Source organism: Equus asinus, chromosome 6, assembly GCF_041296235.1.
Source record: "Equus asinus isolate D_3611 breed Donkey chromosome 6, EquAss-T2T_v2, whole genome shotgun sequence".
In the NCBI taxonomy this organism is placed as follows: Eukaryota; Metazoa; Chordata; class Mammalia; order Perissodactyla; family Equidae; genus Equus; species Equus asinus.
This window is the reverse complement of record NC_091795.1, coordinates 20,778,264-21,065,365: the sequence shown is the minus strand read 5'-3', so window position 1 is coordinate 21,065,365 and position 287,102 is coordinate 20,778,264. Positions and strand designations below refer to the sequence as shown.

The 287,102-nt window shown below is 42.4% G+C and overlaps 7 protein-coding genes across 7 annotated transcripts; 5 read left to right on the top strand and 2 right to left on the bottom strand.

The window, feature by feature from the left end:
* Positions 1 to 40,237: 40,237 nt before the first annotated feature.
* Positions 40,238 to 44,769, top strand: LOC123286234 (interleukin-1 beta-like). Its single transcript, XM_044771803.2, has 6 exons — positions 40,238 to 40,254; positions 41,177 to 41,228; positions 41,488 to 41,692; positions 42,244 to 42,405; positions 43,680 to 43,810; positions 44,563 to 44,769. Exons 1-6 carry the CDS (start codon positions 40,238 to 40,240, stop codon positions 44,767 to 44,769), a joined length of 774 nt encoding a protein of 257 aa, XP_044627738.2.
* Positions 44,770 to 47,731: 2,962 nt separating this feature from the next.
* On the top strand, positions 47,732 to 52,990 carry LOC123286693 (interleukin-1 beta). Its single transcript, XM_044772838.2, has 7 exons — positions 47,732 to 47,839; positions 48,269 to 48,327; positions 48,858 to 48,909; positions 49,167 to 49,371; positions 49,923 to 50,084; positions 51,355 to 51,485; positions 52,182 to 52,990. Exons 2-7 carry the CDS (start codon positions 48,284 to 48,286, stop codon positions 52,392 to 52,394), a joined length of 807 nt encoding a protein of 268 aa, XP_044628773.2. The 5' UTR covers positions 47,732 to 47,839; positions 48,269 to 48,283; the 3' UTR covers positions 52,395 to 52,990.
* Positions 52,991 to 68,531: 15,541 nt separating this feature from the next.
* Positions 68,532 to 73,802, top strand: LOC106838557 (interleukin-1 beta). The gene is made up of 7 exons (XM_014852743.3): positions 68,532 to 68,651; positions 69,081 to 69,139; positions 69,670 to 69,721; positions 69,979 to 70,183; positions 70,735 to 70,896; positions 72,167 to 72,297; positions 72,994 to 73,802. Exons 2-7 carry the CDS (start codon positions 69,096 to 69,098, stop codon positions 73,204 to 73,206), a joined length of 807 nt encoding a protein of 268 aa, XP_014708229.1. The 5' UTR covers positions 68,532 to 68,651; positions 69,081 to 69,095; the 3' UTR covers positions 73,207 to 73,802.
* Positions 73,803 to 128,293: 54,491 nt separating this feature from the next.
* IL1A (interleukin 1 alpha) lies at positions 128,294 to 136,791 on the top strand. The gene is made up of 7 exons (XM_014852741.3): positions 128,294 to 128,361; positions 129,004 to 129,058; positions 130,058 to 130,106; positions 131,018 to 131,240; positions 132,818 to 132,991; positions 134,007 to 134,128; positions 136,385 to 136,791. The coding sequence occupies exons 2-7, from the start codon at positions 129,012 to 129,014 to the stop codon at positions 136,580 to 136,582; spliced, it is 813 nt and encodes a 270-aa protein (XP_014708227.2). The 5' UTR covers positions 128,294 to 128,361; positions 129,004 to 129,011; the 3' UTR covers positions 136,583 to 136,791.
* Positions 136,792 to 149,559: 12,768 nt separating this feature from the next.
* Positions 149,560 to 186,920, top strand: CKAP2L (cytoskeleton associated protein 2 like). Its single transcript, XM_014852740.3, has 9 exons — positions 149,560 to 149,679; positions 151,381 to 151,447; positions 152,797 to 152,848; positions 167,185 to 168,434; positions 171,659 to 171,866; positions 176,442 to 176,597; positions 182,295 to 182,358; positions 183,779 to 183,968; positions 185,736 to 186,920. The coding sequence occupies exons 1-9, from the start codon at positions 149,649 to 149,651 to the stop codon at positions 185,959 to 185,961; spliced, it is 2,244 nt and encodes a 747-aa protein (XP_014708226.1). The 5' UTR covers positions 149,560 to 149,648; the 3' UTR covers positions 185,962 to 186,920.
* A 4,714-nt stretch (positions 186,921 to 191,634) lies between these two features.
* NT5DC4 (5'-nucleotidase domain containing 4) lies at positions 191,635 to 251,330 on the bottom strand. The gene is made up of 21 exons (XM_070512788.1): positions 246,326 to 251,330; positions 216,221 to 216,331; positions 201,585 to 201,729; positions 200,867 to 201,258; positions 200,246 to 200,319; positions 200,041 to 200,158; positions 199,866 to 199,961; positions 199,561 to 199,652; positions 199,393 to 199,450; positions 198,960 to 199,053; positions 198,713 to 198,766; positions 198,378 to 198,461; positions 198,018 to 198,050; positions 197,197 to 197,304; positions 196,911 to 196,977; positions 196,616 to 196,786; positions 195,879 to 195,930; positions 195,430 to 195,490; positions 194,101 to 194,277; positions 192,678 to 192,755; positions 191,635 to 191,688 (listed from the first exon to the last, which is right to left on the bottom strand). The coding sequence occupies exons 4-21, from the start codon at positions 200,923 to 200,925 to the stop codon at positions 191,635 to 191,637; spliced, it is 1,530 nt and encodes a 509-aa protein (XP_070368889.1). The 5' UTR covers positions 200,926 to 201,258; positions 201,585 to 201,729; positions 216,221 to 216,331; positions 246,326 to 251,330.
* Positions 251,331 to 251,469: 139 nt separating this feature from the next.
* On the bottom strand, positions 251,470 to 266,584 carry SLC20A1 (solute carrier family 20 member 1). The gene is made up of 11 exons (XM_044772847.2): positions 266,306 to 266,584; positions 265,234 to 265,850; positions 264,931 to 265,071; positions 264,663 to 264,748; positions 259,769 to 259,865; positions 257,183 to 257,302; positions 255,414 to 255,683; positions 254,736 to 255,294; positions 253,909 to 254,094; positions 253,266 to 253,350; positions 251,470 to 252,429 (listed from the first exon to the last, which is right to left on the bottom strand). Exons 2-11 carry the CDS (start codon positions 265,577 to 265,579, stop codon positions 252,268 to 252,270), a joined length of 2,052 nt encoding a protein of 683 aa, XP_044628782.1. The 5' UTR covers positions 265,580 to 265,850; positions 266,306 to 266,584; the 3' UTR covers positions 251,470 to 252,267.
* Positions 266,585 to 287,102: the final 20,518 nt, after the last annotated feature.

The following is a 287,102-nucleotide window of genomic DNA, read 5'->3' as shown; positions in this document are numbered from 1 at the left end:
GAGGCATGGTGGATATGCCATAGGTGGAGTTCTGATGAGGATGATGGTGATGGTGATCATGATGATCATGATGATGAAGACGATAGTGATGATGACGATGATGATGATAATTATGATGATGGTGATGGTGATGACGATGATGAAGGTGATGGTAATGATGATGACGGTAACAATGATGACTTCCCATCCACAGGGATTCTGGCTCAACTGACTTGGAATGGTGTTCAGACATAGTACTAATTTAAAGCTCCCCAGATGACTCTAATGTACAGCCAGGATTGACAGCCACTGCCCTAGACCAGCAGTCCTCAAACTCTTTGATTTCAGAACCCTTTTATACTCTTAAAAATTATTGAGGATCTCAAAGAAGTTTGTTTTAAAACAAATTTTTAAAACACAAAAACATAGACATACAACATAACCATACACAAAAACATACACATCTTCCATTAGCCATCACAGTGATGACATCATCACATGTCACGTAGTTTCTGGAAAACTTCACTGCACACTCATTAAAAAATTAGAGGGAAAAAGGCAAATAATGCCGTATAACGTTATGAAAATGGTTTTGACTTCATGGACCTCCTGATGCTGCCTTAGACTAAGTTTTCCAAGCCATGGTACTGTCCTCTGCACCCAGCTTCCCCCAACATTGCATGCACACACACACACACCCTGTCATCCTCCCTCTCTGGCATCTCAACAACATCTAGAGGTGGAATCACACCCCTTGGCTCTCAGTCAATACAAGACAATGAAATTCCACATAGCCTGATAGACTAAACAATCACTAGAAAGAGGCCAGGCTGAGGCTTGCCTCAGCTCTGGCTATTTAAAACAAAACATGAAAGATTTGCAAAGTAAATGAGTACTGTAAACATGATGCAAGATCTGTCTGGGCAAATAAACAGTTTTTACACACCCTCAGGCTCTTTGGAAGCAGTCTAGACACTGAGCACGTAATTGCTTGACCAATCACACGTTCCCCTCACGACTGGCAATGACAAGGTACTCTCGGCTGACCCAGTTGAGTAGCAAAGGTTGCAAACTGGCCACCCTTGGGAAAGATTCATGCCACAGACAAGTGCATGTGGCCTACACAGTGTTACTTTAAAATGCTAATTGGCTCCCAACATTGAAAGCCAGGAGATTTCACATAAAAATCTGGATCTCTGGCTTAAAAAAAAAAAAAAAAAGAAATCTGGCAACACGGGGATTGTGTTTCCACAATGGCTGGAGCAGAGTGGTAAGTGATCCCTTCAGATGGGGCTTGGGTTTCCTTTCTTACTCCAGCCCACTTCTCTCAATTGTATTACCTGCCTTTCTGGCTAGGTACTGTATTTGGTGTTACATGTTTTTTGGAGTTAACACTATTGCCTTTGTTTAGAAAGTTCGTGGGTCTGAAGGCTCTTCTTTTCTTTAAGCCATATTAGTAATGTTAGACTCACTCCCTTTACACAGAGGTCAGCCATACTACAACCTCTACTATCTAGAAGCTCCTCTGAGATCTGATGGTCATGAAGAAGGCCTCCAAGAGGCAAAGAAAGGGGGTATAAAGTCCACGTAACTTCCTCTGAGTACAGGCAACATACTAGGCTAATATACTTCTATTTTACACACAATTCTAAAGAGGTTTTTTTTAATCAGACTTCCTGTCCAAAGAGTAAAATAATTAGAAGCAGGAAAAGTTTCAGCTTATGAACATAAGGAGGAATCCCTCCCCCGCACTTCCCCACCCCCCCAAAAAAAAACACAATCCAAAGAATTTTAAAATCAAGGTTAATGATGGAGATAGGAGTAAACACTCTTCTCAATGCTAAAGCTTACTATATGCTAAAATAATCAAGACAATGTGGTATTGGTGGAGGAATAAACACGTAGACAAATGGAACAAAATAGAGAACCCAGAAACAGACCCACACAAACATGACCAACTAATTTTTTACAAAGGAGCAAAAGCAATTCAACGGAGGAAAGACCCTTTTCAATAAGCGGTGCTGAACAATTAGATACACATAGGCAAAAAATTAACCTCAATCTAAACCTCAAACCATATCCAAAAATTAACTGAGAACAGATCATAGACTTAAACGTAAAACATAAAACTATAATACTTGTGGGAAAAAAAAATTGGAGAAAATCTTTGGTACCTAGGACTGCACAAAGAGTTTTTTTAGACTTGACCCCAAAAGTGTGATTCATAAAAGGAAAAATGGATAATTCAGACCTCATCAAAATAAAACATTTGCTCTGTAAAAGACCCTGTTAAAAGGATGAAGAAAAAAAAATCACAGACTGGGAGAAAATATGTGCAAATCACATATCTGACAAAAAACTTGTATTTGTAACATAAAGAACTGTCAAGTTCAACATCTGAAAAACAAAAAATGCAATTAGAAAATGGGCGAAACACACACACAGAGATTTCACCAAATTTGATACACTGATGATATGTGAACACATAAAAAGATATTTAACATCATTAGCCATCAGAAAAATGCAAATTCAAACCACCATGAGATATCACTACATGCCTATCAGAATAGCTAAAATGAAAAAACAGTGATAACATCAAATGCTAGTGAAGATGTGGAGAAACTGGATTACTCCAACATTGTGGTGGAAATATAAAATAGTACAGCCACTCCGGAAAATAGTTTGGCAGTTCCTTTTAAAACTAAAAATAAACCTACCATATGACTCAGCAATTACACACTTGGGCATATATGCCAGAGAAATGAAGATTTAAGTTCACACAAAAATCTCGAGGCCAGCCCAGTGGCACAGCAGTTAAGTGCACACATTCCAATTCGGTGGCCTGGGGTTCACTGGTTCAGATCCTGGGTGCGGACATGGCACTGCTTGTCAAGCCATGCTGTGGTAGGCGTCCCACTATACAAGAGAGTTTTGTGGTCACTTTATTCAAAATAACCCAAAACTGGAAGCTAGCCAAATGTACCCTTGAGTGGGTAAATGATTAAACAAACTGTGGTACACCCATATCATGGAATACTACTCAGCAGTAAAAATGAATTAACTTTTTATACACCCAACAACTTGGATGAACCACAAGGAAGTTATGCTGAGTGAAGAAAAGCCAATCTCAAAAGAATACCTACTTCATGAGTCTATTTACATAACATTCACTAAATAACGTAGTTATAGAGATGGAGAACAGATTAGTGTCTGCCAGGGGTTAGGGATAAGGAAAATAAAGTAGGTGTGTCTATAAACGGGTAGCAAGAGGAAGTTGTGTGGGGATGGTATAGTTAAGTATCTTGATGATAGTGGTTACATGAAGCTACACATGTAATAAAATTGCACAGAGTTATATACATGCACACAAATAAGCACATGTGTAACTGATGATATCTGAATAAGCTCTGTGGCTTGTACCAATGTCAATGCCCTGGTTTTGATATTGCACTACAATCACGCAAGATGTTAACATTGCGAGAGGCTAGGTGAAGGGTGCTCAGGACCTCCCTGTACATTCCTTTGCACCTTCCTGTGAATCTGTAATTATTTCAAAATAAAAATTTTTTAAAAGGCTGTATCATTTAATTTTAAAAGGCCCCTTTCACTGCTGGGACTCTCATTTCTCTATAATGATCAAGATATAGCACTAACGGTTCCTGGCCTCCTAGAATTCACAGTTCCTACTGATTTGTTTTGTAACCCTGGCCAAGTCACTTCTCTTCTCTGGCCCTCAACTTCCCCTGTTCAAAATGAAGATTGAATGACTATTAAAAACTCTTGCAATTCTTGAGATGCCCTAATTCTTGAGGTGCATCAAATGGACTGGGGAGGATGCTGTCTACTATAAACGTGGGTTTTTTATTCAGCCAATCACACGTTATAGAGGGCAAACACCAATATGTAAATGAAGACCATTAGACATCTCCTCTAAGCCCTGCAGCCTGACTGGTGTGGCCAGCTGTGGGAGTAGGAAGAAAATGGGGGCTTCTAGAAAACATGTGAGTGGAGCTAAGGAGGGAGGAATGAGGAAGATATCGGGGCAGCGCACCTGACCCAGCCACACCCACGTGTGGGTATGAAGACTCTCAGTGTGCCAGCTAAACTCCACCCTGCCCTCTCCAATCCCCACCAGCCAGCAGGATTTGGTCATGGTCTGACTGCCCTAAGCTGATACCCACGTACCAGCATACTTCCGGCATCTCATCCAGTCCCATGGTTTCAAATACCATCTATTAGCCAATGACTTCCATATTTACATCTTTAGCCCTCACTTCCCCCATGGAATGGAGACTTGCTTATCTAAATATTAACCTGACATTGACACTTGGCTTCCCAAATTGCAAATGGCCAAAACCAAACTCTTGCCTCCCTATCGCCCAAACCTGCTTCCTCCCCAATTTCCCCCTCAGGAATTGGCACCCCTGATCTGCCATCCCTTCACAGCCTATTAAGGAGTATTGGTGACTCCACCTCCAAGATATATTCCAAATCTGTCCATTTCTCTCAGTCCCCACTGCCAACACCCAACCCCAAAGCATCTTTTCTCCTCTGGACCTATGTCCCTGCCTCACCTCTGCCCCCAATAAGATGATCCTTCCACAGTGTAAATTAGATCCTGTCACTCCCCAACTTAAAACCCTCCAGTGGCTTCCCCTCTCACTTAAGACAAAATCCAAATTCTTCACCCTAGCTTGTAAGACCCTAGCCTATAATACCCCTCTGACTTCATCCACTCCCCCCACCTCTTGCTCACTCATTATACTGCACAGGGCTTCCTTGGGTTCCTCAGACACCACAGGGCCTTTACACTTGCTGTTACCCCTGTCTGAAGAACAGGCACTTCCCCAGATCTTCTCATGCCTGGCTCCTTCTCATAGGTACCCCTCAGAGACCTTCCCTGACCAACCTCTCTCAGGTTACACACTTGCCGCCCTCCCCCACATCACCTGTTTCATTTTCTTAATAGAGTATGTCACTATCTGAACATTTTCTTAATTTATGATTCATAACTGGTCCCTTGCCTGTCGCCACCATGGGAACATAAGCTTTACGTGAACAGGTGCCTTGTTTACCTTGTCACTCTGATGTCAATAACGTAACCTGGCACACAGTAGATGCTCAATAATATTTGTTAGATGAATGAATCACTAGCGGCCCCTTGTGCTTCCCTCGCTGTGTAAATATGTTTGTCCTGACTTCCTGAGGTCTAACAGTTCTCCCACTGTGACTGCAGCCCTGCCTTGATTTATTAGGCTAGACCCCTAACCTCCAAGTATACTCTTAGTCTCCTCCTCTTGGAGGCTGAATCCTAATCCCCAAACCTCCAGCAAATGGCTAAGACCTAGTTTCCAACCAGATGACCTACACTGAGACCTCAGCACCACCCTGCTATGGTTTGGAGGCCCCGCTGAGGAGCTCCCAGCCCTCCTTAGCTCATCTTTCAGGTCTCAGCTTAAATGTCAGTTCTTCAAAGAAGGCTGTCCTCATTCTTCCCCTACAAGCCCTCTGCCCAAAGACAGGATGCACCTCAGCACCCATCACATCCACATCTCCTGAACCCCTGCGAGGAGGAGAAGTTGGTAATCTGATGCGCTGACATGCACTGGGGTGCCTTGGACCAGGGAATAGGCTAATAGCCCATAGTTGTATCCATGTCCACTCTTGCTCCCTGCACCCAGGTGGAATGGGCTCCCTTGCCTTTGTGGCAGCACTCTGAGGGAGGGCATGGTTCCTAAGACAGATTCTGGCCATGCTCTCCCTTGTGAGAGAAGACCCAGCCATCCTCTTTTCTTCTCTCTGCTTCCTGCTCTCAGATAGTAAATGCACCTGGTCAGAGCCCTCTGGGAGGAGTCCCAGCCATCCGTCACATTCTCCACAACAACTCTCATCCATGTGGCTAGCTGTGTACTATTTCACACACCTAATCATGTAGATTCAGAGAGGAGGAAGCTTGAGTGAGGCCCTTCTCCAGCCTTGAGCCGATCCATGGGCCCCTCAACACAGATACCAGGGGAGCCCTATAGCAGGGTGCCATTGGATGCTTGCCAGATATTTACAAAGTTAGTTCTTTGTTCCTTATTGGGCTAGATTCCTTTATAGGGAACCCAAGACGGAATGAGAGATACGTAGTAGGATTCAGACACCAAATCCTATCCTGAAAACTTCACATTAAATAAAGTGTGTAGCATGTGGTAGATACTCAATACATATTCACTGACTGAGTTCAAGTAGAGGACAACACAACCTAAGATCCTAGAGGTGGGAAGGTCCAAGGCTTGTTTAGGGAGACCAGAACTGGGTTGTGTGGCTGAGAAAGTCCCACTCAGCACTTTGGTGACAAGAGTAGAAAGGCACCCTGAGAAATCTGAAGGTTTCTAGGTTTCTAGAGGTTACTCTTGCATCCTACTACTCTGTCGGCCAGCCGCTCCTCCTCTACCTACTGTCATAAAAAGCTTTCTCTCCTCGCCCTGGCCAGTACGTGAGAACGGCTTGCTGCAATCAGTACTCAAAGCGCTTTACTCTCTGACCTCCACCCAGGAGGCCAGGTGTGTGATTGGTTTGAGAACACTTGAAGGCTGCTTGTCTGCTAACTCATCCTTTGGCTTCGCTTGGGAAACCTAACCCCATCTCTGGCCTTTTTCCAAACATCAGCCTCCTTGTTTCATTAATCCCTTATGAGTTATATCACCTTTACTCAGTAGCTTGCCACATGGCCCAAATCCAGTGTTAATAAATGATTCCTTTGTAATTTTTCAATCTTATTTTTAAATTATTATTTTACAATTCTCTTTGCTAAGAGCACCTAAATGAAGATTATTTTCATCTAAGAAATGCTAAAACTCAAAGACATGACCATGGCTGGAAATTCCTGTTTAAATGTCTAGAAGGATGAAGTAATTTAATGGGCTAAAAATATGTTAACAGTGGTTGCTTTTGAAAAGCAGATTTAATAATAATTTTATTCCATTTTTTCCCAAATACTTTCTAATTCTCTTCAAAGGCCTTATATTACTTTCATAAGCAAGCCCTCCGATAAGCAGCCCCTGCCAAGTACAGACCAGCCATTTACTCTGGAAGTCAGTTTAATGAGCAGAGAAAGGAATCAGGACCAGGTCCAGGCTCTGGCTGGCAGGAACCAGGAAAGACACAGGCCTGCCAACTGCCTGTGGCCCAGGCTGGCTTCCCTGGGTGTGGGAGGAATAGAAAGAAGAGAGAAACTCCAGGAACTGAGAGATCCAGCCAGCCAGAAAGCTGAATGAAGACAGTCAGCACTACTGCACTGAGGTTCTATGGCCTCTGGGTCTCCTGGCAACTGGACAAAGACCCGCAGAAAACCCTTTCCAGACCCCACCCACTGGAGGGGAGAGTGCTTATGATCATTTACAGCCTGGGCCACCTGGGTTTCAAGTAGGCAGTTACATTCATTCATCCAAAGCATCTTTATTTAGTATGTGCCAGGTGCTAAGCTTGGTGCTAGAGACACACGGGGAATCGGTCAGCCATGGCCCCCGCTCACACAGCCTAGGGAGCGCCAGGCAAGGGGAGTGGGAGAGGAGGGCATTTCAGTAGAGAAAGTGGCAAAGGCAAGGCCCAGGGGCAAGGGAGAAGCTGGGCACAGCCCATCCTTCTGTCTGGCTGGGTCTCAGTGCTGGGTCTGGCTGGAGGTGAGGCTGAGGAGCCTGCACAGAACATTCTGGGCATAGATGTCACATGTACTCCCTCAGGGTCCTTCAGGCAGGAGAGCTTCGCTTCAAGTTTTTCCTTTTATGACGCTCTCTTTTATGGCAGCGTGAAAGCTGGATCTAGGCAGAGAAGAGCTGAGTCAGGAGACAAATCAGGAGGCCGAACAGTGAGCCAAGGAAAATGACGGACACCTGAACCCTTGGGCAGGCGCAGGGCTGGGAGAGAAGGAGGCACCTTCCTGAGGTTTTGAGGAGGTAGAAGCAAGGTAGCTGACACAGATCTTTCCTTACTTCTGGAATGGAACAAGCTACCACCCCAAGACAAACCAGTAGGGGAAAAACAAAACAAGACAGAGATGGGCTTGGGGCCAACCGTGGAGGAATATGGAATTAGGAGCAGATAGCGTGACACTGATATAACCACAAAAAGTCTAAATCCAACGTTTAATTAGCATTTACTAGGAGTGCTCACCTAAGTAAGAGAAATAATTAGCTGGCATCTTAAGTTCACTAGATTCTAGTTTTTTAATCATATTGTTAAGGTGCAAAAGAAAAACCAAATAAAGAGATTAACAGAAGGGCAGGTATAAGCCCCCAAAATATCCCACCATGTGGACACCCTGAGGTCTGCTGGGCCAATCCCCTACCTTGTTTTAGGTGTGTGAAATGTCTTCAATGATTCTCTATTGGAAATACAAGGACAGCTCTGTAGAGGTTAATATATCCCAAAGGCTTTGGGGACCCTCCCTCTGCAGTCTTCTCTTTGAGAATTTACAGACCAAATCCAAAAAGTTAAAAGACCAACACTCACAAACAGCCAAATCAGGGTAGAAAAGAAACTTTTAAAAGGCCAAGAAATTATACTTTATGGAAGAAAACAATGGGAATCGGAGTGTGATGGAAAATTTTTCCCTCTATGCTATGTCTCCAAATTTTCTCAATGAGCTTTAAGTTGCTTTTAAGATAAGGGAACATGGTATTTATGAGAAATCAGGTTCATGAGGAAGGAGAGGAGGTCTTCAAGGTATTTGCCAGATATTTCGCTTACATGAATTCATGTTAACAGAAGATGCAGTAATAAGACCAGCGAAACACATGGTTGTTGCAAAATCAGGAAAAGCCACTTCACGCCACCCTTTGGCTTCCCAGGTCAGTTTCACAAGGGAAAACACAAGTTGTGGTGGATTGCGTGTCAGAAATTAGAATGACGTGGCATGAAAAAACAAACAAAAAACCCTCTGATTAACTAATGGCAGCCAACATAGACGGACTGGGTGGCTCTGTAGTGCTGGTCTACAAAAGACAGGAAGAAGTAGATAGCTTCTGTGACCACAACAGAAAGGACCTTACGCCCTCAGTGAATAATATGTAAATTATGATCCTCCATTTGCAAAGCATTTTCCTGCTCGTTATCTTATATGACCAGTCCCATGAGGAGGCAAGACAGATATTGTTATATCTGACAAAGGACTTATATATAAAATAGATAAAGAATAAAAAATAAACATGGAGCTCTTCTGTAATGATTCTAAGACCCAATACAATGGAGGAGGGGGGATTCACACACATGTCCACCAAGCAATCTCTGCAACACCAGCTGGGGGTCCGACAATCCAGCCCAGTTCTAACACTATCTCCCCAGAGATAGCATCAGATTCCACAGGTTAAGAGCTCCATCCCACAAGACCATTCCCCCCTATTTCAGATGCCAGTCACAAGTAGTAGGTCTCCAGGTTACCCACAACTTCTGTCTGACTTGGCTACAAATCGGGGGTTCACACGATCCCTTCCTTGAGTTTGATTAATTTGCGAGAGGAGCTCACAGAACTCAGGGAAACACTTCCTTACGTTTACCAGTTTATTAAAGGATATGATAAAAGATACAGATGAATAGCCAGATGAAGAGATACATGGGTGAGGTCTGGGAAGGTCCTGAGCACAGGAACTTCTGTTCCTGTAAGGTTGGGGTGCCTCACCCTCCTAGGACGTGGATGTGTTCACCTGCCTGGAAGCTCTCTGAACCCTGCACTATTGGGATTTTATCATAGGCATGATCAATTGTTAACTCCGTTTCCAGCCCCTCTCCCCTCTCTGGAGGATGGGAGGTAGGGCTAAAAATTCCAAGCTTCTACTCATGGCTTGGTCTTTCTGGTGACCAGCCGCCATCCAGGAGCCCACCAGAGTCACCTCAATAGAGCAAAAACTGCTCCTAGTGCTCTTATCACTTAGGAATTTACAAGGGTTTTAGGAGCTCTGTGTCAGGAACAAGGGAGCAAAGACAAATATATATATTTCCTATTATCTCACATCTTCCAACACAATAATAAGATAAACCACCAAATTTTTTAAATGGGCAAAAGATTTGAACAGAAATTTTACAAAAGAAGATATGTGAATGGTCAATAAGCACACAAAACATGCTCAACATCATTAGCCATCTGGGAAAAGAAAATTAGAACCATAATGAGATGCTTGTATATACCCACTTAGATATCTAACATTAAATAAAACAAAAAGTATTGGCAGACATGGAGCAACTGGAACTCTCATACATTTCTGGAGGGAATACAAAATGACATAATCATTGCAAAGAACTCTTTGGCACTTTCTTACAAAGTTCAGCATATACTTACCATGTGATCCAGCAATTCTGGTCCTAGCTACTTAACCAAGAGAAATGAAAACATGAGTCCACACAAAGACCTGTACATGAATGTTCATAATAGCTCTGTTCATAATTGTCAAAAACCGGAAACAAATCAAATGTCCATCAGCAGTTGAATGGATATACAAGTTATGGTACATCTATACAATAGAAAACTACTCAGCAAGAGAATGGAATTAACTATTGACAAACACAAAAACACGGACAGATCTCAGAAACATTATGCTGAGCAAAAGAAGCAAGACACAAAAGACTATGCCATATGTGGTTCCATTTATACGAGATTATAAAAGTGGCCAATTGAAGTTGCAGTGACAGAAAGTAGGTCAGTGATTGCCTGGGGATGGGGTGGGAGATTGGCTGCAAAGGGGCATAAGGGAACTTTAGGGGATAATGGAAATATTCTATGACTTGGTTGGAGTATTAGTTTTGCAAGTTATTCATTTGTCAAAATGCATCAAGCTCTACGTTTAAAATGGATGTTTCATTGTACTTACATTATACCTCAATAAAGTTGATTTTAAAAGAAAACGATATGGTTGCAAGCTCATTTAGGGGAAAAAATATACATTTAGTGTATATATAAGCAAGAACACATGCAAAGGAAAGGGTTTAACCTAGAAGGATGCCAACCAACTAATAGCATGGTTATCTTGGGATCAGAGAGTATACTTGGGAGTGACAGGAGGTGTAAAAGGGGTCTTAGACTTTTTCTTCTACAAATTCTGTGTTGTTTGACTTTGTGAAAAAACAACTTAGAAGGAGGAGGAGGAGATGAAACTTAAGCGATTTGCCCAGGGAACACCAGAGCAGACACACTTCATGTCCGAGCTTTCTAATTCCATATATGGGTGTGACCCGGGTCCCACGAGGGAGCTTGAAAGGAAGATGTTCATCATCTGTTGCTCATTTTGATGGCGTGCAAAACCATGTCCCAATGCCACTTAGAAAACTCCCAACTGTGGATAACATTGCCAAATTTCTGTGGGAACAGTTAATGCTGTGGTTTCCGATCTCAATTGTTAAATAAATATTTATGTCATTTTTAACTTCTTCTCAGAATAGAAAGAGCTGTTTTTCCGCTTCCTCATCTCCAGCTGTCACTTTGGTACACACCACACTCACAGACTCATACGTCTTAATGCTGTCCACTAAATCCACCTGAGCCAGGGTGACAGCTCAGCTCTTCCAAATCCCACAGGGACTAGTTCTTTGAGCATTCTAGAATGCTTCAACCGAAACCTCAAAAAACCCTGCATCTTACCCCAAAATATGAATCATAGCAAATTTCATATCAACTATGTCTTAATGCCCACAGACTGAGCACATCTAAAAATGTATTTTCAGTTTTAGAACAGTACCCAGCACATACAAGCACTGTTTATGGAAGCAATGAACCAACCTGGAGCTGAAACACCAAAAATTGCTAAGTTTCTCTTACAAAACTTTTTTCCTACTTCTGTACTGAGTTTAACTTTGTTTTGCTAACATCCGTAACAGACTCTGGGCTGGTGAACACACCACCGAGGCGCTCCTCTGAAATGTGGGCACACGGCCACTAGGTGGCAGGAGAAGGTCTCTTGCGCAGACAGTGAACAAGCGGCTCTGCCCACGAGCAAGGTGGTGGCTCTGGGTTTTTTGAACCACGATTTTCAAGTAAACATAGGATCTGATTGTTAAAGCCTCTAGAACATGTCTACCTAATTATTAAAAGGCTATACTTCAGAAGAAGTATAACTTCATGGCAAACTCATTTTCAGAGATATTTGCAGCAAGGTTCTGAAGGCCGACACTTTCCAGCAAAGCAGTCATTCATCAGCTCCAGGGAGCCTTGCTTTACTTTGCTTGCAAACTCGCTGTTCTTAAATCAGACTAGAGTCAAGACAACATCTAGCTCACCTTTTAACCATTGTGTCCATATGAAGGATTTGTCTCTCATTGCTTCCGGTTGGCTTATCTCTCTATGGGGAGAGTAGCTGATGTAACAGCAATCAGCAGCCCAAATCTTGAAACAGGGAGCAGGGAAGCCTTGATGGCACAGTAAAATTTGAGAATTTAACCAAAGATTGTCTCCTACACACACCCAATTATTTTCTTTTGCCCTTTCTCAACTGCTGTCTATAACTCCCTCCACCTCCAGCCTCCAAAACTGCCCCAAGAAAAACTGGTTCGTGGATTAGAAGAGAGCGAGGTGACAGAGTCAGTGTGACAGACATCTAAGGGATTTCCAAGGGTAACTTTGATTCCATGTGAAATTTGCCTTACTCCACCCCACACCCCTTAAAGCTGCAACTCTACGTACAAGAGTCAGACCGCTCTTCTCAGTAGACTAGAATGGGCTCCCTGGTGTGGAGAGAAGAGGCTCTGGGAGGAAGGAGAGGACCCAGGGAGAGCCTGTCCTATACCCGCTCCTTCTCCAGGCTGAGCCCTGCAACGGGTGGATAACAAAAACCCAGATCCACTTAAATATCTAAGGACGGGCCTAGTACCTCACTTTCAGCAGGAGCCCAGGGAAGCTCCAAGCCAACAGAAACTAAAAATGACCAAAACAGTATCAAGAAAGGTCTGAACAGAAGCACCCTATGTGAACACAGACACATAGAGTTTCCTGTGGCCCCAGGAGAATTCAGAAGAACATCCAGAACCTGCCTTTATCCCATATCTCAGCAGTGAGATATGGCCTGAAAGTTGGTAGTTGGGACAAGGATACAAAGTATCCTGCAGTGGGAACCATGGGGACCAAAGCCAATGAACAGAGACCAGACAGCACCAGACACAGCTGAGCAGTTCCCAAGAACCACCACAGACCCGTTACTCTCTCCCCACCAAGGGCTCTATGCTCTGAAGGCCCTTCCACATTCTGGGTGACCCCATGGGAGAAAGAGGAGAAGAGATGGAACCTTGACCTAGCTGAATTTAAATTTAAAATGACTGTAAAATTATTGAATTGGCTGAAAGAAACTAAAAATGAGGGCTTTAATCAGAGATTAAGGGGAGTTACAGAAAAATGAGGAAAGTTCTGTTCAGGCTCCCCTGAGTATGTGGCCTGTGAAATGTGTTCACTACCTGGGAAATAGCCAAAATCTGAGTTCTTGCCAATGGGACACAGGGTCACTTCTGTTCCTGGACCTTACACAAAGGACAGGGAAATCGCTGTTTCAGGGCACAGGCTGCAAAGTTTAAAAAGAAAGAAGAGCTCAGCGATCACCACAACATTTTCTAAGTTGACGTTCTGTGAGGCAGACAGTGTGATCCCCATTTTGAAAATGAGGAAACTGAGGCTGAAAGCAGTTAAATGACTTCTCCAAAGTTGCTTGGCTGGTGGGGAATAGAGTTCGAACATGAATCCAGCAGCTCTATACCTCGAACCTCCTCTCTGTTCATTACATCTCACTCCTACTTCAGTGTGTGAAATATTTAACTTTCTTAAATCAAAAAATAATAATAATTTTGGCATAGCAACCACTATTTCATCTTACTTCTTGCTGATATTTTCCCATACCAGGGTAAATTTCAACTCCTTAAGAGTTAGCCATGGCTTTGACATCCAACAACCACCCTTCCAGACGTACTTTTCCTTTTATTTGTAGACCTGTACTGTGCAATACAGCAGCCACTCACTACATGTGGCTACTGGGCACTTGAAATGTAAATTATGAAACACGCCAAATTTCAAAGATGTGGCATGAAATAAAGAATGCAAAATATCTCATTGATAATTTTTATATTGATTATGTGTTCAAATGATAATATTTTGGATATATTGGGTTAAAATATCTTAAAATAATTTTACCTGTTTCTTTTTACTTTTTTAATGTGGATACTGCCAAATTTTAAATTACATATATGACTCACATTTTTAGCTTACAATTAAATTTCTATCAGACAGCACTGCTCTCCAAAATTAATTTGATATCTATTTTTATGTGTTCCTTCTTTGATTATTTTCCAAGGTGAATGACTCAACAGAAGACAAAAGGCTCCTAACACCAAGGTTTTGTTTTGGTTTGTTTTGCTTGTGGTGTCTTTTCCTTCTGCTTTCATGTTGATGTGTTCCAGGGGCTGTTAGGAATACCAAAAGCGAGAGGTCAAGAAGACGGTGTGGTGGCGCAGAAGTTTTGAAGACATGAGATCCTGGTTCAAATCCCGGCTCTACTAGTTCCTCTTTTGGGGAAGCAAAGCAAGTTACTTAACTTCTCTCAGCCTGGTTTATACCCCTACAGAGGGAAGGACAATAACAGCTGATGCTTAACGATGTTGTAAGGATAAAATTAAATAATAAACAAGAAGTGGCTGGTAGCCACTTTTTTTTAATTATAAAGCCCCACTGGACTCCATGACAGCCCTCATCTTACTCTGTGTTCACTCCTTAAACTATTTAAAATTCACTTTGCAAAGGCAATCGATGTATGTGGAGAAATTTGAAAAGTAATAAAGCCATAAAAAAGTACAAATTGTGGTTAGAGAAGGAACTTCTACCTGGTTTGGGAAAGCACGGTGATTTGTTTTGGGTGCCACAGTTTCCCCGTCTGTGAAATAGAGAGAAGTTTAGATGGCAGTAACATTTGGAGGCCCAAAGGATGGCATGGACTGTGGGCATGGAGGAGTTCTCCAGGATTTTCCTGCCTGATCCACTGTGGACCCAGCAGAGGTGGGTGGGAGTGGACATGGCAAAGGGACAACCCTCGACTCTCATGGGGACTGGGTACATGATGTGGTGGTCACTTTCACTTGGGTTCCTCCCATTGATTTCCCTTCCTTTTCAACTTTCTGCAGGAACAGCCTCGAGCCTTTGGGTCCCCAGGGTGCACCCTGCCAGCACCACCACTTGTCACACAGAAGATTTTCAATCCATGGGAGCTGCTATGGTCTGGTTCACTTTAGAAGTAACCATTCTGGCAGACCATCACTGTGCATGGTGCAGCATATTAGCAAGAGTCGTATGTTAGATACAGGCAAAGCAAAAGGCAGGCTCATCTAAATAGAATGGAATGTTTGTAATGTTTTAAGGAGGATTTAATGATAAGTTATAGATAGCTATAAAATGTGTGGATCAAATGAGACAAGGCATGTGAAAGACTCTGAGCAGGAAAGCATTGTGCAGAGTGAGGCGTTAAGCTGTTGGTGGTGGCGAGTCTGGACCTCAGCATCCTTCTGCCCCTGGCTGAGGAGTTCAAGGCAAGTCACTCTGCCTTTCTCAGACGCCCTTCTTCATCTATAGTGACTGGACACCTAAGCCCCTTCTGATACTAAAATCCTTGCTTTCTGCTGCTTTAGAAATACCTACTTATTTTGTAATTAAAATAAGCAAACAATTCTTCTGTTTCCTCATGTTCAAAACTAGCTACAAAACTAGCCCCAGAAATATCTAAATAAATCGAATCAATAAAATATTTATTGTGTGTGTTTCAACTGTTGAAACTCCTGTCTTAGCAACACAAAAGAGTACCAAACCATGGGCCTTTGTTTTTCTGTGGATAAACAAGCCTTCCTGCGTGGCGATTTAAATCAAGGTTTAAACAATTTCCAACTTGTCAGCTGCAGACGTTCAGGTGGGCCACTCCTGCACTGCAGTCACCCTCTGATTTATGATTTCCTCTAAGTCCGGCATGCTCCCACTGCAGCTCAAATGAGGAAGCAAGACCCAAACAGCCTCTGACCCCAAGAAACCTTTGGAGGCAAAGGCTTCAGCCCTGACAACCTCAGAGTCAGGCAGCGGGAGAGCCTCCCCCACCCCTGGACTTTTTCTCCAGTAACAAAACAAGAGACTGGAGTGGTGGCTTTGTTTTACATAGAGTGGTGGTTTTCCTCAAATCTTCCTTTAGTCATGGGCTGCAGTGAGGTGGAGGCTGCAGGACGAAGTGCACTGGCCCCTGGAAATCACTCTCTGCCCAGAGACTGGGGGCTTTGCCCTCAGCTGTGGGAATAAGCCCCAGCCCTGCTGTCTGGCCTACATTTCTAGAGCAAACAAGATGAAAAATAGAGTGGAGCATCTCCCTCAGGCCTCTCTGCGGGATCAAGTCCCAGCACCAGTGTTGGCCTCAGTTCCTCCTCCCAGACCATCAGCACGAACTCCTCGCCTCTCTTATCCAATTTGCATAAACTGAAAGTAACTAGCCCCGGGCTCCTTCTGTCATAGGAAAGGGGTTTTTATGAGATTAAACGGAGATGAGTCAACACAACAAGGATGTAACACACAGCCTGTGAGTCAAGGCCGGTGTTTCTCTGGTGAGGCTGGGTGTTTGGGCCCCCTTGGCAGGGCTCCATGAATCTGCCATTCAGCCTCCCTTCCTCCATGTGTTCAGCTTTGGGAACATGGTCAGCAAATGGGGATGGGTCAGATGACATGAAGATTTCTCCCCTGTCCCAAGAGAAATGCCATTTAGATAACTTTATTTTAGTTTACTTTTCCCAACAGTCACTGCTCCTTGCCACGGCCTGGGGCCTCCACTTGCTAGAGGCCGAGAGAGGGTGGGGAGAGCGTGGAGTGCTTCATTAGCTGGAAGGTGTCACAGGTGGGCCAAGCCCTGGAAGAGTAAGCATCTGTCGACAGCTATGGACCAGGCACCCTCATCTCAGGATGGACATGGTGCCCCGAGCTCTTTATCTCCATGTACAACCCATTTTCCCAAATGACAGAGCCAAGTCAGCCTGGACATGGTCCCAGTAGCAAAAGGGGAGGTGACAGTATGCTTGCCTAGGCAAGCTTGCTTGCTTGCATTCCTGTGAGAATGTGTGGTTGGCTCTGCAACAGGCCTCTCTGACCAGCTTATCATGAGCTGGGCTCAGATCCAGCGACAAAGAAAATCCAAGCACTGGATGGGACTCTGCCTACGACTCTTAGCATCTGTGGTGGCCTGACTCACAGGCAGCCTCAATTCCTTTCTCATTTGATTAGTCATCGAGGGCTCCCTGGCTGGGAGTCCACGAAAAAATGAATCTGATTAAATAGCCCTCTGCATGTCTGCCCTTCAGTCAATCTGTCTGCTGCTGCTGCTGTCCGGTTTCTTCCTCCAGACAGGACTCAGACTTGCCTTGTCTCGCTGAAGATGGCAAGCACAATGTTCTCATACCTGCCCTGGAGATGGCTGAGAGTCATCTGCTGCTAGAGAGCCCAAAATGAGTTGAGAAAGCAGAGAAGTACAGTCAGGTCACCAGCAGCCCATGGGTTTGTAGTCCTGCATTTGCCCCCACCTCTGCCCCCACCACTGCTACCAGAACCACCACTCCCAGTTTTGCTGCCCAGCCCCTCTGATGGGATTTCCTACAGCCCCATCAGCTTCCCGGCCTCTGGTTCCTGCCTTGCTGTCTTCCTCAGAAGCCAGCCCAGCAGCTCATGGGCCCATCCTGTCCAACCTAGCAAAGGGACACATGGGCCAAAGCCAAACCTAAACTATCTAAACTATCTTGGGGTTATCTAGTCCCTAAACTCTGGGACTAGATAATCCCAAATGGCCAAGAGTCTTTCCTTCCTAAGAGCCTCCAGGGCCTGGTTTCCTTGGTTAGACCTAGGATAACGTTAAATCGGCTCCTGATAACTCTGTGCCAGCATTCTTCCCACAGCTGACCTCAACTTTGTATTCTGAGCCCAATTCGGGCACAGAAGCAAAGGGACAAGCAGCTAATAAGCCCCATGGGGAATATGTGAGACAGCCATGCCTCCTATCTATAACAATGGTTTTCTGAGACCCACACTAGCATCAAGCCTCCTAAGCTATATATCCCCTAGAACTATCAAAATGGAAAAAAAAAAAAAAGACTGCCATTAATGGCAGTAATATCTGGGTTGCAATCTCTGTCTCTGAGCAGAAACAGGGCATTTTACTTTCACAATGAACTCTTTTGCACTGTTTGATTCCTTACCCTAAGCTTGTAAATTTTTTTAAAACTAACAAAAAGTTCTAGGAATTCCAGTACTACATATCCAACTCATATATCCTGGAATTCCAGTAGCAGTACAAAAATCCTTTATCAACTATGCTGTTTTATATATATGTAAAATATATATATATAAAATTATAAAATACAGCCAAGATGCAATAGCCAATATTAATCCAAGGGCATTTTCTCACTTGTCCACCACACACTCAGCTCTATGCTGTGGGGATCTTGAAGCAATACAGGGCCCAGGCCCTGTCTTAAAGTTCACCAAGTATAGAGGGATACAAAACACACACATTCCCTGCCACTACCCACCCACTAGCAGGCCATTCCACCTCAGTGTTACATGGACACTTCCTTTTCTATCCACACCCCTCAGGGTCTCTCCTCTTCCTGCTCACTGCACACTCCACACCCAGCTATTCCTGTGGTTCCAAACACCCAGTGTTACATCTCTAGTTCTCATTTCTTTCCACACCCTTTATTTGTCCCACTTCCTAAAGGCCATCATCAGCCCCTCCATGATGGAGATGAAGTAGGAGGGTTTGTTTTCATGAGGCTAGTTGAGAGAACGTGGCCATGTCCTAATTCTGACAGAGGGCCAAGACAAAAAAAGGGAGAAAGTGGAGCACCCAATAAGGGCATATTTACTACCACTATGAAAGGACCCTGGTCCAGGACACCCCTGACATTCTAATTAGATGGAGCAGCCCTGTCCATCAACAGTGCCTATCTTTTGTACTTGAGTTTAATTGTATCAGAACACTTTGAAACAATAAATTCTTAGGTTTAGAACCAACTGCCTTTCCTACTCATGGCCCCACCCCACCCCCATGACGCACACCACCACCCCATTACCACCAAACACTTGGAGGTTTACTGGCCAGAGTTCTTTAATATCACACAGGACTGATGTGGGAATTAAAGGAGACGGGGGGTACAGGAATTCTTGGACTTCCATGGACATGACTACTCTACTAGTCCAAGGTTTCCTGGAAGGCTCAAGGCTTAAGAATTGGGTATTTTCTCTGAGAATGTTCCCAGCTTGTCTCAGAGAAAAACTACATAAGCTCACTTTTTTCACCTTTCCACTCCCACCTCCAACTGGAGATCATTCGACTTGCTCAAAGTTCTTCCAGCATGGCTGTTCAAGGAAAGAAAAACTCTAAGAAGCTTCTTAAAAACTACACCCCTTCCTCCATATCCTCAGGGTAGGCATTGAGTGGGTGCCGGGGGCATCTTCTATCACTCTCTCTATCCTGTCATCCCCAAACTGGTCCTCAGAATGTGACCCAACAAGCTGAAGCCATTTCACAAGGACCTAAGTGAGAAGCCACAGGCCCTCCTCCAGCATGCTCAGGGCTTCTGATCTGCGTGGATTAGGCAGAATTGGAAACCCAGACCCAGTGTGAGTCACCCCCAAATCACCACTAATGTCATCCCTTTGTATGAATCTGGAATTGTGGAAATGCCATTTTTTTCCCCCAGAATTTCTTGCTAGGCTGGGAGAGTTTTAAATGTTTCCTAAGCATGCTGTCACCAAAGCTTTGTTTGTACCCTCATACTTCAGTCCCCCTTGTCATTTAGAAATTTTGGAAACTTCTACCATTGGAATAAGTCAGTGGGTTATTCTGAACCTCAAAGGCTACCAAAAGAGACAAAGCCCTGGAAAGACAAATATAAGAGAGCACAGGTCAGGAGATTGGAGAAGCTGCTGTAATCTTGGGCAGCAGCTACAAAGGAGCATTCTCTTCCTCAAATCAGGCTTGGGAAGGTCATGATACCTTACCAAGCAACATGACTTTTAATACAATCTCTTAAGACTTCTTCCTTACACTGCTCCAGGACCTGAGAGCTATGACTATGTGAGGATGACACTGGCAGTGGTGGCTCAGAGTAGGGTTCCCTGCAAGGTCCCCTACAAGGGAAGGAGGGCAAGCTGTGCTGATGCAGGGGTTCATAAAACAGGTTCACAGAGCTCCCTAAGATGGCCTCCCTCAACTGTCTCCACTCTGCTTTCCTTAAATAATCCTGCCCTTGCTGAAATTCCTAGAATCACCCTAATTCTCACTTCTAAAAAATTACAGTCTAGGTCTTAATGGATCCTTATGACCCCCTCTTTGATCCTGCCTGGCCCTGTCCCCAGCCATGCTGGTCTCCCTAGCCTCCAGGGCCCTTAGCCATCTCTCTGCAGTCTCCCTTCAGATCTGCCCTCGGGGGTTCTACTTGTCAATGATTCTTAGAAGGGACAGGGTTTGTTGCTTTGTGGCAAATGCCCCCAGTGGCATCTTACTTAGGAAACAGATTACAGTAATATTTATCAAGCATTTATCAAGCGCTTACTACATGCTAAGTATACAACATATTCTACAAGGCTGAAGTGCTCCTTACCCTCATTTTACAGAGAAAGACTTGCTCCAGTTGTGGGTGCCAAGTTCCAGGTATATCTATTCAATCAAGCTTGTTTTTTCCTTACTGATGAGGGTCTGTGTTGTCTATCAATTACCAAGAGATGTACATTAAAATTTCCCACTGTAACGGTGGTTTTGTCAATGGGTCTGTCATTTTTTGCTTTATATATTTTTGTGTATTAATAGTGTGTACATGTTTAAAATGTTATAACTTTGTGGGGTTTTTAAAATTAATATGAGTGACCCTATTTATCTTTAGTAATGCTATTTGTTTTAATGCTTATTTCTTCCATTATTAATCAACAGCTTTATTTTGTTTAGAATTTGCCTAATATATATTCTTTTCACCACTTTGTTCTCAGCCTTTTTGTATCCTTTTGTTAGCTGTGTCTATGGGGGAATGCAGCTGTTTTCTTTAATCCAGTCTGACAATATTTGCCTTTTAACTAACAAGTTTAGCTCATTTACTTTGATGGTGATTTTAGAGATATTTAGATTCACTTCTACTATCTTATTTTGTGCAATTTGTCACTTTTTCTATTTCTTGTTTTTCTCTTTTCTTAGATGGTTTGAGTTGCTTCATTTTGTTTTCATTATTCCGTTAATGTTTTGTTTACTAGTTTGGAAATCATATATTTCATTGCTATTATTTTGCTGCTTACCTCCAAGAACTTTTAGTATCATATCTAATCGAACAAAATCTAAAATTTGTCAAGATTTTCCCCCTCCTCTTGAATAAAAAGAACCTCAGAATGCTTTAGTCTGTCTCCTCTCCAAACCTACTGTTGCCCAGAGTTATAGTTTCCTCACAAATTAGACATATTAGACATTTTAAACAGCTAATATTTATGTGTTTAGCTTTATTCAAACCTTGACCAATTTCTTAGCCCACCATCCCTTCTTACATCCCAGGCCTTCTTAGTGGGGTCATTTTCCCCTCCCTGTAGTAAAGCCTTTAAAAGTTGCTTTAATTGGGGCCGGCCTGGTGGCACAGTGGTTAAGTTCACATGTTCTGCTTCTCGGGGCCTGGGGTTCGCCAGTTCGGATCCCAGGTGCGGACATGGCACCGCTTGGCAAAAGCCATGCTGTGGTAGGCGTCTCACGTATAAAGTAGAGGAAGATGGCCATGGATGTCAGCTCAGGGCCAGTCTTCCTCAGCACAAAGAGGAGGATTGGCAGTAATTAGCTCAGGGCTAATCTTTCTCCAAAAAAAAAAAAGTTGCTTTAATTAAGGTCTCTTGGTATGAACTCTCTTACCACTACCATCTTTGCATCGGTTCTTATTATCAAAAGATAGTTTTACTGTGCACACAACTCTAAGTTGACAGCCTTTGCTGACAATGCTATGAAAATATTATTGCACTGTTTTCTGGCTTTCACTATCCCTGTTGAAGATTCTGCCATCATTCTAATATGTTGTTGCTCTGTAATAAACCAACTTCTCTTTGCCAACTCCAGCGCTTACCATCAGCTGTGGAATAATTTTGCCATTGCCTCTGGCCTCAAATTGTTTCTCTTATTAGCTTAGTCATGCTTTTAAAAATATTTCATTGAAAACTAATTTATCCAGATTTTTCAGATGTCTTTCACTGGGAGAAATTTCTCTATACAACTAGTCATTCATATTGAAAAAAATTAAAATCCTTTTTAGTTTAAGCCACTGCTTCTGGCTGACTCCTGTTCCCACCACTCCATTGAAATTACTTTTGTGAAGGTCTCCTAACTGCCAAATCCAATGGACTCCAACTATATTTTGCCTGACTTCTGCAGCACTGGGCACCACTGGCCACTTCTACTTCCTTTTCCCTTTGGCCTCTGAGTCACCTGGTTTTAATTCTAGCCTCTGGCTCCTCAGTCTGCTTTACTGACAATTCTTGAACCACCCACCCTTGCATGGTGGTCGTACTGGATATATTCCTTTTGAACTCCCAGATCATCTCTCTACCCTTCTGCATCCTGCTCTGGTCCCTAGGAGGCCGACCCACATGGACTGCATCCACTGGGCTCCCTTGCTGTCTGGCTTTCAGTTGGGTTTAGCCAGCAGGAAGAACTGAGAGGAAATCAGAAGGCAGAAGGAGTAAGAGGTGAGAGCACTTATTCCCCTAGCTCCTCACAAGAGGACCCTCTACGTTCAGCTACTCTAAGTTCTGGGAAATACAATGACCACTGCTAACTGTGCTTAACCAGCCAAATTGTCCTTTTTATTTCCCTATCCTAGACAGACATATTACCTGCTGTGTGGAGAGATTTCCTTGTAAATCCCAAAGTCATACCAAATTTACATATCCAAACTTTAATATGATAACTCCTCTTATATAACTCCCCTCAAAGCAAATAAACAAACTAAACTGATCATCCATCCCCCTGGTTCCCTGGTGCCACTTCAGTGGGTCAACCTAGAAGTCTCAGAGTTATCCTCAACTTTGCTTCCTCAACCCCCACATCCAGTTGGTCACCAAGTTGGAAATATCTCAACTCTATCCTTTCCATTCTCTTCCCAACACCACTGCCTTATTTCAGGGCCTCATTGCTTCACCCTAGACTATCTGTCTGCTTGATTCAAGCTTGACCCAACTCTACTACAGTGCAAAAAATGAACTTGTTCAAATGCAAATCTGAGTATGTCCCTCAGATCTCCTTTCCTAGTACACAAGGTCCTTCCTAAGCTGGTTTCTGCCTACTTTCCCAGTCTCATCTCTCATCATTTCCCTATATGGGAGGGATCACTTCCCTTCAGAAAGGACCTGAAGTCCTTTTGCCTGACACTCCCCATGCCTCTTGTGTATTACTCCTCCTTTAAGACTCAGTGCAAGTAGCAGCTGCTCATGAATATGTTCCCAGTGCTCCCAGACTCAATTACCTGGCCCTCCTTTTGGTCTCTTGCACATACCTCCATCAGAGCATTTGTAACACTCTACTATAATTATTAAATATTTTCACCTGCCTTCCCAAAAGAACTGTGAGCCACTTGAGATCAGAGACCAAGCCTTATACGCAGCTTCATATTTCCATTGTTTATCATAGTGCCCTTCACATAGCAGGATCAATAAATACACACCCCTCTTCCTTAAGGCTCATTGGCCCAATCTTTCCTACATTATAGATCAACCAGGTCATGCATAACCTGGCACCTACTTTTGAATCCTTGCTTCTCTTTTCCCCTCCTTTCCATATATGAGCTGCCAGTTAGGCCAGAGGTAGATGTCAATAGTGTCCATCTCTACCCTAGTTCAAATTATTTCTCAGGCCTATCCCTTTCAGGGAAATGGCTCAGTACTTCTCAGCAATATACAAACCAATTTTTCTTTTGAAGAAACTTCGTATAGTTTTGAAATAAGTCAAACCACTAAGGTCAACAGCCTACTAGCCCCCAAATTATAAATCTATCAGTTTATCCAACCAACAGTCCATCTAAAACATGGTAACATTTCTTTAAAAATGTAAATTAATGTTAACTCTTGCTTCAGTCAGTCCACAGGAGTCAGGGTCAGCTGGAACAGTCTCCTGATGGATAGATGAGTTCCAACAGAGAAAACAAAACAGAGATTATTTTGCCCCACCAATTTTCCTAGTAAACTACACTTTTCTCACCTGATCTCATTTTGGGGACAAGTTAGGTCCATATCCTACTATACAGGACAGAAGGATAAGCATTTTTCTATACAGAGATGATATGATTTTCTATCAGAATCTAGAAGAGGCCTTAAGAAGCAAATGTACATGCTGTTTAAGTATTGCCAGAAATAACAGCTTCAAAATAACTCTTATAAAACCAAAGCCATCATTTATGAGGCTATCCCAAACATTCCATCAGCCTACAACTAAGTTAAACCACCAAGTTACACAAATTTTAAAGGAATGCAAAACAGAATTCTTCACAAACTACATGTTAGAAATTCTCTGAATATTGGCTTCACTATCAAGAGTCTGCATCAACAAAATTCCTGTCCTCAGTTCCTTACATGGAAGATAAATCCATATCTGGGTAAACAATGCAGTCATAAGACACCAGTGATAACTTCACGATAAAATACCACCTGAGAGTGACAAGTGCCACATTTTACATTTTTCTGAAAGTGAAAGGGTTTGTTCTTGCATCTTCCCATGCTCTTTTTCAGCAGCTGGAGAGAAAGTTTTATGCATTTCCACATGGCACAGCCCCGCCTTTGATATAGTTCCCCATCCCCTGGTTATGCTAGAAATCTTCCTCTGCAATGGTACCAGAGTCAATTAGATGCAGAACAGACTCATTTAAATAAAGTTCAATTTAAGTCAATAACTATTTATTAACCACTCACTGTGCTGTGGGGAATAAGTAAATAACAAGGAAATGATCCAAACCTCCAGAAGCTCTCGGGATCTAGAAAAGAGGAAAGGCAGACACGAAGTGAAAAACTGTGGCACAGGACAGACATGATAAATAATATAACTGAGGTGAAAAAAAGATAATGTAGGAATATGGGGGAGAAAGAGAGAGTAACCCCCATTGGGCATTGTCTTGGAGTAGATGGGGTATAAACGTAGGAATTCAATAGGAAAATATGTACAAAGCAGTTATTCCAGGCAGAGAGAATGATTTGAGCTGAGAGAGCATGGAATTTGTATCAAGGATAGTGAATAGTAGAGTGTGTGCACTGAGGTGTGGTGGAAGATAAAGCTGGACAGGTAGAGGCAGGCTGTGGAGGGCTTTGAAATCCTGGCTCAGGAGCTTGTTTCATTCTGCATGACAGCGATTCTCTATGGTCTAGGTGCCTGGTCCATTTCTGTAAATGTTCCACATGAACTTCAGACTAGTATGTATTCTCTAACTCTTGGGAACAGTATTCTACGTATGTTCATCAAATCAAACTTCATAATCACATTGTTTAAATTTTACCAATGTTTTTAGTCTGTTTGACATTTACATATTTGAAAGAGATAAATTGAAATCTCCCGCTGTGGTGATGGATTTTAAATTTTTCACTTTTGTCTTACTAGATTTGTCTTATTTATTTTTAAGCTACTTTATTAGGTACATACAAGTTTAGAATTACTGTGTCTTTCTGTGACTTAAACCTTTCATCATTAAGTAGTGACCTCACAACAATGTTTCTTATCTTAGAGCTCATTCTGGTTATCTAGCCCACTACTAGAGTCACTCCAGAATTTGCTGTTGTTAGTGTTTTTCTCTCTCTTTTCATGGTAAGTTTAGTGTACCGTCATGTGTCACTTAACAACAGGAATATGTTCTGAGAAATGTGTCGTTAGGTGATTTTGCCATTGTGTGAACATCACAGAGTGTACTTACACAAAGCCGGATGGTATATAGCCTACTACATATCTAGGTTATATGGTACTAATTTTATGGAACCACTGTCGTATATGTGGTTCATCATTGACCAAAACGTCATTATTCGGTACAGGACTGTATCATTAGTACACTTGAATTTTTCTACCTTTTTCTTTCCCCGTTTTTGTCATGCTTTTTTTCTATGATTAGATTTTTCTCTCTTTAAACCTTTTCTTTTTTTGATTGATTGAGGTGTTTATTGGTTAGTTTTCTTATTCTATATTTTTCTCTGTTTCATAAATTATACTCTCTATTATTTTAGTCGTTATCCTTAAAGTTTTGCACTGTATAATTCACAGAGTCAAAAATTAGTATCTTTACTCCCCTAGGGAAGAATAGAAGGATCTTTGAACTTTAACTTCCAAGTAACTTCTGAATATTTTACATGCTTTAGTTGTCTAATATTTTACTTCTGTCCTTTACTTTAATCCCACAAACTAACAGTTAAAAGTATTATTGTCATAGTAGTAGTAGTATTTATGTAGGCAATTTTTTTTAATTTACCTGAAATTTTAAGAATTTTTTTTTTAGTTCACTATTTTTTTTATCTCAGACCTTCTTTATGGGATTAGTTTCCTTCCTTCTGAAAAGTTCCTCTAGAAGTCCCTTCAGTGATGCTTGTTGGGGGTAACCTCTTAGTTTTTGTTTACATCAAAAAATTTTATGTACCCTCAGTCCCCTTTGTTGTTGTTATTTTCTGTAAGGCAGAATGTGTCCCCCAGCAAAGCACCCTTTTCACTCTTATTCTTCAAAGATAGATTGACTCTGTCAGCATTTCGAAGATATTATTCCATTGAACTCGGCTTCTGTTGTTGCTGTTGAGAAGTCTGCCATTCCAACTGTCATTTCTTTGAAAGAGGTCTGCCTTTTTCTTTTTCTCTGATTGATTTTAAAATCTTCTCTTTGTCTTTGTCCAGAAATTTCACTACAATTTATTTGTGGTGTGTTTATTTACTCTCCCCAGTGTACATTATGCTTTCTTTACCTGAGGAGTCATAGCCTACATTAGTTCTGGAAAATTCTCAGCCATCTCTTTAAATATTGCCTTTTCTGTTTTCTCTATTCTCTTCTTCCAAAACTCCAATTAGACAAATATTGGCTCTCATTCTACCCTCCCTATCATTTAACCTTTCTTTTATAATTCCCGTTTATTTTTCTGAAAAACTTCTTCAGACCTATCTTCCAGGTCATTAATTCTTTCTTTCTTCAGCTGTTTAACCTATCCACTAAGACATGTATTTTAACTATTATAATTTTTTTATTTATAGGAGATTATTTGGATCTTTTTCAAATCTGCCTGGTTTTATTTTTAAATTCCATCTTTTATGTTTTTAAACATTTTCTATGTTATATCAGCACCTCCCCTGACTAATTATGTGACCTTAAGCAGGTGACTTAATTTCTCTGCTCCTCAGTTCTCATCTGTAAAATGTAATTATTGCACCTTCCTCATAGAGCTGTAAAGATTAAATAAGTTACTATATGTGTACCTGACAATGTCCCATCAGAAACAGAAATCAGTCTAGCTATTTCAATCAGAGAGGGATTTAGATGCAGGGACGTCGGTTTCAAAATTATTGGAAAAGCAAAAGAGGGGAAGATGGTATGACCCAGAAACTATAGAAAGCTGCTACTGCCCCTGCAGGAGCCAAAGCTCCTCTTAGCTCACGCTACTCTGCTTCCACAGAGCCATGCAGCCACTCCAGAAGCCCCTGCTCATCTGCTGGCTGCTGTCCATTTAGGGACCTTACTCATCTAAGTCCATGCCATTAGCCCCACACTGCCAGGAGGCCACTGCAAGAGCTGGCACTTTCCTGTGACTGCCACTGCTACTGTCCATTTTGCTGTTGCTGCAGAGACACCACCAAGAGTAGCAGAGTTGCCACCTTCTTCCCACTTTTTAATCCAGTGTAGAAGAGTGAAGAAGGGTGAGTGTAGAGCTGAGTCAGTATCTGGCACAATGTGTAGAGTGCTTATAACAGGGCCTGCCACGTGGCAAGCGCTAGACAAATGTTTGCTAATGTGGCAATTGTATTTTGTATTCAGTAATTCCAACAGCTGAAGTCTTGGAAGGTCTCAACTCTTATGTGTTGCTTCTGCTGACTCTCATTCATGTCACTCACGGTTTGTGGCTCTGTGCGTTTAGTGACCTTTGATTGTGAGCTCAAACACAGTTGATATTAGCCTGTGGGGAATGTAATCCATAGGCAAATTGGGATACTTGTCTCCAGAGAGGATTTGTGTTTGCTTCTGCTGGAAGGCCAGGGACTGAGAACAACCTGGAAACCACTTTATTTAGCATGTTTTGAAGGTCCCAGAATGAGGCAGGTCCCTTGGGGTCAGCCTCCTACCTTGCAATTGACCCTGAACTACAGTTTAGGGGCCCTTCAATTGTAATGCTAATGTAAGTGCTTCCCTCTGAGAGGAAGCCTGCCTTTAATGTGTGCTTACCCGCTGCTCACTGACCATATGGTTTAAACTCACTTTGAGAGGTGAGGGAAGCACAAAAGGAGGAATTTAGAGATTTCATTTCCTTACTAGGAGTCCAAAAATATGTTTAAAAGTCTGTTTTATTTAGGACTTATTTGTTTGAAGGCAGGAAGACTACACTCAGCCATATTGCTAAAAGCAGAAATCTTTGTTTTATTCTATAGGAAATGGGGAACCATTAATGTTCCCCATTAATGAGGCCAGGGAGCAATGGGAACCAATCCAGGTTTCAGAAAAAAAAAACTGGCAATAAAGCAATCTGATTCTCACTTCAGTTTCCTATGTCTTTTAACATCAGGAGCATGACAATCATAGCCCCCAGAAAGGCCTGTCAACAGCAATCACAAATTTAGATTTCCTAGGAAAATCCAAATCTCAAATATTTAATCTGATAGTTCTCACATATGTTATGTACTGTCAGAATTCCAATCCTAATTTGACCTTGGCTATACACAATCACTGTAAATATGGCCTTCACCATAAAAGTAATACACTGGCATTCTAGTTTATTTATCAATCCCTTATGAACCTGATCATTGTTAATTGCCCCCAGAGTCAAATCCATGAAGGTTCAATAGAAACAAGAAATACCTGGGCAGGAGATGCTGTGGCCAAGCATTTGAACCTTGGCAACCCCAGTAAAGGACAGACACTCCCAAGGCAGCCATCAAAGCTCTTTAACAGCAGCCTAGAGGCATATTGAGATCCCTCTAAGAATCTGATTCCATGAGTCATGTTTTATGGGTATACTCCAAATTTATTTTTGTTTTAGGAAACTCAATTACCCCTTCCCAAAAATAACCGCCATATATGATAGTGAGAACAAAGTTAGTATTCAAAAATAATCAACATAGTACTGGTGCTATCAGCAGATTTCGTAAACTAATAAAGTCTGTTAGTTGACAAGTGAAGGAAGATGGAATGTTTTCAGACATAAATATAAAACGTTTAAGGAAGAATAATATGTAAGTATAACTCCACCCAGTTGTATGAGTTACATTTAAAATCTTCTGTTTGCATTTATGTACATGCATGCCTTGACAGGCAGTGCAATGAAGATAGTAGGAGAGTACTTGGAAGGAGGAGGGTGGAGCTCACATGAGGGGTGGTTGGAGTGAACTGGCAACACAAAGGTAGGATCTATGTCAGAGGCAGAGCCCACAGAAGCTCTGATGGATAGGGTGGGATCCATGACAGAATAGGAATAGGGACAAAGTACTAAGTACAAGTACTAAGTACCTGTACTAAAGTACAGGACAAGTACTAAGACTTTTACTCGAGCAATTGGGTAGTTGGAGTTCCATTTAGTGGGAACTGGGAGACTAAGGGAGAGACAGGTTGGGCAGGAATATCAAGGTTCTATTTAGGACATGTTAAACTGAAGATGCCTATGGGACAGCCAGGTGACCATGTCAGGTATGCAGCCAAAGATAGGAACCTGGAGTTCATCCTAGGCCATAAGAACGTGCAGGCTACTCACTTGAGTTTTCCCAAATAGTTAACAATTGTTACTATATTAATAACCTATGAACTCGAAAGCCAGATTAAAATCCCCACTATGTGGCTTTTAAAGACCATCTAAAAGACTTGGCACTTCAGGAAGCTGACTAAAGCTGCCTGGTCCTACCGTCGCAGTCCAGGCCATTTTTCACAGAAATACTTCCCACCTGCCCTAAGCTAGTGTCCTGCACCACTCCCAAACCCCTCCTCAGCCCCAGTATTCCTCCTGTCGAGACCCAAACCCTCATCCTCTGCCAGCATGGAAGGGCCTCCATTCTTGCACTCTGCCTAACTCAACTCTCCTAAACACCAGTCACTGCTCTGTTCCTGAAATGAGGGAGAGAGAGAATCCAGAACCCTTGCTCACTTATGACTCATTTAGGACATTTGGGAGGACAGCAGTGTCCATGGGAACCCCTGAGAAGCCACACTGTTTGCACCTGGTCGGCCACCTGGCTCCCCTGGCAAATTCCCCACTACTCTCTTCCTTGTGCTCTCTACCAGTGCTAACTCACCTGCTCACTCTCCCCAGGATGTCTTCCTGCCCCCACCCTCTTTAATCATTACATTCCCTCCACCTGAACCGCCCTTCTCTCACGATCACCACATGTTTACTGTTACCCAGCCATCAAAGTCTGGCTCAAATGCCACTTCCTCCTTGAAAAAGAACAACTGCAGAGTATTAAGAAGATACTTCATTCCAGGATGCATTTATCTCCTCTAACTCTCACAACCACCATGGCAGGAAGATGTTTCTACACCCATTTTGTAGGAGAGGAGAAAGGCTCAAAGGGTCCAAGAGGACACAGCTAATCAGCAACAAGGCTGAAATTCAAGCCCAAGTCTGTTGACCCCAATATCTGTTCCCTTGACCACTGCATTATTTTACCTCCATATCCAGTGGCTTTCAGCACTAATCCCACATTGGGATCACCTGATGCCCAAACTGTGCCTCAGACCAAGCACAGAGAATCTCTTAGAGTGGAGCCCTCCACAGTGCATTTTAATGCTCCCCAGGGGATTCCAGGGTGAACCCAGGATTGAGAACCACTACCCTCCTTTATCTCTTCCTTCATCTTTGCAGAGGTATCCCTTGAACTCCCATACTACTTTGTTTCTACTTTCAATCATTCATTTAGTCTATCACTGATCCCTTATTGGGTGCCAGTTACCACGCAGGGCTCTGGGGATCAACATGAAACAGATATGACGCCTCCTGACCTTGGTACCTTACTCTCCAGCAGAAAAGGCAGTCAATTAAATATAGAAAAGGCACAAATGTGAAAAGCAAAGCTTTAAAATTTTCATAACAAAATGTTGGAGAATATCTTTGTGACTTTGAGCAGGGAGAGATTTCTTAAACAAGACATGAAAAGCATAAACCATAAATGGAAAACTGGTCAATTTCACCTCATTTTAAACACTAAGCTTTTTCCACTAAAAAGTAAAAAGACAAGCCACAAACTGGGATGTAATATTTGCAATATATATATCTCACAGAGGATTGGTATTCCAGATAGATAAAGAACTCCTACAAATAAATAAGGGGAAAAAAATCCAGGAGGAAAAAGTAAATGCATTTTATAGAAGAGTAAATACAAATAGCTAGTAAACAGTTGAAAAGATGCTCAACCTCATTAAAAATTAGAAAAAGGGGGGCCAGCCTTGTTACATAGTGGTTAAGTTCGCATGCTTTGCTCCAGTAGCCTAAGGTTCACAGCTTGGATCCCGGGGACAGACCTACACACCAGTCATCAAGCCATGCTGTGGCAGTGTCCCACACACAAAATAGAGGAAGATTGCCACAGATATTAGCTCAGGGACAATCTTCTTCAGGTAAAAAGAGGAAGACTGGCAACAGATGTTAGCTAAAGGCCAATCTTCCTCACCAAAAAAAAAGCAGAGAAACGGAAATTAAGCCACAATAAGATATCATTTTACACCAAATAGATTGCCAAAACTTTAAAAGCTGGCTACATCAAGTGTTGCCAAGAATGCGGAGTAATCAGAATAGTGAGATACTGCTAGTGGGTGTGTTAAATTGGTACTGCAAACAATTACAATAAAATGTGATAGGTATATAATAGGTGGAGCAGGAAGTGACTAAAACATATAGCAAGGTGGGGCAGGAATAGGTCTACGAAAGCTGAGATGCAAGGGATGAATAACAGTTACCCAGCAGAAGGAAGGTAAGGGTGTTCCAGATAGAGAAAGGGTGTGTATGATACATTCAAGGCCAAAGAGAGGAGTGTACAAGGGCCAGGTCAGGAGGGCTAGAAACTGTGTCCAGGAGCTTGGATTCCAAGAGCCATGGGAAACTATTGAAGGGTTTAAACAAGGACATAACATTCATTCATTCAACAGAAAGTCACGAACACCTGCCATGGGCCAGGCCCCATGAAGGCTCTAGCTCTACAACAGATGCCTGCTTCTGTTTCAGAAATATCACCCTGGTAATAGGGTGAAGAACAGGTTGGAGGGTCTCATGACTAGAAGCAGGAAGACTGCTGAGGAGGTGGGCTGGGGGTGTTGTCTGGACAAGGTCCCTACAAAGGCAGAGGGCGTAAATGCAGAGAGACATGAGGTATTTGGGAGGTAGAAGGAACCAAATGAGGTGATTGATTAGATGTGGGACTAGAGAAGTGAGAAGAAGGACTCAAGGTGACACATCCAAGATGGTGAGACTTTCATGGGTGAGGAATCAAAGCAGAGGATGGGGAGTGCACAATAGGTGCAGTTTGGAATAGTTAAGAGATGGACAGAAGGCAACTATAAAGGAGATGAGGAAAGAAATGGCCATAGGAAACCCAGTGTGGTATTGCAGAAACTGGGGCAGAAGCAGGTTGTAGTCTCAAAAGAAAAGAAAATGGTCAATAGTGTGAAATACTGCTGAGAAGTCAAGGTAAAAGAAAAAAAAGGCTGAAAACGATCCATCCATTGCAGGAACAAGAACGACCTTCATGAGAGACGTTTCCTTCAAGTGGTGGGAGGAAGCAAAACTGTTGAGGGCTGAGGAACAGAAGGAGAAACAAGTGAAGGCTTTCTTTCAAGAGAAACAAAGCAGCATGTAGGGAAAAGATGGTGTCTTCATTGTTTTGTTTTACATAAGCAAGACATGAGTGGATCTTGTGAGAAGGAGCCAGTAGAAAGTGAAATGTTGAAGATGAGAGAGAGAAAGAGAGAGCGAGAGATCAAAACAGCAAGGTCCTTGGGAAGACGGGTATTCCATTTCCACCCCAAGTGGGTAGACTTAACTCAACTTTAGCAACAATCACCTAGAGTTAGTGGAGACCCCACAAGTTAAAGGGCATGGTCCCCAGCAAGACTGTCCTTACTTCAGATTCCAGTCACATTTCAGGGGTCCTCAAGCCACCCACACTTCCAACTGACTGGCTATAAATTCAGAAATTTCCATGACCCCCTCAGGTTTCATAATTCATTAAAAAGATTCACAGAACTCAGGAAAGTGCTATTGTTATCATAATTTTATTATAAAGGATACAAATCAGGAGGAACAGCCAAGGCAAGACACATAGGAAGAGGTCTGGAAAGGAACACAGAACTTCTATGCCTCTCCCTGTGGAGTCAGGATGCACATCCCTCCCAGCATATCATTCTGTTCACCAACCAGGAAGCTCCTCCGAGCTCCAGTGTCCAGAGCTTTTTGGGGATTTCATTACCTAAGTATGATTGATTAAATCATTGGCCATGTGATTGAACTCATTCTCCAGTCCCCCTCCCCTCTCAGCAGGCAGGAAGAAAGGATGATATCATGTGACTCGATCTAATCACATGGTTGGTCTTCCTGGTGATTAGCCCCCACCCTGAAGCTACCTGGGGTCCCTGCCTCCAGTCAGATTATTATCTGTCACTGAAGAAATTCCAAGGGTTTCAGAGGCTCCTTGCCAAGAATCTGAGACAAAGACCAGACAAATTCTTTATTATACAAAATGGGTCAGGAGGTTCAGGGCCTGGGTGAAAAGAACAGCCCAGGTAGGATGAGGAGCCTCTACCACTCCAGCAATAAGAGAACAGATGGACAGGGTGGGTGGAATGCAATTGGAAGTGTGATGGGAAATGCTGAGGGAGCTCTCATATGATGGTGTCTATTTTCATGGGCTGAGTGTGAGGGAGAGTGGGGGGTCAGGATTTGAGGTCAATGGTGAGTATTTGAAATCATTGCTGTGGACAGTAGACTAGGAAAGTTTTGTAGGACTGCTGGGCAGTGTGAGATCCCAGTGAGGGGTGGTGCCCATGCATCCAGGTAGCAGCCATCTGTGAGGCTAGATGGTTTTCTCCAGCAGCCCCCATGGAGATGCAGAGGAAGCAGACCATCGATAGAATCAGGCCTGGGCTTTTGTTTAGTGAGTGCTAGGGGAAAAAAAAGGAAAAAGCTGCTAAGAAGACCAGCAAGAAAATGGTTAAAGAGATGGAGTATAGAAATTAATTGGATGGATAAGGAAGTAAAAGCAGAAGGGAAGATAGAAAGGGAGGATGTCTGTGGGCTAGAGGTCCTGATAAGGGTAAATAATTGGTGCTTTGAGAGAATGGGAGTGAGAAAGCAGGAAGGCTGTGGTCAGAGAGGAGGATGTCTGTGTGCATAATTGCTCAGATAGAGCCTTTCCAAGACACGCCCATTCTTCGGGATGGCAAAAAGGATTGCCTCTTCTCAGGACCTAATATTAATTCCTTGTATTCAAGATAAGTTACCTTAAGAGAGGAACCCATGTTTAATCCATCTTTGTATTCCCAGCCATAGTGGAAGTACTATATGGAAGGTAATTATACCTTTTGGCAATGGATGATGCTAAATTGTTAAGGATGCTGGAAAATTCAGGAAGCCCCTGTGTGATGAGCCCACTGGGGGGCTCTATTTGGACAAGGCCTCAGGGAACCACCATGAAACAAAGGAACAGTGATACACACTGGGGAACAGGATCCCCCATTCCCACCACAGCCCTAGGCCAAGTGAGCTGTTTATGAGTGTATCTTGCTAGTTAACTTTGTGGTCTTAACACACGCATACTCACACATAAACAACCATCAGAGATTCCTCAGCAGCAGTGGAAATAGGCCACTCTCCTTAGAAGACAAGAAAGGAGGAGGGAGGGAGGCAAACAAATATTTTCTGTGTGTCAACCATGATGCATCTCTGTGTTAGATGTTTTCACATACAGACCTTGTTTATCATTATAACAACCCTGAGAGATAAGTCTTGTCCTCATTTTAAACATAAGGATATTGCACCAGGAAAATGAGTGGCTTCCGGGGACAGGGCTAGGAGAGCAGAGCTTCATCTGATTCCCTCTTAGGTCTTTCAGACTCATCCACTGAGTGCCTCCTGGAATCCTTCACTCAGGGATAATTTGGCCCATTCGTTGAGTGCTTACGGGAAGCAAGGTATCACGGGAGAGGGAGAGGTGGACGATTTTGTGACGGCCCTCTAGGAGCTATCAAACTGGTGGGGAGGGTCAAATATGTTCCCAAGCAGCCATACTCAAAGCAACTCCCTATCAACCAACAAGGAGGGTTGTTACCTGCGGAGACGAAGTCGAAAGGTTCTGTTTCAGTGTTGAGGTGATGAGTGTGTTTGCTTGTTTGTAGAATTGCTTTCTTCCTGACTAGAACTTAAAGGAAACAGAAGCAGGGGTTGACCCTGTGACATAGTGGTTAATTTTGGCTCACTATGCTTCAGTGGCCTGGGTTTGCAGGTTCGGATCCTGGGCATAGACCTACACCACTCATCAGCCGTGATGTAGAGGAAACCCACATATAAAGTGGAGGAAGACTGGCACAGATGTTAGCTCAGGGCTAATCTTCCTCAGCAAAAAAAAAAGGAGCAAATTTCCCTGTCCTGTAACAAAATGAGCCTGAGGTGAATCCTGTTGTGTCCTTGACACTTTAAAATAGCATCTCCTAAGAAATCAACCTCTGGAAAGAGGGAGTCAAGGAACTTGCTGGAGTTCACAAAGGCTGACTGTCTACAGAATAATGTATGAGAGCTAACTGGTCTGCCAATCAGACAAAAAGCACTGAGGGCTTGCTCTCTTCCCCCATCTTCACTCACAGGGTGTAGTACCCCCTGTCAATGAAGCCATTTGTTAAAAGACAATCAGGCAGGGGCCCAACTCTCCAGGTCAGGACTGGTTGAGTAAGCTCCTCAAAGAATGTGGCCCTTGGCTGACGCTGAGATGTCAGCATCCTGGGGCTCCCCAGAAGCACAGTGTAGCCCCCTGCCTTCTCTCATCTGGACACTCAGTGGGAAGAACTCAAGCTGGAAGCTGGGTGCCTGTATGGGAGTCTGCGACTTGCCCAATCTGCTGCTCGTCCCTGAGCAAATCTCTCATCCCTAGGCTATACACTGACCTCAGGAGCTCAAACGAGAGATCTGAGCAGGTCTCGGTTGCCTTAAGCCCCTGTGGAGTAGGACCTTGTTGGCTAAGGTCATTCTCTGGACTGAACAAGCAATTTCCAAAGGAAGTCCCATGTGGAAGTAAGAGAGGAGAGGGAAACTTACCCAGTCAGCCAGAACAGCACTACATACTGGGCAGTACCCAGGGACATGAGCCACCCACCTAAAGACACTGAACTCTAACTTTCCAGGGCCCACATTCTTTGCAGAACAAGGAATAAAACTTAAGATAGGAGCCAGCAAGAGTCAGCAAGCAGGGACTTGCAAGGGATGGGATTTGATCAGTCTCCAGTCAACAATTGTTAATCACCCACCCTGGCCTGGGGACACAATATGATTAAGAAAACTAGGGGCTGATAGATTGAGCCCATAGGCTAGTGGAGAGACCTGTCAGTAAACAGCAGTTAAGAGATCATTTCAGATAGTGAGAAGAAAATATACAAGAGTCATGTGCTAAAGAGTGGCTAGAACTAGAGGGAGGGGGTGAGAATTGGGGGGTTGGGGCAAACCTTAATGAGAAAAGGACAAATCAATCTGCCCTCCTTTAGAGGCAAGAGTGACATTCAAGAATCAGACAGGAGGCCTGTGTGCTGAGTGTGGTGAGCAAGAGGAAGAGGGCTGAGAGATGAGAGCCTAGGGATGGGAGGTGCCAGCTGGTACAAGCCCTCAGAACAGACTTCAACTAAACTAACCTGTCACATTGCAGTGGGGCATGCAGAGGTCATGGACTTCTACCATAAACCCAGAGAAACAGGGGCGCTTTCCCCTGAAGAGGGGCATCAAGAGTCCATCACAAGCACAGCTGTGAAGCCTGGGCAACCCAGTACACAAGCATCCTGCAACCACAGACGTGGACAGACCCCTCGCTATAGGCAAACAATATCAGCCACCTGGACTAACCAATGGTGAGCCACCCAGGCACTCAGGGCCCTCCCATTATTCCCAGATGCACCGACAGAGTCACTCCCCCTCGTATCATGTCTTGATGCAGGGGCCCAACACCCGTTCCTTTATACCTCCCTCTGCACAGTACAAATCCTTCCAGATGCCCCGCTAAGGCAGTCTTCCGGGGAGAGGAAACTTAAAGTTGGCTTCCTGGACAGGGGACATTGCCTTCTCCTAAATCTCTGAGACCACCTTCCCACCTTCAGTGAGGCTTTTCTGAAGGCTTGAGGATCAGGGAAGGGAAGTAAAACTGCCAGGGGCAGTGTGGCTACTCCCAGGCCCATAGGCCAGGCCCTCCCTCCCTGCCTCACTTCTGGAGTCTCAGTGTGGCAGGAACCAGCGCACTGCCGATTCCCTGCACCCCACCTCCAGGGTGGGCCGCAGGCAGGTGCGAGGCTTAGAGTTCTGGCCCTAGTAGCCCTGAGGCCTAACACAGAAAGGAAGTTTCCCTACCCCACCACAGCCTTGCCCCTGCCCCAGGGTGCCCTCCCCCCAAGAAGTCTCACAGTACGTATCTGTTCCTTTCAGGGTCTCAAGCCAGTGATAATGGCCACATGGGGACGCCAGCCCTCCAACCCCACCACAACCCCACCCCGGGTTGCCAAGATCAGCCCAGTTCTTTGTCACGGTCCCATGTCCAGAGTGAGGAGACACTCACCCCCACACCTATCCTGATGCTCTCAGGCCCTCAGCCCTGCTCTGCAGGGAACAAACACTCCAACAAGAGCCTACAATTTCCCAAAAGCAGCCCAGCATACAGCCTAGAGCATTCTCAGTTCACAGAGATGGACCACTTTTCTCTGCCTCCTCTGGCCTGGCTCTGTCCCTCAGTGTGTGTGGAGGAAAGGACAGATAACCCCTCCGCAACAGGTGCTTTATACAACTGCCCCAGTACTTGCCAGATTCTGTCTTGAGTTGTGGGCAGTTGCAAAAACTCCTTGAGGACAGCTACTACTTCCTGTGCAGTTTGTTCCCCTTCCTCTGTGTACACAAACACACACACACACAGGCACACACACCCCTCTAATGGTGCCTGGTGTGATGAATGAACAAATGGATGAATGAATGATGAAAGTCATTCTGAAAGATGCTTACCCTCACATGCCATCACCTCTGACTTTATCTTTTTAGAACTCCTACATTCTCAGAGGAATTTGGAAAGCCCTCAAGAAACACTTCAAAATTGCCATATGGATGAAACGACAATGGCCCTCCAGAAATTTACCTCCCAGGTATTTCTGGTGAAAACAAGACAGGAGAACAACACCTCTCACTGATTAGAGTCAGCTCCCTTCACCTCCCTGTCCCAGAAAACTTCATAAAAGGCTCAGAATCCCCCAGACAAGCAGCTGTCTGTTCCCCACACACTCTTCGCACCCAAGCCAGACCTGCAAGGTGCCCACTGTGCCTTCGTGGCAAGAACTGCACCCTCCAAGAGGACAACACCCCAACCAGGCCCAAACCACCACCCCACTCTAGAAGTCCTTGGGGCCTGCCTGCTGCCTCCCTCTCAACAAGGCTGTTGACTGAGGAGTTCGTTCTGAGCTGGACATTGTGCTTCTGGTGAGTCTCTGCTTTTAATCCAAAGATACTCTTTCCTAAGGAAACATTTTCCTGTCAGAGGAAGCTAGCTCAAGATGGAAGCCTGAGAGTGGTGGCATGATCGCTCCTGGCCTTCACTCATTTCGTCAGCCAACACTCATGGAGCACTGTCATGTGTCAGGCAGGGAGATGAGAGCTATAATCCCAGCCCTGCAACAGGTACATTAACAGTAAGGGAGACAAGCAAACCAAGCACAATGAGGGAGTTTGCAGAGGGTTAGAGGCACACCACACAGAGGAGGGGCACCGACAACCCAGCTTGGGAAAGGGCTCGTCATGGAGGCGGTGAAGCCTGAGCTGAGTCCCGAGGACTAGGAGTTGGCCAAACTACAAAGAGGAGATGGTGGTCCAGGCAGAAAGAACAGGTTGTGCAAAAGCACAGAGGCTGGAATGGATCTCACATTCAAGGGACTGCACATAGGTTAGAGGGCTGAAGTGTGGGAGAGGAGAGGAGGGCAGAGGATTCCATGGTGGGCCTTGCTTGCCTTGCTTTGTGGGGTTTAGACTCATCCACAAAGGGCATGGGGAGCCAATGATGGGATTTGAGCAAGGGCTTGATGTCACCAGATTTGCTCTGTGGAGAGATATCTGGCACTGACGAGTGGGGAATGGATGCACAGAGTTTCCATAGCAGCAACGAACCACTAGGAAATGATTTAAATGACCTAGGTGACAGAAGGAAGAAGGGCTTGTACTACAATGAAGTGTGGGGATGGAGAGAAATCTACAGATACCAGGTATTCAGGAAGTGCTCAAAAGAAGCCTGTTCAGAGAACTGATAGTGGGTGATGAATAGATGGATGGGTGAGTCCTTGGGTGGCAGTGACTAGGATATATTCTGGTCGAATGGCTTATCCCGTGAGAGAGGCAGTGGGGCAGGGGGAGTGGAGGGCTTGCCGTCTTGCTTTAACTACTTTTGTATTATTTGAAACTTTGAAAGTTAGCGTGTATATTAACAAAAAGCACGAGAAGGATAGTTTTTAAATCACTACTACTTCTAACATGTAACTTTCCTACTTGCACACATCGTCTGTTAACTTTGATAGATCATTTCCGGAACTATCACATCAAAAATCACTCTGGTGAAAACATATATTGAAAAATGGTGTTGTGAGGCAGCCTCATAGCTTCATATTTAGATGTTGGATGATTTTCCAAACCTTTCATGTTAGGGAGAAAAAGGAATCTCTAGTCAGTAGTTGTTGAATTCTGAACTATCTATCCATTTTATTGACGTTTCGGCAGAATTTTTATAAAACTTTTACACAATCAGATTTCCTCATCCCACATTGCTCACTAATTAGGGAAGATCAACCACCTAGAGTCTGCGCACTAGGCATGGCCAACATACTCGGGTATGCCTGCTATGTACTAGGTGCTGAGGGAAACTTACATATGAAGGAAGCCCTCATGGGGACTAGAATGGCAAGTGGTCACTCTTTTTTAAGGACTTTATTTTTTTCCTTTTTCTCCCCAAAGCCCCCCGGTACATAGTTGTATATTCTTAGTTGTGGGTCCTTCTAGTTGTTTCATGTGGGACACCGCCTCAGCGTGGTTTGATGAGCGGTGCCATGTCTGCGCCCAGGATTCGAACTGACGAAACACTGGGCCGCCTCCAGCAGAGCGCGCGAACTTAACCACTTGGCCACGGGGCCAACCCCAAGGTCATTCATTTTCATCTATTTATACAGGTTTCTGAAGCAGCCATGGCAGCAGTACCCAAACTCACTAGTGAAAACACAATTTGCAGGTCAGTGTGTAGATTGAGACCAATGATGTGAGCAGGGACCCCTTCAACAGTGGAGTCTTACCTGTGCTTAGAGACCAGATTTGCCCCAAACCTCTTCTTTCAGTGGCGAGGAGGGTTCCAAGTTGACCTGGGGTGAAGACTGATTTCTCACTGCAAATCCAGCCTTGAAACCCATAGGCATCCAGAGGTTGTTTCTGCAGGGCCTTCCTGCAGATGGCAAACAGGAAGAAAAGATTCCAAGTGGCCACTACAGGGCACCTCTTGGCAAAGTGTGGCTTGACTGCAAGGGAAAGCTCAGATTTCAACTGGGCTGGAAGTTAGGTCTCAGGATCCAAAAGGAGCACCCGGGGTACCTGCCCTGCCTCCTATCCTGTTCCATGTATATCACCATGGAATTTGCCAACTTCAGCAGCTTTAGGGGGCATGCTGTTTGCAGATTCCTATTAACAGTGAAAACTCTTTGCAGGGAAAGAAAAATAAACTTGTCTAGGAGACATAACTGAGTAATCTCTCTGTTTTTAACACAGTGGCAATAAGAATGACCTGTTCTTTGAGGCGGCTGGTCCCAAACAGATGAAGGTGAGATGGTGGGCTTAGCTCACAACTCTCAGAGGGGCTGTAACACGGGCATCAGAAAACCCACATTCTGGTTTTGGGTCTGCTCCTAACTTGACACATGCCTCAGGTAAGCCACTTAACCTCTCTGGGCTTCAGAGAAAGTTGCATTTATCATTAGCAATTAGTTACCAAAAACGCCATTTCCATCTCTCTGATATCAAGACGGGGAGTTCTCTGGCTTGACCACCTTGACACGCTCAGTCCCTTGGTCTCCCCACAGGCTAGCTTCCAAGATCTGGACCTCGGCTCCGTTGGAAATGGGGCCATCACGTTGCACATCTCCCAGCAGCTCTACAACAAGACTTTCAAGCATGCCGCATCAATCATTGTGGCTGTAGAGAAGCTGAAGAAGATACCCGTTCCCTGCTCACAGGCCTTCCAGGATGATGACTTGAGGAGCCTCTTCTCCTTCATCTTTGAAGAAGGTACTTAATGAGAGCTGAGGGCAGACAGGAGATCTTCAGGCATTTCCTTCTCACTGTCCAAAACTCAATAGTCAACGAAACTCCCCCAAAGCTGAAGCCCTTTAAAAGTAGAAGGCCCAGTGATGAGAGGAAAGCAGAGAAGCCTAGAAGCCAAACTAATCATCCCTTGAGTTGAAACTATTCTTAAAGTAAGACCTTGATAACTACTCACATTTGCAAATCTCTCCATCATTCTCAGAGTGCTTTCACTTACATTATTTCCTGCAAGTCTCACTGTGTCCCTGTTGGGCCAGTGTTATTGCCATTGCCATTCTACATAAGGAGCTCTATTGACGGTCCACAGCAAGCAATCGAGCTGAAGCTTGAATCCACATCTTAAGGTGCCAGGTCCAGTGTTCTTACCCACCTCAACTTCCTCCCCACCAATGTTATAATCGAACCTTGGCTGCCATGCTCAGATGTCTTCCAAGCAACCAACTTCTGCTGCCTCATATCATCAGGCGTGTCCTTCTGATTTTCTCTCTAAACAATATATGTATTCCACATTTCAGAACCCATCATCTGTGACAAGCAGAATGATACTTATGAGAGTTATTCTCCTGTGGAATCGCTGGACATCAAACTTGAGGACATAGAGGAAAAAGCCCTGGTACTGTCTGGCTCATGTATGCTGAAGGCTGTCCACCTCCACAGAACCCAGGAGAACCAGGAAGGTAGCTGGGGACATCGTGATTCCTTTCTTGTTCTTCTGTCATTGAGTTAATTCTCTACATTTTTCAGCAAAGTAGAACATTAAAGCACATTATCAACATAAGTGAAAAAAACATACAATAAAGAACACACAAACTTTTTGCTTTGGTCCTAGCAACGACACCAGATTTATTCCTTTAGCGCATTCATTTTTCAGCAAGAGATGTGACTCTGAGTCATTAGATTGCTCAAGCATACCCAGGACCATTGTCCAGCCAAGTCACTTAATGAGACTACAATGTCACTGCTTCCATTGGAAAGGGGTCATTTGATGGACATGACCTAACTGCCAGTGGGTTCTTTTTTCCTGTTGTTGAAATTGAGACTAGCATGGCGAAGAGATAATATGTCCATCCTCATTCCCAATCCTGCCCCCTTACACCCTCACATCCTTCCTGCCTAATACCAGATGGTTTCTTGTAGGGAAATTTTACTGACAAGAAGGAACTTATATCTCTCTACTGTAATTGGCTATTGTTTCAAAACTGGGGAGCCCATGAGTTGAGGGTATCTGCCTGGTATCTTGTCACAGTGGCTGAACTCTGCATGCAAAACTGTGCCCAAGGGAACAGCAGAAAGGAGCAGCCTGTTCTCTTCCAAGGCTGCTGACCTTGGAGACAGGCATCACTGAGAGAAAGCTTCCTGCTCTCTGCCATGCTTGGACAATCCTGTTTCTCTAGAACTGGGTTGTGGGCATGACCTTGGGGCCTCCAAGTGAGACTACTGTGACTAAGGAAGGTTGAAATGAGCGTCTCTCTTTGGAACCTCTCTTCCCAGCTAAGACTCTCATTTCCCAAGATCTGCCCACTTGCAGCTCTATGTTCCTGAAATAGATTTGTGCCTGATTTCTTTCAGGAGCCCAGCTTGATCTCTTTTCTTGCCTTTCACATTGATCAAAGCATTCTGCTCATGTGGGTGGGCACTTCACTGGCCATTGACAAGAAGGCTTCCTGCTTTCCTTCAGTTTTTAAAAATTAGACCTCTAATTCTTCATTGCCACTGTGATGAAGCTCTGAGAAACCCCTAGACATTTTGGGATGGAAACTTGAATCAACCAACTGGCCGTGGTATTGTCTGTGAGAAGCCAAGTTATCCTATCTGTTAGGCCATAGGAACCCGAGTGTGGGTTTCCACAGAGGATGCTAAATTGTAGGAGTCCTGGAGTTGGGGTCCAATGGTTGGGCCAACCCTGCACTGCTGTGTGTCCCTGACCACAAGGCTCCTCTCCTTTCTCCAGTGGTGTTCTGCATGAGCTTTGTGCAAGGAGAAGAAGAGACTGACAAGATACCTGTGGCCTTGGGCCTCAAGGGAAAGAATCTGTACCTGTCTTGTGGGACGAAAGATGGGAAGCCCATCCTGCAGCTGGAGGTGAGTACCAGGAGCTGCTGGCCCTTCTCGGCTCCTCTGAAGCACCCCTAGCCATCGCTTACTTCCAAGACAATCACCTTCTCCCTTCAGAAAACCTGGGAGTAGATATATTTGACAATTGTGCATAAATGTAAATAAATTTAATGCAAGTGTTAAATGCATGCAACGTTCGCTCCCACCAAGGAAAATTAAATCATCCTGCTGATGTTAGTATGTCCTACTATTGTTACCACCCCACTGATTACACAATGCTAGGGTTGGAAGGATTATACATTATTAGGATTGCTCAATTTGATAGATGACACTTCGGGAAATTAATCAATTCAAGCGACCTGTCACCTGTCACCATCTCCACTCCACTCCCATAAGCAGCCTCCCCCTGACCCCCATCAGCGTTCCCAGCAAAACCTTTATTTCCAAGTTTGAAGTCATTCCAGCCAGAGCCATAAGGAAAAATACAACAAAAGTCCCTGGAAATTAGATACTCCTAGAAGCTCTAACCTAATTTTGACTTTTTAAAAATATTCCCACCTATATTATGCTCCCTAGCGTTTGATACTAAGTTTCAGAAAAGGATAAGCGCTTCTTTAGTCACCTCACCAAAAGTTATGGTCACAAAGATAACTTAGGAGTCTAGCTCCTGGTCCTGTGACCCGCTCATCAGCTTCCTTTCTAGCTGACACAGAGAACATCTTTACCAGAGTGTCTTTGTCCCTTTCATCACAAAACTTCTTATTTCCATTTTTCTGCAGTCAGTAGAACCCAATGCTTATCCAAGGAGGAAAATGGAAAAGCGATTTGTCTTCTACAAGCTACAAATCAAGGGCAACGTGGAATTTGAGTCTGCAATGTACCCCAACTGGTACATCAGCACCTCTCAAGCAGAAAATCAGCCCGTCTTCCTAGGAAATACCAGAGGTGATGAGCATATAACTGACTTCATCATGCAACTCCCATAAATAGAGTTGTACCGAGCGACTCCACATGTGGTGAATAACACTAAGGATGGCAGAGGGAAATAGAAAGGTTTGAACGTGGCTACAGCCTGCACTTCACTGTTGTCTAATCAATGCCCAGCTGCCTTCTCTATATAAGTGCTAAGTAGATCTCATGCCCACCAGCCGGGTGGAGCAGCCCCATCTCCCAGGGCCAATCCTCAGACCCCCTCTGCTAAGAAGGGCCTCTCTCACCTCTGCTACTCACTCAAAGACGGCCAGGTAGAAATCTCTGCACTTCGGGTTCAAAGAAACCCTTGGTCCTTTGCACCCAGCTTCTGATGAGCACTGCTTAATTATTTATTTATTTATCGGCGGGTTAGTCTATTTAATTTAATTTAAGGGGGCCAAGAAGCAGCAGTGTCTGTGAAAGAGCCCAATTTTCAATATCTATGGAACCAGATTAATTTGGACTAGTGTACCATCCTTATATCAAGTCCTTTCACCAAGCCTGAAAATATGTCCACACAGATTATAAAATAGGAATATTTATGAGGAAAGAAGCATGATCACACTGTTTCAATGATTCTGAAATAAATTTTGCTGAAAATAAATTACTGTCCACGTGGTAATTGACTTTCTGGGACCTGACAAAGAAAAGAGAATTGGGACCATCAGAGTTCTCCTTGAGGTGCTAGTAGCCAATTCCTCATGACTGAGCACTACAAAGTAACAAGAAACATCACTGGCCAGAAAAGACAAGCCTCCCTACCCTTCCCCTTCAGTTCTGTTTTTCAACAAAAGGACATTTGATGCACAGTGGTCATAAAACAGGACCAGGTGACACATTACAAGGAGTAAGGGTGGGTGGTAACAGCTTCAATGATTTCTCTATTCAGTTATTCAACAAACATTTACTGTACAAGTGCTATGTCCTAGAGGCTGGAAGTACAGAAACAAGAAAGGCAGGTAGGAGAGGCAGATGCATACAAGCAAAAATAAGGCAACATGACAAGTAGAGGTGAGATCAAGGATGAAAGGAACAGTCAGAAAGAATGACAAGATTTGCTGTGAGGGACGAGGGTCAAGAGGGCAACATATGAGTCAGGCCTCAAAGGATGAGCAGGAGTTTCCCACATAGAAAGAAAGGAAAGGACATTCTCAGTGGAGGGCCCAGTACGAACAAAGGAATGGAGGTACGAGAAGGAAGCATGCAAGCAGTACACTTCCAGGATGGCAGAAGTCACCAGAAGTAAAGTCAAAACACAAAAACAACCCAGGGAAAAAGTATTTGTAACTCCTATCTCAGACAATGGGGTAATTGGCTTAATATATAAAGAGTTCCCTCAAAACATTAGAAAAATAAGAACAAAAATCCAACAGAACAATATATAAACAGGCCATCGACAGAAAAGGAAATGCGGTTAGGTCTTGGCGAGAGTAAAAGATGCTCAATATGACTTATAATAAGAAAGTTGCATTAACAGCTCTTTGAGATACCAATGTTCGCCTATCACATTAGCAAAAATCAAGTTTAACGACACATCCTGTCAGGAAGACTGTGGGGAAATCTTCACTCTGACACGTTACAGGAGGGAGTATAAATCGGTACAACTCTTGTAAAGTAAAAATGGATAATAATTATGAAAATTATAAATGCACATCCCCTTTGGGCCAGGAAATTCACTTCCGGGGATTTGTCTACAGATGGACACGCACTGCTGTGACATAGCACATGATCAAAATTATTCATTGCACACTACTTATAATAGCAAAAGATTGGAGATAACTCATGTCTATCAACAGGAGACTGCATAAACAAATTATAGGACATCATACAATGGAATGCTATGCAGCTATAAAAAAGAGTGAGAATGTATTCCAAACCAATATGGAATGAGCTCCAAGACCTGATGAAAACAAAAACGAACAAGAGGCAGAGAGTGTTTGTAGTACATTTATGGGAAAAGGAGCAGAAAAAAAATAAGGCAATAATTCCAAGTGTGTTTGTATTTGATTTCATAAATTTTGGAAGATACATAAGAAGTTTGAAAAGCAGCTATGACAAGGCTGGAAGCAAGACATTTCTCTAGATACTTTCTATATGGTTTGATTTTTGAATCATGTGAATACATTACCTACTCAGAAATAAAGATGATAACAATTTTTTAAAGGACTTTTGTCCAGAAAATAATCAGTATATGACTTATTTGGGAAAAGAACTGTTGAAATGTGCCAGTCCTCAGCAGCTCACTCCTAACACCCTCTCCTCCTCCTTCCTCACAGCTCTCCAAGCTAGACCACAGGATACAGACCGAGGCCCGACAACCTGCCAGAGCCCTCTCTCCCACCTCTGTCTGCTTCGTAACTGCAGTGCAAAGGATGGGACGGCTGTTAGGAGAAGGCAGCCAAGTGGCGCCCATTCCGCAATATGTAAGCAGGTGGGAGGACGCAGGCAGCTGGTCTGCAGCAGAAATCAGAGGTGTCCCTGGGAGCCCCAGCAATGATACTGTGCCCTTTCCTTGCTTGAGTGATACAATTCCACCCACCTGTCTCAGGTCCAAAAAGGAGGACACGCCAGAAAGAATGACAAACTGTGAAGGCATCTCACCTTGTGCGGAAGCCAGATTCCAAATCACCTATGTGAGGGTAGGTTGGTACAGCCATTTTGGAAGGAAAATTGGCAGTGACTAATTTATGTTTAACATGCTTATGACTCAGCAATTCCACTATTTCATATCTCCCCCAAAGAAACAAGTTCAAGGATGTTTACTATAGAATTGTTTATAAGAAGTTTAACAATAAACGGGAAACAGTTGTGATCAGTAAAATGCTTTTAAGCATAAATACATATTACATTAGTATAAAATTTCATGGGGGAAATGAATGGAAATCAGTTCTAGTAGAAACAGGACTGTTGTAAATTTTCTGAGAGTTGTGAAATCAGTTAACCAAAGGGGAAATTTCTCAGCTCTGCACTTCTGCTTTTGAAGACCATAAAACAGTGAGGGAGAAATTGGTAGTCAGACACTTCTTCGAGGCACGACAGGCCACTCCAGGATTCTGTTCTCTCCAGCCAGTCTTCAGTGCTCAGGTACAACTTTAACTCTTCCTTATGACTAGGTTCTAGGGGAGTCTCTCTGTCTTTCCCCCTCCGTCTCTTTCTCTCCTTCCCTCCCTTCCTCTATATCTCTTCCAAAAATGCCCGGTATACCATTATGCTATGACTTGTGACATAGCCTGGGAATGAACACTGCCTATCTAGCAGCTGACACCTGAGAGATTGGTGTCAAAGTCTCTGCCCCAGATCTCCTAACAAATACACTCCTGATTTGGGTTTAGTTTGGCAAATGTTTTCCTCTGGACCCAAAGGAAGGCTCTTTCATGCATTCACTCATTCATTCAAACATTATTTCTTTGTATGCCTACTATGTTCTACTTGCTGAGGGAAACTCACATATGAAGGAAGCCCTCATGGGGACTGGCATGGCAAGTGGTCACTCAATTTCTCCTCTTTACACAGGTTTCTGAGGCAGCCATGGCAGCAGTACCCGACACCAGTGACATGATGACTTACTGCAGGTAAGTGGGGAGACTGAGACTAGTAATGTGAGCTGGGTTCACCTTTTAACAGTGGGCTGTAATCTGTGCTTGGAGACCAGATTTGTCCCCCAACCTCTCCTTATAGTGGCGACGAGGGTTCCAAGTTGACCTGGGGTGAAGACTGATTTCTCGCTGCAAATCCAGCCTTGAAACCCATAGGCCATCCAGAGGTTGTTTCTGCAGGGCCTTCCTGCAGATGGCAAACAGGAAGAAAAGATTCCAAGTGGCCACTACAGGGGACCTCTTGGCAAAGTGTGGCTTGACTGCAAGGGAAAGCTCAGATTTCAACTGGGCTGGAAGTTAGGTCTCAGGATCCAAAAGGAGCACCCGGGGTACCTGCCCTGCCTCCTACCCTGTTCCGTGTATATCACTATGGAATTTGCCAACTTCAGCAGCTTTAAGGGGCATGCTGTTTGCAGACTCCTATCAACAGTGAACACTCTTTGCAGGGAAGGAAAAATAAACTTGTCTAGGAGATGTAACTGAGCAATCTCTCTTTTTTGATACAGCGGCAATGAGAATGACCTGTTCTTTGAGGAGGATGGCCCAAAACAGATGAAGGTGAGACCATGGGCTTAGCTCCCAACTCTCAGAGGGGCTGTGACACGGGCATCAGAAAGCCCACGTTCTGGTTTTGGGTCTGCCTCTAACTTGCGACATGCTTGGGGTAAGCCTCTTAACTTCTCTGGGCTTCAGAGAGGAGCATTTGTTGTTAGCACCTCGGTTACCTCAAATGCCACTTCCACCTCTCTAATGTCAAAACAGGAGTTCTCGGGCCTGACCAGCTTGACACACTCACTCCCTTGGTCTCTCCACAGGGCAGCTTCCAAGACCTGGACCTCAGCTCCACAGGAGATGGGGGCATCCAGCTTCAATTCTCCCACCAACTTTACAATAAGACTTTCAAGCATGTCGTGTCAATCATTGTGGCTATGGAGAAGCTGAAGAAGATACCCGTTCCCTGCTCACAGGCCTTCCAGGATGATGACTTGAGGAGCCTCTTTTCTGTCATCTTTGAAGAAGGTACTTAATGAGAGCTGAGGGCAGACAGGAGATCTTCAGGCATTTCCTTCTTACTCTCCAAAACTCAATAGTCAACTAAATTCCCCCAAAGCTGAAGCCCTTTAAAAGTAGAAGGCCAAGTGATGAGAGGAAAGCAGAGAAGCCTAGAAGCCAAATTAATCATCCCTTGAGTTGAAACTATTCTTAAAGTAAGACCTTGATAACTACTCACATTTGCAAATCTCTCCATCATTCTCAGAGTGCTTTCACTTACATTATTTCCTGCAAGTCTCACTGTGTCCCTGTTGGGCCAGTGTTATTGCCATCGCCATTCTACATAAGGAGCTCTATTGATGGTAGACAGCAAGCAATCGAGCTGAAGCTTGAATCCACATCTTAAGGTGCCAGGTCCAGTGTTCTTACCCACCTCAACTTCCTTCCCACCAATGTTATAATCGAACCTTGGCTGCCATGCTCAGATGTCGTCCAAGCAACCAAATTCTGCTGCCTCATATCATCAGGCCTGTCCTTCTGATTTTCACTCTAAACAATATATGTATTCCACATTTCAGAACCCATCATCTGTGACAACTGGGATGATGATTATGTGTGTGATGCAGCTGTGCATTCAGTGAACTGCAGACTCCGGGACATATACCATAAATCCCTGGTGCTGTCCGGTGCATGTGAGCTGCAGGCTGTCCACCTCAATGGAGAGAATACAAACCAACAAGGTAACTGGGGACATCTTGATTCCTTACTTGTTCGCCTGGCAGCTTGCTAATTCTCGAGATTTTTCAACAAAGTAGAACGTTAAGACAAATTATCAACACAAGTGAGAAAACATACAATAAAGAACATGTAAACTTGTGGGTTTGGTCCTAGCAATAACACCAGATTGATTGCCTTAGCACATTCATTTTTCAGCAAGAGATGTGACTCTGAGACATTAGACTGCTCAAGTATACCCAGGATCATTGTCCAGCCAAGTCATTTAATGATAGTCCAATGTCACTGCTTTGACTGGAAAGGGGTCATTTGATGGAAATGACTTAACTGCCAGTGGGTTCTTTTTTTCCTGTTGTTGAAGTGGAAACCAGCATGGTGTAGAGATATTAGTCCATCCTCATTCTCAACTCTGCCCCCTTATACCCTGACATCCTCCCTGCCTAAAACCAGATGGTTCCTTAAAGAGAAATTTTACTGACAAGGAACTTATATCTCTCTACTGTAATTGGCTATTGTTTCAAAACTGGGGAGCCCATGAGTTGAGGGTATCTGCCTGGTATCTTGTCACTGTAGCTGAACTCTGCATGCAAGACTGTGCCCAAGGGAACAGTGAAAAGGAGCAGCCTGTTCTCTTCCAAGGCTGCTGACTTTAGAGACAGGTATCGCTGGGGGTAAACTTTCTGCTCTCAGCCAGACCAGGACAATCCTTTTTCTCTAGAACCGAGTTGTAGGCATGACCTTGGGGCCTCCAAGTGAGACCGCAGTGACTAAGGAAGGTTGAAATGAGCGTCTCTCTTTGGAGCCTCTCTTCCCAGCTAAGACTCTCATTTCCCAAGATCTGCCCACTTGCAGCTCTATGTTCCTAAAATAGATTTGTGCCTGATTTCTTTCAGGAGCCCAGCTTGATCTCTTTTCTTGCCTTTCACATTGATCAAAGCATTCTGCTCATGTGGGTGGGCACTTCACTGGCCATTGACAAGAAGGCTTCCTGTTTTACTTCAGTTGTTAAAAATTAGACCTCTAATTCTTCATTGCCACTGTGATGAAGCTCTGAGAAACCCCTAGACATTTTGGGATGGAAACTTGAATCAACCAACTGGCCGTGATATTGTCTGTGAGAAGCCAAGTTATCCTATCTGTTAGGCCATAGGAACCCGAGTGTGGGTTTCCACAGAGGATGCTAAATTGTAGGAGTCCTGGGTTTGGAGTCCAATTGTTTCGCCAACCCTGCACTCTTATGTGTCCCTGACCACAAGGCTCCTCTCCTTTCTCCAGTGGTGTTCTGCATGAGCTTTGTGCAAGGAGAAGAAGAGACTGACAAGATACCTGTGGCCTTGGGCCTCAAGGAAAAGAACCTGTACCTGTCTTGTGGGATGAAAGATGGGAAGCCCACCCTACAGCTGGAGGTGAGTGAATACCAGGGGCTGTAGGCCCTTCTCAGGCTTCTCTGAAGCACCCCTAGCCATCCCTTACTTCCAAGACAACCACCTTCTCCCCTCAACATATCTGGGAGCAGACGTATTTGACAATTTTGCATAAATGTAAATAAATTTAACGTAAGTGTTAAATGCATGCAAATTTCACTCCTACTACAGAAAATTAATTCATTTTATTGATGTTATTGTGTCCTACGATTGTTACCATCCAAATGATTATACAATATTACGGTTGGAAGGATTATATATTGTCAGTGTTGCTCCATTTGATAGATAACACTTTGGGAAAATAATAAATTCAAGGGACCTCAGCCCCCAGCATTCTCAGCAAAACCTTCAATTGCAAGTTCAAAGTCACTCTGGCCAGGGCCATAAGGAAAAGTCCCTGGAAAGTAGATAATCCTAGAAGCTTTAACATAATTTACACTTTTTAAAAAAAATCTCTGCTAAGTTATGCTCCTTAGCATTTGATACTAACTTTCAGGAAGTATAAGAGATCCTTTAGTCATCACACAGAAAGTTATGGTCAGAAAGATAACTCAGGAGTCTAGCTCCTGTTCCTGCATGCTGCTCATCACTTTCCTTTCTAGCTGACTCAGAGAACACCTTTACCAGAGTGTCTTTGCCCCTTCCCTCATAAAACTTCTTATTTATGTTTTTCTGCAGACAGTAGACCCCAATACTTACCCAAAGAGGAAAATGGAAAAGCGATTTGTCTTCAACAAGATGGAAATCAAGGGCAACGTGGAATTTGAGTCTGCAATGTACCCCAACTGGTACATCAGCACCTCTCAAGCAGAAAAAAAACCCGTCTTCCTAGGAAATACCAGAGGCGGCCGGGACATAACTGACTTCATCATGGAAATCACCTCTGCCTAAGAATACTACATCCAGAGAGTCCACATGTGATGAATAAAGCTTAAGGGTGGCAGAGGGGAATAGAAGGGTTTGAACATGCTGCAGGCTGCACTTCACTGTTGTCTAATCAATGCCCAGCTGCCTTCCCTATATTAGTGCTAAGGAGAGCTCCTGCCCAGCAGGCGGGTGGAGCAGCCCCGTCTCCCAGAGCCAATCCTCAGACCCCCTCTGCTGAGCAGGGCCTCTCTCACCTCTGCTACTCACTCAAAGTCAGCCTGGTGGAAACTTCTGCACTTCAGTTCAAAGAAACCCTCTGTCGTTTGCACCCAGCTTCTGATGAGCAACTGCTTAATTATTTATTTATTTATTTATTGGTGGGTTAGTCTATTTAATTTAATTCAAGGTGGCCAGGAAGCAGCACTGTCTGTGAATGAGCCCAATCTTCAACATCTATGGAACCAGTTTAATTTGGACTAGTGTACCATGTTTATACCAAGTCCTTTTACCAAGCCTGAAAATATGTCAGCTCAGATTATTTAAATAGGAATATTTATGAGGAAAGAAGCATGATCACACTGTTTCAATGATTCTGAAATAAATTTTGCGGAAAAAAAAAATTGCTCTCCATGTGGTAATTGACTTTTCTGGGACCTGACAAAGAAACGAAAAGAGAATTGGGACCATGAGAGCTCTCCTTGGGGAGCTGGAAGCCCACTCCTCATGACTGAGCACTACAAAGTACCAAGGAAAATCACTGGCCAGAAAAGACAAGCCTCCCTACCCCTCCCCTTCAGTTCTGTTTTTCAACAAAAGGACATTTGATGCACAATGGTCATAAAACAGGACCAGGTGACACATTACAAGGAGTAAGGGTGGGTGGTAACAGCTTCAATGATTTCTCTATTCAGTTATTCAACAAACACTTACTATACAAATGCTAGGTCCTAGAGGCTGGAAGTACAGAAACAAGAAAGGCAGGTAGGAGAGGCAGATGCATACAAGCAAAAATAAGGCAACATGACAAGTAGAGGTGAGATCAAGGATGAAAGGAACAGTCAGAAAGAATGACAAGATTTGCTGTGAGGGACGAGGGTCAAGAGGGCAACATATGAGTCAGGCCTCAAAGGATGAGCAGGAGTTTCCCACATAGAAAGAAAGGAAAGGACATTCTCAGTGGAGGGCCCAGTACGAACAAAGGAATGGAGGTACGAGAAGGAAGGATGCAAGCAGTACACTTCCAGGATGGCAGAAGTCAACAGAAGTAAAGTCAAAACACAAAAACAACCCAGGGAAAAAGTATTTGTAACTCCTATCTCAGACAATGGGATAATTGGCTTAATATATAAAGAGTTCCCTCAAAACATTAGAAAAATAAGAACAAAAATCCAACAAAGCAACAAGCAAAAATCCAACAAAACAATATTTACACAGGCCAAGAAAGAAAAGGAAATGCGGTTAGGTCTTGGACAGAGTAAAAGATGCTCAATATGACTTATAATAAGAAAGTTGCATTAACAGCTCTTTGAGATACCAATGTTCGCCTATCACATTAGCAAAAATCAAGTTTAACGACACATCCTGTCAGGAAGACTGTGGGGAAATCTTCACTCTGACACGTTACAGGAGGGAGTATAAATCGGTACAACTCTTGTAAAGGAAAAATGGATAATAACTATGAAAATTACAAACGCACATCCCCTTTGGGCCAGGAAATTCACTTCTGGGGATTTGTCTACAGATGGACACACGCTGCTGTGACATGGCACGTGAAATTATTCATTGCACATTACTTGTTGTAGCAAATGATTGGAAATAATTCATGTCTATCAACGGGAGATTGGCTAAACGAATTGTAGGACATCATACAATGGAATGCTATGCAGCTATAAATAAGAATGAGAAAGTATTCCACACCAATATGGAATGTGCTCCAAGACCGCCTAAAACTAAAAATGAACAAGAGGCAGAAAGTGTTTATAGTAGCTAACTTTTATGTAACAAGGGGCAGAAAAAAATAGGGCAACACTATCCAACGTGCTCATATTTGATATCACAAATTTTGGAAGCTACATAAGAAGTTTGAAAAGCAGCTATGACAAGGCTGGAAGCAAGACATTTCTCTAGATACTTTCTATATGGTTTGATTTTTGAATCATGTGAATACATTACCTACTCAGAAATAAAGATGATAACAATTTTTTAAAGGACTTTTGTCCAGAAAATAATCAGTATATGACTTATTTGGGAAAAGAACTGTTGAAATGTGCCAGTCCTCAGCAGCTCACTCCTAACACCCTCTCCTCCTCCTTCCTCACAGCTCTCCAAGCTAGACCACAGGATACAGACCGAGGCCCGACAACCTGCCAGAGCCCTCTCTCCCACCTCTGTCTGCTTCGTAACTGCAGTGCAAAGGATGGGACGGCTGTTAGGAGCAGGCAGCCAAGTGGCGCCCATTCCGCAATATGTAAGCAGGTGGGAGGACGCAGGCAGCTGGTCTGCAGCAGAAATCAGAGGTGCCCCTGGGAGCCCCAGCAATGATACTGTGTCCTTTCCTCAGTTGAGTGATACAATTCCACCCACTCGTCCCAGGTCCAAAAGAGACGATATGCCAGAAGGAATGACAAATTGTGAAGGCACCTCACCTTGCGAGGAAGCCAGATTCCAAATCACCTATGTGAGGGTAGGTTGGTACAGCCATTTTGGAAGGAAAATTGGCAGTGACTAATTTATGTTTAACATGCTTATGACTCAGCAATTCCACTATTTCATATCTCCCCTAAAGAAACAAGTTCAAGGATGTTTACTTTAGAATTGTTTATAAAACATTTAACAAAATAAACTAGGAACAACCTAAATTTTCATCAGTAGGGAAAAGCTTAAATATCTCCTGGTAAGTCAAAAGTAAAAAAGTTACTGCTGAAATGAAAAGATATCCAGGCAAATCATCGACAGAAAAGCCAAGTTGCAGAACAGTTAAGAACTCAATCATGCCGTTTACATAAAAGAAGAAACACTGCACATCCAACATGCATAACCACGTGCTTCTAAGAGTATGTGAGGCAGGGAGCCTTGGAAGGGGATTGACCAGCCTGAAAATAGTGGTTACTTGGGGTGAGGTGGGGTGGGGCAGGGGAGGAGGTCACCAAGAGAAACTTTAGCTTTGTTATAATGTTTGATTTTTTTATAAGAAGAACGTCTTCATGAATTACTTACGTAATTTTAAAACAATCTTCTGCATCAAAGTGTTCAAAAGGCCTGGGTTTCAATTCCTGGATCTGAGCCAAAGACTAAAATTGGCCCTCCAAGGGCTACCCTGTTCCTGGTCTGGGGCCAAGTTCTCTCCCTGATACCGGCTCTCCTTGTTTTGGAACCAGGTGTCCTTATCCTGGAAGAGAGAAGTGGCCGCTTCTAAACGGGAAGGGTCACATGATTTGAGTGGGGAGAGCCAGATCTCTCCCCTCGCTGCACCAAGCACACGAAATACAACCAGAAGTAGGAAGTCCTTCCAATGAGCTAGGAAGTCAATTTGTCTGCACCTCCAGCAGGTAACACACCACATCACCACAACTCCTACCAGCTTTCAAGGAGATCCCGTGTACCTGGAGAGCAGAAGGTAAGTGCTTGTGAATTTCACTTGATGTCTCAGATTCTGTGACAGGCAGTCCGTGGGGTTAGGGTCTGGCTTATCCTACAAGCTTGGGCTGGAGTAAGCAAGTGTCTGGTGGGGGGAAGGTAAATGATGCAATGGTGTGTGGGAGCATATCTGGTCTGAAAGACAGGGTAGGGGGTGAGTGGCTGCTACGACGTCCTGGTCAGAGGTAGAAAGGGAAGTCAGTGTGTTTTCTGCCCAGACCTTCTCCCCACCCCAATCCTCATCCCCCAGTACAGCTTGGCTGAACTACCCACAAACATTGGGTTCAACTGGAAGCCAGGGTGAGGATGCTCTAGAAAACCAGTGTGATGCCTGCCCAGGGGTGTGGGACCACAGTCACAGCCTCCTCCCAGTACCTATCACATCTCACCCACATCCTGACTCCTAAATTGGCAGCTTGCAAGCAAGCTGAGTGATCAGATTTTCTCCCTTGGAAGGCCAGAAGCATTGCTTTTCTTATTTGTATAAGCATATTGTTTGCTTACACAAATAATCACGAAAATTCAAACCCCTCTCTGAAAGCAGGTCATGAAACCATGGAAATACAGCATGTGGACCCAGAAAGGCAGACGTGGGAGGGACAAGGAGGATGCCAGGGGCCTGGGCTGCTCTCTTAATTCAGGAGCCTCGCTGTCTCTGAGAACATTTCACCTTCTGGCAAACGGGGCAGCTGGAGATAGAGGGTCCAGGTGAGGCCTGTGCCTGAGCAAGTGGGGCCTCTGGGGACCAAGGTATGAGTGGTAACTGGTATCCAGCCATTCTCTTCCAGGTCCTGAGCTTCCCCACAGCCTCTTTGAAAGAGCCAATGCTTCTCTTTCTTTCCAACCCTCACCTCCAGCCCCTGCACTACAATCCCAACAGCCCTCAGAAACAAAAAATTTATGAAATCCTTCATCTGCCAGGGATCAGGAAGTGTGGACCAAGGGAGCCCCAGCCACCGCTTGAGCATCCTGACTTCCTGATGCTGCTAGTCAACATGAAGAAGCACCTGGCCAGAAGGGGACATGTATGGGGCCCGCCCGGTGGCACAGCGGTCAAGTGCGCACGTTCCGTTCCGGCGGCCCAGGGTTTGCCAGTTCGGATCCCAGGGGCGGACATGGCAACGCTTGGCAAAGCCATGCTGTGGTAGGCATCCCACATATAAAGTAGAGGAAGATGGGCACGGATGTTGGCTCAGGACCAGTCTTCCTCAGCGAAAAGAAGAGGATTGGCAGCAGTTAGCTCAGGGCTAATTGTCCTCAAAAAAAAGAAGGGGCTATGTAGTTTGCATTTGAAGGTTGGGTTTGGATGAGTCCTTGGAGCAGAGAGATTTGTGGAATCCAGAGACATACAGGAGCATCTACACACACTACGGTCTGGCCTTAAAACAAAATGTATCAGAAACATTTAGAAGAGGCATCAAGCACGGCAGCTGAGCCTCTGTGCCCTCCCAGCCTGGAGGGTGAGACCCTTGTCTCCAGTAGGGAACGTCCTCCTGATGCAACGTCAACCGTAAGCTTCACTGCCACAGCAGCAGGTCCAACTCCCTCCCCCAAAGGCCCTGCCAGGGCCCTAATCCTTGTAGGATGTTGGTTTTCCAACATTTTAACTTACAAACCATCTGCAAGAATTTTGACAATCTGTGACCTCACCCCTCCACCAACCTACATGTTCTATGTTAAAATCTAAAATTTTTCACTATTATTTTAAATAGTTAATTGCAAATGTTGTTAGCTCTGCAATCTTGTAAATTTGACATTTTACAATAAACCTGTTACATCACTTTTGTAGATGTATCCAATGAAATCTCAATACCATAGTGACTATTTCCTTGTCAACCACGTAAAGTTACCAACAATCTAAACAAATCTAAAAGTTATGAACAAATTCTTCAACAGTCAGAAAATTTACAACATTCCTTTTTCTCCTAGAACTGACATTTCCATTCATTTCCCCCATGAAATTCTATGCTAATGTAATATACATTATGCTTAAAAGCATTTTGCTGATCGTCCATCTTCACAGCAATGAAAATACATGTCGAATCAAAACAACTTATAACATTTTTGTGTAACTGTAGGATGCTGAATTTTTAAAATTCTTCTAGACTAAGTCATCATTACATTTATTGTACACAATTGTTAGTAGACAATTGATCAAAATAACAAATATATAAACATAATATGTTACAAATGTCGATTTTTATTGGCAAGGTATCTTGATGAGATAAACCTTTTTTAAATTACCTCATATATTTGTACGTTACCATAATTAGAATGAGGGCTCAATATCGGTCTATACTTATTTTGGTTTTTTAAGTGTAAGTGCTGGGAAAACTTGTACATATGAATAAGCAATAGATGGGAATGAAAGGAATTTTATTATAGCAATGTCACTCAACTCTTTGAAATCCTTCTAAGTTACCCAAATCACAAGCTCATCTATCATCAAAAATTATGTTTATGATTTATTAAGCAACAACTTATTTGGTCCTCTTTCCGCTTTGTTGGAAGTAAAGAAATGGAAACCGCCAGAGCAGCAAGAGTCCTTAAAGTCCTTCCCTGGACACTGAGATATTCCCTTTGGTGTCCTGGGGGCTCTGATATCCCAGGGCAATGTAACGTCCTAGATTAGGAATGTGTGGGAAGCCTGCTGTTCTCCTCTTTTGTGGAGAATGGGAGAAAGGCATATGTACAGTGGGACGTGAAGGGCTGTCCAGCCTCCTTCCCAGTACTTGTGTGGCTGCCAGTCCTGGAGCTGTGTGCACTAGACTGGGGGAATGCCCAGAGTGACCACAGCTGGTGTCAGGGTGTCAGGTGACTGCAGTGACAACACCTAATGGAGCTATGCTGCATGGTGAGGGGGGAGCCCTTTCCCTGAAGAGCAAGGTAGACCCACAGTCCATCACAAGCACGGCTGTGAAGCCTGGGCTCCCCAGTACACAAGCATCCTGCAACCACAGACGTGGACAGACCCCTTGCTGCAGGCAGACAATATCAGCCACCTGGACTAACCAATGGTGAGCCACCCAGGCACTAAGGGCCCTCCCATTATTCCCAGATGCACCCACAGAGTCACTCCCCCTCGTATCATGTCTTGATGCAGGGGCCCAACACCCGTTCCTTTATACCTCCCTCTGCACGGTACAAATCCTTCCAGATGGCCCGCTAAGGCAGTCTTCCGGGGAGAGGGAACTTAAAGTTGGCTTCCTGGACAGGGGGACAGCCAGTGGGGAGGATTCTGTAGGGGCAGAAAACTTTTCCCTTCTTCCCTTCTGAATTCTTTGTCTGGTCTGATAATTAAATTGATATAAGACAGATTAACAGGAGAAAAACAAATTTACTATCGTGCATAAATTAAAACTATGAGACTCAAAGGCAGTCAGGCAACTGAGGCTTATATGCCATCCTGAGTTAAGGAATGGGAAAGGGCAGGAGGGCAATTCCCAGGAAGATAAGAAGAGCAGACGTTTGGTAGTAAGATGTTTGCCCTGCCATGCAGATGGTCCTTCAGATTAAAAAAGCCATCTCTGGCAATAGCTCTCTTTCTGGCACAGGCCCCTATCTAAATTCTTTTACGAAGTGAATGGGGAGGTAAAAGCTTTTCCTGAGTCAGCTGGGTCTTGATTGCCTTCAACTCAAAATAATCTATGTGCCAAAGCAGCACATTCTGGGATGGCATATTCTGCTCCCCTTCAACCCATTAACCACATACAGCAGGCCCAGGTTACAGTAGAGGTCACATTTGCCTCATGCCTAATTCCGAGGACACAAATGTACCCCCCTCAATGTGACCCCAGTGACTCCTGAGAGTCCCCAAGACACTGCCTCAGCATCCTCCCTCTGGCCTCCACCTCAGGACTTCCACAGCTGTGTCTGCCACAGGTGACCTTCATTCATTCACTCATTCCTTCACTCAAGTCAGTGGAACCATGCTGAGGACCAGCTACCTGCCAGGCACTGCTCTAGCATCTGGGGACACTCTGGTGAGTAAAGGCACCCAGGACCCTGCTCTCAGGGACCCTTCATGAGGTGGCTGCCATGCTGGCCATATAATGGTCCCTAACTGCTCCTGCCACATCAGTCCTGGACAGGGGATGTTGCCTTCTCCTAAATCTCTGAGACCACCTTCCCACCTTCAGTGAGGCTTTTCTGAAGGCTTGAGGATCAGGGAAGGGAAGTAAAACTGCCAGGGGCAGTGTGGCTACTCCCAGGCCCATAGGCCAGGCCCTCCCTCCCTGCCTCACTTCTGGAGTCTCAGTGTGGCAGGAACCAGCGCACTGCCGATTCCCTGCACCCCACCTCCAGGGTGGGCCGCAGGCAGGTGCGAGGCTTAGAGTTCTGGCCCTAGTAGCTCTGAGGCCTAACACAGAAAGGAAGTTTCCCTACCCCACCACAGCCTTGCCCCTGCCCCAGGGTGCCCTCCCCCCAGGATGTCTGACACTACGTATCTGTTCCTTTCAGGGTCTCAAGCCAGTGACAATGGCCACATGGGGACGCCAGCCCCCAACCCCACGTCACCCCCACCCCAGGTTGCCAAGATCAGCCCAGTTCTTTGTCACGGTCCCTTGTCCAGAGTGAGGAGGCATTCACCCCCACACCTATCCTGATGCTCTCAGGCCCTCAGCCCTGCTCTGCAGTGAACAAACCCTCCAGCAAGAGCCTACAATTTCCCAAAAGCAGCCCAGCATACAGCCTAGAGCATTCTCAGTTCACAGAGATGGACCACTTTTCTCTGCCTCCTCTGGCCTGGCTCTGTCCCTCAGTGTGTGTGGAGGAAAGGACAGATAACCCCTCCGCGACAGGTGCTTTATACAACTGCCCCAGTACTTGCCAGATTCTGTCTTGAGTTGTGGGCAGTTGCAAAAACTCCTTGAGGACAGCTACTACTTCCTGTGCAGTTTGTTCCCCTTCCTCTGTATACACAAACACACACACACACAGGCACACACACCCCTCTAATGGTGCCTGGTGTGATGAATGAACAAATGGATGAATGAATGATGAAAGTCATTCTGAAAGATGCTTACCCTCACATGCCATCACCTCTGACTTTATCTTTTTGGAACTCCTACATTCTCAGAGGAATTTGGAAAGCCCTCAAGAAACACTTCAAAATTGCCATATGGATGAAACGACAATGGCCCTCCAGAAATTTACCTCCCAGGTATTTCTGGTGAAAACAAGACAGGAGAACAACACCTCTCACTGATTAGAGTCAGCTCCCTTCACCTCCCTGTCCCAGAAAACTTCATAAAAGGCTCAGAATCCCCCAGACAAGCAGCTGTCTGTTCCCCACACACTCTTCGCACCCAAGCCAGACCTGCAAGGTGCCCACTGTGCCTTCGTGGCAAGAACTGCACCCTCCAAGAGGACAACACCCCAACCAGGCCCAAACCACCACCCCACTCTAGAAGTCCTTGGGGCCTGCCTGCTGCCTCCCTCTCAACAAGGCTGTTGACTGAGGAGTTCGTTCTGAGCTGGACATTGTGCTTCTGGTGAGTCTCTGCTTTTAATCCAAAGATACTCTTTCCTAAGGAAACATTTTCCTGTCAGAGGAAGCTAGCTCAAGATGGAAGCCTGAGAGTGGTGGCATGATCGCTCCTGGCCTTCACTCATTTCGTCAGCCAACACTCATGGAGCACTGTCATGTGTCAGGCAGGGAGATGAGAGCTATAATCCCAGCCCTGCAACAGGTACATTAACAGTAAGGGAGACAAGCAAACCAAGCACAATGAGGGAGTTTGCAGAGGGTTAGAGGCACACCACACAGAGGAGGGGCACCGACAACCCAGCTTGGGAAAGGGCTCGTCATGGAGGCGGTGAAGCCTGAGCTGAGTCCCGAGGACTAGGAGTTGGCCAAACTACAAAGAGGAGATGGTGGTCCAGGCAGAAAGAACAGGTTGTGCAAAAGCACAGAGGCTGGAATGGATCTCACATTCAAGGGACTGCACATAGGTTAGAGGGCTGAAGTGTGGGAGAGGAGAGGAGGGCAGAGGATTCCATGGTGGGCCTTGCTTGCCTTGCTTTGTGGGGTTTAGACTCATCCACAAAGGGCATGGGGAGCCAATGATGGGATTTGAGCAAGGGCTTGATGTCACCAGATTTGCTCTGTGGAGAGATATCTGGCACTGACGAGTGGGGAATGGATGCACAGAGTTTCCATAGCAGCAACGAACCACTAGGAAATGATTTAAATGACCTAGGTGACAGAAGGAAGAAGGGCTTGTACTACAATGAAGTGTGGGGATGGAGAGAAATCTACAGATACCAGGTATTCAGGAAGTGCTCAAAAGAAGCCTGTTCAGAGAACTGATAGTGGGTGATGAATAGATGGATGGGTGAGTCCTTGGGTGGCAGTGACTAGGATATATTCTGGTCGAATGGCTTATCCCGTGAGAGAGGCAGTGGGGCAGGGGGAGTGGAGGGCTTGCCGTCTTGCTTTAACTACTTTTGTATTATTTGAAACTTTGAAAGTTAGCGTGTATATTAACAAAAAGCACGAGAAGGATAGTTTTTAAATCACTACTACTTCTAACATGTAACTTTCCTACTTGCACACATCGTCTGTTAACTTTGATAGATCATTTCCGGAACTATCACATCAAAAATCACTCTGGTGAAAACATATATTGAAAAATGGTGTTGTGAGGCAGCCTCATAGCTTCATATTTAGATGTTGGATGATTTTCCAAATCTTTCATGTTAGGGAGAAAAAAGGAATCTCTAGTCAGTAGTTGTTGAATTCTGAACTATCTATCCATTTTATTGACGTTTCGGCAGAATTTTTATAAAACTTTTACACAATCAGACTTCTTCATTCCACATTGCTCAGTATTTAGGGAAGATCTACCACCTAGATCTGGGTCCTATACTTGACCCATGTAGCCAACAAATCCTGAGTGGCCCTACTGAGAACTTCCTCTCCCAGAAGATAGAAAACTCAGTTCCAGCCAACAAGGAGGAAGTGATTGAAGAAGTGAAATTAACCAAGTCCTGGGAGGAAATGACCCAATCTCTTCAATTATGTAATAACCAATGGGTAGGAGACAGAAACAAGAGACAGTTTAGGAGAGAAGTATTTTATGATAGATTTTAGGAGAGAATTATTTTTTAGCATCATAAAAAAGCATATGATTCCATGGATAGAAATCTAAGTGGATTTTTTTTGACAGTGCTATAACAAAGTCTTAAGGAAAAAAGGAAAGGACATAGGAAATCAAGCGACAGAGCTGCCAGTAGCAGGTGAGAAAGTGAAGAAGAATAAGGAAGAAATTCAGAAAAGGGAGAAAGAGAACTAAAAACCCGGTTTGGAAAGTCCCAATGCTACCTTGAGAGAAAGAGAAAGAAGCGAATTCCTACAACATGTCCCAACCAATTGGGAAAAGGAGAGAGGACAAGGGAACAGAGTTTATCCTAATCCTAAAAGGACAATGTGGAAACACTTCAGGGCAGAGTACCAGAGATATGTGAATCTCCCAAGCCAATGTCTTTCAGAATATATTCAGATCATTGAGAAAGGGATCAGCAGATAGGCACTGTGGACAGTACGAGATGGGGACAATAAATGTTTGCAACAATTAAAAGTGACAAAAAAAGGATCTGGTTTGGGTTCCACTAACCCATCTTTGAGTCATAGTTCCAGCATTTACTAGTTGTCTGGTCTTAGATAGATTACTTCTGTCAGCCCTAGTTTCCTCATAGGTGAAATGGGTCAATAGTATTCACCTTAAAGTTTACGTTTATTGTGAAGACTGAATAAGACAATGAGGAAAAGGTGCCTAGCCCTTAGGAGGTGCTCAATAAAGGACAACTTTTTTTTAAGTATTGTTTCTAAATTTGTATCCAAGAAAAATGGCGTAATACAATGGTATAAGACATCAGCCTGCATCCCACACCCTGCAGAACAAATCCAGTTAAACCCATCCATTTATGTATTATCTGTGGCTGCTTTCTCACAACTATGGCAGAGTTCAATAGTTGCAACAGAGACCATATGGCCCACAAAGCCTAAAACATTTACAGTCTGGCACTTTATAGATAATGTTTCCAGACCCCTGGTGTAAGAGGTCCCTGGGCTCTGTGTTTGCAGCTGACTCTCTTATACCCATTGTGTGTGAGAAAAAGATCTAGAATAGGAAGGCCCTGGCATCAACCGCACCCACCCAGGAGCTTCTGCTATTGTATTCAAAGAAAGGAAAAGTTTTCATCGGTCTCTCAGAGGTGAAATAGTGACTCAGTCGACAGGCAGAAGCCATTGGAGACCATGTACCTGACTAGACCCAGCCACCTGCTCATATATCTAAGCCCTCTTTGTTCTAGACCAAGGGCAGAATGGAACGGAACATCCCTAGAGTCTGCCTGTCTCCTCTCTGAGTACCTGGGTCCAAGAAGGGGGGCAGCCCCATTGGAGATGCTGCTGCAAGAGGAAGAGCTGAGGTCTCAAAATTAAATGTCGGACTGCCCAATCCCAAATAATCCCCAAAGCAGAAAGAAAAGGAGGGGGCATCAATGGAGACAGGTGTGGCTACACAGGACATTGTTTATACTTTCATATACCAGAAAGACCCATGGGAATGATGGAAGGAAAACAACAGACTCTTAAGAACAATGTTAGGAAGTCAATGCCCAGGATCAGATGGAACTTGGAGAAAATGGTGGGAACGGTCATGGCTTAGTTCTGTGCAAAAGAGTGAAAAAGGAAGGAACAGCCCATGGCAGAGAGCAGACATTACTACATTTAAACATGATAATACAAGAACTGACTCGTGATTATTTTGCTTGTCTTCTTGTTCAAAATTATTGAAGACCATTTGGGTGAGGCCAACCTTGATAAGAGAGGCTAGAAGTCCAAGATCAAACATAAGATGGTACCAAGGTACTTGGTACTCTGAATAAATGCCAGTCTCCTGTCTTGGAGGAATGACTTGCCAGGGTAGAGGGCAACTTGCAGCTGAGTAGGGCTTGAGTGACTCAAGAACTGAAGAATTCCCCAAAAGCTGGAGCTCCCCACGACATCCTGGCATTGCCAACTCCCCACTTCTGCTTGTTTCATTTCCCTTGGTCTGCATCGCCATCTACATCATCGTCACTCTTCCAGGCCCTCCCATAGTGCAACTATTTCTGTAGTGAGATGTTTTCTGCTCACTGAGGACCGGAAGGAAGTGCTGTGGCTTGAGTGGTCTCCTTGAAAAGACAGGGTTTGATACATGCATTGTGCAACCTGCCTGCTTGACACAATAAGAGGTTTCACTTCCTGAGATGGACAGGGTGCTGCCAGGTTTTGGGTCCCGGCTACAGTGCTGGGATGAGACATGGCAGAACTGTAGAGACTACTACGTCAAGGGGCATTGCCCCATGGCTCCAAAATTTCCCTTGAGCAGAAAGAATGGAAGCTCATGCACCCTGGATACTAGAAGATGGAGAAGTAGATTCAAGATTCCTGACCTCTATCTCAAATCCCAGAAACAGAATGGATTAACTAAGAAATGACACTCAGGTCCCTTGCATACCACCCTTTCTGTCCTTGGCTTTTACCCTCCTTCATTCAGCTTCTAATCACATCCACAGACTGAAGTCATCTCTGTGTTTTCTGTCAGGAGAGCCCACAGAGCTACCAGACCAGGTCTTGCTGACCCTAGCATAAAAACTCTGAGGAAGGTAGTTGTTCCTTCAATGAGGTTTGGGGATCAGTGGTTAATTTGCAGAGTGGATCCTGTGGAGTCAAAACAGTGGAGTCCGCCAGCTTCCCTAGACAGGTCCTCTGGGGTTTCTGCAGAACAAGATATCCAATTTTATGAGGGCTCAGAGTTGAGAACTGACTATTGCTTACCAAACTCATAAGAAACTGATTCATTGAACAGGATGGAACTTTTAGATTCCCTGTGGAACATATAACTTACCAAAGATGGAGTTCTTGTGTTTGCCTTCCTGATTCAAGGTACTGGGAGCCAAATTAAGAAGCAGGAGGCTGCTTGGTGAGCAAGCCCACTGGGCTATCCTTGCCCCACAGTAGAGTCTATTTCCCTCCTGCCTGTAAAAGGCAGGGACTCTCTCCCATGGACAATGCAGAGCAAGCACAGTACCTGCCACGTAGTAGGCATATGCTTAATTGTCAAAATCCTACAAATAATTTTGCTGCCTGAATTCACACGCTAGGCACTGTGCTAGACCCAGCTCTACAAGAGTTCACGGCCTGCTAAGGGAACCAGATAAGTGAGCAAGGTTTCAATTTGGTGCCATAAGTGCTATAATATAGATATGCCAAAGAGGGAAAACTGGATATTCACGAGCAAAATGAGGAAATTGGACCCCTATCTTGCACCACTCACAAAAATTAACTCAAAATAGATTAAAGACTTAAATGTAAAACCTGCAAGTGTAAAGCTCCCAGAAGAAAACATGGGGGAAAGCTCCTTGACAGTGGTCGTGGCAATGATTTTTTGGATATGACACCAATAGTGCAAGCAAAAAAGGCAAAAATAAAACAAGCGGGATTAAATCACACTAAATAGCTTTTGCACAGCAAAAGAAACCATCAACAAAATGAAAAGGCAACTTTTCAAATGGGAGAAAATATTTGCAAACCATATTTCAGATAAGGGATTAATATCCAAAATATATAAGGAATTCATACAACTCAACAGCAAAATAACAAGTATTTGGATTAAAAATGGGTAAAGGTCTTAAATAGATATTTCTCCAGAGAAAACATGCAAATGGCCAACGGATATATGAATACCCAACATCACTAATCATCAGAGAAATACAAATCAAAACCACAAAGAGATAATACCTCACACCTGTCAGAATGTCTATTACCAAAAAGACAAGAGATCACAAGTGTTGGCAAGGATGTGGAGAAAAGGGTGCATTTTGTGCATTGTTGGTGGGATATCTAAATTGAGGTAGCTACAATGCAAAACAGCATGGAGGTTACTCAAAAAGTTAAAGATAGAACTACCATATGCTCCAACATTTCCACTTTTAGGTACATATCCAAAGGAAATGAAACCACTATCTCAAAGAGATATCTACTCTCCCACATTCATTGCAGCATTATTCACAATAGCCAAGACATGGAAACTACCTAAGTGTCCATCAGTGAATGAATGGATAAAGAAAATGTGATATATATATATATATATATATAGGAACATTATTCAGCCATAAGAAAAGGAAATCTTACCATTTGTGACAACATGGATGGACCTCAGGGGCATTACGCTAAGTGAAATGTCAGACAAAGAAAGACAAATGCTGTATGATCTCACCTATGTGTGGAATCTTAAAATAATAAAAATAAAAAGCCAAACTCATAGAAACAGAGAAAAGAATAATGATTTCCAAGGGCTGGTAAAGGGGGAGGACAGGATGATGTTGGTCAAAGGGTACAAATTTCCAGTTATAAGATGAAGTTCTGGGAATCTAGAGTACCTGGTGTACATGAGTGTACTCCATGTGCACATTGTTAGCTATACTGTATCATATACTTGAAAATTGCTAAGAGGGTAGATCTTAAATCTTCTTGCCACAAAAAAATATATATATAATTATGTGAGGTGACGCATGTGTTAACTAACAGTATTGTGGCAATCTTTTTGCGATATATATGTATATCAAATAACCATGTTGTACACCGTAAACTTACACAATGTTATCTGTGAATTATATCTCAATAAAGCTGGGGGAAAAAACAATATCTAACAACTCTTGGAGTTATCAAGGGATATAATCTCAGCTGGATAGTCTTATAAAAACAATATTTCACTTTTCAGACTTAACAAAAAATTCTTTCAGGCAGAAAACATCTCTGCATTTTAAAACAGGATTGTGATGATGAAAGCTTGACTTATTCACAATGTTTTCAAATATGTTCTCAATCCAGACTTGTTTCACTGTTCATCAAACATTGGTATGAATTCCATGTATGATTGGCTAGGGTACCAGCACCTGGGCTGAAAGGGTTGCATGAGCTTATCTCAAACATTCCCCAAGCCCCGTCAGGACCCTGCACAACCATCTTTTCTCTGTCCCATCCTAGGGAGGTCAAGTGTCTCCCCAGAGGCTGCTGTGATTGACCAAGAGCTGTCAAGGTAGAGAACAGTGCTACCAACCCAGACTGGGAGGGTTACTTTGCTTCATTATGCCCATTAATCCATCTCAAAGTGGGAAGGCTCCTAAACTTAATTAAGTACAAGGAGTGAGGGAGAGAGTGTGTTTGTGTGTGTGTATCTGTGTGTCCTCCACGTTGTCCCAAAGATCCTAAATGAAAACATTCTTCTAACGTAGGAAAATCTCATATTTTAAAATTGACATTATCTGCATAATCGTTGTCAGAAAAACAATGTTTATTTGCATGATGACACATTTGCAAAAATGTGTCATAGTTTGCTACCACTTGCCCTTCCATGAACTGGAGACTTATTTCAGTTTACCCTCTACCAGAAGTTACCATCAATCCTCTTTTTTTTTTTTTTTTTAACATGGTTGTGAAATCAGTTAACCAAAGGGGAAATTTCTCAGCTCTGCACTTCTGCTTTTGAAGACCATAAAACAGTGAGGGAGAAATTGGTAGTCAGACACTTCTTCGAGGCACGACAGGCCACTCCAGGATTCTGTTCTCTCCAGCCAGTCTTCAGTGCTCAGGTACAACTTTAACTCTTCCTTATGACTAGGTTCTAGGGGAGTCTCTCTGTCTTTCCCCCTCCGTCTCTTTCTCTCCTTCCCTCCCTTCCTCTATATCTCTTCCAAAAATGCCCGGTATACCATTATGCTATGACTTGTGACATAGCCTGGGAATGAACACTGCCTATCTAGCAGCTGACACCTGAGAGATTGGTGTCAAAGTCTCTGCCCCAGATCTCCTAACAAATACACTCCTGATTTGGGTTTAGTTTGGCAAATGTTTTCCTCTGGACCCAAAGGAAGGCTCTTTCATGCATTCACTCATTCATTCAAACATTATTTCTTTGTATGCCTACTATGTTCTACTTGCTGAGGGAAACTCACATATGAAGGAAGCCCTCATGGGGACTGGCATGGCAAGTGGTCACTCAATTTCTCCTCTTTACACAGGTTTCTGAGGCAGCCATGGCAGCAGTACCCGACACCAGTGACATGATGACTTACTGCAGGTAAGTGGGGAGACTGAGACTAGTAATGTGAGCTGGGTTCACCTTTTAACAGTGGGCTGTAATCTGTGCTTGGAGACCAGATTTGTCCCCCAACCTCTCCTTATAGTGACGACGAGGGTTCCAAGTTGACCTGGGGTGAAGACTGATTTCTCGCTGCAAATCCAGCCTTGAAACCCATAGGCCATCCAGAGGTTGTTTCTGCAGGGCCTTCCTGCAGATGGCAAACAGGAAGAAAAGATTCCAAGTGGCCACTACAGGGGACCTCTTGGCAAAGTGTGGCTTGACTGCAAGGGAAAGCTCAGATTTCAACTGGGCTGGAAGTTAGGTCTCAGGATCCAAAAGGAGCACCCGGGGTACCTGCCCTCCCTCCTACCCTGTTCCGTGTATATCACTATGGAATTTGCCAACTTCAGCAGCTTTAAGGGGCATGCTGTTTGCAGACTCCTATCAACAGTGAACACTCTTTGCAGGGAAGGAAAAATAAACTTGTCTAGGAGATGTAACTGAGCAATCTCTCTTTTTTGATACAGCGGCAATGAGAATGACCTGTTCTTTGAGGAGGATGGCCCAAAACAGATGAAGGTGAGACCATGGGCTTAGCTCCCAACTCTCAGAGGGGCTGTGACACGGGCATCAGAAAGCCCACGTTCTGGTTTTGGGTCTGCCTCTAACTTGCGACATGCTTGGGGTAAGCCTCTTAACTTCTCTGGGCTTCAGAGAGGAGCATTTGTTGTTAGCACCTCGGTTACCTCAAATGCCACTTCCACCTCTCTAATGTCAAAACAGGAGTTCTCGGGCCTGACCAGCTTGACACACTCACTCCCTTGGTCTCTCCACAGGGCAGCTTCCAAGACCTGGACCTCAGCTCCACAGGAGATGGGGGCATCCAGCTTCAATTCTCCCACCAACTTTACAATAAGACTTTCAAGCATGTCGTGTCAATCATTGTGGCTATGGAGAAGCTGAAGAAGATACCCGTTCCCTGCTCACAGGCCTTCCAGGATGATGACTTGAGGAGCCTCTTTTCTGTCATCTTTGAAGAAGGTACTTAATGAGAGCTGAGGGCAGACAGGAGATCTTCAGGCATTTCCTTCTTACTCTCCAAAACTCAATAGTCAACTAAATTCCCCCAAAGCTGAAGCCCTTTAAAAGTAGAAGGCCAAGTGATGAGAGGAAAGCAGAGAAGCCTAGAAGCCAAATTAATCATCCCTTGAGTTGAAACTATTCTTAAAGTAAGACCTTGATAACTACTCACATTTGCAAATCTCTCCATCATTCTCAGAGTGCTTTCACTTACATTATTTCCTGCAAGTCTCACTGTGTCCCTGTTGGGCCAGTGTTATTGCCATCGCCATTCTACATAAGGAGCTCTATTGATGGTAGACAGCAAGCAATCGAGCTGAAGCTTGAATCCACATCTTAAGGTGCCAGGTCCAGTGTTCTTACCCACCTCAACTTCCTTCCCACCAATGTTATAATCGAACCTTGGCTGCCATGCTCAGATGTCGTCCAAGCAACCAAATTCTGCTGCCTCATATCATCAGGCCTGTCCTTCTGATTTTCACTCTAAACAATATATGTATTCCACATTTCAGAACCCATCATCTGTGACAACTGGGATGATGATTATGTGTGTGATGCAGCTGTGCATTCAGTGAACTGCAGACTCCGGGACATATACCATAAATCCCTGGTGCTGTCCGGTGCATGTGAGCTGCAGGCTGTCCACCTCAATGGAGAGAATACAAACCAACAAGGTAACTGGGGACATCTTGATTCCTTACTTGTTCGCCTGGCAGCTTGCTAATTCTCGAGATTTTTCAACAAAGTAGAACGTTAAGACAAATTATCAACACAAGTGAGAAAACATACAATAAAGAACATGTAAACTTGTGGGTTTGGTCCTAGCAATAACACCAGATTGATTGCCTTAGCACATTCATTTTTCAGCAAGAGATGTGACTCTGAGACATTAGACTGCTCAAGTATACCCAGGATCATTGTCCAGCCAAGTCATTTAATGATAGTCCAATGTCACTGCTTTGACTGGAAAGGGGTCATTTGATGGAAATGACTTAACTGCCAGTGGGTTCTTTTTTTCCTGTTGTTGAAGTGGAAACCAGCATGGTGTAGAGATATTAGTCCATCCTCATTCTCAACTCTGCCCCCTTATACCCTGACATCCTCCCTGCCTAAAACCAGATGGTTCCTTAAAGAGAAATTTTACTGACAAGGAACTTATATCTCTCTACTGTAATTGGCTATTGTTTCAAAACTGGGGAGCCCATGAGTTGAGGGTATCTGCCTGGTATCTTGTCACTGTAGCTGAACTCTGCATGCAAGACTGTGCCCAAGGGAACAGTGAAAAGGAGCAGCCTGTTCTCTTCCAAGGCTGCTGACTTTAGAGACAGGTATCGCTGGGGGTAAACTTTCTGCTCTCAGCCAGACCAGGACAATCCTTTTTCTCTAGAACCGAGTTGTAGGCATGACCTTGGGGCCTCCAAGTGAGACCGCAGTGACTAAGGAAGGTTGAAATGAGCGTCTCTCTTTGGAGCCTCTCTTCCCAGCTAAGACTCTCATTTCCCAAGATCTGCCCACTTGCAGCTCTATGTTCCTAAAATAGATTTGTGCCTGATTTCTTTCAGGAGCCCAGCTTGATCTCTTTTCTTGCCTTTCACATTGATCAAAGCATTCTGCTCATGTGGGTGGGCACTTCACTGGCCATTGACAAGAAGGCTTCCTGTTTTACTTCAGTTGTTAAAAATTAGACCTCTAATTCTTCATTGCCACTGTGATGAAGCTCTGAGAAACCCCTAGACATTTTGGGATGGAAACTTGAATCAACCAACTGGCCGTGATATTGTCTGTGAGAAGCCAAGTTATCCTATCTGTTAGGCCATAGGAACCCGAGTGTGGGTTTCCACAGAGGATGCTAAATTGTAGGAGTCCTGGGTTTGGAGTCCAATTGTTTGGCCAACCCTGCACTCTTATGTGTCCCTGACCACAAGGCTCCTCTCCTTTCTCCAGTGGTGTTCTGCATGAGCTTTGTGCAAGGAGAAGAAGAGACTGACAAGATACCTGTGGCCTTGGGCCTCAAGGAAAAGAACCTGTACCTGTCTTGTGGGATGAAAGATGGGAAGCCCACCCTACAGCTGGAGGTGAGTGAATACCAGGGGCTGTAGGCCCTTCTCAGGCTTCTCTGAAGCACCCCTAGCCATCCCTTACTTCCAAGACAACCACCTTCTCCCCTCAACATATCTGGGAGCAGACGTATTTGACAATTTTGCATAAATGTAAATAAATTTAACGTAAGTGTTAAATGCATGCAAATTTCACTCCTACTACAGAAAATTAATTCATTTTATTGATGTTATTGTGTCCTACGATTGTTACCATCCAAATGATTATACAATATTACGGTTGGAAGGATTATATATTGTCAGTGTTGCTCCATTTGATAGATAACACTTTGGGAAAATAATAAATTCAAGGGACCTCAGCCCCCAGCATTCTCAGCAAAACCTTCAATTGCAAGTTCAAAGTCACTCTGGCCAGGGCCATAAGGAAAAGTCCCTGGAAAGTAGATAATCCTAGAAGCTTTAACATAATTTACACTTTTTAAAAAAAATCTCTGCTAAGTTATGCTCCTTAGCATTTGATACTAACTTTCAGGAAGTATAAGAGATCCTTTAGTCATCACACAGAAAGTTATGGTCAGAAAGATAACTCAGGAGTCTAGCTCCTGTTCCTGCATGCTGCTCATCACTTTCCTTTCTAGCTGACTCAGAGAACACCTTTACCAGAGTGTCTTTGCCCCTTCCCTCATAAAACTTCTTATTTATGTTTTTCTGCAGACAGTAGACCCCAATACTTACCCAAAGAGGAAAATGGAAAAGCGATTTGTCTTCAACAAGATGGAAATCAAGGGCAACGTGGAATTTGAGTCTGCAATGTACCCCAACTGGTACATCAGCACCTCTCAAGCAGAAAAAAAACCCGTCTTCCTAGGAAATACCAGAGGCGGCCGGGACATAACTGACTTCATCATGGAAATCACCTCTGCCTAAGAATACTACATCCAGAGAGTCCACATGTGATGAATAAAGCTTAAGGGTGGCAGAGGGGAATAGAAGGGTTTGAACATGCTGCAGGCTGCACTTCACTGTTGTCTAATCAATGCCCAGCTGCCTTCCCTATATTAGTGCTAAGGAGAGCTCCTGCCCAGCAGGCGGGTGGAGCAGCCCCGTCTCCCAGAGCCAATCCTCAGACCCCCTCTGCTGAGCAGGGCCTCTCTCACCTCTGCTACTCACTCAAAGTCAGCCTGGTGGAAACTTCTGCACTTCAGTTCAAAGAAACCCTCTGTCGTTTGCACCCAGCTTCTGATGAGCAACTGCTTAATTATTTATTTATTTATTTATTGGTGGGTTAGTCTATTTAATTTAATTCAAGGTGGCCAGGAAGCAGCACTGTCTGTGAATGAGCCCAATCTTCAACATCTATGGAACCAGTTTAATTTGGACTAGTGTACCATGTTTATACCAAGTCCTTTTACCAAGCCTGAAAATATGTCAGCTCAGATTATTTAAATAGGAATATTTATGAGGAAAGAAGCATGATCACACTGTTTCAATGATTCTGAAATAAATTTTGCGGAAAAAAAAAATTGCTCTCCATGTGGTAATTGACTTTTCTGGGACCTGACAAAGAAACGAAAAGAGAATTGGGACCATGAGAGCTCTCCTTGGGGAGCTGGAAGCCCACTCCTCATGACTGAGCACTACAAAGTACCAAGGAAAATCACTGGCCAGAAAAGACAAGCCTCCCTACCCCTCCCCTTCAGTTCTGTTTTTCAACAAAAGGACATTTGATGCACAATGGTCATAAAACAGGACCAGGTGACACATTACAAGGAGTAAGGGTGGGTGGTAACAGCTTCAATGATTTCTCTATTCAGTTATTCAACAAACACTTACTATACAAATGCTAGGTCCTAGAGGCTGGAAGTACAGAAACAAGAAAGGCAGGTAGGAGAGGCAGATGCATACAAGCAAAAATAAGGCAACATGACAAGTAGAGGTGAGATCAAGGATGAAAGGAACAGTCAGAAAGAATGACAAGATTTGCTGTGAGGGACGAGGGTCAAGAGGGCAACATATGAGTCAGGCCTCAAAGGATGAGCAGGAGTTTCCCACATAGAAAGAAAGGAAAGGACATTCTCAGTGGAGGGCCCAGTACGAACAAAGGAATGGAGGTACGAGAAGGAAGGATGCAAGCAGTACACTTCCAGGATGGCAGAAGTCAACAGAAGTAAAGTCAAAACACAAAAACAACCCAGGGAAAAAGTATTTGTAACTCCTATCTCAGACAATGGGATAATTGGCTTAATATATAAAGAGTTCCCTCAAAACATTAGAAAAATAAGAACAAAAATCCAACAAAGCAACAAGCAAAAATCCAACAAAACAATATTTACACAGGCCAAGAAAGAAAAGGAAATGCGGTTAGGTCTTGGACAGAGTAAAAGATGCTCAATATGACTTATAATAAGAAAGTTGCATTAACAGCTCTTTGAGATACCAATGTTCGCCTATCACATTAGCAAAAATCAAGTTTAACGACACATCCTGTCAGGAAGACTGTGGGGAAATCTTCACTCTGACACGTTACAGGAGGGAGTATAAATCGGTACAACTCTTGTAAAGGAAAAATGGATAATAACTATGAAAATTACAAACGCACATCCCCTTTGGGCCAGGAAATTCACTTCTGGGGATTTGTCTACAGATGGACACACGCTGCTGTGACATGGCACGTGAAATTATTCATTGCACATTACTTGTTGTAGCAAATGATTGGAAATAATTCATGTCTATCAACGGGAGATTGGCTAAACGAATTGTAGGACATCATACAATGGAATGCTATGCAGCTATAAATAAGAATGAGAAAGTATTCCACACCAATATGGAATGTGCTCCAAGACCGCCTAAAACTAAAAATGAACAAGAGGCAGAAAGTGTTTATAGTAGCTAACTTTTATGTAACAAGGGGCAGAAAAAAATAGGGCAACACTATCCAACGTGCTCATATTTGATATCACAAATTTTGGAAGCTACATAAGAAGTTTGAAAAGCAGCTATGACAAGGCTGGAAGCAAGACATTTCTCTAGATACTTTCTATATGGTTTGATTTTTGAATCATGTGAATACATTACCTACTCAGAAATAAAGATGATAACAATTTTTTAAAGGACTTTTGTCCAGAAAATAATCAGTATATGACTTATTTGGGAAAAGAACTGTTGAAATGTGCCAGTCCTCAGCAGCTCACTCCTAACACCCTCTCCTCCTCCTTCCTCACAGCTCTCCAAGCTAGACCACAGGATACAGACCGAGGCCCGACAACCTGCCAGAGCCCTCTCTCCCACCTCTGTCTGCTTCGTAACTGCAGTGCAAAGGATGGGACGGCTGTTAGGAGCAGGCAGCCAAGTGGCGCCCATTCCGCAATATGTAAGCAGGTGGGAGGACGCAGGCAGCTGGTCTGCAGCAGAAATCAGAGGTGCCCCTGGGAGCCCCAGCAATGATACTGTGTCCTTTCCTCAGTTGAGTGATACAATTCCACCCACTCGTCCCAGGTCCAAAAGAGACGATATGCCAGAAGGAATGACAAATTGTGAAGGCACCTCACCTTGCGAGGAAGCCAGATTCCAAATCACCTATGTGAGGGTAGGTTGGTACAGCCATTTTGGAAGGAAAATTGGCAGTGACTAATTTATGTTTAACATGCTTATGACTCAGCAATTCCACTATTTCATATCTCCCCTAAAGAAACAAGTTCAAGGATGTTTACTTTAGAATTGTTTATAAAACATTTAACAAAATAAACTAGGAACAACCTAAATTTTCATCAGTAGGGAAAAGCTTAAATATCTCCTGGTAAGTCAAAAGTAAAAAAGTTACTGCTGAAATGAAAAGATATCCAGGCAAATCATCGACAGAAAAGCCAAGTTGCAGAACAGTTAAGAACTCAATCATGCCGTTTACATAAAAGAAGAAACACTGCACATCCAACATGCATAACCACGTGCTTCTAAGAGTATGTGAGGCAGGGAGCCTTGGAAGGGGATTGACCAGCCTGAAAATAGTGGTTACTTGGGGTGAGGTGGGGTGGGGCAGGGGAGGAGGTCACCAAGAGAAACTTTAGCTTTGTTATAATGTTTGATTTTTTTATAAGAAGAACGTCTTCATGAATTACTTACGTAATTTTAAAACAATCTTCTGCATCAAAGTGTTCAAAAGGCCTGGGTTTCAATTCCTGGATCTGAGCCAAAGACTAAAATTGGCCCTCCAAGGGCTACCCTGTTCCTGGTCTGGGGCCAAGTTCTCTCCCTGATACCGGCTCTCCTTGTTTTGGAACCAGGTGTCCTTATCCTGGAAGAGAGAAGTGGCCGCTTCTAAACGGGAAGGGTCACATGATTTGAGTGGGGAGAGCCAGATCTCTCCCCTCGCTGCACCAAGCACACGAAATACAACCAGAAGTAGGAAGTCCTTCCAATGAGCTAGGAAGTCAATTTGTCTGCACCTCCAGCAGGTAACACACCACATCACCACAACTCCTACCAGCTTTCAAGGAGATCCCGTGTACCTGGAGAGCAGAAGGTAAGTGCTTGTGAATTTCACTTGATGTCTCAGATTCTGTGACAGGCAGTCCGTGGGGTTAGGGTCTGGCTTATCCTACAAGCTTGGGCTGGAGTAAGCAAGTGTCTGGTGGGGGGAAGGTAAATGATGCAATGGTGTGTGGGAGCATATCTGGTCTGAAAGACAGGGTAGGGGGTGAGTGGCTGCTACGACGTCCTGGTCAGAGGTAGAAAGGGAAGTCAGTGTGTTTTCTGCCCAGACCTTCTCCCCACCCCAATCCTCATCCCCCAGTACAGCTTGGCTGAACTACCCACAAACATTGGGTTCAACTGGAAGCCAGGGTGAGGATGCTCTAGAAAACCAGTGTGATGCCTGCCCAGGGGTGTGGGACCACAGTCACAGCCTCCTCCCAGTACCTATCACATCTCACCCACATCCTGACTCCTAAATTGGCAGCTTGCAAGCAAGCTGAGTGATCAGATTTTCTCCCTTGGAAGGCCAGAAGCATTGCTTTTCTTATTTGTATAAGCATATTGTTTGCTTACACAAATAATCACGAAAATTCAAACCCCTCTCTGAAAGCAGGTCATGAAACCATGGAAATACAGCATGTGGACCCAGAAAGGCAGACGTGGGAGGGACAAGGAGGATGCCAGGGGCCTGGGCTGCTCTCTTAATTCAGGAGCCTCGCTGTCTCTGAGAACATTTCACCTTCTGGCAAACGGGGCAGCTGGAGATAGAGGGTCCAGGTGAGGCCTGTGCCTGAGCAAGTGGGGCCTCTGGGGACCAAGGTATGAGTGGTAACTGGTATCCAGCCATTCTCTTCCAGGTCCTGAGCTTCCCCACAGCCTCTTTGAAAGAGCCAATGCTTCTCTTTCTTTCCAACCCTCACCTCCAGCCCCTGCACTACAATCCCAACAGCCCTCAGAAACAAAAAATTTATGAAATCCTTCATCTGCCAGGGATCAGGAAGTGTGGACCAAGGGAGCCCCAGCCACCGCTTGAGCATCCTGACTTCCTGATGCTGCTAGTCAACATGAAGAAGCACCTGGCCAGAAGGGGACATGTATGGGGCCCGCCCGGTGGCACAGCGGTCAAGTGCGCACGTTCCGTTCCGGCGGCCCAGGGTTTGCCAGTTCGGATCCCAGGGGCGGACATGGCAACGCTTGGCAAAGCCATGCTGTGGTAGGCATCCCACATATAAAGTAGAGGAAGATGGGCACGGATGTTGGCTCAGGACCAGTCTTCCTCAGCGAAAAGAAGAGGATTGGCAGCAGTTAGCTCAGGGCTAATTGTCCTCAAAAAAAAGAAGGGGCTATGTAGTTTGCATTTGAAGGTTGGGTTTGGATGAGTCCTTGGAGCAGAGAGATTTGTGGAATCCAGAGACATACAGGAGCATCTACACACACTACGGTCTGGCCTTAAAATAAAATGTATCAGAAACATCTAGAAGAGGCATCAAGCACGGCAGCTGAGCCTCCGTGCCCTCCCAGCCTGGAGGGTGAGACCCTTGTCTCCAGTAGGGAACGTCCTCCTGATGCAACGTCAACCGTAAGCTTCACTGCCACAGCAGCAGGTCCAACTCCCTCCCCCAAAGGCCCTGCCAGGGCCCTAATCCTTGTAGGATGTTGGTTTTCCAACATTTTAACTTACAAACCATCTGCAAGAATTTTGACAATCTGTGACCTCACCCCTCCACCAACCTACATGTTCTATGTTAAAATCTAAAATTTTTCACTATTATTTTAAATAGTTAATTGCAAATGTTGTTAGCTCTGCAATCTTGTAAATTTGACATTTTAAAATAAAACTGTTACATCACTTTTGTAGATGTATCCAATGAAATCTCAATACCATAGTGACTTTTTCCTTGTCAACCATTGAAAAATTACAATCTAAACAAATCTAAAAATTATGAACAAATTCTTCAACAGTCAGAAAATTTACAACATTCCTTTTTCTCCTAGAACTGACATTTCCATTCATTTCCCCCATGAAATTCTATGCTAATGTAATATACATTATGCTTAAAAGCATTTTGCTGATCATCCATCTTCACAGCAATGAAAATACATGTCGAATCAAAACAACTTATAACATTTTTGTGTAACTGTAGGATGCTGAATTTTTAAAATTCTTCTAGACTAAGTCATCATTACATTTATTGTACACAATTGTTAGTAGACAATTGATCAAAATAAATATATAAACACAATATGTTACAAATGTTGATTTTTATTGGTAAGATATCTTGATGAGATAGACATTTTTTAAATTATCTCATATATTTCTATGTTACCATAATTAGAATGAGGGCTCAATATCGGTCTATACTTATTTTGGTTTTTTAAGTGTAAGTGCTGGGAAAACTTGTACATATGAATAAGCAGTAGATGGGAATGAAAGGAATTTTATTATAGCAATGTCACTCAACTCTTTGAAATCCTTCTAAGTTACCCAAATCACAAGCTCATCTATCATCAAAAATTATGTTTATGATTTATTAAGCAACAACTTATTTGGTCCTCTTTCCGCTTTGTTGGAAGTAAAGAAATGGAAACCGCCAGAGCAGCAAGAGTCCTTAAAGTCCTTCCCTGGACACTGAGATATTCCCTTTGGTGTCCTGGGGGCTCTGATATCCCAGGGCAATGTAACGTCCTAGATTAGGAATGTGTGGGAAGCCTGCTGTTCTCCTCTTTTGTGGAGAATGGGAGAAAGGCATATGTACAGTGGGATGTGAAGGGCAGTCCCGCCTCCTTCCCACTACTTGTGTGGCTGCCGGTCCTGGAGCTGTGTGCACTAGACTGGGGGAATGCCCAGAGTGACCACAGCTGGTGTCAGGGTGTCAGGTGACTGCAGTGACAACACCTAATCGAACTCTGCTGCACAGTGAGGAGGAGAAGGTTAGAGTGGAGGCCTGGCCCACTCTTACCTCTGACCTCTTTTCTTCTCCATAATAATGTGTGGTGGGGGTGAGGTCAGATAATCAGCTCTCGCATGTTTGGTTCAGTTTGCTATCACTGATAGGAAAATAACTAAGTAAGGCAATAGGATAGAGTGGTGGGTGCAATGAGAGGTACTATTTTAGGTGAGGTGGTCAGTGAAGGCCCCTCTGACAATGTGGCTTCAGCAGAGACCTGAATGTAGGGAAGGTGCCAATCTTGCAGCAATCTAGGGGAACAGCATGCCAAGAGGAAGGAACCTCAAGTTAGAAAGGCCCCAAGGTCAGAAGTGGGCTTGGCATGAATGAGGCACAGTAAGAAGGCCAATGTGGCTGAAGCAGAGTGAGGAAAAGGAGGCAGACAAGGGCCAGCTCTCCTTGTAAGAAGTTTGGACTTAGTGTGTCAAGCAAGGCCCTTGGAGGTTCTTAAACACGGAAGGGATGATCTCTGTTTTATCACTCTTGCTGCTGTGTGAAGAATGGACCCTGGAGGCAGGATGAGAGTGTGACAAGAGTGGAAGCAGAGACCAGTTAGGAGGCTATGGCAACAGACTACACAGGAGATAATGGTGTCTTGGACTAGGGTGATAGGAGAGAAGGTGGTGAGGGATATATTGTGGGCATAGAGACAACAGATCTGGCTGATAGATTAAACGTGGGAGATGAGAGAAAGAGAGAAATCAAGGGGGACTCACATGTTTGAGAGCTGAGTAATTGGGTAAATGGGGATATTTAATGGGAATGGGGAAGCCTCAGGAAAGAACAGGTATCATGTTGGGGATAGAGGGGACCAAAATTTCCGTTTGGGCCAAGTTATATTTGAGATATCTATTGGACATACATGAGAATATAAAATCTGAATCTCCTTGAGATTCAGATTCCAGAATAACTGGCATGTAGAAGGCATATAACGCCAGGGGTCACGTGAGACTACCTAATGAGAGTATGCAGCTAGAAAAAAGAGAATGGCCAAAGACTGAGCCCTAGGCACAACAATACTGAGAAGTTGAAAAGAAGAAAAGGAGCCATCAAAGGAGACTGAAGAGGAGTAACCAATGAGGTAAGAGGAAAATCAGGAGAGGGGAGAGGACAAGAGGAGAAAGTGGGTAAAGGAGAAGGAGGTCTACCAGATCCAGTGATGCTGAGAGGTTCAGTACGTGAGGACTTGGAGGGCATCAGACTCCACAAGAAAGATGTGGGGGGTGGCCATAACAAAAGTGAGGACAGAGCCGAAGGACAAAAGCCTGACTGGAATGGGTTCAGGAGAGAATGAAAGGCAAGAAAGCAGAGCCAGTGAGTAGACAAGACTCCTTTGAGTAGTTTTTCTGTGAAATAAAAGTGGGAGCAGGGGGTACAGAGAACTACCGTGGTAGCTAGAGGGGGCTGTGGGTTCAAAAGAGGATTTTTATGTTTAAGATGGGAGTTGTTATAGCACATTGGTAGATTCATATGAATCAATCAGTAGGAGGGAAAGAGAAACAATGCAGGAGAGAAAAAGGAGGATTACAGGAGCTAAAGCCTTGAGTAGCCCATAGAGGTGGTGATGAAGGGAGGTGATATACATGGGTACAGATGCAAGCAGGTCAGTAATTCCTGAGGTAGAAAAACAAGGCAGCTTTTTCCTGACTGCTCCTGTCTTATGAATGAGCTAGCACATAGAGTGTGCTCAGTAATGCTAGCTATTCAGATCCTTGTGGTGGTTATTCCTGCTGTGAATGCGTTCTCCTCTCCTGGCTCCCTAAGCAGCACCGTTTTCACTGCTTAGCTCTTAATCTCAAACCAAACAGGCTGACCTGCCCTGACTACTGGCACATTCTCTCGGAGTCATCCTCTGGCAAACTCCAAACGTTGTTGTGCTTTACCTTCAACCCCTTAAGGTCCCTACTGGCTTCTAGAAGAGTCTGAGATGCATCTCCCTCTTACTCATTATTACATGGCAAGTGTGAACAGTGGCTATCACAGGCAATAAATGCATAAGAATGCCAAGATTTTAAAGCACCTATTAATCAATATAATGAGTATAGAATAGTAGTCATCAGCAAACATTGAAAAAAAATCAGGTACTGGAGAAATTAGTTGAATCTGACAAAGCAGTGAAATTTATTAACAACAATCCAGATAAGAGGCAAGATTTTATCTATCTACATCAGGTGGAAAAAGTTGAAAGCAGTTAAGATAAAAATTGTGTAAGGGTGCCATTTGAAAGATGTCCATGCGGCTTGTTGTGAAACAAACTCACAGCTAAAAAGCCTGGTCTTAAGGCCTCCTGCTAACTTAGCAGCCTGACCTCAACTCTAAGAATTGATGGAGGGTGTTACCCTGTGGCTTGCATCAAGTCATTCAAGAAGAGACCAATGACCCTGTCTCAGATTCTCAAGCCAGTAACCCAAATCAAAGTCCTGAATCTTTGACCCAGGAAAATCAGGATCAGAATCTTTGACCTAAGAACCATCTGAGAGGGTTGATTTGTGATCTGTGCCTGTGTGTTAAGTGGCCGTACAACACCAGGAAAGTATTTAAAGGAAAAAAAAAGAAAAAGAAAAAGCACAGAGCTAATACTGTAAATGAAACCCATAGCTTTAACATTTCGTGTTACGTTTAGAAATAAGTTTTAGGATTCTTACGGTAATCTGTCTTTGTTACTTAATGTGTTTGAAACATTAAAGAATCTCAAATACTAACCTGTAATTTCAATTTAAAATGTATAATTGGGGGCTGGCCCAGTGGCCGAGTGGTTGAGTTCGTGCGCTCTGCTTCAGCGGCCCAGGGTTTTGGCAGTTCGAATCCTGGGCACAGATAAGGCACTGCTCATCAAGCCATGCTCAGGTGGCGTCCCACATGCCACAACTAGAAGGACCCACAACTAAAAAATACACAACTATATACCAGGAAGCTTTGGGAGAAAAAGGAAAATAAATAAATAAATAAAATCTTTAAAAAAATTAAAATTAAAAAAATAAAATGTATAATTGATATTAGACTTCTGATTTTATTTTTTTTATTATTCTTTTTTTTTCTATTTTGTATGTGGGATACCACCACAGCATGGCTTGATGAGCAGTGTGTAGATCTACACCCAGGATCCAAACCCATAAACACCAGGCCGTTGAAGCAGAGTGCACGAATTTAACCACTATGCCACCAGGTTGACCCCAAGACTTCTGATTTTAATTTGAAGGGTAGAAAACAATCTGAATATGTTTGTAAAGAGTGAATTTTTAGAACCTGATTTACTACATTTTTTTTTTCATTTGTTTTTTTTGGAGTTACAAGAATTACTTAGGTGCTCAGAAAGATTTTGCTCGTTAGATTTTTATGTCTGCCCTGGCAGGCATTTGAAGTCTTTGAAAGAGTCATATAGTAAGTTTGCAGATTTAATAAACTCGTAGTTTAAAATATTTAAGGGAATGCAATAAACTATGCTAGAAAAGGGAGTTAAATATTTAGCAAGATTTACTATATTAAGCAATATAATAACTGAGCATTAATATAAAAAGCGAAAGCAGTTTTTCTCGTTGTTACACCAAAAAAATGGCCTTATAAATAGAATAGCAAGATTTGTTGAGTTGACTTAAAATGTTAAGGAAATTTTGGTTCTTAAATTTATAATTGTAATAAAGTTAATTACACAAATTTAGGCTCAAGTAACTGTTTGCACACAAGCAACTCTTGAACCTTAAAAAAAAACAAAAAGTTAACTGACATCACAGGAAGTCAATGTGCCTTTGCAGCCCTCCAAGTCAGAAGACCACAGAGAGAGGCCTCTCCCAAAGTGGTTTTCATGAAGCTGTGTCTGCCTTTGCCCTTTCCAACATGGTGACAGTCACTGAGCCCTTCATCCTCATTGGTCCCTTTGAATCCCTGAGGTTGGGCATCTATGCTGCCCAGTCTCAGCACTGAGTCCCAATAGGGAAAACATCCACCCACCACATACCCGTGCATGCGCACGTGCGCGCGCACACACACACAACAAAAAAGTAATTTCTAAATAATTCAGATTCTTTGCTTATTTCCATGAAGCCCGTGGAAAGTGTACATAGCCCAAGTGACATTTCTTAGAACTCCCTCTTTCTCTCATATCCATTTCCCACACAGCTGTCTCCACCCTTTCTCTTCCCAACTCGCTGTCCAAATTCCTACACCATGTTCCAGACCCCTTGCTCTTTACAGATTTGGCATCACTAAAGTCCAAAAACTGTCTGGCTGAGGCAGAACTGCCCCTTTGAGGACAGGGATAAGAGAAAAAAGGCTAAAACACAGTGCTAAGAAAAATTATCCAAAACAAAGGGAATAGGCAAAAAGACTATTCATGCCTCTTTAGTGTCTAACTAGCCCACCTAAAAGACATCAGATGCTATAGGGCAGGGGTCCACAAAATGTTTCCTTTAAGAGGCCAGATAATTAATCTTTTAGGCCTGAGGGTCATAAGGTCTCTGTCACAACTACTCAACACTGCTATTATAGCGTGAAAGCAGCCATTGGCAACCTGTAACAAATGGACAGGATGTGCTCCGGTACCTTTCTATTACGAAAACCGGCAGGAGGCTGGTTAAGCCCACAGGAAGTTTGCTTTACTCTAGAGGAGAGTACCTTTGTTTAACTATTTACCACTGAGCAAGGCCCAGATGCTGTAGTCAGATGTTAACTTGCAGAAGATTGATGAGTGATGAGTAATTTTTGTCCAGTAGAATAATAAATTATTTCTGTCTGAGAGAAGCAGTAAACCCAAATGTTATATTATTGCCCTGGTTTTTATCTAACTTTGCTGTCTTATTCTAGCAGTCTTTATTCCACTGATTTTATGTATTTATTTATATGTACAGCTGTATCTACATCTATCTTTCTATGCGTGTGTATATATATGTATATATATGTATATGTATATATATATGTATGTATATATGTATATATATGTGTATACATATGTATATGTGTATATATATGTATATGTGTATATATGTGTATATATATGTATATGTATATATATGTGTATATATATGTATATGTATATATATGTGTATATATATGTATATGTGTATATATGTGTATATATATGTATATGTATATATATATGTATGTATATATGTATATATATGTGTATACATATGTATATGTGTATATATATGTATATGTGTATATATGTGTATATATATGTATATGTATATATATGTGTATATATATGTATATGTATATATATGTGTATATATATGTATATGTGTATATATGTGTATATATATGTATATGTATATATATATGTATGTATATATGTGTATATATGTGTATACATATGTATATGTGTATATGTGTATATATATGTATATGTGTATATATGTGTATATATATGTATATGTATATATATGTATGTATATATGTGTATATATGTGTATACATATGTATATGTGTATATGTGTATATATATATGTATATGTGTATATATGTGTATATATATGTATATGTGTATATATGTGTATATATATGTATATGTATATATATATGTATGTATATATGTGTATATATGTGTATACATATGTATATGTGTATATGTGTATATATATGTATATGTGTATATATGTGTATATATATGTATATGTATATATATATGTATGTATATATGTGTATATATGTGTATACATATGTATATGTGTATATATGTGTATACATATGTATATGTGTATATGTGTATATATATGTATATGTGTATATATATGTATATGTGTATATGTGTGTATATATATGTATATGTATATATATATGTATGTACATATGTGTATATATGTGTATATATATGTATATGTGTATATATGTGTATATATATGTATATGTATATATATGTATGTATATATGTGTATATATGTGTATACATATGTATATGTGTATATGTGTATATATATATGTATATGTGTATATATGTGTATATATATGTATATGTATATATATGTATGTATATATGTGTATATATGTGTATACATATGTATATGTGTATATGTGTATATATATATGTATATGTGTATATATGTGTATATATATGTATATGTATATATATATGTATGTATATATGTGTATATATGTGTATACATATGTATATGTGTATATGTGTATATATATATGTATATGTGTATATATGTGTATATATATGTATATGTATATATATGTATGTATATATGTGTATATATGTGTATACATATGTATATGTGTATATGTGTATATATATATGTATATGTGTATATATGTGTATATATATGTATATGTATATATATGTATGTATATATGTGTATATATGTGTATACATATGTATATGTGTATATGTGTATATATATATGTATATGTGTATATATGTGTATATATATGTATATGTATATATATGTATGTATATATGTGTATATATGTGTATACATATGTATGTGTATATGTGTATATATATATGTATATGTGTATATATGTGTATATATATGTATATGTATATATATATGTATGTATATATGTGTATATATGTGTATACATATGTATATGTGTATATGTGTATATATATATGTATATGTGTATATATGTGTATATATATGTATATGTATATATATGTATGTATATATGTGTATATATGTGTATACATATGTATATGTGTATATGTGTATATATATATGTATATGTGTATATATGTGTATATATATGTATATGTGTATATATGTGTATATATATGTATATGTATATATATATGTATGTATATATGTGTATATATGTGTATACATATGTATATGTGTATATGTGTATATATATATGTATATGTGTATATATGTGTATATATATGTATATGTATATATATATGTATGTATATATGTGTATATATGTGTATATATATGTATATGTGTATATATGTGTATATATATGTATATGTATATATATGTATGTATATATGTGTATATATGTGTATACATATGTATATGTGTATATGTGTATATATATATGTATATGTGTATATATGTGTATATATATGTATATGTATATATATGTATGTATATATGTGTATATATGTGTATACATATGTATATGTGTATATGTGTATATATATATGTATATGTGTATATATGTGTATATATATGTATATGTATATATATATGTATGTATATATGTGTATATATGTGTATACATATGTATATGTGTATATGTGTATATATATATGTATATGTGTATATATGTGTATATATATGTATATGTATATATATGTATGTATATATGTGTATATATGTGTATACATATGTATATGTGTATATGTGTATATATATATGTATATGTGTATATATGTGTATATATATGTATATGTGTATATATGTGTATATATATGTATATGTATATATATATGTATGTATATATGTGTATATATGTGTATACATATGTATATGTGTATATGTGTATATATATATGTATATGTGTATATATGTGTATATATATGTATATGTATATATATATGTATGTATATATGTGTATATATGTGTATATATATGTATATGTGTATATATGTGTATATATATGTATATGTATATATATGTGTATATATATGTATATGTATATATATGTATGTATATATGTGTATATATGTGTATATATATGTATATGTGTATATATGTGTATATATATGTATATGTATATATATATGTATGTATATATGTGTATATATGTGTATACATATGTATATGTGTATATGTGTATATATATATGTATATGTGTATATATGTGTATATATATGTATATGTGTATATATGTGTATATATATGTATATGTATATATATGTATGTATATATGTGTATATATGTGTATACATATGTATATGTGTATATGTGTATATATATATGTATATGTGTATATATGTGTATATATATGTATATGTATATATATATGTATGTATATATGTGTATATATGTGTATATATATGTATATGTGTATATATGTGTATATATATGTATATGTATATATATATGTATGTATATATGTGTATATATGTGTATATATATGTATATGTGTATATATGTGTATATATATGTATATGTATATATATGTGTATATATATGTATATGTATATATATGTATGTATATATGTGTATATATGTGTATATATATGTATATGTGTATATATGTGTATATATATGTATATGTATATATATATGTATGTATATATGTGTATATATGTGTATACATATGTATATGTGTATATGTGTATATATATATGTATATGTGTATATATGTGTATATATATGTATATGTGTATATATGTGTATATATATGTATATGTATATATATATGTATGTATATATGTGTATATATGTGTATACATATGTATATGTGTATATGTGTATATATATATGTATATGTGTATATATGTGTATATATATGTATATGTATATATATATGTATGTATATATGTGTATATATGTGTATATATATGTATATGTGTATATATGTGTATATATATGTATATGTATATATATATGTATGTATATATGTGTATATATGTGTATATATATGTATATGTGTATATATGTGTATATATATGTATATGTGTATATATGTGTATATATATGTATATGTATATATATGTATGTATATATGTGTATATATGTGTATATATATGTATATGTGTATATATGTGTATATATATGTATATGTATATATATGTATGTATATATGTGTATATATGTGTATATATATGTATATGTGTATATATGTGTATATATATGTATATGTATATATATATGTATGTATATATGTGTATATATGTGTATATATATGTATATGTGTATATATGTGTATATATATGTATATGTGTATATATGTGTATATATATGTATATGTATATATATGTATGTATATATGTGTATATATGTGTATATATATGTATATGTGTATATATGTGTATATATATGTATATGTATATATATGTATGTATATATGTGTATATATGTGTATATATATGTATATGTGTATATATGTGTATATATATGTATATGTATATATATATGTATGTATATATGTGTATATATGTGTATATATATGTATATGTGTATATATGTGTATATATATGTATATGTGTATATATGTGTATATATATGTATATGTATATATATGTATGTATATATGTGTATATATGTGTATATATATGTATATGTGTATATATGTGTATATATATGTATATGTGTATATATGTGTATATATATGTATATGTATATATATGTATGTATATATGTGTATATATGTGTATATATATGTATATGTGTATATATGTGTATATATATGTATATGTATATATATATGTATGTATATATGTGTATATATGTGTATATATATGTATATGTGTATATATGTGTATATATATGTATATGTGTATATATGTGTATATATATGTATATGTATATATATGTATGTATATATGTGTATATATGTGTATATATATGTATATGTGTATATATGTGTATATATATGTATATGTATATATATGTATGTATATATGTGTATATATGTGTATATATATGTATATGTGTATATATGTGTATATATATGTATATGTATATATATGTATGTATATATGTGTATATATGTGTATATATATGTATATGTGTATATATGTGTATATATATGTATATGTATATATATATGTATGTATATATGTGTATATATGTGTATATATATGTATATGTGTATATATGTGTATATATATGTATATGTGTATATATGTGTATATATATGTATATGTATATATATGTATGTATATATGTGTATATATGTGTATATATATGTATATGTGTATATATGTGTATATATATGTATATGTGTATATATGTGTATATATATGTATATGTATATATATGTATGTATATATGTGTATATATGTGTATATATATGTATATGTGTATATATGTGTATATATATGTATATGTATATATATATGTATGTATATATGTGTATATATGTGTATATATATGTATATGTGTATATATGTGTATATATATGTATATGTGTATATATGTGTATATATATGTATATGTATATATATGTATGTATATATGTGTATATATGTGTATACATATGTATATGTGTATATGTGTATATATATGTATATGTGTATATATGTGTATATATATGTATATGTATATATATGTATGTATATATGTGTATATATGTGTATATATATGTATATGTGTATATATGTGTATATATATGTATATGTATATATATATGTATGTATATATGTGTATATATGTGTATATATATGTATATGTGTATATATGTGTATATATATGTATATGTGTATATATGTGTATATATATGTATATGTATATATATGTATGTATATATGTGTATATATGTGTATATATATGTATATGTGTATATATGTGTATATATATGTATATGTATATATATATATGTATGTATATATGTATATATATGTGTATACATATGTATATGTGTATATATGTGTATATATGTATATGGTTGCCCCAATACTGAGTTAAATAAAATTTTGACACATTTGCTATGTATTTATAAGAGAATTATATTTTTAACATCTTACAAGTTATACTTTGACATCTTCTATGCCCATAGTTTTTGTCCTGTCCCTTTGGAACCAAAATCACTTGAGTTAACCAGGACCAGATTGCCCCACCATTCCCCAGGCATTGGAGGCTTTGCAGTCCCTCCTCCAGCACTGACCCATCCTCAAAGCTGGGGCTCCTAGAGTTAAAAAGAGGCTTGGACAGTGAGACAGGGCTAAGTGGATTAAGAGGAACTGCAGGAAGCAGGACCTACAGGGCAAGTTCCACCTGTCCTGACTCTCTGACCTCACCCAGGGAGTTCTGTGGGGATAAAGAGGGAAGCTGTCTCCAGTTCTTCCTCTACTCCCCAAACACTGAGTCATGCTTCAGCATGAACATGCAGTAAACCTTGAATTGCAAGGGCAATAGGTATCTGAAGTCCTCAAAATGTCTGTCCTTTGCCCAAGAAATTCTACTAATAAGAAAAAAATCAAGGATGTGCAACAAATTTTACATATTTTATAGATGTTTACTAGAGCATTGTTAAAATAGTTTTTAAAAAATTATAAATAACCTGATTATCCAACCATTGGGGACTGGTTAAATAATTTTTTGTATCTCTACATGATAAAATATTAAGCAGCCATTAAAAACCACATTTGAGTAGACTGTCTTATGGCATGGATAAATGTTCATTTTATAGTGTTAGACGAAAATAAAAGTAAATTACAAAATAAACTATATGATTTCAAATTTGATGAATATATACAATGTATATATAATTATATGTTATATCTACATATAATATGTATTATGTATACACATATATGTCTACACATATGTAAATATATAATCTATAGTATAGTGTATATGCTATATCTAATATATATTATATAATACTATATATTTAATATCTGCTCTAGAAAGCAGAAAGATTAGACAATTATGATGGTGAAGATAGCATACATCTATACTCCTGCTCAGCCTGGGGGACTGATTTTTGAGCCCTCAAGGAGGGAAAGGTTAGGACCAGAGAGCAAGACAGCTATTTGTTGAGAGTCTTTGTGTTTCCCACTGTGTTGGGTGAAGACAAAGAACAGCACAGCTATTGAAGGCCCCACCTCACCCATCCTACAGACTGTGGAGCAGTTTGGCGACCCTCCAGAGCTTAAGGAAGCCATCTGCAGAGGAGAGGAAGCAAAATCATGTGTGGACTTGCCGCTGACTTCATGAGCTGCGCCATGACCGTGGGAAATTCCTGAAGCAATGGGAGAGACTTGGAGAGAAGGCAGAGGCCCTGCATCAGCAACTCTAGGCAGGAGCCCACATACCATAGATGTTTATCTCTCTGGCTGGAGAAGTCTAAGGACATTTGGTCCCAACGTTAAGTACCATGAGAGATTTACAAACCCACTCCCTTGGCCACAAAAGGAAATAAACACTAACCAGCTTGCAGTGAGGTAGGGGAAGGATGGGTGGGAACAGGGTGAGCTTCAAGAAAGTTTTCACAGAAGAAGTGAAATTTAAGCTAGGCCCTGAAAAATGAGAAGAATTTCTATTAACAGACTTGGGGTAGGTGAAATAGAAGCAAAGATAAAGAGAGGAGAAAGTGCAGGGGGCAACTTAGATGTGACTAGAGCAAGGCTGGGCATAGCTAGTGCAGAAAGAGATAAGACTGGTGTTTGGAAGAAACAGAATGCCACAGTACAGTTTGGATTTAATTCTGTGGGCGATATGGCCAATTGGTCACCCCTCAACCCTTGTGACATGACTCCAAGACAACATTTGTTCAATGTTTACTTTCACTCCACCATTTCCTCCTACTTAAGAAGAAAAAGAAGGTTGAGGCACAGAGAAGAAGGCTTTTGCACAGAAAACCAGTACCAAACTTCACACCCAAGTATACTCACTTGGCTCCTTTCTTTGCTTCATTGTTTCAGCCACTGGGAACTATCTTGAGGGTGATGTTCTTCACCAATATCAAAACTTCAGCTTCCAAAAGAAATGCCCAATGCTAACCATGAGGCACAATGGTAAGAGCACTGAGCTGGGATTCCCAGCTTTTAAACAAACTTGCTGATTGACCCATGACCACTCACTCAACTTCTCCACTCTATTTTTCCCACTTGTAAAATGGACTCATTTGAATGAGATGATATCTAAGGTCCTTTCCAGTTATAAAAACAAATGGCACTAGCACCCTGTTTTGTGTCTACCTTTGCTGTTTCATAAAGTAAATTCATCTTTGCCAATTCCCTTCTTATCTCTGCTTCCTCCAGCCCCAGCAGAAACCAATACTGATCTTCTTCACTCCTCTCTTAAGAAAGAGCTTTATCTCCTTGTTTATTTAGGTGATGAGAACTATCCAGATAACAGACCTGGAATGGCCTGGAGGCAACAAAAAAGCAAGTGAAGTAGACCAATTTGATAATAATAATAAAAACCCACACTGTCAATTCCTTTTTATTACACCAGAAAAATATTCTTACTGAAGAAAAGGTAAAGAAAATAAAAACCCCCATAATGCCCACACAGTCATTGAATAGCTGCATTTGTATAGCACTTTCCTGTTATTTTTTCAACTTCACTTTTTAGTCTTCAGAACGATTCATGCAAGTGAGTTTAATCTTCAGTCCAGCATCTGGCACAGTGCCCAGGACAAAAGTTTAATAAATATTGAATGAAAAAAATCTCTTTTTTTATGTGTGCTTTTCCCGGCTTTATTGAGATATAATTGACATATAATATTGTGTAAGTTTAAGGCATACAATGTGATGATTTGATACATGTATACATTGTGAAATGTTTACCACAATAAAGTTAGTTAACATACCCTTAACTTCACATAATTAGAATTTGGTGGTGGTGGTCGTGGTTGTTTTGATGAGAACATTGGAGCTCTACTCTCATAGCAACTTTTAAGTATACAATACAGTATTGTTAACTACAGTCACCATGCTGTACATTACATCCCTGGGACTTATTCACCCTATAACTGAGTGTTTGTACCCTTTGACCAACATCTCCCATTTCCCCCACCCCCAGTCCCTGGCAACCACCATTCTAGTCTCTGTTTCTATGAGTTCAATGTTTTTAGATTCCACATATGAAATCATACAGTATTTGTCTTTCTCTGTCTGACCTATTCACTTAGCATAAGGTCTTCAAAGTCCATCCATGTTGTTACAAATTGCAGGACTTCCTTCTTTTTGAGGCTGAAAAATATTCCATTGTATGTATATATACCACATTTTCTTTATTCATTCATCCACTGACGGACACTTAAGTTGTTTCCTCTTCTTGGCTATTGTGAATAAAGCTGCAACATATACAGGAGTGCAGATATCTCTTTGAAATAGTGATTTCATTTCCTTTGGACATATACCTAGAAGTAGAATTGCTGGATCATATGGTAGTTCTATTTTTACTTTTTTTCAGGAACCTCAATACTGTTTTCCATAGTAGCTGTACCAATTTATATTCCTACAACAGTGTACAGGGTTCCCTTTTCTCCACATCCTTGCAAGAATTTTATCTCTTGTCTTTTTGATAATAGCCATTCTAATAGATGTGCGGTGATATCTCATTGTGGTTTTCATTTGTATTTCCCTGACAATTAGTGATGCTGGGCACCATTTCATGTACTTGTTGACCATTTGTATGTCTTCTTTGGAGAAATATATATTCAAGTTCTCTGTCCATTTTTTAATTGCATCATTTGGTTTTTTACTATTGAGTTGTAGGAGTTCCTTACATATTTTGGATATTAACCCTTTATCACACAGATGGTTTGCAAATATTTTCTCCCATTCTATAGGTTATCTTTTCATTTTGTTGACTGTTTCTTCTGCTATGCAGAAGCATTTTAGTTTGATGTGATCTCACTTATTTATTTTGCTTTTGTTGCTTGTGCTTTTGGTGTCCTATGCAAAACAATTATTGCCGAGACCAATGTAAAGAGCTTTCTCCCCATGTTTTCGCCAAGGAGTTTCACGGTTTCAGGTCTTACGTTTAAGTTCTTAATCAACGTCAAGTTAATATTTGTGAGTGGTGCAAGAGAGGGTTCTAATTTTATTCTTTTGCATGTGAATAACCAGTTTACCCAACACCATTTATTGAAGAGACTATCCTTTCCCCATTGAGTATTCTTGGCTTCCTTGTCAAATGTTAATTGACCATATATGCATGGGTTTATTTCTGGGCTCTTGATTCTGTTCCATTGGTCTATGTGTCTGTTTTTATGCCAGTACCATACTGTTTTGATTACAACAGTTTTGTAATACAGTTTAAAATCAGGAAGTGTGATGCCTCCAGCTTTGTTCATTCTCAAGATAGCTTTGGCTATTCAAGCTGTTTTGTGGTTCTATACAAATTTTAGGATTGTTTTTTCTATTTCTGGTAAACGCCACTGGAATTTTGATAGATTGCATTGAATCTGTAGATTGCTTTGAGTAGCATGAACATTTTAACAATATTAATTCTTCTGACCCATGAACACAGAATATCTTTCCATTTATTTGTGTCTTCAGTTTCTTTCAGCAACATCTTGCAGTTTTGTTGGTATATAGATCTTTCATTTCCTTGATTAAATTTATTCCAAGTATTTTATTGTTTTTGAAGCTATTGTAAATGGAACTGTTTTATTTTTTTTTCAGATATTTCATTGTTGGGGCACAAAAATGCAACTGATTTTTGAATGTTTATTTTATATCCTGAAACTTTACTGAATTCATCTATTAGTTCTAATAGTTTTTTGGTGGAGTCTTTAGGATTTTCTATATGCAAGATCATGTCATCAGCAAACAGAGACAATTTTACTTCTTCCTTCTTGATTTGGATGCCTTTTTTTTCTTTTTCTTGACTAATTGCTCTGGCTAAGACTTCCAACACTACGTTGAATAGGAGTGGTGACAGTAGGCACCCTTGTCTTATTCCTGATCATAAAGGGAAAGCTTTCAATCTTTCACTGTTGAGTATGCTTTTAGCTGTGGGCTTGTTACATATGGCCTTTATCATGATGAGGTACGTTCCTTCTAAACCTAATTTGTTGAGAGTTTTCTCGTGAAAGAATGTTGATTTTTGTCAAATGCTTTTTCTGCATCTATTAAGATGATCCTATGATTTCTTTCATTCTACTGATATGGCATTTCACATTTATTGATTTACATATGTGGAAACAGCCTTATATCTCAGGGATAAATCCCACTTGGTCGTAGTGTATGATCCTTTTAAGGTGCTGTTGAATTCAGTTTGCTAATATTTTGTTGAGAATTTTTACGTCTATGTGCATCAGGGATATTGGCCTGTAGTTTTCTTTTATTGTAGTATTCTTACATGGCTGTAGTGTCACAGTAATGCTAGCCTCATAAAATGAGTTTGGAAGTGTTCCCTCCTCTTCTATCTTTCGGAAGAGTTTGAGAAGAATTGGTATTAATTCTTCTTTAAATGTTTGGTAGAATTCACCAGTGAAGCCATCTGATGCTGGGCTTTTCTTTGTTGGGAGATTTTTGATTACTGATTCAATCTCCTTACTTGTTATTGTTCTGTTCAGATTTTCTATTTCTTCACTATTGAGACTTGGTAGATTGTATGTGTCTAGGAATTTATCCATTTTTCTAACTGTCCAATTTGTTGGCATATAACTGTTAATAGTAGTCTCACATGATCTTTGTATTTCTTTGATATTGGTTGTAATGTCTTCTCTTTCATTTATAATTTTATTTATTGAGTCCTCTCTCTTTTTTCTTAGTAAGTCTAGCTAAAGGTTTATCTTTCAAAAAACCAACTCTTGGTTTTGTGAATCTTTTCTATTGTTTTTCTATTCTCTCTTTCATTTATTTCTGCTCTGATCTTTTCTTATCTCCTCCCTTCTGCTAACTTGAGACTTAGTTTGTTCTTCTATATCTACTTCCTTGAGGTATAAGTTTAGGTTGTTTATTTGAGAGCTTTCTTTTCTTTTAATGCAGGCATTTATCATGATAAACTTTCATCTTAGCATTGTTTTTGCTGCATCTCATAAGTTTTGGTATGTTGTGTTTCCATTTTCATTTGTTTCAAGAATTTTTTTTTTTTTTTTTGGCTGAGGAAGACTTGCCCTGAGCTAACATCTGTGTCAATCTTCCTCTATTTTATATGTGGGTCACTGCCACAGCATGGCTGATGAGTGATATATGTCCACACCCAGGATCTGAACCCGCAAACTGGGGCCACCAAAGCAGAGCATGCCAAACTTAATCACTAGGCCACAGAGCCAGCCCCTCAAGATATTTTTTATTTCTTTTTTGATTTCATCTTTGACCCACCGGCTATTCAGGAGTGTCTTGCTTAATTTCCACATATTTGTGAATTTTCCAGTTTTCCTCCTGTTATTGATTTCTAGTTTCATACCACTGTGGTCTGAAATGATACTTGGTATGATTTCAGTCTTTTTAACTTTGCCAAGAGTTGTTTTGCGACCTAGCATGTGATTTATTCTGGAGAATGTTCCATGTGCGCTTGAGAATAATGCTTATTCTGCTGCTGTTGGATAGAATGATCTGTATATGTCTGTTAGGTCCATTTGGTCTAAAGTATAGTTCAAGTCCAATATTTCCTTATGAATCTTCTGTCTGGATAATCTATCCATTGTCAAAAGTGGGGTATTTAAGTCTCCAACCATTACTGTATTGTTGTCTATTACTCCCTTCAGATCTGTTAGTATTTGCTCAATATATTTAAGTGCTCCAATGTTGAGTGCATATATATTTATGACTGCTATATCCTCTTGATGAACTGACCCCTTTATTATTATATAATGACCTTCTTTGTGTCTTGTTACAGTTTTTGACTTAAAGTCCATTTTGTCTGATATAAGTATAGCTACCCCTGCTCTCTTTGGTTTCCATTCACATGGAATATCTTTTTCCATCTCTTCACTTTGAGCTTATATATGTCCTTGAAGCTGAAGTGAATCTCTTGTGGGCAGCATATAGCTCAGTCTTGTTTTTTATCTATTCAGCCACTCTATGCCTCTAAAAGAAATGTTTTTATTGAAGTATACTTGACATACAATAATGTATTTTTTTCAGAAGTAAAACATAGTGATTCAATATTTATATACATTATGAAATGATCACCCTGATAAGACTGGTAACCATTTGTCACCATGCAAAGTTATTACAATATCATTGACTACATTCCCTATACTATACATTACATTCCCATGATTTATTTTATGACTAAAAGTTTGTACCTCTTAACCTCCTTCATATATTTTGCCCTTCCCCCATCCCTCTCCATTCTGGCAACCACCAATTTGTTCTCTGTGTGTATGAATCTGTTTCTGTTTTATTTTCTTTGTTCATTTGTTTTGAGTTTTTAGATTCCACATATAAGTGAAATCATTTGGTATTCTTCTTTCTCTGTCTGATTTATTTCACTTAGCATTATACCCTCTAGATCCATCCATGTTGTTGCAAATAGCAGGATTTCACTCGTTTTTATGGCTGAGTAATGTTCCAGTGTGTGTGTACCACATATTCTTTATCTACGCATCCATCAGTGGACACTTAGGTTGCTTTCATATCTTGGCTGTTGTAAATAATGCTGCAATGAACATAGATGTGTGTATATCTTTTTGAATTAGCGTATTCATTTGTTTTGCATGAATACCCAGAAGTGGAATTGCTGGATCATACGGTAGTTCTATTTTTAACTTTTTGAGGGAGCTCCATACTGTTTTCCAAAGTGGTTGCACTAATTTATCTTCCCACCAACAGTGCATGAGTGTCCCCTTTTTACCACATTCTTGCCAACACTTGTTATTTTGGTCTTTTTCATAATAGCCATTCTGACAGGTGTGAGATAATATCTCATTGTGGTTTTGATTTGCATTTGCCTGATGATTAGTGATGAGAATCTTTTCATGTGTCTTTTGGCTATCTGTAAGTCTTCTTTGGAAAAATGTCTATTTAGGTCCTCTGACCATTTTTCAATTGGATTGTTTATTTTGATATTGAGTTGGATGGGTTCTTTATATATTTTGGATATTAACCTTTTATCAGATATATCATTTGCAAATATATTTTCCCATTCAGTAGGTTGTTTTTTTGTTTTGTTGATGGTTTACCTCACTGTGCAAAGGCTTTTTAGTTTGATGTAGTCCCATTCATTTATTTTTCTTTTTGTTGCCTTTGCCTGAGGAGACATATCCAAAAAAACATTGCTAAAGATCGATGTCAAAGAGTTTACTACCTATATTTTCTTCTAGGAGTTTTATGGTTTCATGTCTTACATTTAGGTTTGAGTTGATTTTTTTATATTGTATAAGAAAGTGGTCTAGTTTTATACTTTTGCTTGTATCTATCCAGTTTTCCCACCACCATTTATGGAAGAGGCTATCTTTTCCCCATTGTATATTCTTGCCTCTTTTGCTGTAGACTAATTGACCATATAGGCATAAGTTTATTTCTGGACTCTCTGTTCTATTCCATTGGTCCATGTATCTGTTTTTATGCCAGTACCAGACTGTTTTGATTACTATAGATTTGTAGGATAGTTTGAAATAAGGGAACATAATATCTCCAGCTTTTTTCTTCTCAAGAATTCTTCCTTCTCAAGATTGCTTTGGCTGTTTGGGGTCTTTTGTGGTTCCATACAAATTTTAGGATTATTTTTTCTAGTTCTGTGAAAGATGCCATTGGTATTTTAGTAGGGATTGCATTGAATTTGTAGATTACTTTTGGTAGTAGGGATAATTTAACAATATTAATTCTTCAAATCCATAATAATATTAATTATTCCAATGCAATATCTTTCCATTTATTTGTATCATCTTCAATTTTTTTCATCAATGTCTTATAGTTTTCAGTGCATAGGTCTTTCCTTGGTTAAATTTATTCCTAGGTATTTTATTCTTTTTACTTATTTATTTATTTTTTGGTGAGGAAGATTAGCCCTGAGCTAACATCTGTTGCCAATCTTCCTCTTTTTGTTAGAGGAAGACTGTCCCTGAGCTAACATCTGTGCCAATCTTCCTCTATTTTGTACGTGAGATGCTGCCACAGCATGGCTTGATGAGCAGTGTGTAGGTCTGCAGCCGGGATCCGAACCTGTGAACTCCAGGCTGTCAAAATGGAGCACACAAACTTAATGGAGCACATTACACCACCGGGCCAGCTGGGCTGGCCCCTATTTTATTCTTTTTGATGTAACTATAAGTGGGATTGTTTTCTTAACTTCTCTTTCTGATAGTTTGTTGTTAGTGTATAGAAAGGTAACTAATTTCTATATATTTATTTTGTATCCTGCAACTTTACTGAATTTATTTATCAATTCTAATCTCTTCTATCAGTCCTATCAGTTTTTTGGTGGAGTCTTTGGGGTTTTCTAAGACATTATTTGCCATATCATGTCATCTGCAAATAGTGACAGCTTTACTTCTTCCTTTTCCAGTTCGATGCCATTTATTCCTTTTTCCTGTCTGATTGTTACAGCTAGGACTTCCAGCACTATGTTGAATAAGCTTGGTGAAAGTGGGCATCCTTATCTTGTTCCTGATCTTAGAGGAAAAGCTTTCAGCTTTTCACCATTCAGGAGGATGTTAGCTGTGGGTTTGTCTTCTATGGGCTTTATTACATTGAGGTATGTTCCCTCTATACCCACTTTCTTGAGGGTTTTTAGCATAAATGGATGTTCAATTTCATCAAATGCTTTTTCTACATCTCTTGAGATGATCATATGATTTTTATGTTTTGTTTTGTTTTGTTAATGTTGTGTATCATATTGATTGATTTGTGGAAGTTGAACTATCCTTGCATCCCTGGAATAAATCCCACTTGATTATAATTTATGATCTTTTTAACATGTTGTTGAATTTGGTTTGATAATATTTTGTTGAGGACTTTTGCATCTATGTTCATCAGAGATATTGGCCTGTAATTTTCTATTTTTGTAATGTCTTTGTCTGGTTTTACTATTAGGGTAATGCTGGCCTCATAGAATGAGTTTGGGAGTGATCCTTTCTCTTTAATTTTTTTAAATAATTATTTAGTCTTCTTTAAATGTTTGGTAGAATTCACCTGTGAAACTGTCTTGTCCTGGACTTTTGTTGGTTGATAGTTTTTGGATTACTGATTCAATTTCATTACTAGTAATCTGTCTGTTCAGATTTTCTATTTCTTTCTGATTCAGTCTTGGAAGATTATATATTTCTAGGAATTTATCCATTTCTTCTAGATTGTCCAATTTGTTGGCATATAATTATTCATAGTAATTTCTTATGTTCCTCTGTATTTCTGTGGTGTTGGTTGTAACTTCTCCTCTTTCATTTCTGATTTTATTTTTTTGAGCCCGCTCTCTTTTTTCTTGATAAGTCTGGCTAAAGGTTTATCAGTTTTGTTTATCTTTTAAAGAACAAGCTCTTAGTCTCATTGATCTTTTCTATTGGTTTTAGTCTCTATTTCATTTATTTTTGCTGTAATCTTTATTATTTCCTTCCTTCTACTAACTTTGGACTTTGTTTGTTCTTCTTTTGCTAGTTACCTTTAGGTGTAAAGTGAGATTGTTTGAGATTTTTCTTGTTTCTTGAGATAGGCCTGCATCAGTATAAACTTCCCTCATAGAACTGCTTTTGCTACATTTCATAGATTTTGGACAATTGCATTTCCATGTTCATTTGTCTCAAGGTATTTTTTTATTTCCTCTTTGATTTCTTCATTGATGGATTGGTTGCTTAGTAGCATGTTGTTTAGCCTCCACATGTATGTGTTTTTTTCCCATTTTTCCTCTTGTAATTGATTTCTAGTTTCATACCATTGTGGTTGGAAAAAATGCTTGATATGATTCCAATCTTCTTAAATTTATTGAGACACGTTTTGTGGCCTAACATATGATCTACTACAGAATGTTCCATGTGCATTTGAAAAGAATGTGTATTCTGCTGGTTTTGGATGGAATGTTCTATTTATATGTATGTGTGTGTGCATGTGTATATATTTATATATTCCATATATCATATACATGAAAAGTTCTATTAAGTCCATTTGGTCTAATATGTCATTTAAGGCCAATGTTTTCTTATTGATTTTCTGTCTGAACAATTTATCCATTGACGTAAGGGGGGTGTGAAAGTCCCCTACTATTATTGTGTTACTGTCAATTTCTCCCTTTACAACTGTTAATATTTGCTTTATGTATTTAGGTGTTCCCATGTTGGGCACAGAGATATTTATAAGCATTCTATTTTCTTGTTGGAGTGTTCCCTTTATCATTACGTAATGCCCTTCTTTGTCTCTTGTTACAGTTTTTGTTTTAAAGCCTGTTTTATCTGATATAAGTATTGCTACCCCAGCTTTCTTTCTGTTTTCATTTGCAAGGAATATCTGTTTTCATCCCTTCACTTTCAGTCTGTGACTGTCTTTAGATCTGAAGTGTATTTTTTGTGTACAGCACATATATTGGTCTTATTTTCTCATCTATTCAGTCACCCTATATCTTTTGATAGGAACATTTAGTCCATTTACATTTAAAGTAATTTTTGATAGGTATGTACTTATTGCCATTTTGTTAATTCTTTTCTGGATGTTTTTGTAGTTCTTCTCTGTTCCCTTCTTTTTTGTGTATCTATTATAGGTTTTTGGCTTGTAGTTATCATGAGGTTCATATATAATAACCAATGCATATAGCAGTCTATTTCAAGCTGATAGCCTCTTAAGGTTAAACGCATTCTAAAAGTCCTACATTTTTACTCCTCCCTCCTATGTTTTATGTTTTTGATGATATATTTTTACTTCTTTTAACTTTGTATACCCTTTAACTTCTTATTGTAGATATAGATTTTACTACTTTTGTCTTTTAACATTCATACTAGCTTTATAAGTGGTTGATCCATTACCTGTACTATGTGTTTGTCTTTATCAGCAAGATATTTTTCTTTCATCATTTTCTTATTCTGTTTGTGGCCTTTTCTTTTCCCCTTAAAGAAGTCCCTTTAACATTTCTTGTAGGCTGGTTTAGTGGTGATGAATTTCTTTAGTTTTTGGTTGTCTGGAAAACTCTTTATCTCTCCTTCTGTACTGAGTAATAACCTTGCTGGGTAGAGTATTCTTGGTTGTAGGGTTTTTCCTTTGAGCACTTAAATAAATCATGCTACTGCCTCCTAGCCTGCAAAGTTTCTGCTGAAAAGTCAGCTGATAGTCTCATGAGAGTTCTCTTCTACATAACTTGTTGCTTTTCTCTTGCTGCTTTTAAGATTCTCTGTTTATCTTTAATTTTTGGCAATTTTAATTATATTGTGTCTTGGTGTGGACTTCTTTGGGTTCATCTTGTTTGGGATCTAGATATCTGTTTCCTTTCCCAAGTTAGGGAAGTTTTCAGCTATTATTTCTTCAGATAAGTTCTATGCTTCTTTCCCTCCCTCTTTTCCTTCTGGGACCCCTATAATGAGAACCTTAGTATGCTTGATGTTGTCCCAGAGGTCTCTTAAATGACCCTCATATTTTTTAATTCTTTTTTTTTTTTCCTGTTCACTTGGGTGATGTCCTCTACTCTGTTGTCCTGATCAATCACTGATTTGTTCTTCTGTATCATCTAATCTGCTGTTGATTCCCTCTTGTGAATTTTTATTTTCAGTTATTGTATTCTTCAGCTCTGATTGGTTCTTTTTTATATTTTCTAATCTTTGCTGAAGTTCTCACTATGTTCATCCATTCTTCTCCTGAATTTGGTGAGCATCCTTATGATCATTACTTTGAACTCTTTATCAGGTAGATTGCTTATCTCTGTTTCATTTAGTTCTTTTTCTGAGGATTTGCCTTTTTCTTTCATTTGGAACATATTCCTCCACCTCCTCACTTTGCCTAAGTCTCTGTGTTTATTTCTAAGTATTAGGTGGATCAGCCACATCTCCTGATCTTGGAAAAGTGGCCTTATGTAGGAGATGTCCGGAAGCTCACTCCCCTCTGGTCACCAGATCCAAGTGCTCCAGGGATATCCTCTGTGTGGGCTGCATGTGCCCTTCTATTGTGGCAGGGCTGTAATTGCTGCAGGTGCACTGGTAGGCAGGGTTGGTCCCTGGGCCAGCTGGCTGCAAGGTCCAGCAGCACACTACTGCTGCAGGTGCATGTGAGTGGGGCAGACCCCTTGCACAGCTAACCTAGCTGCAAGGCCTGGTGGTGCATGACTGTCACAGACACACTGGTGGGCATAGCAGACCCCCAGTGTGGCTGGTTGTGAGGCTTGGTGGTATGTCACTGCCTCAGGCATGCTAGTGGGCAGGCAGGCCCTGGAGTTAACAGACTAGAGAGGCAATTCCAAAATGGTGCCTGCCAGTGCCAGCATCAGCATGGCTGAATGAGGTCACAAAAATATCTGCTGTCAGTGTCAGTCTTTGGGGGGAGTCCCAGCTGCCTCCTGCCTCCAGCTTATTAAGTGGATCTCCTTCACCAAGGGATTATGTGCTTTTCTATCTTGTGCTTTTGTGCTAGTTTCCAGATCGAGTGAGTCTGTGCATGAGCCCTTCAAGAACAAGTTTTCATTTCCCTGTAGTTCTATAGTTTTCCTGGGCATATTCTTCATTGGTTTTCTAAGCCAAGTGTTTTGGGGTCTTGTCCCTATTGTCCTAGGTCTAAGGGCGGGGGTGACTAATGTAGAGACTGAATCTCTCACTTCTCTGGGGAAAGCTTCATACCTTTGAGATCACTCCCAACTGTAGAACATTGTGACTAGGATGTGGGTTTTTCCTCAGTGGGACCATATCTCTGCCTCTTCTACCCCTCTCAGTGTTGTCCCTTGTTGTAGAAGCTCTTTTCATTCAGTTTTCAGATCTCCCTCAGAGAAAATTATCCCACATGTAGTTGTAGATCTATTGTGCCCATGGGAAGAGGTGAGCTCAGGATCCTTCTATGCAACCATCTTCCAAACTCTTCTCACTCTATGCCTTTTGATTGGAAAATTGAATCCATTTATACTTAAAGTAATTATGGATAGACAAGGACTAACTATTGCCATCTTGTTAGTTGTTTTCTGGTTGATTTGTAGTTCCTTTATTCCTTCCTTCCTCTCTTGCTGTCTTCCTTTATGAATTGATGATTTTCCATAGTCATATAATTTTATTCCCTTCTCTTTATCTTATGCATATTCACTATAGGTTTTTGTTTTGTGGTTACCCTAAGGATTACTTGATTACTTGATATAATAGTCTATTTTAAGCTTACAACAACTTAGCTTCAATCACATACAAAAACTCTACATTTTACTCCACACACACACATTTTATGTTTTTATTGTCACAATTTGCATCTTTCTATTTGTGTATCCATTAACAAATGATTGTAGCTATAGCTATTTTAAAACTTTTGTCCTTTAACATTTATATTAGAGTTAACTGGTTAACACACCACCATATTACAGTATTAGAGTATTCTGAATATGACTATATACTTACCTTTACCAGTGTGTTGTATATTTTCATGTGCTTTCATGTTACTAATTAGTATCCTTTCATTCAAGCTTGAAGAACTTCTTTCAGTATTTCTTTAAAGGCAGGTCTAGTGATGATGAACTCCCTCAGCTTTTGTCTGTTAGGAAAAACCTTTTTATCTCACCTTTATTTCTGAAGGACAATTTTACTGGGTAAAGTATTCTTAGGTGGTAAATTTTGTTTTTCTTTCATCACTTTGAATATATCATCCCACTCTCTCCTGGCCTGCAAAATTTCTTCTATGAAATCTCCTTTGCCTTATGGTGGTTCCTTTGCATGAGAAAAGTTATTTTTTTTCTTTTTTCTTTTCAAATTCTCTCTTTGTCTTTGATTTAAGACAGTTTTATTATGTGTCTTGGAGAAGATTATTTTGGATTGAAATTATGGGGTGACCCATTAGCTTCATGAAATTGGATATCAAATCTCTCCCCAGGTTTGGGAAGTTATCAGACATTATTTCTTTAAATAAGCTTTCTGCCACTTTCTCCCTCTCTTCTCCTTCTGGATTCCAATGATGCACCGATTGATTCTCTTAATGGTGTCCTCTGCAGACTTTTATAAGGAAAGACCTTCACCTGCAGGTGGGGGCATGCTAGAGCATGCTGTGACCCAGATCTAGTGGTACAGGGCACCAAGTACAGGGGCATACAGATCCCCATGTAGTGGCAGGGGCCAACTGCAGACACATATGTAGTAGCAGGGGCCATAGTCAGCAGCAGTGGCCTGGGCCAACTGTGGGTGCACTAGCAGCTGCAGGGTCCTGGCTATCATTGGTACTGCTATGGCTGCAGGGTCTTCCCACAAATGCACAGCAGCAGATGCCAGTGATGGGAGTTGGGACATGGGTGTGCAGATGCAGAGCTAGGGGCTAGTTGAAGGTGAGCCCAGTAGTGCAGGCCAGTGACAAGAGACAAAGCCAGATCCAAGCCCACAAGCAGCTGTTAGGGCCTTGGCTGTCAGTGTACACTTCCGTAGCTACAAGAACTTGCCATGGGTGCACACATGGCAGTAGAGGCTGGTGGTGACAGTCAGGCCAGTGGCATGCAAGTGTACAGCTGGTGGGGCTAGCCCCAAGTGTTTGCACAACAGTGGGGGTCAGCTGTTGGGGTCTAGGCTGGTGCTTTGCACTCACACAGCTGCAAAGGACTGGACTGACTGCGAGTGCAGGTCCATGCTCTGTTTGGGACAGGAGGGAGGAAGTGGGAAGGGACTCAGGCAAATGGTGGCTGGGAATACAAATACCTGTGGGACAAAAACCAGTGAAATCTGCAGGGGGTCCACGGTGGTTGTGCTGGCTGTTGGTTTCTTCAGTCGTGAAAGCTGCTGGGGTCTTCTGCAGAGCAGTTTACTGGGAACCATGGTCACTCCTATTGCCTACCTGATACTGGTAGCCCCTGCTCTTCTTCCTTGCTCCTAGCTGTCTCTATGCATCTAGATTTGCTGGTCTCTGGGTGGAGTGAAACTGAAGTAGATCCTTCATGCAATGCCCCAAAAGGCTGGGGAAGCTGGTTGCTGGCCCCACTTTCTCCTTCCCAGCTAGGGGAACTTTTTCTATCTTGGGAGTTCCTTCTTGGTGCTGAGCAGTGCTGGTTTGGGGGATGCGATGATGCAGGCAAAAGGAAGTTGCTCTTCCTTCCCTTTCTGTGTAGCTATTCTCAGGATTTTGCTCCACTGTGCTGCTAAAGTTTCTTAAGTGGACTTCAGAGCTCTCTCACAGCTGCTTTTGTTCATGGATAGCTGTCTAACTGTTGATCTTTGTGGCAGGATGGAAGCTGGGATCTCCTACTTTACTGTCTTAGTGATGTCACCTCAATGATCCCATTTTTAGTAAAGGAAATTGAGGTCCAGAGAAGAGAAACAATAAAACAAAGTTCACTTATTCTTATAATAGTGTTTAGTGAGCACCAACCACATGCCAGGTGCTGGAGACACAGCAGGGAAAATTTTAATGTGAGGAGACAGACAATTAATAAGTAAGAAAATAAATTATTTCAGTTAGAGGTAAATGCTGTGACAGCAATAAAACAGAGTGATGTGATAGAGTTGAGAAAGAAGTTGTTTAATAAGCTCATCAAGGAATCTTTCTCCTAGGAAATGACTTCGAACTAAGATTTAAATGATAAGAAGGCCTCAACCATAGAAAGGAGGAACAATCTAGACAGAGAACTATAAGTATAAAGGCCCTGAGACAGTAATCTGCTGAATGAGTTCAAGAAAAGCCTAGAAGGCCAGTGTGGCTGGAGCATAATGAGAAAGGGGAGAATCAGTGGCGTGCTAGGAAGTGTTTTAACAACTGGCCATCTGAGAAAAAAACAAAAAGTCATAGTTTGTAGCATTTACCAATTTCCAAGGTATAAATACTTCCACATACCAAGCTACCAACATGATAACACTAAAGGCAAAGTTGGAAAGAGAGGCACACAGCCAGCTCTCATGAGCAGGTATGAGAGGCTTCAGAACACCATTGAGAGTGGTATGAGATGAAATTAAGAGACAAGTCAGAGCCACCATAACCTAGGATTTGTAAGCCATATTGAGGAATTTAGATTTATTACAAGATCACTGGGAAACCATTGGAAGATTTTAAGTAAAAAGTAACATTACCAGATTTATGTTTTTTAAACATTACTCTAACCATTGTGTGGAGAATGGACTGTACAGAAGCAGAAATAAAGCGAAGAGACCAATTAGGAGGCTATTGCACCATTCAAGGGATGATGGTGGCTTAGACTATCATGCATCCAGGCTTCGTTAATGGATGATGAAGAAAAGAATAAAGAGATAACTTCTAATTGAGAGGTAGACGTAATGGTTTTCCTGGTGGATTGGATATGGGAATGAGGAAAATAAATGAATCAAAGAAAACTTTTAGATTTTTCATCACAGTAACTGGGTAAATCTTGGTGCCATTTACTGAGGAAGATCAGGAGAGGGACAGGGTTAAAGTAAGTGGTGAGTTAAGGGGTCTCTTTTGGAGTTTGAGACACCAATTACATATTCAAGTGAAGATGTCGAAGAGTTGGAGCGATAATCAAGGGTGAAGCTCAGCGAAAATACACAGACTGGAGATATAAACTTAGGAATGAACAGCAAACAGAAGGTAAATAAAGCCCTGGGACTGAATCAGATCTCCTGAGAAGAAGGCAGACCTAGAGCTGAACCTGGGACATGCCAACATTGAGAGGTATGAGAGGAGGAGCCAGCAAGTTGATTGAAAAAGGCAGTCAGGGGCAGGGGAGGAGTAGGAGAAAAACCGGGTATCACAGAAACCAAAGCAAGCAAGCATTTCAAAAAGGAGGGAGTGTTCGTCTGAGTCCAGTGCTGCTGAGAAACAGGGAAAGACAAAGACAGAGAAGTTGCCACTAGATGGAAGTCAATGGTGACTTTGGCATGAGAGTCTCAAAGGAATGGTGGATACAGAAGACCCATTGGAATAGAATGAAGAATGAATCGAGTGTCGCAGATGTGGAGACAACAAATAAAATTACAACCCCCTGGGAAGAAATACAAAGAAGTAGAGTGGTGGCTGCAGACGAACATGGGGTCAAAGGAGGATTTCTTTATGAAAGCAGACACTTGGGCATGTTCAAACTTGATGGCAATAACCCAGGAGACAGAGAAGAGTTGATGATGTAACTGAGAGAAGAGTTCTGAGTGGGCAGTAGGGGATAGAAGCCAGAGCTCAGGTTGAGGGTTGTCCTCAGGGACACATCTGCCGCCATAATAGAAGGGAAGGTGGGCAGATTTGGTATTGTGATGGGAAGATAGAGCTCCGGCCCAATTGCCTTTGTTGTTTTAATAAAGAACAAGGTGACTATCATCAGCTGGGCATGGGGGTGGGCAAAGCTAAAACCACTTCTCCCTCCCATTCAGCCTTCTCCCTTTTACCCCACCTAATGCAATAATACGCCATGCCCTGAACTTTTCCCTCCTCTTCTTGTACTGGTTCTGATCCTGCTCTGATTCACAATGCTACCTCTCCTAAGTAAGATGTCCACATTTTTTAAACAAAGTGTCTGGAAATAACACATTAGTCAAAAAAAAAAAAGGCCTCTCTATAATAGAAGCATCTCAGGCTAGGAGGGAAATTTTGTTCCCCCAGAGATGATAGGAAAGCCCTAAACTTGGACCTGACACAACAGCTATTCACATGTACGTATGATAAATGACATATGGGTCTCTGGGGCTCCAGTACAGCTGCATCACTCACATTTGACCCCTGACCCTGCATCCATAGAAAGTGAGCTTTGGATTATCTACCCCAAAGAGGGGAGGGATGCCCAGAACAACTTACATTCCTGGCCAACTCCTTGGAAGTCGTTGGTTGTGATTCGAATACAATCTGTAGAATGTCTACACACTTGACATTCATCTCTGTTTATTGTTAGAAGCAGATGGAACTCAAGCATAGATACCTATGCATTTCCCTTTCCCAATAATGACATCGGGGCCATTGTGTCTGCCATCCCAGAGAAAGGTAAGACAGGCTTCCAAGCAAATGAGGGGTGGAAGCTCACGTCTGAAAAATGAATTCTTTCACCCACAGCTATTTTTTTTTCTGTCAATAGAAATACTTAGAGACTGAGTTGGCAAATGCGAGCCTGAGACACGTGTGGGGAAATTTTGGTCCCTGCTGCTGCTACTGCTGCTGCAACTGAGTAATCACTCTGAATTCACGTTGTCTCCACCAGCACTCTGCCTCCACTTCCTTGGGAATTCCCCAGAACAGGAGCTTGCAATAATCTTGATGTCTTGTTATTTCTAAGGTTGGAAATGGAACATTTGTGGAACTTCCTTTACAAGAGGAAATGCTGACCTTTAAACTTTCATAGAAAGAAAAGGAAGTAGATGCTATAATAAGGTTCACTGTGTCAATACCAACCAGCAGGGCTAAGAATCTCTCATCTTTAGAGTGACCTCAGCAGAGCCCCTGAGAGACAGCTGGGCACTGGTTCTGCAACTGCCCTGGACCTAAGCTCCAGCTCTCCCTCCTCCTTCCACCTACCCTCCACTCTCAGGAGGCCTTGGATTCCATTTTCTAAGATTATGGATGAAAAGATTCATCAATAAGAACTTTCTGATCCTACTTAAGTCTATTTCCCAAACTTGTCCCAGGGATGTCTCTCCATGCCCCGTAGCTCGTCAGCCACTTGGTCTCCCTGAATAAGGGAGAAACTTTCTACCTGGTCACAAAAAAAGTCCTCCTTGGACTTCAGGCTGCTCCTCTTCAGCTGAGGCCCTGCTGGCTCAGGCCTCCTAAAGTTCTCTCCCCGGCTTGAGGCCCTGGAATCCCTATACATGGAGGCTTAGCCTTAACTCTTGTCCTTTCCCCCTGCAATCTCCGTTGGCAAGAGGACCCATCCCTAACTGACTCCTTAGATATCTCCATTGACCTTCATGCAATCCTGAACTGAGCTGTAGCATCTCTTTTATCCTTGCAAGATATCTCCCTTACCCATGGACTGGCACATTCTCCTCCTGACAAGAGAGACAGCCTGATAAGTTTCCCCAAAGCAGCTGCCGAAGTAGAAGGAGGGAAGAAGGGAGAGAAGGGGAGAGCAAAGGAGGGAGAGAGGGACAAAGAGAAGGAAAGAGGAGAAACTACTTTTTACTGAATACCAAATATAACCAATCTATTGGGCAGTCTGAACTTAATAAATTACAAAGAAGAAATCACTTATTTTCCTCCAGCAACTGCTTCACACATGCTCTGTCAGATCTCTCTGACATCTCAGGTCAGCGCAACACTTTCTGGTAAACAAACTTCATATCTGAACAGTCTCAGATTCCACATAAAGATGGCAGATGTGAACTGTTTCACCTAATTCCATTCCTTTCCACAGAACCCATTAAAATAACATTAAGGGAATCTTTAAAGGAACAAACCCACAAGGATCGGGAGGAGAGGAAAGAAGACAGCAACAATGGGGGAGAGATGAATTTTTTTGATCAATCAGGTAATTCCCTGGCATGCACTTCACTGAGTTCACATTTACAACAAAAATTCAAGAGTCCTCAGCCTCACTCAGGAGTTTTTTAAGCAAAAAAATTTTGAAAGCTGCAAAGCAGTTGGACAAGTGTTAGCTGATCCTCAGCAAGCAGTGGAAAAACAGAACCAATGAACATCTAGTGCCTCTGAGAGTGTGAGTGCAGGGTAAAATATAGAAGATTGTTTGAAAGCTTATAAAGAGACCAAAGAAAAGTACATATTGTACGATTCCATTTTCATAAAACTCTAGGAAATGGAAACTAATCTACAGTGACAGAAAACAGATCAGTGTCTGCTTGGGAGTGAAGGAGATGAGGAGAAGGGATTACCAAGAGGCCTGAGGAAACTTATGAGGTGATGAATATGTTCACTATCTTCATCGTGGTGATGATCTCACAGGCGTATATCAAAACATGTAAGTTGCACAATTTAAATATGTGCAATTTGTTATACATCGTCAGTTTTAACTCAATAAAGCTATTTTATAAAAGTGCTGGCAGGGCTGTGAGGAAATTCTCATCTGTTGCTGACTGGTTCAGTCTTTTTGAAGAACAACATGATAGCAATTTAATGTCTGGGTAATAATAAAAATGACATTAACAGAGGGGGAAAATATATAGTTAGAGCCCAGATTACCTTTCTCATACTAGCAGAAGACAGCAAGTTTATTCTGTAGAGTGTAAAGTAAAGGATCTTTGGACTAGGGGCTACCAGGCACATTTGAAGGTGGGAGAAAGTATTGAAAAGAGGATGATTAATGAAAGCATGTAGCATGATGCTAAGAATCCTAGCCCTTCTGCCCTATACCACTTGCAGAAGGCTGATGGCAGAGCCTTTAACCTTCAGGCAGGAGACCGGAAGAGCCTTCCCTGAGGAACCATCAGGCCAATACTGAAATTAGGGGGTCTCCAAACCAATGGCCTTGCCAGGTCATCGGATGATGACACTCACAGCCAACAGGCCTCACCCATAAACTCAGACCTTCCAATTAGCTTTTGAGTGCCTACTCTCACATATAAGCCACAAATCTAGGATTACTAAACACCTGCAGAAAGTTTCTAGCAAGATGGATATCAAAAAAAAATCAACCCAAAAGAGCAGAAAGAAGAAAGAGACTATGCAAAGAGAAAAAAACTTTAAAAAAAAAAAGACTATTATGAATATCCTCAGAATAATAAGATAGTAGGACCATGAAACACGAACAAAATACTATGGGAGAAGTAAGGGGAGAATATTCAAAGAACAAGAAAATAGGATAAGAGAAATAGCCCAATAAAAGATTTGGAAGACAAAGTTAAGCAATCTCCCAGAAAGTAAAGCAAAAAGGATAAAGACTTAGAAAATAGGACAGAATCACCAAGAATATTTAGACGACAGATCGACTCGAAGCTGATACTAGAGGCTCTGAGAAAAGAGGCACTTACCCAAACAATCAATTAATAAAATTTTCAGAACTTGAAGGACACGAGTTTCCAGATTGAAATGGCCCATTGAGTGCCTGGCATAACAAATGAAAAAAGACCCACACCATGAAATTTCAGGACACTGGAGATAAAGAGATAATCCCATGATATTCCAGACAGAAAACAAGAGTCACATGGAAATAATTGGACGTTTGAATGGTGTCAGACTTCTCTCTAGCAATATTGGCAGCTAGAAGAAAATGGAACAATGCCTTCAAAATCTTAAGGGAAAATTAATTCCAAAGTAGAATGCTATATGCAGCCAAACTATCAACCAAACGTCAGCGTAAAGACTTTCTTAGACATGAACGTTCCTAAAATTTTTTATATTTCTAAGGTACCTTTTCCCAAAAAGCCACTAAAGGGAGTAAACCAAGATACAAGAAAATATGGGAAACAAGAAGGAGGAGATCCAGTGCAGGAGTGAGGCACAGGGAATCCTGATGGTGAAGGAGATCCCAGGATGAGGCTGTACACGGCAATAAGGAAAGCCACCAGTCCAAACTGGAGCAGGTCAGAATGTTCTAGGAAATCTTCTTTTCTAAAACAAAAGAAATCACCTAACATTTCTGAATGTCTTAAGAGGATATTTTAACAATTTGTGGGAAGTTTAGGGTTGAATTAATGGTAATCAGAGGTGGACTTACTGTGAAACTAATCAAGCTTAAATTTCAGGACCTTTCATTTGCAGGAGCCCTTTCCAAGGCCCTGTACCTAATTTTGTACTTGTAATTTTATATTTGTTTTCTTAAAGAGGGCTACCAATAGAAACTGTATCCAGTCCTAGTAATAAGTACATAAAAACTAAGAAAATGAAAAAGACAATTATTAGCTCAAGGAAAAAAATAAAATGTTGAACTGGAAAGGGAAGGTACCTAGTTTACTAAGTGGCTGGGCTCTGGATAGCACTTACATGTTCATAATAACATAAACACTGATTGATTATTGATTTAAGAAAATTAAGATGTAACTGCATTTAGGAGGACGAGGAAGTGGGAAAACTGGATGTGTATGGTGGAGGTTGGGGCAGGACAAAGAACCTCGATTCTGACTTTCCAAAGTGGGAAGATCATTATTAATGCCTAAAACTTAAAGTTTAAGAAGTAATAAAACAAGCATGCCATTACAAACAAGGAGTAAATATCAAATGGGAGAGATGAGGGAAGAGGACAGGAATTTTAGTAAGAAATCTTATAGAACTATTTGATTCTTTAAATGCAGAACTTTGATTTTTTTTTAAAAAACACAAAATAATAAAACTGTACTATTTCTTAAAACTAGACTTAAAAAGCAGAAGAAAAACAGTCTTGACAGTCTCATTTCAGTAACTAAAACTCAGTTCCAGGTTAGTCTGCCCAGTCAAAATCAAAACTTCAGTCTCACATGTGACCATTACACCAATTCCTTACTCTCAAAAGTAGCAATGAGAGAGAAAAGAAGCATTAGCCTACCTGAGTGCATGTATAGCCAATGTGACAAAACATTGAGGACTACTGGTTAGGAAGATGAGTATGCAGATGTTCATTGTGCTGTTATTTAAACTGGTCTGAATGTCTGAAAATTTTCATGATGAGAATTGGTGAGGGGGGCAGGAAGAAGAACACCAATCCCACATTTAGTTCAAAGCTTCTCTTTCCTCTTCTGCCTTGCCTTCCTCCCCTGATGTGAAACCTAGGAACAGGAAGTGGGAAATAGGAAAAGTCTTCCATTCCTGGGGCTTGCCAGCTAGACCAAGCCTCCCCCGTGGGGTGGAAGTGCCTGGCTGAGGCCTCTGTGGCAGCCATGCTTGGATACAACATGTCCAGGCAGGTCAGGTGATTGGGTTGGGCAAGCAGGTGGAAGTCATTCACTGGCATGAGCTGATCTGTATGTGGGGGCGGGAGAACCTGCAGAGGAATCGCGGTGAGAAAACAGTATGGCATTCTTCTTTAGTAGATGCCTCTGCCCAGGCACAGGAAATCACAGAAAAAGGGACTTGGAGGAGTGATTTCACCAGAGACTCTATGAGACATGGGTGTAAAAATGCCCAGGACACAGACGGAGTGGGTAGGGACGTGTTCTTCCCTCTTCTGTACTGATGCAGAACAGCCTTGGTGCCTGTACACCCGCAGGTCCTCAGAGGACAGCCCCTCTGGAAGAGACAGGCCTCTGGCACGGACATCAGCCTTCTCTATTGTTCCCTGGCAGCAATTCCAATACTGTGCCCTCATGAAGCATCACAGGCAGCTCTCAGCAACAGCAGGGGTGGTGCTGTGTGGAGCCGTTTGCTGCCCGGCTGATATATAAGTGAGATAGCCTCAGAGGACTCTGAGATAAGCTGGGTGAGACTGAGTTCTTGCTCAGAGGGAAACAGGGGCCAGAGAAACTGGAATTATATTGTTACTATAGTTCCTTTACACCCACACAGCTGTGAGGCCCAGAGAGTCTTGTTATGTTTTTTCTATGTATAGTCTTTTAACAGCTTTATTGAGGTATAACTCACCATCAAAGAAATGCACAAATTGAAAGTGCATAATTTGATAATTTTGACATAGGCATATACCACTGAAACTATGACCACAATCAAGATAATGAACACATTCATTACCCTCAAAAGTTTCCTCATGCCCCTGTGTAACCCTTCCTTTCCCTCCTGGCCTCCCTACACCAGATGACTACTAATGCTTTCTGTATCCATAAATTAGTTTGAATTTTCTAGAATTTTATGTACATGAAATCATACACTGTATACTCTAATTTCTGACTTCTTTCAGCATAATTATTTTGAGATTCATCCATATTGTTGTGTGTATCATTAGTCCATTCTTTTTTATTGCTGAGTAGTATTCCACTGTGTGGATGTACCATAGTTTGTTTATGCATTCACTTGTGGATAACATTGAATTGTTTCAATTTCTAGCAATGACAAACAAAGTTTCTATGAATATTTCGGCATGGGTATTTGTATAAACATATGCTTTCATTTTTCTTGGGTAAATAAAGACCTAGGAGTAGAAGGGTTGGATTATATGGCAGATATACATTCAGCTTTTTAAGAAGTTGTCAAATTGTTTCCTGAAGTGGTTGTATCATTTTGCATTCCCACCAGCAGTGTATGAAAACTCTAATTATTCCATACCCTCATCAGCACTTGCTATGGTCAGTCTTTTTCACTTTAGACATTCTTATAGGTGTCTATTGAGGCCCAGAGAGTCTGGAGTTACATTGGTATCTTCTTCAGCACCCAGAACAGTGCCAGGCCTAGACATAATACTTGCTGCTTGATCAATCAATCTTTTACAGTAAATAAAATGAGCTAACAGCTGGCAGCTTGACTGGGTTAAACAGTGCCTAATTGAAGGGTACATACACAAATACAGAGGCAGTGAAGCACAGAAGACAGAGCAGGGGACTGGTAAGGAGGTAATTTGGCCCTATCACCTAGTAAAATATTAATTAAGTAGCCAAGGAAATTACATAGATCAGTGAAGAAGGTCTTGCTATAATACATTACATAAACTTCATTTCTATGAGAGATGCAAATTTCCAAATATCGTAAGGACTACATCAGATGCAAAGGAAGGGAACTTGAATATTTTTGAGTCTTTATTTTTTACCAGAAAATTCACACTTTGCTTGATTTTCACAAGTACCTTATGAGGAAAGATGATGGAAAACTTCAATCTGTCTGACTCCAAAGCCCACGTGTTTCTTACTGAAATGAGAAATGAAACAACTAGTCCCCTGCAGATGCATTGATCACTCAGGGCCCCTGCACACGGGAACTCCATCCCCTAAACTGAATAAAGTTGCAGTTTCCTAACAGTCTCCTCAATTATCCTCAAAACAATTCTTAACACAAATTGTTTGGCCAAGAGACAAAGTTGCTAGGGATTTAAAAGAAGAAAAGTGTGGTTCACCTCTGCTCCAATGGAGAGTGACTAAGACACAATCCATCAGAAGCAGAAAGTAAGCCCACGGGGTCCTTCACACCCAGACTATTTAGGAGTCAACCCTATTTCAGGAGGTCCCTGGGCACACTAAGCCTGTACTGGGGAGAGTGATCAGCTCAACGAGGGGTCTAAGAAACAAGTTGTGTGAGGAGCAGTTAGAGAAGACTCAGGAGGGCACGTAAGAGATGTCATCACATTCCTGAAGGGCTCTCCTCTTGTGTCAGAACTTCATGCGTCTTTGAGGACATACCTTGGATAAACAGATGGAATTCACAGAGGGGCTCACAGATTTTGGTTCACCAGAAGATAAAACATTCTAATAAGAGAGCTGTCCAGCTGTAGAGTGAGCTGCTTCACAAAGTTACAGGTGTCCCATCTTTTGAATGACCCTCATCATTGCAGGAATGCAATAGAAGGTATTACTCCTACCCCTGAGGAAAACAGCTCAAAATTCTAAAAGGTAGAAGGTCTAGGCATATACTAGGAGTTTTCTAAAGTCTTTGTTTAATGAAACTGAAGAGTTGGGACAGGAAATGCCGAATTAGACTTTAATAGAGATTTGCATTAAGAGAATACAAGTGGATGGTAATAAAGTAACGAGTTCCAGGGCCTGGCTCAATTATAGTGGTGAGGGCTGGACAGAAAGATTTCCCAGAATATTAAGTAATGCAAGCATGGGGTCAGCTCAGCTGGCGAGGGACCGACTGGAAGGACTTTTATACGGGAGCGACTACCCAAAAAACTACCAAGCTGTCCAATGCAGAGAGGAGTACCCCCACTTCAGGAGACCAGAAGAGAATTTTCCCAAGAACTGAAGGCCAGAGGAAGATCTTTGTAAAATTTTCATAAGCAATTGGGGGAGACATTTTTTAAATGTTTTAAATGTTGTCTTAATGTTTTCAAAAATATTTTAAATGTTTTTCTTGTTATAACAAAAGTAAAATACATTACTTGCAGAAACTTTAAAAATAAAGAAAAGCACAAAAAAGAAAATCAAAAACATCTGTGATCCTACCACCAAAATATTACTGTTATTGACATATTGGTATATATCCAACCAGTCTTATTCGTTTTTATAAAATGGAATCATAAAACATATATGGTTCAGCAACTGAAATGAAGACCAAAATGGAAGAAAACATATTTACTTCATCAGTGTCGATGAGTTTACATTATTTTATGAAGAGCTCTTAAAAGCTAACAATAAAAAGTTGAACACCTTCAATAAAAAAGAGTAAAAGCCAGTAACAGAAAATTAATAAAATTTTTGAAAAGTATAAATAGTGAGCACTGGTGAAAAGGGTAGGAAAGTAGACACTTTCATACAATGCTGGTGGCAGTGTAAAGGGACACAACCTTCCTGGAAGGTAATTTGGCAATAAAGTACCATAAGCCTTTGGACCATAAATTCCACTTTTAGAAATTCATCCTAAGGAAATTTATCCCAAGGATTATATAAATATTTGCCTTTATTTTCTTCTGGTAATTTTATGGTTTCATTTTTTTATGTTCAAGCTTTTAATTTATTTGGAATTTAATTTAGTATGAAGAAGAAAATGTAATTTTTCCGTATTTTATTTTTCCAAATGGTTTATGGGTTCCCAAACCCCACTTATTAATTAATCCACACTTCACCCACTGGTTGTAAATACCAGAAGTTGGGCTTTGACACGTAATCCACGGCCTTTCAGGCTGCATTTGAGGAAATCTTAGACTGAAAACTCAGATGACCCTATTTCCTCCCTCAAACCTGTGAGACAATGAATATGTCACTTCCCGTCTTTCTACTTTGTTTCTACGAAATCCTTCTTTCCACACTCTGCAAGGCCACAGGTTCAGCTCTATAGAAATTCCCAGGGCCCACAGAGAATGCAGAACTAACTAACATGGGGAAATCAGGGGAAGGCTTATCTATTCAGTTAAGACTAACATATATGGTGACTCAAACTGTCTAGAGGCTGAATCATCATTTTCCTCTCCAATTCCCCCTCCAAACTTCTCTATTTCTATTGTCCAGACTCAAGATCTTGATGTCATTCTAGAGTCCTCTTTCTGCTTTCCTGCACACCCAGAACCCATCGTGTCAGTTTTCCTTGCCTGTACGGGGAAGACCTTTCCCTCCAACTGGTCCCGTCACTGCTTCCCTCAGCCCAGGCTCTCCTCACCTTTCACCTAGAGGAGCAGACTGTTCTCCCAGCTTCACTCACTTCCTGTGCTAATCTGTCGAGTTCATCTCTGTCAGAATCTTCTGCATCACTCATTGCTCTGCTCAAAATGCTCCAGGGGTTACTCATCACTCATAAATGAAAGTCCAAATATTATACTTAGCTAGGCCCACCACATTTTGGTCCCACCCCACGTACCTCTCAAATCTTTTCTCCTTACTCTGACACAGCTCCATGTCTCTCTTAAATATTTTGTTAATTCTCTCCTCTTCTACCTCTAGTCTGAACTGGATTTAGGGATGTTTATTCAAATGCTGAATAAAGTATTATGATGCCCAATCTTAATTTTTAAAATTTTAAACTACAATACACCTTAATGCCCATGTATGTACTTTTCTCAGTGGGTTAGTAGCCCTCACAAAAGCAAAGTTCCCAGGCCCAAGGTAAGACCTTGCTTTTTCCAAGCTCTTCTTTTAAAAGACATAGATGTGGGGCCGGCCTTGTGGTGCAGCGGTTAAGTTCGCATGTACCGCTTCGGCGGCCAGTTCACCAGTTTGGATCCCAGGTGCGGACCTATGCACTGCTTATCAAGCTATGCTGTGGCAGGCGTCCCACATATAAAGTAGAGGAAGATGGGCATGGATGTTCACTCAGGGCCAGTCTTCCTCAGCAAAAAGCGGAGTATTGGTGGCAGATGTTAGCTTAGGGCTAATCTTCCTCAAAAAATAAATAAACAAATAAATAAATAAAAGACACAAATTCTGCAAATTGCACCATATTAGGTCCTAGAAACTTTGCATCAAAGATTATCAGACCACTTTCCTCTAAGTTATGAAAGAGCTGGGAACAGAATAGAACACTGGGTGACTGAAAAGAAAGTGCTGAAACAAGCTGGAAGGAGCAACAAGGAATGCCAATGAGAAACCGGAGATGATTTCAGCTGCACTGGGAAGTGTGCGGCACATCCATTGTATCTCCACGTGGATGGACCAGAGCCGTCAGATCCCTTGACTCCCATGACAACACACTCCATGTTTCCTCCCTACTTCCCTGGGCTTCTGCTTCTTAGTGGCCCTTACCTGCCCATTCCTGCGTGCACACCCTCTGATTGGCGCTTGTGCCTCGCTGCTCCACATCCTCCCCAGGCCCTCTCACTCGCTCCAAGACTTCCATTGCTAAGGAGTCCACATCACTAGTTCTAGCCCATTGTCTCTTCTGTGCTCCAAACTCATGCATGCAACTCCCACTGGATTTGCCCCACAGGCTCCTCACATTCCACCTCATTTTCTCCAAATCTGTCATTTCTCTCAGAATATAGTGCTTTGGTATTCCTCACTGCTCCTTCCAGAACATGTATAATTCAAATACCTCATCCATCTAAGTGAGCACTTTTCTTTGAGCCATCTATCTTCCTCATACCCCACGTCTAACCAATCACCAAGTTGTGTTGATTCAACCTTCTAATAACCCAAATACATCTGCTTCTCTCCATCTTCACTGCCACCACCCAAGTCCAAGCCATCCTCACCTGGATGATTCAATAGCCTTCTTCCCACATTTGCTCTTTCCCCTTTAGAATCCATATAGATCTTTTAAAAACACAAGCCTAATTTTGCCACTCCCCTGCTTAAAACACCTCAAAACTGCCCTCAGGATAAATATAATCTCCTTAACTTGTTTACAAGGTTGCCCATGACCTGGCCCTGCCTACTTCTTCAGCCTCATCTCATGATACTTTGCCCCTCACTCTCTTGGCTTCTGCTACACTGGCCCTTTTTCAGTTTCTCTAATAGAACATGACCCTTCTAGCATGTGCGTAGCTTCTAGTCTCTGCACATGCTGCTCCCATTGCCTGAGACACAAATCTCTTTCCCTACATCTACTTGCACCTTCATCTGGCTAAATCCTACCCTTCTTATCCATTATGTTACCTTATTCAAGAGACTCTCTATGACTTTTCAGACTAGATTAGGTTCTCCCCTTTCCCCTACATAGATCTCCATAGCATCCCATACTAATTCTTTCTTAATAACCTCCACATTAGTGATCATATGTGCAAAATATGGCTTCTCTGCTAGCAGAGATGCTCCATGAGGTTCAGAACCATGTTTGTTTTAATCACTACTCAGTCCTCAGCTCCAAGTATGATCCCCATCTTCTATGAATGAACGCATGAATTGATAACCTTTAATAATTCTTCCAGCCTACTATACCCACTATAGACAAGCTTGTATTCTTTTTTTTTTAAAGATTGGCCCCTGAGCTAACATCTGTTGCCAATTTTCTTTTTTTTTTCTTCTTCTTCTTCTTCTTCTTCTCCCCAAAGCCCCCCAGCATATACAGTTGTATATTCTAGTTGTGAGTGTAGACAAGCTTGTATTCTACTTAGAATTCCTTTGACTATAACCTGATTTTTGGCTAGCCACATTTGAAATTCCCTGCAGCAAATCTATGCTTTCCATTCTATGTCAAGGAGAGGTCTACACTAGCATAGTAAAGAAAGATCTAAATTTCACGGTTAGAGGAAGGGGAAAATATCCTGAAAGGGAAACAGCCTGAGCAAAGGGAGAATGTTGGACATTTGGGGAGAGGAGAAAGGAAACTAACACTAAAGTAAACACTCTCACAAAAAGAATCTCATTTAATCCTTCCAAAACCCTATGAAGTAAAAATTGTTAGCCCAGTTTTACAGATGAGGCAACCAGAGCTCTAAAAGTTAAGTAACCTGCTCAAGGCCACGAAATAGGAGACACAGACACGCAATGTTATGCCTTATGCTTGTACTCACGCTGTTTCCTCAGCCTGGAATATCCATTCTCCACTTCAAATCTAACTCTTCAAGACACAGCTCAAATGCAGCTTCCATGAAATCTTCCCTAATTCTCTGTGTTCACTTCAGTCACTTCCTTCCTGTCTGTCTGCTGTGTCTCTATTGCAACATTCCTTTTTTCTGCTTGTACTATCAGTAATCTGCACAGGTCTTCCCCACAAGTTCTAAGCTTAAGGGCAAGTGGAGTTCTTTGCCACCTCTTTCCCCATGGCTTCTGATACAATGCCTTACACACGATGGAACTGTGAAGGAGGTTGCCAAGCTGGCTTCAGGAAGCTTTTGCAGAGCTGTACTCTATAGGAACACCTGCTCCCCTCTACCCCCAGGTCCTCCTGCTGAGTCCAGGCTCTCTCAGTGTGCTCTTTCTCTCCCAGGGGAGCCATAGGGCCTTTGAGCAACCCAGCAGAGGATACAATGGCCTACTGGGGATAGCACTAAGACATCATGGATGCAAGAGTGCAGAAAAGGGAAAATTAAGATCATATTCTTCCTTGGATGTTTCTTTTTTTAATCAAAATACTCCAAAATGTGTCTAGGCTTTCAACTCAGAAACCTAAACTTCCTTTTATTGAGGGTAATAAAGTCCCTAGATGGTCCCTCATGTATATCAAGCTTTCTAGAAAACAAGACTAAGTCATCATCACTTAACAGATGGGATAAAAATGCCATTTCCTTCTAATTTACCAGCAACTGTTACATATTTCTGTACTAGAAAAGGAATTTATTTCTATTTCTACTCAGAGTAACAAAGTTAAAATTGACATTAAAGTAATTAAAAAGCATGTATCTATTTGTGACTCAGTTGTACATGTGACAGAGAAAGATTCTACAAAAGGATAGCAAGGAACGAGTCGAGAGTGGGCACTATGTAACCAACTATATTTCAAGAGCACAGAGGTGCCATAAAGCAGAACATGGTCATGTTCAGGTAGTCATGAAATATGGAATGGACAGCCAGGGCCAGAAGAACCTCAGTAGTCATCCAGTCCAACCTCCTCCTTTACAAATAAGGAAAGCCCAGAAATGTGCAGGAATTGCCAAAGGTCACACAGCTGGTTAGAGTCAGAGCCAGATCTAACTCTCTTGCCTCTCCAAGCACACCGTGTGCCACACCTGCCACTCCCCACTCTGTGCCACAATTGCTCTAATCAGGGGCCCATCCTCCCCAGCAGTCAGGAGTTCATTCCAAAATGAGGGAGGAGAGAACTGTGCGCGGGGCATAGGAACTTTGCTATTGACTATTTGCATACATAATAAGTCATCCTGATATCACAGAAAATTCTTGTATTGATGTTTCTAAAAAGTGCTTTGAAAAACTGTAAAGTACCGTATAAACGTTAGATTTTTAGTGTAATTATAATATGATTTGTACCCGGGATGTTAACTCAACAGTACCAACTTTATTATTGCCATTTTCACAGCTAATATATCTTTATATCTGGAATCAGAATTTGGCCAAAATGAAGGCATCTTATTAGGTTCTTAATTTGCCTTATTGGAAAATTAATCTTCCAGAGAGTGGAGAATTTGACGAGAGCAATACTAACCTAGACGCAATTCTATCTAAGAAGGAACCAATTATGTGAAAGAGGAATTTTGAGATAAAGTGCATGTCACCTTGAAGTTTGTGTTAGAAAAGGGAAGGACAGTCATACATAGTAGTAATCAGAATAGGTTAGGTTATACCACAGTAATAAACTCTCAGATCTCAAGGACTTAGCTAAAGATTTGTTTCTTACTCATGCAAAGTTTAATGCAGGCTGTTCTAGTCTCGTACCTTTGCAGCCACACCTCATCCATTTGTAGCCACACCATCTGGAATATGTGACTTCCAAAGTTACTGCATCAGAGGAAGTTGGAGATGATGGAGGCACACAGCTGCCCTTGATTGCATCAGCTAGAAATGTAACACATTACGTATCACTTCCTGTTCACAGTGAATTGGCCAGAACAAACCATGTGCTTCTAATCTAACTGCAAGGGAGACCAGAAAATGAAGACAGACATTTATGAAGTAATCCCATAAACAAACTGGTGGACATTTAGTGATCCCAGTCTACCACATATATGTTCTCTAGATTTCAGGAAAGCAAATATCAAAATGCTCAAAGTATCCCATTTGTATAAAAACAAATCTACATATGCTTTGAAAAAAGAAAGACTGAAAGGAAATACACCAAAATAATAATAGTGAATACCTGTAGTTATTTAATTTTTTGTGGGTTTTATTTTCTTCTTTATATGTTTTATATTTCCCTAGCAGTATTTAATAAACATATTCTAGAATCCAAAAAAGTAATGCAACTTATTTTTTTAATTGAGAAACAAGTTCAGACCAGAGATAACTATGACTCCAATGAGGCAAATGACTCAAAAGGAAGGGGAATTTCTTTAAAATACTCTTCTGATTAGAGAATTACTACTAGCAGCAAGAAGAAAAGTGAGAGACAGGCACAGACATGACTGTTGCCATACAGGAAGCTTTCTGATGAACTCTGATTTTTAAAGTCTGAGAAAGACAAAAAGAAGGACACAAAGCCAAGGGAGAAGTCAAAGAGGGGGCACAGCCCTGTTAACCACCATCTCAAGAAAAGAGAGAAAGGATTTAGAAAGAAAAAAGCACGTAAATTAGGGAATAAATGAGCTAAGGCTAAGAGAGGGGATCACAGCTAAATGGGGATTCGGTGGCTCAACATGAAGCAGTCCCATCCTGCCGCAGGCTTCCTCCAACTTGAATTCCTCCATCCACTCCAAGCCATCCCTCAGCTCTCCAAGTTCCCAGAGCACTTGCCCAAAGTTTACCCAAAGTCGAATGGGTAAAGACCTTAGTGGGGGTCTACACAAGGCCCTGTCCATCCGGCTTTTGCCTCCCTCCTCATCTTCATCTTGTGACCCTCTCAGCTCCCCCATCTCTGGGCTCCAGCCTCAATGCCCTACTTTCATTTATTTGACCTGCATGGCCTTTGCTCAGCCTGGAATGTTCCCACTTCCCTCCCCATTGAATTACCCACTCCTAGTCTAAGCCTGGCTTCTCTGTTAGATGCCCTTGTACACTTATCTCAGTTAGTACTTATATACTCATTGAGGGGATTAGTGATGAACATCCACTGTCAGCTTCCAGGAGAGCAGGAACCAGAGCTGGTTTTGCTCATGGATGGGGTTTCATCCTTTTTACCCCCTTTTTTACTTATGGGTAAGAAGCCAAGGGAGAGATTATTTCTTCATCTTACCCCCTCTTTACTGAAGAGCCAGTGTCACAAGATAGTAGAATATTTGAATTAGCAATCGAGGAACAGTGAGTTTTCATTTTTATTCCCACTCTCATATGAACTCTCCATGTGACCTTGGGACCTTAGCACTTCCCCTCTCTGAGTCTGTTTCCTCTTTCACAAGATAAAATTTTAATCTAGAGTGTCTGAGGTGCCTCCCTCTCCCACATGTCATTCTAGGTCCTTCAACAGACTAATAAGACAAAGCAGAAAAACTAGAAATTAAAAAGAGTAAAGGAAAGGAAGAGGTCACATTAAGAAAAAGACGACCTCGTGAGCCTAGGCTCTGGTGTCTGAATCCCATTCTGGCAATTTGGTGATCTCGCAACCTTGGACAGATTGCTTAATCTCCCTGGACCTTGACTTCCTCTTCTGTAAAATGTGATAAGAATACCTGCCCCACAGGTTTGATGAGAGGATTAAATGAGCGAATAATTAAATGAGAGATTGATAATTAAGTGAGATAACACCTGGAACATGGAAGACTATGTTACATGTTAGGTCCTTTCCTCCTTCCCACTAACTTCCATGGAATTTAAAAGCAGATTATAACTAAATAGCACATGAGTTGAGACAAAAGGCTCAACTGTCTCTGCATGTGATGGTTTATGCAGACTTTATTCCTCTGAAGATGCTTTCTACCACCTAAAAAGAAAGAATTGAATCCCCTGAAAATTTGCAGAAGTTGTATTTCTCTCTTCAATCAAGCAATCCTGTCAGATCCAACTATGTGCAATGATTTTAAAGTTGGTTCCAAAGATGTTTACAGATGTTTCTTGTCTTCATGATACAATAGCAGGAGCATGACTAAAGTCCATATCCAGACTCCACCACTGACCATGTACTCAGTTAAGTTGATCACCTTCAACCTTTTCCTGTATGTCACAGAATAAAATGAGATTTCATTGGAGAAGAAGAAGGGGTGGGTATTTCAAACCATTTCATTTTTATGCTTTTTTGAAACAAAGAATCCTAGAATCACCAAATGATAGGGTGTTTGAGGCAGGAAAGACCTTTCAGGATGATCAATTTCAGCCCTGTCACTTGGTGTTGGTGGTGATATGAGACTCGAGCATCTACATGCAGTGGGAAGAAAAGATTGGACTTGTAATCAGAAACCTGAGTTCAAGTGCTGGCTCTGCTAGTTTTGTCACCGCCAGCTGGTCACTTCACCTCTTCAAGGGTCCTCAGCTATGAAAGAGGATAGTAATCACTACCTCTTGTACATAAAGTGAGGAGCCAGCATGACAGGGCAGGTGAGAGCTCTTTGTGAACTATAAAGCAGTTTTCTTTCTTTTTTTTTTTTAAAGATTGGCACCTGAGCTAATAACTATTGCCAATCTTCTTTTTCTTTTCTGCTTTTTGTCCCCAAATCTCCCCAGTACATAGTTGTATATTTTAGTTGTGGGTCCTTCTAGTTATGGCATGTGGGATGCCACCTCAGCGTGGCCTGACAAGAGGTGCCATGTCCATGCCCAGGATCTGAACCAGCAAAACCCTGGGCCACTGAAGCGGAGCACACGAACTTAACCACTTGGCCAGGCCTATAAAGCAGTTTTCAGATGAAAAGCATCACCCTGACTCTTTGGACCCACAACCTCCAAGCTTATAAAGCATATCCAGTCACCTACCAAAATATATCATCTCATCTTGCATATCTAACTTTGTGAATCATGAAAGAAAAATACTGATGCCTAACAAAACCCCTGGTACAGAACAAGCGCATAGTAAATTTTTTTCTGAATGATTTAGGTGAAACTGACTAAAGAAGAGTTTTGGAGGCTTCCTCAGAGTCAAGTGGTAGATGCATGAAGCCACCCAAAGTCCTTGAAACAGAACAGCCCCCAAATACCCTTTGGGCTCCAGTAGAACTCTACCTAGCATGTTCCTCTCTCCGTTTCCCAGAAAGAGGTGGTCTGGTGATAAGGCTTACATATAAAGCAACCTGGGCTCACACTCACAGAAAAGTAGGCTCCCCAAGACAAAGCAAGGACCACTCACTCTCTAAATCTCACCCATATTGTTTTTCCTTTAAAAACCAGTTTCCATGAAGGTCACGTGAAGGAAAAAGTTAGGTGAGACCCCAAACTGAGTTGGCTGTCCAGAAAAAATTCAAATTCTCCTTGAGAAATCCAACCAAGCACATTTGGGGAATTCTCTACAACAGAGGAGTGGCATAGGCCAGGATGGGTGTTACCGCTAATGGTGGAACCAAGGGTGTTTTCCTGGATTACCAAAGAGACGCTACATATTCCTCCCAGAAACTAAATATCTTTAGGGTTTCACTGGAAGCCTTCACCTGAAAATTTCCTCCCTGTTGAAGTTTTCAAACCAATATTTTCATAAGAACTATATTTTCTTTGGTGAACTAAGGTGTTACAATGATGACTATATAGATTCCCAAGTGACAGAAGCCATTATTAGTGTTGTTATTATTTTTGTTTAGTTGCATCTCCATGGCAGCCCACGTTCACAATGTGCTTTGCAATTGTTTCTTAGTAATAGTTCTCTCAAGATCTCTGGGAGGCAGAGGGGGTGACCAGGATTAATATTTCTGTGTTGCCTGAAGGGGAACCATGGACGTAGAGCATTGTCTACCATCATTGCTCATACAAGAATCCATCCTGAGACATTCAAGCTGTAGCCCAATCTGGTCCTACATTTACATTGCCCACAACCAGGATACCAGTTATTTCTGTGGCTCTTGTTTATAACTATTGTAACACCAAGTCTATGACCAGGAAGAAGTGGACTGGGCAATAGAATCAGAATCAGAGATTTTGCACCTAGGATAGACCTTAATGTTCATCTAACCAAACCCATTATTTAAAGTTAAACAAGACCAGAGAGAATACTTTACCCAACTCACACAAGCCACTTTACCCCCAGTTCTGAGCTTTTTTGCTTTTTTATACCATGTTGTGTTGCAGTGCCTTGCCTTTCCCTCTTTAGCAGTTTTTTCCTCCTCTACCTTCTTTTCCCATCTAGCTTCTTTATTTAAAATTTACATGGCTTAAACTCCAACCAGGAAGCCTGAAACATTTACCTGCTAAGAGTCTGGTGTTCTACCCCCTGAACTGGGCTAGCCTCAAGTACTGAAAAAGTCTTTGATGATAACAGCCAGGCAACACTGCTATAGTGTCATATTCAAGAGTCCCTTCCTTTCCTCCAATCTCCATTCTTGAATCCAGCCACTGGCTTCTGGCTGGGGCCTTGCCTATACCTCCCTGAGTCTGCAGCTATCTTCACACACCTTGGGTTTATCTTAGAGAAGACCAGGGCCACTTTGCTATAATGTGGCCAAGGCTGAGAGTTCTCTCCTGAAGCACTGTCATTCTGTAAGGAATGGGTTCAGAGAAGCAGGGGATTAAGACTTTGGTGGTTGAGTATCACTTTTGTCTTCCCTACCCTGCCCTAACCAGGAGATTGTCACCCCATATTCAGAGTGATTTATGCCTGTTCAAGCAAAGCTCCCTCTTCACAAAAGATTGGTCATCTTCCCTCAAGGGCCACTCCTAGGCTGCCAGGGGCTGCCAAGTATTCTGTCAATTCATACTTAGCCCTGGGTTGCACTAAACAAATTAAGCCAAAATACAAACTACAGCTCCTAAGCCCCTCTCCAACTCTATCCATCCATAATTCTTATCTTAGGACTGCTCCCTTCCTCTCTCACCACATATTTTTAGAAACTTAATAAGTTTCCTGCTCTTCTTCCCTTTTTCTAAGACCACATGTTTACAGTTGTTTAGAGCAGAGCAATAAATAAATGAGCCAAGTCAGAAACTCTTGGAATCTCTGCAAACAACACTATTATCAAGTATATAATCTATCATTATTTTGGTCAGTATAAGGTTGAATGAACATAAAAAAATACAAAACAGAATTCTTCCCTGTAAATTCCCCATGACGCACTCATGGCCACGCCTACTCCAAAGAAGATAAAAGCACAGAAGCCTGACTCGAGCTAAGTCTCCAGGCAGAGAGGGAGTCATTTCACTGGCACTTGAGTCGGCAAAGGTATCGTCCTTATTACATCTTTGGCTTTTAAAATAATGTTTGTTTTTCTCCTTGGCTGTTATCTCTCAAACTGCCTTCTCTGAAGCTAAAGCCTCTTCCTTCCTTTCTTGTCCCTCCTTGGTTTGGTGGTGAGCTGGAATCACAGTCAGCTTTCAGAAAGTAATTCTTTCTACTGATGGGGAACCAAGAGGGACAGAGAAATTGGATTTATATGAAGGCATTGGTGGGTGCAACCGAGTCTTCCCTTGGAGGGAATCTCTACTACCAAAAACTACTAGGAGAAAACTGGAAATTTCCAACTCTGTCTCTCTCTTGCATCTGTGTAAGGCAAATACCTCATTCTTGTGGGTTTCTTTTTTTTAACTTATCTAAACTTTCGTTGAATGCCTACTATGTGTAATGCATTGGGTTGGGCACATAAAGGATACCAAGATTCTAAAAGAAGTTTTAAATCTAATAGAGGAGGCAGATATGTATATGCAAATACTTTAAGTGAGTGAAAAGAAGAATGAGGAAAATGCTGAGCATAGGCTAAGTCATTCATCAAGTTTCTCCAGAAGCACAGAGAGGAGGTGGTTACCCTTGCAGGCATCTGGTTCAGAGGCTGGTTAGACTGACAGCGACTGGTGTTCTCTGTTGCAGAAATCAAGATGGCGAAAGTCCCTGACCTCTTTGAAGACCTGAAGAACTGTTACAGGTAGGAAATAGATTCCATGTCTTGTAATTTAATGAGGGGATCAAGGCGCATTAGAATCCAGCTAGGAGTTACAGCGACCAGTATGGAGTCAGAATGGCAGAGGCTATACAGATGTGTCCTACCTCTGAAGTCAGGGAAGGTTCAGTGAAGACCCAGGGGAACTGAGTGAGCATCCAGCATGTTAAACTGAGATGACATTGACAGGGAGACAGCCATTTCAGAAAAATTATTTTTAAGGTCTGCTGAGTCCTAGTGAATTTCAATGTCTACTTAGACATGGCCTCAGTTGGGTTCACTCTCTGTAGTGATACATGCTCTGATGGACAGTAATGGGCTTCAGTGGACTATCAGAGAGAGAAACCATTCTCAGGAAAACTCCTCGATCTCCATCTGGAATAGGAAATGGTTCCAAAGCAATTTGAGCATATGAATACACATACACAGTCAAACATCATTCAAACACAGGAGAAAGGTAAATGAATGAAAAGTTAAAATTAGAGAACACTTTAAACAAACATGGTTCTCCCATTACCCATTAATATATACTAACACAAACTAGGCTATCAAAATGTTGCCTGGATAGTTTGCCAAGTACAAATTATTAAATCTGTTTTAGTGAATACATGAAAGCAATGTGTAACACATGATCTATTTGGTTAAAGTTAGAAGGAGGTGCTTCAAAAGTACATCTCTCTTGAGGAGCTTAATATTTTTCCCTGAAATTCAATTACAACTCTTCAATTTGTTAGTCAAGCCTCATTTTTATAGATAAAGCACAGGTAAAGTTCAAGGCCTATCCTGATGATTACTAACTCCAAATTAGTGAGATACAAATTACTGTATGTATGTGTATGTATAGAAGTCCTTAATTTTCAACGATGACAGTAATGGCCATGTGTCTATGTGTTACTCAAAGCTAATGTGGTCATTAAAATACGTTGCCCAGTGACTATAATGATATAACAAACAGAATGACATTCTTATCATCTTGTTTGACAGTGAAAATGAAGACTACAGTTCTGAAATTGACCATCTCTCTCTGACTCAGGTAAGCAAATGACTGTAATTCTTATGGGATTGCCATTCTTATGCAGTATTTTCTCCACCTGAAGAGAACAGCAATGGCTTGAACCCTAGATGCTTTTTGTTTTACTCTCAGTAGAGATACAGAGACATGTATTTCTTCATTATAAGCAAGACCAATTGCCTCTCTACATTAATAGTTGATGGCATTCTTCACGCTCACCAGGTTTTCCCAGAACAGAGCAGAACTATCCTGAAACCCCAAGAACTGAAGTCTCCTGGGCCAGGCTTCATCAGAATATTAGTTATGCCATACTGGGAGACAGCTCCTTTAGGCCACTTCACTAGGGATCTGCCTCCTGAAATGATATATTGTGGTCATCCACTCTGACACCAGCACCCCAGGTTAGAGATAGCCCTCCAAACATAATAGCCCATGAAGCTGAGGTGGAGAAAGCTTGCCAATTAAAAGTGAGAAGTTTGCAGCTACTCACCAAGCTGTGTTATTTTGCTAGGAGACCACAAATAGCCAGTATAAGTACTGCTTTGTACGTCTTTGGTACTGGCTGTAAAAGCTGTTCCAAGAGGAGTATTTCTAAATTATTTGAGTGCTGTCAAGTAGATGTTTAACCTCCTGAGGGGGAACTAACTGGAAGGCTACCACTCATTTAGAGCACTTGTAAACCTGTTTCATTACAATATCTCATTTTTGAGTCTGCAGATGATGATAAAGACTTCCCAAGAGATTACATTCTTTCAGGAAAATCCTGAAAGGAAGAAAGGAAAGGGGTGCGGGGGAAGACTGATGAAACATAGATTAACCAAGACCAAAATGGAGATCCTTCTCACTAAGCCTGTTGAAAAAAACTCCTACTGAAAGGAGTCTCATTCTATGGCCATGGGCAGCCTCTCAGTTTCCATTTTCCTTCCTCACAGAAATCCTTCTATGATGCAAGCTATGACCCACTTCCTGAGGACTGCATGGATACATTTATGTCTCTGAGCACCTCTGAAACCTCTAAGACATCCAAGCTGAACTTCAAGGAGAGCGTGGTGCTGGTGGCAGCCAACGGGAAGACTCTGAAGAAGAGACGGTTGAGTTTAAATCAGTTCATCACCAATGATGACCTGGAAGCCATTGCCAATGATCCAGAAGAAGGTAAGGGATCGAGTGCAATTATATCCTTGTTTTCCATTTTTAAGCAAATGGAAATAAAACCTAGAATCAGAGTAACAAGAGGGCAACCAGGTATTAGTCTGGTAACTATAAGGAAGGAAAATTAATTTCTACCCTTTCCAGCAGGGCAAGAGCAGCAGTGGCCTGAGTCTAGAATATCTGTTCACATGCTCATTCCACGGCCATATTGTAAAGGTCATGTGACTTTTAGCCTTTTGGCAGAAAGCAGTCAAATACTATTAGTGGGTGACCACTTACAAGCTTTGTTCCTCCAAACACTAACTATACCTCTTTAGATAACTTACTTAACCTTTCTGTGCTTCAGTTTCCTCTACTACAACATGGAGATAATCAGAGTCCCTACTTGTTGTGAAGGTTAAATGAGTCAATACCTGCAAGCTTCTAGACTAGAACAATGCCTGGCAAATAGTAAATACCCAATAAATGTTAGCTATTATTGTTGTTAGTATTACTACTACTACCTGTGTTAATACTGCCAACACTACTCTCTTATCAATGGCTGTATTATCTCTCACCTTCACAACAACCCTACATTCTCATTTTACACATGAGGAAATTAAGTTCAGTGAGATAGTAACCTGACCAAACTCACACAGTGTGTAAGTGGTAGAGCCTCAAACCAACTTCACTTCTATCTGACTGTAGAAATCATGACTTTTCTCCCATGCCTTCACCGTACAAGCCTCTACATTAAACATAAATCCAATATTGTTAAGATAACAGCTAAACACTAATACATGTTCACCTGGAAAATTGGAAAGTACAAGAAAACATAAAAAAAGAGAATAAAAATCACCCACGCTACCACTCAAGAGTTTACCACTGCCAGCACTACGGTACTTTCCTTAAAGTCTTTGCTATATATACACACACAAACAAGTTTGCTTAAAGTTATGTGAATCACACTACATACAGTTTTATGTGCAGCTTTTTTCACTTAGCAATATATAAAGGGCATTTTAGAGTGCCGATTTTCCACTATTATAAATATGACAATGAACATCCACATCAATAAATCTTTATTTCTAGCACCATTTATTTCCTTAGAACAGATTCCCGAAAGTAGAATTAGTCCGAGCCATGAGGATTTGGGAAGCTATGGATGCATCCCACTGCTCAGAAAGGTGGCAGACATTTAGACCTGCACCCTCGGTGACATACCTGATCCTTAATGGATTCATTTTTTTCTCAAAGTGCATTCATTTGAAAATATATATGGGGAATACTAGGAGTCTTCCTGGTTGCTTAGAAATCTCCAAACAACCAAAAATGAGAATGTTGCACAAATAACCTCTTAAAAAATAAAACTATTGCCTGAGGAATCGAAGTTTATAAAGAAACAAATAAGTAACCACAGGGATAATCCTAGAACCAATTCTACTACTGACTGGGTGATTTTACTTCTCTCTCAGTTTCCTAACCTGGATTGGAATATTCCTAATGTCCCTTCCATAGCTACTTTCTATGTTGTATTAGAGCAGATATATCGTCTGTGTTTGTACCTAGACATTAACCTGAACTTGCAATAATGATTTTAGGAATCATCAAGCCCCGATCAGTACATTACAACTTCCAGAGAAATACAAAATACAACTTTATGAGGATCATCAACCGCCAGTGTACTCTGAATGATGCCCTCAATCAAAGTGTAATTCGAGACACATCAGGTCAATATCTTGCGACTGCTGCATTAAATAATCTGGACGACGCAGGTAAATGGATGTCTGTGTCACCCTCCCCTCCTTTTATTTCTGTATTTCTTTTAAGCTTTCTGCTTTCAAAGAATAAACCTTCTAGATTCCTAGCTTTGCACAATTCTTCTAGAATAGGATGAAGCACCTCACCCCTGGTAAAAATATCAGGCATTTAGACAGCACTTCAGCCAAGTCTGGAAGCTCCACAAGAGAGAAGTCTCCTATCTTTCAGAGCACTAAGTGCAGCATAAAGTAAATGGTATTTGTCTTTCTCCGTCTAGCTTATTTCACTTAGCATAATGCCCTCAAAGTCCATCTGTCTTGTCACGAACAGCAGGATTTCCTTCTTTCTCATGACTGAATAATATTCCATTGTATATATATATACCATGTTTTCTTTATCTATTCATCCATTGGGTTTCTTAGGTTGTTTATATATTTTGGCTATTGTAAATAATGTTTTAATGGCACTAGAATAGTCAATCATGTTACTATGCTTTTGGGTTTGCTCTAAGTAACCCTATTGCAAACATCTTTGTGTATGTTTTTCCCCTAGGAGGTTATTTCTTTGGAGCATATCCAAAAAGTGGAACTCCTGGGTTCCTAAGCATAAGCAATTTTACAGCTCTTATTAATCATTGTTCTCTAAGGAAAACTGAACTACTTTTCACTATCATTAGCAACATATGAGTGCATCAGCTTCCCTAAACCCATCCATTTTACTCATGACCTCACAAATTGCAGGGTCTTATCCCACTAATGTCATCACAAGAGATTCAACAAATACTCAGCTCCCAATCATTCACTCAACATAGAAAATTCTAAAAACATTAACCAAGTATTTACCTGCCTAGTAAATATGTCAGACATTGTGAAGGATACAAAGATGTATAAAATTCCATTCCTGATCTCCAGGTACTTACACCACAGTTGGGGACCTAACTACACACATACACACAGAGTAGCCATGTAAACACTTGATCTTATACAAGTACAATGGGTTTACTTTCTTTTTGGCTTTTCTCTTTGCCAGTGAAATTTGACATGGGTGCTTATACATCAGAAGAGGATTCTCAACTTCCTGTGACTCTAAGAATCTCAAAAACTCGACTGTTTGTGAGTGCCCAAAATGAAGATGAACCCGTACTGCTAAAGGTCTGTCCTCAGTCTCCAACTTACCTTCATTTACATCCCACATGTTTGTAATGATCTCAATAGGCAGACACCCCTAGCAGGGTGGCACAGTTCTCTTCTCTTCCTAACACAGTCCCCACCTGCCCACCTGCCCCGCCCCCCCATCCTACTTCTCACCTATCCCCAGAGACAATTCTAGGCAGGATCCATGAAAGAGTAAAATGGAGGGGGTAAGAGTGAATAAAAGGTAAATTGCCTTCCTCCTTCTTTTTCCTTTCCCTGCCTGATCCTATTCACCTCCCATCCCAGGGTACCCATTTATTCCATCCATCTTTGATCTTTACTGACATCTATTATCTGACCTAAATAACAGTAACCATTAGGACAATGGTAACTGCCTCCAAGAAACTCAAATAAGCCAGCTGAGGTCAGAGAGGATTCATCATCTGCCAATAGGCACAAAGCAAAAAGCTGGGAGCCAAGACTCAAATCCTAGCCTTCTGACTCCAGTGCCTCTCTCTCTCTTCATTGGTGCCAGTTTTATCCTTGATCCCAGCCCCATCTCCACGACCACCTTCCGCCTCAAACATAGACACACACACACATGACTACTACAACCTTAGATGGTTTCACCACTGATAAGTGATTCTTATTCAGTAAACGTGTAATCCAAACCTCCCCACCCACAACTAGGATTTATGTGGATGCATGTGTTTCTCTACCTGGATCAAGTAGAGGAAAGTGATGTGATGTCTACAGAGTAGGGCATAACTTCATTCATGAATTACTTCAACAAGTGTTAGTTATTGAGAGCCTTCTAATTTTTAAGCATAGTGCCAACAGCTATGTAGACAGTGGTAAGCCAAAATCCCTAGCCTTATAGAACTTAGTCTTCTGGGAACACAGACAATAGACAAGCCAAAGAACCAGCAAAAGTACAAGAGGCTATAAAGCAAATGAACATGGTGCTGAGATAGAAAAAAATGGGAAGGTGCTCTTTAGATAGAGTGGCAAGAGCAGAGTTCCCTGTGAGATGAGAGCTGCTGATAGGAGACAGCATGCCATGCAAGGGGGTGAGTGGGGTAGGCATTCTAAATCGAGGATCTAAGTGCACCCAGCCCTAGAGCTTCAAGAGCTTACAGGCCAGCTTCAAAGATCAGAAAGAACACTCTGGGAGCTGGGGCACTCAGAAAGAGGAAAGATAAGCAAAAGCTAGTGTTTACAGAGCCTTGCTTTTAGATTTCATTTGAGGTACAATGAAAAGCCATTAAAGGGCTTCATACAAGGAAGTGTCCTGACTTTACTTATATTTTCTAAAATGGAGAATAGATCAGAAGGAAGGCAACAGAGAAAGCAAAGAGCCCAATTAGAAGGTTATAACAATTAGAAGGTAGGGAGTGGTGAGACAGGTGGAAGGAGGTAGACAGAATCTGGTTATTTTGGAGGTAGAGTCAACAGGAGGAAGAGAAGAAACTCCATTTACTGACATGGGAAAAACTAGGAGAGGAATAGGTTTGGGAAACAAAATCCCTGTTGACATTGAAAACCCTAAGGAAATCTCAAAAAGATACTTCATTGTTTCAAATTAAAAATAGTAGAGAAGAAGCATCTCAAGTTGGAATCAGAATTTGAATTTTATTTTTCCATGAAAGTATTGTGAGATTCTATTCATACTCACAAGAAGAGTACAGTCTAAAGAGGTCACAATTGTCAAAAATGGTATTGAAAGGATTCAGCTGCTGACATGTAGGAAGTTGTGTGTGTGTGTGTGTGTGTGTGTTTGGGGGTTTTCTTAGCCCTCAATTGTTGACTTAAATACAGAGATAAACATCTCTAAATTGTAAATTATCTTCTCAATTCTCAAAGTATGACTTACACACTTACAGATCAAAATGTTTACAGGTCTTAGAATTGCTAGTGCTCAGATTTGATGCAAAATGCCTATGCCAAAGGCAGGACAAGAACAATGTTTCACCCTACCTGGGAGGATACAGTGAGACACTAGTGTCATTGGCAATCTTTATAAATAATTTGGATTTCTCTCCAGTTAACTAAGGAAATCAACTATTATGAATAGACTGGGTCATACATCTAATAGGCATGTAATAAATGCTTGCTGAATGAACAAATGAATGAAGAAGCTATATCATCATATTATAGAGTCATGGTCCTACAGTGCTATGTTTTTCACAAAGGCCAAATGCCAAGGGGTTGAGCTTCAGTTCTTTTTCTAGCATCTTCTTGTTTGCTAACAGATCTCTGTTTTCCTTATCATAGGAGATGCCTGACACACCCAAAACTATCAAAGATGAGACCAACCTCCTCTTCTTCTGGGAACGTCACGGCTCTAAGAACTACTTCAAATCGGTTGCCCATCCAAAGTTGTTTATTGCCACACAGCAGGGAAAACTGGTGCACATGGCAAGGGGGCAACCCTCTATCACTGACTTTCAGATATTGGACAACCAGTTTTGACTCTGGAGTCTACTCACTTGTGAAGTGTTGACAGTCTGTATGTACCATGTACATGAAGGAGTCGAATCCTTTACTCTCAGTCACTTGCTGAGCATGTGCTGAGCCTCTGTAATTCTAAATGAATGTTTACTCTCTTTGTAAGAGAGGGAGCAAGGTCTAGTGGAACCAACATTAACATATAATGTTGTCTATTATTTAAAGAACACCCTATACTTTGCAAAGTACCAATCATTTTAATTATTACTCTTCATAACAATCTTGGGAGGACCATGGCTACTAAAAAGACTTTACCCATATTACAGATGGATTAACTAAGGCATGAGAAAACTAAGAAATACCCACAATAGCAGCTGGAATGAGAAGCCATAGACCCAGGATTTCATTTCAACTGCTCAACTTCTGCTTTTTCATTGCTGATGGACCCTTAATCAAATACTGAAAGTTTTGGGGACTTCAGTTAGATCATCTTCAAAACGGAGGAAATTATACCTATACCCTTCCTGCCTCAACAATATTTTGTGCCAACCAATGAGATCATTTTAGTAAAACGCTTCTTAAAGTTGAGCCTCAAGAAGAAGGCAAAGCATGAAATATTAAGTTATTATTTATATATATATTTATAAGTATATTGTTAAGATAATTATATTATTATATTTATGGCAGTCCTTGTAATCTCTGAGTGTGACCAGGCATTATCAATCGCAGTAGACAGTGTTTTCCAGGCTGAGTGAGTTTGAGTGAGTTACACTAAGGCACTTTGGTCCCAGTTGTACTTTTCCATTGCCATGAAGCTCTGTATTCTAGTACCTGAGAGCCCAGTAATTATGATAGTAAATTTACATTAATTATGTTGTTTGTTTGAGCTGATAATTGGTCAAAATCTTTCACTCCTCTGCCTATAAACTTGCCATGGCATTCTTGTGTCATTCAATTTCACCTGCTATCAAATACTACTAGCTAAAATGGAATGAACTTAACTTTGGCAACCATGGGACAACTGCTATCTAAACTTTCTTTTCTGGAACATAAGCAATGTTCCTTCTAGATTCTAAAAGTTGTGATCAAACCATAGTGTTACAATACTATCAACAATAACATTATCAATCATAATTGAATAAAACTTACAAAAAATTAAATCTAACACAATTATTTGTTGTCTTAATCATTATTTTACTGTATGGTAATTAGGAACAAATGATAAAAATTCACATAAAAAACAATAATTAGTGTCACTTTACAAAACTAAACCAAGATTTTATGGGTTTTCTCTCCCCTTTGTTAGCTTCCCAGTAGGCATAAATGACATTAAGAATGATAATACTCCTAGGTTCATTTAAAGCTCACATTACTCATGTACAACACGTGTTTATATAGCCATACAAACTCACATATACAGAGCAGCATTAAAAACTAATGGATCCATTTGGAAAGCATGCATACAAGATATGTTGAGTTGGAAAAAGCTAAAATCAAGGAAACTTGGAATTAGATGTGGGAAATAGTGAGGAAGGAGTAGTCCAAGATGTCTCTCAGTTTCCTTGCACTGGACAAAGTGTGAGTGGTGGTGCCTTAATCAGTACTTTCGGAAGAAATATGGAGTTCTTCTCAATTCCAGGATGAAAGTAGGATGAGTGCCATTTTAGACATGTAATAATTTGAGCTACTGGCAGGACACTCAAGTGCAGATGTATAATAGGCAGATGATAAGGTGTCTGGAACTCAAGTTAGAACTACATATAGATTTGGAAGACATCAGCAGGTTTATGGTAGGTAAAATCCTTAAAATGGCATTAGAGAGAAGAGAAGCATACGGCGAACACCACTGGTTGTTAATGCAATCGCCGTCTCCCCTTCTTCCTTACTCACAGGACCCCAATTTCATTCAGAAGGAAATGTGTCTTGACCCAAAGAATGAATCCAATCGATATAAGCCAATCATGGTCATTCTGTCCTCATATGACTGAGTCATGTTGAATTAGTGCTGTCTAATGAGATGTCAATCTGCTGAGGGCAACTTCTAGGAAAGATTTTCTACCCTGATAAAAAAACAGAGCCATATAGAAGAAAGTCCTTTCTCCTCCTTCCTTCTTTTCTGCATGAAACATGTTCTATGAAGATATGGAGCTTGGAACTGTGATAACCAACTTGCAACCACTGGGAAGACACAGCCACATGCTGAGGGAGGCAGAATGGAAGGAGAAAAAGAACCAACATCTCTGATGACATTGTTGTGCTGAAAACCTACTGCCAGACTTTAAGAAAACAAGAAACATTATTGTGGTTTTAAGCATTTTCATTTGGTTTGCTGTTACTTACAGCCAAACTGAGTCTAACTGTTACAGAGCACTACAGAAAGAACAAAGAGAAAAAGAAACCTGGCCTCTGGTTTGTTTCACCCCATTCTTTCTTGCTGCCACTACTTTCCTAGGGTTTCTGTACCCCAAGTCTGGCTAGAGTAAAACTAAGTATCTTAATATTTTAAGAAATAGAAAAAATACAAAACATTGAGCAAGCAATACCAATTCAAGAAATCTTAAAATGTATAACAGCTGCTCAGTCTTTAATAGTGAAATATTGACTCATTCTAGAAATGGCCTCAAAGTGTTATTCTGACAGGGCCAGTTATGCATATTCTCTACTCCCCACTCTCTCGCTGCCTAAACCATAAGTAGGTCACTATGAAGAGGTTCAACAGTCTTAGCACTGAACTTGTTGGAGTCTATTTCTTTTATTATGATCTTATTCTCCAGTCTCCAAGTTGATGAGAGTAAAGCCACATTTCCACCTTTTAAGTCCAAGGTACAGAAGCAAAAAGCCAAAGGATATTTCTCTAACCCTCTTCCCACTAAGTCTACCCTCTGAGACTTAAAAATACCTACACTCGAACTTTGGGAGGTGACAGAAATAGTTGGAATAGCAATAATTATTGTGCTTGATGTAAAATATGCTTTGTATCTGTATCTATTCCTTGATTGTGTGGTGCTTTTTTGACTATGTACATTTGTCAAAATTGTCCTCTTGAGGGCCGGCCCGGTGGCACAGCAGTTAGGTTAGCACCTTCCACTTCTCAGAGGCCCAGGGTTCGCCGGTTCGGATCCCGGCTGCAGACATGGCACAGCTTGGCACGCCACGCTGTGGTAGGTGTCCCACATATAAAGTAGAGGAAGATGGGCACAGAAGTTAGCTCAGGGCCAGGCTTCCTCAGCAAAAAGAGGAGGACTGGCAGTAGTTAGCTCAGGGTTAATCTTCCTCAAAAAAAAAAAATTGTCCTCTTGGGTCTTGACCAACATTGGCTTGTCAATATATTTCATAAAATTTTTTATAAAGAATTGAGTATAGAACTCAAGATGTGGTCAGACCAGCACAACCTAGGGTGGTATCTTGTCCTTCCTATTTTAGACACCATGTTTTTGTTAGAAGTGAAATTAGCTTTTTGAAAGCAAGTGACATTGTTGATTCATATAATGTTTGTAGGCAACCAAAACCTATAGGTTCTCAACCTAAGTTCAAAACTTTAAATGTAACCCTGTTAAATTTAATCTTGTTAATTTGGCCCCATATCTTTCTAGATTATTCCAGATTCTGATTTTTTAACACATGAGCTCTTCCTCTTAACTTTGTGATAGCTGTAATTTGGTGAGCATATTTTTATTTTGTTCATAGTATATTGTATACCCTACAATACTATTGAGCTGTATGAATTCTCTACAAACATTTTTACAGTGTGATCTTGTTTTTATTTAAAATACCTACAATTTGTATTTAAAAGATTATGGAAAGGTATATACCAAAATGTTGACCATCTTTATCTCTGAGTGATTGATTAATTTATAAGTTTTATTTTTTGGTCATATGTTTTTCTGAATTTTTAAATGAATGTATGATTGCACAACAAACTGTCAATTTACACAAAAAAATCTTCTTATGAGTTTGGCTTTTTATTTAGATTGCACATATAAGTGATACTATGCAGTATTTGTCTTTCTCTGTCTGGCTTATTTCACTTAGCATAATGCCCTCAAGGTCCATCCATGTAGTGGCACACAGCAGGATTCCCTTCTTTTTCACAGATGAACAATATTCCATTGTGTGTGTAATATATATATACATATACACCCCACTTTCTTTATCTATTCATTCCTTGATGGACACTTAGGTTGTTTCCATATCTTGGCTAACATAAATAATGCTGCAATAAACATGGGAGTGCAGATATCTCTTCAATATCCTGTTTTCATTTCCTTTAGATATATACCTAGAAGTGGAAATCCTGGATTATATGGTAGTTCTATGGGTTTCTTGGGGTTTTGTGTTTTTTTTTGTTGTTGTTGTTGGTGATGAAGATTGGACCTGAGCTAACATCTGTGCCAATCTTCCTCTATTCTGCATGCAGGACACCACCACAGCATGCCTTGATGAGTGGTGTGTAGGTCCACACCCAGGATCTGAACCCATGAATGCCAGGCCACCAAAGCAGAGCACACAAACCAAACCACCATGCCACCGGACCAGCCCCTGGTAGTTCTATTTTTAATTTTGGAGGAACCTCCATACTGTTTTCCATCAACAGTACACAAGGGTTCCCTTTTCTCCACATCCTTGTCAACACTTGCTTTCTCTTGTTTTTTTGATGACAGCCACACTAACAGTTGTGAGGTGATATCTCTTCGTGATGTTGATTTGCATTTCCCTGATGATTAGCAATGTTGAGTATCTTTTCATGTACCTGTTGGCCATATGTATGTCTTCTTTGGAAAAATGTCTATTCAGTTCCTCTGACCATTTTTAAATGAGATTGTTTGGTTTTTTGCTATTGAGTTATATGAGTTCCATATATATTCTGGATATCAACCCTTTATCAGAAAGATGGTTTGCAAATATTTTTCCCTATTCTGCGGTTTGCCTTTTCGTTTTGCTGATGGTTTCTTTAACTGCAGCTTTTTAGTTTGATGTAGTCTCACTTGTTTATTTTTGCTTTTATGGCCTTTGCCTTAATGTCAAATCCAAAAAGTCATTGACAAGACCGATGTCAAGGAGCAAACCTTGTTTTCTTCTAGGATTTTTACAGTTCGGGGTCTTAAATTTAAATCTTTAATCCACTTTGAGTTGATTTTTGTGTATGGTGTAAGATAGGGGTCCATTTTCATTCTTTGCATATAGCTGTCCAGTTCCCAACACCATTTATTTGAAGAGACTATCCTTTCCCCATTGTTTATTCTTGGCTCCTTTGTTGAAAATTAATTGCCTCTATGCACATAGATTTATTTCCAGGCTATTATTTTCTATTGATCTATGTGTCTGTTTTCATGCCAATATGACATATAGTTGATTACTATAGCTTTGTAATATAGTCTGAAATCAGGAAGTGTGATGCCTCCAGCTTTGTTCTTTCTCAAGATTGCTTCAGCTGCTTGGGGTCTTTTGTGGCTTCATACACATTTCAGGATTGTTTTTCTATTTCCTGGAATAGAACTGGAATTTTGACAGGGGTTGCATTGAATTTGTAGACTGCTTTGGGTAGTACGGACATTTTAACATTATTAATTTGTCCCAGCCACGAGCAAGGAATATCATTCTATTTGCTGCTTCTTCAATTTCTTTCATCAATGTCTTAAAGTTTTCAGTGTACAGATCTTTCATTTCCTTGATTAAATTTACTCCTAAGTATTTTATTCTTTTTGATGCAATTTTAAATGGAATTGCTTTCTTATTTCTCTTTCTGATAGTTTGCTCTTTTTTTTTTTTTAAAGATTTTATTCTTCCTTTTTCTCCCAAAGCCCCCTGGTACATAGTTGTGTATTTTTAGTTCTGGGTCCTTCTAGTTGTGGCACGTGGGATGCCGCCTCAGCATGGCCTGACGAGTGGTGCCATGTCCGCGCCCAAGATTTGAACTGGCGAAACCCTGGGCCGCTGAAGCAGAGGGTGCAAACTCAACCACTTGGCCACGGGGCCGGCCACCCAAGATAGTTTGTTCTTAGTGTATAGAAATGCATTGATTTTTGTTTATTGGTTTTGTGTCCTGCAAATTTACTGAATCCGTTTATTATTTCTAACAGTTTTTTGGTGGAGTCTTTGGAGTTTCCTATGTAAAATATCACGTAACCTGCAAATAAAGACAATTTTACTTCTTCCTTTCTGATTTGGATGCCTTTTATTTATGCCTAATTGCCCTAGCTAGGAATTCCAGTACTATGTTGAATAAAAACGATGAGGGTGGGCATCCTTGTCTCGTTCCTGATCTTAGAGGAAAAGCTTTCAGCTTTTCACCATTGAGTATGATGTTAGCTATGGGCTTGTCATTCAGGCTTTTATTATGTTGGGGTACATTCTTCTATACTCAGTTTGTTGAGAATTTTCATCACGAATGAATACTGAATTTAACTAAATGTTTTTTCTGTATCTATCGAAATGATCATATCATTTTTATCCTTCATTTTGTTAATATGGTGATCACATTGATTGAGTTGCAGATATTGAACCATCCCTGAATCCCTAGAATAAATCCCAATTGATCATGGTGTATGATCTTTTCAATGTACTATTGAGTTTAGTTTGCTAATATTTTGTTGAGGATTTTTGCATCTATGTTTATCAGGAATATTGGCCTGTAATTTTCTTTTCTTGCAGTGTCTTTGACTGGTTTTGGTATCAGGGTAATGTTGGCCTCATAAAATAAGTTTGGAAGTGTTCTGTCTTATTTTTTGTTTGGAAGAGTTTGAGAAGGGTTAGTATTAATTCTTTTATAAACATTTGGTAGAATTCACCAGAGAAGCCATCTGGTCCTAGACTTTTCTTTTGGGGTCATTTTCAATTACCTATTCAATCTCCTTACTAGTAACTGGTCTGTTCAGATTTTCTGTTTCTTCATGATTCAGTCTTGATAGGTTGTACATTTCTAGGAATTTATCCATTTCTTTTAGGTTGTCCAATTTGTTGGCATATAATTGTCCATAGCAGTCTCTTATGATCCTGTGTGCAGTGGTATCAGTTGTAATGTCTCCTCTTTCACTTATAATTTTATTTATTTGAGTCCTATCTCTTTTTTTCTTGGTAAGTCTAGCTAATGGTTTGTGTATGTTATTCATCTCAAAATTTATTATCTAAAAACATCTCAAGGAACTACACATAAAATGGATGAATGTTAATGTATGTAAATTATGCCTCAATAGAAAAGTTTTGTTTTGTTTGTTTTTTTCATTTACAATGGAGAAAATGTATCCTTATTCCACTTCTTCCTTTGTGTAACCAGAATGGTCTTTGGTGGGGGCGGGGGGGGGGGGGTACCCTCTCTTAACTCTGGCCCTGAGATGTTCACTTATCTGAAATTGTTCTATAAAGTTGTTTACCTTTCTTGTGGATACATCGTTAGCTTTTCCCCCTCAGTCCCCTTGCTGTGTTCTCTCTCACTTGCCAAGGTCACTTTGCTCCCAATTCTCAGAAACTTTTATCTTACCTCTTTTTCCATCAGAGTGAGTGACGGACAATAAATGGTCTTATGGAATCTTATAAGCAAAGAGGCTAAGCCCTGAAGGGTGGTAAACTGAGGTCTCTGGAGTGCCTGGAGTTCTCTAACATTAGAGCTTTTAAAACTTTACACGCTCAAGCCTTATTTCCAGAGATTCTGATTCAGTCAGTCTGGGGTGCGGCCTTGAGCATCTTATTTTTTTAAAAGCTCCAAAGGTCATCCTCATGTCTATCCCGCGTTAAAAATCACTGAATTAAGGCATTCCCAGAGTCAAATATGGTTGTATCAGAGGACTAACAATGGCTCCTCTTTGGGCAAGTCAATTCATGGTTAGAAGAGGTGAGAATACACAAGTCCCATCAATTCAGCAGAGGCCTTCTTACAGCAGCAGGGACACCAACGGCCCGCATGTGGAAACAGGGTACTAAACAGCGGAAGTGCCCCACCCATTTCATATACTCACTTATATCCACATAGACGCTGAGGGGCCTGGCAAGTAAGTTCTTGCCATTGGATTCACTCTTCCAAAAGTCTGTAGTGCTCTGTCTAACTGAGAGAGGACTATAGAATAAGAAAAATACGAGTGGATTGTCCCTAGATTGTTCTTTCATCTTTTAGCACCCCAAAAGCCAACTTTGTTTGCCAGTACCATAACAAGAGGCCTTGATTCCCAAAAGAATATTCTCCTCCAACTCCTACCAAGAAGCAGAGCTAATTTTCTTTCACACAGCTCCTACTCATTACTTCATAGATGATGAAGTAAGTTCTTCCTCTTGTGAAGAGAAATGCTGTTACCAATTTTTTTTAAAGGAAAAAAAAGATTTTTGGAGATTACAGATAGGCATTCCTGACATGAACATACTGCAATAATTTAGAAAAGATTATTCAACAGATGTTTTGTGAGTACATAGAATAAAATTCTGCAATCACAAGGTCTCAGCCTGAGCTCACTAGGAACAAGTCATGCCACAAATTTCATTTCCATTTTTGCTGGGGCTACCTGTTTGGTGCCATTGGAGGGTATATCTCTGTCATGGCAATGGGTGTATTGTGGCTTAATGTCATTAAACTTTTAAATCAGATAGATACCTCCTCTTGTTCTGATCCATACTCATGAAGGGAATTTCAGGGATTATAACCTAGTTTCCTGCATATTTGCCTCAAGAAGAGAATGTGCTGGCTAGAGGATGTGAACATCAGATGTCTTCTGCAATCCTAGCCCTCTTGTAAATTAAAATTAGCCCTCTCTAATAATTCAGTCTCTTGCAAACTTGGAATACTATAAAGAAAAAGAGAAAGACTTTGGAATCAGTACTGGATTCAGATCCCATGTACTTTATAACTCTGGGCTATAACTTTGGGCTACAACTTTCTCTTAATCTCTCAATCTCAGTTTCCTTACCTGTAAAAAGAGAGATAGTAACAACTACATCAAAGATTTGTTGTGTTAAATGAGATGAAATACAGAAAGACCTTAGTGCGTCACCAGCAATTTAGAATATTCAATTCATTGATTCATTAAGAGTAGCTCTTATCAGTTTTACTACTGAATACATCTTCAAGAGACTAATCCACAATCAGGATACTAGTTAAATCAAGTTCCTGAACCCACAAAGTTGAGGACTGGACCCCAGGTAAAGGGAAACATCCTGCAAACCATCAGGTAAATTCTCTTGACCAGCCAGTCTGCTGTCCTTGTTGACTTCAAGTTCCCCATGCCCATTTCTTTCCAACTTCTACATTATATTGTATTTTGATTTTTACCATCGCATTTAGCAGTGTCTTTAATTATAGATATAGTGGTGTACCAGATGGAGACATAAGGGCTAGAACAGCCAACAGTATTACTGTGTGGACTTGCAGCGACTTCTACATAGTGTGGTTACTGTATTAAAAGTCTTTAAAGGGAGAAAGCTCTATTCAGTCATTCAATAGATATTTACTGAGTTCCTATTTGGTGCCAGACAAAATAGATATAATGGTCTGCTCTCATAGATCTTACAGACTAGCAGGGAGAAAGAGACATAAATAATCAAGCTAATCACAAAGAAAAATTCAAGAAAGCTTCCTTGAGAAAGGGATGCCTTGCCTGAGACTGGAAAATGATTAAGAGTTAACTAAAATATACACAATAATAAAAAGACAAATGACCCAATTGAAAAATGGACAAAGGATCTAAATAGACATTTCTCCAAAGAAGATATATAAATGGCCAACATGCTCATGAAAAGATATTCAACATCATTAGTCATCAGGGAAATACGAATAAAAACCACAGTGAGATACCACTTCACACCCACTAGAATAGTTCTAATCAAAAAGATAGACAATAGGGGCTGGCCTCAAGGCATAGTGGTTAAGTTCAGTGAGCTCTGCTTCAGTGGCCTGGGTTGCTGGGTTCAGATCCCAGGCACAGACCTACACCACTCATAAGCTATCCCGTGGCGGCAATCCACATACAAAATAGAAGAGGATTTGAAAAGATGTTAGCTCAGGGCTAATGTTCCTCAAGCAAAAAAAAAAAGAGGAAGATTGGCAACAGATGTCAGCTCAGGGCTAATCTTCCTCAGCCAAAAAAAAAGAAGAAAGAAAGAAGGGAAAGTAGACAATAACAAGTACTGGTTAGGATGTAGAGAAATTGAACCCTCATATACTGCTTTTGGGGATGTAAAATGGTACAGCTGCTTTTGGAAAATAGTCTGACAGTTCCTCAAATGGTTAAACATAGAGTTACCATATGACCTAGTAATTCCACTCTTAAGGTATATACCCAAGAGTATTGAAAACATATCTACACAAAACTTGTACATGGGTGTTCACAGCAGCATTATTCATAATAGCCAAAAAGTGGAAACAACCCAAATGTCCACCAAGTGATGAACGGGTAAATAAAATGTGGTATATCCATACAACGGAATATTATCCAGTCTTAAAAAGGAATGAAGTACTGACACATGCTACAATGCTGGATGAGCCTTGAAAACATTATACTAAGTGAAAGAAGCCCACCATAGACCACATTTTGTATGAGTTTATGTATATGAAATGTCCAGAACAGGTAAATCTATAAAGACAGGAAGTAGATTGGTTACTTCCAGGGAGTGGGAAGAGAGAAGAATGGAGAGTAACTGCTAATGAATACGGGGTTTCTCTAGGGAATGATGAAAATGTTCTAAAATTGAATTGTATACTTTAAGCAGAAGAACTATATGGTATGTGACTACCTCAATAAAGTTGCTATAGTAATAAGAATTTTTTAAAGCTAAGAAAAAGGGGCAAGAAGGGGTGAATTCTCAGAAGAGAGGAGCATAGAAAGGAAAGGAAGAAAAAAGCAGTGTGGCTGAACTACAGTAAACAAAGGGAGAGTAGTACGGGCTGCAGCTGAAGAAGGAGGTGAAGGCCAGGCCCTGCAGGGGCTTGTAGGACATTAACCTGAGAGCAATGGGAAGCCATTAAAGCCACAAGGAGAGCTACAGTGCATACTTTGCTTGACGAGCTGAGAATTGTTAACACTGCCTAGCTTTTTTCCCACACTTTGTATGCTACAAAACAGTCCTTCAAATATCCAAAGAATGTGGAAAAGGGTGCAGAACTGGCCTATGTTGCTCCAAAGAACTAGGACCAATGAGCAAGAGGTTTATTTGAGCTCTTTCTAAAGAAAGTTTCGTAATAATCAGGGCTCCTCGATAACAGGACAGGTAAGGCAGCTCCCTGACACCAAACATATTCCTGCAAAGATGTGATGCCTACATGGGACCTGCCAATACTCTAGCACTGGGTGCTAGATCAGACAAGATGACTTCTAAAACTGAAACCCATTCAATCACTAGGATTCCATAAAGACCAACAGAACTCCCTTCACTTTTCTGAAACTGTCTGTACACAAGCCCCTTTCTTACTCAATAGCCAAAACAGCTCTCACGCAGCTGCTAGAGCTAACCGTTGGGCACGGACTCACGATCCTAAACAAGTAGTCCAAAATTTTCACTAAAATAATTACCACTTATCCTATTTTAAACATATTTGTATTCTACTAATGTAAATGTCGAAATGCATAAATCCAGAAACCTCAGCATGCATGATTCCCTGCCAAACTCCCTGTTTGGGGCCAAAGAGAAGAGCTGCTGCAATGGCTTGGTGCCCAGCTGAGTACTAACTGGTGAAGTGAGCCTGGCAAACAGGGGCCCAGACACACCTGCCCCTCTCTACCCACCACCTCTCCAGCACTCAGTGAAGAGGAACCCTGATAGGCAGAGTGCCAAAGGCATTTCCCAGGGTTCTTCCTGAAACCAGGGAATAGCCAAAACAGGCGGGCAAACTTCGAAGGAAAAGGTTTTAGGAACAAAATGAGAGGAATGAGATGTGTCTGGGGACTCAAGAGGACTGGGCCTGCCCTCATCCTCTCTCCCTCCGCTGCGCACTCAGCTGATGAGGTCAAATCAAAAACACACATTAAAAAGGAGCTACCCTGCAAACAGTACGGCAGTTCCTCAAAAAATTAAAAATAGAATCACCATATAATTCTCGACAATACGCCTTGCACGTATATGCCCAAAAGAATTGAAAGCAAAGACTCCGACAGATGGTTGCACACTCGTGTTCACAGCAGCGTTATTCACAATAGCCAAAGGCCGGAAGGACCCCAAGGGTCCACGACAGGCGAATGGATAAACAAAATGTGCTGCATATTTACGATGGAATATTATTCAGCCTCGGAAAGGAGGGAAATTCTGACACGTGCTACAACACGGATGAACCTCGAGGACTTAATGCTAAGTGAAACAAGCCAGCCACAAAAAGACAAATACTGTGTGATTGCACTTTACATGAGGTTCCTGGAGTCGTCAAAATTATTCAGAGCGCAGAAGGGTGGGGGCCAGGGCCTGTGAACCGGGGCAGTGGGCCTTAGCGTGTGACGGGTACAGTTTCCATTTGGAAGGACAAAAGAGTTGAGGAGATGGATGGTGGCGATGGTTGCACCACATTCTGAACGTACTGAATGCCACTGACCCGTACAATAAAAAAATGGTTAAAACGGGAAATTTCGTTATGTATATTTTACCGCAATTAAAAACAAAAGAGAAGCCAGCCCGCAATGCTGAGGACTAAGAGCCTTTAGATTCAGGAGACCCCAAGTACAGATAGATACTCGCGAGGAGCTGCCGAATTCATCAGATTTGGGTTTTAGCCTCTTTTTTCATAGCTCCTACGAACCTCGGGATCTGAGGGGAGTGGGGCGGCCCTGTCTACCCGCCCCAGCAGCCCTCAGAGTAACCGACACCACAGCCGCCCCCCGGCCGCCCCGCCGCCCCGCCCAGGCTCCTCAGACCGGCCCAGGTTGACTCACACACGGGGTTGGCCTGCGGCTCTCCCTGTCGCCCTATGGCCAACGGCGCTGCTCGTCCTTCCAATCAAAGGGCCCCAGGCAAGGGCTTGAGAGGCAGAGCCAACCGCAAAGCGTCTGTTTCCTTTTGTCCCGCCCTCCCCTGCTTCCAACTGGTGGGTTTCAAACCCACCGGAGCCAATGAGAGCGGGCGGACGCGCGGCGCGCCGGCTCAGCTTCAGGCGCGGCCTTGGAAGATAAACTGTTGCTGAGGAGTCATGGTGCGGCCCGCGCCCTCCGCCGCCGCCGGTGAGTAGGACCGTGCGCCCCTGTGCCTTGCAGGCCTTGGGCACGGGCGGGGAAGAAGGGAGGCGGCCCAGGGAGCTCTTTCCGCGGGAGTTACCGTCCCCTCGCTTGCCTGCCTCTGTATCCCGCTGGGCGTTTCCAGTCCTGGGAGCGCTGGCGTGAGCCCAGGCCTGGCCCCGGTGATACGTCTGGGCCGGGTGGGGGCTGCTGGGCGCACAGGCGTCTTCCGGGGACTCCTGCATCAGCTCTTCAAAAAGACGTCATGGTCACCCCGTTTAGGTAAAGAACCCGAGGCCTCTTGCGACACAGGTTTGGCTCCGCCTGGAGCCAAACCAGGGTGTGGTCCTGTGTGCTGCGCCGCCCGAGCTTGACAGCTGTCCAGAGGCGGGATCTGACCCTAACGCGGGGCCCTTTTCCTCTCCATCTCGCCAGCCTGCGCGCACTGGAAGTTGATGGGTTAATTCTGCACCGAAGCCTCAGTGTCCTGGGTTCCCCGATCTCTTGTACGTGCCTGGAGCCCTTTGCTGCCTTTTAAAATACTCCTGCTCAGATGCCACCTGCCCAAAGATGCGCACGGTGTTTTGATGGTTTCAGTAATAATACCTGTTGTCTGTCTACGAGGTCCTTGGCACTGTCTTAGACACTACATAACGACCCTTCAAGGTGGGCATTTCTGTCCCCATTTTATAGGCTTAGCAGCAACAGGGCTTGCTAACTTGCTCGAAGTCACAGAACTGGGATTCCAGCCCAGTCTCTCAGGCTCCGGTAGCCCCTGCTCCCAAAAATGTTGTAATCCTTGCAGCTGTCTCCTAGGGATGCATCGGAGCCAGATGTCAAAACACACAGCAACTCAGTTTAGATGAGGTTAAGAGTAGTTATGCACACCTATGGTCTTTTTGTCCCCCCTTTATTAAATATTAGCCTTTTCCAACCACCTACACCTCCCCTCCCTCAGTCCCTGCCTCTGAACTCCGTAATTCTTTCTTTGACCCCCTCTTATGGCACTCAGGTTTTGCCTTATGTTGTTATTATTGTTGCGTTTATTTTATGTCCGCTACTAGACTGCGACTTCTTGAAGACAAAAATAATGACTTTTCATGTCCTCACAAATGCCTTGCTTAGAAAGTCACCATTTAGATAGATGTTCGCCGTGAACCCCCTAACCTGGCCTATTTTGTCCTTGGTCCCAAAGGAAACCATGTAAGGGTTTATGGCAAAAATCATCATCCCTGTCAGAAAAAAGCATAATTAGTAAGATGAGACCTGGCTCACCAGCTCAGGTGGGCGAGTAACAGAATTTCTTCATGCAAAGCATAATATGTTGCGGCGAGGAACCAGTGTCTAAGCGCAAGGGCTCTGGGGTTGGATAAACCCAGTTTCACATCCTGGCCTTGCCACATATTAGCTGGGTAGCTTTAGGCATATCCTTTACCATCTTTAGATTTCAGACTCTAAAATACCTGCTATGATTGTTGTGCAGATTAAAGAAAGTAATGCAAGTGTGAAGAGCTTAGTATAGGACGTGGCATATAAATGATATTGTTGTTGATATTAACTTGAAGGCACATTTTCAGGGCTAGGGACTTTATAACATTATGATTCAAAGCCAAAATCATTACAGAAAAGTGTCATCTTTTAGAATATAAATGAACTGGTCCAAATCAAGCTAAAGTTCTGTTGTTTGTTTGCTTGCCTGTTTTGCAGAAGAGCGACAGAGAAAGCTCCAGGAGTACCTGGCAGCCAAGGGGAAACTGAAGTGCCAAAACACCAAGTGAGTTCGTCTCCCACAGTTATGTGAGTTTTGTTGCCCTGGTTGCTAATAGCAATTTAAAGCCTTTTCAAAACATAGCCGTTTGGTTTGCAGTCTACTCAGACTGTGATGGGATCCTATGATTACTCAAAAAGGGCATTTCAGTCCAGGCATGACAAAAACCCCTGGGCAGTATCTAGTACATTGGCAAAGATTTCAGAATTATTACTGTGTCAGTCTCCAAAGGAAGGAACGGAGAGTCTACAGTGTTACCTACAATCCTGGAAGCTTCTCCTATCCCTGCTTTTTTTCCTGGGAAAGTGATTCTCCTGAAGGGAGTGTTTGGTCAAGGAGATGAATGACCCTGTGCTGTTTGGTCATTCTCTTAGCATTACTCTTGAGGTGGACAGACTACGACTGCTTCACTTTTATCTTTTGTCCCCATCTTGCCATCTTTGTGGTGTTATTTATCCCTCTTGTTTAGTATCGATCTATTTTCTCCCCACCATGTTGCTGAGTTTTTATTTGAAAATGATAAATTTTTACAAAGTTAACCTTCACCATTTATTTTAGTTTCTTTTTACTTTGGGTTTTTATTCAACTCTATTTCCTTGATTAAATAAACCTGATTCATTTATTTAACAAATGTTTATTTACTACCTATAATGTATCAGTCACTTTTGATTCTGGAGATAATGGTGCTTAACAAGACACAGAAGTCCCTGCCCTTCCAGGGCTTGCGTTCAAGATGGCAGAAACAAACATCAAGTCATGATCAAAGTCCCTGTTGGTCTGGCAAGTGTTTTTGATCAATGGAGATTGAATCCTTCTAAATTCTCCTCTACTTTCCTATTTTTTTTTTGCATTTTCTGTCTCACTAGCTAGATTTCATATGTGCCTGTTTTTTTAATTATATCACTCTCCACCCCCCCCCCAAAAAATTCAGTATTTGAAGATACTTAAAACAAGGAAATTTTTTAAAGAAGTAATTATCTTATTTGGCATTGTACCTCTAGTGCCTGGCACAATACAGTGTTCAGGGAATAATATTTGAGTGGTTAAGACTATGCAAATATGAAGAAAACACATCTATTTCATTAAAATTGTTATAATGCTGTGTTTATGCATAGGACATCTCTGAAAGGATCACAAAAAACATGGATAAAAGCGGTTGTAGTCACTGAGGAGTAACATAACAGGCCCAAGGAAGGGATGATAAGGAGACTTTTTACTGAATATAATTTTCACTTATTTTACCATGTAAAGAAATTCTAGTGATTTAAAATTCTGATCATAATAACTTAATCACTATAATTCCCAAGCCTTGCTGATCCTTCTGTACTAAGAATGAATCTTATTTTCTTTTATAGGCCTTATCTAAAAGCCAAGAATAATTGCCCTAATCCTCCACCTTCTAAATCTGTAAGTAGAAATTAGTCTTTTTAAAAATATCCATTTTGGATGATTAGTAATAAAAGTAATAAAGATGTTAGCAACCTACAGAACTTGTTTTGCAAAGATAATTCTCACAAATTTATAAAAACAATTTGGTTTAGTAAGAGACAATCATTTTTGGAAAAGTACAACATGTTGTAGTTCAGTTTTGTGAACCAAAAGAAAATCCTTAAGTGCACGTTTGTCCTCTTAATAGCTAACATATATTGAATAGTTACTGTGTGTCTGGCACTTTTCTGACCTGCATTAACTCACTGAGTCCTTACGCCCTTATGAGGTAAGTACTATTAGTAGCCCTGTTTTACAGGTGAGGGAACTGAGTCACAGAATGGTTAAGTAAATTCCGAAGATCACGTAGCTATTAAGTGACAGAGCTGAGAGTTTGTGGCCTTAACCACTTTGGTATGCTCCCATGAAGTTAAATAGCTCAGTAGTCATTAAAAGAGAACACCTATGCTGGATCTTCCAAGCTACTTAACAAGAATATGTTTCCTAATCCGTTCAGTTCAGCTAGATTGTAGACAGAATGGTAAAGAATCCTAACATACTTAAGATTTAAATGGGAGAAATTAGCCTTCTGAAAGTGACACAAATTCTTCATTTGCAATAAAATAATCAACAAAAGTCCTACCTTTGATCTTTAAAATCACAGTTTTATCTAAGTTCTAAAGTGTAACTGAAATAATAATGCCCAAAGTGAGACATTTGTGCCAATTTTAATGTTTTAATGATTTAGTCACTAAACACACACAAACGCACATATACGTATATTCATATACACCTCTATGCATAGGCGTGTATGTCATATATGGACTATATACGTTATGTGTACACATGACATCATTAGACACTGTGGAGGGTAGAAAATGTATATAAGGCAAAATTGGGGCATAATGATGTGAACAGTTGGGAATCATTGGGTTATACTTCTACTTTATGCAGATTGAACTAGTGCAGCATGCAAGTCTTAAAGGAAGAATCTGCTGGAAAAGGCCCTCATTCAGAGTTCCCAGAGGCTTCTCTAAATACTGATAATACTGGTTTCGGTAAATCATCTCTTAAATGAGGTGATTCCTACCTTGTCTGTCTTACACAGTTGTGAAGATAAAAATGAAGTGGGGAAGGCAATATGGAACTTAGGAGAAACTAAAATGACTGCACAAATAATAGTCATCATTACAATTGTATAATGCTTTACAATTTATAAAATGTTTTTTATGCTTAACTGTAATACCTAACATTTGAGTGTTTATTATCATCCAGGTACTGGGCAAGATACTTTGCACACAATACCTCCATTAATATTTAAAACACTCCCTAAGAAGGGTGGCCATATGATTTAATGTCCAGATACCTTTGAGAGTAAAAGGAGATGCTGTTAATTATGTTGGCCAACAAGCATAAATCAAAACTATCCTCTGAAAACTGGAACATTATGGCACCCTTCCTAGAAGGTGGATATCATTATTGTTATTATTATTCCCATTTTATAAATAAGAGGACTGAGGCTCAAGGAGATTAAGTACTTGGCCAAAATGATACATCCAGTAAGGTCAGACCCAGGATTTGAACACAGCTTTTCTGATGTACTCTTCCTGCAGTGTTACTACTCAAAAGAACACACAGAGTTTTTCTTTTTCTGTTCTTATACAGGAGTTTTAGCATATTGAACAAAGATTTGAAAAGATTCCTTAGAGCCAAGCTCTTAAATTTGTGGAGAAACAGTAATATATAATAGGTAAAAACTGCCTAGGTCCGAATCCCAATTCCTTCCTTTTCTAAGTGACTTGGGCAAGATATTTAACTTTTATCTGTAAGATGGAGTAATAGGAGATATCTCATAGAGTTGTTTGAAAGAATTGAGTTGATGCACATTAAAATACATTTAGAAATGTCTGCAGATTAGAATATATGTTCCTCTGGAAGTGCATAAATTATCTCCAACAGGTAGGCATTTTAACAGAATTTTCCGGATCTTCAGCTTTCATATGCACTTTTGCCTAAAACTGATTTGTTGTAGAATGTGCCTCTCATACAGTTTCTCCTTTCCCACTTCCGTTGGCACTGTCATCCTTCTCCCACCTTCTCCAGCCGTCTTCAGTTCTCTTTTTCTCTGCTTATTTAAAACAAACCACTTAGCCATCCCATCCCTAATCCTAATATGGTACTTTGCCCTGGAATGGAAATACCTCCAAGGTACAAAATCAGGGGACAATTTGAAATACTGGTGTTGAAGTTGAGAAAGCCTTTTACAGTTCAAGTAGCTTCCAGTTCTTTGCATTCAACACTGTCATCTGGTAGAACATTAGAAATAAATTTTTGCTGAGAGATCACTATGTGATTTTTTTTTCTTTTTTTTGCTGAGCAAGATTCGACCTGAGCTAGCATCCACTGCCAATCTTCCTCTTTTTGTATGTGGGCCGCTGCCACAACATGGCCACTATCAGACGAGTGGTGTAAGTCCATGCCCAGGAACCAAACTTGGGCCACTAAAGCAGAGTGCACCCAACTTAACCACTAGGCTACCAGGACTGGCCCACTATGTGATTTTTAGCATCTGCTTCTGGATGAGTTCAAAGAATTGACTGTTACTACTATAACAAAACATTTTCTATTCCAATCTACTTATTAATGTTTTTTTTTAATTAATGTAACATTGGTTGATAACATTATATAAATTTCAGGTGAGCATCAGTATATTTCTATTTCTGTATAGACTACATTGGGTTCACCACCAAAAGTCTAATTTCCATTCATCACTGTACAGATGTCCCCCTTTACCCTCCCCGAACTTCCCTTCCCCTCTAGTAACCACCAATCTGTTCTCTGTATCTATGTGGTTGTTTTTTTTTATCTTCCACATACAAGTGAAATCATACAGTATTTGTATTTCTCCGTTTGACTTATTTCACTTAGCATAATACTCTCAAGGTCCATCCATGTTCTCACAAATGGCAAGCTTTCATCTTTTTTATGGCTGAGGAGTATTCCATTGTATACCACATCATCTTTATACATTCATCTGTTGATGAGCACTTAGGTTGTTTCCCAGGTATTTGCTTTTGCACATAATGCTGCAATAAACATAGGGGTGCATATATCTTTTTGAATTAGTGTTTTTGTGTTCTTTGGACAAATACCCAGAAGTGGTATGGCTGTATCATATGGTAGTCATATTTTTAACTTTTTGAGGGATCTCCATACTGTGTTCCATCATGGCTACACCAATTTACATTCCCACCAGCAGTATACAAGGGTTCCCTTTTCTCCACATCCTCTCCAACACGTGTTATTTCTTGTCTTTTTAATAATAGCCATTCTGATGGACGCAAGGTGATATGGTTTTGATTTGCATTTCCCTCATAATTAATGATATCAAACATCTTTTCCTGTGCCTGTTGCCATCTGTATATCTTCTTTGGAAAAATGTCTATTCAGATCCTCTATCCATTTTTTAATCAGATTATTTGTGTTGTTGTTGTTGAGTTGTATGAGTTCTTTATACATTTTGGATATTAACCTCTTATCAAATATATGATTTGCAAATATCTTCTCCCAATTGGTAGGTTGTCTTTTTGTTTTGTTGATGGTTGCCTTGCTGCACAGAAGCTTTTTAGTTTTCTGTAGTCCTATTTGTCTATATTTTGTTTCTCTTGCCTGAGAAGATATATCCAATAAGATCCTGCAAGACCGATGTCAAAGAGTATACTGCCTATATTTTCTTCTAGAAGTTTTGTGGTTTCAGGTCTTACATTAAAGTCTATAGTGCATTTTGAATTAATTTTTGTGTATGCTGTAAGATAGTGATCTACTTTCATTCTCTTGCATTTAACTGTCCAGTTTTCCCAACACCATGTATTGAAGAGACTTTCCTTTCTCCATTGTATATTCTTGGCTCCCTTGTTGAAAATTAGCTGTCTGTCAATGTGTGAGTTTATTTCTGGGCTCACAATTCTGTTCCATTGATCTGTGAGTCTGTTTCTGTGCCAGGGTCATGCTGTTTTGATTACTCTAGCTTTGTATTATATTTTGAAGTCAGGGAGTGGGATACCTCCAGCTTTGTTCTTTTTTCTCAGGATTACTTTGGCTATTCAGGGGTCTTTTGTTGTTCAATATCAATTTTAGGATTCTTCTCTCTATTTCCATGGAAAATGTCATTGGGATTTTGATAGAGATGGCCTTGAATCTATAGATGGCTTTAGATAATAATGATATTTTAACTATGTTAAATCTTCCAATCTGTGAGCACAGAACATCTTTCCATTTCTTTGTGTCTTCTTCAATTTCTTTCAACAATGTGTAATAGTTTTCAATGTACAGATCTTTCACCTTCTCAGTTAAATTTATTCCTAAGTGTTTTGTTCTTTTTGTTGCAATTATAAATGGGATTGTATTATTGATTTCTCTTTCTGCTAGTTTTTGTTAGTGTATAGAAACACAACTGATTTTTGTATGTTGATTTTGTACCCTGCAACTTTACTATATTTGTTTCTTATTTCTGATAGTTTTTTTGGTGAATTCTTTAGATTTTCCATATATAAAATCCTGTCATCTGGAATTGCCAACAGTTTTACTACTTTCTTTGCAACTTGGATACCTTTTATTTCTTTTTCTTGCCTAATTGCTTTGGCTAGAACTTCCAATACTATGTTGAATAAGAGTGGTGAGAGTGGGCTTCTTTGTCTTGTTTCTATTCCTAGAGAAATAGCTTTCTGTTTTTCACCTTTGAGTATGATGTTGACTTTCTCCCTCTGACTTATTTCATTTAGCATAATACCCTCGAGGTCTATCCATATTGTCGCACATGGCAAGATTTCATCTTTTTTTATAGCTGAGTAGTATTCCATTGTGTATATACATCTTTTTATCTCTTCATCCCTTGATGGGCACTTAGGTTGTTTCCAAGTCTTGGTTATTGTGAATAATGCTGCAGTGAAAATAGGGATGCATATACCTTTATGCCTTCGTGTTTTCATATTGTTTGGATAAATACCCAGCAGTGGAATAGCTGGATCAAATGGTACTTCTATTCTTAATTTTTTGAGAAATTTCCATACTGTTTTCCATCATGGGGGCACCAGTTTACATTCCCCACAATCAATGTATGAGAGTTCCCTTTTCTCCACATCCTCTCCAACACTTATTTCTTCTCTTGTTAATTATAGCCATTCTGATAGGCATGAGGTGATATCTCATTGTAGTTTTGATTTGCATTTCCCTAATAATTAGTGATGTTGAACATCTTTATGTGCCTGTTGGCCATCTGTGTATCTTATTTGGAAAAATGTCTGTTCAAATCTTTTGCCCATTTTTTAATTGGGTTATTTGTTTCTTTGTTGTTGAGATGTATATATTCTTTATATATTTTGGATATTAATCTCTTATCAGATATATAGTTTGCAAATATCTTCTCCCAATTGTTAGCTTGTCGTTTCATTTTGTTGATGGTTTCCTTTGCTGTGCAGAGGCTTTTTAGTTTGATGTAGTTCCATTTTTTCATTTTCTGTTTTGTTTTCCTTGCCTGGTCAGACATGGTATTTGAAAATATGCTGCTGAGACTGATGTCAGAGAGCACACTGCCTATGTTTTCTTCTAGAAGTTTCATGGTTTCAGGTCTTACATTCAAGTCTTTAATCTATTTTGAGTAAATTTTTGTGTATGGTGTAAGATAGTCGTCTGCTTTCATTCTTTTGCATTTAACTGTCCAGTTTTCCCATGTATTGAAGAGACTTTTCTTTCTCCATTGTCTGTTCCTGGCTCCCTTGTCAAAAATTAGCTATCCATAAACCCATGTATGGGTTTATTTCTGGGCTCTCGATTCTATTCCATTGATTTGTGTGTCTGTTTTGGGACTAGTACCATGTTGTTTTGATTACTACAGCTTTGTAGTATATTTTGAAATCAAGGATTGTGATACCTCCAACTTTATTCTTTTTTTTCAGGATTCCTTTGGCTGTTTGGGGTCATTTGTTGTTCCATATCAATTTTAGGATTCTTTGATCTATTTCTGTGAAAAATTTTGTTGAAACTTTGATAGGGGATTGCATTGAATCTGTAGATTGCTTTAGGAAGTATGGACATTTTAACTATGTTAATTCTTCCAATACATGAGCATGGAATATCTTTCCATTTCTTTGTGTCTTTTTCAATTTCTTTCAACAATGTTTTATAGTTTTCAAGGTACAGGTCCTTCACCTCTTTGGTTAAATTTATTCCTGGGTATTTTATTCTTTTTGTTGCAATTGCAAATGGGATTGTATTCTTAATTTCTCTTTCTGCTACTTCATGTTAGTGTATGGAAATGCGACTGATTTTTGTATGTTGATTTTGTATCCCACAACTTTACTGTATTCATTTATTATTTCTAATAGTTTCTCATGGATTCTTTAGGGTTTTCTATCTATAAAATCATGCCATCTACAAATAGTGACAGTTTCACTTCTTCCTTTCCAATTTGGATCCCTTTTATTTCTTTTTCTTGCAGGCAGAGCCATTGTTCTGACTAGGACTTCCAATTCTATGTTAAACAAGAGTGATGGGAAGTGGGCATCCTTGTCTTGTTCTTGTTCTTAAAGGGATAGCTTTCAGATTTTCTCTGTTGAGAATGATGTTAGCTGTGGGTTTGTCATATATGGCCTTTATTATATTGAGGTGCCTTCCTTCCATACCCATTTTATGTAGAGTTTCTGTCATAAATCGATGCTATATCTTGTCAGATGCTTTCTCTGCATCTATTGAGGTGATCATGTGATTTTTTACTCTTCATTTTGTTAATGTGGTGTATCACGTTAATTGATTTGCAGATGTTGAGCCATCCCTGCATCTCTGGAGTAAATGCTACTTGATCACAGTGTATGATCTTTTTAATGTATTGTTGTATTTGACTTACTAATATTTTGATGAGGATTTTGGCATCTATGTTCATCAGCGATATTGGCCCGTAATTTTCTTTTTTTGTCTTGTCCTTGTCTGTTTTTGGTATCAGGGTAATGTTAGCCTCATAAAATGAGCTACAGGCCTCCTTTCCTCTTCAATTTTTTCAAAGAATTTGAGAAGGATAGGTATTAAATCTTCTTTAAATGTTTGGTAGAATTCACCAGAGAAGCCATCTGGTCCTGGACTTTTGTTTTTTGGGAGGTTTTTTATTCCTATTTCAATCTTCTTACTAGTGATCAGTCTATTCAGATTCTCTATTTCTTCTTGATTCAGTTTTGGAAGAATCTTATGATTCTAAGAATTTATCAATTTCTTCTAGGTCATCCAACTTGTTCGTATATAGCTTTTCATAATATACTCTTATAGTCTTTTGTATTTCTGCACTATCCATTGTAGTTTCTCATCTTTCATTTCTGATTTTATTTATTTGAGCTTTCTCTCTTTTTTTCTTAGTGAATCTAGCTAAAAGTTTGTCAATTTTGTATATCTTGTCAAAGAACAGCTCTTCATTTCATTGATCTTTTCTATTGTCTTTTTAGTCTCTATGTCATTTATTTCCGCTCTGATTTTTATTATTTCCTTCCCTATACTGACTTGAAGCTTTATTTGTTCTTTTTCTTATTTTAGGTGTAATGTTAGGTTGTTTATTTGAGATTTTTCTTGTTTCTTGAGGTGAATCTGTATTACTGTAAACTTTCCTCTTAGTACTGCTTTTGCTGCATCCCATAGATTTTGGTATGTTGTGTTTTCGTTTTCATTTGTCTCCAGGTATTTTTTGACTTCTTCCTTAATTTCTTCATTGATCCAATAGTTCAGTAGTATGTTGCTTAGTCTCCACACACTTGTGACTTTTCCAGCTTTCTTCTTGTAGTTGATTTCTAGTTTCATATCGTTGTGGTCAGAAAAGATGCTTAATATGATTTCAGTCTTCTTAAATTTATTGCGACTTGTTTTGTTTCCAACCATATGGTCTGTCTTCAAGACTGTTTCATGTGCATTTACAAAGAATGTGTATTTTGCTCCTTTTGGATGGAATGTTCTATATATATATCTATTAAGTCCATTTGGTGTAATGTTTCATTTAAGGCCACTGTTTCCATGTTGACTCCCTGTCTGGACTGTCTATCCATTGATGTAAGTGGGGTATTAAAGTCCTCTACTATTATTGTGTTACTGTCAATTTCTCCCTTTTGGTCTGTTAATAATTGCTTTATGTACTTTGGTGCTCCTATGTTAGGTGCATATATATTCATAAATATGTCTTATTGATGGCCTATCCCTTTTAACATTTTAGAATCTCTGTCTTTGTCTATTATTATCTTTTTTGGCTTGAAGTCTATTTTGTCTGACGTAAGTATGGCTACACCTGCTTTCTTTTGGTTGCTGTTTCTTGGAGTATCCTCGTGCATCCCTTCACTTTATGCCTAGGTTTATCTTTAGAGCTGAGATGAATCTCCTGGAGGCAGCATATTGTTGGGTCTTATTTTTTAATCCATCCAGTCATTCTGTTTCTTTTGATTGGTGAATTCAGTCCATTTACATTTAGGATAATTATTGATATATGAGGACTTAATACTGCCAGTTATGTTTAGTTTTCCGGTTGCTCTGTATGTCCATTGTTTCTTTTTCCTTTTGTTTCTGCCTGCCATTTCAGTTTAGTGATTTTCTGTGATGTTTTTCTCAGTTTCCCCTTTTTTTATATTTCTCATCTCTGCTCTGAATTTTTGATTTGTAGTTACCATGACGTTTGTATAAAAGGTCTCATAGATAAGATAGTCCTTTTTCTGCTCATAGCATCTTATCTTCATTTCCCTATGGAAGTTCTGTCCTTTTCCTCTTCCCCTTCTGTATTTTTGTTGTCACAAATTATCCCTTTTCAATTATGAGGTTTTTTACCAAATTGCAATGGTTATAGTTGTTGTTAATGCTTCTTTTCTCTTTAGCCTTTGTGTTATGCTTAAGTGTCTACTAACCTATTCTAATATAGAGTTGCAATTTTCTGATTCTTTCCGTTTATCACCTTACTCAAAGTTTTGTCTACCTTTGTCTTTTGTTTCAGGTAGGAGAGTCCTTTTCAACATTTCTTGTAAGACAGATCTAGTGATGATGAACTCTCTCAGCTTTTGTTTGTTTGAGAAAGCCTGTATTTCTCCTTCATGTCTGAAAGATAACTTTGCTGGTTAGAGTATTCTTGGCTGATGCTTTTTATCTTTCAGTACTTTGAATATATCATCCCACTCTCTGCTGACCTGTAGAGCTTCTTCTGGTGGCTTAATGGGCTTCTAGGTTATTGGTTTTTATGCCTTGACTCCCTTTAATACACGTTTTTGTCATTGACTTTTGACAGTTTTATTGTCATGTATCTTGGAGAAGATCTTTTTGCAATTGAGATAATTGGGTGTTCTGTTAGCTTCATGGATTTGTATACCCAGTTCCTTCCCCTGAAGTTCTCCGCTATTATTTCTTTACATAAGCTCTCTGCTCCCTTTCTCTTCTCTTGCTGGGATACCTGTTATTGTTATGTTACCCTTTCTAAGGGAGTCAGATAATTCTCATAGCATTTCTACATTTCGTAAAAATCTTAGTTCTCTCTCCTCTTCTACCTTCATCATTTCTAGATTTCTAACTTCAAGCTCGCTAATTCTGTCTTCCATATGGTCTGCTCTATTTCCAGTGCTTTCTAATACATACTTCATCTCATTTATTGATTTTTCAGCTCCAGAGTTTCTGTTTGGTTCTTTTTCAGAGTTTCAATCTCTTTAGTAAAGTATTCTTTCCGTTCGTTGATTTTATTCCTGAACTCATTGAACTGCCTTTTCTGAGTTTTCTTGTAACTCATTGAATTTCTTTGTGACAGCTGTTTTGAATTCTTTATCAGTTAGATCACAATCTTCCATGACTTTATGTTTAGTTTCTGGAGAATTGTTATTTTCTTTTTGTGATGCTGTGTTTTGGCTTTTTGTGATACTTGTTGAGTTATTCCTCTACTGGTGTATTTGTCATAGCAAACACTTTTCTTATTTAGGTACAGCTTTGTTTGTTTTGATTTAAACTTTTCAACCAGTTGGAGATTAGAGGCCTTTCTTTTGTTTTTCAGTAGGTGGCACTATAGTGCTAGTTTTTGGTTTCTCTTACCCAAGCTGCTTCTCGTTATATTTCAGGATTGACAAGTTCCACCCTCCACCGCCTCTCTTCAGAGTGTTGCTAGTACTCTCGTTGCAACCTGCAACTCTGGGAGTTACTGATGCCTTGCTGTTACCACTGCAGTTGCTAGCTTCACCACCAGGGATACAGGGATGGCTGATGCTTCTGTTGCTTCTGGGATCACCTGGGTCAGAAACTCTGCTAGCCTGGTTGAGGGAGGGAACCATGTTTGCAGGGTACCACCTCTGCTAGCGTCCATTACCTTATGACCAGAGGCACCACTACAGTTGGGATGTCAGAGTCGTGTGTGCATCTCCACTGCTGCTATCAGGCTCTGAGTCCTGGCCAGGGGTCCAGGATCATGGGGTTCTGCCTCCACTGCTGCTTTGCTCCCTGTGACCACAGGTGCCACCACAGTCGTACACACGCCTCTGCTGCTGCCCATCAGGTTCTCTGGGGCTAGGGGAGGCTGGCTCAGGGTCCTGGGCACTGCCTCTGCTGTTCCTCCGTTTTGCCTCCTTTATGTGTTCCAATCCAACCACCTTCATGCATACCAAACCAATGTGTGTATCTCTCTGGCATCCTGGTGTTTTAGGCAATTTAGCCTTCATTGGCTTATGGCTGTTTTTACTTACTATAGATTGAAGGAGAGAGACAAAGGGAACCTCTTATGCCGCCACGATGGTGTCTCATAGTGTTTTTATTTAAAAAGAAAATGAATATGGCTGGCCCTGTGGCCGAGTGGTTAAGTTTGCGCACTCCACTGCAGGCGGCCCAGTGTTTCGTTGGTTTGAATCCTGGGCACGGACATGGCACTGCTCATCAAATCACACTGAGGCAGCGTCCCACATGCCACAACTAGAAGGACCCACAATGAAGAATATACAACTGTGTACTGGGGGGCTTTGGGGAGAAAAAGGAAAAAATAAAATCTTAAAAAAAAAAAAAAGAAAATGAATAAAGTGTATGCAGACCTCAAATCTTAAAAGGTATAAAATTTCTTATCAATAAAAAATATAGGGTCTCCCAATGAATACATGAACTAATTGTGAGGGGTAAGCTCCAACCAACTCATTAAGAGATATATTTCCATTTCTTTATGGAAAAAATTTTACTTTTTATGTTTAATAATTATTCATCAAAATTGCTAACATTTATCTTCTTTTGCTGAATTATTTATAATTATAGTAAATACAAATTACGTCATATCATGATTTCTTTTCAGTATGTATCTTTTGTATTAGAGCTCTTCAGGGGCAGATGTCATCTCCTTTCACCTTTGTATCCCCTTAGAGTCAGCACAGTACCTAGTATACATTTAGTGAATCTCTCTTGGTTTAAACCTAGTCATTTCCTTTGTGAATTCTCACCCTTCTCTGGCTTCATATGTACAGAATGAAGTGACCAAATTCAGTTTGAATCAATTGATCCATCAGTTCTGGGGTGAGTTGTCAGAGACCGGGAGTGAGAGACTGAAGTGCTAGCTCCACGCCTGCCTCTAACACCCTGCCTAACTTTGGGCAGTTTTCTTTCCTTCTCAAATGGAGGGGCTCAACTTAATGATCTCTAAAATCTCTTTCAGCTCCACAGGTCTGTATTTGCATATTTATGGCAGGCTATTCCACTAGCTTAATGATTCTTCTGAGTCCAGTTTTTCTCTTTCAATTAAGTGCTTGAAACTGGGTGATCAGTTCTGCCACCTACAATAAGCTAGTAAGGTCAGGGTGATCTAAAATAAAGATATAAAAACTATACAAGGGAGAAGATATTTACAAATCATATATATGATAAGGGCCTACTATCCAGGATATATAAACAACTCTCAGAACTCAATGATTAAAAGACAGCTATCCCAATGTTGAAATGGATAAAGGATCTGAATGGACATGTCTCCAAAGAAGATCTACAAAGGGCCAATAAGGACATGAAAAGATGTTGAACATCATTAGCCATCGGGGAAATGCAAATAAAAACCACAGCGAGATACTACTTCACACCCTTTAGGATGGTGATAATCAAAAAGACAGATAATAAGTGTTGAGGAGGATGTGAAGAATTTAGAACCCTTCTCTATTCTGGTGGGGATGTAAAATGGGTCAGCCACTTTGGAAAACAGCAATTCCTCAAAAATTAAACATAGAGTTACCATATGACCCAGGAATTCCACTCCTAGGTATATACCCAAAAGAACTGAAAATAGATGCTCACACAAAAACTTATAACAAATGTTCATAGCAACATTATTCATAATAGGCAAAAAGTGAAAGCAACCCAAGTGTCCATCAATTGATGAATGATACCAAAATGTGGTGTATCCATACAATGGAATATTTATTCGGCCATAAAAAGTAACGAAGTACCTAAGTAGGGACAAGGAGTATATGGGAACTCTCTGTACTTTCCTCTCAGTTTTGCTTTGAACCTAAAACTGCTCTAAAAAATAAAGTTTATTAATTAAAAAATAGGGGCTGGCTCCGTGGCCGAGTAGTTAAGTTTGCGCGCTCCGCTGCAGGCAACCCAGTGTTTCGTTGGTTCGAATCCTGGGCATGGACATGACACTGCTCATCAAACCACGCTGAGGCAGCGTCCCACATACCACAACCAGAAAGACCCACAACAAAGAATATACAGCTATGTACCGGGGGGCTTTGGGGAGAAAAAGGAAAAAATAAAATTAAAAAATCTTTAAAAATAAATAAATAAATAAAAATAAAAAATAAAGTAATGAAGTACTGATACATGCAACAACGTGAGTGAATCTTGAGAACATTATGCTAAGTGAAAGACACCAGACACAAAAGGCCACATATTGTATGATTCCATTTATGTGAAGTGTCCAGAATAGACAAATCTGTAGAAAGTAGATTAATGGTTGCCAGGGTCTATGGGGAGAAGGAAATGGGGAATGACTTCTAACAAGTATGGGATTTCTTTCTGGATAATGAAAATGTGGAATTAGATAGTGGCAATGTTTGTACAACCTTGTGAATATACTAAAACCGACTGAATTATACATGTTAAAATGGTCAATTTTGTAGGATGCAAATTATATCTCCGTTTTTTAAAGAACAACTGAGAAATAGCACGTTTGGAAATTTTCATACTAACGTCCCTGCCTCTTCAGTAAGCAATAACGGAGAGATCAGAGGTCGATTTAAATATTGGGGCTCAAAGGATAACCTAACCCAGCTATAGCCATATGGGTATACAATCCATCTCTCTGCCTGCCACTCCCAACCCTTCCTTATCCCACCCCCAGCAACACTACACATACTCATACTATACTAGGGTGGACGTCTCTTTGCCCATAATGCCAAGTGGTTCTGGCCACAGAGTTCCTGTACACACTCACAAAGTTTACATAGTCATTCTTAACAATATTATTGAATCAAAAATAGAGAGTGGTAACCCTAGCATTCCCATATCTTCTCCTGGAGACATGTATTCTACAAATCACTGCCAAATTCTCCTTTCTGAGTGATTGCTTTCAGTGCAGATGCTCCGGAATCCACAGTGGCTTGCTCTTATTGTTTGCCACATCAATTCTAAACTCTGCTCCCTACTTTTTAAAGTTCTCTGTAACCTAGTCCTACCCTTCTTGTCCAAAATTAAATCACATCACTGAAAGATTTACTTGTTAATAACAGAATCTAACCTTAAAACCCTGTGTGACTTCACAAATATGACTTCCTAACATGTTAGAAGTTTATTGAGAGCTGTTCCAAAGTACCTCCGGCCTCCCAGCATCTACCACCTACCCTTGCCAGTGATGTCCAGGGATGAGAGCAAGGTCTGTTACCCTTACAAAGGCAGTATTGTTTTAAAAATGTTAGTGTATCAATACAAAGTACTAGAAAGAACTTGGGAACTACCCTAACATAACACATTTATTATGTATGTATCTTTCCAGAGTCCCTAAAAGGACACTTCATTGGGACATAATAGGCATACAGCAAATACTTGTTCAATTGAGGAAAATTTATTTTTAAACAGCAATTTTTGTACGTTTATTGCATCTCTTCTTAATTCTATCAAGCTAAAAGATTCTGATATATTTCTGATAGGAACTCAAGTTATACAAATTACCTACTAGTGAGGCTTTATTTTCTCAGGATTCAACTTTCTTAAATGAAATTCCAAATAAAATAACTAATTTTTTTATTTTATAAACAGTCAGCTATTCTTATGAATTTACTTTTTGATATTTTTCTTTGTCTTTTTAGACTATTAGACCCAAAGAGGATGTCACCAGCCGTGTTGCTTTGCCTGTCAAAGCGACAAGACCCGTCAGCATTAAACTTCAGCCCAGACCTTCTAATATCACAGGGTCCCAGAAGTCAAAGTTGGAGCCTCCAAAACCTCTAGACAAAAGGCTGACTTCAGGATGTGTTTCTTCGAACCCAAACTGTCAGCCTTCTAGCAAAAGTCAACAACAGCATGACGCTGGATCATCCACTGCTGGAGAACTGTCAAGAAAAACTGTGGGGTCACTTAATACACAGGAATTGAAAACTACAAAGCAGCAGGTAACAGATCAAGGAAGTGCTAAATGCACAGACTCTGTGGACAATGTCTATGTTGAAAAGGAATCCTTGGATAGCTTTCTAAAAGAAGTAAATAAAGAGAACTTGCCCCAAACCTTACCACACTCTGAGAGGAAGCCAAATCCTGAATTACGGACCAAAAGTAAGCCAAAGACTAACTCTTATAATCAAACCAAGAGCAGTTTGGCTCCTAAACGAGCCATGGGCAAAAGTTCAGTAAATAGTGCTGTTCTGAAAGACAGAGTTAATAATAAGCAATTTGTTGGAGAAACGCAAATCAGGATTCCTCCAGTAAAGTCACAGCAACTCTCTAGAGGAGCACATCTTGCAAGACCAGGAGTAAAACCCCAAAAGACAGTTTCCTCTCACGTTGTTCAGACCCTTAGTAGAATTCAAGCATCAAAGAAACCAGTGGTCAAGGATATCAAGGTTAATAGGACTAGATATGAAAGACCAAATGAAACTAAGTTGCAGTCATATACTGTTACTGAACAGAAAGAAAAACATACCAAACCCAGGCCATACCCCAGTGTGCTTCAGGGAGGATGTAACGACAGACATCCAAACACTAAGCAAGATCAGAAGTCCACTCAACCTTATTTTAGACCTCAGATGTCATGTGTACTGAAAAAATCAAAAGCCACAAGCCAAAGGCCTAATATGACAGTTGGCAGCTTTAATTCAGTCATTCCAAGCACCCCTAGCATAAGAACAAATGGACCCAGTGAGAATAAATCTAACAACAGCTGTCACCAAAAAACATGGACTTTGGACTCCAAGTTGAAAAAGGCTCTTCCCCGGAACCATTTTCTAAACCAGACAGCTCCCAAAACACAAGCTAGTGACACAACCATAAGTGGAAGAAGATTCCCAAATGGGACTCAAACTAATCCAAATATTAAGAAGAAGACCACAGCAGAGGATCGAAGGTACTTTGCTTTAATTCCAAAATTTTGCAATTTAAGATGATTTAGGCAAATTGACCATCAGGAATCCTCGGTCAAACAAACATTAAGACTTGATAGAGCTGAGTGGAACATACATGTGTTATAAATTATTCTCTATAATTCTCTGTATGTTTGAAGTAATTTATTTTTAAGGAGAAATTGAAACAGAGTAATTGAGTAAGAAATAGAGGTTGCAGATGTAGAGTATTCATGCAAGAAGTATCCTGAAGGGACTGAACATCGATAGAAGAGGACAGGGTAAGAGGAGCCAGAGTAGTGAGTTTACAGAGCAATGGTTAAATCCAGAAAAGTTATCAACAAAGAAGGAACAGGAAACTTCCATGAGCCTGAGCAGGCCAGGTTTAGGAAAGTAAGCTAAGGCAGAGAGGAGCAATCAGTTCACATACAGAGTTCAAATGGTAGAAATCAGGAGCTCGGGTTGCTGGGGGTTAACATTAACATACATGATGCTTGAAACTGAGCCAAAGGATTTGATACACTTTCTGCACAGGACCTGACATACAGTGACAGGACCAGTCTCATACTGTGGTAAATCTCTCAGGAGAAGCACCTGTTGTACACGTGGTTGGAGTAGAAAATGAGACTCCTGACAAGGGTGAAAGGGACATGTAAAATTAGATGGTATCTAAAAGGTGTAGCAGGGTGAAGTGAGGGAAGGGTTTGTTCTCTAAATACAGCCCTGAGCACTACCGACAAGCTCTCTGCCCTCCTGAAGAGACAAAAAATAAACAGCTTAATTCAGGGTGATGTGACTGAGTGGGGCTGGGATGACTTCTTTAGATAGAAAAGTCAGGGGGGGCTGCTTTCAACAATGACATCTGGGCTGAGAAAAGGACAGTGCCAAGAAGGATGAAGCTCCTGAGCAAAAACATGAAAGTTTGCAAGTGCAAAGACCGTGAGCTGATGAATGAGGAAGTCAGGGTCCCTAGCCTGGAGCTCACAGTCTAGACCAGATAACAGATGATGGATCTTAAGATAGTGTGTGGAGTGTTGGTCATGTTTGATTACAAAACAGAAGGAGTCTGTGGAGAGGGGTAGATCACTCAATCATTCCTTGAGTGTTCCTTCGGCACCTACAATGTACCAGGCACTAGGAGATAGAGCACTGAGCATGCAGACACAGTCTCTAACCTTATGGAGCTTTTTTCTGGTGTAAGTTTGGAAAGTATTAGAATAATGAGATCATGGCATTGAAGCCCAAGGAATAAGTTAGCTTTAGAAAGGCAAGTTCCCTCTTCATTTATGATTAGAAGGAAAGATAAGGAGATAGGAAGAATGCCAGGAACATAGAAGAAACATGCCAGATGTCTCAGCTTCTATCATTAAACAGAGGAAGTTGGAATGAAGGTGAAAGGGAAGCAATTGGGGCTGAAATAAGCACTGTATGGATTGTGCTCTGTAGTCAAGGAGAGAAACGAGGGTTAATTAGTTATTGACATTCTGGAAAAAGCAAAACTATAAGGACAGAAAACAGATCCGTGATTGTCAGGAACTAGGGATGGGGGCGGAGCTGACCACCAAGGAGCATGAGGGAATTTTTGAGGGTGTTATATCTTGATTATAGTTAAGGTTACACGACTTCAAGCATTTGTCAAGGACTCACAGAACTATACACTAAAAAAGGTGAATTTTACTGTATGTTATTAAACAGCTGTGTGTTCCAGACACTATGCTAGGCACTGGGACACCCAAGGTTTCATAGAGCTTGCCTTCTAGTGGAGAAGATAGAAAATCAACACATTGATTAAATAAAACAGAGTAATTATGGATAATTACCTCTTCAAGGAGATGTCATTTGAGCAGAGGAATGAAGACTGATAATGCAAGACCCTGAGGCAGGAATGAGCTTGGGTCAAGTAATTGAAAGGATGTTAGAGCTCCTGGAGGGTGGTGGGTGATGGGGAGAGTGGTATGACGTGGGGTTGGAGAGGCAGGCAGGAGTCAAATTACACTGCACCTTTTGGCCATGGAAAACATTTTGAATTTTATTCCAAGAGTCATGGGAAGTTCCTGGCAGTGACTCAGTGTGGTTTACATTTAAAGATCATTCAAGCTGCTGTACACAGGATGAATTTGGTAAGGATTAGAGTGGGAGCAAGGAGATGATTAGGAGGCTGCTGCAGCGTTTCAGGCAGAAGGTGAAATGATATGGACTAGGATGGTGGTAGTGAAGATGGAAGTAATACTGACTATACGGTGATGTGTCAGATGTGGGAGAAAAAAAGAACTATTCAAAGACAACTCCTAGTTTTAGGTCCTAGCAGCTGGGTAGATTAGGGTACTGTTGACCAATGTAGGGAAGGCTGTTTAGAAAGAGACTCGAGGATGAAAATCAAGAGATTTGTTTTGAACAATATTAAATTTGAAATGTCTGCCAGACATCAAATAAAAGATATCAGCTAGGCAGTGGTTTTACAACGTTTGGGACTCTAGGGAGAGATCTGGGCTGAAATCTACATTTATGAGTCACAAACGTGTAGTTATAATTTAAAGAAGCTAAAGAGCCTACATCCAAACACTTGGGCCTACATGTCTTGGTGCCCCCGCCAACAGTAGTCTATTGACTGCGTAGAAGGAGGAGCAGAGAAGGTGAACAGTAGGGGAAAGCAAGGATTAGGACTTGGTACCATCAGAGGCCAGCTACTTAAGAAAAGAGCAATGAAATTATTGATCTTGCTCAGGAAAAAAAGAGGTCATGAGTGGTCAGGAGAGTGCTAAGGAACTGGGCAAAGTGAGTCACTTTGAGGAGTTAAGACCCTGTTGAGGGCAGAATGCAGGTTTGGTTGGTCTGGTTGAGTGGCAGATAGAAAGCTAATGGTGAGAGAAATGGAGTGCTGAGTTAGTGATCTCAGAGGTGGAGGGATGTCTTCAGAAAGCAAGTATCAGAGGTACATAGAGATGAAATGAAAATTTTCAGAGGAAAATAAGAATAATCCTGAAGTCAAGAAATTTAAAGATGCTAGCCACTTGTCATCCTTCTAATCCCTCTGGCTCCTACCTTCTCAAGGCTCGTGGGTAACCAGTGCTGCCATTACCCATTTGTAAACTGTTTTTAATTCCATTCTCCTGACTTTGTCTGTAGTTGAAGGTGTTTAGTGATAATCTGTGCATGTCATATACTTTAGATCTTGACTATGTACAAAAAAATACCTAAAACCGTCCTCCCCCCTTTAATTGCATAACAGGAAACAACTGGAAGAATGGCAGAAATCTAAGGGGAAAATCTATAAACGGCCTCCTATGGAACTTAAAACAAAAAGAAAAATAATAGAGGAAATGAATGTTTCATTCTGGAAGAGTATGGAAAAAGAAGAGGAAGAAAAGAAAGCACAACTTGAACTGTCCAATAAAATTAACAACGCTCTGACAGAATGTCTGCAGCTCATTGAAGGGGTGAGTGAGGAGGATAAGCTCCCGAAGCTTTGGACCCTGAGTCTGAGAGTTTTCAAACATTTGTCTTAAATATAGTGTAAGAGAGATAACCTCTGTCTGTGCAGAAAGTTAGCTACTCTTTTTAATACAGGAGAAGAATAATAATAGGAATAATAATAATGGACACTTGAATAATGGCTCTTGTATACCAGGCACCGTTCTAAGCACTTATATTATCTCATACAGTTATCATAATGACTATTACTATGCCCACTTTACAAATGAAACTGAGGCATAGAGAAGTTGGGAAACTAACCCAAGCAGTCTGGCTCCAGAGGGCTCCAAAAGGACCTGTGCCTTCTTTAAGTTTTAAGTTCCAAAGAGTATCCATTTGACATTTGGATATGAAGCAAAAGAAAGGCACACACACTTACGCACACACATACACACACATACATAGTTATACAGTCCAGGTTTCTCCTGGAGGCAACTACTCTTGCCAGGCACCCTTCCAGATGGTTTTTATGCATGTACATACAGTATAGGTGCATAGAGAAATGAAGTATGTTATTTCGTGAGTTGCAATTATTTTATTTCAGATTTTTATGTAGTTTGGTTGTCTTTTCTTGTATAATCCTAATATCAGTATTATGCTGGCTTTGTCAAATGAGTTAGGTTTTTTCCTTTTTTTCCTATACTCTGAAAATAGTTTATATGACATGAGAATTATTTTGTTCTTTGAAGGTTTGGTAAGAACTTGCTCATAAAATCATCTGGACTGTGGGGGATGGTTTTGTGTATATTTTTTCAGGTTTTTTCCATGATCATTGCTCTATTTGGGTTTTATATTTCTTGAGCCAATTATAATAATTTCTTGGCTTTTATTTAAATCAGACTTGCTAAAGATTTCTCTACTAATCTTTTTAAAAGGCCGTCTTTGGATTTTATTGACTATTTTTTTTCTCCTATCAGTCTGTGTCTACTTTTATGTTTATTGGGTTTTTTCTAGCTTTTTTTAGTTGAAAGCTTGGATCATTTATGTCAGTCTTTCTTATTTTCTTAAACTATATTTAATGCTGTAAATTTGCCTCTAAATTTAGCTTTGGTCATATCCTTCAGCTTTGACTAGGTAATGTTCTGTATCAGTCAGAGTCAAGTCAGAAAAACAGAAACAACACAAGGTATCTCAATAGAAAGAAGGTAATGTGAGGATTGGTTTCACAGTGTCTTATGTGAGAAAGTAATTTATTAGGAAGAGGCTCCCAGGGAAAATTGTGAGGGGAGTGGGGATATGGGACCAGGAAGAAAGGCATGGTATCAAACAAAGTCCATGGAGGGCTGTGGCACAATCCCACAGGGGAGCTCTGGAGACAGGCGGCTCACACTTCTCAGAGTCATCCTGTTCAGGGGCAAGGGAGCTGTAGTATTAATACTTCCATGGTCATTGATTAATGGGTGCCCCTGGGGGGACAAAAATTCCCTTGCACTCTGACTCTCTGGACACATGAAAACACTTTGTGACCCTGTGTGCACAAAAATGATGAAGAGATTGTCAGAGGGCATATGGATGCTACACACAGGGCTGATGGCAAAGTGGAACCTGAGGTAACAGTAGCAGTAACTTCAGAAAGCAACTAGCACCCACTGGGTCTAGGGAAACAAAGAGAGTTGGGGATATTGGAACCTAGAAGCTAGGAGAGACAAACCCTGGTAGAAATGGGACCACACCTCTAAGAAGGGCATTCTACCCAGCAGATGCTGGTACCACAGAAGCTGGAGGAAGGGCCCTTCAGGGCTGAGGCTCAGACCTTGAGAGAAGGATGTCACCAAGTTGGTGCTCTTCCCTCTGAAGGAGCACAGTGAGGCAGGCTCTGCAACGCCAGAAAGAAAAGGTGGAGCCTAGAACCAACTGCCAGAGTGAAGGACTGTTCCTGGGGCGATGAAGCAAATAGGAAGAGGAAGTCCCTTCTCTTCTCCAGCCCTGCAGTCTCCCTCTAGTGCCCCATAGTGGCAGAGCCCTGTCAGAGCTACTGTCAAAGCAGAAAGTGATTTACAGAATTCCAGCCCCAGTGAGTGTCACAAAGCAGGATAAAAAGTAGGTTTGGAGCTAAGAGACCATAGCTTAATAACGGACTCGTCTGTTCTCATTGTTCATTTGTAAATAGTTTGAGATTTCCATTTTGAATTCTTCTTTAACCCAAAAGTTATCTTAGAAGAGTATCTTTTAACTTCTAGATATGTAGGGGTTTTGTTTGGGGGTTTTTTTCTAGCTATCTTTCAGTCAATTTTTAATTATACTGCATTGTGGTTGGTGAATATAGGCTGTATGTGTTCTGCTTGATGGAGTTTGTTGAAATTTTCTTTCTGGTCTTAATGTCTGATCAGTCTTGATGAATGTTCCAAAAGTGTTTGAAGAGAATATGTATACTCTGTTGAATAGACAATTCTTTGTGGATATCCATTAGAACAAACTTAGAAAATTTAAATTATGCAATTATTTTTTGTTTGTTCACTTGATCTGTTGCTTTTTGAAAGAAACCTGCCAAAGTCTCACTGGCACTGTGATTACTGCTTAATAATTTCTCTGTGTTTCTGTCAACTTTTACTCTCTATTTTTCAAAGTTATGTTGTTAGGTACATAAAGATCCGTAACTTGCCTTGATTTCTCTTTTATCTGATAGTAATCTTACCACACCAGCCTTGTTGTTACAATTTGTAAATCTTTTTCCATCCCTTTATTTTTAAAGGTATATTTCATATGAATACATATGAATTTTTTTAACCAAATCTGGAACTCTTTGCTTTTAAAAGGTAAATTTAGCCCATACACATTTATTGTAATTACACATATGTTTAAACATGTCCCTGCCATTATATTTTGTAGTTCAATTTACATAAATTCTTTTTTTGGTTTATTTTCCCTCATTTCTGTGTTTGATACAGTTTTCTTTATTCCATAAAGAAAGCATATAAATTGAAATAACAAAAGAAAGTAGTAAGTGTAAGTTCAAATATGGCATGCAAGTTATACATCATATTCTTCTTGTAGTTACTTTTGTTTCAAGTCTTCCACTTGAATTCTAAAGTTTATTCACTAGCAACTTTATGGGTTTTGAATGGTAAACTTTCTGAGTCCTTATGCTTGTGAAAATGTTACTATTTCACCCTCATGCTAGAATCATAGTTTGGCTGGGGGAAATTTCTAAATTCAGATTGTTTTCCTTGGAAAATTTGAGGTTACTGTTTCATTTTCTTTCTTGCACTGGAGTTGTTGCTTTATTAAAGTCTCATGTCAATCTAATTCTCATTCCTCTGTAGATAATCTCCTTTTACCCCTCTCTGGAAGCATTTAAGATTTTCTTTTTATCCTTGGTGTTCTAAGTATGGTTCTTTTTTCATTCATCTTGCCTGGCTCTCTCAGGATCTTTCACTCTGAACACTTGTTTCTTTGTTCAGTCCTTGGGAATTTTATTCTACAATTACTTGGATGTGTATTCAGCTTTGTTCTCTATTTTTCCTTCTAGAAATTCTCTTAGATAGATATTGGAATTCCTGAGTAATAGATGTATCCTCCAGAACTCTTAACTTTTCTTTCATATTCTTCATTTCTTTGTTCTCTTGCACTGGTTTCTGGGAGAATCCCACAGCCAAATTTTCAGCTCACTGATTTACTCTTCAGTAGTGTCCATGCCCTGTTCTGCCCTTATATTGATTCTTTTTCATAAGAGCCTGTTGTAGTTTTATGATAGCAATATTCTCTTATCACTCTGAAGATACTGACTGCAGTACTCTTAAATCTATTTCTCTTTGCTTCCTCAATTGTTTGCTCCACTGTTTATTCGTCTGGTTGCTGAGTTTTATGCCTCTTTCATGTAGTGTTGGTTCTCTTAAACATTGGGGTTCTTGATTGGAGCTTACCTTCCTGTCTCCTTCATCTCAGGAGGAGTAGGAGGTGCTGCTTGGTTGAGCACCAGTACCTGGGTTTCTAGGCATGGTTCCTCTCCATATTCTTCCTGGTCCGTGTCACTGCCCTGCTCTGGGTATAAGCCAGAAAGGGACCAAATCAGTGAAACCATTTTAAAGTTCCTTTTTGTGGGATTTAACCCTCATTATATACATCTGCATGGATCCAAAACACACACACACATACACCCCTATGACCTTTGCATACCTGTGCCATCCTTCATACTTCTGTTAGAGTCATATACAAATTCCAGTCACTGTTCATTGTTCACATTATTATGAATAAGTAAGAAATATATGAATGATGATTACTGTAGGGTTTGATTTGGTTTGGTTTTGGTTTTGCATAAAAATGGAGAACATATTCTTTATGGTTAGCTATAATAAACATTTTTCTATTTGGTATCATGTAACTTAAAATTTAATGATTAGTATCAAACTCATTGAAATGTACTATTTAAATGGGTGCATTTTATTATGTGTAAACTATACCTCAGTAAAATTGAAATTTTTAAAAATTCAAAAAAATTGTTGATCAGGCACATTTCTACATACCTGCTATGAAAAATATTAGGAGGTGTGAGAATAACAGCAAGGTGGTAATAATTACCTCTGGGTATTTTCTTTTTCCAGGGTCTACTTTCTAATGAAATATTTACCATACTGTCCAGTATTCCTGAGGCTGAAAAATTTGCTAAATTCTGGATCTGCAAAGCAAAGTTGTTGGCAAGTAAAGGCACCTTTGATGTTATCGGGCTGTACGAAGAGGCCATAAGAAAGGGGGCAACAGTGAGTATCTGTGTTGGGTGGGTGACTTCTTGAAAATTCTCTTTCATGTGAGTTCTCTGTTGTTTGCAATATGGCAGTTATGTAATCTAATACTAAACTTCTAATTCGCTTCATAAAGTCATACACAGAATGTGAAGTACAACCTGTCCTTTACGAACATTTTAATTAAAATATTTATTCTGTAGAAGTAGTGTTACATGTAAACCAATAGCATCATTTTTCTTGTCATGTGAACGTGTCTCACTTTACACTCATTGTAGAAATATGCACTTATGGAAAGTAATAATGTCGAAAGTTATAAAATAACATCAATATCCAATACTTACAAAGTCGTACCTCACCATGAAGAACCTAAAAATATGTTAAACCTGGCACATCAATATCCATAATCAATAATTCAAAGCCATTGCACAAAATAACTTTTAATTCTAAAACCTAGCAAAACCACTGTCTCTATATAATTTTTTTAATGAAGACTGCAAAGACTAACAAAGAGTTTTGTAACTCTTTTCACTTAAATGTAACTTTCCATGTCATCATATATTTGACCATACCTTTTTCCATGGTTGTTAAATCAGAGTTGTACATACACATAGTTTAAACAGCCAAATCGTTTGATAAGGTGCATTCCATAAGGCCTCTGCTTCCCTCCCCTCCCATTTCCCACTTTCCAGAGCAAAATGATTATTTTTATATTTACCTCAGTAGATTCAGATAACATGTTTATATTGCTATTTCTTGATTTTTCAGTTTTAGACATGATTTGTAGACTTCCAACTATGCAGGATGAGGACTTAACCAAACTCTTTCTCACACACACCTGCACAGTTCCCCAACACATGCGTATATATGCCCCTGTCACCCTTGCAGACTTTTGCCATCCTCCATGTTTCCATTAGAGTCATATGGAAATTCTGGTCACTGTTCAGTGTTCACATCGTTATGAATATGTAAGAAATATATGAATACATTGAGACATGCAGTATATGCTATGATTACTTTACCTTTCAAGCAAGACTTTCTGCTTTTCCTGAAATTAATTACTATCTTGTTTTCCCTTTGCTTAGTTTTCTGAGTATTTATTATATAATTAATTCCCAAACTCTTCTCTAATCGTTTGAATTTCTCAATATTTTCAGAACATCAGATATCCTGTTGATTTCCTTTTCTTAGAGACCTTTCTCCCAGACCCTTCTGGTCCATTCCAGGCTCAACAAATTGCTCTTACCCCTTGCTTTACTGGCTGTCATCCTGGGATCTCCTTTCACCATCACCCTTGGATTCCCTTTTCTTCTTGTATTGTCTGTTTCTTCTCTAATGTTTTTATTCTCTCTTTCTCTGTTTGGTTTGTGTGTGTGTGTTTATAGTTGCTGTTGTTTGTTTTATTTTCTTTTGCTCTCAATTGTTCATTAAAAGCTTTACTCAGAAGCTGGTGAAACTGAGCTAGTTGCATATACAAAAGGTGGGTTTGAAAAAGCTTATTAGTTTCATTCCGGGGATGCAGGGATGGTTCAACATCCACAAATCTATCAACGTGATACACCACATTAACAAAATGAAGAATAAAAATCACATGATCATCTCAATAGATGCAGAGAAAGCATTTGACAAGATACAGCATCCATTTATGATAAAAATTCTAAATAAATTGGGTATAGAAGGAAAATACCTCAACATAATAAAGGCCATATATGACAAACCCACAGCAAATATCATTCTCAATGGAGAAAAACTGAAAGCTATCCCTCTAAGAACAGGAACCAGACAAGGAGGCCCACTGTCACCACTCTTATTTAACATAGTATTGGAAGTCCTAGCCAGAGCAATCAGGCAAGAAAAAGAAATAAAAGGGATCCACATTGGAAAAGAAGAAGTGAAACTGTCACTCTTTGCAGACAACATGATTTTATATCTAGAAAACCCTAAGAGTCCACTAAAATACTTTTAGAAATAATAAAGGAATACAGTCAAGTTGCAGGATACAAAGTCAATGTACAAAAATCGGTTGCATTTCTATACACTAACAACAAAGTAGCAGAAAGAGAAATTAAGAATACAATCCCATTTACAATTGCAACAAAAAGAATAAAATACCTAGGAATAAACTTAACGAAAGAGGTGAAAGATCTGTATACCGAAAACTATAAAACATTGTTGAAAGAAATCGAAGAAGACACAAAGAAATGGAAAGATATTCCATGCCCTTGGATTGGAAGAATTAACATTGTTAAAATGTCCATACTTCCTAAAGCAATCTATAGATTCAACGCAATCCCTGTCAAAGTTCCAACAACATTTTTTACAGAAATAGAACAAAGAATCCTAAAATTTATATGGAACAACAAAAGACCTGAATAGCCAAAGGATTCCTGGGAAAAAAGAACAAAGCTGGAGGTATCACACTCCCCGATTTCAAATTATACTACAAAGCCATAGTAAGCAAAACAGCATGGTACTGGCACAAAAACAGACACCCAGATCAATGGAACAAAATTGAGAGCCCAGAAGTAAACCCACACGTTTATGGACAGCTAATATTCGACAAGGGAGCCAAGAGCATACCATGGAGAAAGGAGAGTCTCTTCAATAAATGGTGTTAGGAAAACTGGACAGCCACATGCAAAAGAATGAAAGTAGACCATTCCCTTATACTATGCACAAAAATCAACTCAAAATTGATTAAAGACTTGAATGTAGACCCGAAACCATGAGACTTCTAGAAGAAAACATAGGCAGTACACTCTATGACATTGGTCTGAGCAACATATTTTCAAGTCCCATGTCTGACCAGGCAAGGGAAACAAAAGAAAAAATGAACAAATGGGACTACATCAAACTAAAAAGTTTTCTGCACAGCAAAGGAAACCATCAACAAAACAAAAAGACAACCTAACAATTGGGAGAAGATATTTGCAAACCACATATCAGATAAAGGGTTAATATCCAAAATATACAAAGAACTCATACAGCTCAACAACAAAAAAACCAACAATCCAATTAGAAAATGGGCAAAAGATCTGAACAGAGATTTCTCCAAAGAAGATATACAGATGGCCAACAGGCATATGAAAAGATGCTCAACATCATTAGCTATCAGGGAAATGCAAATCAAAACTACAATGAGCTATCACCTCACTCCGGTCAGAATGGCTGTAATTAACAAGACCGGAAACAACAAATGTTGGAGAGGGTGTGGAGAGAAGGGAACCCTTGTTCACTACTGGTGGGAGTGCAAACTGGTGCAGCCACTATGGAAAGCAGTTTGGAGTATCCTCAGAAAATTAAGGATGGATCTACCATATGATCCAGCTATTCCACTGCTGGGTATTTATCCAAAGAACTTGAAAACACAAAGGCATAAAGATACTTGCACCCCTATGTTCATTGCGGCATTATACACAATAACCAAGACTTGGAAGCAACCTAGGTGCCCATCAAGGGACGAATGGATAAAGAAGATGTGGTATTTATACACGATGGACTACTACTCAGCCATAAGAAATGAGGAAATCCGGCCATTTGTGACAACATGGATGGACCTTGAGGGTATTATGCTGAGTGAAATAAGTCAGAGGGAGAAAATCAAATACCATATGATCTCACTCATAAGTACAAGATAAAAACGACAAAAAAAACAAACAAACACGTAGCATTGGAGATTGGACTGGTGGTTACCAATGGGGAAGGAGGCAGGGGGGAGGGCAAAAGGGGTGATTAGGGTCACATGTGAGGGGATGCACTATAATTAGTGTTCGGGTGGTGAACATGATGTAATGTATCCAGAATTTGAAGTATGATGTACATCCAAATAAAATAAAAATTTTAAAAAAAAAGAAAAAGCTTATTAAAAGCTCTAGACATATGAGGCTTTACCATGGGGTGATCTGGCTGAGTCTACTGGCTGAAGAACCCGCAATATCAGTCTTTTCAGGTCTTTCTCCCAAGACTGGTCATATTCTCTAAAGAAGGCTCCTCCGGTCTCTTTCCTGGGAGCTAGAAACCAAGCTACCAGTGCTGTGGGCGAGAAGAGAGCTGGGAGTCTCAACCTTCAGCGTGAAGATCTTTATTTATCCCTTTTTTTCGCTGGGACCCCCACTCTCAATCTTGCGTGGTATCCCCGAGAGGCTTGGAGATTACATCCCCAGTTTTCTGTTAGGATAAAGGGGGGTGGGGCACAGTCACCAGGCTGCAGGGAGTTCAGGGATGTGGGGTAGTTCTGGAGGTCTGACTGCTTTTTGAATAGATCCTCAAGAAAGAGTCCTTCTGATTTTGACCCCACTATCCAGTCCTGAGCCTTTCTGAGGCCCTGGGGTTGAATCAGGTTGTTTCTCAGCCACATTGCCAACTTAGAAGTCAACTCTTTCAAGGTGGTTACATCTTCCTTCTACATTCTAGCTTCCAAAATCTTATTGCTGTTTCTTCTATTCTTTGTGGTTATTGCCTTCTTTTAATCCTTTTATTATCATTTCAGTAGAGTTTCAAGAGGGATTAGAAATAAATGTGTATTCAATCCATCATCTTTAACTAAAAGCCTGTAAAAATGTAAAATGCACTGAATGTTTTATATAATTCAGACTCTTTGCAACATATTCACAACATTTATTCCCATTTCCCTGAGCTTAAAGCATTTTAGATTTTGTAAAAATGTATAGATAGCTTTGCTTTTATGTTCTATTGTCTGTTTATATCTAGTATTTATATGATAGAGAGTCTCAGGCCAGGAAGACCAACCTCCAAATATAATGTTCCTATGAGAAATTACAGTTCATTTATGATGATCTGTTTCATGGCATGGTTTACATACTTTGAAAAGGGAAGGCTATCTCAGATAATTTTATCAGAAAGTTACTTTTCTGTAATGGCTTTTTTTTTAATATTGTGTTTTTTATGTTATGTTACCAAATAAAACAAAGAAAGAAAAGGCTAGTGGGAAATTTCCCCAAGTGCTCAACTAAAGGTTATATTTAGGTGATGGGATTATGGGTGATTTCCTTTTTCGTGTTTGACTGTTTAATTTTTTTGTACTGAGGTATATGACATGATAAAAATAAAATTCAGTTAAGACAACACTAAAAATGTATGCCACATTTTCTGTGTGGCTAGGTTTACATCTTTGGGCCAGAATCTTTATGTAGGGACACATCTTCAACAGGATCATATAAATTGGTAATAAAATTAATTTGATTTAGAGAAATTTCACTATAGATGACTTTGCATAAACACATCTCTTCATTAAAGTCAAGCAAGCCAGCATTTAACTGACATTTTCTTTACTTCATTTTTCTCATATATCTATAAATCTAGTCCTATGTAACTGAAACTTTTTAAGTGTTATTTATAGTTAGACAAGATAAAAAAAGAAACATTTTTATTATAAAAAGAAGTTCAGGGACTGGCCCCGTTGCCAAGTGGTTAAGGTCGTGAGCTCTGCTTCGGCAGCCAAGGGTTTCGCTGGTTCGAATCCTGGGTGCTGACATGGCACTGCTCATCACGCCATGCTGAGGCAGCATCCCACATGCTACAGCTAGAAGGACCCACAACTAAAAAAAATACACAACTATGTACCGAGGGGCTTTAGGAGAAAAAGGAAAAATAAAATCTTTTAAAAAAAAAAGTTCAATTGATGTCAAAGTTCCTTAGATCATTTTTTCATGAATATTTTTAATACTGTTCCTGTATGTTCTTCCTTCCTTCCAGCCAATACAAGAGTTGCGAGAAGTTGTTCTTAACATATTGCAAGACCCAAACAGAATCACAGAAGGTACTGTTTTTGTATTTAAATTCATTCCATCCAGCCGCTTAAGTAAAAGTCATTGAGGAACACGTAGGGGAAAAAAGAAAAGAAATATAAGTCCCCTGAAGTGCCTCTCACTTCTTGGTTTCCATACCCTGGCCCTTTCAGCCATCATCATCGCTGATTTATTTCTCTTATTACAAGTATATATACTGCCCAACAGCAAACAAAGGTGCTTTCCACCAGAGCAGGCTAGACTAGAGTGTCTTGCTTTCCTGGAATCCTAGGTAGGAGAAAACAAATGGCTCTTTATCAGAAGAGATCGAAGCAAAAGGGAGAAGTGCCTGAATTTAACTTACATGTTTAATCATAGCAAACTCACCAACACTTAATACATCCCAATTCATGGTAGACCTTTAAAAATAGCCATCTCAGGAATCTTTTCACTTAGTTAACCATTGCTGTCATTAGTCAGAACTTCTAGAGAACCTTTCAATGAAAAATATTGTGCCAAATACAGTGAGTGACACATTATGATTGCTTATAACGTTTGTTATATGAATGGAAAGAAAAAGCAAGCTACCTTGAGAAAATAAAATGGATTATTGTTATGATCATAGAAGGTGACAAATCATTTTCCTTTAAGAGTAGATTGAACTTTGGGGAACAATCAAGTAATACGGAATTACAGCTAACTCACTCATTACTTTTGGGAATAGGTCATATAGTAGATATTCTCAATGGTACTCTTACTGGGAATCGTGCTACAATTCAGATGTTTATTTATAATATATGGCAGTGTTCTTCAAAGAGATAAAAAGAGGAGTCAGGAATCCATGCCTTTCCTACTTGTTGGCCCCTGTTGACCTCTCTTGAGGTCTCAGCCTCTAGCCACAATATCTGCCTGGTCTCAGTCTAATTTCCTTCCCTTCATTTTGGTTGTTCTGGTTGGCTTATCATTCAAATTCTATTAACACAAGACATTTTTTCACCCACTGTCCAAGGTGATAGCTGTGTGGCTTCCCTGGATATGGAGGGAATCAGGAGGTCAAGTGAGTTAACCCTAGTGAGTTGAGAGAATTCACCCAAGGTGTGGTGTAAGGGCAAAAGGCCAATGATTAGTCCCTAAGGGAGCTCTCGCCAGAGTGAATAAGAGATTGGAATGTGTTAAGAATGTTGAAAGGGTATCAAGGATCCATGCTCAGGTGGCAAGGAGGCCCAAAGGCTGTCTGGGGGGCTGTTTAGGAGGATGGCCTGATGTAGCAGGGCGTTGCTACAAGGCCCAGCAGGAAAAACGAGTTGTAAGTCCCACTTCAAATCAGTTACTCTTTATTTAGTGTGTGGACTCCATGAAATCATTGTATATGGTGGTTTTTCATTTCATTGATTTTTAGCTTCCATATTAAATTGGTAAGTTTTACTTTCCTTCTTGATCTTGCATACACAGGAGTTACCTCTGACACTTTAGTTGCTAAAACTAATATAACATCAATAGATGAGCTGACTGAGAAGATGGAATCTGGAAACTCTTGTCTTTCTCCACAAGAGAGAGAACAGGTTATAGCAACACCTCAAATAACCAAGACAGAACAGAATCATCATCCTGGTGTCAAATTACAGATCGCCTCAATTCCTAGGTAAGCAAACTCCAAAGCAGGCTTTGTGTTCACAGGCCTCATTCAAGTCAAGTTCCCAGTTTCTCCTTCACAGATCCAGAATACCAGCAATTTGTTGATACCTTCTGCTTCATATGAGGACCAGGCAGTCTAATCCATCCTTGGTGTTAAAGGAAGGAGCTGAGGGTGAGGGGAGGGTTGAAGCCTTGACAGGAAGATCTGTGTCCTTTCTGTGCACACACACCATCCTCCTCACAAGACCCCCAGAGAGATCTGAGCTGCAGGATGGAAGGTGCTGCTGGAGGCAGGAGGGGTGTTGGGATGAGTTCCCCTCTCTCCTGGAATCGGTCCTCACACTTCACCCTCGTTTCTCCTGCACTTGCAGATCCCACCTACCTTTCCTGCCAGCCCTGGGGCTGGGGGCAGGGGGCACGGGGAGAGGCACAAAGTGCCAAGCAGGGGCACCCTCTGTAGCTATGGTAGAGAAGGGGCAGTGAACAGCCCTATAAGAACAAAGTACAGCTAGTCAGGTGGTACTAGTTAGAGGCTGCTCATGATATCAGAAGTATTTGGTTTCTTTTAATATCAAAAGTGTTTGGTTTTTTTTTTAAACTCTTAGCCAGTTTTTTTTTTTTTTTTAAAGATTTTATTATTTCCTTTTTCTCCCCAAAGCCCCCCGGTACATAGTTGTATATTCTTCGTTGTGGGTTCTTCTAGTTGTGGCATGTGGGACGCTGCCTCAGCGTGGTCTGATGAGCAGTGCCATGTCCGCCCAGGATTCGAACCAATGAAACACTGGGCCGCCTGCAGCGGAGCGCGCGAACTTAACCACTCAGCCATGGGGCCAGCCCCAAGTGTTTGGTTTTTTTAACAAGAATAAGTCTAAGGCAGAATCCAGAGTAATTTAAAGAACTATGTGAGGGTATCAATGTCATTTTCTAAAACATTAACGTAACATCCATCTCTATTCGTGATCGTGAAAGGAGAATTCCAAACAAAAGCACCGGGACCACAGTTCCATATTTTATTCCCTGGAAAGTGCAGCTGGGCCTCTTCCATCCTAAACTCCTCTCTCAGACATGTCATTTCCCCACTACAGTCAGCTCATGGATAGATGAAGGCAGGCAGTTGATCTGAAAACCAGCTTTTGCTGGCTCTAGAATTTATTATGAGTTGTTAGCAGCCTGGCCTGCTAGTATTGCTCAGGCTAATGTAATCAATGGTTTTGTGAGGTAGACCAGATTCACTACATGGAAAGGTCTCTGCAGCCTGTCCTCCAGGCTGCTGCTTATTGGAATGCATTGAAGTTTACAAGAAGATGCCCAGTTTGTTCCAGTTTCAATTTGTGCTTTTGTCCACCATCTTAAAAGATTTTTTTTTTAATAACTTACTGTCAAAACTAGAAATAATCTTAGAGTTCATTAGGCTGGCCCCATTTGGTGTTAGGCCCAATTTCCTCAAAACCTGTCAACTCTTTGAAAGTTTATAGGTTAGACAAAGACCAACTAACAAGTCGGCTGACTTCAAATAAAATAAATACCACACAAGCTTCATTCAATAAATCCCCATGCTGCCACTATCCAAGAACAGATGAACACCACCCAGTTCATTCTGACACTCAGGGAAAAGCCATCTTAGGACAAGAGCTGTTCTAGACATACCTCTTGTATCAACCTACATTGAAATGTCTATCATGTTTTATTATAGAGTAAGAAAAAAATAAAGAATAATAAGTAGAATTTCACAAGAAGCTATAAGGTTTTGAATATATCTCTTGCTGTCCCTCAGAATACATGGAATGCCAGAAGTACAAGACATGAAGCTGATCACTCCTGTTCGGCGTTCAGCAAGGATCGAGCGAGCCGTGTCCCACTATCCAGAAATGCTGCAGGAGCACGATTTAGTAGTGGCTTCTCTTAATGAGCTGTTAGAAGTGGAAGAAACAGAGTGTTTTATATTCCGTAAAAATGAGGCTTTGCCTGTAACATTAGGGTTTCAGATGCTTGAATCATAATTTCTTGATGCTTTTTTTTCTTAAAAGAAAAAAAGACTCCATGAGACAAGAAACACCCTTGTCCAGGGGACCTGAAAGAAACTGTATAATGGAGAGGCATCATGGATGCAGATTATGGGCTCCCAGGACTGGAAAGTAATTCACTGGGCTGACTCTCAAATTTTATGTCCCCATGGGAAAGCCTCACTTATTTCTTAAAGGCTGTAATCTACCACAGGTTTATAGCATACATAGATTTCAAACTATTGAATAGTAATTTACCCCACAAGTATGGTAAAAATTTGCTCTTTATTGATCTACTGTAATCCCAACATAGTTATTTTTTGTATCAGAAGGTTGGTGCTGCAATATGATAGACTTGCCTTCTCCGCTAAGGTGGATCCAAGAAGGCAAGTCTTCCCAGCATGGAAGATCTGAGTTCCTGGCTGTATGGGATATGACAGACACCTGGGCAAATGCGCTCATTTTACAGATGGGTTTATACTAGCCATGCCTTTGCTCAGAGATGGCAAATGACTTTTAGGGGTGATTTTTGACTTCCCTCACAGTATCCCTGTAGATGAGGGGTAATTCACGTGATTTCTGTGCCAGGTCTCCTCTAATGAACCACAGTCCTGAATTGGGATGGTCATGTAGCTTTTTATATCTAAATCTAATGTTGCATTTGTTATTCAGAAATGCTTCAAATAAAAGGGAGCAGGGCAGAGGGGTGGGGAGGGGATGCTTGCTTTTTCACTTCAATTCTTTGCTCTGCTAAGGGACACCTGGCCAGAGAAGACAGTGCAAGCCTCAGAGACTGTTACGTTGCCTTTCCTTCCTCCTGGGCAACTGCTCAGGGAAAGGTAAAATCAGAATCATTATGTAAATATAATGTATAGAAAAACCTAGTCAACATATTTAAAGTTTAGCTTTCTTAAGTATTATCTAAGACAAGAAAACACATTAAATTTTGTCCATTCCTGCTTGTTTATCTTATTTATTCTAGAAGACTGATGATAGCTTGACCTAGAGAATTAGAGGTTTGTCTGGGCAAACACCATAGACTATCCCAAGATGCCTCCCAGGGAACATTGATTTTCCTGGAGAACCCACCTTGATCAAGGGTTTGACTATCAGCCTCAGCCGGGAACTGGGTTTTTTCATTGTGAGGAAAGCATATCCTTCTCTCCAGGTCAGATTTATAATAATGAGGATCATGAAACTGAGCTATAAACCATAATGCTGATAGGCTAACTTTCAAGAAGAAATAGATTGTCACCACAACCAAAATGCAGGAATCCCCACAGCCAGCCCTTTCCTTCCTTTAGACAGACTCTCTTTACCTGTGAGACCAAATAATACCTGGGGGGTTGCTTAGAGATCACAAAACCTGAAAATGGGACTTAGAGAAATCAAATGTTCACAATCACCAGACTAAATGATCCTGAAGCCTGTCCCTCCTTGTAAGGAATGTCCTTGCCTCAGACCTCAGGTCTTGCATCGTTTGTCCATTGACCAAGTCCTCATGATTGGACCCTCACCGCCATCCTTTGTTTGTGCATTCACCTTTCCTTTGGCTTTAGAATGATTCATCCTTGCCACCCAGTGTGCCCCCTGCCCCAGGCCTGGGAATCAGCTATCTCTTTATGATGATTTTACATCTCTCTTCTCAGGACCATTGTCTTAATATTACAGCTCAGTTCTCAAAAGAGCAACTTAATTTTTCTTGTCAGTTCCTTGCAGGGTGTCACACAGTATCACCCTGAGTACTAATAACAGTGTAGGTTGAACTATTGGCATCTAATAACGTATAGTTTTCAAAGTGACAAATAGGAGGTTTTGAACAACCTGATTAGACGAAATAGCATCTTCAGGATATAGAAGAATGTGGAAATGATTGTGGGTGGCACAGCAACTGCACAAAACTGCACCCTAATTCTGGAGCTCTTTGTAGATTCTCAGTAGCCCTCCTGTTCAGTAAATAGCTGTTCCTAGAAACTAGGAGCAGGAGGGAGGAAGAGAGGGAAGGAAAGAAGGCAGGCCCTTAATCACTTGGAAGGAAGATTCATAGAGAATTGTAATGGAAATATGGGCCTTGACAGAAATCAAGGCTAATGTTGTTTAAGGATGGCTTCTTAAAGGAGGTGAGTGTAAAACTAGTTTTAAAGGAAGATAAACAAGGATGCTTATATACTGGCATTCCTGTGCAAAATGACCATGGACTGGAAGACAGGGAGGAGAGGCATGGCAGTTCACATTTATTGCTGTTTACTAGGTACCAGGTACTCAAACTATAAAAGGCATCTGTTTTTGCCTGCCTGGCATGTAGTTCTCCTAATAAGAGTACCGAATTTCCTTAGGACCACCTCTTTCCCATTCACAGCCTACAAGGTGTAAGAGGAAAGATTCTACCCAGGAGTGAGCATGTGACCCTGGCCTAGTCAACCAGAGCCTGGCATTTCCTGGCCACTGGCATTGATTGAAGGATGGTGTCATGTCTCAGTCAAAACCAGTGAGACTCATTTCCCAGACTTTTGCGGTAGAATTGCTGAGAAGATAAGATGGAAATCTGTAAGCCATCTTATAACCACATAGAAAAAATCTGCCAGAGAATGGTACCAACACAGAATAAGTGTGAGAGCTGGAGAGAGCAAGGTTATATCCAATGACATCGTTTGGTCCCCTGGCTAAAGCCTGGAGCCAGTCAAGCCCTGGACTTTTCAATGATGAGAAAATAAATTCCCTTTTTTTAAGCCAGTTTCATTTAGATTTCTGTCAGTTGCTAGGGAAAAAATCCTGACTAGTACACACATGTACAATAATATGTTTATGGAATTATGCGTACTCTGACCATGTTCCATGTATATTGTCTCACTACCTCTCCACAATGGCATAGGTCGTAACATAGGTGCAGAAACAGAATAGTTAAAACAGTAAGTGGCAGGGCTGAAATTTCAAACTCAGGTCTGTCTGGCTCCAAGACCAGAGGTTTAGCTCCTATTTCTATTTAAAGTAGGGAAATGAGGACTAGAATGGTGATGAGGAAAGAGCAAATCTGAGAAAGAAAGAAATTCTTAAACTGTTCCAAGTTTACCAAACAGGAATCACTGTGATAGCCAAAGTATTGTCATTTACTCTACGAATGAGGTGACTTGATCACATTTTTACCACAAGGTCAACTACCCCAGGGATGATGCTTCTATTCTCTCCATTTCTGACTCCTCAGGACTGGATGCCAGAATTAGGATATTGATTCAGCTGCTGTAACTAGTCCCAAATGGAAGTGCATCTCTCTCACATCAGCAGTCCAAGTGAAACAGTCCAGTACTCAGACGGTGCCAGGCCCAGGCCACAGCTCTCCCATGGCTCTGCCATCCCTAAGTTGCAGCCTCATCCATATGGCCAGGGATGGCTCCCAATCAATTTCATATTCCAGCCAGTGGGAAAGGGGAAGAGAGGAAGTGGAAGGCACACCCTGTGCTTTTAGGGTCACAACTTGGAAGTTGGATGCATCATTTCTGCTTAGGATGGAGGGACCAGAACTTGGTCACTTGCCCCAACTAATCTCCAAAGAAGGCTGGGGAAAGTCTTTTGGGTAACCACGTGCCCAACTAAAATGCTTCCAGAAATAGGGTATGACTTATCAGTGTCTACCACGATCTTCATAATGGAGTACATCTCTAACTAAGGTGTAGATAAGCAAGTATAGAAGTGACATCAGGTTTTTTACAAATGTATCAAATGAACAGCCAAGCACCCTACCCTGCCCCAGATGAGTTCCTAAGGGTTTAGGAAGAGTTCTAATCCAAAGCTTTATAGCTTTTCCCCACTTCCTCTTGTCTTATACTCTCTTTTGATACCTTTTGCCCCATCCTTTCCCCTGCAATTCTACAAGGAGACCCAGAGTAATAATAACCAAGTGACATGGTTCACTCAGTAAAACATACAGGACATTGTGGATGCCAGAGATGCAATGATGAACCAAATGACCTGACCCCATGGAACCAAGAGTCTAGTGGGGACACGTTAGAGGATCACAAATGTAAAAGTGTGATAATCCTGAGAAAGAGGGGGTCCATGGAAGAGGGACTAAGAGAAGGAACGGACCCAGTCGGGGGGGGGGAGGCCCCCCAAGATCTGAGGGAAGAGCAGGTTCACAAGGAGAAGGGACAGGGGCATGCTTCAGGCAGAAGGAAAAGTGGCAAAGGCCCTTTGGCCACCTCTACCCTTCCTTTTGTAGGCTCTTTCTGCACTCTGCCCCCGTCTCTCCCTCACTGTCTCTTCCTCAGACCCCATTAGGATCTTCGGCCAGGCTGTTTATCCCCCAGGCCCTTTCTGCATCATCTATTCCCTGGGAAGGAATTCTAAGGGTTGATTTTTGCCGTATTAGCAAGTGTACCATATTTCAGCATCTTTCTAGAAAAGCATGGGCCCTAGGGTCTGAGCAATTTTCCTGACAACTTACGATCCTCTGGGCTTTGAATAAGAATCCAGTGTTTAAAAAGGCCAGGGGTACCTGGTCATTGACTGGAGAACCTGCCCCTGCAGATTCTGGGACCCAAAAGTCAATCTAGGAAGAATGAGAGGCCTTAGCCATGCCAGACCTGGAAGCTTCTGAAATGCACAGCAGATGTAAGAAAATGACTGTGAAGTCTGAGCACACGGCGTGTTGTCCTTATTTATCTGCAGGTATTCCAAATGTTTCCCTTGTTTATCCACAGGAAATGAAACTAGTGAACTATGTCAGAACTATTCCTGGGGCCGGCTCCATGGCAGAGTGGTTAAGTTTGCGTGCTCCGCTGCGGCAGCCCAGGGTTCGGATCCTGGGCGCGAACATGGCACCGCTGGTCAGGCCACATTGAGGCAGCGTCCCACATCCCACAACTAGAAGGACGTGCAACTAAGATATACAACGTGTACGGGGGGGGGGGGGGGGGGGAGATAAAGCAGGAAAAAAAAAAAAGATTGGCAACAGTTGTTAGCCAGGTGCCAATCTTTGGGGGGGGAAAAAAAAACTATTCCTCCAAGAGTTTTTTTTTCATTTCAAACATGTAGATACAGTCATTCTAAGCCTCCATATAATGCCAGATGATACCACTAACAGACAAAAAGTGAACTATAGGAGTGAATTCAAGTCGGTGACATCAAAACAATGAAGGGCCAGGGCGTAATACCACAGAGCAGCTCCTACCAAAACAAAGAATCGAGTTTCTGAATCATGAGTATGACTTTTTATATGTTTTAATGCATGTATACATCAAGTTCAAAGACGTTTGGGCTATCTCGTTTACTGTCTTTTTTAGTGACCTGGAATGAAAGAAGTTAATGAGGTCATCTATAGCCAATTAGGTATTACTAGTAACAGAATCAAGAGTGCACAGAAATACTATTTTTGAAAAATGTACAGAAATAAAATTGGACATAAAACAGTGCAGCTCAGGGCAACTGGATAAAATAATTCCACTTGTTACACACATTTCCGAATGGCTCAAAGGCCGTGGGGGATGCCTTCTAGGATGAGAGCAGTACTCCTTCATCCTCCCTAAAAGAAGTGTTCTCAGGCTCCAAATCTGTTAATTCAGATTTCAATATGGTGGCTTTTTCTCTCTTCCATACTTTTCCTGTTATCTGAAAAATGTCTCAAGTAGAGTATGACCCGTGATGCCAGCCCGTGTCTGGGGCTCAGTCAGGGACTCAGTCAGCCTTGTTGCATCCCTCCTGGTCCTCGTCTCTCTCTCTGCCCTCAGCCTAATAAGAAACAAAACATAACAGATTATGGAGCCCTTCTTCCCAAGCTCACACAGTGACTCCCGACCAGGGGTAGAAAATGTGTCAAAATGCCCTAGTCTGGACTGGGATGGAGATGAGGGATAAAGCGGTCAAACCACACACATCCCTGGAGAGCCCTCATTTACTGATGAGAATGTGTGCAGCCCTCTGGTGGGCTGGGATGGAAAAACAGTTGCAAACCTCTGATGAAAGATTATTAATGTACTTGAATTTTGAGCTCCTTGGCAGGGGTACATTGGCTTATGATTTGGTTTCTATATTGTCGAGCATGCAGGAGGTGCTCAGTAAACATGGATGAAAGAATGCACTGAGCCTGGAACAACCCAGCTAAAGGGAACCTATGGGATGGACATTTTAAAAATTGAGCCCCAGAAATACCAGGGTAGAAACAGGAACCCTCATGCAGGTTCGGAGATGCCAAACCAGGCTAGAAGCTCAGTCTGCCACTCATGAAAGCTGGAGTCTCATTCCAAACAGGTCAGGCAGCACAAGGTGACAGAGGGCTCGAAGCAGGAGCCCCTACTCATGGTCTTTATAAAGGCTGTCTGGAGAGGAAGCCTGGCTTGGGAGAGCGTGTGCTTTGCAACCTCTCCCTGAGTGGGAATGGGTTTGTCAGATGAATTAGCCAAAAGTGGTCTGGAGAAGTGCAAGAAACGTGACAGCTAACCCCTGCTCAGCAGAACCTGTGAGTCTGGGCTGAGAGGCAGTGGTTCTCGGCCCTATCAGACCCAATGCACTGTTTTAAAAACAAATATTTTAATTTCCCCTTTTCTATCCTGAACTGAAATTCATAGATAATTATTGTCTCTATAATTTAAAAATTTTTAAATACCCAGGAATGATTACACTATGGTGGCCACAAGTCACTGAGCTCCTCGCCCACAGCCAGGTGGCTCCTCCCAGCTCTGCTGTAGAGAAAATCGACCTGACACCACCCAGCAACTCACCTTCCGGCTGTAGGAGAGGAGGTGGGAGGCACAATCCAGATTGGCCCGTTCTTGCTCCACAACTGACTCATGAGGCATCTGTAGGGACAAATGCAGACGGAGATGGAGTAAGTCCATCTGTGGTAAGGCCTCCCAGGAATCCTCGGTTATGCACAGACATCTCCACACGCTCCACACTCTGCCCACAGCTGCCAGCTTTCTGCCCAATGATGCTGGAGAAGAGGGAGCCCAGGAGGGTCAGCCAGAGAAGGAAGGTTCTGACAAATGGACTTGACTTCCCCCAAATGCCAGGCCACCATGGTTGGGGAAAGTCAGCTTTCTTTAAATGTTTCACCTTGACGGTTTGGGATGCTTTTTCATCTGTCTGCTCTCTGCTTTAGCAATGATGTCTAACAGCACAGATAACTGTGCCTCGGACCCCCAGCTTTGCCAACAGGAATTCTCCATCTCTTCTCATCTAAAAGCCCAGAGATGAAATGAGGCTGCACAGTGACAGCTCGGTTCCCCCCAGCGGGTGGCAGTGTGGTGCAGGGGACAGAGCACGTGCCCTGGAGTTCAACAGCAAAAGGTTCAAATCCTGGCTCTGCCGTCCAGCAGCAGTGTGACCGCAGCTACTTAGATCCTCTGCACTTCCATCTCGCCAATGGTAAAACGAGGATAAAGAAACCTACTTGGCTGGGTTATATTGAAGAAACCTACTTGTCTGGGTTATATTGAGCATTAAGCAGAATGGTTTAAAAAAAAAAATGTGCCCAGCCCAGTGCAGGAAACATAGGAGACACTCAGAAAATGGTTTTTCCCCTCTCAAACATCTGGAACGCAGCTGAGAGTGGCAAGGAAAGCAGGGGACAGGAAGCCCCAGAGAACTAGTTTCAAGTTCAGATCCTTGACTTCAGACGCTCCATCTTATAAGATGGAAATAATGATGCTTCGTTGGGAGAATGACGAGCATGCTCAGGGAAGCTCTGCACTGCTCAGTGGCATCATTGCTGCCTCCACTTCCCTGCTCTTAACCCAAGAGCAGCTCCAGGTTTTCCAGAGGAAAATCCGCGGGAGCGTTCACTGTATCTCTGCTGCTTGGTCTACTTCCTCTGAAGTCACAGTGTGTTTACTGAGGGTAGAGGGACTGTAGCCTTCCTCCTTGCAAGTGGTACCATTTCTCCTAAGGAAATAATGAGATAATGTGGTCTCACTTTAAAGTAGGAGTTAAGGTTGGGCATGAGGGAAACATCCCCGGCATCTTATCTGTATAACCGTGACTCCTCCCGTGCATTTTTTACGGTGCAGACAGTTATCTGCAAGGCCTTGACCCACTTGCGTCTGGAGGCGGGAGATTGGGTCTAGTGAACTCAAAAGCTCTTGGCAGGGCTGGTGTTCTGGGGCGGAGGGTCAGGGGTGCCAGGGAGGTTCTGCAGGGACCCACCAGCTCTGGGGCTGCCAGGAACAGCAAGCTGAGCGGGAAGTGCAGGAAGTTGAGGCAGGTGGCTGTGTAGAGGTCGGCGTAGCGCGTCAGCTGGCTGGAGAAGAGCGTCTGGCGGAAACCACAGCGGAACAGGCTGCCCATCGTGCTGTAGCACAGGTCCAGCTCCCGGGTGACTCTCTGGCAGAGGGGAAGCACGCTGACTCGAGATCCTATCCCACCTGCACCTGCATCACCCACGGCGATCCCACCCACCCTGGTCTGTCACCTGGGGACCTCGAGGCCTTTGCTCACTGTAGGAAGGAGCTTCATTCTTTAGACCAGGGGCCACACACGTGCTGTTCAGCCAGCACCGGGCTCTGGGAGGTGGGGCAGCTCTCCACTTTGCCACGGGCCCCGCTCCCTGCTTTCCTCATAGTCACCTGCCTGGCCCCGGAGAGTGACTAGCCCGCACTAAACCCTCAGCATAACGTACCCTCTGGTGCCCCCACAGAGGGCTTTGCAGAGGCCCACACACCCAGCCCCACTCTGGCCCCCCTGGAGGCCCCCACCTCATCCCAGGCCCTGCTCTTAGAGGCTGGAGAACTGCTCCAGACATTTACTCCCAGAGTGACCAATAGTGTGCTGTTTCCCCTCTCTGAGCCTCATTTCCTCATCTGTAAAATAAAGGTGACAATCCTTGCCCTGCCCACCTCTCAGGGCTGTGGAAGGATCAAAGGGCATGCAAGGGCTTTATACTCCCCAAAAGGCTTGGCAAAATCCTTCATTATTGGTCCCAGCTGGCCCTGGAAATGCCAAGCGACCTGAATCCCCTGGACACGGCCTGTGGGGCTCTCCCAGCTTTGGTGGCTAGTCAGTAAGGCCACAAGGGGATGTCTTCCTTTCATTTTTTTCCCAGGACCCATCAGCTCACAAGCCCTAAATCTCATCTTCTCGGGTCCCTTGTCTGGCTGACCCCAGACACGGATCAAAGCTGGAGAGTCAGTCACATGAAGACCCAACCCGGCAGGCAGGCATTTCTCAAGGAGTGGTAATGGTGGAGATGGAAGGACAGGGGCCAAGCCCCACAAATCACCCCACAGGCAGAACTCAGCCCCTCAAGAGCAAGCACACTGCTGTCATTTGGAACACAGGCCAGCAGAGGGCGCTGACTGACAAGGACAAGAGGAGCTCTACTGAGGCCAGGGAGAATTAGGTAACTAGGCTCCAGGGACCTGAGACAGAGCAGGTCCCAGCAGGCAGCCCAAATCCAGGTAGGCAGCCCAGAGGCACACACCCGATCCCCGACTCCCGCTGAGTCCCTCCCCTCCTCACTTGGCACCCCGCTCTTACCCAAATCTCCCTCTTGGTGGAGTTGATAACTTGCAGCCCACGACTGCTCCCATCCATGTGCCTGGTGCAAAAATGGCCATGTGACGCAGGGGAAGAGGCGCCGGGCTTCCAGGCTCCAGACACAACCTCTCTAGACCACGTAGGGGTCAGGGAGCACTCCACGGGCCCCCAGTGTGGGCGCTGGGTTGGGTGTGTGCATGTGTGCAAGAGGGTAGGCACCCGGAGTCCATGCTGCGTGGGTTAGGAGGAAGGGCCTAGAGGTCATAGTGTGAATGGTCCCAAGGAGGTCTGAGGGGTCCCAAAGTTCAAGTTACTAGGGAAGCCCAGCCTGAAGCAGATCTTGATCTCCTGACTGCCCTGGCCAGGTCCTCACTACCAGGCCTGGACGTGGGCGACCACCCTCTATCCCTCTCTCCTCCCCAGCAGGGGCCGCAGGCCAGGGCTCTCACTGGTATAAGTCTGCCAGGTGCATGTCCAGCCTTTTCAGCAACTCCATCCGCTCTGAAAAATGAACAGGGCACAGTAGGGGTAAGTGACAGCCCTGCCCCCACCTTCGTCTGCCCCAGGCCCAGCTCGGACATGTGGCGAGGGTGGAGAGGTCACCAGGGGTCTTTGCCCCCCGGCTGTGTGCGTAACCTCCTTGGCCCCTTCCTTACACCAAGTGAGACTGCCCAGAGCAAAGCGGGGACAGCAGAGCCTGTGGGACAGGTAAGAAGCTGGTCAGGGAGTCAGGTGACCTGCCCAAGGTCACACGGCAATGACTCAAACCCAGCTCTTAGAACAAACTCGAATTGTTTGGGCTCACAGCAACTCCTGACCCCAAGGATACTTCAAGTCATTCCCAGGTTGGAGAGGGTACCTTCTGCTCACTGACCGTTCTCAGGGAGGATGGGGAGGGTAGGGTCGGGTGAGGAAGGAAGCCTCAGACTACGGAAACACCTCAAGGGGGGAGTTGAGTCTCGGCTTTGCCCCTTCTGGCTGTGTGACTTTGGGCAAGCCGCTTAACCTCTCTGGGTCTCTGTTTACTCATGTATAAAATAGATCCACTTTCATAAACCACAGAGTAGATAATATTATCATGATCACTACTAACCCCCCACAGAAAAGAGGGGAAGATGACGATGGGGCAGTCCTCTGCACTGGTGGCCAGTGCCCCCTGCCCGTTCCTGATCCCCCCACAGCTCACCCTTCTCTTGGGCCCAGATGTCCACCTCCCGGGACAGCTCAGGAACCACCAGGCAAGTCCGCCAGCCCTGCTGCTTCTTGGACTTGAGGATGTCCCCAAAGATGTGGTCCCCAATGTATAGGATGTCCTTCCCCCGCACCCCGAGCAGCTCACACACCACGTCTGATGAGCCTGCCCAGCATGAGAGGACAGGCTCACCTGCAGCCCTTCCCATCCTGGCGGGCAGTTTGGAGTCATGGGCTTCTAGTCAAAGGTGGGTGCCTGTGGAGGGTTGGGGTGGTGTGGGAGCTGGTACCTCCAGAGTAGACAGCACAGTGCTGGTGGGGCCCTGTGTAGGTGCCCACGCGAAGCTTGCCCGAGTCCTGGAGGGGGGAGAGGGGCGCCCTGGTCTAGCTGGGAGCTGCAGGGGGACCCATGGGGACATGGGAGGAAGGAGGCAGCAGAGGCTCCCGAAGGCGTCAGGGGACAGACAGACCAGCAGAGCCATGGCTGCCAAGGGCAGATCAAGCTGGAGAAGCAGCCCCCTCCCCACAACAGAGTCCATGGGTCAAGGTGGACGTGGCCTCAGCCCCTGCCATTACCGTGTTGACCTGTCTCAGCACCGTTCCCTCCGCAAAGAAGCAGGGTTTGTGCGTGTCCACCACAATCAGGTCGAAGTAGGACCTCCAGGGCCTGGCTGAGGCCTCGGCCTAGTGGGGCAGGCATGGGGAGCATGTGCAGACACACTCACTCAGTCTCAAAAATCTGACCACGACACAGTTCACAGGTCCTCAGCCAGGTCACCCGTCCTCTGCCCCGGATGCCAGCCCAAGCTCAGCCACACTCTGGACTGAGAGCTTGCCAGCCCGTCCAGGTGCCCTGGTCCTGCCTCCCAGATGGATGAGCCATCCCCAGGCTCGAGAACCAGAGGGACTGTCTCCCCAGAATCCCCAACCATGCCGGCACGAGGAAGTGCTCACAGGTACGTTTGGAGGCCGGTGTAGGCTATTGTGAGGGCTCTGTGTCAGCCTCTAGAGCTCCTCAGGGCAGTCAGAGACCCAGGGACACGTGACACAAGCACAGTCACCAAGGTAGAGCCCTGCTCGCTCATTCACTCACTTGCCCTGTGACAAGCGTGTGACACCTGGTCACAGGTGCAGAGCCCCTCCCCAAACATCTGATTGCCACTTCATGGCCTTCCCTGAGGCAGTAAGTGGCCTTCCCAATCCCTCCCAGTTCCTCGCATGGCCTGGCTGAGGTCACTGGCCTCCCACTCACTGGGGAGGTTCCAGCGAGGTCCACTCATGTGAAATAACCCCTCCCACATACTTGGTTTTCCCTCCAGGGGAGGGCAGACATCAGAGAGACCCTGGCCCTCCCTGCCCTTGGCACAGCTCACCCCAGCCAGGCACGTGGTGCTCACCTCACCAACGCCAAACAAGTAGGTCATGATGGCCTGGAAGGGACAGGGCAAGGGTCAGAGCAGTTGGCTGGGCTGAGCTAAGGTCACTGCCTGCCTCTGCTCTCACCCCGCAGGACACACTGGGGACCACAAGACACACTGGGGACTGCAGCAACAAAATGGTGAGAAAATTGCTCATTTTCCTGAGACGTGGAAACGCCTAGAAATGGAACCCAAAATGCCAACCACAGGATAATAGGGTCTTTGTTCCTCCCCACCCCTCACTGTTTCCTATGGGGCCTCAGTTTCCCCAGGGCCAGGAAGGAGGCAGTTCTCTGGGCTCGGAGGCCAAGGGCCCCATCCTTCCATACACACACGCACGTCAGTGTAGTTGTAGCTGCTGTTGGTGGCCAGAAACACTTTCCCAACCTCCTTCATCTTGCCCAGCAGGATGGGGATTCGTGCCTGTGGAGGAAATAGAAGCAATTTCCAGGGGTGGGGCCGCCCAGAGCTGCACTGGGGTCCCCTTCTCAGGTCTCAGCCTCCCAGCAGGGGGCTCCAAGCCAGGCAGGAATGCCCATGGACCAGGCCAGGCTACAGAGCTCTGTCCAAATCTTGAGGAAGGAGGCCAGAGAAGGAAGAGCAGCCCCACTGCCCTGGGGAGGAGTGGCACAAAGGGACAGACCTGGTCATGACCCTGGTCTATAGTCACTCACATCCTTCTCCACGTATTTCTCCAAGTCCTCCAGGGTCTTCTCCTTGAGACAGCCCTGCAGGAAGGAGCAGAGCTGTGTGTGTGTGTGTGCATGTGTGCACACCTGCCCACATGCCTGCATTCAAGGTGAGGGGAGGCCGATCACAGTCCTCAGCGGGAAGAGGAATGGAAACTCTGTGGGGCTGGAGGCCTGGGGGTTGGCCCAGGATTGCTGAGGGCAGACAGGTCAGGGGTTCTGGGCCACTCACTGAATGGTGGATGTTATCCATGGCGTCAGTCACATCCTGGAAGAGGCTTCGGAAGGACATGAAAACGTTCCCATGTTGATAGCCGGTGTCACAACTGGAGCAGGCCAAGGGGACAGGGGAGGCTGATAAGGGTGCCTGAGGCGACCAGCAAGCCTCAAGCCCTTACCACAGTGACCCTTCCAGCCACACTAGGCTTATGTCCCAGCCATCCTGGGAGGGGTGTCACCCTGTGCTGAGGGTTATCCCTTGAGGGACACTGGTTACAAGGTTGGGGGGCCCCCTGCACTGAAGGCTTCCCCACTGAGATCCTGGATCCCCTCAAACCTCTCAGGAGGGGCCTCTGGCCCTTGGTGGGGCCCCCACATTGGGGCTTGGCCTGGGCAGTGGCAGTGTCCTGTTGGTCACCCAGGGCTGGGCAGGGTACGGGACTCACTTGGTGTAATGGGAGCAGCCAGAGAAGAAGTCCACCAGGCAGGCGTAGAGGTAGGTTTCTTGGGTGGAGGGGCTAGTCAGCCACTGGCCCAGGGATTCCCACCCCCCCACCCCAGCCAGAGCTGAGCCCTTGAGGACCACCTCCCCATACCCCTCATCCAGCCCTCACCAGGCAGGTTGAAGAGCGTGTTGAGGATGTGGAACCGCTGCAGATTGTCCCTCTGAATGAACTTGCTGGGGTAGAAACTCCAGATCTCTGCCCTGGGGAGGGGGTGGGCTGGGTGCAACCAATGTCCCCCGCCCCCCAGTGCCTCCCAGAGGCCAGTCCAGGCCCTGCCACTCCTTCCTGCCTCCACCTTCCCTTCTGCCCCTCCTTTATCCAGCTGGCATTGCTGAGCCTCTGCTGTGTGCTTGAGCCACTCTTCCCTCCCTTCTTTCCTCCAGCACCCTTGCCCCCCACCCCTGGTCCCTTACTCCAAGAGGAAGGTGAAGCCGTGGGCCCCCAGCAGCACGTTCCCATGGGCGTCCACCTTCAGCAGGTTCCCATAGAGCACATCAAATACCAGCCCCCTGGAGAGAAAGCGCAGAGGATGGGGGTGCCAGGGCTGGCGACCCAGCCACAGCCTCCCATCCCAGCAAGCCCCCGCACCTGGTAGGGAAGGTGGGGTCATAGGTATAGCGCAGGATCTTGTGTGGGTACCCAACACACACAAGGCGCTCCAGCAGCAGCTCGAAGGCCAGTGCCTCATAGGCCGGGGACTTGTAGGCTGTGGGGGGCAAGCAGACCCAGCCCAGTTGGTGCCTACCCTCTGCTCCCTCCAGCCCCAAACACCCTGCTCTCCCTCCCTCCCTACCAGCCAGAGTGTAGTCCATGTCGAAGCCAAAGCAGCAAATCTTCCCCAGTGCCAGGCTGCGGTTGACAAAAATCCTGGGAGCAGGAGGAGGATGTTGGGACCAGCCCACCAGCCCCCAAAACTCCAAGACCTAGGACCTCCTTGGGTCTGAGTGTGTCTGAGCACATGTGTGTGAGTGCATGCATGAGCATGTGCAGAGAGCTGCGGAGGAGCAGGAGCTCACTGTCTCAGCGTGCAGGAGTGTGCTGGGAGCATCCTTGCGAGTGAGGATGTGCGATTGCCAGTGGGGGGTTGTTGCTTTCCTGAGTGGAGTCACTGTGTCCAAGCTCAGAGATGATGCATTTGTCACAAATAGGCAGCTCATGTCACTGCATGGGAGGGAAGTGAAGGGCACTCCCTCTTTGCCAGAGTGTATATTGTCAGTGTCTCCCTCTGACAGGTCGCTGCCCACCTATAGATGGAGGTACCCTTGCAAGCACAGGTGCTTGTCTCTATGGTGTCACCATATCTGTGTATTTAAAGGAATCATTCTCGGGGTTGCTGTGTTATGTGGTGTATGTCAGGAAAGGGGGTGTTACAGGCTGAGATCCCCCCAGCCCCCACCCCAAGTGCCCGTCTCACCTCTGGTGCCAGTCCTGCTCCAGGCCCTGCGGCTCCCCTCTGGGCTCCACACTGGCCATCGCCACCAGGAGTGAGGAGGAGGCAGTGGTCCCTTCCCCAGCCACCTGCACACTATCAGTGGGACCCAGCAGCTCCCCTCTCCCTCAAACACTTCGGACACCAGTGACCCAGTGGCCCCACCCTGGGCCTCCATCTCCTCCTTCTTTGGGGGAGGAGTCAGCCAGATCAGTCTCTGGTACCCCCTCCCTTCTTCAAGAAAGAAAGCAGTTAGGATCAAGGAAGAAGAATTCATCTATATTACGCCATCTCCATTTCTAGGACTTATGCATCCAAGCACCTTAACCACCTAGGATGTAGCAAACAGGGGTTACAATGGCAGGAGCCTCCTGTACCTGAAAAATAAAACAGTCTTTAATAAATACATAAAGAACTCAGGACTCTTGCTTTACACACAATTCTAACACACTTGGTTATCAATTTCTCCAGCCCAAGACCATTTAAAGAAGTAATTGCTTAGAAATATGCCAACAGCTATAAGAAGTGGCAAATGACTAGAATTTCAGAATCAGAAAAAAGTATGAAAGTAAAAATCAACAAGCAGAGCAATTGGGACCATTTAGTGTAGAGCTGTCAATAGCCCCTGAGGGCCCACAGTGCTGGTTTTGGGCACTATGACTTCCACTCAAAGCTTTGACCCAGATCATTCAGAAAGACTTACACGATGTGGCATGTTCTCTTTTAAAAAGGAAGACAAGGGGCCAGCCCAGTGGCATAGTGGTTAACTTCGTGCACTCCGCTTTGGTGGCCTAGGGTTCACAGGTTTGGATCCCAGGCACAGACCCAGCACCACTCATCAGGCCATGCTGTGGCGGCATCCCACATAAAATAGAGAAAGATTAGCACAGATGTTAGCTCAACAGCAATCTTCCTCAAGCCAAAAAGAGGAAGATTGACAACAGATGTTAGCTTAGGGCCAGTCTTCTTCACACACACACAAAAAAAAGACATGTTTACAATGCATTTTAGAAAACTTTCTCTCCAAAATGGCTAAACTAAATGAAGTTAGGCATTCTTGAAGGGATAAGAATTACCTGGGAAAAAAAGTATTTTAATTGAGTAGTTCTTTCCTTGACAATGCCAGATAAGTAACTATTAGGATGATGAAGCAAGAGTATGGAGGCTGCAGGAGCTGCATTCCTTCATTGGAAGAATGAATGGATGGATGGATGGATGGATGGAGGGAGAGATGGATGGATGGATGGTTGGATAGATGTACAGATGGAGGGAAGGAGGGATGGATGGACGGATAGACAGAAGGATAGATAGATGGATAGACAGAGGGATGGGTGGATGGACAGATGGAGGGAGGGAGGGAGGGATGGATGGATAGACAGAAAGATGGATAGATGGATAGACAGAGGGATGGGTGGATGGATAGAGGGAGGGAGTGAGGGAGGGATGGATGGATGGAGGATGGATGGAGGGATGGATGGATCAATAAATGAATTAATGCATGGATCAATAGATCGATGGATCTATGGATTGATGGATGACAGATGGGTGAACAGACAGATGGTTAGATGGACGGATGGTTGGCTAGGTGAATGGGTGGGTGGGTAGATGGATGGATGGACAATTGGATCCACAGACAGATGGGCAGATGAACTATAAATGGCAGCCTTTGTTGAGAGTGTCAGAGGAGAATCAAGCTTCAGAAATCAGGAGGATTTCCAGAGGTCGTTTCACCCATGATTATTTGCTTTCAGCTCATCTCAGGGAAACCTTTTAAAAAGTGCTCTTTCCCGTATTGCATGGTTCCTCTCTAGGTCAGGAACAGAGAAGGAGAAACACCTCTTTCTAGGAAACCACTGGAAAGTTCGTCAGCCTTCCCCCTGGGGGTTAACATAGCAAGTGTGCGAACATGTAGCTTGCTTTTCTTGTGGTTGAACTTGGGCGTCCATCCTCAGCTTCCCTTCCACCTGAGGACAAGGAAGTCATCCAGCAACTTTCAGGAACAGTCACTTCAGTGGTTTCTCAGGTAACTTCTCCAGCTGTACTCCAAGTCATCTCCTGGGGTTGACTGAAAAATGTAGGGTCTATGCCCAGCCATACTGGTAGCTGGTAGCTGGTAGTTGCCCATCACTTCTTGGTGGGGCCTTCTGTGACCTGCACTGGCATGCCTGGGGGGCCAGCACCTCCTCATGTTACTGTCTGCTAAGGTGGCCACATCCTCATTGATCTTCAGCTGGTCAATCTCTGCTGCCATCCCAGGTTACAGCCACTTGTCCAGACCCCAGAGTCCCTGGACTAATTGCAGTTCCAGTCAGGGAGGACCTCGGGCTATCACAGGGACCTCTTGGCCCTGACCCCTCTGCCACTGGCACACTTGGGGGCCCCTTCAGGAAGAGGAGATTTGTCATAGCAACAATAAGTGAATTCTTGTATTGCTTTTACTGTGTGCCAGGCCTCGTAACAACCCCATGAGGTAGGCCTACTGTTACTCTGAATTTACAGATGACAAAACTGAGGCACCAAAGAGTTAAACCTCTTGCCCACTGTTACAAATCTAATAAATGGCAGAGCAAGGACTGAACCCAGAGGCCAGCCACCAACATCTGTACTCTCCACCACCAGCTGAAACCGCCTCTGACCAAGGTCCCTCACAGAGTCCCTGGACTTTTTAATGTTGTAAAAGACAAAGAAAGGCCAAGGAAATGTTCCAGAATGAAGGAGGCTAAAGAGACATGACAAGTGAATGGAATATCTGCATTTGGACATTGAATCAAGAAGGAAGATGGAACACTGAGGACGTTGTGAGATCAACAAAGAAGGCAGGACGATGGATGGTAGATTAAAGTGCTCCCTCGATGTAATCTATGAAGCTGATAATGTGCTGCGGTAATGTGAGAAAAATCCCTATTCTTGGAAAATATTGAAGGATTCAGGGCAAAGGTCATGATGTGTGTAACTTACCTTCAAACGGTTCAGGAAAAAAATCACACACATATACATACACACATACCTACATGTGTCTGTGTGTGTGTCTTTGTGTGTGTGTACATAGTGGTGGGACAAATGATAAATCAGATGGAGTAAGATGTTAACAACAGGTCAATCAGGATTAAGGGTATAAGGACGTTCTTTGTACTATGCTTTATCTTTATAACTTTTCATAAACTTGAAATTACTTCCAAATTAAATTTTTTTAAATAGAAGGTCTGTGTCCCAAGGCTGCCACATTTCCGTCTTAGAGCGCTCTCTTCTCCTCCCACCTTCCTGTGAGCTCCCAGCTGGGCACCTCCCTCCCATTCACTGAGGGCTGGAGGGGAAACAAGACCAGCCAGCCAGCCTTCCTCTTGATTCTTACATCTCAACTGTGTCTTTTTAAAAAGTGTCCAAGCCCGGCACGTGCTTGCTTTGTTCCAGTGACTGCCTGACACTCAGAAAGATTGTCAGATCAGGGGTGCCCAGTGGGCCAGGCGCCAGGTGTGGAGGTGCCCCTGCCACCCCTCACCTGTGCCCCTCCACCTTCAGTTGGAGGCATTGTTCCAGATCACACAGCTGGTTCACAGCTGCCTCAGCAACACGGGACCTGCAGCCTGGGACTTGAGGGGACCTCCATTCCCCTGAGCTTGGAGAAACTCTCTTGAGGCCACCGGAAACTTCTAGACAGGGGCTTCCTTGCATGAGGGTGGCTGGTACAGGGTGATTGAGATGGGGACCAGAGCTTTTTAACACAGGGGAGTTTTGGATAAGGTCTTTAAGGAAATGTAGGATTTTTAATAATTTAAAGGAAAAAGGAATTTCATGCAACCAGCAATGATCCCAGTGCTGAGGGGCATAAAGGAAACTGGCCCACAGGGGAGAGCAGAGGCTGGGACCTCCTCTGGGGCAATGGCCATCAGAGCCGGCAGCTGTCTCCTCCCCTCTGATGTGGCCGCACTGGCAAAGGGCACATCCTGGGGAGAATGGAGAGGGACTGAGACCAGAGGGTGAACCTCGCTTTCTGGAAAGACCTGGGGCTGAGTCAGGGCCAACGAGCACCAAGGCCCAGATACAATTCTGCCTCATCCAGGGCAAAGGGAGGCCCCTTCATGGGTGGGGGACCGTGGAGGGACAGATTTGGGGAGGGAGGTTAGGAAGCGTCCAAGAACCTGTCTCTCCTTCCATCAAAATAAGGGAAGTTGCTGGGAGTTTATGGTGTGTGGTGACTACATGTGTGCATGTGTGAGAGTGTGGGTGGGTGGGTGTGTGTGGGTATCAGTGTGTGTGCATGTGCGTGAGTGTGAGTATGTTGTGAGTGTGCTGGCATGCTGGGACCGGGGCCTGGCAGCGGGCATGCCAGTCACTGATGCCCATGCTCAGCCTGGAGCACTTGGGAGCCCGCAGTTCCTGGGGGGGTGGGAAGGGAGCAGGGCAGAAATGCTGCCCACACAGCCCCTCCTGACTGTCCTACAAGAGCGCAGGTTGGGGGCAGAGGAGACCAGCGGCCAAGGCTCCCGTATGTGACACCAATGCAAGGTTCTTTGGGAACCCTCTTTTAGGGAAAATTGGCCCCTGAGGGAGTGAGGCCTCATATACCCCTAAACCGGAAAATCAAGGGTTCCCCAGCTCAGCAGCTGTGCAGCTCTGGTGGGTCACGGGACCCCAGGGAAAGCTGTGAGGATGGCAGGAGGTGGAGGGTGTAAGAGGTGTGGGAGACAGTTCTGTCCTGTCCTGTCCTTGAGGACTGTGTCACACGCCGAGGGGAAGGTGCTCCAGTCAGGTTGAAGGCAGGAACTGCAGGAGGCCTAGGGCTGGGAGGAAAGGCATCCAAGGCCAGCCAGACCCATTCAGCCCCTGCTGAGGCCTGGCTAGGGGAGGGCTTGAGAGCCAAAGCTGGGGGTTGGTACCCACCCAACGGGAAGCCACAACTCCCCTCGCTGCAACCTTAAGAGTCAGGAGGCAGCTACATACCAGGGTGTGGGCAAGGTGAAGACAGGTCAGAACAGAGGGTCCCAAGCAAAGGGAGGCTGTGCGGGACTTAGACATCGTGCATATTTCGGTCGCCTTCTGCACATAAATCTATCTAGTCAGACACCATGTGTTCATTAAGCATCACCTCATGCCAAGCCTATGCCAGTAGCTGAGTTTAAACTGTGAAGAAAGATGTGTGACCTGCCCTTGAGTTGCTCACAGTCCCAGGAGAGAGACAACACGCATTAGTAGGAAACAGCAAAGAGAAACCCACGTCCTTGGGAACTGGGGGAGGTCAGAGAAGTCTCCCTGGAGGAGGAAGCCTTAAAGGGTGAGTCAGATTCAGCCAGGCAAGGGCCGCCACCATGGTTCCGAGAGGCGGCCTGGTGAGTGTGCGGGAGTCACAGGCAGACGGGCCTGGCCGAGGGGTGAGGACATGGTTGGGAGTGCAGCGAAGGGGCATACCAATAGGCTAGGACTTTCTCTTGCAGGTGACGGGTCACATTTGAAGGGTTGTAAGAAAAGAGTGACCAGGTCCTGTGTGCAGCAGGGGGTCGATCTCCCTGGCCCAGGGCAGAGGAGGACACATTGGAGGGAGTGGGCCGGGAGGCAGAGGCCAGTTCCAAGGCTGGTGCAGTGACTCAGGCAAGGGATGCTGAGTGCCAAACCAGCCCTCGGTGGGAGCGAGGTTGGCGAGGGAGAGGCTGGAATAATATTTAGGAAATAAACCAGGTCAGCTTGCCTACTGATCGGTGACGAGGGCGAGGGAGAGGAAGCGTAGGGATGGAACCCCGTGTGTCTATGCTGAGGCGGGCCGCACCACTCCTGGGGCGGAGCAGAGGAGGGGGATGAGCTTCCACTGGGGTGCAGAAGGTGAAATGGAGGAGCCAGAGAGACCGTCAGGTAAGAGGCTTCAAGCCGGGACTGGAGATGAGATTCGTGAGTCGTTGACATGCGTTTGGATGAGAAGGGGTGACAGAGCCTGGGAAGCTGTACCAGATGTAAGCTCGATGGATGATTGCAGGATAGGACAGTGTTAATGTGGTAAGGACAAGAGTGAACTAACCCAGGGTGCTGGGAGCCGTGTTGGGTGGCAGGGAAGAAATATGGAGGGAGGAAGATGTCACTCCCACGGGGCTGAAGTGAAGAGACACTGACATGGGATGTTCAGCTCCTACTAGAATATTCCTTCACAGACCTGGGGCTTTGGGGCAAAATTTAAAAGCAGGGCAACAGGATAGCTGTATTTCACCAAAAACAGGCCTTTGTAGGAACAGGGACTGTTCTTGCCCTCAGCACTGCTGCAGTGAGAATCCCGTCAACCACAGGAACTAGGAAACCACGAGGACAGCGCAGCCCCGCCCCCGTGTTGGCTGCGAAGACTCGGAAATGGCACAGCCAGGCAGCCTCACCCCTGCCGGTGACCCTGGGCTTAGGGGCTTCCAGGGACAGCTATTCCTCTCAATGGCCATGTGTGGGTGTGGCTTCCTTTGTGTGCTCTCCTGGTGACACCATGGGTGGACTAATGCCATATCAGGCCTCACAGGCCACAGCTGTTTAGCCTCCATGAGGGAGGCACCTCATGGGCCCTGGACCCTGAATTCCAGCGGGCCAGGAACTCTCACCTGCTTGGACTCTGTCTCCCAGACCCACAGATGCTCACAGGACAGTGTCCTAGACAGTACTTCTCAAACTTTAATGTGCATGTGAGTCACCCAGGGGAGTCTGGCTAAAATGTAGGTTCTGCCTCAGCAGGTCTGGGGTGGGGCCTGAGATTCGGCATTTCTAACAAGTGCCCACATCATCCTGGGCGTGAGGCTGGTCGGCACCACATCTAAGTGGCAAGGGTGGAGCGTCAGTTTGCACAGTGAATCACCCGGGAAGCTATGAAACCTCGCGATGCGTGAGAATCAGCCAGGCAAGTGCGGGGCGGGGCATTCCAGGAGGGCCAAGGCCAGTGCTGAGTGACAGCCCGGCAGGTGGACCCCTCCTCCCTGAGATTCCCATGTAACTGGCCCAGAGTGGGACCTGGGCATTCTTTGCTGCCCGGGTGATTCTAATATACAATAAAGCTTCAAGACTTTATCTTTAAAAAGACTTTTGACGAATCAAGCCAGTGCTAGATCTAGTGGGTACTCGTGGAGCCTGAGGACTACCTGATGCCAGGCCTTGGGAATCTCATCCCTCATGGAAACATCCAGCATTAATAGAGAACTGACTGTGTCCTTAATTCATTTCTCACTTGATTGTCACCTTGGCCCTGTGGTGAGGACATTATTACTAGTATTGTCATCCTCTTCTCTTTCTAAAGAAGGAAACACTGAGCTGGGTTAGGACGTACTCTAGAATCCTCTGTCACTCCCTAGGGCCTTCACCTTTCCTTTCATTGCCCCTGCTCAGAAAGCCCTGCCACCACCACAAACACTTCCACCACCATCTTCCTAGGATGAATTGGGGGAAAACATCCCCTTCCGGCTGTTTTCCCCGCAGGGTGCTCTGGAGTCTCAGTCAACATGCCACCCCAGTTTGTGGGGGCAGTGGAGGGAGACAGTCACCTCCTTTCTGGGGTCATTGGTCCCTCTTCCACTTGGCCCAGTAGCCAGATGGAGGGCAGGGGTTAGAACAGAAATTCCCAGCAGCTGCAACGGGCCAGGAGCTCAGCCCAAGGTGGAAAGGAGTGGAGAGCAGGAGGGGAGGGTCTGATTCGAGATGTTTTTATTGGGCGTGTAAATCCTCTGCAAGCCTGGCTGGGTTCCATGTCTCTTGTTGAATCAGGTAGGACTTGTCAGAGAGGATGGGACCTGTGCCTGTCTTAGGGGCCACATTCCTAGAATGACCACCACCCCCTCCCCAAACACAGCGTTTACAGTCATCAACCACTCCCCAGAGGGGAATGAAGCTTCCCTTTAGAAAACTAGTTGGCTCATGCAGATCCAGTCATGAAAATGTCCACTTCCTTTGAACCATCTATTTCCAAGACTTTGTCCTTAAAGAAGTAATATAGAAAATAGAAAAAGCTAAATGCAAGCAGACGATTCATGAAAAAGCATAGGCCACTTCAATGCCAAAGTAGAGAAGAGCATATGTGTTATTTTTAAACTATTATACAAACTTTGCTAATTGTGGTTAAGAAAATGAACTCAAAAACTGCTTAAGATATAATGCCATGTGTGGAGGAAAAAAGGCAGTGCACAAAATTGTGTTTGCAATAGCGTATCAACCATTTACAAAATGCATATACAAAAGAACTGGAGAAAATAACTTAAAATAAGCAGCAGCTTAATGTGCATATAAATCACCCAAGGGTCTAGTTAAATGCAGGATTATATTTAATTTCTTGTCTTTAGTATCTAAGTTTTCTGACATGTGGTTCAATAATGAAAATTAAACTACATGAGATGACATAGAAACTTTAAGAAATGTTTATGCTAAATGAAAATAGTAGAATACAAAATGATATATACATTAATATTCATTTTTTTTAAGATTTTATTTTTTTCCTTTTTCTCCCCAAAGCCCCCAGGTACATAGTTGTATATTCTTCGTTGTGGGTCCTTCTAGTTGTGGCATGTGGGACGCCGCCTCAGCGTGGTTTGATGAGCAGTGCCATGTCCGCGCCCAGGATTCGAACCAACGAAACACTGGGCTGCCTGCAGCGGAGCATGCGAACTTAACCACTCGGCCACGGGGCCAGCCCCCATTAATATTCATTTTTTAAAATAAAACTGGCTTTTTGCATTTCAGGAGTGTCTGCCCTGAGCCAGGTACCAGGCATTAAGCAATGAGCCCATCAGCACTCACTGTACCACCCACCACAGAAGCCAACACCTGGTACCCGTGTCCTGAGCACAGCACGGCCCGGCCCACAAGATAGAGAGGCAGCCAGCCAGAGGGACAGGGGAGTGCATCTGTTGGGGTGAGGGTAGTTACAAGAGGTGATGCCCACCAGCCTCTTTTGGGCTCTTCCTGGGCAGACTACGTGGAGAAGAATTCCTGGCAAAGCAACCACAGCTGTGAAAGGAAGAAGGCGTGTAATGAGCCCACAACTGTTCCCAGAGGACCCACAGCGGGTGGGAGAGGGGAGAAAGGCCAGATCAGGAAAGGTCTTATTAAAGACCTTGACTTTGACCTTGCAGGTGGTGGGGAACCCTGGCAGCATTTTGAGCAAGAGGAGGATACAATCCATCTTGTTTTTAAAGCTAAGTTACTGCAATAGCCCAGGTGGGAGCTGTCAAGCACTTGAATTAATGGAACTTGGAGAGGGGAGGGCTGGCCAGGGAGTCATTGGGTTAATCAAGACTGGAGACTGATTAACCGGAGGAGATCTGGAGAGGAATGAGGCTGAGATGCTGAGGCGCCGGTGGACTACGGGGCCACCAACCCCAGGGATGCCAGCAGAAGGGAAGCGGCTTGTTGGGAGGGCAAAAACACCATTCATGAGCTGGGGAGAGAGTTCCAGCCCCATAATCCCTAAGCTGAAACCCTTGGGGCCAGATATATTTCAGAATTCAATATTTTCTAAATTTAAGAAGGCAATACATGATTTACTATATATATGCATGATCACACCCTTGGTGGGACCTGGGGCAACAGCCCTTAAGCAAACACATTGGCATTCCTGCAGCCAACACATGAATATTCATTCACACGAAGTGGGTACATAAAGACAAGAAACAACCTCGCATCAGGACCATCAAGACTTGCCACCAAATGAGTCTGGAAAATCCCTTTGGGTTTGGGATCTGGGATTGAGGGTGAGGGATGTTGCATCAGCGTCTGTGGGAGCTGAAGACCCAGCAGTAGGAGGGCCCTTCAGAGGGACAGGAGTAAAGAGAGCTGAGGACACAGCCCCAGAAACAACCACGTAGGGACAGAGACAGGACAGGATCCAGCAAAGGAGGCTGAGAGGAAGCAGGCAGATTTGCAGGAGACAAGTTAAAGAGAGGGCTGTCCTCAAAGCCATGGGAGCAAAGAGGAAGCCGTGAGTAGGGACAGTGCTGCAGAAAGGCCAAGTCAGAGAATGCCCAAATGTTCCCTGCATATGACAGCAGGTGTGTCATAGGAGATCTTGACCAGTGGGACATCAGTGGCAAGATGGGGCAGCAGCTGAGTGGCAGCAGAGGGCAGGGAGGTGGGAGCAGTGTGTGAAAGGCTCCCCTTGCAGGGGTCTTGGCCAAAAAAGAACTGAGATTGGGCTACAGTAGCCGGATTGATGAGCAAGAAAACCTGGGGGGACTGCAGGACCAGGGGTCTCAATGAGTGACAAAGAGGGTGAAGGAAGGAAAGTGGGTTAAAGAGATGATGTACGCCCACGGAAAGACATGCATAAGAATGTTAGTGGCATCTTTATTCAAAATAAGCCCAAAGTGGAAACAACGCAAATGTCCATTAGCAACCCAATGGATAAGTCTATGGTGACAAAGCCATCCAATGGAATTAGCAAGGAAGAAGAATGAACTATGCTACCTAAAATAACATGGGTGAATCCTACAGACACAATATTGAGCATACGAATTCACGCACTTTACTGTATGTACATACACCTCAAGGAAAAAGAATCAGCGATGATGGAGTTTAAGGTTTCAGATGTGGAGCCATCTGGGGAAGGCAAGGCCAAGTGTTCCCTTGCACTGTGGGGCTGAAGCAGAACCAAGCGAGGCTGATGGAGTGTGGGAGGGGAGGCAGCCGTGTGCCCTATGGATGTAGAAGGCACTCAGTAGTTTACATAGATGATTGTAAAACAGCTACGAAAACCATTTTTGAAAATGGATGATGTTGTACTAGTTTATTCACAGGTTCTGTTCCAACGAGGCTGCCAGTCCCAGCTGTCCCTTCCTAACTGTCCCCAGTTCTGCCCCCCAACTCTATTGCAGCTTCTGCTGGGCAACCCTGTGGACACTGCCCATCCCCCATTCCGTCACACACACCACACACCCTCACCAGGGCCAAACCCAGATAAAGGTTTTAGTGAAATGGTATGAGGGGAGTGGCCCTTGCTGGCCCCCTGAAAGCTGAGGCCCTGTTTAGGGTCAGGCTGGTAGTGCCTGGCTGTTTTTTCCTTTGGATTGAATTCCCTCCCAGGAAACCCCGGCTGTCATGCAAATGAGACTTCTGAGAATTCTCCCTCTCCACCTCGGGCTCACCAGCCACTTCAGGGCCAGCATTTAGGCCACACAAGCAAACAAGAAGGCCTCAGGGGACAATGAACAATAGCTGCCTGGCATAGCAGCTATTATTATCCAAAATTATTATCAACCGAAAATGGTTAGAATGTTTACTTCCTGAGGGTTAACGTTCTTTTCAATAAAATAGCTAGGTCCATATTAATTTTTAAAGACGCTATGTTAGAGGGCCTGAGGGTGGCGGCTCCATCAGGGTGACAGTTCACACATTTCGCAAATTCACACGAAGCTATATGCAGGCAGAAGCGCAGGGCTGGCCCGTGAGGCTCAGAGCTCCAGACGAGGCGCGTCTCCTGGGGGTTCTGGGCAGCACAAGCTAAGCCCTGTGCTAAGATTCTAGGTCGGCAGGAGAGTGACCTAATTAAACACACAGGCTTATTCTTAGACAAGGAGCCCCAATTAAGGCCCCTGGGCAGCCACAGCGCGAAGGCATGGCCCTGGAGGTGACCGGAATAATTCTTATTTTTAAACAGCAGTTACTTACTTCTGATTATAAAAGTAGTACATATTCATCATAGGATGTTTGGAAAATATAGAAAGTACAGAAAAGAAAATGCTACCCAGAGATAACCACTATTTTTGCTTATTTCCTCACGGTCTTTTTTTTAATACATATTGACACATTTGACACTCGGGAAATATTTATTCACATAATGTAAGTGAAAAAAGACACAAAATCATAAACAGCCCTATCCCAAATTTGTTATAGAAATTAGAATTGCCATATGGATATAGTTCTGCATCCTGTTTATTTCACTCAGTATTAAAACACAAACATCTCCCTCATCTCATTAAATACTCAGCTCCTTGATTTTTGATGGCTGCATAGTATCCATCATACAGAATAATGTATCAACTATTTCCCTGTGATGGGGCATTTATGTTGTTTCCAATTTTTCAAATAACTCTACAGTGAATCTCCCTGTATATCTCTGATTATTTTCTTGGGCTGGATTTCCAGAAGTAAACATTGTTTAGAACTATATTATACATTGCCAAATGGCCTTCTGAACATTTGAAGCAATTGGGACTGCCACTTCAAAGTATGGGATATTGTAGTGCCTGTGATATATCTTGACTCCTGTAATAACAACCAGAACTTCTTTATCAATTGGTAGAAGGCCCAGATCAAACGTAGAGGCCACTGTTAGCAGGCGTCAGTTGCCCAGAGCCATCTGAACACAGCCCCAGCATTAGTCAGCTTTCACTGGGTTAGCTACTATAACAAACGATCCTAGAATTTTAGGGCCTTACAACAAGCAGTTTCTCTCTCACCCACGTTGCTCTTAAGGTATGAGTCTGGGGCCGGCCCAGTGGTGCAGCAGTTAAGTGCACACGTTCTGCTTCTGCGGCCTGGGGTTCACCAGTTCGGATGTGGACATGGCACCGCTTGGCAAGCCATCTGTGGCAGGCATCCCACATATAAAGTAGAGGAAGATGGGCACAGATGTTAGCTCAGGGCCAGTCTTCCTCAGTCAAAAGAGGAAGATTGGCAGCAGTTAGCTCAGGGCTAATCTTCCTCAAAAAAAAAAAAAAGATGTGGGTCAACTGTGGCTTTCTGCCACGTGTCTTCCTGTTTGGGGACCTAGGCTGAAGGAACAACCCCTATCTCCATTCTCAGGGCCAAGGACAAAGAGACAGAGCAGAAGCTCACCCTGGCTCTGAAGGCTGTGACTTAGACATGGCAGGTGGCAGTCCCACTCACATCCGTCGGCCCAGGGAGGTCACGCGGCCAAGCCTGATGCCAACAAGGGGAGGGAATACACTCCTCCCACAGGGACACATCGAATGTCACATTCAGGGGTACAGAATCCTGTACAGGGTGGACAGAAAATAACTGGGAACAAGAGTACAACCAAACACAGCTAAGAGCCCTCAGAGACAATGCTTAGTGTTCATCGTCACATCCTGGTACTGACCCTGACGTCGGGAATGTTGGGCAACCAGAATCCCCCTTCATCCTGGAAAGTCCCCTGTCCTAGAGGCCTTCCCCAGTGGCTGATGAAGGGGCTCACCTGAGTTGGCCCTTTGTGCAAATACAAGAAAAAATATATATGTTTGTGTGTGTGAGTGTCTATTTATGTACATATATTTATAAATAGCTCCATTAAAAATAGTAAAGATACATTGTTAAATTTTTAAAAAGAAAAGCTTTGTATATAACAGGCCACCATTTATTTTTTAAAAAGAGAGAATACATATACATAATGCATATAACTTATGCTTATATATGCATAAAGTATTTCCAAAAAATCAATAAGAAGCTGGTAACTGGTTATTTTAGGAAAGCAAACTGAGAGACTGATGGTGGAGAGGAAAGGCTTGCTTTTCACTCTATACTCTTTTTTTACGGTTCGAATTTTTTTTCTTTGTAAACGTTTATATTGCCTTCTCCAAAAAAATGTTTGTTTTTAATTAAAAAATTTTAAAACGTCCTTTCTCAATCCCTTCTCACTCATGTCACACAGTCTCCTTGTCTATTCTTCCTTCACTGTTCCCACACTGGGACATGCCCTGACTTCCATACCTAGAGCCTTAGAAAGAAGAGCTTCCAGAAAGCACTGGAAAACCCAAGACAAAAAAATAGCAACAGTTATAAAGCAAAAAAAAGCTCATGCTCCAGCAGGCCAGGCCACAGCACACGGCTGTGCAGTTCATGCTTGTTACCACCTGCCAGATAAGCCCCTTCGAGGAAGGTGAGATCTCAAGATAGAGCTGAACTTATCTTGCATGAGTCAGGAGTCTTGCTCCCGTGAGGGAGGCGGAGAGACAGGGAGAAAATGAGGAGACAACAACTCCTGACCAGAAAAAAAAAAAAAAATGGAAAGAAAGAAAAAGAAGAGACAGAGAGAAAGCAGCAACAAGAGCAAAGGAGGCCAGTGATGCCCCCAAGACAAGGCACTCTAAAGATGGGGCCGCCCACTGTGCCGCTGGCTGCCAAGACGCCTCCTCTGTCTTCCTCTATCCCCACGTCCACTCCAAATCTTCAGAAAGCCTCCCATACCCCACATGCTTAGTGCGAGCAGCTCCCTTTGTAGAAACCTAAAGGGCTGGCATTTACCATCTGGATGCACGGAACGAGGACAGCACCCACGGGAGCAGCAGCTGAAGTCAGAGATAATAGGAGAACATCACCCCCAGAGAAACGGTGGGGATCCCAGGGAGTACTTCGGATTTCTACAGGGATGGGATCTGGAGTTTAAGCTTATGTCTGGATAAGCCTGGAGCCCTCAGTGATCATCGTGTTACACAAGCAAAAGTGCTGACTGCAGAATGCCCCTGTGTAAGTGGTGGCGGTAAGGGCGGTCTACACCATAGGGAACCTGCCACAGGCTTGTCAGGGGAAGGTCACATTCTCAGGGGCCTTCTCCCCACCCTGGCAAGACCCAAAAGGCCCTGGAGAAGTGCATATTCACAGCACACTTGCACAGGACACTGTGTCACTGAGTCACTGACCTAGGACACGTTTCTTTGGTTACCTGCTTAAGCTCTTGGCACGGGAGCCACATACAGCTGGACTAGCACAAGCTCCTGGGCTCGCTAGTGTGTCCCACAGAACCTGAGATCAACAAGGTGTTACTAGAGTTCCATGCAGCAAAGGTGACATAATTAAATAAACTTGGGAAACACTGCAATAGACAGGACTTGTGATTGCAAGACTTCTCAGAGCTTTAATGTTCTGATATGTATAATGAGCCCCAAAGGGGGAAATACAGTAGAGAATGTTACTCAAACTCCTTTGAGCATGGAATCTTTTAGATTCCAATCTTCAGAACTGTACCCCAGAGCAGAGTTCCAAGGAACACACTTTGGGAAATGCAGCCTCAAGTTTTTCCCAGGTCAGCAGGCAGCAGTCAGGCAGCCTATTGACAGCAGAACTTCTCAGAACAGGGGTGCTTTGACTTGGCTATTACACTCCAACCAGCGCCAATTTCAAACTGGAAATACATTGGCCAGGTTTGCCACACACATCCTGCGCTCTGTGCATCCCGCAGGTTTGGTTTAGCCAAAAGTACAGTCAGAGTCTACACCCCAACCTGCTAACTGTCGAGATCAAAGAGGACTAGGATTAAGGTAGGGGAGAACATTCACATCCTACTTTATACATTTCCATATTGTTCTTTTTAAAAAATAACAAACATGTATTTCTTTTAAAATTTATACATATATAGTGGACTTGGCCCCTCAGGCAGACTCAAGGGAGCTTGGATCTTACCTGTCTTGTTGAACACTGTCTCCCCTGAGTCTACAGTGATCAGCACATAGTAGGTCCTCATTAAATGTTCATCGAATGAATCAAGCTGTGAGAAGGTGGAGACAGTAGCTACTGTAGGAAAGAAGGCAAAGACTGAAAACCTACTCAAGGACAAGGAAAAATTTGGTTCAAGCATTTAAAAATGAAGTTAAAAACATTTCTCTAATGTTTTAAAGTGATATATTAGAAAGCAACGATATTGAGGGGGCTGGCCCCGTGGCCGAGTGGTTAAGTTCCCGCGCTCCGCTGCAGGTGGCCCAGTGTTTCGTTAGTTCGAATCCTGGGCGCGGACATGGCAATGCTCATCAGACCACGCTGAGGCAGCATCCCACATGCCACAACTAGAAGAACCCACAACGAAGAATACACAACTATGTACCGGGGGGCTTTGGGGAGAAAAAGGAAAAAATAAAATCTTTAAAAAAAAAAAAAAAAAAAAGAAAGCAACGATATTGAAAAACAATATCAAGTGGCCAGCCCAGTGGCATAGTAATTAAGTTCACATGCTCTGCTTTGGCAGCCTGGGGTTTGCCAGTTTGGATCCTGGGCACAGACCTACACGCTGTTCAAGCCACGCTGTGGTGGCGACCCACATATGAAAAAATAGAGGAAGATGGCCAGAGATGTTAACTGGAGGACAGTCTTCCTCAAGCACAAAGAGGAAGATTGGCAACAGACGTTAGCTCAGAACCATCTTTCCTCACCGAAAAAAAAAGAAAAGAAAAGATAAGAAAAACAATTTCAAGAGAATGACATGACAAGCCACCGACTAAGAGAAAATATTTGTAAAAGACACATCTGATAAAGGACTGTTATCCAAAATACACAAAGAACTCTTAAAACTCAACAATAAGAAAACAAGCAACCCAATTAAAAATGGGCAAAAGACCTGAACAGACACTTCACCAAAGAAGGTATACAATGGCAGGTAAGCATATGAGAAGATGCTCAACATCATATGTCATTAAGGAACCGCAAATTAAAACAACGAGATACCACTACACACCAATTAGAATGGCCAAAATCCAACACACTGACAACACCAAATGTCGATGAGGAGGTGCAGCAGCAGGAACCCTCATTCATTGCTGGTGGAAATGAAAAAGGGCGCAGCTGCTTTAGAAGACAATTTGTCAGCTTCTTATAAATCTAAACATATTCTTACCATACGATCCAGCAATCATGCTCCTTGGTATTTGCCCAGATGAACTGAAAACTATGTCTACAGAAAAACATGCACACGGATGTTTACAGCAACTTTATTTATAATTCCAAAACTTGGAAGCAACCAGGACGTCAGTCAGTAAGTGAATGGACAGGCAGACCACGGTGTATCCAGACAGCGGAATATTATTCAGTGCTAAAAAGAAATGCACTATGAAGCCATGAGAAGACTTGGAGGAATGTGTATTATTAAGTGAAAGAAGTCAATCTGAAAATGCTACATATTGTATAATTCCAACTAAAGACATTCTGGAAAAGGCAAAACTATGGAAACAGTAAAAACATCAATGGTTGCCAGGGATTAAGGGGGAAGGAAGGATGAACAGGCAGAACACAGAGGATTTTTAGGGCTCCCAAAACATTCTGTATTATACCATAATGGTGGTTACAAGTCATTATATATTTGTCAAAACCCATAGAATGTACACCACCAAGAGTGAACCCTAATGTAAACCATGCACTTTAGATAATAATGACGTGTCAGTGTAGGTTCGTTAGTAGTAACAAATGTATGACTCTGGTGGGGGATGTTAATAGTGAGAGAGGCTGTGAGGATTTGGGGACAAGGGGCATATGGGAACTGCACTTCTGCTCAATTTTGCTATGAACCCAAAACTGCTCCAAAAATAGTTTATTCGTTTTTAAAAAACAATGATATTTGAAAAATTTCTGGGTAAAATGATATGATGACATCTGGAGTATGCTTTAAAATACTCCTGAAAAAAACCAAAAACCTCTAGGTGACAGAACAATGGCAAAATGCTGATAATTATTAAAGTTGTGTAATAGGAACAGGGGGTTCTTTATACTATTCTCTACACTTTTGTGTATTTTTGAAATTTTCTTTAATAACAAGTTTTTAAAAAACAATGACTCAGGAGAAAGAAGTTACAAATAAGCAAGGTGGAAGGTAAGAACGAAAGTGTGATGCTGGATTGGCTTGGGGTTATCAGTCTGAACCCATTTTTGTAAATAGATAGCTAAATAGATACAGAAATAGAATACGTATGTATGTACATGGGTTAATATTTCCTAGCCCCTTCCACTGAGAGCTCCTAAAAGCAATGACACCCCAATAGCTATAAGCATGCCTAGCACCCAGATTTTGGTTTCTAATATCAATCTAAAATAACACGAATCAGGCATCCTTGGAGAGTGGTTGATTCCGGGATTGAGACAGAGAAAATACAAATTAGCCTGGGGCATCTTGTGCTACTAGAAAGTAAGGAAGTACTAAAAAAAACACACATGATGGGACATATTAAAAGAACACAAGAGCCAATCTGAAAGAGCTCCCGATGGCCAAAGCTGAAACAATTTGAGCAGCAAAATAAACAATAGTATTGGCTTATAAATAAAATAAATATCCAAGAATTCCTATTGATATACACAAACTTAAATAAATGAATAAATAAATAAATGGAGGAGAAGAGATAGGTCTTCCTTACAGAAGAATTCCAATTAATAAAAGTAGAAGTAATGAGAGAAATAGAAAAATCACCATTAGAACCCCACAGTAGGGCCAGCCCTGCAGCCCAGTGGTTAAGTTTGCACACTCTGCTTCGGTGGCCCCGGGTTCCCCCATTCGGATCCTGGGTGTGGACCTATGCACCACTCATCAAGCCATGCTGTGGCAGCACCCCACATGGAAAAATTGGAAGGACTTACAACCAGGATATACAGCTACGTATTGGGGCTTTGGGGAGAAAAAAGAAAAAGAGGAAGATTGGCAACAGATGTTAGCTCAGGGCCGATCTCTCTTCATCAATAAATTAATTAATTAATTAGTTAATTAATTAATTAAAAGAAAAAAAGTGGAACCACTCAACAAAAAACCCATCACTAACTTGAAATTTTTAATAATTTTGAAAAAGGGACCTTGAGTTTTCATTTTGCTCTGGGCCCCATAAATTGTGTAGCTGGTCCTGGCTATAGGCAAGATCTTGAGATGAATGCTAAAATTAGTGGGTGAAAGTTTAAGGAAAAACAGGATATTTGCATAGCCTCAAAGTATCTCCTCCCAAATACTTGTTAATTCTAGGGGAGAAATAGTAACAGTACAAGGAGGAGGCAAACATTATCTTAACCGAATGATCAAAGTTAATACCATGTACCCCACGTGATGCACTGAGAAAGACACGTCACTTCTGGATTATTCTTCCCCCAAATCCATAACTTTAATCTAATCATGAGAAACTTTTAGACATTCTCAAATTGGGGGATATTCTACAAAATATCTAGCCCTTACTGTTAAAAATTGTCAAAGCCATGAATGAGAAGAAAAGACTGGGAAACTGTCACAGACGAGAGAAGATCAAGAAGATACGACAACTGAAATATAATAATGTGCACCTGAAATTCACACGTTATAAACCAATGTGACCTCAATAAAATAATTTTTTAAAAAAGAAGAAGATCTGACAGCTAAACACAAAAAGGGATCCTGGATTTTATCCTAGAACAGAAGAAGAACATTAGGTGAAAAGCTAGGGAAACCCAAATAAAATCTACAGATTAGCTAATATTATTCAGTCAATATTAATTTCCTGGTTTCAGTAATTGTACTAGAAATGTGAAGGATGCTAACGTTAGGGGAAGCTGGAAGAAGTGTATAAGGGAACTTTCTATTATCTTTGTTACTTCTTTAAGTCTAAGACTATCTCAAAATTTAAAAAAAAACTTTAAAGCAATGACAACAGAAAAACAACTGTGAAATACAAAATGCAAAACCAAAAGACATGTGAGAAGCTGCAGGGGAAGAGGCTTGTAACTCATGTTACAGATTAAGAACCCAGTAAGAAAAAAATAGTACAAATAATTCAAAGAAAAGAAATACAAACGGCTCTTAAATGTATAAATAAGATCATCAAACTCACTCATAAGAGAAGTGCAAATTAAAACTACAGATACCAATTTTCACCTATCAGATTGGCAAAAACCCAACAAGTTGATAACACATGGTGTTGGTGAGGCTGTGGAGAAACAGGAACTTTCACACATTCTTTGTGATAGTGTAAATTGGTACAACCCCTTTGGGAAGGCAGTTCGGCAGCATCTGTCAAAATTAAGGTAAATCCTCTGACACAGCAATTCCACTTTTATACTTCGGATTGACTTGTACATCCAAAATGACCACAGGTACAAGTATGCTCATTGCAACACTGTTTATAATAGTAAAACAAATAGTATATACTTACCAATAGGGGGCTGGTTCGATAAATAAGGTCCCTCCGTAATGAATTCTTATAAATGCAGCTGTAATAAAGAATGAGGAAGCTCTCCAGCTACTCATAAGGAAAAATCTCCACGGTATACCAAAAAAAAAAAAAAAAAAGCTTGCAGAACAAATATATGCACTACATTCTGTGTAAAAAAGAGATGGATAGGAATCGTATTTTCTTGTATTTGCATAAAGAAATTCTGGAAGAATATGTAAGAAACTAAAAACAGCATTTCAGAAGACAGGGAAGGTGGTAGGAACTAGCAATGGGGAATGAGGGAGAAAGAGACTTTTCACAGTGCACTGGCTCATATTTTTGGGTTGTGAGCCATGTAAATGTATTACTTATTCAAAAAATTAAAAACTACATGGAAATCATCGTATAAAAGCAGTGTGATTACAACCGAAAACAAAATTGTACCCTGAGCACAAAAGTCATTCCTTAGAATGAAACATGTATTTTTAACTTTGTATTGACAAGACAAAAATCATGCATGGAACTCAAACATGAGATAATTTAAGTTACACAAACATGCAAAATGCGGGAGGAATAAGGTGACGTGAATTAAAGGAAAATGATGAATATACGCAGTAGTTGGATGCTCGAGAACCAGCTGAACCAACAAACGATGAGAAATTGTAATGTACATTTTATTTTCATTTCTGTTATGTCACTATGGAAAAAGACAAGTTTTTGTTTGTCTGTTAAGTATAAGAAAAAAAAGAAAGAAGGAAGGAAGGTGGTGGGGGAGGAAAAAGGGAGGGTGAGAGGTAGGATCAATGAGCCCATTGGTAGGAATGCAAATTGGTGCATCGTTTTTGCAGGGCAATTTTGCAATATCTATCAACACTAACACACATGCCCTTAGACCCAGAAATCCCCTTCCTGGGAGTTCACCCAACAGATATATTCCCACAGCTATATAAAGATAATTAATGTGTCACATAAAGATATTTACTGCAGCATACTTTACAGATAAGAAGATCCATGTTCAGAAAGTTCAAATACCTTGCGTAAGGTTGCTTGGTATTAAGCGGGGAGCTGGATCTCAAATCCAGACTTTCTGATTTTTCTTTTTTCTTAAAACAGCTGTGTCTCATCCTCTTGTGCTTGCTCTTTGCTAGGTCTTAATGATAAATTCAAATGACAGTATCTGGATTTTAACAGGTTCAGAATTTCACTCTTTTCATTTTCACAAGGGATCCAAAGATCCTGTATTACCCCAGGCTAGTGAAAGAGCTAGTGCTAAGTAGGGAGAACTTTCTGGGACCCTCAAATCACAGAATCTCAGTGCTCACCAGCTGAGCCTCAGGCCCACATTGACGCACTCATTTCCTTCCCCAGGGGCTCCCACTCTCTCTCCCAGTGACTCACTCTCTCTCCCTCTACCTTCCCTCTTCTCAGTCATGCTCATCTGCTCCCCACCCAGCCTTGCCACACCAGGGCCCTCCTCTCTGCCCTCAGGGTGACCAGAGGAAAAGTCACAGGACTGGGGAGAAATTGAGCCCCATCTCTTGGGGTTAGATGGTTCCAGCATCTAATCTAAGTGAGTCTCTGGAGCTGGAGCAAAAGTGGTTCGGGCAGGGGGAAATGTGGGAGAAAGGCCAAGGCTGGCCCTGGCCACAGCTCCCAGGTTGGGTGCAAGAGTGAGGGAGGTATGAGACGGGTCAAGAAGGCCTGAAGTGGGGACGAAGAAGCTGTAATGGTGGAGGGGCTGGGCAGGCAGCAGAGGTGGAGTGCAGACCATGCTGGACCAAAGCAGAAGCTGGACAGACACAGGCACTGAGGAGTTGGGGAAGGGGGTTCCTGTGGTTACTGTTGCTGTCTCCCTGCAGAAGCCAGAGGTCAAGTTCAGGGTGCTGGTCTCCAAGCCACAGAGCCAACATGGGCAACTCAGGTGAAAAGAGGCATTGACCAGAAGATGGGATCACAGAATGAAACAGCAAAAGCTCAAGTCAGAAAGGCATGAGAAAGGGCAGCTGCAGGGACTGAGGGAGCAAGAACGGACCCAACGTCTCTCAGGATGCCTCCGGCATGAGTCAGCACCAGCAACATTTCTAGTCTCACGCAGTCCAGGAGTCAAAGTCCAAGAGAGAGGGCCTCATTGCCCAGATGGAGTCACATGCCCTCATATCCTGTCTAGTGAGGAATGCTTCCCCAGAAAGCACCTGACCTTGGACTCATATTTCTCCAGAAGGAAATGGGGCTGCTGCATTCAGAAGAAAGAATGAATGCTGAGAGATCAGGCAACCAAAAGTCGTCGTTCCAATCTGAGCGTGGAGGGACCAACCTCCAAATCTATCCCAAAAATGAAGATTTGAATTGCTCAATGGCTACAAAAATGTCCAAAAGATATTGTGCCAAATTGCCAACAAGTCCCAAGCACTTCCTTTAATTTAACCATTTCTGGGGATTTCATCAAGTCTTATAGCTCATGGTAAAGGCTGCTGGCCATAGTGAAACAAGAAATGTAAAGCTCTGTGTACGTAGTTACTGTTTGGGTTGTGACATTTCTCACTGTAGATTTCCTGCCAAACCTCACTCAAGTTTCTACACCCACCCACAGGCTTCGCTGGAAGCAGCCGTTGGAGGCCCACCCAGCCCACAGTCGCTTCACGCCCAGGGGTGTAAAGGGCTGGAATTCTTCCCCAGCTGGACCAAGCAATGTCCCTACTTACACAGAGGATATACAAGCACAAGGGTGCAGCATTGTTTGAACTCCTAAAGACTGACAACAACTTCATGTTCATCAGGAGACGTTATATTAAATAAACCACGGTTTGGTCACTATTCAACCATCAGAAAGCATAAGGCAGTTCTCAATTTGTATCAAAATGGAATGATCTCCAATCTGTGCTGTGAAAGGCAAAGTGCCAATCATTGTGCAGAGTATGACATCAACTGTGTCAAAAAGGTGCACATATTTTGGTCCCTCTCACGTGTATACGTGGCCAGGAGAAAATTATCAAAGTATAAGCATTCAGAGTTTCCCTGTCACCCTTTGAGAAAGAAGGGAGCTCCACGAGGCAGTTGAAGAAGAGGGATGAGAAAGATGGAGAGTCAAGGAGTCAGAGAGTCTAGAAGAAAAAGAGAGAGAGAGAGAGAGAGAGACGTACGCTAGGGTACAGATGAAAGAAGACATTTTCAAGGAGTTTTGCGGAGTGGTATCGTAAAGGCAATTTTCATTCTTTTGGGCCATCCAGCATCTGACCCTCTGTCTGTGCTAAGGAACCTCCTTGTTAGAGGCAGAATCCCTTTCACAATAGTTGCTGAAGATGCCAGAGCCTCCCTTTCCCTGTTCACCTTGCCGGGGGAAATGGACACATGGTTCCACCAATCAGATGGACTCACCCAGTGTCTGAATCAGAACTTAGTGACATGAAGCACTCTGTAAACCCACTCAGTCAACGGGGTGGCGGTGGCAGCAGTACATGCACCTCTGGGGCAGCAGGAGCAGCAGTCCTGGCAGCCAGTAACCATGGTCTGGAGTGGGCATCATGGTGTTGCGAGCTGCAGCCACCAGCACCCTTGTCAGTGGTCGTGATATTTTGACCAGACCACTCTATGACATGATTGGGAGGTTGGTCTTGTCTGCAGAGCCTCCCAGCTGTGACATCTCCAGAGATTAAGTGAGCACTCAATACCGTCTAACAGAAAACAGTAATTTCCACTGCTTACAACCAAGAATTCTGACCGAGACACTTAAATGTGTGCGATGTGCCTCTCTCCTTAGGGCTCTCAGGAGACCTTCCGTAAAGACCTGGCAGAGACCTAGACTATTTTTAAAAGTGAAGCCAGATTTGTGTTTCTTTTGACATATCATTGTCCTAAGGCAGGAACATGGAGGCCCAACTTTATTTCGGTTACATACAAATGCATATCGGGCATCATAAATATTGGGGGAGATTCTCACCAACCTGTTCCCAGCGGCCCCCCTGAGAAAAGAGAATGACACAGGGAGGAAGACTTTTTCTTCTCATTTTACATTCTTCTGTACTGTTTGAATCTTGTCTTACCATGTTCATGTACTATTTTAAGTTTTTTTTTCCATTTGAAATAATTATTTAAAAAAGAAATGTGATACATCTACAAATATATCCGAGTGTCTACATAAGAGAAAGATAAAGTAAAATATGCATTCTGGCAAGAGGCACAGGCTTTTGAAGAAGCAGGTGGTGAGGCACTGGTAGTCTGCTAAAGTCAGTTTTGAATCTTCATTTGGTGGGCTGTCAGAACTGCACACTTTTCTTTTTTTTTTTTCAGTTTTTTATCTGGCGTCTCTTGATGTTACTTTATATTACTCATGCAATAAAGGATTATTTTTAACATAAACTTAACAATCATCAGAAGAGTAGCTCTGCTCTGCAGCAGACCTCAGGCAAAGAAGGGGGCAGGGATAGGGAGAGAAAGGGCCCAGGTTAGCAAAAGAGAAGATAAAAATCCAGCACATACATAGAAGACCTCCAGTGGCCCAGAGGGTCACCCCCATTGGGAGGGGGGACTGAAAAGACTATCTCTTGCAAAATCAAAAATCAGAGAGCACTTAAAAAATTGTGGTATCCCCCTACAATGGAATAACCCTCAGCAACAAAAAGAAAAATACTGCTGATACCCCCAACGATGTACAAGAATCTCACAGACACTATGTTGAGTGAAAAAGCCAGACACAAAAGAATACACACTTCTTGACTAAATTTACTTGAAATTCTAGAAAGAGGAAAACTGTGATGACAGAAAGCAGAAGTGGAAGAGATTGACTGCGAAGGGGCAAAAAGGAATTTTGATAGGAATTTTCTCTCACTTGATTATGCTGATGTTTACACTGGTGTCTACATTTGTCAAAATTCATCATACTATATACTTAAAATGGGTGCATTTCTATTGTATGCAATGTGTACCTCAATAAAGTTGACTTAAAAAAAATACAGGAGGAGGGTTTAAGTGAGAACCTGATAGGCTAGGTTACATTGACTCGTGCGTATGCTTGGTGGTATTTATGAAGGAATGATGGAGGAGAATGGCTGCTATTGTTGCCCATTTGGATTCAGGGCAGGACCAGACTGTTTTGAAGCATCAGAAGAGCAAGCAGAGCCTCTATTTGTCTCTCCATATCCTCGGCCCAGGCACCAACGGATACCAGGCAAAACTGAGCAGGTCAAGTAACCCACTCCTCCTTGCCCTCCCTGAGGGAAAGGAGAGTGAGACCTTCTCTTGATCACCACTCTGAGGAAGGCCAACTGCCCAGCCCAGGGCTTTGACCAACCCTGAGCTTGGGCCATCTTCATCAGGAAAGCACCGGGTGTGTGGGCTGGCTGGAGCTTCCATTTTATTATCAAGATTTGAAACCTTGAATCATCCCTACAGGGAAATAGACAAGCAACATCATGAAAACCCAAGAAAATCATAGGAGCAGTCGGCTCTGTGTTCCATCTCCCAGGGTGACTCACTGAGTGAGTGCCTCCACCCTGTGTGGTTAAAGGCCTGGGCCACCAGACTGACCCCGCTCTGGGGGTGGGGTGAGAGAACATGGGGGCCCCTGGCCTTTGCCCTCAACTTACTTGCTGGCTTTTCACTCCAGGGCAGGAGTCCTGCACCCAGTCCCTGCCCATCCTTGATCTCCGGGTCCTGGGGTGAGAGGCAGGGCAGCCCAACAGGACTGTCATTAACACCTGACTTGACAAGGCAGGAGGGGTTTGAGGAACACCTTCCTTATCTTGATTGGAGAATGAGGAGTGGTCAAGAGGGAGAGGTTACAGCAAGGTCCAGCTCCACACAGCTCCTGACAGCCCAAAGTGGATTTACGTACATCAGAATGAGAAGGTAGGCTCTGAGCTGAAGGAAAATTCATATTTTTATCCAGGGACTTTAAGACCACAAGAGCTTTTCGATGAGAAGATTCTCAGAAGCCCCAAAGATTAATATCAGTTGCAGCTGGGTTAAAAGAAAATTAATAATGATGATTAATCACAATAACAACCTCCATGTATTTGTGGCCGCCTGGTTTATAGAGCACTCTCATTTAAACTGTTACACTTGATCGTCACAGCAACTTTAAAGACAGAAAACAGATTATTATCCAGGCTCAAGGTCATGCTGTGAAATTTTATATCAATTCAGAAATGCACTTTGAAGATCTAATTCATTGACAAATAACTGTTTGACATTGTTAGATAGAATCAGCTGTTATTAACATTAACTACAGTGTATTCGGATCTTTGTGATCTTCATGAAGACACCTTCGAAGGTCTCCAGGCGAGTGGCAGGGCCAGGCTGAGACGTGGTCTTTTCACTCGGTCCTCCCCCTTGTCCCCTCGGCAGCAGTCTCTTCCTGTGTAACCCATGCCCTACTCTGTCCCCTGGCTTACGTTTTTGTCTGTAGAGCTAAAAGTTCATGTTTGGTAATTAGTCACGTTTATTGTAATAAACTTTTCAGTAGAAAAATCATCTGCCAGGGGCAGCCCACTTCACCCTGAGATACACACTGCTATCATCATATGATACGATACACATATCATCATACTGTAAATGTACACATAGTATCTTCATATAATATTGATATTATCATTGTTACTTTTATGGATGCCTTTGCTTCTCTCTACAGGGCATTTTAAGCCCCTCTGGAAGGCCTGAGCCTCACAGAAATGTGAAATGCTGTGCACAGATGAACACCACGGTCATTGAAGATTGGCAGGTGGGTCCTCGAGAAGGTCTCCTGGAATCTGTTGTCTGGGCAGCTTATCAGGGAGACCTACCCACCAAGACCCACAGCCCAGGCCATCCTGTTGCTGAGAGATAACCTGGCCTGTCTCCTCCAACCCTCACAGCCCCCTCTCTACTCTGAGCCCCACTGCACCATCTGTGTGTTGCTGCCCTAGAACTGAATTGGGTTTGTCTCCCCGCTTGCCTGCGAGCTCAAGGAGGCTGGACTGCAGCTCGGGCTGTGGGGGAGAGTGGGGCGTAACGGGAGGACCAGCTGAGGAGGAGAGGGAGAGCTTGTCCCTGCTCTGCTGGGGACACCTGCAGGCCCTCTGAGCCTCTCTTTTCCGTCTGTAAAAGAGGGGACGTGAGCCCTGCCGACCTCGTAGGAGTTAGTGCTGCACTGTCCAGTGTGGTAGCCACTAGCCACATGCGACTACTGAGGACCTGAAGTGTGGCTGGTCCGAATCGAGATGTGCCAAGTGTAAAGCAGACACTGGTATCAAAGACCTAGCAACAAAAATAAAGATGAAATCCCTCAATAATTTTTGTACCGATTTCATGTTAAAATAGTATTTTTTATATATTGGGTTAAATCAAACATACTATTAAAATTAATTTCATCTGTGTCTTTTTACTTTTTAAAACGTGGCTACTAGAAAAATTAAAATTACACGTTGGCTTGCACTATATTTCTATCGGACAGTGCTACTTTAGAAGACCAGGAAGGCACGCTAAAGAGCTATGCAGACGGACAGAGTCGTCACAACCCTATTTCTTGTGCTCCCTTCTCCCTGCACCTCGCAGAATGAGGGCACAGCCAGCAGGGCTTGAAAAATCCCTGTCAAACATAACATCTTGGAATTTTTCAGCCAAAAGGGTCAGGCAGTCCCAATGCTCCCACCCTACCCAATGCAGATAAAGAAGCTGAGAGCTGGAGCAAATTAAGTGACATCCACTGATGATCAACCAGCAAGAGACTCCTTTCCCCAGGATTTGGGGGACTTTTCTGTCCCAGCAGCCACTTTCAAATATCTTTTTCAAATTAGCTTTTACTTCGATAAAACTGCTTTTGTTTCTGTCACTCACAGATTCTTTCTCCCCTTCAGCCTCTGCCCAGTTTTCCTCAGTGACCTAATAATAAAGACGCTCTGGGTTCCCTGGACATACAAAGGCCCTGGGGTTAGCAGAGTCCAATTAAAATGGCCCTGGACAGGAAAGCACCAAACCCAAGTGATGTCTCTCTCCTTGGACTTCAGCTTTCTAGGCTTTAAGATGGGCCCCTGTCACCTGTTTACCTGTGTTTACCTTGGGGTAAAGTCCCAGTGAGGGAAGAGACATACGTGTAAGTCTTTTGTAGGTAAATTATCTGTCAGAAACTTGTGAGGCCCACACTGCTAACTATTAATGGTCAGAAGAATGAGCGAATGTTTTGGCACGTATCCTCCAGGGCTCATCAGCTTCCACGGCAGGAGCTGAGAACAGCAGGCATGAGAGTCTAAACTCACCCCACCCGCGTCTTACAGATGAGAAGACTGCAGCTGCAGAGGAGGGCAAGGGGCTGGCCCAAGGACCAGAGGCCAGGACTGCAGACGCCTGGGAGAGTAGTCACACCTGGTTAGTACTCTGCAACCACTTTGCTTAGACGTTTTTGAATAATATTCTTTTCTTATCACAAAGCAGCATCTTTTAGAAATTTTTGAAAATACACAGAAAAAATAGTCCATTACTCAACGCCCAACCAGAGATAATCCCATCAACTGTTTGGTAACTTTACTTAGTCTTTTTTCTACTCATGTGAACATACATTATTTTTTTTCTTTTATAAAAATGTGATACTACTATAATATTTTGAAATTTTTTTCCTCTTTAACAAACAGTAAATATTTTTCCAAGTGAAATATCCTTTTACACTATTATTACATTATCATTAATGATTGCATGGAATCCCATTGAGTGGATTCCCGATTACTGGGCATTGAGGTTTTCCCCGGTTTTTCTCTATTATTACAATGAGCATTCTTGTACATATTTTTTCCACTTTCAAGGTTATTCTCTTTTTAAGGTTATTGATAATATTGACAAGTGCCCCCCAAAATGTTTAATTTTACAGACCTTCAACAAAACATGAGAGTACCCATTTCTTCAATTCTCTCTAACATGGATGGGGTTTTATCATTTTTTCATCCTTTCCAGTTTAATAGATACATACAGTATCTACTTTTAAATTTATATTTCTCTTCTTTTTGCTAAAATTGAACATTGTTCATGGGTTTATTGACTGTATATATTTCTTTTTTAAATAACCTTCCAAGTCCTACATTTCCTTTGCTCATTTTTCTATTGTAGTTTACTGTCTTTTCATTAATTATTTCTAAGAGCTTTTTGTATATTAAGAAATAATGCCAAAGCCAGACACAGACACTGCAAGAAAAGAAAATTACAGGCCAATATCCCTAATGAACAAAGATGCAAAAATCCTCAACAAATTACCAGCAAACAGAATTTAGGAGCACACTAAAAGGATCATATATATGTCAATTATATCTCAATAAGGCCAAGGGAATCACACATCATGATCAAGTGGGATTTATCTCTACAGTGCAAGGATGGTTCAAGATACACAAATCAATAAATATGATACACTACATCAACACAATGAAGGACAAAAACCATACAATCACCTCAACAGATGAAAAAAAATCATTTGACAAAATTCAACATCCATTCATGATAAAAACTTTCAACAAATTGGGAACAGAAAGAATGTACCTCAACATAATAAACACCATACATGACAAACCCATAGTTAACATCATAATCAATAGTGAAAAGATAAAAACTTTTCTTTAAGATCAGGAAAAAGGCAAGGATGCCCACTTCTATTCAACATAGTTCTGGGAATCCTAGCCAGAGCAATTAGGCAAGAAAAATAAACAAAAGGCATTCAAATCAGAAAGGAAGAAGTAAAGTTGTCTGTTTGCAGATGGTATGATCTTATATAAAGAAAATCCTAAAGACGCCACCAAAAAACTGTTAGAACTAATAATGTACTCACTAATGTACTGGGAGAGTACTGGTACTATCTGAAAAAGAAATTGAGGAAACAATCCCATTTACAATAGCATCGAAAAGAATATAATACTTAGGAACAAATTTAACCAAGAAAGTGAAAGATCAGTATGCCAAAACTATAGAACATTGATGAAAGAAAGTGAAGAAGACACAAATAAATGGAAAGATATCCTGTGTTCATGGATTGGAAGAATTAATATGGTTAAAATGTCCATACTACCCAAATCCATCTATAGATTCAATGCAATCTCTGTGAAAATTCCAATGGCATTTTTCACAAAAACAAACAAAAAATCCTAAAATTTGTATGGAAGCACAAAAGACCCCAAGTAGTCAAAGCAATCTTGAGAAAGAAGAACAAACCTGGAGGCATCACACTTCCTGATTTCAAACTATGCTACAAATCTATAGCAGTCAAAACAATATGGTAGTGGGATAAGAGCAGACACATAGACCAACAGAACATAATAGAGAGTACAGAAAAAAAGCCATACATATATGGTCAATTAACTTTTAACAAAGGAGCCAAGAATATACAATGGGGAAAGGATAGTCTCTTCAATAAATGGCATTGAGAAAACTGGACATCCACATGCAAAAAATGAAATTGGACCCTGATCTTACACCGTACACAAAAATAAATTCAAAATGTATTAAAGACTTAAACGTAAGACCTGAAACTGTAAAACTTCTAGAAGAAAATATTAGGAATAAGCTCCTCAACATTGGTCTCGGAAATGATATTTTTTGATGACACCAAAGCACAGGCAACCAAGGCAAAAATAAACAAGTTGGACTACACCAAACTAAACAGCTTTTGCACAGCAAGGAAACAATCAACAAAATGAAAAGGCAACTTCTGGAATGGGAGAAAATCTTTGCAAACCATATATCTGATAAGGGGTTAATATCCAAAATACATAAGGGAATCGTACAACTCAGTAACAAATAATAATAATCCAATTTAAAAATGGGGAAAGGAATTGAATAGACATTTCTCTAAAGAAGACACACAAATGGCCAAGGGGTATATGAAAAGGTGTTAACATCACTAATCATCAGGGAAATGCAAATCAAAACTGATGGCCTGGTGGTTAAAGTTCGGGGCTCTCACTGCTTTGGTGGCCTGGGTTCGGTTCCCCGTCATGGAACCGCATCACCCATCTGTCAGTTGTTATGCTGCAGCAGCAGCTCACGTAGAAGAACTAGAGGGACTTACAACCATGCACTGGGGCTTTGGGGAGGAAAAAAGAAAAAAAAAAATAATGAGATACCACCTCACACCTGTTGTTGATAATCACGGCTATTATCAAAAATACAAGAGACAAATATTGGCGAGGATATGGAGAAAACAGAATCCTTGTGCACTGTTGGTGGAAATGTAAATTGGTGCAGCCACTATGGAAAACAGTACGGAGATTCCTCAAAAACTTAAAAATAGAACTACCATATATTCCAGTAATCCCACTTCTGTATATACATCCAAAGGAAAGGAAATCAGAATCTCAGAGAGATATCTGTACTCCCACGTTCATTGCAGTATTATTCACAATAGCCAAGACATGGAAACAACCAAAGTGTCTGTCAATGGGTGAATAGATAAAGAAATTGTGATATATATATATAGAAGAAGGAAATCCTGCCATTTGCAACAACATGGATGAACTCAAAGGACATAACTAGATGAGTTAGGCCAAACACAGAAAGACAAATATTACATGATATCTGTTAAATGTAGAATCTCAAAAAGTCAAACGTAGAGGAACAGAAACAAGAAGTGGTGTTTTCCAGGGTCGGGGAGAGGTGGGGTAGGGGTAATGAGGCGATGTTAGTCATAGGTTCAAACTTTTAGTTATAAGATGAATAATTTCTAGAGAACTAATATGCAGTATGATAGGTATAGTTAATAATGGATTGTAGACTTGAAATTTGCTAAGGTAGTAGATCTTAAGTGTTCTCATCACACATACACACAAATGGTAACCACGGGAGGTGCTGTATATGTTAATTAGCTTATTGTGGTAATCATTATACAAGGTATACTTATATCAAAACACCACTTTGTACACCTTTAATATATACAATTTTTTATTTGTCAATCATACCTCAATAAAGCTGGAAAAAATCATTGTAAATTGATGTTTGATTAATTCTTTCAATGCTAATAAAATTCTCCCAATGTGGAAAAAAAAGAATATTAATCTTTTGTCACACATGTTGCAACTCGTTGGTGTTTTTTATATTGTCTTCATGGTGTTTCTCATGATTACGGGGTTGTCTGTAGTATTTCCTTTATCATTTCTGATTTATTTGTGTGGTTAAAAAAGTCTTTACATCATGAGGATAAAAATTTAGCTGTGTTTTCTTCTAAACTTCATCAAAGATTGTACTTATTACAATTTATTTTTTACGTAACTTAAAATTATTTTTGTTGTGGTTTGACTCAGAATCTAACTTCACTTTTCTTTTCCTGAACGTTTAGCCAACTGTTCCAACAATCTCATTTATCCCAGCGTTTCTCAACAGTGGCACTATTGATATTCGGGGCCAGATAATGCTTTGTTGTGGGGGCTGTCCTGCACATTGTGGGATGTTTAACAGCATTCCTGACTTCTATCAAATTCCAGTAGCCTTTCCCCAGTTGTGACAACCAAAAATGCCTTCAAACCTTGCCAAGTTCCCCTGGGAGACAAAATCACCCCCAGCTGAGAACCACTGATTTATTGTTTCCCCCGGTGATTTGAAATACCGTTTTCCAACATAGTAAATTCTTCTATCTCATATTCACTTGGGTTTATTTCAGGACTTTCTATTCAGTTCCAATAATTCAATGTCTGTTCTTGGACTATATGGAAAATAGTACCAAACTATTTTCATTATTGTAGTTTTGTGTTAACTTTTAATCAGTTCATGCTCTTGCTCTCCTAGTCTCCTTTTTTTAATCCTTCACAGAAGATACTTAACCTTGTTGATCAGTTAGGTGGGAAAGGAACAAAAGAGACCCAAGCAGAATCTGGGGCAAGGGAGGCCCCATCTTCATGTCAAAGAGTCCCACACTGGGCGGGGCAGGCAGGCACATGGCTGCCCGAGGCTGATACGAGAAAAGGCGCCTGATAGGACCTGGAAGCCACATCCCCAGGATCATCTGGTGAGACTGAAAGGGAAGGAGCTACAGAAAACAAAAACAGGAAGAGGAGGCAGTGTTTTGAGCTGCCGGTATTACTAAGTGGGGATGGGGAAGGATGGGGAAGGATGGGGAAACAGGACATTTGTGATTATTTACAGGGTATCTAGACCTCTGTTGTTCCAGAGGAACTGATTTCCACTCTCTAGCGAATTAGCCTTTTAAGCCCAGTGGATGAATCACATTCGCAGGGACATGACTCATGGTAAATTCCCCCAGGACAGGGAACTTAGGTCCCCTCACCTCTGGGAAGGAGGGGTTCACCTCTCCCAGAACTATTGGGGCTGCCTCCTCCCTGGAGCCCACAGCCCAGGGGTTCTAGAATTCTTAGACGGGCCTAGGCCATGATTCCCAAGTTGCCTCCCTCAATATCAGGGGCAACAGCTCAGATCAAAGTAGTGACTGGCATCCCAAGAGTACCGGTTAGGATGTTTTACAAACAGAAAACCCAACTCAAACTGGCTTAAACAATCAAAGAAATGTCTCGGCCCAGGTAACAGAAAAGTCCACCTGGAGGCTTCCTCCAGCAGCTCAGTGATGTTACAAGGACCCGTTTCTTTCCTTGGCTCTGCACTGTCTTCCTCATTGTTAGCAGCGTCCTTGGTAAAGGCTTGGGCCCCCTAGATGGATACCCAGGGCTGCATGCTTCCCTTTGGGTTATGGTGATAATCCTACAGCAGAAAATTCTTTGCCCCAGAATTCCCAGCAAAAGTCCTGAGATTCATTCTGATTAGACCATACGTGTTCACATGTTCATCCTGGAGGACTGAATTCGCTTCGTCTCCACCAGAAATCTGGGTCTGCTGGGAAGGGGAAGAGGGAGGAGGGTATGGCTCCAGAGATACCCACAAGTGTCCACTGCATTGGGCTCCCTCAACCTGGAGCCTGGATCTTGAAATCTGGAGAGAAATATTTGTGTCATTGGAGTAACTTTGCCCGTTACATCTTAGATGTATTCATAACATCATTTGTCTTTATAACATCCTTACCATTTCTTCCCAAGCTCAGGATTCAAAAACTCCGTCAGCCCCAGTGTGAGGCTAGAGAAACGTAGGCCCAGGAAATGCACGTGACCTAAATCCGGAAACAGAATCCCAGTACCAGATAAAGCCAGGTTCTCACTGTCTGTTCTAGCCAGATCCTCAATAAAGGGCACACACAAGGGGCCACCCAGTGGCACAGCGGTTAAGTGCGCACATTCCACTTTGGCAGTTCGCTGGTTTGGATCCCGGGTGCAGACATGGCAGCGCTTGGCAAACCATGCCGTGGTAGGCGTCCCACACAGAAAGTAGAGGAAGATAGGCAAGGACGTGAGCTCAGGGCCAGTCTTCCTCAGCAAAAAGAGAAGAGTTGGCAGCAGATGTTAGCTCAGGGCTAATGTTCCTCAGAAAAAAAAGAAAGGGCACACACAAGCACTAAGTCACAGGGGCCGTGTAAGTGTCTTGGCTGAGAAACAATCTGCAACTATCATAGCAAAAAGTGCCCTAGGGACGGCTGGCCTGCCCTAGCCACTGCCCTCCCTAAGATGCTTGGCTCTTCCTCAGTGCCAGGAGGGCTTCTCAGGAGGTACCGAGCAAGGAAGCAAGCCCCAACGTGGTGTTAGCTCAGCGGCTTTGCAGAGGCAATGCCCGGAACAGCCTCTCTATCTTTCCAAAACATGTTTCTCATCTGCTTGTACCAGCAGTTTTGTGTCATCAAGTAAATCAGTGGCTCCTACACATGAACTCTGCTCTGTTTGACAGAAAGTTCTGCAAGGTTGGCGGGGGTTGGGGGGAGGAGGAGGGGACTCCCTCTTTCACACAGGGGGAGGGCAAACCAAGGCATAGCCTGTTTTGGCACCATGATTCCTCAAGTTTCCTCCCGCAGTCAGGGTAGACCAGGCTGCCATAGACCATGGGGTTTCACTGGGAATGCCAAAGTTGCATGCCAGGCATTCAATAAATGGCAGCATTATCGCGTTATCAATATGCTTATAATAATGCCTGCAAATCAGACTGTGCTTAGTCCAACACTCCACCTTGGTTCATGGATATGGGAGATATTACCAAGAGTACAAGATTCTAGCAATAAAATCCCAGAAATGGGTAACAGGCATCTCTACTATCTACAAAGCCAATAATAACCACCCTGTTCTTTATATTCCTTTTCCTTCTTTCATCTACTTATTTTTATTGGCTTTGAAGACCCCAAAAGCACAGGTCACAGGATTCGTGGTAAGGACTCTTTTCTCCAAACACATGTAGAAATCTCAATGGTGTTGTCTCTATGGTATCCAGATTTTCTGCTGGCTGCAGATTTTTCTCAAGGAGCTATTGCCAAAGCGTACAGCCAAAGTTGTTTGAATGCTCCTTAAATAATTTTCCTAGCACTCACTCACTTTAAGAAGAGCAGTCCAATTGGCAGTTGGCAATCTCATTTATCTCTGATTTGGAAATGCTCCTGCTTTCCCTGTTGAATGTTTTCTTTCTGTACGGGCACCAGATAAACTGCCCCCCTTTGCTTTAACTTTCTCCAGTACTGTAATGACACATTCCTTATGTGTGAGGGTGACCACGGATTGTTTCCTAACTTCCAGAATGCCTAGTCTTCTCATCTGTAAGATATAACTTCCTGATTGAGTTATTGTGACTATTAAATGAGTTAAAGAAAAGTGAGTGCTAAATTAATGTGAACTATGACTAATTTGGCAGTCTAATTATTGATTTCCTTTTGACCAAATCCATCTAAAAATTATGACACAGGAAATTTAAATTCTATATAATTTCATAATTAGAAATTAAAGGGGCTGGCCTGGTGGTGTAGTGGTTAAGTTCACACACTCCACTTCAGTGCCCTGGGGTTCGCAGGTTTGGATCCTGGGCGCAGACCTAGCACCACTATTCAAGCCACGCTGTGGTGGCATCTCACAGAAAATAGAGGAAGACTGGCACAGATGTTAGCTCAGCGACAATCTTCCTCAAGCAAAAAGAGGAAGATTGACAACAGACGTTAGCCCAGGACCAATTTTCCTCACACACAAAAAAACCCCAAAAACAAAAAAAAGAAATGAAATATGTAGTTACTGCAAAGACTAGAACAGAACATGGAAAAAAGAAAATAGTAGAACCACAGTCATGGGTAGGTGAATTTATAATATACTGCTTGTATAACATGGAAAAAGTCAACTCAAAATAGTCATATTGTGTGGATTTAAAATTTTTAAATGGGGGCTGGCCCCGTGGCCGAGTGGCTAAGTTCGAGCGCTCCACTGTGGCGGCTCAGGGTTTTGCCTGTTGGGATCCTGGGTGCGAACACGGCACCACTCATCAGGTCACATTGAGGTGGCGTCCCACATGCCACAACTAGAAGGACCTGCAACTAAGATAGACAACTATGTACGGGGGCGGGAGTGGGGGGTTGGGGAGATAAAGCAGAAAAAAAAAAAGATTGGCAACAGTTGTTAGCTCAGGTGCCAATCTTTAAATTTTTGGAATGCATTAAATATACATATTTTGCAATATCCATGAAGGATAAAAAATATCTTCCCTTCAGCTCTGCCTTAGCTCTAACTCTGGTTATCTACTGTTACATAACAAACTATCCCGAAATCAGCAGCTCAAAACAAGTACTTTATTTTGGTCAGTCTGGAGGATCAGGGATTTGGAAGGGCTCAAGCCTGACTGCTCTTGTCTGCTCCTCATGGCATCAGTTGAGATGTCTCAACTGAGGTTGGGGACTTGACTTCCAATATGGCTCATTCACGCGGCTGGCGAGTTGGTGCTGGCTGTTGGCCAGTGGGCCTTGGTTCCACTCTTTCAACCTGCTTGGGCTACCTCACAACACAGCAATCTCAAGGTGGTCAGACTTCCTACATGGCACCTACCTTTCCCCAGACCAAGTGTTCTAAAAGACAGGAGGTGGAAGCTGCCAGCCTCTTAAGGCCTCGGCCTGGAAATTGGCAGTCACTTCTGCCAAACACTATGGCTCAAAGCAGAGAAAGACTACCTAGATTTAAGGAGAGGGGACAGAGACCCCACCTCTATGGAAAAGGGTGAAAGAATCTGTAGCCATTTTTAAACTGCCACAGTTATCCTTTTCTTATGTCAGTTCTGCATGCTGGTGCGACAGACAAGCCATTACCAACACACTTGCTTATATTCTTCTTCTTTTATGTCAGCCTCTCTTATTCCTTCCTAAATCCTGGTCCTTTGCCCAGCTGTCCTCTCTCATACCTGAGGATACTCATCTCCAGTTACAGACTCTGAAGCTCCACTATATTGTAATGACTTACGTTAATCAAGAGCTTTGGCATCTGGTAGACTCGGGTTAGAATCAACTCTTATCAATTATTTACTGTGACCCTGGACAAATTACTTAATATCAGACACGCAATTTCCTCACCTGAAATAAGAAGACTACCTGATAGGATTGTTGGGAGGATTAGGAAATAATATATTTGGTAAAATTTTTACAGTCTGACAATATCAAGAGTTTGCAAAGGCGTAGAACTAGAACTCATGTACTGCTAATGAGAGTACAGACTGGTTCAATTTTGGAGATGAGTTTGGTAATACCTGATAAGATTAAAGATGAACATATACTACATGGCAGCAATTCTACTCCTCCACTTAAACCCTAAAGGAACTTTTGCACAGGTGCCTAAAGAAACTCATATAAGAACTCTAAGTAGCACTGTTTTTAATTGCCAAAAATGGGAAACCACCGAAATGTTGGCAAGGAAAACAGATGACAAACTGGGTGTGGTCATGAATGAGCCGGAGGAATGGACGAATTCCTTCTAACATGGAGGAATCTCAAACTACGATGCCAAACAAAAAAACGTAATTTTAGAAGAATGCATATCGTCTGAGATCATGTACATACAGCTTGACTACACGCAAAACAACGTTATGCAGCCTTCAGGGACACATACACGTGTAGCAAAAAATAAAAAGAAATAATAAACACTAAATTCAGTCAGTAGTCAGGAGTCCTGAATGGAAGAAGGGGAAAACAATCCAGGCCCTGGAAGCTTAAACTGTATGGTGGGTACAAGAGTGTTCATTATTTTATTCTTTATATAACCTATTCTATCCGAAATATTTCACATCAAATTTTAAAAGTTTTAAAGACCTACTTTATATTAAATATGTAGCACAATGCTGGGGATGTGGCAAAGGCCCAATACACTGTAGCAACTGCTGTCATATTTACTCAGACAGTCCACCGTTTGCTATTTACCCAACTTTGGCTATCTCTCCTTCATTCCATCCTTAAGACAGAGAAAGGTGTTTCCTTTTTTACAGAAGCTCAAATGAGTTTGTGACTGAAGTCATGAGAAGCACTCTGCATCAGGTTGCCTGGATATGGACCGGCTGAGTCAGATAGAATTTTGAGAACAATCAACTTGTTTTTTTTGAGGAGGAAAAGTCAAATTTACAAATATGCTGCATGGTCAAACACTAACATTGGGCAGATTTTTTAAAATACTGATTTGAAAGCAAGACATGCCAATATACCTAGTTGAGTTCCTTCATTCCTGTCCAATGGGATGCAAGAGAGGGCACTAATTTACCCCATGTGACCAGTTTCAGAGTTCTCAACCCTGGAAGCATATTGGAATCCTCAAGAGAGCTTTTAAAAATCCTGATGCCCAGGTCACACCCATACCAATTAAATCCCAATGCCACTGGATGGAACCCAGGCCTCAGCTCTCCAGGTGAGTCCAATGTGCAGCCAAGGCTAAGAACCACTGGCCTATGTGGTCCTCTCAGGAGAATGACACCACACCACCTGTGAATTCCCCTCACCTTTTCATATGTAAAACACTGATTAATTCCTTCTAAAGCTTTTACTATTCAAGTCAATCACGGCTTCAACTGCAGTAATACGGCTGCTTAGGCTTGGGACTGTGACAGAGCACCAGCTGCCTACACCAGCACCTGCTCTACCACAGTCCTTAGTAAAACAACTCCAGCTTGTAGCTGGGTAGGTGGCCACCCAGCTGAAAACCACATTTCCCAGGGCAAGGGCTGAGGGAGAGGGAAAGCTCTCCTTTACCGAAGAATGCCAACTAATATACAAGAAATGAGAAAAACAGAAAACCACCATTTTACAACCACCTTGGTAAAAACTGAATCAGGCAAGATTCAACAGTGAACACTGAAGCCCTGGGTTGAAAGACAGAGGGGGCACAGGACAGTCACACAGTTTCAAAGTTTCACCCCACAGATAAGGTAGCCATTCCAAAGACACTTTTAAAATGGAGAAATTGGCAGACACCCCTGCGTTGGTTGTTAAGCTATCATTGCTCAGCTTCAAACCCCACACCCCATACTTTGAGGTGACGCTAGGGCTGGCACTCTTCCAACCACCCGTTCGCCAGCCGGTTGTGGTCTGCCAACAGGGGGAGCTACGAGGAGACTGCAGGGAAAAGGAAGCTGCTTCCTGCTCCTGTGAAGGTCGCCCTCACATCAGCTGAGTCCTGCTGGCGGTTTTTCAGTCCTCACAGAATCAGCCTCTCCACACATACCTCTGAAAGTCACTAGCAGCCAGCATGCCCCCCTCAGTGGTTTGGGTCCTCAGCAGATGGGCCTCTTCCAAGCTGAGACACCAGCACCAGCCAAGTAATGACCCTGCCTCAGAGGCCTGAGATTCAGCTTCACAGGTTCTCTTCTCCAAGCTTCTAAAGTTTTAACCATTCCACCCTCTTGTCTTTGTTGTCCCAGCCTCTGTAGTTGCTACCTCCCTGATACTTTTGTGTTTGCTTTTTGCCATTTCTGTTATTGGTTAACAATTTACGCCTAGTTAACAACTCTTTTATTACATTCTCTGTTAAAACACCTATGATTTCTGTCTTCTGACTGGATTCTGAAGCAGAAATTGGTACCAAGAGTGAGGTTTATATCCCACCCTCTGGAATGCACATTTTTCTTAATAAGGCATCTAAACTACTTGCACAGGGGAGGTAATCGCCTGCCTTTAAGATCTCTGATTCCGATGGAAACTTTGAATCTATAGGCTTTTTCTATGCTGGACAGTGATTCCGGGTAGAACACAACAGAGCTACTCTAAGAAAAACCAAAGATTCTAAACAGAAGTGTCACATCGACTTTATACTCGCAAGCGGACAGTATTTCCAAAAAGCTGGCAAGGCCAACCCCATTTAGGCTAATGGAGAGCTTGCCAGAAGCCAAGAGCTAGATAAAAGAAAATTACCTCCTTTCAAAATCAATAGGGTACACAAGGCCCATCATATGACTGTGCAACTAATGGGCAATATTGAATAACATTCCCAGAACCTAGCCTCCCCAAATTTTTTAATTGAAATTAAATTTAATAAAAGCCCCTAGAAAAAGACATCACATCAATAGGAACTTGGTTCTTATAGGCTGAAGTTTGATCTCTAATGGTCTTTGTACACAGCGTAGGTTCTCCCTAGGATTTCTAAAGGTCCATCATCCTTTGTGCTAAACTGAAAAGTACTATTTCACTTTAGGAACTAAACTCACAACTCAGCTGCCAACTATTATTTTGCAAAGCAGGACACAGTTAGTTGAAAATTATATTTTTCCAATTAGCACAGTGGGAAACACTGCTGAGGCATTCAGCCCAAGCCTGCAATTAGAGAACATTTGCTTGCTTCTAGAAATAGAATGAATGGGAAGTAGAAACCTGCTATCTAGGTCTTTAGAAATAATACTCTGGGAGGGGAGACCTTGCTGTAATTTCAGCAGTCCCCAGAAAATAACCATCTTGCTCCTTTAATAAGTAGCATTCTGCACTGCACCACAGTATGTTCGGATAAGATGAAGAAATCCAGCATCATCTCTGAATATCACCAAAGGGGTTTACACAAGAGCCCGAACATTAGAAAGGCAAGGACTACTGCCAACGAGCAACTCTAGTGTTTTATTTTAGTAGTTATTTTACAAATCTATTAATAAAATCTCAAAAGTCTCCATCTGTCACAAAAGCAACAGTTTGGTATAAGCACCTCGGCAATCTCCTGCTGCCTGACCGTTCCCAGCTCTTCAAATCTCTCCCTGCGTCTCTGGTGAAACAATGGACGGTTAAAGAATTTAGAGGCACAGATAAAGGCAGAGAACTGTTAAAGAGAAACAACTTTCACACCACGGGGTATGAGTTCAGTAACCTTATTGAAATTTGGAGCACTAAATAAGATTCTGGTGTGAGCCAAGAGAAACCACCGGCAACTGACATTTGCAAATCCATGTGCACTGCCCAGTGAAGAAAGGGTTTTAATAGACCAGGCATCTCCGTACCACTAGATTTTATAAGGAACACCACAACCGAGCTTTTAATCAGCAGGAGCCTTAACCTTGTCACCTTTGGTCTCTAAGCAGCTTTATGTTGCCTGAAGGTGAAAGAGTGAGATAGAGTGAGAACAAATCCTTTTATTTCCTGCCAATCAGGAAATGCAATGTTGAAAGCACTGGCTTAGCCTAAAGCTTAGCCTGGCTTGTAAAGGTTTGGCAACTTGTAAGTAAACACCTGCATGATTGTGTAACATTTATCTCGTTCTCAGCTACATAGTAGGTTAACCAAGTGACTCAATATTGACCTGTTTATTCTGTGAAGGACACCTTTTAACTTCTAGATGCCAAGGGGGCTTTACCAAGGAATAAACAGCTTCAATTCCTAAAAAGATAGATTCTGCCAAGTGTGTGTGTGCATGCATGTGTGCGCATGTGTACACACATGCACAGGCAAAAAGCCTGAGAAGATATGCAAGCTATTGACAGTAACCACAAGTCGCTGCCATGCAAGCTATTGACAGTGACTTTGGGCAGTGGGACTGAGAAAGGGGAAAGCAAGCAAGGCTCTTTCACTCTACCTTCTATGCTTAATTGTTCAAAAAATTTTCAATTTAAACCTTCCAATAAATTTTTCACTTTAAAAAAAATACTGAAATATCAACTAGTCAAGAATTCCTAGGTAAAGACAGATGGAAACATTTACCTTCACTCCCTCTGAAACACCACCAAAATGGCAGGCAGTAAGGGACTATTGTAGAGACATAGTCAACAGGCGAGTTGACACCACCACGAAATCGTGGAAGCGAGACAGCAAGTGGGAATAGATGCGGCAGACTCGAGAAGGAAGAAGCTACAACGGCCACTGACAGGCTCAGAAATTGGAGAACAAGGGACCTCTCAAGACTATGACGGAGGGGTTAGAGCCAGGAAGCCCAAAAGTCTGAGAAGGAGTTAGGGTCCATTGAGGTAACGTTTAAACACAGAAACAAAACACAATCTTTGTGACATATCGCCAAGTATTTGACAGGTGAGATGATACATTTGAGATCTGCTTTAAAATACTCCAGTGAAAAGTTTTTAGTGTGTGAGGAAGGAGAGAGGCAACGACAGCACAAGGTTGATTGTTCTTAGAGCTGGATTATGAGTACATAGTACACAGGATTCATTCTATCCTTCTCTTGTCGTGTATATTCCAAAATCTCCATAATTAAACATTTTTTTTAAGCCACAGCAGTTAAGCCCCCAGATCCTTTGCCCCATGCTATACTCAGATGCCTGTCTTCCATGTGGTATTAGACTGCAAGTTTATTTTATAAAGGGCACAAGAGAGGGTCCAGGGTTCAGGAAACTGGTCAGAGTTGAGAGCAAGTAAGATACAGGCAGCTCTCACTTTGCACAGTAGGTGTGGGTCCACAAAAAAGACCCTGCCAGCTGAAACCATGCAAACTGATCTAATAATCAACAGGACAGATGATGGTTGTCCTGTGAATTTTAAGAATTTTTGTCAAAACATTAAAACTGACAGTTATAAATGTATACAAAAATGAAAAAAATAGTAAAACTATTTTAGTACATGTAATTTAAAACATGAGAAATATTGGGATTAAAGTGTTTTTGGATCAGCTTTCAACTTTGTACCTTTCTTTCACTGTTGTGAAATACCTCCGAGAAGTCCCTTAACGTGACGTTTCAGCCACGGTCACTTCCTCTGGGACAACCGCATCGTTTTCATCATAATCCCCTTCCTAATTTACGCTGAAGGTGCGCCTTCACTAAGTTCCTCTGGCTGCCTATCTAGAATCTCTCAAACAGCAGCAGCGTCAACCTTCCCACGGTCAAGTTCAACTCAATTTATGTTTACTTCGAATCCTGCCAAGTTATCTGCAGTGCAGTAAGATTCTGCCACACTGCATGTTACTGCTACGTTCTGCCACGATGCTTTTGATTTCTTTCAAACCTCAGCTAAAGAAATTGCAAAATCTTCAGTTGTGGAGCCTGTCCAAAAATTCTGTTAAAAGTTGAAATAACCTCTTGGTTCGTTGGCTAGATCAATGAAAGTTGTGTTTGATGGTAAACAGCAAGTCTTCACACTTTCATTCAAGCCCCCAAGAGAATCTGGAGCATCATCTTACAGTAGAGCTAAAAGCCCACAGTCTCTCCCTACGGCTGGCAGATAAGGAGGCAACACCACCAAAAGCTTTGTCATCCATAAGTGAACTGAGTAGTAAGTGCCCAGCAACCAATCACCCAGACTTTGAAAGAAGTGACCTGATAGGTCATTGATCATGACACACATTTGTTCTTTTGTAAATGTGATCTGTGGACTGAAAGAGCTAGCATTAAAGTTCGTACTTTATGCAATTACTCACAGTTAATGTACACAGCAACTGAAATTTGAACTGTGTTGTTGGGGAACTGGTGTTATTTACCTAAATGGTGGTAATAAATGTGTGCATACTGGAGCCATACAAAACGAGGACTGTCTGTACTGAAAACAAAGAGATTAAATACATAGTGACCTCTTCCTCCACTGTGCCCCGGAACTTTGAGCAGTCAAGCTTCTACCTTCTGGATTCTTCTCTGGGATTCCTCTAAGGAAATAGTCTTAACCAGATCACCCTAGATCAGGGTTTCTCAACCTCAGCACTTTTGACATTTTAGACCAAGTAATTCTTTGTTGTAGGGGGCTGCCCCTGTGTGCTGGAGGATGTTTACAGCAACATCTCCGACCAGTAGCATCTCCCAACTGTGACCATAAATGTCTCTAAATATTGCCACACATATCCCGGGAGGCAGCAGCAAGAAAAATCACCCCTGGTTGAGAACCACTGCCCAAGATAAAGGCCCCAGAAGCCCACAAGTGCCACTCACACACTGAGCTTCCCACCAGCATTTTAGTGCTCCACTCTTAAATATGAGCAGATGACCAAAGATCACCAGGCAGCTAAGGAAAGCTTGGCATGAGAGAAACTAGAATAAAAAGCCAGGGTAAAAAAATAGGAAGAAAAAGGTTTTGATAGATTAAAATTATCATTAATATTCTCAAAGAATAGATATTGATTGCATCCCTGAAATAGGATGCTATTTTTTTTTTAAAGATTGGCACCTGAGCTAACAACTGTTGCCAATCTTTTTTTTTTCCTCTGCTTTTTTCTCCCCAAATCCCTCCAGCACATAGTTACGTACTTTTAGTTGTGGGTCCTTCTAGTTGTGGCATGTGGGATGCTGCCTCAGTGTGGCCTGACAAGTGATGCCATGTCTGCGCCCAGGATCCGAACCAGCAAAACCCTGGGCCGCCGAAGTGCAGCAGGCAAACTTAACCACTCAGCCATGGGGCCGGCCCCCAGAATGCTATTTTTTTTCAGCTTTGGAAATTAAAAATGAGCAGAGGCCTGGCCCCATAGCAGAGTGGCTAAAGTTCCACATGCTCTGCCTTGGCAGCCCAAAAGCAGCCCTGGTTGGCAGATTCAGATCCCAGGCATGGATCTATTCTACTCACCAGCCACGCTGTGGCAGTGTCCCACAAATGAAAAAATGGAGGAAGATTGGCACAGATGTTACCTCAGAGCGAATCTTCCTCAGGAAAAAAAAAAAGAGCAGAAATCTTAATAGCAGGATTTGACAATAGAGTTGAGGACACCTCTCAAAAAAAGGCCAAGGTCAGAGAAACAGATAACTGTATTGAGCAAAACAATGGGAAATTGGAGTACTAGTTCAGTAGCTTAGAAAGCTCAAAAGAAAAGAAAGAAAAAAGGTGTGGAGGATATCAAAGTAACTCAGGAAGTTCCTAGAACTAAACGATGTGAATTTCTAGACTTCAAAGGAGTGAATTACTCAGTCCATTTAAAAATAAGCCAACTCTTTACTGCCAAGTTTCCAACACTAAAAACTAAATATCCAACAAGCACCCAGAAAGATGGGTCACACACATGAGGGATCAGTCATCAGAAAGGCTTCAGACTTCCATAGCAGCACTGAAAGCTATGCTTTTGTATTTAAGGGAAATTATTTCGAACCTAGAGTCTATGCTCAAATCATCAAATATGAAGACAGAATAAAAACACATTCAGATGCGCAAGGTCTCAAAAAAAATCCTCCCCGACTCTTTCTCCGGAAGCTGCTAGGTGTTCTCTATAAAAACAAGGCAACCACGAAGAAAAACGAAATCAAGGGTTACAGGAAATAGGAAATCCAACAAAGGAGGTAAAAGAAATGCCCAGAATGAGAGAGGGAAAGTTTAGGCAGCAGAAGTGAAACCGTCTGCAAGAGAGCAGATCGGAAGCTGGGAGGGGGCTTCCCTAACGAATGAATGACACTCCTGTTGCTTCTGATAGTCCTCAGAGGAAATGAGACAACTGACAGCTTCGGCATGGATTACTGAAAAGAAACTAAAAAAAAGACAACTTACTTCAGGGAAAACAAAGTTTTACAGTCATGCGCTGCGTAACGTTTCAGTCGACAGACTGCATATACAACAGCGGTCCCAGACTATAACGGAGCCGAAAAATTCCTCTCGCCTAGTGACATCGTAGCCGTAGGAATGTGGTGGTGCAATGCATTACTCACGTGTTTGTGGTGATGCTGGTGTAAACAAACCTACCGCACTGCGTCACATAAAGGTACAGCACATACAATAGTTATGTACACTATATAATACTTGGTAATGATAATGACTGTTATTAGCTTATGTATTTACTATACTATACTTTTTTATCATTATTTAAGAGTGTACTCTTTCTACTTATTAAAAAGTTTCCTTGGGACCAGCCCGGTGGCACAGCGGTTAAGTTCGCACATTCTGCTTTGGCAGCCAAGGGTTTGCAGGTTCGGATCCCGGGTGCAGACATGGCACCACTTGGCAAGCCATGCTGTGGCAGGCATCCCTCATATAAAGTAGAGGAAGATAGGCACAGATGTGATCTCAGGGCCAGTCTTCCTCAGCAAAAAGAGGAGGACTGGCAGCACATGTTAGCTCAGAGCCAATCTTCCTCAAAAAATAAATAAATGAAATTAAAATAAAACAGAATAAAAGTTTCCTGTAAAACAGTATGCCATGTTACGCCAGCAGCAGCCTCATACATCTCGTGTTTACTGCATCTCTTGATTACATCGTGTCTCATGCTTCATTTAATTTCATGTTGTTTTGTTCACTATGGCTCCTAAGTGTACAAAATCCACTGCTAATGTTGCCAGTAAGAGGTCACACTGGATGATTGACCTGGAAACAAAACTAAACCTAAGGATTATGAAGGTGGAAAATCAGTGATGGTTATTGCTTACCAGTCAGGCATGTCCCATTCTGCCATACCTACAATCTTGAAGAACAAGAACAAAGCGTTGGAAGCTGTTAAAGAATCTGCTTTGTTGAAGGCAACAAGACTAACGAAAATTCGAGAAGGGCCGTCACACATGGAGAAACTGCTAATGATCCGTATTGAAGACCAGACACAGAAGCATATTCCTCTCAGCGCCATGACGATCACGGCCAAAGCAAAGATTGTTTGCAGTGTTGAAAGAAAAGGCTGGACTTGACTAGGATGTTGAATTTCTTCTTAGCTCTGAGTAGCCTGATTCTTGAATTGTTTATTGCTCATTACATCATGTGAAAGTTGAGTGGTGAAGTCTGCGAGTGCTCATGTGAAGGCAGCTGAAGCATTTTTGGAAACTCTACATAATGTGCTGATTGTGGAGGAAAATTACTTGCCAGAGCAAATATTCAATATGGATGAAACCTCCCTATTCTGGAAACAGATGCCTGAAAGGACTTTCATCCAGGAGGCCAATTCAAAGCCGGGTTTCAACACTTTTAAGCACAGGATAAGTCCTGCTTGGGGGCAATGTTGCAGGCTACAAATTGAAACTCTGTGATCTGAGAATCCCTGGGCCTTCAAGCATATCAATAGGCACCCACTGCCAGTGTACTACCAGGAGCAATAAGTCAATGATGACTCAGCTCCTCTTCCAAGAAGCCCTCCTGAATTCCTATGCCAGCGGAATGTAGTACTGTTTAGAGAATAACATACCTTTCAAGATGTCGTTTATTTGTGGATAATGCTTCCTGGACATCCTCCTTTTATTGATCTTCGTCCCAACATCAAAGCAGTGTTTCTGCCTCCAAACATCACCTCTTTGATCCAACCAATGGATCAAGGAGTTATAGAAGCTTTTAAAGGCCTACTACCTGAGGACCTTTGCCCAGGCTATTGCTGCAACTGAGGTGGACACTGAAGAGGGAGATGGCTCCTGAGGAATTGACTAATGAGGAGTCGCTGGAACTGAACAAGAACACATAGCTGAAGAAGCAAGAGAAAAGGAAACTGCCAAGAAAAAGAACTCCCAAGAAAATTCAGTGAAGGGTTTAGAAGCTCTTGCACATCTCAATAAACTCCTTAAAAATTTTGAAAACACGGACCTGACATCAAAAGGTTTCCATTAGTAGAGAGGAATGTTCATGGTGCATTATCTGCTTACAAGTAAATCTGATGAAAAGACAACACACACTAAGCAAACCATCATGGACATACTTCTGAAAAGAGTGACACCTCCTCAAGAGCCTCAGGCAGGTCCTTGAGGAGGTGTTCCAGGAAGCACTGTTATCACAGATGACGGCTCCATGCGGGCTATTGCCCCTGAAAACCTTCCAGTGGAGAATATGTAGACGTGGAAGACAGTGATATTCACGATGCTGACCATGTGTGGGTCTAGGCTAATGTGAGAGTTTGTGTCTTTTTAACAAACAAGTTTGAAAAGAAAAAAAATAAATTTTTAAAACAGAAAAAAGCCTCCAGAATCAGGACATAAAGAAGATATTTTTGTATAGATGTACAATGTGTTTGTTTTAAGCTGTGTTATTATTACAAAAGTTAAAAAAATTTAAAAGTTTACTAAAAGTTACAGTAAGCTAAGGTTAATTTATTATTGAAGAAAAACTTTGTTGATAAATTTGGTATAGCCTAAGTGTACAGTGATGGCCCAGGCCTTCACCTTCACTCACCGCTCACTCAGACTCACCCAGAGCAACTCCAGTCCTGCAGGCTCCATTCATGCTAAGTGCCCTATACAGGCGGACCACTTTTTATCTTTCATACCATATTCTTACTGTACATTTCCTGTTTTGATATGTTTAGATACACAAATACCATTGTGTTACAGTTGCCTACAGTATGCAACAGAGTTAACATGCTGTACAGGTCTGCAGCCTAGGAGCAATAAGCTATACCATATAGGTTTGTTAAGTACAATGTGCGATGTTTGCACGATGAAATCACCTAACAATGCATTTCTCAGAACGTATCCCCATCGTTAAGCAACACATAACTGCACAGGAAAAGTGATCACGATACATTTACTACAAGACTCAGCAGCTCAGTAATATTTTTGGAATATTCTACTGTTCTTACCAAAATTAAGACCCAATTATACAGTGAAGGGGGGAGGTTACGGTCTGTGTATGGTAAAAGCTGAAGATTAAACTAAACATCATCTTCCAATATAGGAAGTTAAGAGCCCAAAACTGAAAAGGCCAAGTAGTAATACAAGCATATTTAGATATACAGAGGTAAACACCAAAAGAATTGAAAGAGCGTGCCTCGGGAAAGGAAGAAATGGTGGCGAGACCCATTTTTGTTACAAGGCGTGATGAATCGCATGACTCCTTAGTATGCACATGTGCAACCTTGATTTTAAAGAGCTTTTTTTTTCCTTTTCCTCCCCAAAGCCCCCCAGTACATAGTTGTATATTCTTTGTTGTGGGTTCTTCTAGTTGTGGCATGTGGGGCGCCACCTCAGCGTGGTTTGATGAGCAGTGCCATGTCCGCGCCCAGGATTCGAACCAACGAAACACTGGGCCGCCTGCAGCGGAGCACACGAACTTAACCACTGGGCCACCGGGCCAGCCCCTACAACCTTGATTTTAAAGGGCTCGCCAGCATGTCCCTGGCTCGTGGCAAATATTACTATATATGGAAATACAAACTCCTTCTGGTCTCTTCCTAGTTCTTGGCGTTCCTCTTCCCCAGATCTAGGTGCTCTTCCTAGAGAAACACATGCTGGGTTCAAGTATTTTTCTCAGCTGCCTTCTCTTGAGCCAAGCCAAAAATGTTGGGGAGGGTTACTATTCATTTAATCACAGGGCAAAGACAGGCTCTGAGCTTGGGTGAGCTCACAGAGCACCAGTAAACGAAGCCAGTACCAAAACTCCCAGAGGGTGTCCTCTAGAACCCCCAGTTCAGGGCTTAATGCTGGTGCTCCTTTACCACAGTCCCCTCCTCCTTCCTCAAAAAGTCTCAAGAATATTTTCAGCCAGGCCCAAAGGCTACAACTGATGTTCATTCTCTGCTAACATATAATATTGGGAAAGATACAGCAGTTCTCCAGGTCTGTTTCATCATCTGTAAAATAAGAGTAAGACTTATTGTAAAAGGTCTTGAGAATTAAAAGTATATAAAAATCTTGGTTGAGTGCCTGGTAGTAAATGGCAAACTTTTTTTGAGCGACTCCATGGCTTGTACCCAACCAGCGGTCTAACCTCTCTCAGGTGCAGGTCAGGCAGGCAAAGCCTTCACCCTGTTACTGTATGGCTTCTAAAAATCATCTTCCTAAAACTAACTCTTGGGACAAGAACCATCAACCTACTTTGAAAAGCAATGCACTTTCATTAACTGTTCTGATCAAGGGTAAGAGAGATAACAGGTCAAGATTGAAGAACAGAACACTGAGAATTTTGTTTTTGTTTTTTTTGCTGAGGAAGATTCGCCCTGAGCTAACATCCATGCCAATCTTCCTCTATTTTTCAGTATGTGGACCACCAGCACAGCTGTGTAGGTCCGTGCCCAGGAAGTGAACCCAGGCTGCTGAAGTGGAGTGCACTGAACTTAACCACTAGGCCATCGGAGCTGGCCCAGGACAAAGAATTTTTAGATGAAACTGAGCTACACACACATGTACACCACTCATTTTAGCATTCTTTATAATAGCAAAGCTAGAACAAATCTAAATAAGGGTCTGATAAAATACCCACTCAAACAGGAAAACTTTGAGACTGTTAAAAACAATGAGATCTCAGGGCTGGCCCCGTGGCCAAGTGGTTAAGTTCACATGCTCCGTTGCAGGTGGCCCAGTGTTTCATTGGTTCGAATCCTGGGTGTGGACATGGCACTGCTCATCAAACCACGATGAGGCAGCGTCCCACATGCCACAACTAGAAGGACCCACAACGAAGAATATACAACTATGTACCGGGGGGCTTTGGGGAGAAAAAGGAAAAATAAATAAATAAATAAAATCTTTAAAAACAATGAGATCTATACGTGCTAATGTGAAAATGCCTAGTCTGCGCCATTTAAAGAAAAAAAGGCCAAACTTAGAATAGTCCCCTCTGTGGTGTAATATCATATATATTCTGGGATTACAAAAAACATAATAAGAAGTGGGGAACTTTAAGTTTGACGGTAGATCCCGCTTGTTAAGATATTCACTCTCCTAAGAATGGCATAAAACTAACTAATTGGGAGCATAGATGCTTCAAATATGAACAAAAATCATGAGAACAAATTTTCTAAAAAGTGTAGGCTTTTTTATTAAGAGGTAGACAGATGAACATGGAAGGCTGTCCCATTTAACTCGCCCGAAGTTCATATTCCACTTCATTCATCCATCCCACACTGCCAGAAATCTTAAACAAGTAACCCAGACTGCCAGAAGGCTTTTTCTCTCTACTTCTTCTTAGCAATAACAGTCAATGAATTGCTTGCAAGGAAGTCACTACTAACTTAAATTTTCACTGTGTCCAAAGAACCTTGTCCCTATAAGAAGCTCTCACATATGCCAATAGAACCTGCCACTACCGACAGGGCAGAGTACAAACGACTCTATTTCTCTAGGAGACTACAAGGGAAGCTTCAGATATGCTTTTTGTTGTTAACTCCCTGTGCATGTTAGGGTGGAAGCTGGTGAAACCACCGAAGCAGAGCACACTCTGTTGAACGGCTCTGAATGGTTGCTTAAAAAAAAAAACAAAAAACACAAGTTATCTTCAGAGACAACATTAAAACATAATGGAATTGAAGCCTGATACAAAAAGTAGAGAAATATGTACAGGAATTCACAGCCCAGAGGGAAAAGGGGCCTCAACAGGAACCAGTGGAAATCTGGCTATTTTACATAGCTAATTTTGAGATAAGTCATATTTAGCACAAAAGCAATTATAGCATAAGTCACACTTCCCTCCCACAGCTCCCAAACTTTAAAAAGACTCGTCAGTCTTCTGTTAACACTGTAATCATTCTTCAAAGGAGCAGGAATGTGTAAGGTGGTCCCAAACATCGACGCGAATTTTAATCTCAAACAGCTTCACACTCTGAGGATGACATATTTGAAGACTGCCATAATAGCAGCACTGATAACGCCAGAAATGGGGACTGTGACAAACCAGGCCATAAAGATGTTGCGAAAGAGTCGCCAGTCAACAGCCTTTTTAGATCGGAGCCAGCCAACGGATACAACAGATCCCACCTAGAAGACAAACAGATCAAAGAAAAGTGGTCACTAAAGTGCCAATGGTATTTTGGCAAATAGACACCTGACCTTATGTAGGTAAGGAGCCCCAGACTGCTGGCGGAGACTGATTCCATGAAAGCTGGTTTCTAACAGGTTAAGGAGGAGATTACTCATGGGAAGGTGAAGGCAATATAAAAATCATTAAGTCTGTGCTAACTGGGGTAAAATACGATAGGAAAAGAACACTTCCTTTTTCCCTTCTGAGTTACTAGAATTTAATGAACTGCTTTAATAATAAACTGCATTAATATCAAACTGCTTTAATAATAAACTTAAGCTTCAGATTTTCCAAAGATCCTTCTAGAGGAGGCTGATATTATACCTAATGGCCAATAACATGGAGAGATATCCTGGAAGAAAAAAGATGACTCACAGGCTCCATGATGAACTAACTTACACTCCCTCAAGGAAGCCAGTTTCTTCCTCTTCCTACAGTTACTACACAGTCATCCAGCAACCTCAGGATTCAGGGAGTTTCTCAGTACCTCAATCTATGCTTTCTCAACAACCCAGCAAGCCTCACAGACTTGCCAGCTCTCTATAAAAGGACTTCTGTATCATCTGGGGAGAATATCTGCTTAAGTAAGAGTAATATACAGAAGAAATTGTAAAACATAAGCATTTACATTCTTGTAGTCACTTGTGCTAAATCTTATGAACTCTTCAGGACCGACTGCATAAAACTTTCTAAATCAAAGTATCAAAGTAAAAAGAAAAAAAACAAGAAACAACACAACCCTACATATTACTAGACCCATTCAAAAGACACAGTCTGTTTGTACTGTACTTACTTTACAATGTGTTGTACTGATAGGAAGGCCAATATTTGATGCAATGACCACAGTGAGGGCAGATGCCAGTTCAATACTGAAGCCACTATAGACATAAAAAGATTACTTGTCAAGAACAGAATATGATTTTTTTATAACCTAACAAAAAAGTTAACCAAATCTTACTGTGCTCTAATCATTGACAAAGTCTCCAGTGGCATCTTTACTTAGCTCTAACTCCTGTAATCTACTTTAACTCAAGCCAGGGGAATCTTCTTTTCCCTCTTCTCTAATGTTTGAAGTTTTCAGGTTTCCTGGAAACTCATTACTAAAGTTTGCACTTTTATTTTGAAGAATTTGGTAAATATCAGTGTTAGCTCCTAAGACAAATAAGGCCAAGTATACATACCTCTCAACTCTCAGCACACACATCTTCTCAGAAAAATTACTTTGTTAAGATACCAATAGAGCTGAATGAATATTTGATCAAAACTACATTTAAGGGCCAGACAATAAGTAAAATCTAAGAAGTTCACACCAACAAGAATAACATCAGGATGGCTACCTTAACTAAAGAGTGATTTATGTGGTGGCACTATACCGTTAGTATGTATCTTAAGAAAAACGAGCATTAACCTCTCTAAGACCTGCTCTACCAACTTACCTAGAGGGCGTGATTGGTGTCAGATCTTTCCCCATGGTCTGGATAACTCTCCTTCCCCAAACCCACAAACCAATACAGATCCCAACACCACCATAGAGCAGAAGCCATATTGGTGTTGCTACTTTTGAAGAAACATCTCCTGTGTCATAAACCAGATACAAAGCAACCAGAGGACCGATGGCATTGCTGAAAGACAAGAGGGCAAATGTGATTTTTCAGGCAGAACAAGAACTTGGCAAGATCTGACCTGCTAACTAACTTACTGGGGTGTCTAAAGCCAAGCTTTCAAACCCATTTAGCAAACGGGTCTTTCTTTCAAAGGCAATAAATGGAACCCCAACATGAACAATGGAAGAAAATGAGAGCTGCTCTCAGAAGCAAATGCCAAGCATTTGGTGGCCTGTCTTCTTACAGTAACCTAAAGCAACTCCAGGGTCCAATGAATGGTTTACAAACCACAGAACTGAGGCTAACGACTTACAAATTCATTCTACAGGGCAATGATTTTAAGTTTTTCATCTTACATCCAAAGACTGACTATCAAAGAACCGAATCCCATCTCAATAGACAAAAAAGGCTTCTCTGTGACAGATGTTTGTATTTATCATTTACAGAAACAAAATTCTTAAAAAACGCATTCTTCATAATCTCTCTCAAGAAATAAATTTTACTATCTAAGTCAAGAACTGCTACTACCTTATCCTCTCTAGATTATTCAGTGTCCCATAGGTAGTTATGAGTAGCACAATCACAAGCACAGCCTTATAAAAGGGAGAAGGGCGGTTTACAAAAAGAATGAGCAATGCTAAAACTCAAAGTCAACTGACCTGACGTCATTGCCACCATGGGCAAATGACCCAAAGCAGGCTGTAAGGATCTGCAGGAACTGGAAGAGGAGAGACACTTCTGGTTTATCCTGGTCACACCATTCTTCTAGAGAGCTGCTACTGCCTTTTCTGTCACCTAGACCCATCTCTGCCTTGACACTCATGTCCATCTCAGATGCCGAGTGAATATCAGACACAGCATTGCAGTAGCTGGTATAACTGTCCATTCGAATTCGCTTCTTGCTGTCCGTGTTAGGCCATGTCAGCTTCTCCATTTCTTCCCCTTTCTGTTCACCTTCTTTGGCACGGAATGAATCCAGAGGCATGCCACAAATTGCCATCGTATAAGAAGTATAGCTATTATTGCGCCTCAAGGGTTTGTCACCAGAATCTCCCATGCAATCTCCCACCTTGGCAAGATGTAATTTATGGAGCAGCTCTTTGTATAAGCCAGAATCTTTATGTACTGTGTGATACTGATAGTGGCCACTGGAGTTCATCTGGTTACTGACGGCTTGACTGAACTGAACAAGGTTCCCATTGGGCAACTGCACTGCACCTGGCCAAGGCCAAAAAGGTAACATTCACTACAAAGAGCATCAGGTCCACACAAAGCCTCCTCACCAGTACAGGTAACAGTGAAATTCTATTTTCCACCCCTGAGGAAATCCCACTCACCATTCATGGCACTGTCTATGCTGGTTTCCTCTTTCAGGTCCACGCTGGGAAGCCTCTCTCGCTCTGGAGCTTCCTCCAAGTCTCCCAGTTTGAACGAGACTGTTCTCTCTTCCACCACAGCCCGGAGGGGCGCAGTGGCAGACCCTACCTCAGAGACAGGATTCCTAGTTTCAGTATCACCGAGAGACAACTTTGTTTCTTCATGGTCTTCTTTCAAGCTATTCTTTTTTTCCATTAAGGGGCTTTCAGAAGGACTAGACTTTATTTCTCCTAGAAAAGAAGGGTTTTTTTTGGCTTGGTTTTGACCAAACTAACTTGTTCCACATTTCCCCTTTCCCTCATCTCAAAAAAATCCAACTCACAATATGAACACATGAAAACTTCAGTAAAAATTCAAGGTAATTTTCCTATCTGCTTAATTTGCCATCTTACTTACTTGGGAAGAAACCAGCAATGCAGAACACCCTGTATCAGGGGTTGCAAACTTTTCCAGTAAAGGACCAGATAGCAAAATATTTTAGGCTTTGTGGGCTGTTGTGTATTCTTGTTCTTTTCAACCCTTTACAAACATAAAAACCATTCTTAGCTCCCTGCTGACTCATTCTGTAGTGAAGGGAGCTCAAGAGTGACAGATGATTGAAAATTTGGACTGCATCTAGTTCATGGTCTTTTTTGAAAAGGAATCTTCCCAAACTTAAGTCTATGAGTTCAAGCCAAGTGACACAGCTCAATGCAGGCAACTAAAGATGACAACTTTAACTTCCAATTCTATAAAACAAAGAGATAAGCATTACGTTTCTAAACTCCGTGACCAAGTAGGGATATTTTCTGCCCACCGTAGCAATGCCCAGTATGTTTACCATTTCATTCAGGCATCACGGTCAAGCTATAGACTAGGGTATAAAACATTAGCGAGACTTGTCTCATCTTCTCCAGACTGAGGGAAAAATGAGGTCAGAAGTCCTGAAAACCTCATTCCCACTGTGCGCTCGGCAAAGCCCAACGCACAGAGCCTCCTGGAGGCTGCTCAGTGCAGCTGCATGACGCAGCACTTCCTACGCCACTGCAGTCTGTGCATCCCTCCCTCCCAGAAAGCAAACTAACCAACGCTTGCAGAGGAAAAGGGTAGAAAAGAGTTACTTTTAAAAAGCTCAGTCAGTAAGGAAAGGAATACAAGATTTAAACAAGACTGATACTAACCAAAATCTACCCAAAATTTAATTACACTGCAATACTGTAATGTCTTAAGTGATTCCTTCACATGACATTTGAAAATGTTTACCTCTAGAATTTGCGCTACAATTCTGAGAATTTACCAAATCTAAAGTCAGATATATACATTAACCTTAGCTTTGCATGTCTGAACCTCAAGTTATAGAGAAACAGTTGGAGTAAATGTTTCCTCTATCAAAGTATTTTGTCCCTACCCCTTATTTTTCATTAAGGTATCTTCATACTTCTCAATTACCGTAGGCTAAAACTTCTCTGTATTTATCTATCATGTCACCGGGAACTGATCATGGTAGAATAACAAAAAAGATTAAACACCCAGCTTATCTCCACAGCATGTGTCAAATATTCCTTCTGACCAGGTCTCAGGTCATTTTAAGTCAATAAGAACATAGTTTGGACAATAAACCCATATCTTAAAATTTCCATTTAAAATGTCTGACTTTCCCAATCTATCCAAATAGATTTTTACAGGTGACCAAACAAAAAGAAATAAACACATTACTAATTAAAATTTCCTGCTACGATTTGTTACTTACGTTCGATTTTTCTCTTCATCCTGGGACATACAAAGAACCAGACGATAAGGGCACAGAAAACTGCACATCCCACCGAGATGAGGATGGTACCCCACAGAGGAAGTTTGTCAAAGCCCAGCACTAGGAGATAAAATGGTGCATCTTGAAAACCCCAGGGCAACAGCCCCCTGCAATAATGTGTAAACCCTCCTTTGTGGACTCTGGGGTTCCCCCAGCCAGCCCATCACCCTTTATAGCTGCTGCTAGGTCCACAGGACTTACTGTGCTAGGAGCTATCTAAATTTGGGAGAAAAATCCAATGGTCACTGGAAACCCACACCAGTCTGGCCCACTTTAAACACCTGCTAGACTGAAGCCTCCCAAGCTCCTTCACAAACTAGCTGTTTTCCTCTTTCTTTAAGAAGAGAGTCAGGATTACTATACTGTGAATATCTGCAACTTGCTATGAAAAAATGGACCCGTTCCACTCCCCAGACTCCAGATGGTAGCTGCCACACATTACATTTGCAAATACAGATTTTAACATTAAAACAGGAAGGTGCCCCAGCAGTCACATGTGTCATACTGCTATAATTTTCTGTGCAAGTTACCACTTTCATTGTACTTAGCCTCCAATAAAACCCTTACAAGAGATAACAAGATTATCTCTTAGGACAAATCATCAAACTAAGAAATGGAAAACAGGCGTATTAGCCATCAAAAGATAAGAATAGTTCAAAGGGCTGTCCTTTCCCAAAGAAAAGAGTTTAGTGGTAATTTCACTAACACGCCACATCTTAAAGAGAAACTCGTCTACTTTCCACATGGCTCAGGTATCCTTAATATTAATCATCATCTGCTCATCACTGAAATGCCAATAGGCTCCAAGCCACTAACTTACATTCATGACAGAAGCAAAGGACCACAGAATCCTATTTAAGCCTAAAAGATGTTATAATAAACTGTACTTTATCCAATAGCTTAGTTACTTGTGGCTGCTTTGCTTTATTTTGCTTATTTGGAATTAAATTACTTATAAAATGGAAATTCTATTGCCCCCCAAAATGTTTAATGTTTAAAAATCAGATATAAATTGAGGCTCCTTCAAAACTAAAATTCTATAGTGACTATAAATGTTTCATTTTAATTCCTATCAATTTTTATCATGTAGTCACACAAATTAAAATATATATGAAATTTAATTAATCTCTATCTCAATTTAAGTTTTCCCACATTCCAAGTGAAAAGGGGAAATGAGACTGGCTTTTCTTGTAAATGATCCACAAAGGATAAAACAAGAATACATAAGTTCCCTTTTCAAAAATGATTGAAAATTTTAAGTTCCTACTTTCACTGAACTATGAACTGTGCTGCCACCACATAAAACATCATCAGTGCTTAGAGCCTCATGGGAGACCTCTAGCTCAGCAGGAAGTCAATTTAGAACAGAACGGAAATGCAGCATGCATGCTTTCCTTTGCCTGCACTGTCTGGCAAGCAGTCTGGTATCCCCTAAGTAAGATCAATATTCTCATAAAGTTGTCCATTTTCTTTCCTAATTATTCCACGAATAAAGTTAAAAATACTTAGCTAACTCCATTTTCGGTTAGTGACATTACTTCAATGAGGTTTAAGAAGCAAGTTACAATCCATTAGTCAGAAATGAAACCAATTTAGTGGACCATGATGAACATCAAAAAAAGCTAAAAAGAATATTTGAAAATATGAGTGCACAGCACATAGGAATAAGGTTAAGTGGCTTCAAGATACTATTCCAGTTATCTTTTCCTCCCTCTATGCATGTGTGTCCTGGGCAGCAATGTACACTGTATTTCTTCCAGTGAGTCATAGTTAAAAGATCGAAAGCCACTGACTTGATGGTCAAAGACCATTAGCCGAATGAACCTAGATAGCGAAACTGAATTGATAAAGGCATGTACTGTCCTGCCTGACAAGTTATCAATCTTTTTCACTTGCTAAATTAAACATGTATCATCATTTAATCCAAACGTTGCCTTAGTCCCAACATAAAAGTAATCAATATTTCAAACTTTATATTCTCACAAATTACTTTTCCTCTTAGCTGCATGAATTCTTCTTCCAAGTGCACTTAGATCAGGTGTTAAACATCCCAACTCTTCTCATTCAAGCAGATTCAGGGGAGTAAATTTAGTACTTAGAAATAAAAGTAGCTCCATTTGGGAAAGAAAAATGAGAACATCCAGCAAATCAGTCCTAAATGACTGATTATTGAAGACCAAATATAACTAATGACTCTTCAGTAGTCAGTAGTCGAGGTCAGTATCAATTCCAATATTTTTAGCATAGACAGGAGAAAGGGAGGGAGAAGATCATATTATCGTGGATCCTGTGAAGACTAAAGAGTAAAGGTCTGTAGTGATTTAGAATCTGAGCAGGCCTCTTTGGTTGGAAAACTATCTAGGTTAACTCAGCATACACTAGCCTGCAGCCGTCTGAAAGGGGCGCAGGCCAGCCACCTTCTAGGAGATTTCAGCCCTGTAAAGCAAAAAGGGGCAAATTGGGCATTTAATGCAAGTTTTATAAACAACTTTAAATTCACATTTAAATATTTTGATAGGTACTTACAAGGTGCTCCAGTATACATGATGGAAAAGAGGTTTATTCCAACTGTGCAGGCATAGAAAACCGGCAAAGCTCGCAAACCATTAGGAACTGGATCTGCCTGTAAAATATCATTAAGACCAATACCTTACATGCTGGGAAAGTTAACCCGTTTCCACAAAGCCTTGAAAAAGGGCAGGTTCAGGAATTACAGTGCCAGTGACTTTCTCTCCATAGTAGTTCCCAAGGCCAACTGGGCTTTCCCTACATTTGCTCCTGGAAGTCGCCCTATCAAGGCTGATCTCACCTTCTACGTCTTCTACCTAAATTTAAGTTTATGATTGGTTTTTTGTTTTATGTTTGTTGTTGTTGTTGTTTTTAACAAGGCTACCTAGACCAGTGACTGGTGATGTCCAGAATAACCAGTTTCAACACCCAGTGTTCTAAGGTACCTGCTATATCTAGATGTAAATCGAAGCACACACCTAAAGATGTACTATACATTTGTAAGAGAGATCAAGCACATTTCTTACCTGGCTTTACATCTGGCTTCACGTTTTTAAGATTTCTTAAAAATAAAACATGTAGAATATACCTGTAACAACCATCTTATCTAGAAATCTGATATATATACCATAATTAATGACTTACCAAAGTGCTAAGATAAAAATCAGTTGTACACAGGTAATCCCCTAATTCAAGAGACTGTGCCAAGCACTATTCTGGGCGCTGAGATACAGAAGTGAACGACAGAAAGTTCCCGCCCTCACAGAAGTGACCTTTACATTCTAGTACAGAGTAACGTAAAGTAGTGAAAAATGCTATAATAATGTAAAGTAGTGATGAATGCTATAAAAAAAAAATGAACGGTAAGGGGCAGTGATGGACAAAGATGCACATTTTAACGGGGGGAGAGGGGGGTCAGGGAGTATCAGTGGAGCAAAGACATGAATGTGCTAAGTCAACAAGCCATGTGACTATGTAGGGGTAGTTAAGGAGCAAGCCATCGGGAGTGATGTCCAGAGACATCAGCAAATGCAAAGGCCCTGAGACAAAAACTTGAAATGTTTCAAGAGCAGGGTGACTGGAAATAAAAAGAATTCCACTTACAACAAACGTCTATTAATTCCACAGGAAAACACCGAAGTCAAACACTTAAAGAATGAAAGCATAGATTTGAATATATGGGAAGGCTAAACTTCGAAGATGTTAACCTAAAGGTTTAATGCTATCTTTTTTTTTTTTGCTTAAGGAAGATTCACCCTGAGCTAACATTTGTGCCAAACTTCCTCTATTTTGTATGTGAGTCACTACCACAGCATGGCTGATGAGTGGTCTGTAGGTCCATGCCTGGGATCCAAACCCACACAGCCAAAGCAGAGCGCCTCATACCTGACCACGATGCCATGGGGCTGGCCCCAGTTTAACACTACCTTGATCACAATCCAATGGAAAATCTTGCTGAGGAAGAGAGTGCTCCTAAAGCTTCTGACGAGAATAATCAGTACAATGAAGAGGGAGGTAGGGGCTTAGGATCAACCAAACAGAAGAGAAAGTGAAGGTAACATTCCAAATCAGAGATGGGTCCTCACTGAAAACCACTCTGAATTTTAGCTCCCCCATCCACAGTTCAACAGAATGCTACAGATAGGGAAACAGCCAAAATAAAAATAACAGAACCTAGGAACTGTTAAGCACCCCCGACTAACTCAACAATGTGGGTCACACCATAAGGACAGTCAATAAGGTTATGAACCTGAGGTGTACATGCATTTTTCTTCTCAGAACTATCCATGGTTTTAAGAAAATTCTTCTAGGAACCTAAGATGCCCCCCGCAAATAAAAACCCATTAGGGTTTTATAGACATCATGTAGGGACTTAACAGACTCTCAAACACTACTTGGTAATACTTTACCAAATCAAGCTGTAACCAGTCAGAATTGAGAGGAAGTGACCTATGTACTTGTTTATTTTTCTGTATAGCCCAATCACATATTCTCTGAGGTAACCAGTAATAAATTAGTTAGGACCAAGGTAGGAAATGAATGACACTACTCATAGTTCACTATGAAATACAGGCTCACAGGTTAAAAAAAGTCAAAGTTCTTAAAAGTCTAGGAAAAAGGTAAAACAGGAATGGTCTCTCCCTTTTACTGCCTCCAGACTCCTCTCAGTCACTCCGAAGAGGTAAGCAGTGCTAACAATTTTATGATATTTTTACTACCATATGATCCATCTAACCCACACTTGAAACTTTATAACCCCCCATCTCCAACTAGAATAGTTCACTTTTTACATACTGGATGTTCCAATAAGCTTTTGTCTAAAGAAAAAGATTCCTCTGAGTTTGAAAAGATGCCCTAGATCTATTTAATGTGATTCCTAATAGAAGGGAGAATGCTGAAAGACTCATTCTCTCTGACTGGAATTTCAATGCTCAGCAGGAAAACGGTCCCCTTCCCCCATTCCCTGTTTACTGCCCCAGTCCGTACTGGAAGGACCTCAGCTCCATTCTGCTTTTTCCTGGTAGGCTACCCAACACCCCTGGAACAGACATTCAGGAAATTAAAAAATTTTTAAGTAATTTTAATGTTAATTTCCAAAACAGACTCTTAAATTAAAAAGTATCTTATGGTCACATATTCAGATGTTAACAGCCAGGACCCCCAAAGGTTACCAGTTTTCTTGAGATTTAAAACCTAACAATAGGGGACAGCCCCGTGGCTGAGTGGTTAAGTTCAAGTGCTCCGCTTCGGTGGTCCAGGGTTTCGCTGGTTCAGATCCTAGGCGCAGACAAGGCACCACTCATCAGGCCACACCCCACATACTACAACTAGAAGGACCCACAACTAAAAATACACAATCATGTACTGGGGGGGATTTGAGGAGAAAAAGCAGGGAAAAAAACCGAAGAAGACTGGCAACAGTTGTTAGCTCAGGTGCCAATCTTTAAAAGGAAACCTAACAATAACCAGAAATATCCACACTAATCACCTAAAAACTCATGTCACTGATAGATTGACACAAAAGTATGTGTGCGCCGGGGGGTGGGTGGGGGAGTTGGAGGTGAGGAAGACCCACAGCCAATGTTATTTTAAATACTATTCCAATTATTCTTGATCATGTCCATCCTCATACTCACACATAAGGAATATATAGTTAAGAAGTTAGTATATCTAACTTAAGCTCTCAATAACGGGCTAAAAACACTTGGCATGCATTCCTCAAATGAGAGGTTCTGGGCCCCTGAAAATCCCTTTGCACCTCAGAGCACCGCCGTTCCCCCTCCAGTAAAGAAGACAAGTTTGTTTTGTCTTGACACAGAGCCTTTCCAGAATCAATGCGATCTGCTTCCCAATAACCAAAGACCCCTATAACATTTACAAAGCAGGAATCCCCCACAGGGGAGCCCATTAATTCTCCTGGTTCTCTGGTATGGAGCAAGCTATAAGGCTCTAATAAGAACACTAAAAAATCCCGTCTGACTACTGCTAAGCCTCAAATTTAAACATCATATTATCGTATGCTACAGTTGTAGGGAGTGGGAGGGAAGGGGTTAATCATACTCGCTTGCTAAATAAAATACCAAACTGAGTCCGTTATCATCAACAAACTGTTTACCCTCAAATTATACCAAGCTATAGACGTTGCAAGTTTTCAAAAAGTAAACTGCTGTATTCTGCCAGACTCAGGCCATGGGAAATAGCGCTTGGTGAATCACTTTACTCGTCAGAGAATTTCCATAGAGAAGAGACACAATCCTTCCCTGGATAGGCTTAACTCAACCAAACAAGAGGGTCTGAATCTATTCTTACCCCCTGGGAGGAAGCTACCCATCTCCCTTCACTCAGATTTCTGCAGTTTAGGAGCATTTTTAAAAACTTACAATGGGGACCATTAAGTGCCATTCACCTCAGAAAATGGACAACCTTGTTTCCTGAGAAAAATGAACCTGTTCTTACTGTAACTCGGTCCAACGACAACACCCCTTGTCGTCTACGTTTATTTTGGAGCCAGCATCAGACTTCTTTGATAAAAGAAACAGTACCCAGTCCCTCAAAAGGGATTTTCAAATGGACAGGAAATTAAATAGCTGTCTAGAATTCTTTTTGCCAAAAAAACAAAAACTACCTTTACTGGTTTTTTACCTATTCTGAAAAATTAGAGTCAGATCACCATGAAAGGTAGAGCCCCCACCTAGAAGTTTACAAAATGGTTACAATAATCAGTACTACAGAAATAACTATGTAGAGACCCAAACTACTCTATTTAACCAGCAGCTAAGAAAAAGCCACGGGGGACAATGTGACTTGTTGAAACTCAAGCTTACAATTCAAATTGGTCTGCATACTCTGGTGGTTTAGACAAAGTAGTAATCTGCATACAGCTAGACAAAGCCATCCTAAATAAATTTCCTTATTTTTTTCATTCTCACGCTCTCCTATTTCTTTCTTTCTTTTTTTTTTTGAGGAAGATTAGCCCTGAGCTAACATCTATGCCCATCTTCCTCTCCTTTATATGTGGGACGCCAGCTACAGAATGGCTTGCCGCACGGTGCCACGTCTGCACCCAGGATCCGAACCAGTGAACCCCAGGCCACCAAAGCAGAAGAACAGAAGAACGTGCGCACTTAACTGCTGTGCCACCTGGCCGGCCCCAACGCTCTCGTATTTCTTAGTACACCATAGTACTCATTCAACTTTTCCTTCCTGAGTGCCATCTTGGGTTTTGACAACTTGCTTCTTTTAGAGAACTTGGGATCATACAAGAGGTGTGCAGAACATAAAAGAATTTTTTAACTCTCCAAGGCCACATACCTGCACACCAATCACATTTGCAAGAATGCTATCAGTTTGAACACCATTGAGCATGACCCGTTAAAGGTCATATAAGAGGGGGAGAAAAAGACTACCTTACCTTACGGAGGATGAATGCACGAACAAGGAAGAATAAAATTCCAGACATAATACCAGAAAGCAGCGGAGAGACAAACCAAGACATCACTGGAACAGAAGACATTAAGAAAAAAATGTCAATGAATGGAAATCAGGAATCAATAACAGCTTTAATTTTAGTATTTCATCTTTGAAACTTTAATCTATCCCTCCATTTTACAACATATACTCCCATATCTCATGCCATGGTAACGGAAAACAAAAATTAAGCCATTTAGAGTTAAACATACCAATTTTTATCAGTTCAGACCACTTGACACCCTCCTGCCCCTTTGCCACAAGGGAGAAACCAATGGTTGCACCAACAATACAATGGGTTCCAGAAATGGGAAGCTTCAAAAACGAAGCTGCTAGTTGCCACACAGCAGAACCTGAAACACAGTCAAGTTTTATTAAGTAAATGGCAAAATTCCATCATGTACGCAGTGCATTCTGAAGGAAATAATCTAAAAGGTAGAGCACAAGACTAGAACTACCCAAGACAGAAAGCGGCTCACCCACCGCTAAGCAGACAATATATGAAATGAACTTACCAAACATTGCACTGACGGAGCCGGCCATCAACAGCTCTTGGGTCGAGTTGTACATCTCCACGTCAATCAAGCCCTTCCTAATTGTTTCGCTCACTTTGGCCCCCAGTAGGACGGAGCCCACCGTTTCAAAGATACTAGCTAGGATGCAGGCTTGCTTCAGGGTCACTACACCTGAGCCCACAGCTGTACCAAACGAATTTGCTACATCATTGGCTCCTACGGAGAATGCCAAGACAAATGCAATAATGAAGCCCAGGATAAGCATCCATAGGTAGTCCACCAAGGGACCAGAAGCGGCGGTAGCAGCAAGAGTACTGGTAATCAGCGTTGCCACGGTCGATGCCATTCTCTAGAGTAGTGGTTTTCTTAAATTATAAGAGAATTACTGAGCGGCTTTCAAGATGTGTAAACAGAATATGAGGTATCAAAACTGCTATAATAAATAATATATATTATATAAAATTAAATACTGTAAACTACGGCACAGAAACCGAGCTGGGGGGTTACTGCTATACACTGCGTATGGGCATCTGTTGTCTGGGGTTTCTTTGGCTCTGGAGAGCTAAAAGCAGGGAGCAGAATTCCATGGCTGAGAAGAGAAAGGACGCAAGTTCATCCTGCGGAGGAGGGAGAAAATAACAATAGCAGCGCGTCCCCGGGGGGCCAGCCTGGCCCCTCGCGCCGGCCCACGAGGCTGGGAACCCCGGCCGCGCCCTCCGCCCGCGGCCCACTGTCCCCCGCTCCGAGCAGGGCACGCGAGGCAGCGGGGCACGTGGCGCCAGAGCCCTGGGCCCGCGCGCGCCCAGCCCGGCCCCCGCGCCGCCGGCCCGCGCGCGCCCTGCCCGCGAACAGCGGAAAAGGCCCCGTTCCCGCGCGCGCCTCCCGGGGACCGCCAAAAAGGCCCGCGGGCGGGGCGGGATGGCGTGGGGGAGGGAGGCGGACAGCCACGAATCCAGACCGCGCCCCCGCGCGCACCGCTGCACCGAGCCCCCCGGCCGCCTCCCGCGCCGCGGCGTCCGCGCCGGGCCCCGGGGAGAAGAAAGAGCCTTTCCAAGGTGGCGCCACCACTCACCAGAGAAAACGAGGGGCCGAGCGAGAGACGACGACGTCCAGGCTGCGGCGGCGGGCTGGAGCCACGGACGCACGCACCTGCGGTCGGCGAGCAGACGGCCCGAGCGGAGGCTCCGGGGATGGTTCGGCGGGGCAGGCGACCCACCCGGGAAGCACCCTCAGCGGCCGAGAAGAGAAAGCACGCAGCGCGCGCCGGCAGCCATCACTCGGGCGGCCCACGCCGCCGGCCCCTACTTATAGCCGGCGCCGCGACCCGCGTGACCCGCCGCGCCTCGCGCCGGCCCCAGGGCCCCGCCCCCGGGATGACGTAGCCCCTGCAGCCCAACGGTGGCGCTCATTGGCCCGGGCCTCGCCGTTGGCCACGCCCCTAGGGGGAGCTAGTCCAAATGGGGAGGGTCACATCCTCCCTGCGGCCTCGCCCCGGCGTCTCTGCGCCGTCTGGCCGCGCTGGCTGGTTACGGCAGAGGCCGCGGGGGACCCTCGCCATGCCACCGGTGGTCGTCCTGCGGGGTTACAGAGGCCGCGACAAAGGTCATTCTAGATCCTCTCACGCGGGCCCCGTTTTACGGAGCTGGCCGCACTTTCACCTAACTTGTGACCTGCCGCGTCTGGAGGCCACACCTGGCCAAGTTCCCTTCCGTCCGCCCGGTGACGCCGCAGGGGAGCTCGCGCCCTGCGGCTCCGGATCCAGTCCTGGCACGTTGTCGCACCTGTGATTTGCCCTTGGCCAGACAGGCACTGTCCCTCGCCGGGGGAGGGAGAGGGCTCACGTGGTCGCTTTGCTCCCGCAGTCATGCACTTGGGTGAAAACAAATACCGAAGAGTCACGAGAACCAGGTTGTCTCCCCAGTTATGGCGCAGAGCTACAGGATGGCTGTGGGTCATTAATTTCCCCGTGGCAGACCTGCGTTTTCTGCGGCGCGGCCGTGGCGTCCGGGGGGGCGGGGGGGACGGACTGCTTCAGATTCGAATACTGACTCCTACTTGCTGCAGTGTGTCACCTTGAGCAAGTTCCAGATCTCAGACTGCGTTCTCGCGAATGTAAATTCTTAACAATCCTACCTTGTGGTGGGAATTAAGTGAGTTAATGTGTGTGAATGTGACTAGAACTCCGTAGGTGGTCAGTGGATGCTAATATCCGTATTGCTCTTTCGGTGAATATTCCTGTTTTAGGATGTAGCAGAGAGTGTAAGGGGAGGTTGCCTTTGCATCCCGGAAGGTTTCCTGTTCTTTTGAGGTAAAGAATGATTTCTGGTCCCCTACATGGTGTATAATGTAGTTTTGACCTTAATAAGATTTGCTCTGCACATTTGGGGGCATTTCATTATGCGGCTTAAGATCAAGACTAACCAATCATGCCATAGGAGATTAAGGCCATAGTCTCTTGTCAGGGTTGTGGTGAGATTAAAGAATTCCAACCAGAAATACTTACCAGGCTTAGAATGTTCGGGAGCCTTCCCCACCTTTTTACTGTCTGTAGCAACAGGGCACTGAATAGCAAAAACAAAGACGTTGTAAATCATTGCTACCCCTGGTACATCTATGGAGGGTTAAATTCCACTGGGTATCCCTGACCTACCTAGAATATCTGATGGAGCCCTGTGAGTAACTCACAGAGCTCCACGTCCCAAGGTCATGTCTGAGAAAGAAAGCACATGTCTGGGAGCACTGACCTTGGAGTGCAATTCTGATATAATCTTGGTACCTTAAAATGTACTCCTCCCTCCACTTGTACTTTATTTCAAGGTAATGAAAAAAAGGAACTAAAGAACAGATCTAAGTGTTCTGCCATTTAAAACAATAATTTCCGAAGCAGTAATTTGTAAGGGAATTGCCTAGAACTGTTCCCAGTATGTGTTTTTCTCGCTCTGTTCACGGGTGTACTTTGGCTGGCCTGTGGTATTAGTCTTTAAGTTGGCAGGCAGTTGCTGGACAACTTCTGTGAGGCGTTGGGGCAGCTATGGTGGCTATCCATCAAGGAGAGAGCCCTGTCCAGGCCCCTTGGGGTGGGTTTGCAGGGCGTGGGAGAGCACTGGGGTCAAGATTCAAAGGAAATTCCACTTGCAAATGAATTCTGTCAACATCTTCAGGCTCTAGAACTGTGTTATCCTTCCTCCTTAGGACAACTCACAATGCCTCTGCCAAGTGAGCTATAAGGGGAGGTGAGGGATTGGGGTCGGTCCTGGCCACCTCACCTGGGGAGAGAGGGTCAGTGGGGTACAGCCCTTCGAGACCTGGACTTGCTGTGGTCAGCATGCCTTAAACTTCCATAGAGGAGGAGAGGAAGCTCTGCCTGTGGAGAAAAGTTACAGTGTCTTGAAAGTGGAAAGAAAGAAGTGTGAGGACTGGCACTTCACACAGAAATGGCACTGCTTCTGACATCCCTGAACGTGGGAAAGAAGGCAGAGATCCTAAGAATAACGTTTCTTAGAATCAAGGCATTAGTACATGCACTCTCAGGATCTTAGCAAGACCATTTGGTCTAATGGATAAACACATAGGCTGTAAAGCCAAACTACTTGCTCTGCTACTCACCAGTCATGTGGCCATGGGCAAATCAATTCTCTGCCTCAGTTTCCTCATCTGTAAAGGGGAGAGGTTGAGAGTCCATGCTTCATAGGGCTGTTGTGAGGACTCAATCAACGTACGTTCCGCCCTTCTAAAGGGTGTCTAGCGCGTGGCTGGTGCTATCTCAGTGCTCTCAGTGTCTTTATGCAGCAACTAGCTGAAAGCCTGCTGTGCATAGCCCATCTTTAAAATGAAGTGTGTCAGGTGACAAGACCCACTCCCTTGCCTCAGTCATCTGGGCTACGCTCTTTCAGACTTCTCCCACTGCTTATTGAGAGTGAGGGACCCATGTCAAACTGAAACCTGCTGCCAGAGGAGGGCAGTGTGTGGCACAGGGCACACAATAGGCTCCCTGGTCTAGGAGTGAGCCGTCTGGGCCTGGCTACCCACAGCATATTAGTGAGTCACTGCCACTGAGTCCGTGAGCCTAAGGGTCCATCACCCACCCTCACCCTCAAAGAGAAGGGAACAAGACAACCTGCCAAATGCTGCTGAACACCAACCTAGGCCCTGTGGGTTTGGAGTTTTCTTGGAGATGTTTCCATCTCTCATGAACTCAGTGGGGTTAAACTGCTGAGAGCTGAGCAGGCAGGCCCACCAGCCCCTCCAGACCTGTGCAAGGGGGACAAAAGGGGGAGACAACACCACCTTTGCACCTTCCGAGCTCAGAGAGACTTGCAGTCAGAGAAATGCATCTGAGGTCACCATTCAATGGGCATGAAGTCAGCATCCTGGAAATAGTCTTCTTGGAGGAGTGGGGACTGCAATGGGGACGGGAACATTGTAGAGCCAGATTAGGATCCACAGGCAATTTCAGAGACCATCCAGTAGGGCTTGGATGGGAGCAGGGGCAGAACATCCAGGGAGAGAAGGTAGGAGCCTTTGATTAAAGGAGAACCACCTCCTCTTTACACACCCCCGCCCCCGGCTACAGTGATAGATGAATGAGGTCGTAATAATTATATCTACAATGCGATTGAATGTTTACTGTGTGCCAGGCACCGTTTCAGGTACTCTGCATGTATTATCTCAGGTGACACACTCAATAAACCTCTGATGGCGTGCTTTTACCTTATTTTACAGACAAAGAAACTGAGGCAACAGTTAAAGCAGGGAAGCGCCTGACAAAGTTCAAGTTTGTGAGTGCTTTCTCCCTGGTGTCAGTAAGTGTGGAGAAACTAGGATGCCCTTAGGTGTTAACTCTTATTTGCACTTAGGTTAACACATTTACTTCTCCCTTCTTTTCTCCTTATTTTCATTAACTCTGTTGCTTTTACAGCCTGTATTTTAAGCCTCTTCAAACCCTGTTGGAATGGAAAAGGGCATTTCTAGGAGACCTGACTCCGAGATCATCCCCAGTTTCCCCAGTTAAGAAGAGGCAGGAAGCCAGGGTACGTGTTATCTCCAGAAATAAAGTTGATACAGTGGCCTAGCCATCCCTTGGGGTTACTGAAAACTCTGTTCTCATGAGACTTCTCAAGAAAGGAAATCTGTCTGGTACCCACCTGTAGGCATTTCTGCAGACGGTAAGTACAAAATATTGCTTCAAGTAAGGACCACACGTCGCCATCACCACCACTCCCCCACATGCTCTGGATGTGGCTGGCCTCTCTGTCTTTAAATGTTTCCTCACTCCCCATCAAACAGGACTGGGCGCCCAGTGTCCATGGCTCTGTCCCCACGGGGTCCAGGGAAAGTGCTGGACAGAGAGGGAGCACAGAGCAAGGGTGCTTTCAAGCACCCAGACAGCCAAGAGTTGCTGTGGCGACTCCCTAGTTGAAAGTTGTCTCAGGCCAGCATCCACAGCAATGAAGAGCTGGGTGCTGGTTGTGCCAAGCGAACGGGTAGGTCTGTTCCTCTGCCAACACAAGGAGTAGGAGACTGACCCACCCACTCCAGACATTATGTGCCTCCTCCCTGACTGCTCATCACCTGGTCTCTTCCCTTTGGGTTTGAGTTCACACATTTGGGCGTGATGAGCTGCAGAACCCAGACAGAGGGAGCAGAAGCACAGTTCTTAGAACGTGAAATGGTCCTGAAGTCTTGGGTTCTTTGAGCCAACTTCAGGACAGCCCGGTGTTCCTGAACACATCTTCAGAAAGATCTCTCTGGAGACCTAAACTTGGACTCCCCATTTTCTTCCAGGCCCGGCTTTCTCTGCTCTTACCGGGAAAGCATAGAAAAAATGCAACTTGCTGGAAACTCAGGAACTGTGTGTAATGAACATCCTGTGGCAGGGCTGGCCCTGTGGCCGGATGGTTAAGTTTGCAGGCTCTGCTTCGGCGGCCCAGGGTTTCACCGGTTCAGATCCTGGGCACGGACATAGTACCACTCATCAGGCCGTACTGAGGCGGCATCCCACACAGCACAACCAGAAGGACCTACAACTAAAATATATAGCTATGTACTGGGGGGCTTTAGGGAGAAGAAATAAATAAAACAGCACATGCGCATCTTTAAAAAAAAAAAAGGATCCTGTGGCAGAAACAGGAAGGGGTCAGCTCACTGCCACCACACCCTAGGACATGTGGTTTTAGGCTAAGAGAGTGAGTGGGCAGCAGGATGTGAGTCATCCACACAGCCATTCCAAGGAGAAAGTAGAGGATAACAGTTTCAGGCACTCCATCACCTCCCCTAGCTCTTCATTCACTCATTCATTCATTTGTTCAACAACTAGTCTGCTATGGATTTGGTGGATCAATGAGATTGACCAGCGCATCCCCTCACAAAACACAAACTCCTTACCTCTAGAATTTCACACTGAGGACCAGCCATGAACACAATAGCCAAGGAGGCAAAGTCAACCTTCCACCCCTTGCCAGACGTCCCACTCCTGTACCTAGCCCACACAGCTCATCTTCCAGTACACCCTTATTTCTCATTTGCTCTCTCAGTAAACATTTCCAGAGTACAAGAGACTGCCAAGCCACCCATCCCTCATTCCAGCCCACACTGCGCAACCTCCAGCTCTCCATAGCATCCCCCTCCAGCCAGGTCAGGGCCCCTCACTCATCTCATCCCCTCAGCAAGACAGAGCTCTCCAAGATGAGCCCCTCAGGGCCCAGTGGATAAATCTGGAGAAAAAGCTGTCTGCTTGGCGGGGAGTGACCAGAGCCTGGGCCTGCACTTCAGCTTTGTGGGCCCAGAAATTCAGGTGTTTGGGGGCTCAAAGAGGGGCTTCAGCTATTGGGAGCTGCCTCTTGGGGGACTGAGGTTCTGAGCAGAACCCAATTTCTTCATTTTCAGTGGGAAATCTATTTCCAGTGATGGGGGCTCTCTTGCCCTCTGCCTAGAGCCTCGCTCCTCAAAGTGTGGTCTGCCAACCAGCAGCAAGACAACTTGTGGAGTCTCAGGCCCCACCCAGGCCTACTGAATCAGAATCTGCATTTTAACAGGGTCCCCATGTGATTCATATGCGCATTACGGTTTGAGAAGCAATTACAAAAAGAATAATGATTCTTGGTACCTGGTAAGTTTAGAAACAGTAGTTGACACATTCTTTTTCAGTCAGATGTTAAAGAACCATCCCTTTTTTCTATATTCTGTCCTGTTTTCCTGAGCAAGCGCTCCTGCTATTTTGGCTAAGGAGTAGTTCAGCACGAGGGCTCCGGGGTCAGACTATCTGAAATGAGAATCCTGCCTCCACCATTTACCTGCTATGACCTTGGGCAAATTACTTGACTTCTCTGTGCCTCACATTTCTCCTCTGTAAAGTGGAGATAACAGGGTTGTTATGAGGATTAAATAAGAAAAGTCCTTAGCGCTATACCCGGCATTTAGCTAGCACTCAATACATGTGGATACTAATTCCATTTGGGTGTCCCCAGATTTTCTGTACACTATGTTTACCATCTTTTAGGATGAAATGCTTTCTGTAGTTGGTGGTTTCATCCGTTATGCACAAATTCTTCCTAGTTTTATTTTCCAAAAGTGACTTTATTCCTGGGGGCAATTTACTGTTGCCCCAAAATGTATCCATTTCAGGACTGTCCATTTAATTTATTCAATACCCACCATCTGCAGGGAATTGAACTTTTCAACTGTGACCTTGGATAATGCCTTAAATTTGTGTATAGGGCTCTTACCTTCCTGGTTCCAGGTACCTTCGAAAGCAGTGTTTCATTTCGTCTTCACAACGGTGTGGTATGATGTAGGCAGAGCAAGTATTGTCACCCTGTCTTACAGGGAAGTGAAAGTCCAAGAGCCCAGGTCTACCCAGTAAGTAGGAGACTGGGGCCCTGGCAGGCATTCGATGAATGAATGACTCCAAGTTCAGTGTTCTTCCCACCACGCTGTGTTGCCTCCAGATTTAAGGCAGAAGAGCAACTTACTGAGTGGAACTTTCAGGCCTGATAAGGGAGAGAGTACTTCGTTTTGTAAGGTGACCTCAATTGCAAATGTTCTGTCCCATTGTCCCCATAGGAAGTCATATTTTTCAGTCTTGTCTTCTGAGGATTTAGTTCATAAAATGTGGTCACTGAAACTATCAGGCTAAATAATATGCTCTCATGTTAAAAACTGCACCATACAGAAGAGTGTCCAGTTAAAAGTGCCCCTCCTTAGGACCCGTACTTTCTACTCTAACTCCCAAAATAACTACTATTAACAGTTCCTTGTGAACTCTTCAAGTTGTGTACACTAAATATGTACAGCTTTTTCTGTCACTCATACCTCAAAAAATTCCTCATGATACACAAACGTATGTTGTATTTTTCTATAATATGTGCCATTGTTCTTGTTCTAATCAAATGAATCATACCATGCATAGTTATGCAACTTATTCTTTTCACTTAACACTATCTTTGATACCTTTGCATGTCATTGCATATGGAGGTCCCTGATTCTTTAATATCTACATAATGGTCTATTATAAAGTGTGTCTGTGTGTGTGTGTGTGTGTGTGTGTGTGTGTGTGGTAACATGAGCGGAGTGGCTGGGTCATAGGCTATGTGAATGTTTTCATTTTATATGAAATTGTCTAATTGTACCAGTTTAGACACTCACCCAGTGTAAAAGAAAAAAATGCCATTTTTAAGGCTAGAGGATGTTTTAGATCTCCTTCAGGTCACACATGGTCGATGGCCCAATGGCCCACCTACCTCTCCTTTATCAACATCAACCTCCCTCTTTGGCATCTCTTAACTCTCATTCAGAATGAAACCTTTTGACTCTCCTCCTCAGCAGCAGGCTTGTTCTTTCCCTTCCCTTTCCAGGTCTATACTTGTCATTCCTGCACAAACCTGTCTCTCCCTTTGTACTGTCCCTCCCACTTGAGATCAAGGCCTCTGTCCTTCCTCTGTCCATCCATCTTCCCACCCTGCACCCTCAGGGCAGCCTCCTGAGCCAACTGTGAGCAAGCACCTCCTTCCCCTGGGGTATTTGTCTGCTTTTCTGGTGAGGTCATCCTCACAGTCACCTCCTTGCTTGTTGATGTTCCTACCTTCGCAGGGCCTGTTGGCATGGTGGTGGTTATGGGGTCAGCAAGGGTAACCAGACCTTGAAGAGATGCAGACTTTGCCACTAAGAACTTTAAATCTGTAGTTACTCACGGTCTCAGCAAAGGCTGGCTGAGAGCTTACTGCAGAGAGCTCTGATGATTAACTAGGTCCTCACCCTCCCTTCCTCGTGGTTCCTCACTTTCACTCTCCATCTGTCAGCTTGTGCCTGGGGCGCGTACAACAGGGGCCAGCAGAGAGCTTCACTAATGTTTACAACCCTCTGGACCATTTCTATCTACCAGTTCTGATGGGCCCGTGATAAAGGAGAGAGGAATCCATGGCCACAGGGAAAAGGAATGATTGCTGGTGCTCTGGGTCCCAACCCTGCTCTAAGAACACCCTTGCTGTTCCCAGGGAGTTGCTAGGACCAGCCAACTGCCTGACTTCCCTCTGTCGCCTAAATGCAAGAAGGAAGACTATGGACAGTGCGGGCATCCAGGACCTGGCACAAGATGAAGGGATGAGGAGACGCAGCCTACCATGAAATCCAAGACTACCCCCTCCCTCTACCGCGTCCACCTCATCTGGGTCCTTTCTTCTTCATTTGTCCTTTTCCATAGCAGATTCAGTACTTCTCTCACCACTGTCTCCTTTCCTTCTGCCTTCAAACATCCACAAGTTTCCTTTTGTTCTGTCTCTTCTATCTACTACACAGTCCTTGAGATAGTGATCTACACCCATTACCTTCCTTCCTCTCCATCACCTCTCCTTGACTCAGAAATATGTTGCGCCGTATCCACACCTGCCAAAATCCCTGCCACCTCCTAGCTCCAAACCCCAGCCTTTGCTCTGCTCTGTTCTTCCTGAGGCCTCTGCAGTTGACAATGCCCATAGACCTCTTTCTCAAGGTTGTCTTCTCTGCTGACATCTGTGTCCACTCCCTCTCCAGTCCCACAGGAGTTTTCTTCCCTCGTTCCTCTTCCTCCTCTCCCACTCCCAGGGTTTGTCTGTCTGTCACTCTCTTTCACTCTCCACATCTCCCTTGGGAGTCTCATCTAATCCATTGCCTTCCTACCACCTCCATCTCCTGGTTCATAGTTCTAAATGCCAGCTGCATTTAACATGTAACATATTTAAACCAAAATTTTTCAACTCACTCCCACCCCAAGTAGCTGCTTTCTAATGACTTTCAACAACTTGAGCTGCATCTCTAAGATACTTTGAAGCTTCAGGCCTGGCATCCTTTGAATCCTTCAACTTCCACACTGCGTCATTAAATCCTTCAGAATGTCTCCCAAATTGGTGCCTCTTTTCAGTTCCCACCACAGCTACATTTCCTGGATTGTTGTGTCCCTCCATCATCACTGCTCTGTGCAAACACCTCAGAGGTCCCCTGCTGCATGTAGATCGAAGCCCAGCCATGCAGACTTCCTCCAAGCTGGTTCCCTCCCATCCTTCCCCGTTGCAGAACATCCCTCCCTTGTCTCCATCCTGACCTTCCATCTCAGCAAGGCCCAGTTTCTACACATCGTTTTGTCTTGACCTCAGTGGGAGGTCATCTCTTATGTAACTTCAACTCCAAAATACAATACTTGTAGACGTCTGCTCCACACATGGGGTCTGGCATGCTCAGCCCTCTTTGCCTGTATTTGTCTGTTTTCCCAGCAATGTCAGAAGCTCCTAGAGCATCTTTGCATTTCTTACTGCCCTGCTAGGATAGGGTCAGTAAATTCATAAGCTCAGGGGAAGACTAGGAAGACAAATATATGAGGTAGGAAGGGAGCAACGGAGGTGAGTAATATGGTAGAGTGGAAGGGCCTGTGTTGGCCTAAGAAAACCCATCTGCAGGTTGAACAGACTTTGGGGCCACCAGTTTGAGATCCTCACCCAGGTGCCTTGCCCTGGCAGCTACTCCATGCATACTCTTTATGGTTGATTCCCCAGAGGCAGCAGTCTGCCCCTCAGCGTCTGGCAGAGTGAATGGGGCCAGGATGACCTGATTTCCTTGGCCTGGGGTAGAAGGAGCAGCCAGCCTCAGCAGGCCCAGAGGTGTCACCTCCCCTTCTCACCCAGCAGGCTGTGCTGCGCCTGATGTCAGGTGCTGCCACTTGGCTCTAGCTTCCTGTGAGGTCTAACCAGCAGTAGCTTTTCTCACTCACATACTAAAGAAAGAGCAGGACTATGACTGCACCTCCCAGCTCATGACCCCATCACAGCCAGCCAGACAAGTGTACCACGGAGGGCCTGCTGGGCAGTATCTCTATCCTCCGAAGCATTCGCAGGGCTTATTTACGCAACTGACTTGGGTGGTAGAAGGACACAGGGCTGATATGAGGAGGTAGGGAATGGAGTGGAGACAGGACGTGGAGGAGAAAGGCAAAGACAGAAACAAAGATGCAGTAGGGAAAACATAAAGAGCACATGGAAGCCCAATTTTGACCCTTCCTGGGGCCTGTCTCTCATGCCTGCCCCTCCTCTCACTCCCCCACAGCCTTCCAAGTCCAGCTACTCACCCCATCCCCCAGCCTCTAGCCTCACCCCACTGCCAACCAACCTACACAGATGGCCAGACTAATCTGCTAAACCATTACTTTGATGCCGTCTTTCCCCACTACCATTGCCTACAGGGCAAAATCCAGACGGTTCTGTCTGGCTGGGGCTTTCCATGACGGGGCCCTCCTCCATCCATCCAGCTTTATTTTCCACTGATTCACAACAGGAAAAGTCTACTCTGCCCAGTCTGGCTGGTCACCACCACCTCTCTTCTGTGCACTGAAGCCTGTGGGTTTGCATGGTCACCTCAGAAAGTTACCAACTTCTTCCCCTGAATAGCCCCTCATTCCCCTCCTCACAGCAAGCCTGGGGAGCAGTATAGCTATCCTAATTCTACAGATGAGGAGAGATGTGGGCTCAGAAGGAGTCAGTCCCTTCCCAAGACCGCAGGGCTTATGAGCGGCAGGACTTGTGAGCCCAGGCACTTTGCCCTCCATCAGTCAAGGCTTCTCACTTTACCTTACTTAAATGAAGAAGGTAAGCTCCTGGGGAACAAGGGCCGGATTCCCTTTTTTGTGTGATAGACAATGCATACCAATGGGTTACAACTAGGGTATGTCACAGAAAGCAGAGCTAGGTAAACAGTGGAGAAGAATTCGGCTTTTGTTTATTTTTAATCTATAGAGTTGCTCAAATTCATTTTAAAAACTAAATTTCCTCCTTCTTGGTGGACAGCACCGTGCATTCATAGAAGGCATTCTGATAAAGTTGAAAGAACAAAGATACAAAGCAAGTGGGGCCCAGACTCAGGCAGAAGCTGGCTGGAATAATCTGGAATGTTCTCACCCAGGTTCCTTTCTGAGGTGGGGTGGCTCTCTACAAAATGGAGCTCACCATGTTTGTTGTTTATTTCTTTGTGAAAAAATGTGTGGTTGCCACCATTACAGGACAAGCAGAACTATGACTTATGTTTCCTGATGTAATGTTGTGATTTATGGACTATGTATGTTTCATGATCTGTGTCATTGCTGATAGTTACAAAAAAGTTTTCTACCTGGAATATTGGTACATTGGAATAGGAGGTGGGGTGGGGTGCAGTTTTGACCACCTTTCCCCACTGTTTTCCACTCATCATATGCTCAAGGTGAGGCACAGCAAGAGGCAAGAGGAAGGTCCGAGGGCACTAAGGTCGGGTTAACTAACAGGGGAATGACTTGGGTCACATTTGGGCTCTTAATGCCAAGTCCTGAGTCGGTAGTCACCTGCCATGCTAATTAGTTGTCCAACAACTCCAGTCCTGAGAGCCTGCTTTTGAGTGTGGAAGTTCCCTCTGCAACCCAGGTTTATTGTCTTAATTTCTTAAATTGTGAGGTTTCTATATAAAGTCAGGAGATAACTGAGTTTTGTAAATTCACTGTTGAATTCCAGTCACTGCTCTGTGCCCCTGGGTAGCTCCTGCCATCTTGCTCCAGAGCAGCTTGCCCTGGCCTGCCTCTCCCTGCAGCAGCTCCTGAGCCCACGGCAACCCCTGCCCAGACAACAATGAGGAAGAGATGGGTACCTGCAGCCATTCATCTCTTCTCATTCACACAACAAACCCTTGTTGGCCAGCTTTCCCACGCCAGGCTGCCTCCAGGAGTTCAGCTGGGCAGCCAGCCACGTAGAAAAGAATTGCATTACACTCTAGTGCGATAAGAGCAGTCATAGAGGTATGCACCAAATATAGCTGAGGCAGCAAGCAGAGTGTGAGGAATTCTTTGTGAGGTGGAGTTCTTTATGTGTTAAAGGGGTGAGGGGAAGCTATAAGGGACTGAACCAGCAAGCGGCAAAGGGCAGGCCCAGAGCCATTATTGCTGGAGCATGAAGTCCATCACATCATTAGGAAAGCCCCCCTAGGCCTCTACTCCGTAATAAGGCCAGGACTCTCCTCACGATCTGCACATCAGAGCTGGCTGAGGCCTTCGTTTGTTTACAGATTGATCCTAATCAGATCCTGGCTTGGAAGGATGCTCTTCTCACTTTAGCAAAGACAGCTTCTACTTATACTTTAGGACATTGGCTTTCCACCTGCAAGTCCCCACAAAGAGAAAATACCAGAGCGCATCCAACATAGTAAGTATTGTTCTTGAAACGTTTGTTTCAGTTATGTATGTGTGTATATGAATCTATGTAAACTGAGTCATAATGTAAAAAAAGAAATTTCTTACTGAGAGTTGTGTTAAAAAAGTTTAAGAAGCATCGCTTTAAGGCAAAATATCCATTCATCAAATATTAAACAAATGCTATCAAAAACTGTATCTTGTCCTAGAGTAAAGAAAAGAGCAAGTCTTGGCTCCTGCACTTAAGAAGCTCTGAATCTCGGGGTGAAGAGACGAACATACCACTGGGGCACTAGGTGAGAAACCACTGACAGAGGGAGGTGAAAAGTGCCTGGGGCCAGGAAGAGGGAGCCGCTGCCATGCCAGGGTCCCAGTGCTCCCAGAGGAGGGGATCTGTGGCTGGTCCTGGAGTGTGGCTGGGGGAGGAGAGGGGAAGGGGTGTCCCAACTCGGAGTGTGAACATAGAGCTGCAGGGAGGCTGGTGTGGCTGGCCCAAGACAGGGGGCTGCTCAACTGGGCTCTGGCATGGGTGCTGGGGAAGGACCCAGGGCAATGGTGACAGATCAGAATGAGAAGATCAGCAGGGGCCAGATGATGACTTTATCCTGTGGGAGATGTGGGTTATTTCTGTCATTTCAAAAGGGGATGACAGAGAGGGCAACAGTTTGAGGTGCTGCATTTTTCCCTGGTTCAAGGATTTTTCATGTTTCTCTGACCATTGGTCCTGATGAAAACTTAGGATACAGTTAACCACCAGTCTGAGATGAATGTCCATATTTTCATTTTCTTCATGTTTCCACCTTGCTGTCCAGTTAGACCCAGGGCAGTTGTCTGCCCAGCAGGCTCAGCCGTCTCCCCCTCCCACCCGTCACAAAGCTTCCTTGCTTTCTCTCCTCACTTCCTGTCATTATCCCCGCTGAGCACCAAACCCTCCAGCTAGGGAGGGGACAAGCAGGGAGAAAAATGCTTTCCCCTGTCACCTCTCCATACACACCTTGGGCTGCCTGAAAGCTGGCTTTGAAGGATTCGCAGGGCTGACAGTCTGATTTTCACCTCAGCAAACTGGGAGCGCCTCTCTCTCTGCTTGTGAATCTCCGCTGCGAAAGTAGATGGAAGAGAAAAGCAAAAGCAACCAAAGGAGCCAGCATTTTGTTTCCTCTTTATGCAAAACAGTTTTTATCTGTAGGTCCAGAATATAATGCCTGCTTTTTCCTAGTAATCCCTTTGAGCCCGGTGATTGGAAAGGATGAGGCAAGTGTCAAATATCAATATGCAGCTACCAAAGGGTTAACGCTTAGGGACTGGGAATTCACCAGCCTCACCCTAGCCTCATTGTGGATGCCTTCTTCCCGTGACATTCCTCTTGACTTTGAACTCTAAGTGGTCCCCAAGAGAGTTATATATGTGCCTTCTCTGTTGTCCATTCTTCCTCAAAGGCTGAGCTTCTCCTTGGATCCTCGCACACCACCCCCTTTCTACACCTCTGCCCCCAGTGGGTTCTGCTGCCTGAGATTCCTCCACTCCTTTTCTACACCTACCTGCATCCTCCCTACAGGTTCATAGCCCATATCCTCCAGGAAGCCAACCCACAGGAGTGCTCAGAATTCCTAGAATCTTTGTAGCCTTTAAATCTTCATGAATGATAAGGGACTCATTCATTTCCCTATTTTGTAGCCTCAGAGTGTTCAAGGTTTATGACTGAGATCATAGATTCCAGGCATACTAACTCGTGCTTCTGTGCCTGTCACTGAGCTGAGTATATAGTAGGATCTTAGAACTGAGATCTAATACAAATCTGATACAAAATCTGAGTTGAAGTTCCTGGGACCTTCCTTTCCCTTTTTTTCCCCCTCTCCAAAGCCCCAGTTCATAGTTGTATATTCTATTTCTTCTTTATGAGGCACCACCACAACATGGCTACTGACAGACGAGTGGTGTGTTTCCATGCTTGGGAACTGAACCTGGGCCGCTGAAGCGGAGCACACCCAACTTTAACCGCTAGGCCATCAGGGCTGGCTCTTGGGAGCTTCCTTAATCCCACTGAGGCATGACTTTCTTGCTTATAAAACTAGGATAGTAATAGTACCCACCATTTAGAGATGCTGCAGAGCTTAAGTGAGACTGTAGGATAATGTTTAACACATAGCAAGGGATCGATTATTTGTACTATAAAGTGGTAAGATAGAAGTCAAAGGGCATTCTTTTTTATTTGCTTACTTCTATGTATATTAAACTTTAGGGTTTTCCCTATCCTTGTGAGTTTTATTTTATTTATTTTTGAAATGTGAAACATTAACATGGTTCCAAAAGTCAAGTCAGAACAAAAAGATATTTCTAAGTGTCCTTTCCCTTCCTTCCCTTTTATCCTTTCCATCCTGTTCTCACCATGCCCTGCAGGTAACTAATCTCATTAGTCTCTGTTTTTTACTTTTTCTGTTTCTTTTTCCTTGAATAAATAGGTATATGTCCTTATTTCCTCCTCTCAAATGATATTCTTGAGACCATGTTCTTTTGAGATGGGATTTTTCGGGAACCTAGTCATCTTTTGCGCAGGCTGCTTGGGAGGTGTTGCCAGCAGGAGCTCCATGACAATGGGGTTAGTTGTGGCTAATCCTCACACAGATTAGTCATGGTGAGAATGAGCTGACATTCTTCACGTGGCTGGCTCTGTTGTAAATACTTGCCCCAGGTCCCAAAGGTGTCCCTATGACTCCTAATGAGGCCACAGCCCCATTCCTGCCACTCAGGAATTCCTGCCACTCTGGAGGCTGAAGCTGAAGCTTTGTGCCCTAATGAAGCATCTCATCAAGCCCACCCTGGCCTGCTGATTTTCGCAGAGAGGGCAACAATGCCAGGTTGCCAGAGTAGAATGTAAGACCATGCTCAGTACTTGCAAAGCCTTGTGCAAAGTACTTGTGCACATGCCGCATCCCTGTGACCATCACATATTATGGGAAAACAGCACTTGATGCTTCTAATCATTATTTCTTGGTGATATCTGAGGAATCAAGCTTGAAAGGCCCCAGGTACTCCTCCATAGCACCTCATTCTAAGGAGGAAAAAAACCTGAGTAAATGAAAGTTCCCAACCATAGGGAGGTGGCTGGAGGAAGTGGAGCGCCACAGCTGGAGGTATTCATTGGAAAAAGCAGTGGGAGGAGAGGACTCTGTCTTGGAGTCAGGCTGTCCACAAGTCAGCCCAGAGGCTGTGACTCACTGTGAGGAAAAGGAGTGCCCTGTATTCTGGGGGAGGCTGCTTTCTCCAAACAGGAATCCACGGCCAAGGAAGGAAATGAAGCAATCCAAGTAATCAGCAGCCGCAGGGCAGGCAGATCTGGAAGTCCAGTCATCCCCAACGATTGCAGCTTGATACTTATCCTGCGCCCCCAGGGTACAAACAACACTGAAGAGACCGGAGTCTGGGGAGAAGGGGAGTTGGGCTCTATCTTGAGCAGGTAGTTTCCCCCTCACCAGACTTTAGTCTCTCACTATAAGATGAAGGGGGAGACCTGGTAGCCAGCGTCCCAACTCAGCCCATGGCCTTGTTTTATTTTACTCACAGATAGAAAAACAGTTGGATTTAGGTGCTTTTGCAAAAGCTTGTCTCTCTGGTTCCCCATAGCCACTATCATTCTCCACCATCTCATCCTAAATTGGCTTCACACATTTAGGCTCCCTGCCTGCCTTTGAAGTTATTTGAAATGGCAACTCCTGGACAAGCAAGTCCCTTCCAGCTCTGGGGCTTCAGGATTCTACATCTCGGAAAAACAGATTTTGAACAGTGCGTAGAAACAGGGCAAGCAGCCCACACTGGGATGAAAAGGAAATGGTCCTTCGTCCCAGGCTCCTAGAGAGGGTGAGTGTGGCAGGGTGCCAGGGCTGAGCATCTGCCAGACAGAACCAACACAGCTTAGAGTGAGTTCAAAACAGCCTTTTCTACAGCCTCCTGGTGCATCCTGTTTCTCTAGGGCTGCTGCCACCAGCAAGTGGGCATCATGCCCAACCTTCAGTGGGCAGTGAGGGGGCTAGGTACCCATCTGTCCTGTTTCCTAGGCAGGTGGCTGGGAAAATGGTGCCCAGGCTCAGGCTGCCCTCTGCTGGGCAAGTGCAGAAGCTGTTCTGGGGTCGGAGATAAGAGAAAGATCCAAATGGAGGGAAAGAGGCACCCCTCTGCTGGAGTCTCTGCCTCTGTGACGTTGAGGGAAGGGCACAGATGTGGTCTTCCGCTGTTCTTCCACTTTCCCAGAAAGGCTTGGGGTCTCCTTGCGGTGTCAGTGCCTCCTAAAAGGTATCTAGTAGGACAGTCTCAGGTCACTTAAGTCTTCTGCATTTATCAAAATGATTTTTCTGACATAGGGTCTGAACCAATGATGTACTCAATAAATAGTTATTGAATAAAACAGTAGATCAGCAGTTACCTATATAGAAACTGCTCCTGGCTTTGTTCAGGAGGGCAATTGCAGTTATTGTCCTTCTTTCTGAAATTCCTCTGTCTAACAGACATAGATCTTTCTGCCTGGCTCTCCCAGTTCCGAGCTCCTTCTACTGGTCATCCGTCCTGGGCTTCTTCCTTTGGGATCCCCTGGGCATCTCTCTGCTACTTCCTCAACCCAGCTTCCGGCTCCCCACTGAGATGCTTACAAATCATGTCCGATGTAGTTCACAGCTTCTCCCTTTTCTCTCTTCTCTTAAATGTTTCCTTTGGTCTCCCTTTTGGACACCTGGCTTCTCATTTGGCCTTTGGTTCATCTCTCCTTCCAGAAGCAGCCACAGCCATGTCCCTCTTTCCCTCTTTAACTATTAACTGTTGTTACTCGATGCTTGTAAATAAGGTGGGCCAGGAGGAAGGGCTGGAGGGACCTCCGGGATCCCCCTGGCGTCAGATCCAGGCTCAAGGGGTGCTGGGATGCAGACTCAGGTCCAGGCCCATGGGCCACCATGTCACAGGATGCTCTGTAAACACTGAATTTTTCTTCCAGCCTGCCTCAGGTGTTCTCAGACAGTTCAATACAATGATCAGATTCACCTTACTTAGGGTGTATGTGTGTGTGTGTTCCTTATGTTTTTTTTTATTATGCCTATTTCTATTACAATTTGTTTTTCCTAATCAATGATAGGATCTAATTTTTATTTGGTTAGCTAGGTAAAATATCTAGTGTTAAAAGATAAACCGAGGCATGTGAAAAATTTTAAGTTTATTTGAGCCAAAATTGATTTGAATCAGGCAGCATCCAATCTAGCAGATAGAAAAGAGCTCCAAGGAGCTGTACAGAATGAGACTTTTATAGGTAGAAGGGAGCGAGAACAAGGAAATTGTATGAGGCAAAAAGCAGGTTGGTTATTGTAAGGTTACTTGCGTTTAGGGGATGGCAGGAGTCTATCAGGCAGGTTACCTAACTAGTGCTGATCAGGTGATTACTGACTGACTGGTTTAAGATTCCATTTCTGGGAGAGCCGAAACTGTAATTAAGTCTTGGTTTAGCATAAGCAACTCTACTTTGAGCCTCTTGTCTTGTTTTTAACAATTGTTAAGAAAAATTCAAGGGGCTGAACAGTCAGTGAGGTTATGCTCACTCCCATTCCTTCCCCCATTTCCCTTGTGCACAGAGAGTCTGCTGCCATTTTCTTGTGGATTCTCATAGAAATAGTATTATGAACATATAGACATATCTGTGTAGCCATTCGTTCAGTCAGTACTTATTGAGTGCGTGCCGAGAGCCAAGCACCGTTCTTACACAAAACATGCCAAAGTCCTTGATCTAGAAAACTTATGTTCTGAGGAGGGGTGAGGGAGTCAGGCAATCAATGAGATACATCAGTCAAATCTACAATATGTTAGATGTTGATACATGTAATGGAACAAACAAGTAGCTAAGGAGCTGGGGCATGGTCCTGGATGCCCCTCTCCTCCACTGCCTTGCCCCTTGACCCCCTGCGAGAACCTGGGGCTGCCCCGGGTGAGTCGTAGCTTGTCCGTGCTCCTGGGTGCTGGGGGGCTTGCCCCATATGACCAGGTGGGGCTGTGGCAGGTCCTGGGGGTTCAGCTGGAGAGCCTCCAAAGAAGGTGTTGGGGTGGGGCCTGCTCATCTTCATTTATCCTGGGTCAAAGTTTATGAATATTCTTCTGGCTTTAATTAAATGTTACCAGAACACTCTACATCAGTAGATCTCAAAGTGTGGTCTGTGCACTAGCAGCATCAGTATCAGCCTCATCTGGGAACTTGTCAGAAATGCTGATTCTCCAGTCCCACCCCAGTCCTACTGGATGAGCGACTCCAGGGTTAGAGACTGGAAATCTGTGTTTTCACAAACCTTGACATCTGCTCTACAGAAATGCTCTGCCAGTTCACATTCCTACCAGCTGTGGTCACAGGCACACATTTCCCACAGTCTTACGAATTTTTTTTGTGTGTGTGAGGAAGATCAGCCCTGAGCTAACATCTGCTGACAATCCTCCTCTTTTTGCTGAGGAAGACTGGCCCTGAGCTAACATCTGTGCCCATCTTCCTTTACTTTGTATGTAGGATGCCTGCCACAGCATGGCTTGATGAGCAGTGCCATGTCCGCACCCAGGATTCAAACTGGCAAACCCCGGGCCACTGAAATGGAATGTGCAAACTTAACTACTGCACCACCAGGCCAGCCCACGAATCTTTTAAAAATGTTTTCCAAATTAAGTCTAGACTAGAGGTTCAGATTATATGTTAAGAACTAAAAGATAGGGACCAGCCTCGTGGCTAACTGGTTAAGTTCATGCGCTCTGCTTCGGCGGCCCGGGGTTTCACCAGTTTGGATCCTGGGCGCGGACCTGGCACCGCTCATCAGGCCATGTTGAGGCTGCGTCCCACACAGCACAACCAGAAGGACCTACAACTAGGGGATACAACTATGTCCTGGGGGGCTTTAGGGAGAAGAAGAAAAGAAAATTGGCAACAGATGTTAGCTCAGGGCCAATCTTTAAAAAAAAAAAAGAAGTAAAAGATAAATTTTATAGCTCAATCATTTGAAAATAAGGGCTAAGTCATTTGATTCTCTGGGCCTTACTATCCGATCTGTTGTGTAAGAATGTTCATTTAACCTGATGGTTGACCTAGTCCTAAATTCCTATCCCTAAATTCTATGCTATTAAAAATCAACAAAAGTTGGAAATAGATGAGGAATAATTCAAAACACATGAAATGACTTATTCAAATACTGATAAATAGCAATATGTATTTCTGTTCCTCTTTACCCTTTTCAGAAGAAGAAACAAATGGCATTGAGGGTCTTAGACTGTATTCTAGGCAGGTTGTAAAGCTCTTGGTGTATAATCTTATCAGCACAAACAACAATCAGAAGAATGTTTTTGCCTTTAATTGACAGATGAGCAAACAGGGAGCTTAAAGATCCTGCCTGATATACACCTAGCAAAAGAGGGGAGGGAGAGGGAAGCACTTAATCTCAGTCTGTGCTCATTTACTGAAAGCCACATTGTAGATACTGGTGCTTATCTGGGCCTAACCCCTGGAGCCCTGCGGTTCACTGGAGAGAGAGAGAGAGAGAGAGAGAGAGGCTTAGGGAGATCAGGAGGCAGATAAGTTTTGGCCAGAGTCCATCTCACAGAGGTCAGGTGGGATCACAGACATGCTGTATGGCTGTCTTGCCAGCCTTGCTTCCCTAACCAGAGGAGTAAGGTCTATTATGGCAGGAATGGCCAATCAGAGTCCTTGAAAAGGCCTCCAAAAGCCAAGATAACAACCTGAAAACAATTCTGTGCCCCTGGGGACATTGCAGAAATTAGTTCCATGAAGATTTGAAAGATACGGGGCTAGTGATTTCCGTAGCATCTGCACTGGCCTCACCTGTTTGGTCAGTGTAAAAGGCAAACGGTGGTGGGGAATGAAGGTGAGTTAACACAGACAGGTTCTGGGTATGGATTTGCTTACCATGCCCGCAGCGCTTCTGCCACTGGCACCCACGCTCCAGGGGAGGGGATTATACAGGGCATGTACACCAGGGGGTGGGAATCTTGGGGGCCACCTTAGAATTCTGCCTACCACCTCTCCTCCTCGTTAGAGCATGGCTGCCCTACAGCACGGCCTGGGTCATCCGTCACCCACGTTGCTGTCATTTGGCCCTTTTGTTTTGGCGTCTACCTGCGCAAGGGTCACAGAGATCCGGCACCTCTGACTCCTCATGCTTTCATTCTCTATATAATTAAT

Excerpts from the sequence above, each read along its gene's own strand:
- LOC123286234 (XM_044771803.2), top strand. Across the intron at positions 41,693-42,243 it reads CTCCTTCATCTTTGAAGAAG|AACCCATCATCTGTGACAAG; the intron begins GTACTTAATGAG and ends TCCACATTTCAG. Across the intron at positions 42,406-43,679 it reads AACCCAGGAGAACCAGGAAG|TGGTGTTCTGCATGAGCTTT; the intron begins GTAGCTGGGGAC and ends TCCTTTCTCCAG.
- LOC123286693 (XM_044772838.2), top strand. The coding sequence starts at position 48,284 with ATGGCAGCAGTACCCGACACCAGTGACATGATGACTTACTGCAG. Across the intron at positions 48,328-48,857 it reads GACATGATGACTTACTGCAG|CGGCAATGAGAATGACCTGT; the intron begins GTAAGTGGGGAG and ends TTTTTGATACAG. Across the intron at positions 48,910-49,166 it reads ATGGCCCAAAACAGATGAAG|GGCAGCTTCCAAGACCTGGA; the intron begins GTGAGACCATGG and ends GTCTCTCCACAG.
- LOC106838557 (XM_014852743.3), top strand. The coding sequence starts at position 69,096 with ATGGCAGCAGTACCCGACACCAGTGACATGATGACTTACTGCAG. Across the intron at positions 69,722-69,978 it reads ATGGCCCAAAACAGATGAAG|GGCAGCTTCCAAGACCTGGA; the intron begins GTGAGACCATGG and ends GTCTCTCCACAG. Across the intron at positions 70,184-70,734 it reads TTCTGTCATCTTTGAAGAAG|AACCCATCATCTGTGACAAC; the intron begins GTACTTAATGAG and ends TCCACATTTCAG.
- IL1A (XM_014852741.3), top strand. The coding sequence starts at position 129,012 with ATGGCGAAAGTCCCTGACCTCTTTGAAGACCTGAAGAACTGTTACAG. Across the intron at positions 132,992-134,006 it reads AAATAATCTGGACGACGCAG|TGAAATTTGACATGGGTGCT; the intron begins GTAAATGGATGT and ends TCTCTTTGCCAG. Across the intron at positions 134,129-136,384 it reads ATGAACCCGTACTGCTAAAG|GAGATGCCTGACACACCCAA; the intron begins GTCTGTCCTCAG and ends TCCTTATCATAG.
- CKAP2L (XM_014852740.3), top strand. The coding sequence starts at position 149,649 with ATGGTGCGGCCCGCGCCCTCCGCCGCCGCCG. Across the intron at positions 151,448-152,796 it reads CTGAAGTGCCAAAACACCAA|GCCTTATCTAAAAGCCAAGA; the intron begins GTGAGTTCGTCT and ends TTTCTTTTATAG. Across the intron at positions 171,867-176,441 it reads GTCTGCAGCTCATTGAAGGG|GGTCTACTTTCTAATGAAAT; the intron begins GTGAGTGAGGAG and ends TTCTTTTTCCAG.
- NT5DC4 (XM_070512788.1), bottom strand. The coding sequence starts at position 200,925 with ATGGCCAGTGTGGAGCCCAGAGGGGAGCCGCAGGGCCTGGAGCAGGAC. Across the intron at positions 198,462-198,712 it reads AGAAATACGTGGAGAAGGAT|GCACGAATCCCCATCCTGCT; the intron begins GTGAGTGACTAT and ends TTTCCTCCACAG. Across the intron at positions 197,305-198,017 it reads ACTTGTTTGGCGTTGGTGAG|GCCGAGGCCTCAGCCAGGCC; the intron begins GTGAGCACCACG and ends CTGCCCCACTAG.
- SLC20A1 (XM_044772847.2), bottom strand. The coding sequence starts at position 265,579 with ATGGCATCGACCGTGGCAACGCTGATTACCAGTACTCTTGCTGCTACC. Across the intron at positions 265,072-265,233 it reads CTCCGTCAGTGCAATGTTTG|GTTCTGCTGTGTGGCAACTA; the intron begins GTAAGTTCATTT and ends ACTGTGTTTCAG. Across the intron at positions 252,430-253,265 it reads TCAGTACAACACATTGTAAA|GTGGGATCTGTTGTATCCGT; the intron begins GTAAGTACAGTA and ends TTTGTCTTCTAG.